The sequence below is a fragment of the Thamnophis elegans genome, chromosome 14 (assembly GCF_009769535.1).
Source record: "Thamnophis elegans isolate rThaEle1 chromosome 14, rThaEle1.pri, whole genome shotgun sequence".
Lineage (NCBI taxonomy): Eukaryota > Metazoa > Chordata > Lepidosauria > Squamata > Colubridae > Thamnophis > Thamnophis elegans.
The window spans coordinates 41,005,473-41,293,830 of record NC_045554.1 but is presented as its reverse complement, the minus strand read 5'-3'; the positions used below and the strand labels follow the sequence as shown (position 1 = coordinate 41,293,830).

Genomic DNA, 288,358 nt, shown 5'->3' with positions numbered 1-288,358 from the left:
TTGGTTCTCAGATGCCATGTGGCCAGTTGGGTAAAAGGGCCAATATTATCATGCCTTAATCCCATCCCCCTGGAGCTGAAGTGGAGAAGTCTTTATTATGTAAAGTAGACTAGCTTGGCCTTCTTAATGGCCCATTGACAAAGTGGGGATGGGCAGGAAGCTACAGGCAACTATTCTGTCTTTTAAAACATGCTTCTTACTTTTCACATCCAGAGAAATATTCTGCCTTTTCAATATTTCCTAGGATATTTCATTTTTCTGGGAGAAGGCTGGGTGATAACTTCCTACATGATCATCCTATTCATTCTAATACACTGATGCATATGTAGTATCTCTTTCCAAGCCCGCAACGTATAGAGTTCAAGTCAGAATTATTTCTATTAGGCATTATACCAGATGGCTATGATAAAGGGACAATATACTTAATATTACACATTCTGACCTCAGCAAGAATAGTGTATGTGGAGCAGTGGAAGAGTGAAAACACCCCTTCAGAGGAGGAGGTAATAAGGAAGATATTAGTCTGGGCAGAAATGGATAGACTGACATTAAAAATAAAAGACAAAGCAGAAACAGAGTATTATGACCTGTGGAACAGATTCTACCAATGGTTAGAAGCATGAGGTAGAAGTTGAAATACGGAAAAATGTGGTTAGGTGGTATTGGAAGACTGCTATCATGCCACCTCTAGTCCTTCTTTTCATTAAATTAGACATACCCAATTCCTGCAAGTGTTCCCCATATATATTTAACCTGCTTTTCACAACTTGAAGCTTTTGCTTTAATTTGATGGCTATTTCTTCCTTCTAAAACGTTTCATGTATTGTTGGTATCCTTGTTGCTATTGTTGCTGCTTCTATGGAGTTGCTTCAGCTTCTCAAACTATTGATTGCAGGAGAAAATACAGAGTGACGGACAGGTCTATACTCTTCCCAGAGTTTACTTATAATAACCAGGCCTTTTAAAATTCCTCCTGGCTTTTGCCATTCAGTTTGAAGCCAAGTTACAACAATTGTTAGTGTCAGATAATGTTTCAGTCGGTCCCTAAAGGATTGTGGGAAGGTCAAGGCAAGCCAGCTTTCATTAGCAAAACTTTCCATTCCTTACAGAAAACTAGAGGACTGTGGTTTTTTTTTTCTTTCCTAGGAAGGGATCTTAACATGTTTCTGGCTGGAGCAGTTTTGATTGTTCTGTTACGAAGAGCATATTCATACATGACACAAAGACCATATAATCAAATAATGGCAGAGAGAACAATTATTTGGGAGTTCTTGAAAGCAAATATACAGTGATGTATGAAGTGGGCTCATTGGCACTCTCTGAATTTGGTTGTTTTCTTGCAGATGCTTCATTATCCAACTAGGTAACATTGTGAATAGGATAGGACAGGACAGGACAGGACAGAACAGAACAGAACAGAATAGAATAGAATAGAAAATATGGAATGGAATGGAATAGAATAAAATAGAATAAAAATAAAATAGAATAGAATAGAAAATATGCAATGGAATGGAATGGAATGAATAGAATAGAATAGAATAGAATAGAAAATATGGAATGGAATGGAATGGAATGGAATGGAATGGAATGGAATGGAATGGAATGGAATGGAATAGAATAGAATAGAATAGAATAGAATAGAATAGAATAGAATAGAATAGAATAGAATAGAATAGTAGAATGGAATGGAATAGAACAGAACAGAACAGAATAGAATAGATTATAGAATGGAATGGAATAGAATAGAATATAGAATATAGAATATAGAATATAGAATATAGAATATAGAATATAGAATATAGAATATAGAATATAGAATATAGAATATAGAATATAGAATATAGAATATAGAATATAGAATATAGAATATAGAATATAGAATATAGAATGGAATGGAACAGAACAGAACAGAATAGAATAGATTATAGAATGGAATGGAATAGAATAGAATAGAATAGAATATGGAATGGAATAGAATAGAATAGAATAGAATAGAATAGAATAGAATAGAAAATATGGAATTGAATGGAATGAAATGGAATAGAATAGAATAGAATTCTTTATTGACCAAGTGTGATTGAACACACAAAAGAATTTGTCTTTGGTGCTTATGCTCTCAATGTACATAAAAAGACAAGATACATTCGTCAAGAATCATAAGGTACAACACTTAATGATAGTCATAGCACACAAATAAGCAATCAGGAAACAATCAATATCAATACAAATTGTAAAGATACAAGCAACAAAGTGACAGTCCTGCAGTCGTAAGTGGGAGGAGATGGGTGATAGGAACGCTGAGAAGACTAATAGTAATAGTAATGCAGCCTTAGTGAATAGTTTGACAGTGGTGAGGGAATTATTTGTTTAGCAGAGTGATGGCATTCAGGAAAAAAACTATCCTTGTGTCTAGTTGTTCTGATGTGCAGTGCTCCATATTCTTTCCTCATTATCATCATTTTGAGGGTAGGAGTTGAAACAATTTATGTCCCGGATGCCAGGGGTCTGTAAATCCTCAATGATGATAATGAGTGCAGCACTGATGATGTCACCTAGTTGGCTCATGAAACGTCTGCAAGAAAACATCCAAGCTCAGAGAGCACCAAGGACTCCACAGTCCTCCTCCTCCACTTCTTCTTCCTCCTCCCTGCAAACCCCAATTTCCTTCTATCACTGATGATGTTACCTAGTTGGGTAATGAAATGTCTGCAAGAAAACAACCACATTCAGAGAGCACCAAGGACTCCACTGTTCAACCCTGAACTACAAACATTATTTTCTATCGATGCATGAAGTCAGTGCAGAAAATGAAGCTTTTTTTTTAATGCATCTGCCTTCCCCAACTCAAAATAGTGTAATTGTTTTTGTCATGTTTTGCTCGCATTCCCATTTTTATTCATTTATCTTGAAAATATTTAAAAGCACAATCCAGGGGGAGAAAAAGAGGAAAGAGGTCAGAAAAAAGATGTAAGAGCTGTGTAAAATTGAGTAATCCCTTTAAAAGTAACATTAGATTAGTGCTGCATATAAAAGTGATCAACACCATTATTAAGATCAAGTCAATATTTAATAATTAACAAAAAAAAAGTAAACGTTATAATTAGATTTGCAACTCCCACTAAGCAATTAGCCAGAGGTTTTTTTTTAAATCTGATCTAAGGAAAATAAATTCCTTATTTAAAATGCCAGACAAGAACTAATGTATTAAAGCCTTAATGTTCAGAGAAAAGCCAGATGCAGTTAGAAACCATATGCAGAATTATAACCCTGGTGTGATTTTCAGGTTGGATTAAATTTTGCCTGAGACTTATTTTTCAGATGCTACGTTATTTTTTTGACAATGATGCATATTCCCACATTTCAGTTTACCATTCTTCTGAAAAGAGAATTAGATGTGAGTTCTGTATAATTCATTATGGCAGGTCAACTGTATAAGATCTTTTTTTTGCAGCCTGAATAAAAGAGATTCTTGACTAGCTCCATGTTGTACATTATAATATTCAGACTTTAAACCAAGATTGCATTAGGTCAGCGCGCACCATTGTTCCTCCGCAAGGAGCTGTGCTAATATTAACAAATTAGAATCATCAATCAGGACCTAATCTGAGATTGATTTATTATCCTTGTCTGTTTAGCAGAGTTTTCGGAATAATGAGCAGCTTACCTTAATGCAAATCAAGTTATCCACGGTGAAGCAAGCATCTGATGAAAGAACAGAAGGATGAAGGAAAATGCATTGCAAAAATATTTGCCTATTACTTTGTAAAACAATTCTTGTTTTGCATGCTTTTAACCAACAAGTTCTGTCACATAGATTGCCTAGAGCAAGGGTGTCAAACTCAAGGCCCAGGGGCCGGATCCGGCCCATGGGGTGCTTAGATCTGGCCCACGGGGCCACTCTGGAAACAGCGAAGGACCGGCCCACAGCCTTCCCCAGCTACTTTTTATGTGGCAGAAGGTTGCAGGAGTCCATCGCAGCCGAAAATGGAGCTCACAAGCCCGTTTTTGTTGGCATAGTGCTCTTGCCACCACCCTGACATGAGTGACATCAAGCTGGCCACGCCTACCTTGGCCACACGTACTCTGGCCACATCTACTCCCGGGATCAAACACAACCCTGATGTGGCCCTCAATGAAATCGAGTTTGACAACCCTGGGCTTGTTGTTGTTAGTTGTGAAGTCGTGTCCAACCCATCGTGATCCCCATAGACAATGTTCCTCCAGGCCTTCCTCTCCTCTACCATCCTCTGGAGTCCATTTAAGTTCACGCCAACAGCTTTGGTGACTCCATCCAGCCACCTCCTTCTCTGTCATCCCTTTCTTCTTTTGCCCTCCATCTTTCCCAGCATGAGGCTCTTCTCCGGTGAATCCTTCTCATGAGGTGGCCAAAGAACTTGAGTTTCCTCTTCAGGATCTGGCCTTCTAAAGAGCAGTCAGGGTTGATCTCCTCTAGGATTGACCAGTTTGATCGCCTTGCAGTCCAATGGACTCGCAGAAGTCTTCTCCAGCACAAGAGTTCAAAGGCTTCAATTCTTTGGCGCTCAGCCTTCCTTATGGTCCAACTTCCACATCCATACATTGCAACTGGGAATCCTGGGCTAGAGAGCCTTTTTCCCCATAAAATTTTGCTTTTAATTGTTAAGATTCCAAATGCGTAAGAAAACGTATTTTTCCATTCCTCTTTCCAAAGCCATTCCTTCACTCATGAAAAACTTTGGAATGCCTTTCAACGCCTACTGGATGCCTTTTGGCCATCCAAGAATTACAGTTGAGTTCTGACATAAGATAATTGAGTCTCTGTCATATAGCTAAGACTATTAAAAAAAAAAACACGACTCTTTCTATTAATGCTTGTCACTCAGTCAAGCTGAGAGCCTAAGGTCCCAATAACAAACAGCAGGTACAACGTACCAGAAATAATTCAAGGTCCTTTCAACCAATGGCCCTGCAAATTCCATTAAATGTGCCCTCTGAAGGTTTCATTTTACGCTCTGTTTTATTCATCTTATTTGGAAAGTGAACTTAAGCACTCGAGAGGAAATGTTGGAACATAATTGGGGGGGGGAATGCTCCTTTTAATTATCTATTCCCCCTGCCCCCAGTCTTGCTTGGCCGGTTGGGATGTACGGTTAAGCTACAAGACTACAAACCAGGAGACTGTGAGTTCTAGTCCTGCCGTGAGCACAAAACCAGCTGGCGGACCTTGAGCCCATCACTCTCTCTCTCAGCCCTAGGAAACGGACAATGGTAAACCTCTGAAATCTGGCCAAGAAATGCAGAATTTGCCCAGGCAGTCACCAAGGGTTCAGACTTTATTTTTTATTTTACTTTACAAGCTTCATATGTGGCAGAATGCCACAATTGTGCCAGGTTTGGCTTGTCTAAGTGTAATGCATAGGGATGCGGTGGCTCAGCTTAGGCCAGCTGCTTTCTCTCAGCCCTAGGAAGGAGGCAATGGCAAGCCACTCCTGAAAAGCCTTGCCAAGAAAACGACAGGGACTCATTCAGACAGGGTCTGATATTTGGAGACTACCTGGAGAGGTGCCTGCAGTTTCCTTGAGGAGGTTTTTCAGAAGTAGTTTGCCATTATATATTACCTCTAGCTTATTTTGATCTTGACAAGGTTCAAGGTTGACTCAGCCTCTCATCCTATTGAGGTTAGGAAAATGAGGACCCAGATTGTTGGGGTAGCAATATGTTGACTCTAAAAGCTGCTTGGAGGGATGTAAAGCACTATGAAGGGGTATAAAGTCTAAGTGCCATTGCCATCCATCCATCCATCCATCTATCCATCCATCCATCTATCCATCCATCCTCCATCCATCCATCCATCTATCCATCCATCCTCCATCCATCCATCCATCCATCCATTCATCTATCCATCTATCCATCTATCCATCTATCCATCTATCCATCCATCCATCCATCTATCCATCTGTTGCAGCAGATTGTGGTTAGTAATCTATTTACGAAAGAGCAGGACTTGAGACCACGAAAGTGAGAGAAACAGGTTTATTGGATGCATCGAGTTCAGCGTGTTCACACACCAACATCTGAACTGAACTGAGCTCTGCCCAGGATCCTACTTTTATGCCGTGTTCCACACGGTACATTCTCAAGGCGTTTCCATACACGAGACAAGCATGACATTTCAAAAGGGGAAGTTCACTTGGACTGTTACAGCAAAGTACATAGGAAAAATATAAAAAACAGAAGTTCCTATTTCATCTTAAGCTGTCAGCACCTTTTACCTCTGTTCTATCTCTCAGCCACGTCTGGCTTCCTGTGCCCCCACTTTACAGGGTCTTGCCACACTGTTCAGCCCTATTTGTAATACTTATGAGGAAGTTGGGGAGAAGGTTCACTGCAGCTAAAAGTCAACTTTGGGACTCCAGGGCACTGGAATAAAAGCCAAACTAAAATGAATTTATAAGGTCCATTCTATTAAGACCACCTAACCTGGCCAGCCACTGGTGGGTTTACCTGTGCAACCCATGCTGTATCACATCCATCCATCCATTCATCCATTCATCTACCCATCTATCCATCCATCCATCTATCCATTCATCCATTCATCTACCCATCTACCCATCCATCCATCTATCCACCCATTCATCTATTCATCCATCCATCCATCCATCTACCCATCTACCCATCTATCCATCTATCCATCTATCCATCTATCCATCCATCCATCCATCCATCCATCTATCCATCCATCCATCCATTCATCCATTCATCTACCCATCTACCCATCCATCCATCTATCCACCCATTCATCTATTCATCTATCCACCCATCTATCCATCTAGCCATCCATCTAGCCATCCATCCATCCATCCATCCACTATCCATCCATTTAGCCATCCATTCATCTAGCCATCCATCCATCTACCCATCCATCCACCCATCCACACACACACACAAAGTATACTTAGCATGATATGTAATCTTTATCTTAGCAGTTCCCTCATGCCGTTGACCTCCAACACAGTCAGTTGAATGTCAACTCCCCAAAATTTCTCCCCCCGCCCCACCCTCCACATGTTAGAATGCTCTGCACAGAAATTTTCTGGCATCCAATTTCACCTGGAAGGAGATTTTCAGAGTAATGAACATTAGAAAAACACTCCTCTTGATATTTGGCTCTGCGTTTCTTCTTCCTCATTTCTAAGCTCTGGTTCATTCCTTTTCTACCGCTCGCCTCCTTCGTTTCCTACGGGTAAAGTCCATGGAGTTGTCATGCGAGCTTTGATCCTTCCTGGATGGATTGATCAGCCATTTTCCTTGTTTGAGGGGGGACCAATTTGGAGAAGGATGAAACACCAATTTTGTGTCAGGTTCTACAGCAGGTGACTAATGAGACTATAATGCGGCTGAGCTGTGCATTTGTATTCTTAAAAGCCTCAAATTAGCACCCTTATTATTATAACAATAATTGGATTAGCATAATTGGCTCACTCATTGAAGTAACGTTCAAATGCATTAAATGGGAATGATTTACAGACCTTTTTAAGCATTATTGAAAACCATTTGGGAACTGGGGGGGGGCAGGCCACCCTTAATAAGGCTGCTGTATCTAGGCTGCAAAACTCCAAATGTCCACTGGGTGGCAGCAGGCAAGAGTGTTCTCTGTTTCTTGGCTGCCACCTACTGGTAGTCTGTGATTTATGACCACTCGTAACACTTGGGAGTTATAATGGCATTAAAACAAATGACTTATGATTGGTTCTCATATTTGTGACCATCACCGCATCCCTGCAGTCAGGTGAGCAAAAGAGCAGGGGGTTGGACTAGAAGATCTCCAAGGCCCTTCTCAACTGATATTTTATATTCTATAAAATTTGGATACTTAGCAACTGGCATGTATTTATGAGTTGCAGTATCCCAGGGTCTGGGAATGTCGAAGTCTGAAATGCACCACATCTCCAAGACCAGGGTACCACGCTAGATTCACTGTATGTTTGGTTTAAAAGAGAAGAAAAATCCTTTCCCTGATAAGGAAGCCTAAGAGATGGAAGGATGGACTTCCTTGCCAAACTGCAGCTGCTTTTAAGGGCACAGAAATTCATTTCTGAAAGCAAGAAGGCAGTAAGTATATTTACAGTTACGCTCCCTTCATTCCTCCGGAGCAGAGAAAGCTTTTATGGAGAGAGCTGATTGAACCATTAGTGATACAGTGGACTCATAGGTCAGTTCTCTGCTTAGCAAATGCAACCAGCACCAAGGAACATTGCATGACAAAGTCTCCTGAAGTTCATAACAGAACAGAATTAACAGAGTTGGAAGGGACCTTGGAGGTCTTCTAGTCCAACCCCCTGCTCAGGAAGGGAGCCCTATACCATTTCAGACAAATGGTTGTCCAATTTCTTCTTAAAAACTTCCAGTGTTGGAGCATTCACAATTTCTGGATGCAAGTCATTCCACTGATTAATGGTTCTGTCAGGAAATTTCTCCTTAGTTCTAAGTTGCTTCTCTCCTTGATTAGTTTCCATCTAGTGCTTCTTGTCCTGCCTTCAGGAGCTTTGGAGAATAAGTTGACTCCCTCTTCTTTGTGGCAGCCTCTGAGATATTGGAACACTGCTATCATGTCACCCCTGGTCCTTTTTTCATTAAACTAAAAGTAAAGGTAAAAGTTCTCCTCGCACATATGTGCTAGTCGTTCCTGACTCTAGGGGGCGGTGCTCATCTCTGGGTCAACGCCGAAGAGCCAGCACTGTCCAAAGACATCTCCATGGTTATGTAGCCAACATGACCAAATGCTGGAGGCACATGGAATGCTGTTATCTTTCACCAAAGTTGGTCCCTATTTTTCTACTTGCATTTTACTTGCTTTCAAACTGCTAGTTTGGCAGAAGCTGGGACAAGTAACGGGAGCTCACTCTGTTACGCGGCGCTAGGGATTTGAATCGCCGAACTTCTGACTTTTCTGATTGACAAGCTCAGTGTCTTAGCCACTGAGCCACTGCATCCCTCTTTCATTAAACTCTTTTCATTCAACTAGACCTACCCAATTCCTGCCACCGTTTTTCATATGTTTTAGCCTCCAGTCCCTGAATCCTCTTTGTTGCTCTTCTCTGCCTTCTTTCTAGAGTCTCCACAGCTTTTTTACATCATGGCTATCAAAATGGGATGCCCTATTCCAAGTATGGCCTTACCAGTGGTGGATTTCAATTTTTTTTTTAAACTACTCTGTGGGTGTGGCCTCCTTTGTGGGCGTGGCTTGCCGGCCATGTCACCTGGTGGGAGTGGCTTGCCAGCCATGTGTTTTCTCTCTCTCTCTCTCTCTCTCTCTCTCTTTCCTTCCTTTTGTCTCTCTGTCCCTTTTTCCTTTTTTTCTTTCATCTCTCTCACTTTTTCTTTCTTTTTTCTTTTTTTCTTTATTTCTTTCTTCCTTTCTTTCTCTTTCTCTTTCTCTCTGTGTGTGAGTCTGTGTGTGTGTGTGTGTGTGTGTGTGTGTGTGTGTGTGTGTGTGTCAGTGGTGGGTTTCAAAAAATTTTGGAACCTCTTCTGTAGGTGTGGCCTGCTTTCTGGTGGAACCTCTTCTAACCGGTTTGGTAGATTTGACAAACCGGTTCTACTGAACTGGTGTGAACTGGTAGGAACCCACCTCTGGGCCTTACCAAGGCATTATAAAGTGGTATTAATGCTTCACGTGATCTTGATTCTATCCCTCTATTAATGCAGCCTTTTTTTGTGGGGGGGGGGAGGAGAAATTTTTTTGGGTCATCTACAGTCTTTTTCATCTCTTGTTTCTCCTCCCAGTGATGCATCTTCCCCAAAATTATTTGGCTCCCAATCAACTGCTGTAAACTTCCATTCTGGGCTTTATGTCCCCAGTTTTCAAAATAATATTTAGGAAAACATGCAAATATTTTTTCCTAAATATTGTTTTCCTGATAGACTAAAGAAATGTTATTGGCCTAAGTGTGGGGCATGGCTTACTTTAAGCTGCTTCTTTGATCAATAATATCTGACCTAGCCATTCCAATTGTGTGCTATCTTAAGAGGCTGTGTTTTTTTTAATATAAAAAAAAACTTCCACTTGTCCCTCATTAATTTTGCCTCTGTTCTTAAAAGTAAAATAAAATAAATCTGAGGAAGAGAACATTTTGTTCGCAGAGAGAGGGAGAGAGAGAGAAGAACAGCCTTTAATTCTCAAAATTGAAAATGTTATGGGTCAAAGGAACACCTTAAAAATATTGCCTCTGCTACTGAGAGCCAGAAATTAAATTCTGTAAGGTCCCAACATATAACATAACTCAGAATGAATACAATTCTCAAGCTTTATGAGCCTCCGGGGCTCCTGAACTCAACAACCAATCTATCATGAAGTTCAAATACATGGAAACTTGTTTTTTTGTAAACTTGTTTTTTGGATTTAACATTGTGCCAGTTCAGTCTTGGCCAGAATGGTCAGATTCCAAGTTAATAATTTCTGAACTAGTTGCATCTCTATTTTTTTTGTACATACGTACATATATACATACATACATACATACATACATACATACATACATATTTGTGTTTTTTTTAAATTTGTGCTGATAAATAAATAAAGGGAGACTAGTATAGATCTATTTCAAGCTATTTAGCTCTCATCAGCTAGCCATACCCTTACTGGGATTCGAACCTGGGCTATATTACATACTAGGCAGAAATCTTAGCCATTAGGCCACAGGCTCTTATCCGTTATCAGCGAAGCCAGGGTGAAAGGTATTTATTAGATTTTTTACAACCCCTGGTAAGCCCCAATTTTGGGAGGAAGCTAACTGCTTCCATCATCTGTCAATTGGCTCGTCACAAGAGTCCATCACGACAGAAACCCAATATTTTTACTGTTGCCTTTGTTTTATTTGTGTTTTTTTTTTATTTGTGCTGATAAATAAATAAAGGGAGACTAGTATAGATCTATTTCAAGCTATTTAGCTCTCATCAGCTAGCCATACCCTTACTGGGATTTGAACATCTATATATCTATATATCTATATATCTATATATCTATATATCTATATATCTATATATCTAGATAGATAGATAGATAGATAGATAGATAGATAGATAGATAGATAGATAGATAGATAGATAGATAGATGGAATTGCCCCCAGGCTATAACTTAAGGTCAGCAGAGCAGGTCAAGAGAGTTTGACACATTTGTCAAGAACAATCCACGGTGCTGATCCGTGGGTCTGTTTGTTACTTTTTTAATTGGACTCTATTTAAAATATCGGGAATAATACTATGATCTGGTACCTGATATTGCTTCCATAAATTCTGGTAGAGATCTGGACCCTTACCACTCTCCCGGCCTTCCGTAAAGCCGTCAAGACCTGGCTGTTCCGGTAGGCCTGGGGCTGTTGATTGATATCCAGCCCCCACTTAGATGGAATGGACGGCGTGGAATTTTAATATTTGTATTTTTTATTTTAAAATTTAAATGTTTCTTTTGTCTTGCTGTGAGCCGCCCAGAGTCCCAAGGGAGTGGGCGGCATACAAATTTTATTAAACTCAAACTCAAACTGTTTTGTTTTTTCTTCCACCATTTTTCTGCAAGGGCAGAGTCCACTTTTTTCCTCCTTTTTTAAACTTCTGGATCAACCAAGTGTCAATGATATAATACGTTAATAAAATAACATCATGAAATCGAAATATAAAAAATAATAAAGGAAATATCAATGACACATGTGGTTGTGTTAGGCCAGCTGTTCTTGGAAAATACAAACGGATAGGTTGGATGGATTTCTAGCGTGATCCAGTAGAATTACCTTTTTAACAAGGATATTGTTATAAAAGTAAAATGCAAAGTTTAAAGTGCCAATAAAGTAAAAAGCACAAATAAAAACAGGATTGGAATCTTTCCTTGTGACCCATTCTCTCCTTCTCTTCTGTTTTCCCAACTGTTGATCACAACCAATTGAACACTGAAGATTATTGCTAGTATCTAAGTTCTTTTATTGGCCTCATTACATTTTTTATAGAAAACCTATTCTAATTTAAATTAAATTTAAATTTGCCTAGCCTTTTAAGATATAGCATTTAGCATATGTAATATGTAGCATAAAATGATAGCAGTGTTCCAATATTTGAGGGGCTGCCACAAAGAAGAGGGAGTCAAGCTATTCTCCAAGCACCTGAGGGCAGGACAAGAAGCAATGGGTGGAAACTAACCAAGGAGAGAAGCAACTTAGAACTGAGGAGAAATTTCCTGACAGTTAGAACAATTAATCAGTGGAACAACTCGCCTCCAGAAGTTGTGAATGCTCCAACACTGGAAGTCTTTAAGATGTTGGATAGCCATTTGTCTGAAGTGGTGTAGGGTTTCCTGCCTAGGCAGGGGGTTGGACTAGAAGACCTTCACAGTCCTTTCCAACTTTGTTATTTTATTCTATTCTATTCTATTCTATTCCACTCCATTCCATTCTATTCTATATAAAGGACCCATTCTTGTTTATATCTGAGTAAACTTCTATTATGGGTATCTCCTGTCAATCTTGCCATTGTTGCATATTCTCCAATTGTCTTATCTTTTAAACCAAAGATTTAAATTATATGTTTTGGCCATTCCTAAAGCTCATTGGCTAGAACAGGAGTGGGCGGTAACCTCTATAGATTTCAACATAACATTGAGAAAGAACTGAATATCCAAACTTCTTCATTTAGTCCTAACAAAGGAGAGAACCAACCTAGAAATAAGGAGAAATTTTCTGACAGAGCAATTAACCAGTGGAACAGAAGTTGCCTTCAGAAGTTGTGGATGCTCCAAACACTGGAGGTTTTCAAGAAGAGACTGTACAGCCTTTTGTCTGAAATGATATAGGGTTTTCTTTTGAGAGGGGGTTGGACTAGAAGACCTCCAAGGTCCCTTCCAACTGTTATTCTATTGGAAGTGCTAAGGAGTGGAAGCCAATTCCATTTCTTTCTCCTGACATTTTTCTTCTTTAACAGACAAGTATAATATGTTCTCCTTCCTATGTTAGAAAACAGCTGGCTAAGACAGATGTCCAATTCATTTGGGGTAAGATATATCTTTTTGTTGAGCTTATTTTTTGAGACTAGAATTAAACAAACGTTGTATTTCTTTTGTTTCCTAACAAGGGTAAATAATATTTGAGATTTAAAAACACACACACAACAGTAACACCTGTAGCAGTCAGTAAATGGGTTTCCGATCCATACCGTCTCAGTAAAACCTACAGAATTATGCACGTGCTATCATCCCAACTGTTCTTAGGATAATTTTCATGAACAAGATCTAAAAGGATTATTTCAGTGATAAAAGATGAAATGGCTTCTCAAGACAAGAGGCAAATTAAACACTCTCACAATAAAGTCAGCGTGTGAGGGAATTAAAATAGAGACTTAATGTCTACTCCCTTTATGTTTTTAGCAATTAGAACTGCCATTATGTGATTCTGAGAACAATTATGCTTTCTCTTATATTCTGAATTTCAGAACGGTTCATTATGCTAACAATTAGTTATGCCATTTGGCCAACCCAAATATTGATCAACCCAAGTATCACTACGTGGAAGCCAGGAAAAAGCATATAAATTACACTATGTTTTGCCCTGAATTCATCTAAGGGAGATTTCTATCCTACCTTTGGGGAATGAAATTCAACCCTGAATCTCATCTGGGTGCCCGTTTTTGAATTTCAGTTAAATAAAATAAAAATGTTGGCCTCCAGGTGACATGAACCCCTTGTCAGACCTGCAATTATATTCCTTTTAGAATTTTGGCCTGCCACACTTTCTCTTGTTTCAATATGCTGTTTCATTAGTATAGTTGATGAGAGGGGGGAATAGACAGGAGTAGGATTGTGGAATGTATTGTTATCATTCTTTTCTAGAAGCCAAGGTCATCTTTTGTTCTCCGCACTTTTACACCTGATCGGAAGCAGCTGGATGTGGATGCCAGCGTGGAAGAAGAAGATTGGACCATGTGATGGATTGTGGGTGTGGGGACAAGATCATGAACTTTTAACTGGGTGGGATTCTGATGTCATTTCCAGAATTGGGATTAACACAGATGTGCCAAGATGTCTGCTTTATTAAATTGGAACTTTAAGGATCGTTTTGCCTTGGACTTGATTTAATTCTACATGATACTTGGAACGCTGACACCCTTACTGCCAGCATTAGGAATTTTCCACCAATATGGGTGACATTTTTTTTAAAAAAACAGCAACAACGAGAATCAATTATAAGCAAGAAATTCCACCCCAAATCTCATCCTAGCATCCATTTTAGCATTTGCATTGAGAAAAATGCAACCTTATCCCAGGGGTGAAATGTTCTGAAGTCTGCTACCGGTTTGCTTCGCTACCAGTTCGCTTCGCTATCGGTTCGCTTCGTGCGTGCAAGCACTACCACGCAGCGCTGAAAAAGAAGGATTAAGAAGCCTTTTCTGAGTCTACCAAGGTAAGTAGAACAGCGGGGGGGGGGGGACAGCTATGCTGTGCGATTTCGATTTCCTGCTTTCTAGCAAATATAAATCACGTGACACAGATGATTGTTGCACAGCTGATCGTAGGAACTACCAGTTCGCCCGAACCAGTAGCATTTTTTTGCTACCGGTTCGGGCAAATTGATAGCATTTTTTTACTACCAGTTTTGGCGAACTGGTATGCACCGGTATAATGTAATATGGATGCCAGGATGAGATTCAGAGTGGAATTTTCATGCTTAAATATGGCAGTGGTTGCTATTTTTAAAAATCAACCGTATCATTTTATTCCCAGGGAATAAAATTCCTGATGATATCGTCAGGGATTAGGGCACCATTTTTAGGAACAAAATTCCACCCCCAAAACTCTGTTTTTGTGTTTAAGGTTTTTAAAAAAAAAAAAAAAAATTGGCCTCCCAGCCACCCACAAAAAAGCGTATTAATTACTCACCTATAACTTTTGGCCTGGATTTCATTGAAGCCAGTTTTCTATGCTAGCCTTGGGGAATTCTGTTATTCTCTTGAAAGTTCTCCTTTTTTGAGATGTTAGAAATGTGTAACTTCACTGCTGCATACAAAATGGGCATTTTGCTTCGTGCAAAATGCCCGCGGAGAATTTCTTGAGGCTCAGGTCATAAGATCCTAGATTCCAACATCAAGGTATAAATTGGCAATAAATATCCTGATATAGGTAGCCCTCAACTTACAACAGTTCATTTAGTGACCATTCAAAGTTACGACGGCCCTGAAAAAAGTGACTTATGGTTGTTTTTCACACTTACAACCGTTGCAGCGCCCCCGTGGTCATGTGATCAAAATCCGGATGCTTATTTATGACGGTTGCGGTGTCCCAGAGTCACATGATCAACTTTGGGAACTTTCTGATGAGCGAAATCAATGGGGAAGCCGGATTTACCTTAACAACCGTGTTACTAAATGAACAACTGCAGTGGTTCTCTTTTTTTTTTAATTGAAAATTTTTGAAAAAAAAGCTTTTACAAATATTTACCTCCCCTCCCCCACCCTCCCCTCCCGAATCCAATCCCCCCAACCTTCCCCCCCCCCCAACTTCCCAGAACAAATACAGGGTATAAATCTTTAACAAAGATGTTCTAAAATAAACTTTAAAAAAAGTATCATCTTTCATTTGAGCTTTAACTCCTCTTTTGTTAGGCTAGCTCTAAACAGATTATATCATTCCTTGCTTCTTCAGTCATAAACTATCTGGAATTTCTTAGTCCTGTATTTATTTTGAATATAGTCAATCCATCTTCTCCACTCCAATTTATATCTCTCATTTGAATGTTCCTTGAGATATGCTGATATTTTAGCCATCTCTGCTAGGTTTGTTACTTTTAATGTCCATTCTTGAATAGTAGGCAAATCTTCCTTCTTCCAGTATTGTGCCATCAACAGTCTTGCTGCCGTTATTAAATACAAAATCAAGTTAGTCTCTATAACAGTACAATCAGTAGTTATGTCTAACAGGAATAACTGAGGGGTAAGCAATGGTTCTCTTAACCACTGTGGCAAACAAGGTCGTAAAAACGAGGCAAAACTCACGTCACAAATGTCTCATTTAGCAACCAAAATTTTGGGCTCAACTGTGGTCGTAAGTCAAGGACTACCGGCATAAGAACCTTGCGTGGGAAAGATGAATCTGTTGTAGCTGGAAGCAGCTCAAAGGAATTTTTTTCAATGCTCTTTTGGATTGGTAGGTTTTGAGTTTGCCCTTTCGAAGCAAATAAAGGAAGGAGGAGAAGGAGAAACTACTGTAAATAGCAGTGGTTGTCACTGAGGGGGGAAAACGCATGGAAAGTAGAGTTGGTTAATGTCACAAAATATATGCAGTGATAATATTCTCTGTTTCTTCAAGAACCGTGTGCTACTTTGAAGGCCATAAATATGCATGCCGAGAATTGTGGTTTGCCAAACATATGCTTGGTGAAGTGAAAAATTGGCAACAGGCTGAAGAGATCTGAAAATCACCTCATCTGGCCTTTCTCAGCCTCTATCTTTTAAAGACTAGCAATAGCCCATAGACTTATATACAGGGTGGGGCATAACCTTTTCCTAGGGGGTCACAGCAAGATCGACAGCAGTTTACAACTTCCGCGACACCTCATTTTAAAGCCCATAAAAAACTGAATTGAATGAGCTATTAAATGTTAAATTTGCTTTAAGAATGGCTGGAAAATTCGATTTGGAAGAACAAAGGATCATTGACAGAATAAAATGCATTGCCTTTCGAGAGGCTCGCGATGCTGGAGCGACGTTTATCAATCCACCTCGTTTGAATGCTGTTCGAAGGGCTAATGGTGGTCATACTGACTATTAAATCGTGTCAATAAACTCAGTTTTTGATGGGCTTTCGAATGGTGTATGAATTATTTGTGTTGTTATTACAAGTGTTGCTGTGACCCCCTAGGAAAAGGTTATGCCCCGCCCTGTACCATTTCACAGTACTTTACAGCCCTCTCTAAGTGGTTTACAGAGTTGGCCTCTTGCCCCCCAACAATCTGGATCCTCATTTGACCCACCTCGGAAGAATGGAAGGCTGAATCAACCTTGAGCCGGTCCGGATCGAACTCCTGGAAGTGGGCAGAGCTGGCCTGCAATATGGCATTCTTACCACTGCACCAAAAAGGAAGGAAGGAAGGAAGGAAGGAAGGAAGGAAGGAAGGACTAGCAATAGCACTTAGACTTATACACTGCTTTACAGTGCTTTACAGCCTTCTCTAAGCAGTTTACAGATTTGTTTTATTGCCCCCAACAATCTGGGTCCTCATTTTACCCACCTCGGAAGGATGGAAGGCTGAATCAAACTTGAGCCGGTCCGGATCGAACTCCCGGAAGTGGGCAGAGCTGGCCTGCAATATGGCATTCTTACCACTGCACCAAAAAGGAAGGAAGGAAGATAGGAAGGAAGGAAGGAAGGAAGGAAGGAAGGAAGGAAGGAAGGAAGGAAGGAAGGAAGATAGGAAGGAAGGAAGGAAGGAAGGAAGGAAGGAAGGAAGGAAGGAAGGAAGGAAGGAAGGAAGGACTAGCAATAGCACTTAGACTTATATACTGCTTTACAGCCTTCTCTAAGCAGTTTACAGAGTCAGCTTATTGCCCCCAACAATCTGGGTCCTCATTTTACCCACCTTGGAAGGATGGAAGGTTGAGTCAACCTTTGAGCTGATCAGGATCAAACTCCTGGCTGTGGGCAGAGTGAGCCTGCAATACTGCATTCTAACCACTGTGCCACCACGGCTCCTATGAATTCGAGCAGGTCATTTGACATGATATTCTAAATATCTTTGGGCAATAATTTCTTATTTAATATGAAGAGATAAAAGAGAGCCGTTTTAACAAAGTGACGTATGGATGTGTCCTCCTAATCCTTGGACCAGATTGGGGGTGGAAGAAAAGACTTCATCCCAATCAGGATCTTCATGTTCAGTTTTATTGGTTCTCCTTATGCCAGACAGAACTTGATTGGTTCTTATATTGTGGTGACAGCAGAATCTATGAAAGTGCTGTGAACGAAAAATATAATTTTGATGCTCATGCTGGCTTGAAGTCTCCTTCACAATCACTCTCATTTCTCCTTTCCTTCTCCCCTTCTCTTCCTTTCTCCTTCTATCATCACCACCATTTCTCCTTCTCTTTCTCCCCTTCTCCTTCTCCTCCACCACCATCATCACCCTTTATCCCCTTCTTTCCTTTTCTTCATTCTTCTTCTCTCTCTCTTTCTCCCTGACTTCATCTCACTCCTCCTCCTCTTCCTCCTGACCCTTTTAGCTTGAGTGTATTGACTCTCAGATGATGGTTATTTTTATATGTTGTTGCTGCTTTTCATTAGCGAAGCTAACCACGGGCACCATGGAGCTGGGCAGCATGGATATTAAATCAATAAATAAGCAGATCATAATTGATTATGTGCCATCCAGTTGCCATGAGCTCTTAAGTCATGACTTGCTGCTGGTCATCATCTTCTTTCTCCTTTCATCTTTTCCAGCATTAAAACCTTCTCAACAGAGCTGGGTCTTCAAGAAATGTGTCCAAATTATAGAAACTAAGCAGAAAACAAATCAATGGATCGATAAATATTCGGTGTTCAGTTTCCTCTAGCTTGATAGGTGTCAATCTCTGGGGAAAATAGGGCCGTGTACCCATGTAATTCTTCTTCTGGAATTGTTTGGAGGTTTTGATTTGGCTTTCAACTCAGGTCCAAGTATCTCTTTTGTTGTTCTCATCTTATTACCCTAATTATATTTATCAGGAATATCATTCAGGGCAGATGAAGTCTTTGGACTGAAGAAGTGCTAATGGTACGAAGCATAAATTGGGAATACAAATTAGTCTTCTTCAAGACCTCCGGTCTAGAGGTGCATAAAAACATATTCCTTCAGATGAATTTAGCATCTGTTCTGGCTTTGATTAAATATTCAAAATACTTTTAGACAGTGAACATTATTTCATAAGTGGCCTGAATGAATGGTAATTTTTCCAGTAGGCATTAAAAAAATATGAACAGATGGAGAGTGGTTTTAGACCAATAATTGAATAGGGCTCTGAATTTAAATTGTCTGGGGGGGGGGAGGTGTGTGTGTGTGTGTGTGTGTGTGTGTGTGTGTGTGTGTGTAAAAACCCACACTGAGAATACTGACTCTAATAGAATGCTATCCATGTTTATCGATACGTTATCAAGGTTTGATTCAACAGCTTGGATACTCTTGTTTATTTTAATAAATATAAAGAAATTGTGCCAGTTCCCACTAAAAGTTGCATGATTCGATTAGAAGATGTGGAGGTGGTTTTGTATTTCAACAAAAGCATGCTTCATGTGAGGGATGAAGGATGCTTTCATGCTACCCGCTCTAATTGATTAATGGAGGAAGCAATTTTAATTGGCAAGGTCAAATCTTAATTAGTGGGACACAAATTAGGGATACTGTATCGTACTTCGGCGTCGTGTTGCTCTCCCAGACAATAAAAAAGAAAATATTGATCTCTGCTTGATGGGAATCATTCATCCGGAATTAGCCAATATGCCAAACTGAGATGAGAGATAAATTAGGTCACGTTACAAATGAATTGGAGACTTTTGCTGGTTGCCAAGAATCTGCTTTGCTAAATGTGATTAAAAAGTTAGACATGCACAAATTGTTGCGAAGGAGATTATATTTAAGACCATCATACCACAACATTATTTTATAGGCTTCTTCATTCACTGCTTCTTCTTTTGTTCTACTTCTCCCTTCCTCCTTCCCTTTCTCTCTTTATTTTTAACCAGCTGATCACCCAGCATTTTCCGGATATTTATTTAATGAGGGGAAAATGTCCGGACCAAACATAATTTCTAATGTTGGATTTTCTATCTTACCAGAGGGAGCCCCCTTGTGATGTAGTGTGAAGCCGTTACCATGGCAACTGCACTGTGCTGTACAGTAAAAGCCATTTTACAGCAGTACAGTCGAAGCCATTTGAAGGCACAACAGGCTGTATCATAACAGAACACTCCCCCAAAGTATGTTAGGTGTGTCTTACCCCACAGTATTTGTTTCCAGAGAGTAAATCATCTGTGTACCAAGTTTGGTTGAAATTGCTCGAGGCGATGCAAAGTTATGCTGGAACACACACACACAGCCATTTTAATATTATTTTTAATTCATTTTTTTCATCCCAAGGGATAACTGACCATTAGAACCAATTCATCACTGGATCAACTTGCCTCCAGAAGTTGTGGGTGCTCCAATACTGGAGGTTTTTAAGAAGAGATCGTCTGACCAAATCATTGGTCTGAAGTGGTACAGGGTTTCCTGCCAGGGGTTGGACTAGAAGACCTCCCAGGTCCCTTCCAATTCTGTTGTTCTGTCTTCAGACTTCCAAGGTAGACCAGACAGAAAACACAACCTGATGTGATAATTCTACATTATTGTAAGATTGCATTAGTAGAATCTTTCAGATCTGAAGGTACAAATCTTCCACTGTCTCCTTAACCGTCTGAGAGACTAGGAAGAATCCTTTCTGAGCCCCTTTCTCCTCCCGTTATGCAGTTGTGGGCTGTGACGTCTCTTCTCTATCCCCAGACAATATTTTTTTAGCCTATTAAACAGGGACGCAACCAATTAGAACTCAATTATTATTCTGAATAGTTTCGGCTTTGTTTCCTCTAAAATAAAACTGGTCAGCAAAGATGAAGTTCATACTTCAGCCTAAAGAGACTGACAAGAAAACGGACTTGGGAAAAATGGAAAACTAACAATGACCCATGTCTCAAAGGTGCTTTTTCTGGAGTCAACTGGATTTTCTTGTTTTTTTTCTTTTGAAGACGTTTCTCTTCTCATCCAAGAAGCTTCTTCAGCTCTACTGGTTGGTGGTGAATGGAGAGATTTATGCTCCTTGCAGACAGCTGGTCATTTGTGTTCTTTTAGAGGGTCCTTGAAGCACTTGGAGGTTTTATTTGTGTTCTCAGGGCCACCTGAGTGGTGCAAAAAGTTCCTATAATCTGCGATTTTTTCCTCTGGAAATACATTCCTCCTCCCACACCATTCAAAGGGTCTTCATCCCAAATTGTAAAGCTAAAAGTAAAGATTCTCAGTCATCCAGGTCATGGTTGTCCTGGAGGTGGTTTTTTCTGGAGGCAACTGGCCTTCAGACATTTTGCTCCTCATCCAAGAAGCTTCTTCAGCTCATTCGCTCCTCTTTTGTTTCCTCTGGGAGGAACCAATCACCTCCAAGGTGTGGCTTTACTCTTAAGTCAATCCTGCTTTCATAGTTGTTCTTGTCTTCTGGCAGTTCTGCCCATGCACACACTGGGAATAGGCTCCAGCTGTTCCTCTGCCTCGCTGCTGTCTAGCTCCCTCTCTGCCTCCGACACAGAGCCCTCGTCGGAGCTTTCTTCAGCCCCCAGGACTGGCCCATGTTCCTCCCCAACCTCCTCACTGTCCGACTCTGCTGCCAGCTCAACTGGCCGCTGGCAGGCCACAACACCATGTTATCTTGACAGCTAAGAGGATTTTCATCAATCCCTGTGCCAGTCTTCAATGTTCAGATGCGATCACTTTATTTCTTAATTAAAAAGAGCTGCCGCACGCAATTCAAATTAATCAAGCCCACACTGCAAACACAAGGGAGGAGAGAGCTTGCTAAAGTTATGTTGTCAGCTACTCGTGGCCAGAGCCGTTTGGTACAATTTGGCAAGTTTTCAGCTTTGGAAAAATAACTGAGCCAAAAAAAACCCCTCCCTCAAAGCAGAGGTGGGTTCCTACCAGTTCGCACCTATTCGGTAGAACCGGTTCGTCAAATCTATCGAACCGGTTAGAAGAGGTTCCACCAGTGGACCCGGAAAGCAGGCCACACCTACAGAAGAGCTTCCAAAGTTTTTTGAAACCCACCACTGGTCCTTGGATATGATTATTCTGCACTATCATGCTCCTATTTATAAAACTCAGTGCCTCTGTGAAAGGTAAGGATGACTACTGCGCTTGTGGTGCAATCAGAACATTGCGTGTGTTGAAGTTGTTTTAACGCAAACCAAAGATGCCTTTTAAAAAACAAGTTTACATCCTATTCTTATGCATGCCAGGGCTGTGTGTGAGGTGATTTAAGGTGGTTCTGACAAGTGTCGTCGGCATCTTCATATCCGGTCACATGGGCGGCAAGCCACTCCCATCCGGTCACATGGTGGCAAGCCACTCCCACAAAGGAGGCCACACCCACAGAGTAGGTTCGAACAATTTTTGAAACCCAGCACTGCCTCAAAGTCACCATATAAGGTGCTGCAAACTTTTTCACATTTATTCATCAAGAACAATAGGAGTTCTAGGTTGCGTATCTGGATCACTCAGCTTAAAAAAAAAACAATAACAGGGATGGGGATATGTTTATAGTAGGAATCCATGCCTTGCACTAAGCCATAAATGTCCTCCTTTTGGTTTGGCTTTAGTTGTGTGAATTTTGGAGATTTATAAATTCGGACATCCAGCATAGCACGTTATATAAACCATCCACAGGTGGCTTAATTGTTTTTGTACAAACACAGAGAGTACAAAATGTGAAACCAGCTGTTGTGGCCCACCTGGTCCCGACAAAACCCCCTTTTATTAATTGACTGTGAATTCTGCTCATTCACATCCATCAAAGGCTTTCAAGGGAGGATTTACGGTCACAGACCTTATCTGGCTTGGAGAGCTGCCAGGCCGATATCTGCAAAATTTGGCAAGGGGTCTCAGAGAGTCACGAACCAATTAAGCGAACTAATTGCCTCCTGCAAACTCCACTCCCCTTTTGCTCCTCTTGTATTTCTTTGGGGGAGGGGCATTCATCATCCACTTGTGGTCTTACTCCCAAGTCAACCTCTGTCCTTTAGCTGTTCCCTTCATCTGGCAACTCTGTGCATGCACACACTGAGAACAGGCTCCAGCTGTTCGTGTACCTCACTGCTGTCTGACTCTGAAGGCAGCTAACTGGCATACGGCTCTGGCCCCCTCTCTGCCTCTGACACAGAGCCCTCATCCGAGCCTTCCCCAGACTCCAGGGCCGACCCATGTTAGCAATAGCAATAGCAGTTAGACTTATATACCGCTTCATAGGGCTTTTAGCCCTCTCTAAGCGGTTTACAGAGTCAGCATATTGCCCCCCCAGTCTGGGTCCTCATTTCATCCACCTTGGAAGGATGGAAGGCTGAGTCAACCTTGAGCCGGTGAGATTTGAACCGCCGAACTGCAGATAGCAGTCAGCTGAAGTGGCCTGCAGTACTGCACTCTAACCACTGCGCCACCTCGGCTCATGTTCCTCCCCAACCTCCTCACTATCTGAATCTGCTAGCCGCTTGCGGGTCACAACACTGTCATTCTTCTATGAACTCGAATCTCTTAAGTGCTCCACATTGGAGGTTCAGCCCGAAGTACTGCTAACCAAGTTCTATGCAATCTTTCCTACAGGAGGCTGGCAGAATTTGTTTGCAACCTCCAAGGGGGTTAGTTGGGCAAGGAAATTGCACAAGTTGCTGTTTCCGTGGATACAGTTCGGCAACTTCCAAGCATTTTCCCCTTGGGCAGTGCAGGAGGCCTGCGATCAACTGGCCGGTTTTGCTGCCTGCACAAAGAACAGGTGGTAGGTTGTCAAATGTCTAAAGGGCTGAGAACAATGCATAGGTAGGGGGTTGCATGCAACTGAGTGGGCTATAAATTATGCAGGCTTATATTCAATCTCTTGCTGGCTTCAGATGCTAGGAAAAATGGGATATGAATACAGCTAGGAGCTGGGGGGGTACTTTTGTTTTTTCAAGAAAGCGCCTGGGTTATCTCAGAAAGATTTAGTTTCTCACAATGCTGAATCAGATGTCTAGGGGGGAATCTGAGAAGCTCCTGGATGTTGTGTAGGCCTTCGTTCTCTGGGTTATTTATCAGTTAATGGATGAGACCATTTGCTATGCCTCTGCCCAAATTTCTTAATATCATTGTTTGTGTAATTAAAAACTACTAATAGCAAATTTGAGAGAGATGGAGATTAAATAGATAGAGATTAGATGGATGGATGGATGGATGGATGGATAGATAGATAGATAGATAGATAGATAGATAGATACAGTAGACAGACAGACGGATGGATGGACAGATGGATACAGTAGATAGATAAATAGATAGATAGATAGATAGATAGATAGATAGATAGATGGATGGATGGATGGATGGATGGATGGATGGATGGGTGGATCGATCGATCGATCGCTAGATAGATAGATATGAATGGATAGATATGGTAGGTAGGTAGGTAGGTAGGTAGGTAGGTAGGTAGGTAGGTAGATAGATAGATAGATAGATAGATAGATAGATAGATAGATAGATAGATAGATAGACAGATAGATTGTCAGATGACAAATAGATCCTTCTAGATAGTGTTGTCCCTGGTGACTAGAAAGACAGACAGACTGACAGACAAGTATAGATAGCTGGATGACAGAGATAGATAGATAGATAGATAGATAGATAGATAGATAGATAGATAGATAGATAGATAGATAGATAGATAGATAGCAAATAGATCCTTCAAGACTAGGTGGACAAATCATTTTTCTGAAATGGTTTGCCATTGTCTTCTTCCTAGGGCTTACAGTAAATGACTGGCCCAAGGTCAAGCAGCTGATTTTGTGCCTAGGGCACAGAACCCTCCAGTTTCCAGTCTGATGCCTGTAACCATTATACCAAACTGCCTTTGGGAGCACTTCCCCCTTCCTCTTCAGCCACAAAGCCTCTCAGAGCCACTTGATAATCTGACGTGAAAACAGGCTGCATTCTGCAACTGCTGGCAAATCCTTCCTTGGCTCCTCACCCCAAACCCAGAAACCTTTTGGAATTAAAAGTAAAGGTCAAGCCAGCAATATCTGGAACACAGTCTTGTCTAATCCTAGAGTCCTTGTATAGATGGAAAATATCACATTTCAGCTAGCATTCTGGGAATAAACATAGAATAATAGAGTTGGAAGGGACCTTGGAGGTCTTCTAGTCCAACCCAGTGGTGGGTTTCAAATTTTTTTGGAACCTCCTCTGTAGGTGTGGCCTGCTTTCCGGGTCCACTGGTGGAACCTCTTCTAACCGGTTCGGTAGATTTGACAAACCGGTTCTACCGAACCAGTGCGAACCGGTAGGAACCCATCTCTGGTCCAAACCCAGGGGGGAAAAAGCCATTGATCAATCTGTCATCCATGAAATTTTAAATCCCGCCTTTAAAAGCCAACACGGAAGGAAGGAAGGAGGGAAGGAAGGAGGGAAGGAGAGAAGGAGGGAAGGGGAAGGAGGGAGGGAAGGAAGGGGAGTAGGAGAGAAGAAACGAGGGAAGGAAAGAGGGAGGGAGGGAAGAAGAAGTAGGACCATTGTAAGATAAGATGGTTCTATAGGATGTTAAAAAAGCAATCTTCAAGTATATTGTCAACAGTAGGGAAAAATTGTTATAAATACATATTATTAATAACAGTTATGAGATCATATAATTGTGAATGTATATATGAAATTGATAAAATTAAAATAATAATAATAAAAAATATAAAAAATAAAAGCCAACATGGCAACTTGCCACCCCCCCCCCCAAAAAAATCTCCTGGCAGCAACCTCTGCAAATTAGTTATGCATTACCCTTGGAAAAATCGCTTGTTCCTTGCTTGAATTTATCTTTTCCCCATTTTTCCCCATTTTTGCCCTGCCTTTGCCTGCCCTTTCCTTGTGGAAACCATTTGAGCTGGCACGCGGCCCGAAACTTCTTCGAGTGAACCATTCCTCTCCCGCTAGAGATCTTCTTTAAAAGCATCTCCATCTTTGGCAAGCGTTTTCTATGGGAGGGGGAGGAGAAAGAGAGACAAAGACGGGGAAAAAAAAGGAAAAGAGTTAGACCGAGACATTTTGCAACAGCCTCTTCTCTGCTATTATCCTTACATAACATCACTTCTCCCATTTGCAGGCCCAATTAATTTAATGTTGCAAAGAGCCTAACAGCCTTCTTAACAATCAGCGCCATCAAGATAGACAGTTATCTGGCTAGTCCCCGCTGGCTCCATGAATATGGAGGATGTCTCACTCCCAAGACCCAGCTTGAGGTGCGGGCACATTTGCTGCAATTCCCAAGGACGCTCTCAGAGATGCGGAGGGAAGATTTGGGTACCGGCGGCTCCTTCGTTGTCATTCATTGCGGCGGGATAATTATAGGCTTTCGTGTCCAAGCAGACTTGGCTTGTTTTTCATATGCCTTCGGAAACTCATTGGCTGCCTCCTCCCATTTCTCCCACTCTGGCTGGGATGAGAACCGAGAGCATGGCTTTAAAAAGGACGGAGATAACCCAAGGTGGCTCAGTGGCTAAGACACTAAGCTTGTCGATCAGAAAGATCGGCAGTTTGGCGGTTCAAAATTTTTCCTCCACTGGATAAATGAAACCACTAAACTGAGCCATAAGGATGACATCTCAATCGAGGTTAGATTTTTTTTCCATATCAACTAATCCAAACTGTGGCTGATGCTACAACTTCCCCTGCTTAAAAGAATTCTTTTTTAAAAAAATAAATGGACATTTCCAAGTCAGCTGGTTTCAGAGTAAAACATTCAATTTAGTGCCAACTCAAATACCCAGGTGGCTCAGTGGCCAAGACACTGAGCTTGTCAATCAGAAAGGTCAGCAGGTCAGCGGTTTGAATCCCGAGCGCCGCGTAACGGAGTGAGCTCCCGTTACTTGTCCCAGCTTCTGCCAACCTAGCAGTTCGAAAGCACATAAAAATGCAAGTAGAAAAATAGAAACCACTAACTACTCCTGGAAACCCCAAGCCTGAAGTAGCCTGAAGCAGCCTGAAGATGACGAATGAGACTTTGTCGAAACGTCGCCAAGACATCTCCAATTCTACGCGGGAGAAAACCCGAACAACTAGAGACCTATAGATAGATAGATAGATAGATAGATAGATAGATAGATAGATAGATAGATAGATAGATAGATAGATAGATAGATATAGAGATAGAGATAGAGATAGAGATAGAGATAGAGATAGAGATAGAGAGATAGAGATAGAGATAGATAGAGAGAGAGAGAGAGAGAGAGAGAGAGAGAGAGAGAGAGAGAGAGATAGATAGATAGATAGATAGATAGATTTGCCGTGATGCACTGAATCACACACACACACAAAGGAAACATTTTTAACTTAACGTGCTGAGCAAATCCAATCTGCATAGTTAGTTTATGGTTCAGTGTATTGTGTCAACAGAGAAAATTAGATTGAATCAACCACAGCGCAGTTAAGCAAGGGTAAATAAGTTGTGCAAAAATAGCCAACAGGCACAATTAGTAAGCTCAACAGCATCAGCAATACCTTTGCTGCAACCCAGGAGCCCAGCAACGGAGTGAAAAGAGAGCTGCCACAGCTGTGAAAATGAGAAATTGGAAACCTAAATATAGTGGCTCCTTTCAAAATGGAGAACCCAGAGATTTTAAAAGAAGGGAAAGAAGACCCCATGGGAATTACCATAGTTCATTTAGTGACCAATTGAAGTTACGATGCCACTGGAAAAGTGACATGACCATTTGTAAAGGAAACGAAAGACACACAATGGCACGTTGCTAAAATACCTTCTTTGTCCGCTTTGCAGCTAAATTAACCCAAGACTCCAACTCCATACATGAACATTTATAAATAGTTCTTGACTTACATCCAGGGGTGGGCTGCTGTGGGTTCGCCCAAGTTCGGGGGAACCCATAGCTAACATTATGGCCTGTTCGGAGAACCTCCAGATCCCACCCCTTCATTTAAGCTCACGCCGACTGCTTCGGTGACTCCATCCATCCACCTCATTCTTTGTCGTCCCCTTCTTCTATTGCCCTCCATCTTTCCCATCATGAGGCTCTTCTCCAGGGAGTCCTTCCTTCTCATCAGGTGGCCAAAGTCTTTGAGTTTCCTCTTCAAGATCTGGCCTTCTAAAGAGCAGTCAGGGTTGATCTCCTCTAGAACTGACCGGTTGGATGGCCTTGCAGTCCAAGGGACTCGCAGGAATCTTCTCCAGCACCAGAGTTCAAAGGCTTCCATTCTTTGGTGCTCAGCCTTTGTTATGGTCCAACTTTCACAACCATCCATTGCAACTAGGAAAACCATAGCCTTGACTATACACACTTTTGTTGGCAGAGTGATGTCTCTGCTTTTTAGTAGGATGTCTAGATTTGCCAGAAAATTACACAGTACAAAAAAATAAAGAAAATAACATCTTTAGTATTGTTTAGAATTCTGAACCTGGAAATTATCCAAGCAATTTCTTCACATTTAACAAGTGTCCAGCAAGGCATTTTCCTTATAAATCCACAGTTGATATAACTGAAACATTTACTTCATGAATGTATTATATCACCTAATGCCCAATAACTATAAAAATACATTTTAAAAAAAAGATCTTTCCTATTATCTACCCATTTTGATAGTTAGAGCTCTATATTCTCTCTCTCTCTCTCTCTCTCTCTCTCTCTATATATATATATATATATATATATATATATGTGTGTGTGTGTGTGTGTGTGTGTGTGTGTGTGTGTGTGTGTGTATTTAGTGTTGCAACCCCTGGTATGCCCAAATATGGGAGGAAGCTTACTGCTTCCATTCTCTCTCCATCGGCTCGTCACATCGGCTCTGTGACGAGCCGATGGAGAGAGAATGGAAGCAGTAAGCTTCCTCCCATATTTGGGCATACCAGGGGTTGCAACACTAAATACATACCTATTTCCCTGGCTCAGCTGATAAAGGAGAAGGACCTTGTGGCTTAGTGGTTAACACATCTGCCTAAGATGTAATACAGCACAGGTTCTAATCCCAGTAAGGGTATGGCTAGCTGATGAGAGGTAAATAGCTTGAAATAGATCCAAACTAGTCTCCCTTTATTTATTTATCAGCACAAATACAACACCAACACACACACACACACACACACACACACACACACACACACACACACACACACACATTCTTTTTCCTATTGTCCCCGGGTATCACCACACCTACAAAAATTATATCTTCTTCTTCTTCTCAATTATTGATATATGTGGAGTGTTGTTGTTGTTATTATTCATGGGTGTATGAATATTCTTATTAAGTTGAATCTTTTGGCTTCCTATAATGATGAGAGTGCAACCCATGTGGATGAGTGCTTATATTTATTTTCCAAGAGTCAGATGTCACAGAATTAAGGGAGAGGAGAAAGCTCATGGCAATATACCCCTCTCGGATGGGGAGAAAAATAATCCTTGCAAAGGATGCTGGGAAGAGAGAGGGGGGGTTATAGTTCGGGTACCTCTCTGGCAAATGTTCTTGGTTTATTTTGTTTTACTCGCATTTTCCTAAATTGTTGTTCCTTAATGAAAAATAAATGAGGGCAACCGATGCCCTTATTTTTAAAACAGTGGTTTTTTTTTTAAAAAAAATCTTAATGAAAAGGAAATAAAAACCCAGATGGCGGTTTTTAAAAGCCTGCTTGGAAAGGCAGTGGACAGTGATTCATTTAGTTAATAAATGATCCTAAATTATACCTCAAGGGCATAGCTAATGACATCTGAATTTTCAGCCTCCAGTTAAAATGCTTTTTGATCATTTCTGAGAGACGGAGGGGAAAAAGCAGCCGACAAAGTAGAATTAATAACATTCACAATCGGAGGCACCTTTACCTGGAGAGCCATCCAATTAGAGCCAGGGGGAGGTTTACTCGTGAGCAACTGTGTTTAGAAGGGCACAGAGCTTTTGCATTAAGCCTGACTGATCGGATGATCAGCCGCCTCCGTCTTCTCGGGGCGCGTCCGTGATGGCTCTGCTTTTTAAGCAAAGTGGATGAGCTTATTCCTATTTTACATTCTTATGTAAAGTAAGAGTAAGAGCATCTTACGATAATAGCAGCTGGCCCAAGTGCAGAGAGGGGAGACTTGCTAATGGAAGCCTGCTAAATTCAGAGACATTCATTAAGGGAGAGATGGGACCAACTGCACTTAAGCTTCTTCCCTTCCCTTTCCTTTCTTTCCCCTCCCTCCCCTTTCCTTCTTCTATCTTCCTTTCCTTTCCCTATCTTTCCTTTCTTTCCCCTCCCTCCCCTTCCCTTCTTCTATCTTCCTTTCCTTTCTCTATCTTTCCTTTCTTTCCCCTCCCTCCCCTTTCCTTCTTTATCTTTCCTTCCCTTCCCTTCTTCTATTTTCCTTTCCTTTCCCTATCTTTCTTTTACTTCCCCTCCCTCCCCTTCTTCTATCTTCCTTTACTTCCCCTCCCTCCCCTTCCCTTCTTCTATCTTCCTTTCCTTTCCCTATCTTTCCTTTCCTTCCCCTCCCTCCCCTTCCCTTCTTCAATCTTCCTTTCCTTCCCCTCCCTCCCCTTCCCTTCTTCTATCTTCCTTTCCTTTCCCTATCTTTCCTTTCCTTCCCCTCCCCTTCCCTTCTTCTATCTTCCTTTCCTTCTCCTCCCTCCCCTTCCCTTCTTCTATCTTCCTTTCCTTTCCCTATCTTTCCTTTACTTCCTTTCTTCCTTTCCTTTCCTTTCTTTTCCTTCCCCTTCTCCTTCTCCTTCCTTTATTCTTCCTACGAAGGGGGTTATCGCCAATTGATAAAATTCCTCTGAAGGGGGTTGGGCAAAAAGTTTAAAACTCGGGGATGGAATCAGCCCTAGGGCCTCTCTGCAAAAACAATAAGCATAGATTTTTGGCAGCCGGCATCGTCCCGCTGAAGGCACCCGGAGAAGGCCCATCCTGTGTGATCTTATTGGTCTAAGGGAGGTATGCGGCAGAAGACGGTCTCACAGGTATCCGGGTCCTAGGCCATGTAGGGCTTTAAAACTCAATTTCTTATTGTGTAAATATGTTTTATTTCATTTTCATTTCGTACAGTCACATGTATACTGTGCATAACCGGGGCCATATAACATTGAGCAATAAACACAACCATCCTTGTCAACAATACTCCCCAAAGTACAAACCCAATATACCACTTCAACCCTCCATACACCCTTTCTTTCACCCCCCTCCAACTTTCCTTTCTCCCCTCCAACATTCCCCTCTACCCTACTTCCCCTCCCCCTCTATCACTCCTCTCTCCCAATACACTCCCTCCCTTCCATCTCACCCTCCCTCCGATCCTCTCTCCCACCATCTCTACCCCTCTTTCTTCTTTCCTTCTACTCCTCGCTTTGGTGTATTTCTACTATCTATCAATATATTCAACTTCCTATTTTTACACTAGAATTAAAAACGCAACAGTATACAAGTGCAATCATATTAATCACTTTAAAATCCAGCACATACTATATTTCCCCCCTCCCCCCTAGGACCCCACCTCCCTTCCCCCCCATTTCATTGAGGGCCGCATCAGAGTTGTGTTTGACCTTGTGGGGGGCACGGGGGTGTGGCCATGGTGGGCATGGCCAGCTCTACATCACTTGTGTTGGGGGCACCTGGGGTGGCCCGAGTGTCTGCCAGTGAAAACAGAGCTCCCGAGGGCTGTGGGTAGCCGTCCCTAGCTCTGTTTTCGCTGGCAGAGGCGCCATGGGCTTCACTGTTTCCAGGGCAGCCCCCTGGGCCAGGTCTAAGCATCCCGTGGGCCGGATCCAGCCCGCGGGCCTTGAGTTTGACACCTCTGCTCTACAGCTTCCTGAAGTGAGGTTCAACTGCTCCTTCCATCTGGCATTCAACACCAACATAAAGTCACCTGATCTTGTTAAGCTGCCTGGTGATGCTTGTTTTCACATCTGATGCTCTCCAATTGATAAAATAAAAGGAAAGGATCCCTTGGGTCACCATGACTTGGAAGCGCAACGGGAAGCCTCTATGTTATTAGCTTGGCAAGAATACAAAAATCATTTGCAATTCCCCCTTTTTTTTCTCCCCCACGATGTTTTCTTCATCTACGGCTGCGTTTCCCCACCTTGGCAACTTTAAGATGTGTGGACTTCAACTCCCCCCAGCCAGCGTGTTAATAATAGGATGGGTGGCAGAAGAAGACAATTGACTGAGATCTTGGGCTATAAATTAATTAATTATAGTCCTGTAGGTTGAAGAATCAGAAGGTATGCATAATCCTCCATGCTGGCTGGAGGATTCTGGGAGTTGAAACCCACACATCTTAAAGAAACCTTGGTCTATGGAGCAGGGATTTCTGAGTTCTTCCATTCAATAGCAATAGCAATAGCAGTTAGACTTATATACCGCTTCATAGGGCTTTCAGCCCTCTCTAAGCGGTTTACAGAGTCAGCATATCGCCCCCAACCATCCGGGTCCTCATTTTACCCACCTCGGAAGGATGGAAGGCTGAGTCAACCCTGAGCCGGTGAGATTTGAACAGCCGAACTGCAGAACTGCAGTCAGCTGAAGTAGCCTGCAGTGCTGCATTTAACCACTGCGCCACCTCGGCTCTTTCAAGGACTAACCAGGTTGGCCTCTGCTTAGCTCTGGGGAGATAAACCAAGGTTGGCTGGGCACTGCCATCTGCTGTGCCCATTACTTGAATAGCTCTGATCAATGGATGGTTTCACGCTTTGAATCTATTTGTATGGCATTCGAATTCTACGTGCCTTCTGATTCCTCAACCCGCAGAACTATAATTAATTAATTTATAGCCCAAGAACTCAGCTAATTGTCTTGTTCTGCCACCCGTCCTATTATTAACACGTTAAGAGTTGTGTTAATTTCACAGATTGTGAATCCATTTGGAGGAAATGAACCAAACCAAGTGTGCACTTCATGTGTTTCCCCCCTACATGCTGCGGCATACTACAAATGGATTACAAGTCAGAGAATTGTTGGTTGCACCAGAAGCAGTTCTGAAAATTATTAGCCCCCAAATCCTGAGAAGGTACAAAAGATGAATCCCCAACAGGCGAGGTCTATCATTACTTCATTTTTTTTAAAAGCACAATAAGGTATACTTTTTTTTTTAAGTAAGAGATTTTATTCACATCTTAGATAGATACATTTGAATATAGACAGTCAAGGACTGATGACTACAATTGTGTTCAAAATTTCTGTGGCTAAGTGAGACAGTTGTTAAGTGAAGTTTGCCCCATTTTATGACTTCCCTTGCCACAATTGTTAAGTGAATCACTACAATTGTTAAGTCAGTAAGACTTATATACGGCTTCACAGTGCTTTTACAGCCCTCTCTAAGTGGTTTACAGAGTCAGCATATTGCCCCCAACAATCTGGGTCCTCATTTTACCCACCTCGGAAGGATGGAAGGCTGAGTCAACCCTGAGCCTGGTGATATTTGATCTGCCAAATTGCTGGCAGCCGGCAGTCAGCAGAAGTAGCCTTGCAGCCCTCTTAAATTGCCATAGACATCCTTATTAACATGTGTTTGCACACCAGATTGCAGAAATCTACCCACAGGTACTGCATCCATTTTGCAAAGCGGTTTTTCTCTCCAAACGTAAGCATGAAATTAGCAGACCTCTAGTCCTCATGAAAATGCATAGGCAATTTTTCACTTTCCAGCTCGGGAAAGTGGTAGCTCGTGGTGTGCTAAGAAGCATCCCTTATTTTCAGGCGTTGGCAGTGGCACCATCCTTTTGCAAACCTCAATTTGGAAATGTTCTCTTTTGCCCCCCGCCCTTTGACATTTATTTCCATAAATGCAAGGAAGAGATTTTTATCAAGCACCGTTGGGTTTTAGTGCCACCTTGGTTTAGTTTTGTGCTGCTCCTGTTTATATATAATAATGCAGTCTTGGAAACATGAGAGAGGGAGGGAGGGGGGGAGGGAGAGAGAGAGAGAGAGAGAGAGAGAGAGAGGGAGAGAAACAGAGAGACAGAGAGGGGGGAGAAAAAGAGGAGAGAGAGAATGAGGAGAAAGAGTGAAAGAAGAGTGAAAGAGAGAGTGAGAGAAGGAGAGGGTGAGAGAGAGGAGAGAGAAAGGAGAGAGAGAAGGAGAGAGTGAGAGAAGGAGAGAAAGGAGAGAAAGGAGAGAGAAAGAGAAGGAGAGAAAATAGAGAAGGAGCAGGGGAGAGAGGAGAGAGAGAGAAAGGAGAGGAGAGAGAAAGAGAGAAGGAGAGAGGAGAGAGAAAGGAGAGAAGGAGAGAGTGAGAAGGAGAGAAAGGAGAGAGAAAGCAGAGAGAAATAGAGGAGAGGGGGAGAGGGGGAGAGAGGCGAGAGAGAGAAAGGAGAGAGAGAAAGAGAGAGTGAGAGAAGGAGAGGGTGAGAGAGAGGAGAGAGAAAGGAGAGAGAGAAGGAGAGAGTGAGAGAAAGAGAGAAAGGAGAGAAAGGAGAGAGAAAGAGAAGGAGAGAAAATAGAGAAGGAGAGGGGGAGAGAGGAGAGAGAGAGAAAGGAGAGGAGAGAGAAAGAGAGAAGGAGAGAGGAGAGAGAAAGGAGAGAAGGAGAGAGTGAGAGAAGGAGAGAAAGGAGAGAGAAAGCAGAGAGAAATAGAGGAGAGGGGGAGAGGGGGAGAGAGGCGAGAGAGAGAGAAAGGAGAGAGAGAAAGAGAGAGAAAGAGAGAAGGAGAGAGAGGGAAAGAGAGAAGGAGAGAGAAAGGGAAGGAGAGGAAGAGAGAGGGAGAGAAGGAGAGGGAAAGCAAGAGGGAGGGAGAGAAAGAGGGAGAGAGAGAGAAAGAGAAAGTTAGAGGAGGAAGGCAACAATTCCTTCTTGCCTACCTATTTATTTAATTTGAAAACAAAACCAGAAGGAGAGGGATTAAAGTTTTCTTTTATAGCCATACGGCTAAATCCATAGTTGCTTGTTCTCAGATCAGGCCAGGATCAAAGAATGATCTGCTTTATGCCTTCTCCCCCCCACCCCGCCCTCCAACCCTTTGAGAGACACTCACTAGCCTTGGGGATTTTAACTCAGCAAAAGGGAAGCTCGGGAGGTTGTTTCAGGGAAAATAGCAGCGAAGTGACTAAGGCAAGAAGAACTGTAGAAACACTGCATTATTAATCAGTCGGGTGCAACTTTTATGCGTCTTGGGAAGAGCCCTTGCAAGTCATGAGTTGTCACTGAATGCCCATCCTTCCAGCTACATGGATGGATAGGGCCACTGTTATCTTCCTGGGAGATCTGAAACAGCGGTGTGGATGTCCTTGTGTGAACTGACTCCTTTGCGGAAGGGAAAGAAATGAGGAGAGGCCAAGAACTTGCCCCCAGGCAGCGTCTATGAAAGCATCTTCTTTGGGAAATAGAATTGGGCCTAAAGTGGCCATCAGGAGAATCGTCTAGGACAGCCGTGGCAAACTTGTTTTTGATTTCACTTAGCAGCTTGTTTACCTTAAAGGTAAAGGTTCCCCTCGCATATATGTGCTAGTCGTTTCCGACTCTAGGGGGCAGTGCTCATCTCCGTTTCAAAGCCAAAGAGCCAGCGCTGTCCGAAGATCTCTCCATGGTCAGGTGGCCGGCATGACTAAACGCTGAAAGCGCATGGAACGCTGTTACCTTCCCACCAAAGCTGACCCCTATTTTCCTGCTTGCATTTTTTACATGCTTTCAACCTGCTAGGTTGGCAGAAGCTGGGACAAGTAACGGGAGCTCACTCCATTACGCGGTGCTAGGGATTTGAACCGCTGAACTACCGACCTTCTGTTCAACAGGCTCAGCATCTTACCCACTGAGCCACCACATCCCAGCCAGTTTATGAACAATCAAAAAGGCCTCCATCGAAATTTTGGGCACAAAATATTGAAGAACCAATAATGATGGAAAAATGGGAAAAGATCTGGGTAAGAAATGTAAAATTTACGCAAGCCCAAAACTTGAGAGAGAATTTTTATAAGATGTTTTATAGATGGCATTTAGATCCTAAAAAATTAACTTGTATGCATCCGAACGTACAATCTAAATGCTGGAGATGTGATTGTGCTGATGCTACGTATTATCATATATGCTGGACTTGTAAAAAAGTCAAAGCATTTTTGATAAAAAAAATATGGTGGATTACTCAAAATATTCTTAAAAAGAGGATAAAGTTTACTCCTCAGCTATTCTTGTTAGGTATAATCACAGATTGTACAGTTATAGAGACTAATTTGATTCTGAATTTAACAACGGCAGCAAGATTGTTGGTGGCGCAGTACTGGAAGAAGGAAGAATTGCCTACTATTCAAGAATGGACGTTAAAAGTAAAAAAAAACTTAGCAGAGATGGCTAAAATATCAGCATACCTCAAGGACCTTTCAGATGAGAAATACAAGATGGAATGGAGAAGATGGACTGATTATATTCAAAATAGATATGGGATTAAGAAATTTCAGTTAGCTTATGAATGAATGAACAAGGAATGTTATAATTCATCTAAAGTTAGCTTTACAAAAGGGGAGTTAAAGTAAAAAAAGGCCTCCATCGAATGGTTAGCTGGGAAATGCTGGTGTTCGCATCCCCACATCAAGTTGCCAAGTTTGTGATCTAGAGCAGGAAATCTTTTTTATTAAAAGCACTTGTATTACAGATCCCTGCCTCTTCGGTTGGCCAGATTAATGTGTCTCATTCAAAAGAAAAACAATAAAAAAAGAAAGAATTAAGAGTGAAAGAATAGAGAGATAAAAAATGCTCGGCAATACTTCTATCCCATTGTTGAATTTTGAACAATAAGAGCCGAACTGAAAGCTGTGAGAAAGGCAATTATGAGACAGCCAGAGTAGTTTATCATGGACCTTTACACATCAATAATCTCCCCCACTCGTGACTTGCGAGGTTTAGTGGTTTTATAATCTTCCCAAATTACAAAGAGTGGTTAAAGCTAGATAGAACAGTAACAATTATCTCAGCCCTTGTCTCTACAATTAAAACAACAACAAAAAAGAGTACACCATTTGTTCAGCCTGAATAGCTGGTTTGCTGTACACACCTCTTGTTAAAGACCTTACACGGTTTCAATTGTTCAGGGTGGCTTGTACAGGTTAAATGGCAGTTAATTAAGCGACGGTTCAATGAGGATGACTCCTACTTAGGGAATGATAGATGCCAATCCAATCTTCTGTAGGGAGGTGATTGCCACTCTGAGCATAAAAGAAGAGCCCAGGTTCAAATCCCTGGGAAGTCCCTAGGAGGAGAACAGAAAGAGGAACTGTACCATTCAATGGTAGACGCAGCATATAGGCAATCCCAGTGGGGAAATTCAATTTTTTTTTACTACCGATTCTGTGGCTTGGTGGGTGCGGAAGGGGAAGGATACTGCAAAATCCCCATTCCCTCCGCCATATCTGGGGGAAGGATATTGCAAAATCCCCATTCCCTCCGCCATATCTGGGGGAAGGATATTGCAAAATCCCCATTCCCTCCGCCATATCTGGGGGAAGGATATTGCAAAATCCCCATTCCCTCCGCCATATCTGGGGGAAGGATATTGCAAAATCCCCATTCCCTCCACCATATCTGGGGGAAGGATATTGCAAAATCCCCATTCCCTCCGCCATATCTGGGGGAAGGCTATTGCAAAATCCCCATTCCCTCCACCATATCTGGGGGAAGGATATTGCAAAATCCCCATTCCCTCCGCCATATCTGGGGGAAGGCTATTGCAAAATCCCCATTCCCTCCGCCATATCTGGGGGAAGGATATTGCAAAATCCCCATTCCCTCCGCCATATCTGGGGGAAGGATATTGCAAAATCCCCATTCCCTCCGCCATATCTGGGGGAAGGATATTGCAAAATCCCCATTCCCTCCGCCATATCTGGGGGAAGGATATTGCAAAATCCCCATTCCCTCCGCCATATCTGGGGGAAGGATATTGCAAAATCCCCATTCCCTCCGCCATATCTGGGGGAAGGCTATTGCAAAATCCCCATTCCCTCCGCCATATCTGGGGGAAGGATATTGCAAAATCCCCATTCCCTCCGCCATATCTGGGGGAAGGATATTGCAAAATCCCCATTCCCTCCGCCATATCTGGGGGAAGGATATTGCAAAATCCCCATTCCCTCCGCCATATCTGGGGGAAGGATATTGCAAAATCCCCATTCCCTCCGCCATATCTGGGGGAAGGATATTGCAAAATCCCCATTCCCTCCGCCATATCTGGGGGAAGGATATTGCAAAATCCCCATTCCCTCCGCCATATCTGGGGGAAGGATATTGCAATATCCCCATTCCCTCCGCCATATCTGGGGGAAGGATATTGCAAAATCCCCATTCCCTCCGCCATACCTGGGGGAAGGATATTGCAAAATCCCCATTCCCTCCGCCATATCTGGGGGAAGGATATTGCAAAATCCCCATTCCCTCCGCCATATCTGGGGGAAGGATATTGCAAAATCCCCATTCCCTCCGCCATATCTGGGGGAAGGATATTGCAAAATCCCCATTCCCTCCGCCATATCTGGGGGAAGGATATTGCAAAATCCCCATTCCCTCCGCCATATCTGGGGGAAGGATATTGCAAAATCCCCATTCCCTCCGCCATATCTGGGGGAAGGATATTGCAAAATCCCCATTCCCTCCGCCATATCTGGGGGAAGGATATTGCAAAATCCCCATTCCCTCCGCCATACCTGGGGGAAGGATATTGCAAAATCCCCATTCCCTCCGCCATATCTGGGGGAAGGATATTGCAAAATCCCCATTCCCTCCGCCATATCTGGGGGAAGGATATTGCAAAATCCCCATTCCCACCCCACTCTGGTGTTGCAGGAAATGACAGGCTTTAGATTTCTCAGGATACAGGAAAAGTTTATTTGGCAGCCAGGTTCAGAAAGCTAGCCCATGGCTTAGCATTGCAAGTTCTGAACAACCTTCATTATTGAAGCAGGCCTTCCTATACATTCTGAAAGACAGCGTAACACGGAAACACTTCACTCATTTCTTAGTGGTTACCTTGAGGAGAAAGCCTACTAAGGAGATGGGGTCTTACTTCTCCTTTTGTTATGGAGTACATGTCATTAACGAACTTTAATTGAACCTTGTGGTTTGGGCTTTTGACATAGGTTTTGACATAGGGACCTCGGCTAGAACACCTTGTGGTTAGGCAATTGCTCCCTGTTCTTTTGCAAGAGGCAACTTTGTCTATGTGGCTTTTTAATATAGACTTAAAGAGGCCCCGAGAGGCTGTCCAGCCTGACCCAGTAGGTTTCACACTTTGATTTATTCGGTTTGTATGCCGCCATATTCCCGAGAGACTCAGAGCGGACACTTAATGTCCAAATCTCACTTTACGTCCTACTTTACCGGGGCCAGCTAGAGGTAGTATTTGTCGGTTCTCCAAACTACTCAAAATTTCTGCTACCAGTTCTCCAGAACCTATCAGAACCTGCTGAATTTCACCTCTGGGCAATCTTCAATGTATGACAGTTGGTTTAATGAGGCAGGGTGGATAAAAATCAATAATTTCTTTTTAAAAAATTAAAGAAATCAGATTTTTTTAAAAATAGAATTGGATTTTTTAAAATTTAAATCAGATTTTATTTTTATCAAATTTAGTTTAATAAAATGCTGTTTGGAATAAAAAAATCCATTTAAAGATAGCTTTCTATTTAAGATACATTCATAATTTAGTTTATTCAGCATGAAATGGAGCTTAGTTATGTAGCATGAGGCTGTAGATTCTGCCACATTGGAACTTAGAATAACAGAGTCGGAAGGGACCTTGAAGGTCTTCTAGTCCAACCCCTGCTTAGGCAAGAAACCCTACACCACTTCAGACAAATGGATATCCAACATCTTCTTAAAAGCGTCCAATGTTGGAGCATTCACAACTTCTGGAGGCAAGTTGTTCCATTGATTAATTGTTCTAGCTGACAGGAAATTAATTCTAAGTTGCTTCTCTCCTTGATTAGTTTCCACCCATTGCTTCTTGTTCTCCCCTCAGGTGCTTTGGAGAATAGCTTGACTCCCTCTTCTTTGTGGCAGCCCCTAAGATGTCAGAAGACTGCTATCATATCTCCCCTAGTCCTTCTTTTCATTAAACTAGACATACCCAGTTCCTGCAACCGTTCTTCATATGTTTTAGCCTATAGTCCCCTAATCATCTTTGTTGCTCTTCTCTGCACTATTTCTAGAGTCTCCACATATTTTTTTTACATCGTGGCAAACAAAACTGAACTCAGTATTCCAAGTATGGCCTTACCAAGGCATTATAAAGTGGCGTTAACACTTCACATGATCGTGGTTCTATCCCTCTGTTGATGCAGCCTAGAAATGTGTTGGCTTTTTTGGCAGCTGCTGCACACGTCTGGCTCCTATTTAAATGGTTGTCCACTAGGACTCCAAAATCCCTCTCACAGTTACTACTATTGAGTAATTTTTCCCCTTTAATCCAAGCTGTCAATTTAGCCATCTCTCCTAAAGTCTTGCAAATTCCCTGTGTCCTTTGTGAGATTTGTAGCAATTTGAAGATGGCAGCTTATTTCGGCTGAGATGAACCAGAAAAGGCTGCCCAGTTTAGACTAAGGTAAAGATAGAGGTTCCCCTCGCACATATGTGCTAGTCGTTCCCAACTCTAGGGGGCGGTGCTCATCTCCATTTCAAAGCCAATTAGCCAGCACTGTCTGAAGACATCTCCATGGTCATGTGGCCGGCATGACTAAACGCTGAAGGTGCATTGTTACCTTCCCACCAAAAGTGGTTCCTATTTTTCTACTTGCATTTTTACATGCTTTCGAACTGCTAGGTTGGCAGAAGCTGGAACAAATAATGGGGGCTCACTCCATTACTAGGAATGGAGGGTTAGGGATTTGAACCACCAAACTGCCAACCTTTCTGATCGACAAGCTCAGTGTCTTAGCCACTGAGCCATTGTGTCCCCAGTTTAGACTAAGCCTATATAAATAAGAGGTGAACAGACTGAAAAGTAGATCTGATACCAGCCCTCGAGAGACGATACCGGGAGATGCCTCTGTTCCCAGCCACTTCTAAAGAACGAAATGGAAAATCCAGCTCTTGGATTGAAAAAGCAGGCCTTCGCGATTGAGTCTCAGCCCCCCATGGTGGGAGAGCAGAAGCTTAATTTAAGAACCTCGGTACTCCATAGGAGAGAAAGTTCTGAAGCGTTGCTGCAGGGGAGGTGAGCAGGAGATGACTTGAAAGGCCGGTTATTGAAAATACGACAAACCTTCAGGCACTTTTATCTGGGAAAACACGTTAAAGAGGAGAATGGAGGAGAAGCCCGTTTATCAACCGGGGATGAATAAAACATGCCTTTGGAAGGAAGCCCACAGCTGGCGGGTTTTCCTTTCAGGAGAGAAGCCGCGGAGCGTTGGGTGAGAGACCTGAAAGAGCAAGAAATCCCAGCCCGATCAGTTGTTGTTGAGCTGGTTGATGATGAGTCACTTCAAATGAACCGCTGGGCATTTTCCATTCGGAGACCAGCTGCTGTTTTCTACAACAAGGAAGGTTGAATAGACGTTCTCGCTGGCCACTTCAGGGAAGAGGGAAGGCTCTTCCAATGAAAACGATGAGGGGGACTGAATTTGAGGGAGAAGGTTGTTGGTTATGGAAAAGATTTAAGAGGTGGAAAGAAGCCGAGGGGGAAGGAATCCAGCGTAGGGATTCTGGGCAGTTTCCCGGAGGGTTTTGTACAAGGAAGAGCAAAATCCCACTTTAAATCTTGTTTGAAATAAAAGGAAAGAGACTCTCTACTACAGGGGTGTCAAACCCGATTTCATTGAGGGCCACATCGGGGTTGTATTTGACCTCCGGGGGACAGGGTGGATGTGACCAGGGTCTCAGGGATCCAAATAGCATCCAAAATTAAATCAGAGTCCAAGGCAAAACATTCCTCAAGGTTCCAATTTATTAAGAGAGCCATGTTGGCACATCTGGGAAAACTCGAATCTGAAAGCTTCCTGGTCCCCCCCCAGTTGAAAGTTCAAGATCTTTCCCCCACACCCACAAGTCCATCCCATGGTCCAATCTCCCACTGCCATGCTGGCAGTTCCACCCATCCAGTTCCGGTCAGGTGCAGAAGTTCAAAGACAAAGGATGACCTTGGCTTTCTAGAAAGAATTTTGTTATGGCTACATCTCATCTAACTCCGTGCAATCCCCCTTCCCATTGTCTCACAACAGAAAATGCATAGGAGAATAACAGAAAGTATGGCAGGCCAAAGATCCAAAAGAAAAGATGGCTGCAGGCCTGACACAGGGTGGGCGTGGCCAGCTCAAAGTCACTTGTGTCAGGGGCGCTTGTGGGGGACCGAGCGTTCTGCCAGCAAAAATGGGTTCCCAAGCTTCGCTTTCGGCTGTGACAGCCTCCGGCAACCCTCTGCCAGTGAAAATGGAGCTTCGGAGGGCCGCACGTGGCCCTCCTGAGCTCCATTTTTATTGGTCCTTTGCTGTTTCCAGGGTGCCCCTGTGGGCCAGATCTAAGTACTCCACAGGTCAGATCTGGCCCCCAGGCCTTAAATTTGATACCCCTGCTCTACTGCAAAAGACTGCAGAAGGAAAGAAGAAATCGGTATTCTTTCTAACACAGGGATTAGAAAGCATTAGAAAGCAGCTCATTGTTCTGAGTGCTCTGGATAATCTGATATTTGGCCAAAAAAAATATATCAAGCGGTTGTGGAGGTTATTTTTTTCAAAATAAAGTTGAAGCAGCTGCTTAATATATGAACCAGCCCTTTAGCGTCCTTTAAAACACCCACTCAATATTCCCTTCTTAGAATACAGTAATGTACACCGGGGGTGTGAATTTTGATTGCGTTGTAAAATTCCTTCATTCTAGAGATTGCTGAAATGCACCCAAGTGGGAGTTGTTGAAAAGAAAGTGAGGCATGGTTGATTGTGATACACACAAAGATGAACTTGGCTTCAGTGATGGGGAGGTTTTTTTTTGGAGGGGTGGGGGCAGGGGTGAAATCCAGCAGGTTCTAACAAGTTCTGGAGAACCGGTAGCGGAAATTTTGAGTAATTTGGTGAACCGGCAAATGCCACCTCTGGCTGGCCTCAGAGTGGGGAGGGATTGGAGATTTTGCAGTACCCTTGCCCTGGAGTGGGGAGGGAATGGAGATTTTGCAGTACACTTCCCCTGGAGTGGGGAGGGAATGGGGTTTTACAGTATCCTTGCCCTGGAGTGGGGAGGGAATGGAGATTTTGCAGTACACTTCCCCTGGAGTGGGAAGGGAATGGAGATTTTGCAGTATCCTTGCCCTGGAGTGGGGAGGGAATGGGGATTTTGCAGTATCCTTGCCCTGGAGTGGGAAGGGAATGGAGATTTTGCAGTATCCTTGCCCTGGAGTGAGGAGGGAATGAGAATTTTGCAGTATCCTTGCCCTGGAGTGGGGAGGGAATGGAGATTTTGCAGTACACTTTCCCTGGAGTGGGAAGGGAATGGGGTTTTACAGTATCCTTAGGTTAGGTTTAGGTTTATTAGCATTTGTAGGCCATTCCCTCCAAGGGAATGGAGATTTTACAGTATCCTTGCCCTGGAGTGGGAAGGGAATGGGGATTTTGCAGTATCCTTGCCCTGGAGTGAGGAGGGAATGGGGATTTTGCAGTATCCTTGCCCTGGAGTGGGAAGGGAATGGGGATTTTGCAGTATCCTTGCCCTGGAGTGGGGAGGGAATGGGGATTTTGCAGTATCCTTGCCCTGGAGTGAGGAGGGAATGGGGATTTTGCAGTATCCTTGCCCTGGAGTGGGGAGGGATTGGAGATTTTGCAGTATCCTTCCCCTGCCATGCCCACCAAGCCATGCCCACAGAACCGGTAGTAAAGAAATTTGAATTTCACCACTGGTGGTGGTGGTGGGGCTTCTAGGACAGAATACATATGTATCCATAGTGTTTATATCTTGCCCTTGGCAGCTAAAGGTGGTGTATAGGAAGGCATCCTCTAACTTTATCCCCAGCAGCATCCTTTGACGTAGGTTGAGCGGAGAAGTTACCATGGACCACAGCTAGTAGTGACAGCCCTAATATATAAAATAATATATCCATGCTGGAGGAGGTTAACCAATAAGTAATTTTAGAGGCTCTTCATTTTTGAAGAACCATTTTTTCGGAGAACCACTCAACTACATAATAATCATCTGAAAGAAGAATGATGGCAAATTAAACTTACATATTTTGGATATTAATTGAAGCACATACTTGGGACGTGAGAGTCTGTGATAGTCTTATAAAGAGTGATTGCTCAGGGGCAACAGAGAGGAGGATTTTCATCTCTGAGCTAGTACTGTGCACAATATGACCCAGCAAATTAGCAATCAAAATTCATTATTAGAGAAAGAGCATGGCAGAGCAATCTGGCTACAAGAAAATCTATCTTTAAGCCCTGTGCTTGAATGCGAGCTGAACAAAATAACAGAAACTCCAGAGCAATTGGGAATACCTCTTTAGATACCTTCCCTGGATCATGAATAGTAATCATGCGGTATGACTCAGCTTACCTGCTCCAGTGGGGCGGGGGGGGGGGAGGAAGGGTTAGCAAAAAAGAAAACAAGTTGTGGGGTAAGAGTGGTAGGAAGGGAGGGAAGGGGGTAGGGAGGGAGGAAGATGGAAGGAAAGAGTGGAAGGTGGAAAGAAAGAAGGAGAGGGGGGAGGGAAGGGAGGAAGGAGAAGGAGATGGAAGTAAGGAGACAAGATAGAAAGAAGGAGAAGGAAGGAGGGAGGGAGGAGATGGAAGGAATGAGACAAGATGGAAAGAAGGAGAGGGAGGGAAGGAGGGAAAAAGGAAGAAAGGAAGGAAGGAGAGGTAGATGGAAGGAAGGAGATAAGATGGAAAGAATGGATGGATGGATGAAGGAAGGAAGAAAGGAAGGAAGGAGAGGGAGATGGAAGGAATGAGACAAGATGGAAAGAAGGAGAGGGAGGGAAGGAAGGAGGGAGGGAGGAAGGAAGGAAGGAAGGAAGGAAGGAAGGAAGGAAGGAGAGGGAGATGGAAGGAAGGAAGGAGATAAGATGGAAAGAATGGATGGATGGATGAAGGAAGGAAGAAAGGATGGAGAGGGAGATGGAAGGAATGAGACAAGATGGAAAGAAGAGGAGGGAGGGAAGGAGGGAGGGAGGAAGGGGAGAAGAAGGAGATGGAAGTAAGGAGACAAGATAGAAAGAAGGAGAAGGAAGGAGGGAGGGAGGAGATGGAAGGAATGAGACAAGATGGAAAGAAGGAGAGGGAGGGAAGGAAGGAGACAGGAAGAAAGGAAGAAAGGTGAGAGAGATGGAAGGAAGGAGATAAGGGAAAGAATGGATGGATGGATGAAGGAAGGAAGAAAGGAAGGAGAGGGAGATGGAAGGAATGAGACAAGATGGAAAAAAGGAGAGGAAGGGAGGAAGGAGAGGGAGATGGAAGGAATGAGACAACACCCACCCTAGCCATGCCCACCCCAGGCCCCCAAGGTTAAACACAACCCTGATGCGGCCCTCAATGAAATCGAGTTTGATACCCCTGATTTACCCCATCGGAGAAGGAGAAACCACAGGAGCAGTGGTGGGTTTCAATTTTTTAAACTACTGGTTTGCTTGAGTGGGCGCTCGCGCTCACGCCATTTCTGTGCATGCACAGAAGTGTCCGGGCAGGTGGGTGGAGCCTCTTACCGCCACTACTACTGGTTCGCCCAATCTGGGCCGAACTGGGAGCAACCCTACCTCTGCGTAGGAGGCAGAGTTGTGGGATAGATGGGACATTCCTGGGCTGTATGCGTATACGGATCCCGTTTCAAATCCCATTTCCTAGGCATCCTTATTTTGACGTGGGCAAAAAAATATGCTGATGAGGCAATTGGACAAAAGGCCTGGAAGAAATAGATGGCCGTAATCAAGATCCGTGGAGAGTCTGGGTCAGCAATTCAGCCAGCGAGAACTTCAGCCAACGCCAGTACATCCTTCATTTGTCATGGTGGTAAGAAGCTGCCTCCACAAGCTGAAATTCCATAAAAGCAAAACCCAGCCACTTTTCTGCCTGGGTTGCACAAGTATCAAAAAAGATTAATGCCCTTCCCTCCACACATCCTGTCGGAATAGGGGAGAGCTAACTCTAGTGCTGACAAAGCTGAACTTCTTGGTTGAGACATGCAGATCACTTCCTTAATGGTGAAAAATCACTGGATAAAATCCTGTTCTCCAGCTTTGGAGGTCTGGTCGTTCTCTGTGCGTTTCTAAATCCTCTTGAGCAGAGAACTCCAACTTTGGCCATTTTTAAATCTTGTGGACTTCAACTCCCAGAATTCTTATAGCCCAAAATTACTGGAGGGAACCAGAAGTATTGATCTGACCTCAACTTCCCAAGAGCCTGAAGCCAACTCCTGGTCCCAACAAATCCCCTTTTATTAATTTACTGTGAATTCTGCTCATTTACATCCAGCAAAGTCTTTCAAGGAAGGATTTGCAGTCACAGACCTTATCTGGATTGGAGAGCGGACAGGCCGATATCTGCAAAACTTGGCAAGGAGCCTTAGAAAGTCATGAACCAATGAAGCGAACTAATGGTGTCCTTCAAACTCCACTCCCCTTTCGCTCCTCTTTTATTTCCTCTGGGAGGGGCCATGTATCGTGAACAGCTTGCCTCCAGAAGTTGTGAATGCCCCAACACTGGAAGTCTTTAAGATGATGTTGGATAGCCATTTGTCTGAAACGGTATAGGGTTTCCTGCCTAGGCAGGGAGTTGGACTTGAAGACTTCCAAGGTCCCTTCCAACTTTGCTATTGTATTGTATTGTATTGTATCGTCCACCTGTGGCCTTACTCCCAAGTTGACCCGTCTTTAGTTGTTCCCTTCATCTGGCAACCCTGTGCCTGCACACACTGGGAACAGGCTCCAGCTGTTCTTCTGCCTCACTGATGTCTGACTCCGAAGGCAGCTGATAACTGTCAGATGGCCTTGGTCCCATCTCTGCCTCCAACGCAGAGCCCTCGTCAGAGCCTTCCCCAGACTCCAGGACTGGCCCATGTTCCTCCCCAACCTCTTCACTGTCTGAATTTGCTGCCAGCTTCACTGGCCGCTGGCGGGGGCACAACCATTATCTGGCATTGGATCAAACAAATGCAACACACACAATTGGGAGAAACCACATAATGAAGTCCCCCTTCTTGTAATATTTGAAATTTGAGCTTTTAAAACATGGTGGCCCTTTGGTAAACAGAGATTATTCTCTCTTTCTTTTTGAAAAATATGAAGATCTTCCCAAATGGGGTCAAGGAGAAAAAGATTAATTTCCACACCTCAGGTCCTTATAAGCTGTTGGAAATCTTTTTTTTAATAAATGCTTTTCTGATTGCTACATTCAATTAACAAATGGTGTGTGCATGATATCGAAATCTACAGATTTCATGGCTGGGAAGTTAGATCTTAGGGTTCTCACGTTTCGTTAAACAAATGTCCTGTTAATTTTTACAGCATTATTCCTGCAGCTTTTTAATTATCTGGAAACAAAAACAAAAAAACCCAGACACTTATTATTTGTCTTAATAGCCGCCACTCCAAGCATTCTACAGTGCAAAATTCTTTTTGGATACGCCTAAGAGATCTGAAAATTATTTTAATGAACAAGGCAGTTGGAGGGAGAACAAATGAGCCACATCACCAGCCAACATGGTATAAGAAACTGAAAGTCAATAAGAGAATAACAGAGTTGGAAGGGACCGTGGAGGTCTTCTAGTCCAACCTTGTGTTCAAGCAGGACACCTATTTTACTTCAGAGAAATGGTTGCCTAATCTCTTCTTTAAAATATCCAGTGATGGAGCATCTAGAAGTTGTTCTACTAAGTAATGCTCAATATCAGGAAATTTCTCCTTAGTTTCTATTCTATTCTATTCTATTCTATTTTACTCTACTCTACTCTATTCTATGAGAGTCAACAGCCCCCAAGTCTGGAGATGACTGATGAGGAATACAATACAATAGCAGAGTTGGAAGGGACCTTGGAGGTCTTCTAGTCCATCCCCCTGCCTAAGCAGGAAACCCTATACTGTTTCAGACAAATGGCTATCCAACATCTTCTTAAAGACTTCCAGTGTTGGGGCATTCACAACTTCTGGAGGCAAGCTGTTCCACTGATTAATTGTTCTAACTGTCAGGATATTTCTCCTCAGTTCTAAGTTGCTTCTCTCCTTGATTAGTTTCCATCCATTGCTTCTTGTCTTGCCTTCAGATGCTTTGAAAAATAGCTTGACTCCCTCTTCTTTGTGGCAGCTCCTGAGATATTGCAACACTGCTATCAAGTCACCCCCTTGGTCCTTATTTTCATTAAACTAAAGGTAAAGGTTCCCCTTGCACATCTGTGCTAGTCATTCCTGACTCTAGGGGGCAGTGCTCATCTCCGTTTCAAGGCCACAGAGCCAGCGCTGTCCGAAGACATCTCCATGGTCATGTGGCCAGCATGACAAAACACTGAAGGCACATGGCACCTTCCCACCAAAGATGGCTCCTATTTTTCTACTTGCATTTTTACGTGCTTTTCAAACTGCTAAGTTGGCAGAAGTTGGGACAAGTAACGGGAGCTCCCTCCATTACGCTGCGCTAGGGATTCGAACCACCAAACGGCCGACCTTTCTGATTGACAAGCTCAGCGTCTTAGCCCCTGAGCCACTGCGTCCCTTTACCTTCATTAAACTAAGCCATACTCAATTCCTGCAACCATTTTTCATTCATTTTGCAACCGTCGAGAGAGAAGCTTAGCCTGCTCATCAATCTCCGTTATTGATAAGGACTTTGGAGTCAAAGCCATTTATAAGATCAAATTGCACTTTTACAAAAGCCAGGCGGACATTACTGTAGATCATTGTTAAGCGAACAAATTAAACATTGAAGAAGTGAGTGTAATCTTCATCACACAGATCAAACCTTTTGTGCTTGGTAGGAGAACTACTAAATACTGTATTTTTCAGAGTATAAGATGCACCTTTTTCCCTCAAAAAAGAGGCTGAAAATCTGGGTGCGTCTTATACACTGAATACAGCATTTTTGGCCTCCTGAAACCCTGCCCCCTTTGCAAAAATGGCCGTGTGTAGCCTTTAGGAGGCTTCCAGAGTGCTCCTGGGGGCTGGGGAGGGCAGAAATGAGTGAAAATCAAGCCGGTTTTTGCTCAATTCCCCCCCATCCCCCAGGAGCACTCTACAAGCCTCCTAAAAGCTATTTGTGTCCTTATTTTGGAAAAAAAAAACAATGGGCTGTTTTTGGGAGGTCTGCAGAGTACAAAAACTTTTTTAAAAAATTTGCCTCTTCAAAATCTTGGTGCGTCTTATACTCCGGTGCATCTTATACTCCACAAAATACGGTACATAATGCCCAAGAATAAAATATGCTTCGTTGTTCCTTTTTTAAAATTTCTTCCCACGACTTTCTCCATTTCTTGGTGAAATTTTCAGCGTGCTTCCACATAACCTGATCGTCTTTCTAGAATGTCCTTGAGATTAGTGAAAGCCAAAGCTACCTCTGCCTTATGAATCCTGAACTTTATATTTAGGATCAAAGTCAGGTGCAGGGCTTGGTCCTGACGGAAAAATACACAGAGGATTTGATCAAGAGCGAATCTTGGTTCACATTTTTTTCCCTCGCTGCAGAGATGAGAGCTGGTGTCACTCTTTTAATGCATAAAACAGCAAAGCGCCAGTCTTCTCTAACTAGCTTCTTTCACTGAAAATCCTCCCTCAGATATCTACTTTTGGGCATAATTATTTTGGTGCACAGAAATTGCAGATGAGGTGGGGTTTTTTTATTGCTATTCAGGCTACAATGAGAAAAAATCCTTCTCTTACAGAGACAAAATCGGTTCCACCACAAAACCACGTTCGACTAAAGCGCGCTCGACGAAACCGCGTAGCTGACGTCATCACAGGGCGACAACAGCGTGGAGACAGAAGCACACTGTAAACGCTAAACCTAAAATTAACCCCTAAACCTAACCCCCCTAAACCTAATCCTAAACCTAACCCTTAACCTAACCCTAAACCTAACCCTAAACCTAACCCTAAACCTAATCCTAACCCTTAACCTAACCCTAAACCTAACCCTAACCCTTAACCTAACCCTAAAGCTAACCCTAAACCTAACCCTAAACCTAACCCTTAACCTAACCCTAAACCTAATCCTAACCCTTAACCTAACCCTAACCCTTAACCTAACCCTAAAGCTAACCCTAAACCTAACCCTAAACCTAACCCTTACCTTAACTTGAATCAGCTTGCTTTTAAAGCGCTATTTAAAGTGCCCTTCTTTCTCCGCGCTCGCTGTTGTCGCCCTGTTGATGACGTCAGCGACACGATTTAATCGGGCACGCTTTAGTCGAGCCCGGTTTTGTCTTGCCACGGACAAAATCAGCAATGGCAAGAATTCTTCAACTGGGTTAAGTTAGGCTACGCATGGGATCCTGAGGGAAGACTCGCATCTCGGAAGTGGAGAATCTGGGTGGCGAGCAAAAGGTTGTGATTCGACTTCAGAATCAAAAGATTCTGGATTCTACTTCAGCTTCAACTGCAATAATACACGGGCAAATAATAGATACTAACTCAAAGTAAACCGCTCCAAACTTGATTGCAGAAAAGACGACTTCAGCAACAGAGTGGTCAACGCCCAGAATGCTCTACCTGACTCCATTGTTACAACCTAAAAACCCCATAACTTTAACCTTAAACTGGCTACCGTGGATCTCACCCCATTCCTAAGAAGTCTGTAAGGGGACGTCCATAAGCCTACCATCCCTCTCTTACTGTCCCCATTTGTCTGTACTCATTTCCTGTGTTCATATCCATGTTTATACTTATACCTGTTATCTTGTACATGTTCGATAAAATAAATGAGTGAGTGAGTGAGTGAGTGAGTGAGTGAATGAATAAAGACAAATATATGTGTCCCAGGATAATGGTGCAAGATCTCATCTGGGTCCATCACCAGGACCAGAGGTTTAGTCTTCCGAGCTTTCAGACTTGTGATGGAGCCCATTCTCCAAGACCTTCCCTCTACTGGGATATGTGTTTTGGGCTATTCTATCAGAGGTGGGTTCCTACCAGTTCGCACCTATTTGGTAGAACCGGTTCGTCAAATCTACCGAACCGGTTAGAAGAGGTCCCACCAGTGGACCCGGAAAGCAGGCCACACCTACAGAAGAGCTTCCAAAATGTTTTGAAACCCACCACTGGTCCTTGGATATCATTATTCTACCCTATCATGCTCATATTTATAAAACTCAGGGCCTCTGTGAAAGGTAAGGATGACTCCTGCGTTTGTGGTGCAATCAGAACATTGCGTGTGTTGAAGTTGTTTGAACGCAAACCAAAGATGCCTTTTAAAAAACAAGTTTACATCCTATTCTTATGCAGGCCAGTGCTGTGTGTGAGGTAATTTAAGGTGGTTCTGACAAGTGTCGTCGGCATCTTCATATCCGGTCACATGGGCGGCAAGCCACTCCCATCCGGTCACATGGGCAGCAAGCCACTCCCACAAAGGAGGCCATACCCACAGAGTAGGTTCGAACAATTTTTGAAACCCACCACTGTATTCTATGCATCATATTTACGTGGTGCCTTCCTATTGGTTGGTTCATGTGTTGGTGGTTGGCGACTGGCTGTTATTTCCTTGCGTGTTGAACCTCCAACTTCCTTGGAGGTGGTTTCTGGAAGGAATGAGAGATGAAGAGAAGCTGCGCCTGTGGCATTCCTCTTGGAGACCTCAAGGAAATAGATATCGACCTCAAAGGCCAAGATAGCAAATGATCTGGAAGGGACACTATACAAGAGGAGTAAATGAAGGGGTGTCCGATCTTGGCAACTTTAAGACCTATGAACTTCAGCTCTCATGGTTGGCTGTGGGATTCTGGGAGTTGAAGTCCATAAGTCTTAAAGCTGCCCAGCCAATGGCTTAGGAGTGTAAGAGCCATCTTGATTCATATTAAAGGCCTATTTAGCCCAATACTTTATCCCATAATGGTCAGTCTGAAGGCAGCAAGGACTCTGATCCTCCAGGAATGATTCTAATCTGTTTGTTTTTTTTAATTTAAATTCCGGAGTTTCATTATCCACCACATGAAGGCCTAATTTATGAAAACTGTCCACAGAACGTAGCCTTAGAGAACTTCTGGCTCTCCCAATATTGCACTCCTAAAATTCCTAGCCGTCTGAAATCATGGGTGATAGAAGATGAGGAGGGCCCATGATGAAGAGGATTAGAACTTGGGACTCCCCCATTGAGCCAATTAAAATTATGTTTTTATCTATTTATGTGGAGGGAAACTAATTTTTTTTTCCATTGTGCTACCCTGACAATGAGAGTAGAAGCCAAGTGTTTGAACATGGAATCCCTTCCCCCTTGGAGATGGAATCTGCTTTCAGTCTAGGATATTACGCCTAAACTCTCCTAAAATATCTATCTATTTATCTATTAAATTTTTACACTGCCCACCTGTACTACAAGTTGACTCAGGGCAGTTCAGTGGTGAAATGCAATTTTTTTTTACTACCGGTTTGGTGGGCGTGGCTCGGCGGGAGTGGTGTGGCTTGGTGGGCGTGGCATACTGCAAAATCTCCATTCCCACCTTATTCCAGCGGAAGGATACTGCAAAATCTCCATTCCCACCCCACTCTGGGGCCAGCCAGTGGTAGCATTTGCCGGTTCTCCGGACTACTCAAAATTTCTGCTACCGGTTCTCCGGACTACTCAAAATTTCTGCTACCGGTTCTCCTGACTACTCAAAATTTCTGCTACCGGTTCTCCTGACTACTCAAAATTTCTGCTACCGGTTCTCCGGACTACTCAAAATTTCTGCTACCGGTTCTCCGGACTACTCAAAATTTCTGCTACCGGTTCTCCGGACTACTCAAAATTTCCGCTACCAGTTCTCCAGAACACATCAGAACATGCTGGATTTCACCCCTGGGGCAGCTTCTATGCTAGGTTGAAGGAGAGATCAAGAATTTTTTTTTAAACAATCCCCATTTGCTTCCAATTTTCAATTTGAGAACGCAGAAACCCATTACAGGCAAATCTGAAAGAGTATTCAGTACAGAGATTTAATTTTATTTTTTAAGCTTTGTCGGTGTCCTCAAATCCAAAGAGCCCTATTTCTTGGGTGTCCAGAAATCCTCCAGCTTCACAGATTGGAGGAATCGTTGATATTTTTTTAAAAAGAAACCCTGATATCTTTACCGTATTCAATCTTCATTGACATCAGGAGAAAAGGGGGAGCGGGATGATTAAAGTTACATTAATTCATGATTGGATGACTAAATATAAAGCTGCAATTCACCTTAAGTGAGGCTCAGACTGTCAACGCGAGCTTAGTTAAAGCTTCTAAATAGCTGTCATTCCCAAGCAGCGTAGGTATGGCGTAGGTATCAGGCATTTACTCAGCCAACAAGAAGCCGCGATGGTGAGGTGGGTATCCCTGGCTGCCACCTAGGAGCTGTGCGGGGAATATGTTCCTTAATTAAATATGCTTTTTCCGTTAACATGAAACCAAGTGGACAGATAGTTGCTCTAAGCTATGGAGCTCCTCCTAATGACTATGCATCACAGTATTCAAACAGTGGCGAGAAATGAAGCTTCATATGGCAAGAGGTAGAAACCCATGAAGGGCATCTGCCTGGTTCCACATCTCCTTCTCCAACTGCTTTTAGCTAATGGAACAAGGATCTTCTGCGGCAGACTTCACTTCGCCGTCCAGCAATAAATTCATCACAGCTTTAGTCAAATAACTGCACGTCCCTCTTGTTCCCAGCGGAGGTGTGTTGTAAAAAGAAGTCATCTCGTCCTGCACAAATAGACAAGAGTCACAACTGTTGGATGGAGAATTTCAGGCTTAAGTAATAACGAGGGGAAACATGCAGATGGCACCTACGGCCGGCAAGGCTAGCAAAAATGTTTTAAAAATAGGTCTAGCAGATGTTGGAAGTGTGATTTTAAAAAATGGGCACATGTAAAATCACCTGTGGTGGACGTGCCCAAAAGCAAGAAAAATAAAATGTGGACGAAAGTGCACACTTGGTTAGAAAAAATGTTAAAGCAGCATATAGATTATACACCAGAATTAATTTTGTTAGGCATAATACCAGAAACATTTGTGATGAAGGGGATGTATATTTGACATTGCATGTTTTATAAGTGGCAAGAACTGTATTAGCACAACGTTGGAATAGGGAGGAAACACCTAGGGAAGACGATATAATGAAAAAGAAATATTGGACTGTTCAGAAATGGACAGATTAACAATGAAGATGAAAGAAAAAGAAGAATATTTTCAGAATACTGCAGAACGTGGGACTTTTTTTCTCGATGATAAAACAAGATAAAAGAGGTAGAAATTAGGAACGTAATAAATATTACTATGTAAACAAATTGACCTAGACAGTACTCTGTTCATTAAGCACATATTGTATGTAAAGAGAAAATAAATTACACACACACACACAATATATATAGCAATAGCAGTTAGACTTATATACCGCTTCATAGGGCTTTCAGCCCTCTCTAAGCGGTTTACAGAGTCAGCATATTGCCCCCACAGTCTGGGTCCTCATTTTACCCACCTCGGAAGGATGGAAGGCTGAGTCAACCTTGAGACAGTGAGATTTGAACTGCCGAACTGCAGCTTAGCAGTCAGCTAAAGTGGTTTGCAGTACTGCACTCTAACCACTGCGCTATATCTATATCTATATCTATCTATCTATCTATCTATCTATCTATCTATCTATCTATCTATCTATCTATCTATCTATCTATATCTATATCTATCTATCTATCTATCTATCTATCTATCATCTATCATATATATATATATATATATATATATAGCTAGCTGATGAGAGCTAAATAGCTTGAAATAGATCTACACTAGTCTCCATTTCTTTATCAGCAAAAATGTAATATAGCCCTCCACGTTCTCCATCTTAAATACTTTTAAATATATATTTTGGATTTCGAGCAAAGAAGAAGGGGGTGGGGGGATATGGGGCACCCTGAGAAACACAGGAAGGAAGATGTGTATAATAAGAGCAACCATTACAGAACAGGAACAGAAACAAAAAAAAAATATCTGCAGGCATTTCCGGAAAGATCTGTGATGAATTCAAGGGAAAACGATGGTCCCAAACACAATGAGTCACAGATTTTATGTTGCTGTAAAGAACAGCTTTAGCCTAGCAAGGCAACAATTCATCATCCTCTAGGCCACCAATGAGTCATGCTGTCGCTGGGGCTGGGAAGAGCTTGTCAACTGCAATTTGTGTTTGGTGCAGAGCAATTCTCCCACCGCAAGGGCAAATGCTATTGTGTCTGCACCTGCTCTACAATGACAACACAACCTCCCCCTTGGGCCGGCTGAAGCATCCTTGGCTTTCTGGGGTGCCAATGGTAGGGTAAAAATTCTCCTAAAATGGGGAGGAGGAGGAGGAGGAGGAGGAGGAGGAGGAGGAGGAGGAGGAGGAGGAGGAGGAGGAGGAAAGCCATGGAGCAGAGGAAAGAAAGGGAGGAAGGAAGGAGTAGACAAGCAGAGATGGAAGATGACACCAAGCAGGGCAAACAAACAGCACCCCAAGGACTACACAGCTCCATCAGAGATTTTTCACCCCAGTGTATAGAGGAGATACTCAGACGCAGCTCTCTTTTGGGCAAAAGAGTGTGAGAGATCTTCCCATCATGTTAGGACAGAGCTCTACAGGAAGACAACAGTAGGATGAGCTGACTTTGGGGGTTGTGCAATCTGAGAACTAACACACAGGGTAAATACATTTAGGAGAAACTGTCCATCAAGGACATTTGCAACTAAGACTCTTGGCTGTCTTCGTTGGCTTTGGGCAACTGGAAAGGGAATTTTTGTGGCAAGGTTTGGGCTGGGGCAGAGGTAGGGTCCAGATGAGATTCTTAAACGAGGGATGTCTATGGCCATTTGGCAATGGTTGCCTTCTTGTGTGTGTGTGTGTGTGTATGTGTGTGTGTGTGAGCACAAAAATGCCAAAAGTTTCATTCTGGATGAATTCTGCCAACCCCTCTACAAAAAAATGGAATGGGGAGAACATTTCAGTGACCAAGGGCTGCACAGAGATCTATAATCAAGAACAAGGAGCTGCCAATACATTTGAGTGTTGTGGCCCGCCAGTGGCCAGCGGAGCTGGTGGCAGACTCAGGCAGTGAGGAGGTTGGGGAGGAACATGGGCCAGTCCTGGAGTCTGGGGAAGGCCTGAAACGTTCTCTGCGTCGGAAGCAAAGATGGGGCCAGGGTCTTCTGACAGTTATCAGCTGCCTTCAGAGTCAGACATCAGTGAGGCAGAAGAACAGCTGGAGCCTGTTCCCAGTGTGTGCATGCCAGGAGACGGGAACAGCTACTGAAGAAGAGTCAATGGGAGTAAAGCCACAGGTGGACAGTGAATGGCCCCTCCTATTGGGAATAAAGAGGAGCTACAGGGGAGGGGAGTTTGCAGGAGACAAGTAGTTCAATTCATTAGGGTGAAGATTTGTTCGTGACTCTCAGAAACTCCTTGCCAAATATTTTCTTGTACAGCACTGCATTTGGAAGATATCGACCTGGCAGCTCTCCAAGCCTGATAAGGTCTGTGGTTGTCAATTCACCCTTGAAAGACGGTTTGTCAGGACTTTGCTGGATGTGAATGAGAGGAATTCACATTAGCTTAATAAAAAGGGGTTTGTCTGCTGCATGATTTTGTGAAGCTTAGGTCAAAACATTGAGCTCCTTGTACTGCAAGAAACCAAATTCCCATGAGCAACCAGGTAAATAAGTGAAGTTGTTTAGAATTCTAGCTAACCTTTTCTGTTCACTAGAAGAAAATATGGAAGGCTTCACAATACTGATTTTTTTAAAAAAAAAAATCAAAGCAACATTTTCATTTGCATCAACCAGAAAGACAAAGCGAGACAGCGAGAGACCATGCAAAGCACAAATTTGAGGATAAGGAGGATACTGACTTGTTTTTCAACGCCTTTGAATTGTTTCTGATCTTTCTGGAACTGATTAAACGATTCTTTCATCAGTTTATCCAAGTCCACTTTGTCCTGAAACTCTAATTCAGGGTTCCTTTCCAGAATCACAGAGACGACCATCAACAACTGGAATTGGATGGTGAGGATGTATGGAGGGAAAAGAGAGAAGAAAAATTTCAGACACACCATGCAGCAAACTGAGAAAAGGTACACGACAACTAGCTGTTGTGTTTTGCTGGTCCATTCAGATGGTGAACGTTTTAAATCCTAGGGCTGGGTGCAATAAATACAATTTCTCAAAAATGAAAGCGCCCATGTTAGAAGATTGCAATGGGGCTGACACACAGTGCAAAACAAGGGGGGGGGGCGTGCTTTTGTTCTCTGTCTGCCGTAGGCCAGGTTCAACTAGTCTTTGGACTAAGAGTGGGTTTAGGAAAAATTTCTTCACATGAATCCTTGTTCAAAGGTTCTGTTCAGGAATCTCATCTATGTGAATCTCTTACTTACAATGATTCATGCAGATGGATTCCTCTTCTGACACTGGTACATTGTGGGTAGGACAATTATAAATATATGATATCAGGGATAGAACTAAAAACATGCTGTGGTTCTACTGATTTTGCGTAACCTCTGATTCATGTCATGTCTGTAAGCCCCAGTTGAAATGGAAATAAACAGAGGCACAGATAATGTTAGAACTAGTAGTGGTTTGAAATCAGGGGTGGGATTCAGCTGGTTCAAACCGGTTCCGGTGAAGCAGAAGCTCAGCGAACCGGTTGTTACATCGATTGAATCCCACTGTTTGAAATAAGATGGCAACAGAGCTAAGCTAGTCAGTTCTCTCTTTCCATGTTCACGCCTTCTTTTTTCTCTCTTAATTTCCCCGATTTAAACTTTTCTACAAAAATGAAGAAACTGTACACAATGTGAGTTCTGGTTCTTCCTTAGACGTGAAACCAGCTGGGTGACTCAAAGAATGTTTCTCAAGCCTGAAGTGGAAGTTGGAAAAAAAAAAATCCCGAAAGAAGGGATTTCCAACAACGTTTGCCAAGAGAACTGGCATGGATCTACCCATGGAATCACCCAGGGGTCAAAATAATCTTAAGAATCATAACAACGACGGAGAGATTGACTTTGTGTAGCTATGTTGGCTTTGGGAGATCTGCTAATATTTTTTCCTGGCAAAGATGTTGGTAGGATAGAGGGTTGAATCTCCTATAGAGATTTGAGAAATTAACATTTGCTTGAAATGTTGTTTACTGCTCAAGTAGTTACATGTTCTTTCTTTTCTTTTTTTAAAGGAATGAGCAGATAAAGCGTTTAATTAATACTCAGCATCAGAGGTGGGTTCCTACCAGTTCGCACCAGTTCGGTAGAACCGGTTCGTCAAATCTACCGAACCGGTTAGAAGAGGATCCACCAGTGGACCCGGAAAGCAGGCCACACCTACAGAAGAGGTTCCAAAAAATTTTGAAACCCACCACTGACACACACACACACACACACAAACATACTCACACAGAGAGAGAAAGAGAAAGAAAGGAAGAAATAAAAAAATAAAAAAGAAAGAAAAAGAGAGAGATGAATGAAAAAAAGGAAAAAGGGACAGAGAGACAAAAGGAAGGAAAGAGAGAGAGAGAGAAAGAGAGAAAGAAAGAAAACACATGGCCAGCAAGCCACTCCCACCAGGTCACATGGCCAGCAAGCCACTCCCACAAAAGAGGCCACACCCACAGAGTAGGTTCAAAAAAAATTTGAAACCCACCACTGCTCAGCATCATACGATACCAACCTCTACAATGATTTGCCTGTATTCTGGTTGATCTATACTTCTCAACTTGTCCTCAACCAGAAGAGAGAAGTTCATTTCATACATTGTCATGTCGGACAAAGTCGGTTGCTGCAAGAATAAAGGAAGATAAATGAAGAATCTAAAGTGGATTTCATTAGTGGCGCTAAGCAACATCCAAGGTAATAGACTTTTACTGCTGGTTAGGCTTGGCACACAACCCTTACAACTGTGTGCTACAAATTCAGCTTACTCACTGAGGCAGATGGCCAACCAGCCTGTCCTTAAAATAACTCCCTCAAGCACCATTAGCAAGAAAGTGAAATTACAACTCCTAGATACTGGAAAGGGAAACGTGGTCTGAATCCCACAGATGTGGCTTTTACCTGTGGCAAGTAATTCCCGGCTACTATTAACCCATTGGGAGTCCGCTCCAAAATTTGCCAGACCCTGTCATAGAATCCACTCGGTGTCCGGTTCAAGGAGCCATCAATCTGACGCCTGTTCAGCCAGCATCTGCAGGGAAAAGGAAAAAAAACACATTTAAGTAAAACAGATGTTTTAAAATTGAAATAATGTAGGCACAAGTCATTAAGCCAGGATGTTGGGCTTTTTTTAAAAAAAAGGGAGTGAGAAAGTGAACACAAATCTCTGGGATGCAAAACATTATACAGAGGGCTGCATTTCAGGTAAATGTTTGATACCGTGACCCGACAAAAGCGCGCACGACAAAACCGCGCTGACAAAACCGTGGCAAAAAAACCGTGACGTCATAAAAGCGCCCACAACAACGCACCCACAAAAGCACGATTTAAGCTAAGGTAAGGGTTAGGGTTAGGGTTAGGTTCAGGGTTAGGTTTAGGGTTAGGATTAGGGTTATTAGGTTGTTATTAGTTGTTTGTTGAAGGCGTGCTTTTGTCAGCATGCTGTTGTCGGCGTGCCTCTGCACGCATTCGTCCGTGTGATTTCAACCTCGCGGTTTTCTCGCTGCGGTTTTGTTGGTGCGCTTTTGTCGAGCGCGCATTTGTCGGTGAACCGTTTGATACTAGTAGCTGGATACCCATACTTCGTGATGAAACTATGTGATCGGGCTATGCAGGAGAAATTCAGTTCACAATCCGTTGGCTCAGTGATGGTCCATGATTGAAACACATAAGGGAATATCGCTCCTGCCGCCTTGAATCCGGAAGCAGTTCCATAGGTGGAAGGGGTAGACATTTTGGTGACGTACCAACGTTTAGTACTGTAAGGGACCCTGGACTGTTCCTGAGTGAAGAGGCGGAATGTCTTCCAGTTTGAATTGAGGTAACGGAATGTGAGGCAACTGGCAGTTGGAACAGAGTTCTTTTCAGGTGGGGAGGGGAAGTAGAACTCCTTAGCATCAGAGCTTGTTAATTACTGTATAAGAAATACTAATGATCTGATGGTCATTTCGAAAAATCCTTTCTTAGAGAGCCCCTAGAAGCCAAGAGGAACATATGTGCCAAATTTCAAGTTTTTAGACTTTGCAGTTCTGGAGATTTTGTGATGAGTGAGTGGTACTTGCTATATAGATATAGATATAGATATAGATATAGATATAGATATAGATAGAGATAGAGATAGAGATAGAGATAGAGATAGAGATAGAGATAGAGATAGAGATAGAGATAGAGATAGAGATAGAGATAGAGATATATAGATATACACATGGATATAGATACAGGTGGTCCTCAACTTACGACCCCAATGGAGCCCAACATTTCTCTTGTCAAGTGGGTTTTGCCCCACTTCATGACCTTTCTTGTTCACCGTTGTTAAGCAAGTCACTGCAGTTGACATGCAGGTAACTCAGTTGTTAAGTGAATCTGGATTCCTCATTGACATAGCTTGTCAGAAGGTTGCAAAAGGGGATCACGTCACCCCAGGTTATAACAACCGTCATAAGTATGAAATGGTTGCCAAGCACCTGAATTTTGATCACGTGACCATGGGGATGCTGCAAAGTTTGTAACAGGTGAAAAATGTTGGTTAAGTCATTTTTTTTTTCAGTGTCATTGTAACTTCGAGCAGTCATTAAATGAACAGTTGTAAGTCGAGAACTACCCGTACTTATTTAAATTTTTTAGAAGTCCAGTTTAATGTTACAATTCAAGAAGGAATTAAGACTTCTATCCAGGCTTTAGTTATTGTTTTAGCTCTTTTAACATTCCAATTCTTTTTAAATTGTGTTGTTTTAACAACATTTAAAGATTTGTTTAAAGATCTCTTTCTGCTCTTTTACTTACACTTTTGTAATCATCCTGAGCTATTAAGGATGCAGATGTGTGTAAAAAAAAAAACCCCTTCCAAAATCAATACAAAATGCTCAGTTTTAGCCAACATAATATTTACTGAAGGGTATAAAGATTTTTGATGCATTAAACTGTTTTGCCTAAGAGAACAAAGGCAGTGGAACAGAACTGATCTCTTTGGGTCACAACTGAAAGTTAATCTGCTGAATGAATTCAAAGCTTTGAACAGTTGAAAGTTATCTTAGCTTTTTCTATTTTCACACTTTTGTCAAGCCAGGAAAATTAAAGCACAGCTTTTAACTGCACTTAATCTTAGTTCCCATTGCCCTTACAGCGTTAGGAGAATAATTTATTTGGGAAATTACTGTCACCAGTTCTGTTTGGCGAACATCTACGAGATGAAATCTCTTTTTAAAATAGCAAATTGGGAAAAAGATATATCTGTTCTCCAGGATAACCAATGAATTAAGAGAATATAAAAAGGAGGGGATTTATCTCTTTTGCACAAAACGGCAGAACTTTTGGAGCAAAGGGCAGAAAATACGTGACCCGACAAAAGGGCGAATGACAAAACCGCGCCCGACTAAACCGCATCGCTAAAACCGTGATGTCATCAACGCGCCGACAACAGCGCGTTGACAACAGCGCGTCGACAGAAGGGCAATTTACAACAGCGTGTTGGCAGAAGGGTGATTTAAGTTAAGGTAAGGGTTAGGGTTAGGGTTAGGGTTAGGGTTAGGGTTAGGGTTAGGGTTAGTTTTACAGCCCGCTTCTGTCGCCACGCTGTTGTCAGTGCGATTCAGCGCTCATTCATCGGAGCGCTTTAGAACACATGGTTTTGTCACCGCAGTTTAGTCAGGCGCGGTTTTGTCGTTCGCCCTTTTGTCGGTGAACTCAGAAAATATATGCATCATTTCAAATCATCCCAATGTGTCATTAAGGACCTGATCGTCAGAGCAAACTAGTTTGCTTCCAGTTGATCGTTAGAGCTACCAGTTCACCCGAACCAGTCCAAACCGACTGAATCCCACCCCTGGAAAAAGCTATCATGAAAACAGGGTCCAATGGCATTACATTTATTTATTTATTTAGAAGGAAACGAGGGCAGAAGATTAGCTGGCATGCAGGCTGTGTTTTTGAGTCATGCAACAGAATCATTGGATGCTAAGCTGGAAGAAAGAAAACTCGGCTTTCTGGGATAAATAAGGGCTTAGATGGTTTTCTTCAAGAATTCACTCTTCCTAAGTAGCAAGGGACTGAAAGTGACTGAGATAAAAAAGAAGAAGTGTGACATTTAGCATCTTCTCACCCTTCTCAGCAGAAACACACACACACACACACACACACACATCCAATTTTATCAATAATAGCAAAAGCTGGTAGCAAATAGAAAATTAAGCAATGCCCTTTATGTGGGGGTCGAAAGTTGTGGGGGGAAAAAACAGGTGCCGATATTAGACACACATTTATATACATAAATGTATTTGGCAGGGAATTTTGCACGCCAAATGTTCAGTTATTTTAAAAGCATCGCTTTTTTTTTTGCAAACACCCCGCGTCAAATTGATAACAGACGATGTTGTTTGAAGAAGGAACAAAAAGCGAGACCCCCCCCCTTCCCAGTAGATGCCAAAAAAATGTTAGCAACTTTAAAATATCCCAGTGGATAGAAGTTACTTTTGCAAAAGTTCGACCTCGCTTTTCTATACGGGGTTTAAATTCACAAACCTTCAAATGGAATAGAAACAAGAGTCAAAGATATCGTCCAATGAAACTCCACATTCTGATTTTAGCATGCAGCCAAGATGATCTCATTTTCATTCTCGGCGCCAAATTCGCAGATGGAGGAAATGTATAAAAGAGATGTGAATGTGGAACTAGAGCTGGGTGGAGCTAGAGGCAGGAATACGGGCAGTCCTCAACTTATGACCGTAACGGAGGCCAACATTTCTGTTGCTAAGCGAGATGGCTGTTGAATCAGTTTGCCCCATGTTATTAGCCACGGTGGCTAAGTGCATTGGGCTTCCCCACGAACTTTGCTTTTCACAAGGTCACAAATGGGAATTGCATGACCCCGGGATACGGCAACTGTCATAAATATGAACCAGTTGCCATTGGTTCAATAAGGAGCTGTCATTCCTTAGCATCTGAGTGTTGTGACCTGCTAGCGGCCAGTGGAGCTGGCAGCAGATTCAGTGAGGAGGTTGGGGAGGGACCTGGGCCAGTCCTGGAGTCTGGGGGAGGCTCTGATGAGGGCGGTGCATCAGAGGCAGAGAGGGGGCCAGGGCCGTCTAACAGTTATCAGCTGCCTTTGGAGTCGGACATCAGTGAGGCAGAAGAACAGCTGGAGCCTTTTCCCAGTGTGCGCATGCGCAGAGCTGCCAGGAGAAGGGAATAGCTAAGGAACAGGGGTCGACTCGAGAGTAAAGCCACAGGTGGACAGTGAATGGCCCCTCCCACAGGGAATAAAAAAAGAGCGAAAGTGGAGGGGAGTTTGCAGGAGACCATTAGTTCGATCCATTAGTGTGAAGATTTGTTTGTGACTCTCCAAGTATTTTCTTGTTCAGCGTGGCATTTGGAAGATATCGGCCTGGCAGCTCTCCAAGCCTGATCTGTAGTTGTGAAACTACACAAAAGACTGCTTGCCAGGACTTTGCTGGAGTGGAATTCCCTTTAACCTAAATAAAAGGGGTTTTATCAGGACGAGGAGTCAGCTTTGTGTTTTTGGGAAGCCTAGATCAGAACAAGGCCTACCTGTGTTATTCTCAGTTTCCAGTGAATTTGTTTAGCAGCGTATGAATAGAACAGATAAGCTAATAATGATTCCAGAAGTAGCGTCGGCAGTGGTTGGCATCCACTGGGAAGAGAGGATAGAAGAAATGTACCGATAACAGAGCTCAAGAATCGGAAGATAAATCCTGCATTGGCAGAGCGGTATTTTCGAAAGATCTGGTCTTGGCTTATGCTGGCTGTCTGCCAGGCTTCGAAGTAGGCAAGCAAATCTTGATACAGGTGACGGATACTGCCAATCGAAGTTAACCGAAGCTGATGCTAAAGCAAACCACCTTCGCACGGAAGAGGAACGGGAAAGAATGTTCATCTAGTGCTTCCCTCTGCTTTAATTTTTTTTTTCAGCTTTAAAGCCAATGGGTTCAAAAGCTGGGAGGAAAGGAGAACAACCCTACAAGAAGGAAAACAACCCAACCAATGCGGTTTGTGCAATCCATCAAGTGGGGAATCCACTGCGAGACTTAAGGCTGGAAAATAAGATTGGGGGGGGGACTTACCTCCCTTCCTGCTGAGGATGAAGGATATCCAGCAGAAGCTGCTTCACTTCACTGGGTGACATCTGGTATAAATCCACGGGGGGCATCTCCCCCGCACGGATCTTCAGTTCGTATTTCATAGCGTGCACAATCCATCTGACAAATGAAAACATCGGGGAATTATTTAGGAACCGGGAAATTGCCCTCATCCCTGCCAATAAACCAAAAAGCAAAGAAATGAAAACACGGAACGGCCTCGGCGTTCAAATCTGGTCATCTTTTCTGTTTAGATGCAAGAGAACTGAAAACTTGAGTTGCTTAATAGCAGTAGCAATAGCCCTTAGGCTTATACACCCCTCCATAGAGCCAGAGTCAGCCTATTGCCCCCAACAGGCCCTCATTTTACCGACCTCAGAAGGATGGAAGGCTGAGTCCGCCTTGAGTCGGTCAGGATCAAACTACTGACAGTGAGCACAGTTAGCTTGCGATACTGCATTCTCACTCTGCTACCATGGTTCTTTAGCAAATAACATTTAGGCTTATATATGGTTCCGTAGTGCCAGTGATGGGTTGCCAATTTTTTTTACTACCAATTCGGGCACGCTCCCGTGCATGCACAGAAGCGTCCGCATAGGTGGGCAGAGCCTCCCACCATCATTACTACCGGTTTGCCCGATCCGGACCGAACCGGAAGCAACCCACCTCTGCACAGTATTTTACAGCACTCTTTGGGCAATTTACAGAATCAGCATATTGCCCCCAACAATTTGGGTCCTCATTTTACCGACCCCGAAAGGATGGGAAGTTGAGTCAACCTTGAGCCCTGTCAGGATCGAACCCCAGCCTGTGGGCAGAGTTAACCTGCAATACTGCACTTTAACCACTGTGTCACCAGGGCTTCAGATGATTTTGGGCTGCAGCTTTCCCCCCAAAATGCCAAAGTATGACCAATCCAATATGCTTCTACAGACATAAAAGAACTATTTAGAACAGAAGCGGCATATGTAATAGGTGTTAAATGATGTCATGTGTGGATAAAGATAACACTATATGCTTAAAGGGTGATAGCAGATAATTTTTCCCAAGGAATGCCATCATTATAAAAAAAAAGCTAGGAAGAAAAAGCCAATCTAATCAAGATCCTGGGATTTCCGTGATGAAATCCTCCACTTACGTACTAATCAGGTTTGATCCCCCTCTGCTTTTGAGGATCAGCCCGGATTGGCTGGTTTAGTATTTATTTAGAGGAAGCAAAAATTGGCTTTGCTTTCTGAATGAATGAAATTCTGTTTGCACGCAGTAAGTCCCATTTCTCAACCAGCACAATTAAAGTGACATGTTTCATGAGCCGTGCTGGGGCCAAGGCAACAAGTCAACTACTTGGGAAGAAAGAGTTTAGATCAGGGGTGCCAAACTCAAGGCCCGCGGGCCAGATCCGGCCCATGGGCCAGATCTGGCCTGCAAGGGGGGGGGTGCTTAGATCTGGCCCACAGGGCTGCCCTGGAAACAGCAAAGGACTGGTTTGCAGTGCCTCTGCCAGCAAAAATGTCTTGGTTCACCATCACCTCCACTAGACCGATTAGATCCCACAGATTAGGCCTCCTCCGAATTCCATCCGCCGGCCAGTGTCGACTGGCAGCTACCCGGAGGAGAGCCTTCTCTGTGGCTGCTCCGACCCTCTGGAACGAACTCCCCGTGGGGATTCGAACCCTCACCACCCTCCAGGCCTTCCGCAAAGCCCTTAAAACCTGGCTGTTCCGACAGGCCTGGGGCTAAAGAGCTGTTGCCCCCGTCTCGAATGGTATGACTGTTGTGTGTTTTTAAATTATGTATTGTTATGTTTCGTTTTTTATTTTCTGTCTGTAGCCCCCTTCCCTGATTTGAATTGTGAGCCGCCCTGAGTCCCCTTCGGGGGAAAAGGGCAGCATATAAATATAATAAAATCAAATCAATCAATAGAAATTTTGGGGTCAATTGCGGTTTTGTCTTGAGGACTATCCGTCTACCTGTATACTGCAGTGCATGGTTAGTTCCTTAACGTCCTTCAGGAAAGTGCAATTACTGTATTTTTTGGAATATTAAGACACACCTTCCCCCCCCCCCCCAAAAGAGGGTGAAAATTTGGGTGCATCTTATACACTGAATGTAACCCCACCCATGCACCGTCCCCCACCCTTTGGCCTCTGCCTCCCAGAAATGTACTTCCTTGCAGCAAACGGGGAAAATGGATCTTGCAGAGGCTGCAATAGGCTATAGCAATCCCTGCAACATGAAACAGCTGATGATCGAGAGGTGCACTTAAACTGAAAGTGAAACTTCCTGTTTGATCCACAAGGCAAAATGCTGGGAGGCAGAGGCAGATTTTTTTTTTCTTGTGCTAATCAGGCTGTTTGTTGCAAGGAGGTAAGTCAATAACTATAAATGCTTATAGAATGTTCAAATTATTTGACTTATTTTTTAAAGGCTGCTTTATTATTGTTCTAGACAGCTTAATAAAATGAATGCTTGATTTGAAGAGGTCCAGTGCTCTTGTATCTTCTTTTAAATAGCAGAGAAGAACTATACTTCCAGAAAGCACATCAATTTTAACAGCATCTGTGTATATCGTCTGTACTGTTTGCTGTTTGTTGCAAGGAGGCAAATTGCTAGGAAGCAGAGGCAGATTTCCCCCCCACCCTGTTTTCCTCCCCAAAAGCTAGGTGCGTCTTATACTTCGGAGCGTCTTATACTAATTTTAACTTCGTTGTGTCCATTTTGAGTAGGAATTATGGGGTTGCCATCCTCTAAAAAACTCCTGTTTGAGACAAGTAGACTTAAACTCAGGCTAGGCGGACATCAAGCTTGTAGGATCCATTTTACCCTCGACTTGAATCCTTACATCTACCTCCCACGATGAGTTATAAAGCAGTAGCTAAAGGAGGCTAGAGAGCTAAATCCAGAATTCAGGGAGGGAAAGGCTCAGCCTTCCTATTTGCTCCTAATGCCCAATAGGAAATTCCCAGGTTATTCCCCTTCAAACCTTTTCCCTGATTCTTTCTGTAAAGGTGGTTCATCTTGTTTAACAGTTGAGGCTGCCTGTCAGAAAGCTGTGTCTATTTAGCCTGAGTCACCAAGGGTTTGTTTGTAAATTTCTATCTGTCTTCTAAACGCCACGCTTTAAAATAATATTAATTTCCCTGGGGGTCGCTTTCAGGTGAGAAACCAGCTGGGGAAGGCTTCATTATCAACTGTTTATTAAAGTTTTCAGCCACCCGCAAAATAGACAAGCTAGAATAAGGTTACCGCAGAGTATATAGTACTTCAATCCCCTCTCCATCTTCTCTCTCTCTCTCTCTCTCCCTTTCTCTGTCTCTCTCCTTCAATCCCCTCCCAGTCTCTTTCTATCTCTATCTCTCTGTCCTTCTCCATCTCTCACTCCCTTTCTCTCTCTCCCTCTCTCCTTCAATCCTCTTCATCTTCTTATTCTTTCTCTTTCTGTCCTTTTCCCTCCCTTCCTCCCTTTCTCTCTCTCCTTCAATTTCCTCCCCATCTTCTTTTTCTCTCTCTGACCTTTTCCCTCCTTTTCTCTCTCCCTTTCTCTCCTTCAATCCCCTCTCCATCTCCTTCTCTCCCTCCCTCTGCTTCAATTCATTCTCCTTCTCTCTCTCTTTCTCCCTTCCATCGATTTTTCTCTCTTCTTCAATCTCCTCCCCCCTCTCTCCCCCCCTCTCTCTTTCTTTCTCTCTCTCTCCTTCAATCCCCTCTCCATCTCCTTCTCTCTTCTCTCCCTCCCTCTGCTTCAATTCATTCTCCTTCTCTCTCTCTCTTTCTCCCTTCCATCGATTTTTCTCTCTTCTTCAATCTCCTCTCCCCCTCTCTCTCCCTCCCTCTCTCTCTTTCTTTCTCTCTCTCTCCTTCAATCCCTTCTCCATCTCCTTCTCTCTTCTCTCCCTCCCTCTCCTTCAATTCATTCTCCTTCTTTCTCCCTCCTTTTCCCTTCCATCCATTTCTCTCTCTCTCCTTCAATCCCCTCTCCCCTCTCTCTCTCACTCACTCTTTCTTTCTTTCTTTCTTTCTTTCTTTCTTTCTTTCTTTCTCTCTCTCTCTCTCTTTAATCCCCTCTCCATCTCCTTCTCTCTTCTCTCCCTCCCTCTCCTTCAATTCATTCTCCTTCTCTCTCTCTCTCTCTCCTTCTCCCTTCCATCCATTTCTCTCTCTCTCTCTCCTTCAATCCCCTCTCCCCCTCCCTCCCTCCCTCTCTCTCTGTTTCTCTATCTCTCTCTCTGTCTCTCTCTCTGTCTCTCTCTTTCTCTCTCTCTCAATGAGGATGGACTATTTATTTAGCTTATGAGAACGTGACGGAAGAGAAATAAACATATACACACAATCCCCATAACTTTATACAAAGTGTCTACGGGGTTATAGCAGCAGCTTCACAACTGGACGAACTAAACCCCTAAAAACAAAACAAACTCTCACAACAACCCCCCCCCCCCAAACTCTGATTTTATTTCCCCTTTTGAAAATAATCAGAAGGAATACATGAAGCGCAATAATTGAGACAAAAAAACACCCAGGGAGCGTGGGTGGTGGTAGTGGAACAGAGGCCTATGTGTATCTATGGCTACAATTTGTGGAGGACTCCCTTGGGATGCCTCGTTTCAGCCGGACTCTCTCTCAAAGCACACGATCAAGGGAATTTATGCAAGAGGCATCATCAATTCCAGCCTTCAGTTTCTCTTCAGTTGATGGAGGCCAACTGGTTGAGTCGAAATTAAGGGGAGATTACAAAGAGAGAGAGAGAGAGAGCGAGGAGACAAAAGAAACAGCTCTAATCCTTCATTATGTGTTTTAAAATTCTCCTCCATACCCATGCCGAGTTTTGCTGATGCAAAATTACAGGATCCCATCTTTGGAGTGAGGCGAGGTGGAAAGGGGCAGCTTGAAGGATTTGGGCAGATGCAAATATTCTGGTTGGCAGAGAGCTCGGCTGCTAAAGGCTTCTTTTTCTGAGGTAATGAAAAATGACACTTAAGGAAATCTTGAGGACATCACATGTCCGAAACTGACTGGCAGGGTGAAAGTAGGATACTAGTTGGCAGTTATGGAGTTACAGAGCTGGATGTATGCGTCATGGAAGGCAGCATACAAATGAGATTTTCCTCGTCTCCTCCTTCCAAAACAACCCATAGACATTTTCAATCCAAAAATACCATTTGCAGTAAGCCCTGGAACAAAGAGAAAAATCTAACTTACGGATAACAAAACTTAATGGAAAGAATAACAGTCTAAATTGGGAGGGACTTAAGAAAGGCTGACTTGCTGATTTGTTCAGCATGAACAATATAGAAAACATATAAAGAATTGGGTATGTCTACTTTAACGAAAAGAAGGACTAGGGGAGATGTGATAGCAGCGTTCCAATATCTCAGGGGTTTCCACAAAGAAGAGGGAGTCAAGCTATTCTCCAAGGCACCTGAGGGCAGAACAATGGGTGGAAACTAATCAAAGAGAGAAGCAACTTAGAACTAAGGAGGAATTTCCTGGCAGTGAGCACAATTAATCAGCGGAACGACTTGCCTCCAGAAGTTGTGAATGCTCCAACACTGGAGAGTTTTAAATAAGAGATTGGACACCCATTTGTCTGAATGGTTTCCACCCCAAGATGGGGGTTTGATTAGAAGACCTCCAAGGTCCCTTCAAAACTCTGTTATTCTGTTATATTTAGTCTGTATTTTATTTATTTATTCATGAGATTTCTTTGCCACCCATCCCAATGACTGCACCCATTTTATCATTTAAAATATTTAAACATTAAAATGTTATACTCCCATTTCTTCCTATCCCCAATGTTGATGGATAACATCCCAAGAAACAGAAAGAAAGCAAGGTTTTGACATTGCTACTACAAGATACTGGATTATTTAAACTGGAGGATAGATGAATTCACGCAAAATACGGTTTACTCGTGGTTACTCGTCACGATGACTAGTAAACCTTATTTCAACTAGTGACAAGGGCAGAAACCTCTCTCAACATTATACAACAAGATATCCTTCAAACAGAGGGATGAACATTCAAGACCAGCTCATAAAACCTAAAACAACCAAATGCAATTTGGGAGCACAAATAAAATTTATTGAATTAAACACACACACCCTACTTCTCTGGAGACTGTTCTAATATCTTTGCCTTGGTGCTTCTTATTAGCGGTTTCTGCAAACTGAACCCTAGGTTACAATAGTCCTTCACATCGTATCTAACAGGACTCTCCTCCTGTTCATTCATCCAGGCATATCTCAGGCCTGTATATTTTAATAAAAGGATGGTTTCAGAGACTCTTTAATATCTCCAAACTAATTTGCAATCATGTGCATTAACTTAAAAGGCAATTAATGGTGCATCTGCCTGGAGACAGTCCCTGATCTTAATTAGGGGCAGCTGGCTTGTTTTCCAGCTATTGCCCAGGAATTTTGTCTATTGAAGATGTTGTAAAGCATGAAAGGGGAAACAGGTGTGGGGGAGGGGCCGGAGCCCAAGCATTGAGGAGGGATGCTCAGGATAAGGCAGAATGATGGCTAAAAATCTCCCCGGTTGATCTATCTTAAAAAAAAGTTGAATCGTGGCCAACTGGACCAAAATTTATTCAACGGAGACATTTCGTCACTGAGTCAACTCACTTCTTCAGTCAAAATGAAAATTGGGTTAGGAAGACAGTCAGAGAGTCTCGTTGAAAGGGACTAACTCATGGCATAGCAACTGCAGGAGATTTCTCCCCAAATTAAAATTGTGTGTGTGTGTGTGTGTGTGTGTTGTATTTGTGTTGATAAATAAAGGGAGACTAGTATAGATTTATTTCAAGCTATTTAGCTCTCATCAGCTAGCCATACCCTTACTGGGATTCGAACCTGAGCTGTATTACATATTAGGCAGATGTGCTAACCACTAAGCCACAAGGTTCTCCTCCTTTTATCAGCTGAGCCAGGGAAATAGGTATGTAATTAGTGTCACAACCCCCTGGTATGCCCAAATATGGAAGGAAGCTTACTGCTTCCATTCTCTGTCTATCGGCTCGTCACAAGAGACCATCCATTGTTGTATTTGTGCTGATAAATAAATAAAGGGAGACTAGTATAGATCTATTTCAAGCTATTTAGCTCTCATCAGCTAGTCATACCCTTACTGGGATTCAAACCTGGGCTGTGGGATGGGATGGGAGTGGGATGGTCTCTTGTGACGAGCCGATAGACAGAGAATGGAAGCAGTAAGCTTCCTCCCATATTAGGGCATACCAGGGGGTTGTGACACTAAATGTGTGTGTGTGTGTGTGTGTGTGTATTAATTTCCCTGGGGGGAAAAGACCAGAACTATCGCCAAGGCTGAACATTTTAACAACAGAATAATCAGAGAAGCCATCGAGATAGAAAAACGCCCACACAGCATGAACCGACGGGACGATACCTCCCGCCTGCCAGCCATTTGGAAGCCTGCCCTTATTGATAAATGATGATGAATGACACCAGGCCCACACTCACAAAAGCCACACAGGATGTCACCACCAAACATCCACAAAGAAAGCAGACAAAAACCCACACTGATGAGGAGGCACGACCAAGGACCAGAAGCCAGACTTCAAATGCACTATTAGCCTCTTTAAACCCCTCCTCTCCTTACATGAAAAACAAACCCCCAACCAATCAGAACACACCTCCACCCAATCAGAACACAGCCAAGCCCCCACCCAATCAGCTAAAACCCCCACTGGCAGTTAAAAGGAAGAAACAGCCGAGATCTCACATTGTTCCTGGAATCACGAAGCCTGAAGATGATGAATGAGACTTCGTCGAAACGTTGGCAAGACACCTCCAATTTTACGCGGGAGAAAACCCGAATAACCAAAGACCTACATACTAACACCCGCAAAAACCTCAGAGAAAACACACACACACACACACACACACACACACACACACACACACACACACACACACACACACACACATATATATATATATATATATATATATATATATATATATATATATATATATATATCAACTTCGACCATGCTTTAAGTCGAAAACACCAGCCTGAAGATAGCAAGTGAGACCTCGCCGAAACATTGCCAAAACAATCTCAATCTTACACGGGAAAAGACCTGAATACAACAAGACCAACATATATATGGCTGTCTGCATGTATGTATGTTCCAGCATAACTCTGAAACGCCTTGAGCAATTTCAACCAAACTTGGTACACAGATGACTTACTCTCTGGAAAAAAATACTGTGGGGGTAAGACACCCTCAACATCCCTCAGGGTGTGTGTTCTGTTAAGATACAGCCTGTTGTGCCTTAAAATGGCTGTCCCCTAGAGCCGGAAACAACTAGCATGCATGTGCAGGAGGAATCTTTACCTTTACCTTAAAGGGACACATAACTATGTTGCGCCTGTCAACGGAGCAATTCCCATGCCCTCAGTGCCATCCGTTCCTCATTAACACCCAAGCAAGCATTTGATGTCTAACAGCAGCTTTTAAGGCAGCTTGTAAAAAGGAAAAGGGGTTTATCTCTTAACAGCAATTAAACAACGTGTGGAGGAGGAAAAAGTTCTCTGAATAGACAGGCAAACACTCTTTCAAAGAGAGCTAACCCCTTCTGTCTTTGGGGAAAGGCCCGCGCAAGGAAGTCATTTCCAGAGAAAGGAGCATATTTGATCGTGGCAGAAATAATGACTTCAAAGGGGAAAAATATTGTGGCTTAAGCGTGTGTGCGCGTGGGCACAGGGGAGAAAGAGTAAGGCGTGATGACAGGAGAGAAGGCTAATATTTCATCTCCTGATGGACGCTAGTCCATAAAAGCTTATTGGGTAATAAATTTCCTCTTCTTTAAGTTGCCATTTGTTGCTCGGCTTGGAAAGGAATTTTGAAACCTATTTATCAGGACATAAAAGCTCCATGGATTTGATTACCAGTCATCTGATTTATCCAATCTCACACTTCCCCCCACCCGCCTTCAACCTGTTCATGTGGGAATCTCTGAGAAGATCTGTAAGTATACAGTGAAGTTATCTATGATTCAACGGTGGGATTCAATTTTTTTTACTACTGGTTCTGTGGGCGTGGTGTAGCTTGGTGGGCGTGGCTTGGTGGGCATGGCAGGGGAAGGATACTGCAAAATCTCCATTTCCACCCCACTCCAGGGAAAGAATACTATAAAATCTCCATTTCCACCCTAAAATAAAGGAGAATATGAGTGCTTGGTGCTCTCTGAGCTTGGTTATTCTCTTGCAGACATTTCATTACCTAACTAGGTAACATCACCAGTGCTAGTCCTGCTGATCTTACCTAGTTTAGGTAATAAAACATCTGCAAGAAAACAACCAAGCTCAGAGAGCACCAAGGACCGTTCAGATTGGATAGTGGCACATTGGTGCACTACGAGTTTTAATAGCAAATAAAAACCTATGGTAGTTCTAACCAAGCAAAAACACTCTTGTCTATCTGCAGACAAGGCACACTTTTTTTTTAGCCAAGGAAAAGGAAAAGATTTGATTTAAGGAGTACGCTCCTGTAAAAAAAAGATTTTAAAGATGGATTTAAATTAGGAATATGAATGCCTGACATGCCATTTTTACCGCTGCAGGTAAAATTCATCGTTCTTTATATCCTGTTTAAGTGGGAAAGGTTAGTATTTTTCACCTAGAACAAATAATGAAAATGGTGTTTGGGGGGCAGGATTATTTATGGAGAGAGGCAAGCATAAATTGATTGTACGGTATTAAGGTTTAAAGAATTTCAAGGGAAAAATTCGCAAGCGGCACTTGGAAGCGGATTTAAATTTAGCGTGGGAAGGCAAATTAACCATCAAGAAGAAAGTATAGCATCGTAAAGCTTAAAAAAAAAATGAACTTTATTTTAAAGGTTTGCATAGAGCCTTGTTTAAAGGCCACTTGTAAAGCTGTAACTGAGGGGCTCACACCAGAGGTGGGTTCCTACCAGTTCGCACCTATTCGGTAGAACCAGTTCGTCAAATCTACTGAACCGGTTAGAAGAGGTCCCACCAGTGGACCCGGAAAGCAGGCCACACCTAAAGAAGAGGTTCCAAAATTTTTTGAAACCCACCACTGGTCCTTGGATATGATTATTCTACACTATCATGCTTTATAAAACTCAGGGCCTCTGTGAAAGGTAAGGATGACTACTGCGTTTGTGGGGCAATCAGAACATTGCGTGTGTTGAAGTTGTTTTAACGCAAACCAAAGATGCCTTTTAAAAAACAAGTTTACATCATATTCTTATGCATGCCAGTGCTGTGTATGGGGTAATTTAAGGGGGTTCTGACAAGTGTCGTCGGCATCTTCATATCCGGTCACATGGGCGGCAAGCCACTCCCATCAGGTCACATGGGCAGCAAGCCACTCCCACAAAGGAGGCCACACCCACAGAGTAGGTTTGAACAATTTTTGAAACCCACCACTGGCTCACACCTTACTTAGAACCTCGGACTTCCATGCTGAAATGGTAGCACAGGTGTTGCTGTCAGATATACCAAGCCTGAACTCATGAGAAGCTGAAGGAGTTATAAAATTTTAATCTAAAAATCACACAACTGACCGCTTCCTACTGGAGTCAAAGGAGAAGCACTCACACTGCAGAGGCCTTGTCTTAAATGAATTGTGAACTATGGCTTCAGTGCGTAATGGAAAATTCCATTTTTAATTGCAACTAACATGGCAACTACTGCAGACTAAAAGACCACAGACCGTATCTAGCTTGGAAAGCTGCCATGCAAATATTTTCCAAACACAGTGCTGTGCAAGGAAAGACTTGGCACAGAGTCTCTGAGATTCACAGACAGATCTTCACACTCCTGAAACAGACAAAGGAACAATTGTTTCCTGCAAAAGCCCACTCCCCTTCAATCCTCTTTTATTCCTCTGGGAGGGGCCATTCATCGTCCACCTGTGGCTTTATTCCCAAGTCGACCCCTGTTCCTTAGCTCTTCCCTTTGTCGGGCAACTCTGCGCATGCGCACACTGGGAACAGGCTCCAGTTGTTTGTCTGCCTCACTGATGTCTGACTCTGAAGGCAGCTGATAACTGGCATATGGCTCTGGCCCCCTCTCTGCCTCCGACACAGAGCCCTCATCAGAGCCTTTCCCCAGACTCCAGGACTGGCCCATGTTCCTCCCCAACCTCCTCACTGTCCGAATCTGCTGCCAGTTCTGCTGGCAGGCCACAACACCACACAGCCAACCAGAGACAGTACCGACCACCGGCTGCCTGCAACTTGGCAGTTCGAATCTCACCAGGCTCAAGGTTGACTCAGCTGTCCATCCTTCTGAGGTGGGTAGAATGAGGACCTAAAATTGTTGGGGGCAATAGGCTGACTCTGTAAACTGCTTAGAGAGGGCTAGAAAGCATTGTAAAACTGTATATAATATATAAGTGCTACTGCTATCAAACTGCTAGGTGGGCAGGAGCTGGGACAAGGAGGGGAACTCGTGCCGTTGCAAGTTTTCAGTCTTGAACCTGGACTGTCTGTTTTCCAGCCGACAAGCTCAGCTTCTTAAACTCTGGGCCATGACTCCGGAGCATATATTAAATTTTCTCTGACTCTTTCTATTAATATTTAATACTCGTTGGTAAAACAAGTTTTGTTTGGAATACCTTGGAAAGGCTCTCAAAGTTCTCTGGAGGCGTTTCGGGAGACATGCGCCGGCCTGACGTCTCAATTTGTCCACATGGGGTAAAAGAATTCACAGACATCACTAAAACAGGTTAAGAGAGTGATTTACTAACCCCACACGTATCTTCAGCATGCCGTTAAATAACTCGGGGGAGTTGGAGATGATCCAGCCGATATGAATGACAAGTTCCTGTTGAAGAACAGCTTCCCTCTCATCCTGCAGATTGCACTTGTTGTAGATGATGTCTTTAATTGCGCCCGGAGACAAGGGATTAGATATAATTTCTTCCTCTTGGCCAAATGCCCCAAGTGTCACCTAAAGGAATATATTAGCAGTAATTAGAGGTATAACGTGAACTGGGGAAGCAGTGAGGGAGTCCTTATTCATTATATCTCCTTGACTTAAATCTCCTGGCTTCCAACAGCGTTGGATAAAAGGGGCATTAACAGAATGGGATGTTAAAATCATCACTGATGGGGAAAATTGAGATTTCCACATCTCTATTATCTATATCTATATAAATGGCTGTGTGTATGCATGTATGTATGTTCCAGCATAACTCTCTAATGCCTCGAGCAATTTCAACCAAACTTGGTACACAGATGACTTACTCTCTGGAAACAAATACTCTGGGAGTAAAACACCCCTAACACTCCTTGGGGTGTGCGTTCTGTTAAGATACAGCCTGTTGTGCCTTAAATTGACTTCTACTGTACTGCCGTAAAATGGATTCTACCGTAACGGCTTCACAGTACTCCACAAGGAGGCTCCCTCTGGTAAGAGGGGAAAATCCAACATTAGAAATTGTGGTGACGTTTATGGAAGGAGGGTTGGGATAAAGAGCCGAGGTGGCGCAGTGAGTAGAGTGCAGTACTGCAGGCCACTTCAGCTGACTGCTAGTTCAGTTCAGCGGTTCAAATCTTACCGGCTCAAGGTTGACTCAGCCTTCCATCCTTCCGAGGTGGGTAAAATGAGGACCCGGATTGTTGTTGGGGGCAATATGCTGACTCTGTAAACCGCTTAGAGAGGGCTGAAAGCCCTATGAAGCGGTATATAAGTCTAACTGCTATTGCTATTGCTAAATAAATACCCGGGCAGCACCGGTTTATCACATAGTTTTCTATTAAAGCAGCATCCTTTTTTTAAAAAAATGACTTCGTTTCCTAAAGGCACAGTAAAGTAACTTGGGATTGCGTATGTTCATAAAAAAGGTTGATCTATCCTGTTTATTTCACATGATTAAAACTTGCCAGGCATAATAATATATAAATTAGCTTGGCTCCTTCTCTGAAGTGGGCAATGGTCTTTCCCCAATAGTCCTCGGCAGCTCAGAGAGCTCACTTCAACTAGTTCTCCCTTCCTTTCCAATCTATAAAGGAAGGAGCAGGGGATGAGAAATAGAAACCATTGACTTGTAGGATATCAATTTAGATCATGCTGCGGGATGCAGGAATACACTCAAGTGCTTCTACATTCAAGTACTAACTAACTACGCTCCTGACTTCATATTATTTTCTGCTCTGAATTTTAAGGCAACCACAGTCCCAACTACGAGCAAAGAATCACATTTTCTAGCCCCAACTGTGAGCAAGGAATCACATGTCCTAGTAAGTTATTTGCATGCTTTTGACATCAGTGCAATCGTAATGCTATCTGTCCCGCTTAGAAGGATGAAAGGACTTCAGGAGGTCCCATATCTACTAAGTAGGTTGCAAGTAATCGGGACCATCACCAATCTAGTTTTAAAAGGTAAAGGTTCCCTGTGCACACATGTGCTAGTTGTTCCTGACTCTAGGGGGCGGTGCTCATCTCTGTTTCAAAGCCAGCGCTGTCCGAAGACGTCTCCGTGGTCATGTGGCTGGCATGACTACATGCTGAAGGAGCACGGAACGCTGTTACCTTCCCACCAAAGGTGGTTCCTATTTTTCTACTTGCATTTTTTACAGGCTTTCGAATCGCTAGGTTGGCAGAAGTTGGGACAAGTAACGGGAGCTCACACCGTTACGCGGCGCTAGGGATTCAAACCACCAGACTTCCTGATCGACAAGCTCAGCATCTTAGCCACTGAGCCACTGCCTCCCTCTAAACCTAGTTTTAGATAGGGTTAATTGATTATGACTGTTCACCACGGTTAAGTCTTCGCTTCCTCCAGGGGACCAAATGTGAAACAGGGAAAGAATTCGTTTCCTGAACAACTGTGATGGGACAGGCAGCATTACATCCTTACTGGTTCTTTGATTCAAAAAGAAGACACGCCGGATGGACAGGACACTAGCAGCCGAAAGCAAAGGACAACAGAAAGTGCCAAATCATGCTAGGACAGAATTGGCTATCAAAAATGATTTGCAATGGAAAAATCCTCTATAAAACGGCAGTAGCTCTATAATGGAAGATGGCTGTAGAGTTTTATAAAACATAAAAATCAAATGCAACATGGGTCTCCAAAGCCGCACCCTGCCTAAATTTGGTGAGAAGTGCTTCAGGGGTTACCATATTTCAGGGGACAACCCCTGCCCAAAACAACTGCCATTTCCCTCCCTCTCCCCAGTGGTGGGTTCCGAATCTCATTGCAACCTGTACACTGCACACGGGGCCGGGCGTCCTAGGTCAGGCCCGTGCGCTGTGCATGCATGTGCACGCCACCACCCTGCGACACCCAGCTGCTTGGCGGTGGTTCGCGCAGGCACCACATGCCATGTGCGTGCTCCCAATCGGCCGGTCGCGTTATAAACCGCTATGAAATGCAGATGGGCGGGTGAGCCAAACGAGCCACCGTAACGGTACTGTGGCCACTGCTCCTGGCCACGCCCGCCGCTCGGAACCCACCATTGCCCCCCCCTATTTGTAGATAAACTTAGCGGTGTCTGTACCTTTTTAAAGGGTTTGCAAACTGTATAATCAAGGCTGATCAGGGCACCGATTCCCTGGGCTGGGCTTTCTATTTTATTTGACTTATTCAGTTTTAGCTGACGAATGTAATCTGGAAAAATGCGAACTTACCTGTTTGCCCTGAACTAAAACATTAGTAATAGATGGGGCAAGGCTGTCCACTAGCTTATATAAAAGGCTTGCCGCGAAGCGCACAACAGACCTGGGGGTAGAAAACAAAGCAATCCAGCTGGAAATTAAACGCTAGTTTCATGGGATTCAAGAATTTGACTGAGAGTTTCTTGCCTTGCTTGGCCAATGACTAAACATTTATATTCGTGCGTCTATGGTATTTGGATCCAGGATGCCTCTTTATAGAATGGGGGGAAGGAGCAGCTAAATCAATTCAATTCCAGAAGCAAGGTTGCTAAAGTTTGTATTGGACAGACGTTGATTAAACTACGTAAATTATAAAAAAAAAATGCTTTTCCTTCTTGATATCAAGGCAAGATTGACCTCATGTAAGTACCGTGTTTCCCTGAAAATACGACCTTCCCAGAAAGTTAAATCCTAGCTTGATTTTTACAGGTGCGTCCAATACAAGCCCTACCCCTTAAATAAACCTAATTAAGAACCCTCCCTTCCCAGAGGAAATAAAAGAGGAGCAAAAGGGGAGTGGAGTTTGCAGGAGACAATTAGTTCGCTTAATTGGTTCGTGACTCTCCGACACTCCTTGCCAAGTTTTGCAGATATCGGGCCTGGCAGCTCTCCAAGCCAGATAAGGTCTGTGACTGTAAATCCTCCCTTGAAAGACTTTGCTGGATATGAATGAGAAGAATTCACAGTCAATTAATAAAAGAGTTTTTTGTCGGGACAAGGAGTTGGCTTCATGGTCTTGGGAAGCCTCGGTCAGAACACAAGAGAGGTGAATCAGTAGACAACATTCCCCCCGTGGAAATAAGACCTGGTGCCTTTTTTGGGGGGGGGGGTGTATATATATATATATGTATATATGTATATGTTAGGGTCTTATTTTCATGGAAACACCTTTAGCCTTTATTTTATTAACTTTAGATTTCCCTGGCAATCTGCATTAAAAAAAAAAAACCTTTTGAATGGCCAGAATCTGATTTCCCATCCAATTGTACCGTTTCATTTATGAATGGGGAAATCAAAGGCTTCCACTTTCTCAAGAAAGCCCCTGAGGCAGCAGAAATCGCGTGGTTTTCCATTGGACGGGAAAGGGGGAAAGACCTCCCTGAAGTTATTTAGCATCCGCTGACAAAATTCTAGTCCTGGAAATAAAACGCCGAGTATCCCTCTCTTCCTAAGCAGTCAATAATTTTCAACAGCCTCTTTCAGCCGATCGCCAAAGATTAAAATGATGGCTACAGATGGCAGTGAGATCATCACATACAAGTCTACTTTCCGATAAATAGGAATTAAAAGATAGGTTGAGAGAGGCAGCCGACACATGATGAAAATTTCAAGTGGCTAGACAAATTATTTGATCAATGCAAATGCCTCAAATATCACGGCCATATTAAATGAGGGTGGTTAATCTTTCCTCCTTAGAATGAACAAAATGAGCTTTTGCTAGCAGATTATCTATCTACCCATTCATTCATCTATCCATCTGTTGCTGAATTACATAGCTTAGATATCAGGAAGAGAATGCGTGAGTGAAATAAAGAACATAATTAAGAAAATGGTAGGACTATTTTTTTTCTTTCTGTCTTCATGATCCCATTTTCCTTCTATGTTAGATCTTTTTGGAGGTGCAGCTGGAGGCAAAGTTTGGGAAGAAGGAAAAAAACAGAACAGAAGAGCAAAAAAATAAATAAATGTCCTACATGCATATTGTCCCCATTTATATTTGCAAATTTATCCGGAGCATTTATTTCTGTTTATCAAACATACTGTGTTCGATCCTAGGCAGAGGCAGATATTTCTCTCTCTGGGAACACTGAGAATATATCTGCTGAAGAAAACTCCACATTGGCAACAGGAAGAGCATCCGGCCATTAAACATTCTGCTAGCTCAATTCAGTTGCCCTGACTCCACCCTGCAAGGGATTATGGGGTCGTTAAATGAAGAGGACAATTTATTTTTGTGCATCAAAGGAGCTTTACTGTTTAAGGTGGAGAAAAAAAAGGAATTCAGAAATTATTCTTGGTTTTCCCTGCTTCTTCTAAAGACACTCCAAAATTTGATTTCCAACACAGATAACTTAATCTCAGCAAAAATGGCAATCGAAGGATTCTCCCTGTGCGTTTGTGTGTGTGTGTGTTTGTGTGTGTGTGTGTGTAAATGCACTTAATGAAAATGAGAGCACATAAAATGCTAAGATTAAAAACAGGCCGAAGCTTTTCAAAGTGATTGGTTATTAATACAGCTATTACTCTAGAAAACAAAGGACTGGATGCTCCATGTTGTCTAACGGGGAAATCAGAAGTGGAACAATCACGTGTCAGAATTAATGAATGTGTGCGCGATAGTCTGCTTAAGTTAGCACAAAAATCCATCAGCCAAATTGATTTTGCGTTTGATGACAATGGGATGCACACACTCTTCAAAATCAAGTGCAAAGCTCTCTTCTTTTCCCTTCTCTCTCTCTCTTGACAAAAAAAAAACCACCACAAACAGATACCAGCAAAATGCAAATCAGCCACACATCTCAAGCAGAACTGTTGCAAACCTGGGTACGCTTTACCTGTTTCCCATGGACTACCAAAGTTGTAATATGGGGAGCTAAAGAGGCAGCAAATTTCTGAATGCACGCTGCGCTGCAGCGGAGCACCAACCTGGATTTGATACACAACAGAGGGGTTCAAAGGAGGAGATCTCCACACCTACTCCACAAAAAAAAAATCCTCTTGGTAGCCCATGCATTCTACACACTATAGTTTCTTTCTTTTTTTCTGCAGTGGATGACAGCTTGCTCACTGGGAATCGGAAATTGGAGGGAACCTTTGGTTTTGCAAAACGAGCTCTACAATATATCTTCACGTACGCAGTCGTTGCCTTGGCACTCAATGGCTTTCCAAACCCGTCAAATTTCGGGATTCGGCACGTTTAGAAGCTGAAATTTTGTCCCAGTGCTCGACTTCTTCCCCGTAGTCAACATGCAAGGAAGAACTTGTGGATGTCGGCTGCCTCCTGACTCGCAATTTCTTCTGGACGAACTAGCGGGCGGCGTGGTAAGTCACGCGGCTTCCTCAATACCGTCGGTTTGAATATTTGGTGCGTCTTCCGGAACAAATTACTAACAAGGACCAAGGTACCACTGGTACAATGATAAAATCCTCTACTATAGAATTTGCTGGTTGTTTATTTTTTTCCCCCCTGCTTACCGTTTGAGGGATCAGAAGATCCCTGAATACAATCTGACTCCTTCAAGACATTTTGCTTCTCATCCAAGAAACTTCTTCAGTTCTGACTGGATGAACCAATTTCGTTGCATGTATTTTGTACAATGACAACGAAGACTATGCTAATGGTGGGAAATAGAAGGATCTACATTTGCAGTCTTCTGGTCATTAATACTCTTTCTGAGAGTCATGGGGCCACTTGGAGGTTTTATCTATGCCCTCAGGGTCACCTGAATTGGGCAAATGAGTGTGGAACCTTCTTGGAACAAAGACTGTGTTGTAAACAGGAGATAGGTGGTGTTAGCACAGATAAACCTCTGGGGCCTCCGTGACTCTCACAAAAAGTGCTAATTACCAGATGACTGCCAGGAATATAAATCCTTCTGTTCCTCACTATTCAGTCAGAACAGCAGAAGCTTCTTCATGGATGAGAAGCGAAACCTCTTCAAAGAAAAACCACTTATCTCTTGGGGTGGGGGGGGAAAACACCTTTGGGGCAACCATGACCTGGATGACTGAGAATCCCCATAGATATGTACAGTTAAGAGGCCCCCTCCTTCCTTTGTATAAATTAAGCAGCGATTCATATAGCCCATAGTGTCACATGGAGATATGATTCCGAATTTCAGGGGGTGTGGTTTTGGGTCTGGGTTTTTTTTGCAAAATCAGTAGACATACATCGACTCGAACTGCCGAAAATCGGCACAGCGCTGTAACTGAGGAAAAAAAAGACAACCCCGTACGTGAAACTGGAAAGTGTCGTATACAAACCAGAGTTTTCTGCTGCCGGCTTTTCGGTAGATCCTTTCAATATGATCGGAGACGGTGCCTAATTTGTACATAAAAGACACAAAAAAAAGAAGCAGAAATAAACAGTATGATTTCCTTGCAGCTGCTAGGAGATTCCGCGTTATCAGCTTAACTTACTACAAAGGTTAATGGCAGCTTTACCAACCACTCCTGCTGGGAGGAACAGCGAATGAGCCACACTTTTCCACGCAGGTTTATGCAAATATTTAAGCACGTATAGATATTTTATTTCCAGGCTTCAGGTTCCTGGCAGAAATCAACAGTTGTCCCATGTTATTTTTCTCTTCTTCTTCTTCAGCAGTTGTAACCTGCAGAGCTACTCTGACAGCATATAAACTAGCCTGCACTTACATAATTTGATTCCAGCTGAATAACTACCATTGCAGCATTAAAATGTTATACCGGGGTTACAAATAAAATGTTGTTTTGTGGCTGCTTTGTGCTTTATGTGCTAGCTGGGTGCTCCTCTGCTCTTTTTTTGTGTTGCTTTTTTAAAAATTAAAAAAAGCAAAAATTAAAAACAAAAAATGGGCCATGAGAATAACTTTGCTGGGATTTGGTAGATTAGCCTCAAACAGGAGCAAACAGCTGTGAAGAATGATTGAAATGCTATGAATCCTAGCACATGTTTTGGCTTATAATCCTTCTTTTGAGATTCATTGTTTATTATGTAATGCTCAGAACAATAACAACAACAAAAACAACAACCCCCCCCCCCAAGTCCTTCTTATAGCACAATGGGGAGGGAACCCATTGTTCCGAAGTTCGAATCACAATACCCGAAGCAGTCTTTGAAGTAGGAATAAAGCAAAGTAAATGGAATACACCGACTGACTAAGGTGCAAGATTTGATAAGGACGTTTTAGCAGCGTAAGGATTTATGCTTTCATTTGCAAATTGAGGGTTATTTTTTAAGGGTGCATTTTTTTAAAAAAGCCTTTGGACATTTAAAAATGCCAATGGGCGTATCTTTAAATACGCTCTACATGGGGCAGCCCTTGAAGAGTATTCGGAGACTTCAACTCGTCCAGAATGCAGCCGCGCGAGCGATTTTGGGTGCACCTCGGTACACCCACGTTACACCTATCCTCCGCGAGCTGCACTGGCTACCGATTGGTCTCCGGATACGCTTCAAGGTGCTAGTCGTAACTTATAAAGCCCTTCATGGTATTGGATCTGGGTACTTGAGAGACCGCCTGCTGCCAATTACCTCCCACAGACCCATTAGATCACACAGGGTCGGCCTCCTCTGGGTTCCATCTACCAGCCAATGCCACCTGGCTGTTACCCGGGGGAGGGCCTTCTCTGTGGCAGCTCCGGCCCTCTGGAATGAACTCCCCACAGGGATTCGGACCTTCACCTCTCTCCAGGCCTTCCGAAAAGCCGTCAAAACCTGGCTTTGCCGGCAGGCCTGGGGGTGATGAGTTCCCTCCCCTCTCGACATGTATGGTTGTGTGACTGTTGTCTATGTTTATTATTTGTATTTTGTCTTTTTATGTTCCCCTTTTTTTCCCCCTTGAATTGTTCGCCGCCCTGAGTCCTCCCGGAGAAGGGCGGCATACAAATAATAAAATACAATACAATACAAATACAAATGGATGGGGCTGCAACGAACCAATTGGGAATATTACCCTACTCTATTAAATCACTGTTTTCTCTACAGGTAGTCCTTGACTTACAACGGTTCATTAAAGTTGCAAGGGCACTGTGACTGATGATCATTTTCCACACTTGCAGCCATTGCTGCATCCCCATGCTCAGGTGATTTAAATACAGAGGCTTGACAACTGGTTCCTATTTATGACAGTTCCAATGTCCCAGGGTCACATCATCCCCTTTGGCAACCTTCCGACAAGCCAAGTTGAAGGGGAAGCCAGAGCCGAGGTGGCGGAGTGGTTAAATGCAGCACTGCAGGCTACTTCAGCTGACTGCAGTTCTGCAGTTCGGCTGTTCAAATCTCACCGGCTCAGGGTTGACTCAGCCTTCCATCCTTCCGAGGTGGGTAAAATGAGGACCCGGATTGTTGTTGGGGGCAATATGCTGACTCTGTAAACCGCTTAGAGAGGGCTGAAAGCCCTATGAAGCGGTATATAAGTCTAACTGCTATTGCTATTGCTATTCCTTCTTCATCTTAACAGATGGACCTGGATTCCTCCAATGGTTTCTACGGAACTGTAGAATAGAATAGGATAGGATAGAATAAGAGAGTTGGAAGGGACCTTGGAGGTCTTCTAGTCCAACCCTCTGCTTAGGCAGGAAACCCTACATCACTTCAGACAAAGGGTTATCCAACATCTTCTTAAAGACATCCAGTATTGAAGCATTTACAACTTCTGGAGGAAAGTTGGTCCACTGATTAATTGTTTCTAACTATCAGGAAATTTCTCCTTAGTTCTAAGTTGCTTCTCTCCTTGTTTAGTTTCCACCCATTGCTTCTTGTCCTGCCCTCAGGTGCTTTGGAGAATAAGTTGACTCCCTCTTCTTTGTGGCAGCCCCAGAGATATTGGAACTCTGCTGTCATGTCACCCTTAGTCCTTCTTTTCATCAAACTAGACATACCCAGTTCCTGCAACAGTTCTTCATATGTTTTAGCCTCCTGTCCCCTAATCATCTTTGTTGCTCTTCTCTGCACTCTTTCTAGAGTCTCCACATGTTTTTTACATAGTGGTGAGTCCCTCTCACAGTTACTACTATTGAGCAAGGCACCGCATACATTGTACCTGTGCATTTTGTAAATTGTCCGCCAATAACACACAAGCTATGGGAAGTCTTGACTTGTGACAATTCGTTTAGCAATTGTTTGAAGTTACGAAGGGGGTGAAAAAAGTGAGTTATAGGATACAGGTCTTCTCATTTACAACTGTTGCAGAATCCACACAGTAATGTGATGGTGACTTGGGCTCTTGACAAATGCCATATATTTTTGAGCATTGCAGAGTCTCGAGATCCTGGGTATTGCCACCTGCAATCTTCCCAGCCAGCTTCTAACAAGAAGGTTCAACGGGGGAATTGGGATTCCCTTAACAACTGTGTGATTCACTTAAAGACCATGGCAAAAGGGTTTGTAAAACTGAGCGAGACTCGCTTCAACAACAGGGTCCGTTAGCGATGGACATTCTCATCCCAGTCAGCGTCATTGAGTCGAGGAGTATCTGGATTTAAAGGAGTTTAGTTCCTTCCATTTTCTGGCATACACCCCACCCCACCCCTGAGCAAGATAGTGATGCCACTTATGCGCTGCATATTCGCAACTCATGTCCCATTAACCGATAAGCAAAAGAGGCTCCTGCCAGCCTACCTTCCTTGGTGATAAAATTTGGGCCTTCCCTTTTGAGCAAAATGCTCAACAGAATGATCTGGCTTGCCACGCAGCTGCAGTCCTGTCGAGGAATAATCATCAAATTGTAAAAGGTTAGTAGAGACACGTGTGATTCTCCCAAGGTTTTACAGAACACACTCTGCTGTTCGTTGGAGCTATGGGCAAGACCCTGCTGGGAGTCTTCTGTTTAAGAGCCGCGGTGGCACAGTGGTTAGAACGCAGTACTGCAGGCTACTTCTGCTGACTGCCGGCTGCCTGCAGTTCGGTAGTTCGAATCTCGCCAGGCTCAAGGTTGACTCAGCCTTCCATTCTTCCGAGGTCAGTAAAATGAGGAATATGCTGACTCCATAAACCACTTAGAGAGGGCTGTAAAGCATTGTAAAGTGGTATATATATTCCTCCCTCCCTTCCTTCCTTCCTTCCCTCCCTCCCTCCTTCTTTCCTTCCTTCCATGGTGGTACAATGGTTAGAGTGCAGTAGTGCAGTCTAGTTCTGCTGACTGCTGACTGCCTGCAGTTCGGCAGTTCGAATCTCACCGGGCTCAAGGTTGACTCAGCCTTCCATCCTTCCGAGGTCAGTAAAATGAGGAATATGCTGACTCCATAAACCACTTAGAGAGGGCTGTAAAGCATTGTAAAGTGGTATATATATTCCTCCCTCCCTTCCTTCCTTCCTTCCCTCCCTCCCTCCCTCCCTCCCTCCTTCTTTCCTTCCTTCCATGGTGGTACAATGGTTAGAGTGCAGGAGTGCAGGCTAGTTCTGCTGACTGCCGGCTGCCTGCAGTTCGGCAATTCAAATCTCACCAGGCTCAAGGTTGACTCAGCCTTCCATCCTTCCGAGGTCAGTAAAATGAGGAATATGCTGACTCCATAAACCACTTAGAGAGGGCTGTAAAGCATTGTAAAGTAGTATATATATTCCTTCCTTCCCTCCCTCCCTCCTTCTTTCCTTCCTTCCATGGTGGTACAATGGTTAGAGTGCAGTAGTGCAGTCTAGTTCTGCTGACTGCTGACTGCCTGCAGTTCGGCAGTTCGAATCTCACCGGGCTCAAGGTTGACTCAGCCTTCCATCCTTCCGAGGTCAGTAAAATGAGGAATATGCTGACTCCATAAACCACTTAGAGAGGGCTGTAAAGCATTGTAAAGTGGTATATATATTCCTCCCTCCCTTCCTTCCTTCCTTCCTTCCTTCCCTCCCTCCCTCCCTCCCTCCTTCTTTCCTTCCTTCCATGGTGGTACAATGGTTAGAGTGCAGGAGTGCAGGCTAGTTCTGCTGACTGCCGGCTGCCTGCAGTTCGGCAATTCAAATCTCACCAGGCTCAAGGTTGACTCAGCCTTCCATCCTTCCGAGGTCAGTAAAATGAGGAATATGCTGACTCCATAAACCACTTAGAGAGGGCTGTAAAGCATTGTAAAGTAGTATATATATTCCTTCCTTCCCTCCCTCCCTCCTTCTTTCCTTCCTTCCATGGTGGTACAATGGTTAGAGTGCAGTAGTGCAGTCTAGTTCTGCTGACTGCTGACTGCCTGCAGTTCGGCAGTTCGAATCTCACCGGGCTCAAGGTTGACTCAGCCTTCCATCCTTCCGAGGTCAGTAAAATGAGGAATATGCTGACTCCATAAACCACTTAGAGAGGTCTGTAAATCACTGTAAAGTGGTATATATATATATATTCCTTCCTTCCTTCCCTCCCTCCCTTCCTCCCTCCCTCCCTCGTTCCCTCCCTTCTTCTTTCCTTCCATCCATGGTGGTACAATGGTTAGAATGCAGTACTGCAAGCTAGTTCTGCTGACTGCTGACTGCCTGCAGTTCGGCAGTTCAAATCTCACCGGGCTCAAGGATGACTCAGCCTTCCATCCTTCCGAGGTCAGTAAAATGAGGCATATGCTGACTCCATAAACCACTTAGAGAGGGCTGTAAAGCACTGTAAAGTGGTATATATATTCCTTCCTTCCTTCCTTCCCTCCCTCCCTCCCTCCTTCTTTCCTTCTTTCCATGGTGGCACAATGGTCAGAATGCAGTACTGCAGGCTAGTTCTGCTGACTGCCGGCTGTCTGCAGTTCGGCAGTTCGAATCTCAACAGGCTCAAGGTTGACTCAGCCTTCCATCCTTCCGAGGTGGGCAAAACGAGATGCAGATTGTTGGGGGCAATAGGCTGATTCTGTAAACTGCTTAGAGAGGATTGCAAAGCACTGTGAAGCGGTATATAAGTCTAAGTGCTATTGCTAAATGGAGGGGTCTCTTCTGACACAGCAACCCTCTGCAAACTTTTCCTATCCTGATAAGTAATGTTAACTGATAGACATTTTTCAAATGGGGAATGTCTTCCTTGATTTCTATAAGGAGTTCTCACTTTGGTAGTTGGAACCAAATATAGTAGTTAGAGAACTGGAAAATACAATAGTTTTTTCGGTATAAATGAGAAGGTAAGTGATCAAATCAGTGTTTCTCTGATCGATCCACCATTGTGATTGTGACTTTCTTCCTTACGCACCACAGATCAAGCGTTTAGAAACTCACATTCAGTTTCTGAAGTATCTCATGCAGTGGCTTGTTTTTCCAGTCGCTGTGATTAATATCTGGCTGCTGTTCTAACTCAGTTGCGTTTGGCGTGCTGGTTTGCCTCTTGACTTTTGAATGTCTGGGAAGCTCCAGTTCTTCAAAACTCTTAAATTCCGGAGGCCTGCAGGAAAAAAAATATCGTGGAGCCTGAAAAATCTAACAGATGCTTTCACGATGTACCTTTCTAACACGATGCTGAACAAAGACAAATGATCTAGAAAGCCCATCGGAGGCTCGTGAAGCTATGGTTTTACTATCATTTCAGATATACGTACTCCTCTGTGTCATTGATTCTTAAGAAATCCAATTGTTCAACCACCGCTCCAGATATTAATGTCTGAAATACAGAAGAGGAATGGAAGATAAAAACAGCATTTAGTAGAAAACATGGGAAATCCATAGTTTGCTGTAATAATGCATAATAACACACTGCAAACTGCTTTTGAAAAGACAACCATGGAAGGATGGAGGGATGGATGGATGGAATGGTCAGCCAGGTAATAGAGAGAGAGAAACAGAGGGGAGAGGAAGGAAGAGAGTGGTCTCTCTCTCTGTGTGTGTCTCTCTCTGTCTCTCTCTGTCCCTCTCTGTCTTTCTGTCTCTGTCTCTATGTCTCTGTCTCTCTCTCTGTGTCTCTCTCTGTGTCTCTCTCTCTCTGTCTCTCTGTCTCTCTCTGTCTCTGTCTCTGTCTCTGTCTCACTCTCTGTCTCTCTGTCTCTCTCTGTCTCTGTCTCTCTGTCTCTCTCTGTCTCTCTCTCTGTCTCTCTGTCTCTCTCTGTCTCTCTCTCTGTCTCTCTCTCTATCTGTCTCTCTGTCTCTGTCTCTCTCTCTCTGTTTCTCTCTCTGTCTCTCTCTGTCTCTCTCTGTCTCTGTCTCTCTCTCTGTATCTCTCTTTCTGTCTCTGTCTCTCTGTCTCTGTCTGTCTCTGTCTCTCTGTCTCTGTCTCTGTCTCTCTCTCTGTCTCTCTCTTTCTGTCTCTCTGTCTCTCTCTGTCTCTCTCTGTCTGTCTCTGTCTCTCTGTCTCTCCCCCCACCCCCCCGAGAGAGAAAAAGAGAAAGAGACAGACAGAGACAGAAAAAGAAAGCGAGAAAGAGAAAGAGAGATTTGAATCTTTTTCAATATCTGCTGCCTGGATATAGGAGATCAATAAATACAAATAAACCCTGCTCGCTATTGTTCATACATGTTGCAGCCAAGTTCTTTTTTAACAGATTGTACTAATTGACCGTCATTAAAATTTTCTTTCAATTGAAGGTTACAGATACAAGAGCTTTGTAGCATATAGAAGATCTGCAGAAATGTTAGAATAGATTAACATATCAGAGCTTCAGCAGCAACTATGATTTTTTTTTTAATTTCCTCAACTTAAAAAAAACCCCAACCCTTTGTATTTCAGCTCCTAGTTATCCTAAGCTTCTGAAACTTTTAACTCTGAACATACATAATCCTAAATCATGAATATTACTCGCACGGTCCCTCTAATATGTGAGAGCCAGCACATTCAAAGGCTCTTCTGAGATTTTTGCAGAGGGAAAATAACAAATACTACTAATAGTGAAAAAGAACACTTTACATCCTGCAATGGTACGTTTAATATTATTAAACTAGATCTGTCTATCCCAGCTACTTGGGAAGGACTCAGTAGAGGAGCAAAAAGGCCAATTCCGGTTTAAACATCTGGCTGACTGTGTGACCAACAAAAAATATATAACACAAATTCTAAATCCCACGAAGATGATAATTTTTGCACAAAGTAAGGCTGGTCGGAAAAAAAGTTGCCCCTATAAGTGATGGCTAAACTTTACACTGCCGTATGCCAAATGTGCATGCCTGCACCCCTAATGCCATGCACGTGTGACACCCCCCATGTGCCCTGCCTCCCCGTGCATGTGCACGCAACCCCCAGTGCTCCCCCACCCCCGCGCATGCATGCACATCTCCCACATGTGCCCCGCCCCCATGCATGTGTGGCAGAGACTCAAAAACCAGCTGGCTGGCAGGAGGCATGCGCTAATGCACAGTGTAACTGAACAAAGGCAAGGGGTTGCATGCCCTCAGCACTGGCTCTGTGTGCCATCTGTGCCATCAGGCCCTATAAGACTAGCCTCTAGATACGGCATGAACTTTTGTTTTTTTTTTTATTATCGTAAGCAACTGTTACTTCAGATGTTAAAGTATGTTTCTAGCCCCTCTTTCCCCCCAGGATTTTATTGCAGAAGGAGAAAGAAGGATTAGCTGTCTATCTCTTCCTCCCAACCGTCCAATTCAATTTCCCTCCCCAAATATTTATGTTTTGCTGGAGAACAACGATGCCCTTTTTCTTATTAATATTTTATCAGGTTTACGTATTATCTGCTCTTAATCCTTTGAATATTCAAATAGATCTCTAAGGGGACAACAGATTACCCTGAATCAACGTTAAGCTTCCCGATGAAAAAGGGTTTCACATTGGTGAGGCAAAACTAATAGACATAAGGTTAGAGTAACTTTTCATTTATATCGCGAAATATATCAAGAAAACTGTGCCGCCGCAATGGGAAGGCTGCCTCTCTGTCATAATTTGATTTACCTGTTTTATACTGATCTTTATATTCCCCGTTTATCTTGTATATCTGAACACAAATTGTAATAACTTTATTATAGCCCATAAATGGGGAAAATATTCCAGCCGAGCCTGGAAACTGTAGTTTTACGACCAAAATGGAAGGTATTTTCATGCAAAATTATATAACTCTTCTATGAATTGATGTCTAAAAGGCCTAACTCTCTGCATACAAATGCAAAAACAGCAAGTAAATTATGAACACGAACATATATTCCCTCTAATAGATAATGCATTATTAGCATTTCATAATCTCACTATTTCAATTTTTTCCTCTTTCTATAATGAAATGGACGATGTCCAAGAATGCAACAGTGGGGTAATTTAGGAAATTAATGCTCAAGCCTTAGCAAAAGAAAATGTTGCATTATTTAAATCTGGGAAGTAATTGTGTGCAGGTCAGGTTGAAAATAGCACAATTTCTCCAGCAGTTTATCCAGATGCTAAAGATTCTGGCAGCCTTTATTTATTAAGGACGTAAGCAACAACTTTTAAAAACAAGAAAGGAACACAAAACTGGTGAACCAAACATTGTCTAAACAGAAGCTGGGTTTTATCAGTTGTCATCACTGTTATCTCCTCCTCATTGCATGGAACTGAACCCCTAAATTGGCAAGCAATAGGAAGTGTTGGAATTGATTTTGAAGACAAGAACGGGATTAATACATTGCCTGGAACTGTAAACATACATAAAGAAGTTTTATGCATGTTTAATACTTTGCCTTAAACCAGTTAACCATGGTTTAATGGCTATAGCATAACTGAGCGAGTTCACACATGGCCTGATTTTTTTATTTGTTTTTTCTTAGAATTTTCTTTTTTCTTCTTTACAACATAAACAACATGTATGTTGTTTTATTTCGTTTCCTAGTACGGTTTTTGTTGATTCTATTGCTAAGTCTTGTATGTTGTGATTTATGATGAATGCATTTTTATGATGACTATGATCATGATTTATCTCTTATAACTTTTATGTACAAAAAGCACCGAAGACAAATTCCTTGTGTGTCCAATCATACTTGGCCAATAAAGAATTCTATTCTATTCTATTCTATTCTATTCTACTCTACTCTACTCTACTCTACTCTACTCTACTCTACTCTACTCTACTCTACTCTACTCTATGAGAGTCAACAGCCCCCAAGTCTGGAGATGACTGATGAGGAATACAATACAATAGCAGAGTTGGAAGGTATCTTGGAGGTTTTCTATCCAACCCCCTGCTTAGGCAGGAAACCCTATACTGTTTCAGACAAATGGCTATCCAACATCTTCTTAAAGACTTCCAGTGTCGGGGCATTCACAACTTCTGGAGGCAACTTCTGTTCCACTGATTAATTGTTCTCACTGTCAGGAAATTCCTCCTCAGTTCTAAGTTGCTTCTCTCCTTGATTAGTTTTCACCCATTGCTTCTTGTCCTACCCTCAGGTTCTTTGGAGGATAGTTTGACTCCCTCTTCTTTGTGGCAACCCCTGAGATATTGGAAGACTGCTATCATGTCTCCCCTAGTCCTTCTTTTCATTAAACTAGACATTACCCAGTTCCTGCAACCGTTCTTCATATGTTTTAGTCTCCAGTCCCCTAATCCTCTTTGCTGCTCTTCTCTGCACTTGTTCTAGAGTCTCCACATCTTTTCTACATCGTGGCGACCAAAACTGAATGTAGTATTCCAAGTGAAGAAGAGGAGGAACAGCTGGGTCCTGTGCCTGATGTGTGGATGCACAGAAAGCAGAGGAGAGAAGGGCAGTGGAAATCTATGGGCCGGTCCTTGGGAAGGAGGAGCCACCGCTGCTACCGAAGCCCCACCCACGCTCTGGGGATAAAAGGCAGAAGGCGGAGGTGAATAGATGTGGCAGACAACTATTCATCTCCCTGCTGGACAGACTTGTTAGCCTGCAGTGAGATTGAAACCTTTTGCTGGTGCTGCTGGTGCTCAAAGGAATCTTTGAGTTCACCCCAGAGGGTTTGCTATGTTTGGGTAGCTGGGTCAGAACAGACACATCAATACCTTCTGATTACTTGAACTTTTATGCCATGCATCAGTTACATTTTATTTAATTACATTTTATGCCATGCATCAATGAAAAGACAACTATACCTGCAGCCTATCGACACGAACTTTCACTCCACCGACCACACCGTTCTTAAAGGAGGCAAGCATGTCCAGTATGGGATTGAATCTGCTTCCCCTGATGTAAAAGAAACATGCAAGGTTTTATGCAAATGTCTCAAATGTCCGAGCATTGGGAATCTTGTGTGTGTGTGTGTGTGTGTGTTTCTATGGGCGAAGTCTTACCTTATATTGTCCTCTCGGATGAGCACAAGGAATAAAGGGCGGCCGTGCATTTTCCAGTATTGTTTAATGAACTGCAAAGCATTCTAAGGAAATAAAGCCCCCACCCCCAAAAGGAGAAAAAATATTAAAACAGCGTAAATTGCAATTTTTTAAAAAAATAATCCAATGAGCAAAACAAAACAATAGGTGAGAATGTGTGGATGTGTTGAATGCATGTATGGCTGGCTGAGGAATTCTGGGAGATGAAGTCCACATATCTTCTAGTGGCCATGATTGAGAAACGGTATATACAATGCAATTTAGATCTGGTACATAGATAGTTGACAGACAGAGAGAGAGAGACAGGGAAAGACAGAAAAAAAGGGGGGCAGACAGACAGACAGACAAAGACCTCAGAGTTTTGATTTTGTTGAGTCTGCTACTTGGAACCTTGACACAGAGAGAGAAAGAGACAGAGAGAGAGACAGAGACAGACAGAGAGAGAGAAAAACACACAGAGAGAGACAGAAACAGAGAGAGACAGATAGAAACAGAGACAGAGAGAGAGGGGGAAAGACACAGAGACAAAGACAGAGAGAGAGAGAGAGAGAGAGAGAAAGAGAGAGACAGAGAGAAATAGAAACAGAGAGACAGCGAAAGATAGAAACAGAGACAGACAAAGGCAGAGAGAGAAACACACAGAGAGAGACAAAGAAAGAGAGAGAGAGAAACAGAGAGAGACAGATAGAAAGAGACAGAGAAAGAGGGAGGGAGAGACACAGAGACAAAGACACAGAGAGAGAGAGAGAGAGACAGAGAGAAACAAACAGAGAGAGACAGAGAAAAATAGAAACAGACACAGACAGAGAGAGGGAGATACAGAGAGAGACAAAGACAGAGAGATAAAGAGAGATAGAAACAGAGACAGAGAAAGACAGAGAGAGAGATATAGAGGTAGAGATTACATATAATTCAACCCTTGTATATATAATGCATATAATGCACTGAATTCTGTGGGTTGAAGTGCATACATCTTGAAGTGCCAAGGTTGAAAAACACTGGTATATAGGATGAAATTTCAATCTAAAACAGATCTGGATCAGTGCAATATGGTGATTCCTGAAGATGATTTGTAACACGGAAATGAACTCTGTAGAAAAGGCTTCATTGGCCACAAACATTAATGAATTTCTTAGGAGGCCCATGTCAGAAATATTTACTGAAATGGCATTTTAGGGAATGTTCTTTTTCTTCAGGGATAATCTTTATTATCCTACTGAAAAGAATTATTTACAGAGGGTGGCAGGAGTTACGTTCCACTGTCGATGTCTCCAAAACCTTCTTTATCCTCCAATTTTTTTTATGCAAACCACCAAGTCAATCCACTTAAAACCCCATGGAAACTGAGGGAATTCAAATGGAGAGAGAGAGAAGGGGGGAAGGGTGGGAGGGAGGGAGGGAGAGAGAAAGAAAGAAAATAAGAAAGAAGGAAGGGGAGGGAGGGAAGAGAGAAAGAAAGAAAGAAAATAAGAAAGAAAGAACAAAAATAAAAAGAAAGAAGTGGAGGGAGGGAGGGAAGAGAGAAAAAGAGAAAGAGAAAGAAAGAGAGAGAGAGGGAGGGAGGGAGGGAAGAGAGAAAGAAAGAAAATAAGAAAGAAGGAAGAGGAGGGAGGAAAGAGAGAAAGAAAGAAAATAAGAAAATAAGAAAGAAAGAAAGGGAGGGAGAGAAGAGAGAAAGAAAGAAAGAAAGAAAGAAAGAAAGAGAAAGAAAGAAAAAAAGGGGAGGGAGGGAAGAAAGGAAGGAAAGAAAGAAAAGAAAGAGGGAGGGAAGAAAGAGAAAACAAGAAAAGGAAAGAAAGAAAGAAAGAGGGAGGGAGGGAGGGAGGGAGAATATTTTTTGAAAGGTAAAATAGAGTTCTGTTCTCTGGCACTGAGTGTTCCCTGATTATCCAACCCAATCTTTACAAACCAGCAGATGCTGAAAATGCTGTAAATCAAAATCTCTCCTTGGGGTTTCCAACAACTTTGTAATTTCCTTCTGGAGCACCAGGATTATTTTTTTCCTCACTTAGGAAAGTAACGCTTACCAGCTAAATGTAGATTTCTAGCAACTTTGATCAATTCAGCATCACTTCAGTCTCTCTCCCCACCTCTCTCTTTCTGTCTCTCTTTCTCTCCTTCCCCATTTACAGCTGCGTGATTAATCCTCAATTTAATTTTTTACAAAGAAAGCCAATACTGATACTTGGGCCCTTTTAATGTGGTTATTTGATAGTGGAGGGCATTTCTCGAAATCTGTCTGCTTCATGCTGGATTTCTCTTTGACCCATTTCTGTGCTTCTTAAGAAAATAAGAAAAGGGGCGGCATCTTATAGTGAAAGAATATTTTTATAGGAAAAGCAATCCACAAATGTTCTTGGCTCCAAATGCAGTAACTTTCAACTTTGTGGCTAATATATGGAATTAGCTATATAATCCAATCTAATGCAAATCAGTTCAAATTATGCCTGCTTCTTTTTTTAAAGTGAGGTTTTCTTTTATGTTAAGGAAGCAAATAAATTCAACTTTAGCTACAAGATTCTGGAGAAAGCAATTGTGTCCCTTCCTTATTGAGTAAAAGGCCTTCTCATTTTTTTAAAAAAAAAATCTTTCTGTTCCCAGACCAATAAAGTACAAGACTTAATCTATGATTGAAGTATCTAAGCTTTTAAAATTAAAACATACAAGCAGAATCGGATTTCGTCAGAAAATACCTTAATATCATCAATCAGCATCATGACATCCTGCGACATGTAGAAATCACTCAGGTCAAAGATGATTGGGTAGCAAACCACCGTTTTCCCCAGTATACGATAAATCTGTAGAATAAACCATCAATGTTTCAGATCCACGAAACACAGACAATCAGAGCTTCATCTTTATGAGAGAAAACACTAAATTCTGTTATAGTTAAAGCTAATCAACACAGCATTTTTTATTATTGAGGCATTCAAGTAAGCCAAGCTAAAAGTTTTGTGGAACCGCAACACCCCTCAAGGGTGGGGGGGCTGTTCGGTTAAGATACAGCCTGTTGTGCCTTAAAATAGCTTCTGCAGTACAGCACAGTGGCGTTGCCATGGTAATGGTTTCATAGTACTCCACAAGGGGGCTCCCTCTGGTAAAAGGAAAAATCCAGCATTAGAAATTACGCTTGGTCCAGACATTTCCCCCCTATAAATAAATACCTGGGAAATGCCGGGTGATCAGCTAGTCTTAGATAACATTTGCAATTTCAGTTATAAACCATGCAAAACTCAAAGGGCCTAATTCCTGAAAAGGGAGCAAAAGGCTTCACTCCAAATTTCTTGCCGCACTTAGGGAATAATTTAGACCCTCTCCAATATTTACGCTAACTAAACCGTGCAGAACAGTAATTCTCGGTAAGAACCTTTGATGTTCCAAGACAACCGATTGGCCGGTCGGGTCTTCCAGAGAGTCCCAATTTTTCGTTGATGCCCAGATGGAAATAAGCCTGTAAAACATGATAATGTAAATGTCACACACACAAACACAAACAAACATACACAAACCCAAAGTTCAAAGAGAAGGTCGAGGGTAGAGTGTTTGGGAAGGATGAGGAAGGAGAATTGCTTATTCAATTATTTTAAAGAATCAGAGGCTCCTTTGCGTTGTGGCCCACCAGCAGTCAGCAGAGCTGGTGGCCGACTCAGACAGTGAGGAGGTTGGGGAGGAACATGGGCAAGTCCTGGAGTCTGGGGAAGGCTCTGACGAGGGCTCTGCATTGGAGGAAGAGATGGGGCCAGGGCCGTCTAACAGTTATCAGCTGCCTTCGGACTCGGAGATCAGTGGGGCAGAAGAACAGCTGGAGCCTGTTCCCAGTGTGCACATGCACAGAGCTGCCAGGAGAAGGGAACAGTTAAGGAACAACTCGGGAGTAAAGCCACAGGTGGACGGTGAATGGCCCCTCCCATAGGGAATAAAGAGGACCGAAAGGGGAGGGGAGTTTGCAGAAGACACTTAGTTCAATTCATTAGGGTGAAGATCTGTTCCTGACTTCTTGCCAAGTAATTACTGCTATAGCTTGGCGTTTGGAAGATATCGGCCTGGCAACCCTCCAAGCCTGATAAAGGTCTGTAGTTGTGAAATCTCTTGAGTTGTTCCTTAACAATACTCTTGGCCGGGACTTTGCTGGAGAGGAAGTCCCTTTAACCTAAATGAAAGGGGTTTTATTAGGACAAGGAGTCTGCTTCGTGCTTTTGGGAAGCCTAGATCAGAACACTTTGGGCAAAATTGATGATCTCGGAGAGAAGAGACGACAAGTGGAGGTGAGATGGAGAGGGAAATGATCTGGAACAGTCTTTAAAAAAAAGAGAGAGAGAGAAGAAGTCATCAGTCGTCACCAGTGCATTCTTCCGGCACATATGATTGCCTCGGTGAACAGATTAACTCTTTAAGAGTTCTAGCCAAAGCTTTCTGAGCCGAGGAGACTGCAGGGAGGCCGGTCAATGATTCTGTAGCAGGATGACCTTTTCAGAAAGTGGAGGTCAACCTCCCGCCGGCATTCTCGGAGCGGTTTGGAAAGAAAGCCAAGCACTCAGAAAGCAAAGAGAAGAACGGCAGAAATCAAAGAGAAACTCCACTTTAAAAAAAAACCGCATCTGGGAATAAGGTACAACTCCCTTCCCCAATCTTTTCTTTGACTTTCATAGAACAGCAGACTCCTATTGAATGGCATCCCATGAAAACCTACTGAATTATGGGGCCAGGCCATTGCCTTTGGCAGTTCCTCATAAATTATGCTACGCCCAGAGGTAAGCTGTTATCAGTGCTCTAAGGTTGAGTTTATAGGACTCCCTTCCTGAAATAGTTATATGGGATTCCAATTTATCTGAAGGTTCGGTTCAAAGAAATATTGGTGGCATCTCAAGGGATTTTGTTTTCAGGTTTAATTGCTTAACAGAAGGGATATGGGTGCCATAGATACGCCATCACAGTCCTAGAGCAACAAAGCTCCAATTTATGGATGATGCTTGCAGCAAACACTTTCTTTCTTCTATTTTTATCAAAGAATCAGATCCACCAAGGAAGAAAAAGTCAGCATAGAGAAATGTTGTGACTCAGCAGAAGTTTGCTGTGAGTTGAGTCGGGATGCAGGAATAACAATGCAGCTGGGGCTCGTTAGTGGGGTTCTGGAGATAAAAGGACTGATGGTGCCACGCCCTGGTTGCAGAAGTCAACGTTCGTCGTTCGTGCATGGTTCATTGATCATCGGTCGTGGTTTGTTTGTGAGAGGCACTTGGATAAGTGATTTGCTTTCTGTAACCCTGATTCAAAGAGACACTTGGAGAAGTGATTTGCTTTGTAAGAGATCTTTGTTTTTGCATTCTGTTATCTTCTTGCCAGAGACTTTATTTATGTTTATTTTTGGGCTCGCAGCCAGCGTGAGCTGAGGCTGATAAAGTTCTTTCCTTTTAAGTCTGTCTGACTGTCGTCTGTTAACGAGCGGAGAAAGGGGGTCAGAACAGAGAAATATGTTTTTTTTCCTTCCTCCGTTTCATCGTGGATAATTCCCTGCAGTTTTCTTGCCAACTTTCCCCCGCCCCCCAGAAATGGTTTTGCCATTGCCTCTTTCCTAGGGCTAAGTAAGAGTGACTGGCCCATGCTTACCCAGCTAACTTAGTGCCTCGGGTGGGACTAGAACTCACATCCTCCTGGTTTTTAATCTGATGCTGAAGGAAACGGCAGCAAGAAGGAATAAGTAGACGTCTAACAAATAGCTTCGACATTGAGAAGCATGTTATTTCAGAAACATATTTTTGCCTGTGACAATTTTATTCACAGTAATCTCAGAATATCAACATGAATAAGTTTAAGTGTATTTGCTCAAGCAAATTTGAATTGGACCTTGTTTACAAATGAGATGTGTTTGGACTAGAAAGATTTGCTGTTCTAAGCACTAGAGCGAAACAATATTAGAAGATATTTTCTATATATGAAAGCAAGGGTACCATTTATTCCATTTCCTTATAATTCATTCTTAGCTATTTCTAGGGGGTTCCTAGTAATAAAACCTGTGTTTATTTGTGTGTGTGTGTGTATGTGCGCGCGCGCGCGTATGTGTGTGTGTGTGTGTGTGTGTGTGTGTGTGTGTACGCACGGATGCATCAGAGGTGGTATTCAGCAGGTTCTGACCAGTTCTGGAGAACCGGTAGCGGAAATTTTGAATAGTTTGGAGAACCGGTAAATACCACCTCTGGCTGGCCCCACCCCATCTATTATCTGCCTCCTGAGTCCCAGCTGACAGTAAACTTCCCCTGGAGTGGGGAGGGAATTGGAGATTTTACAGTATCCTTTCCCTGGAGTGGGAAGGGAATTGGAGATTTCGCAGTATCCTTCCCCTGGAGTGGGGAAGGAATGGGGATTTTGCAGTATCCTTCCCCTGGAGTGGGGAAGGAATGGAGATTTCGCAGTATCCTTCCCCTGGAGTGGGGAAGGAATGGGGATTTCGCAGTATCCTTCCCCAGGAGTGGGGAGGGAATTGGAGATTTTACAGTATCCTTCCCCTGGAGTGGGGAGGGAATGGGGATTTTACAGTATCCTTCCCCTGGACTGGGGAGGGAATTGGAAAGTTTACAGTATCCTTCCCCTGGAGTGGGGAGGGAATTGGAGATTTTACAATATCCTTCCCCTGGAGTGGAGAGGGAATTGGAGATTTTACAATATCCTTCCCCTGGAGTGGGGAGGGAATTGGAGATTTTACAGTATCCTTCCCCTGGAGTGGGTAGAGAATTGGAGATTTTATAGTATCCTTCCCCTGCCACGCCCACCAAGCCAAGCCATGCCCACAGAATTTTTTAAAAAATTGAATTCCACCACTGATGTGAAACTATAGGGTTTTTTTTTCAATTTGACATAAATAAGACCATAATCAAAGCAATTTATCACAGCCTAGGAAACACCAGTTTTCAAAAGAAAACAAAAAGGTTTTTTTCTAAAATAAAAATAAAAAAAAGATGCTAAAGTAACAACTTACCTTCACAAGCTCCTGTTGAGGCCAAATCTGGATGGGTTCAACTTGTTGTGGTGTTTGGGTTTGGATGCCGTATGTGTTCAGAAACACCTGCAAGCTGTTGTTGTTTTCAGTGAAAACATTACAAAGGGACGTTAGTGTGACAAAACTGGAATCTGCTTTCAGTAAACCATATTTGAAAGAAACCCAGGATTCTTACTCTTAGAAATGGAAACAAAGCCAGGCTGAGTTTAAGAATCTTTATTACCGCTTCGAGACTTTCAAGGATAGAACTACCATGATCATCTTTTAACAACCCCATAATCCCTGGCGGGATGGAGTCTGGGCAACTGAATGGAGCCAGCGGAGTGTTTTACTGGCCAGACGCCGTTCCCTGTTGCCAATGCGGAGTTTTGTTCGGAAGATATATTCTCAGCGTGCCCAGAGAGAGAAATATCTGCCTCTACCTAGGATCGAACCCACAGCCTCCTGATTGTGAGGCGAGAGCTCCACCTCTAGGCCACCGCACCACTCTAAGGATAGAACTACCAGGTAGGTCCAAATATCTCCAAAGGGTCTTGGAAGGATCTGCCTGTGTTCACATGCTTGTACAACATGCTATGACAGAAGCACACCAATCATGTGGTATTCTAATGCAATGTCTTTGTTCAGCCACTTTGTTCTTCAAACTGCCTAGCTAAACCGGAAGCCTGAATATGGTTCGTGACAAAATTCAGATCTGAACCAAGAATTCTTCCCAATCCATCATTCTTGAGATCAGTTCTGGAGCAGGGGACTTGGACTTCACTGGAGGTTTGGGCTGGATCTTGAAACCCGTTGAGTTAACTAATTTGTTGGTCTGGAAAGGGAGAAGCCAAGCTCCTGATTTTAATTTCCAGCCTGACTCAGCAAAATCCACAGGTTTCGCTCTACTTCCTTCTGTTCTAACCGAGGCTTCCCAAGGGCATGAAGCAAACTCCTCATTTTATTAATTTACTGCGAATTCTCCTTATTCATGTCTCACAAAATCTTTCAAGGGAGGATTTACAGTCACAGACCTTATCTGTTTTGGAGAGCTACCAGGCCGATATCTGAAGAACTTGGCAAAGAGTCTCAGAGAGTCACGAACCAATTAAGTGAACTAATTGTCTCCTGCAAACTCCACTCCCCTTTTTCTCCTCTTTTATTTCTTCTGGGAGGGGCCATTCATTGTCCACCTGTGGCCTTACTCCCAAGTCGGCACTGGGATGTGCACACTGGGAAGAGGCTCCAGCTGTTCTTCTGCCTCACTGATGTCTGACTCCAAAGGCAACTGATAAGTGGCATACAGCTCTGGCCCCTTCTCTGCCTTCAACACAGAGCCCTCGTCCGAGCCTCCCCCAGACTCCAGGACTGACCCATGTTCCTCCCCAACCTCCTCACTGTCCGAATCTGCTGATAGCTCCGCTGGCCAGCCACAACACATTCACCCACAGAGTCTCTGAAGATCATGGTGTTTCCATCTAAAGTACCAAAATCACCAACTGGCACACTGAAAACCAACCAGTGGCATTTATTGGTGACCTGAAGGACTTACCGCTGGCTTTCGGCAATCAATGCAACGTGGACCACGAGGTCATTTTCCAAGGGACCCTAAAAAGGATAAGAAGAAAAAATAAAATGTTTTTTTTAATTGGGATTCGCTATCTGATTGTTACCTACCACATAATGCGAAGCCAATGTGAACAATACCCATCCATTAAATATGACTGGCAATTTCCGGCTGCATGGCTGTTTTTTGTTCATTCTTTATTGCCTGCTAATCAATTTGGTTATGCAAACAAGAGAAAGGAACATCAGGGGAACAAGACGCATAAATCTCAGTGCCACCTGAGGAGCTGCGCTGTCAATAATTTTTTTGAACGATGCGCTATTGAAATGGTAGCAAAAGATTCTTCCTCTTTTTTTTTTACTCTTGTGGTGAAGCAGGAAAAAGAAGAAACCACGAGCTATTGATTTATTAGACTTGTGCATCATTTTTTTTTTAAAAAAAAGCATTTTCTACTAGTCCATGAATGTAATGCTCCCAGTTATCTCTCAGCAGTGGTATATAATTTTGATGTATAACAGATGTTCTATGAAGCAGACAGCCTCCATGACTGCACATGTAGAATTTATTTATCCAAAATGTCCTTTTCATTCATTTTATGGGCATATTCCATATGTGGATTTGTTTGAGTATAGCGATGAGACCCCCATCCATAGAAAAGACAATGGGATTGTCACTGCCTATCAACCATTGTTGGGTTGCAGGCGATATGCCCCAGTACGCGCGTATCGGAGCCAGCCCGGAACACGGGATACCATTCCGGTACGGTGCTCCGGAGGGCCCACGGGCCCGCCCGAGCTCCTTACCGGAGTTTAAAGGCTTTTGCGCTTCTGCGCAGGCACATGGCGCATACAGCCTGTGCAATGCTCCGCGGAGCAGCTGGAGCATCATGGAGCATCACGGAAGCGCTTGAACGCATGCGCGCACTACACGCGTCCATGAGGACACTGCCGGCCCCGTTCCAACTGTACCAGTTGGAACGGGATTTGCAACCCACCACTGCTATCAACATACCAGAACTTGGTGGTCTGATTTAAGACACCAGCAGGGCATCAACTATACTTTTAGCTGTAGGGCTTTTAATTGGGCAACTTCGGTTAGTGTGATAATAGTACAAAATAAGAAGGGACACAATGGCTAAGACACTGAGCTTGCCTGAGATCCAACCTTAAAATAAAAAATAGAATAATAGAGTTGGAAGGGACCTTGGAGGTCTTCTAGTCCAATCCCCTGCCTAGGCAGGAAACCTTACACCACTTCAGACAAATGGAGCATTCACAACTTCTGGAGGCAGGTTGTTCCACTGGTTTATTGTTCTCACTGTCAGGAAATGTCTCCTCAGTTCTAAATTGCTTCTCTCCTTGATTAGTTTCCACTCATTGCTTATTGTTCTACTCTCAGGTGCCTTGGGGAATAGTTTGACTCCCTCTTCTTTGTGGCAACCCCTGAGATATTGAAAGACTGCTATCATGTCTCCCCTGGTCCTTCTTTTCATTAAACTAGACATTTCCAGTTCCTGCAACTGTTCTTCATGTGTTTTTGGCCTCTAGTCCTCTAATCATCTTTCTTCTCTGCATTCTTTCTAGAGTCTCCACATCTTTTTTACATCGTGGCAACCAAAACTGAATGCAGTATTCCAAGTGTGGCCCTACCTAGGCATTATAAAGTGGTATTAACACTTTGGGGGTATTGAGAAAGGTATGCATGGAATGTGCTTTTGAACGTGGCAGTTCTCCCTACTTCCTGCCCATGGCAACTCGAGAGCAGACCATGAATGCTTTCGGAGTTGACATATGATTTGTTTCTTGAGTCTGTGATCCTGTTTTTGTTTGTTTTTTGACTGAGACAAAACAAAATGCTGGAATGGAGATATTTTATGACTGGAAGCAAAAGAATCAACATCTTTAGACAGCTCCAGAGAACTGCTACTGTCTGTTCCTGTCTATGCCACAGAACGTTTTAGAACTCAAATATGAAGCCCTTTTTATGAAATCCACTTCAGTTGAAAAATGGGAGGTTTATAAGAAAAAAAACAATTCATATGAATTACCCAAAACACGTTATTGTTCCTCTGTTGTAGGAGACAACTGTTTTAAATGCAGATGAGCATTTTTACATACGGAGCCATTCATGCTTGAATTCCAGCTATGGGGAAAAAAAGAATCACAGCCCTTCAATAGATCTGCTTTCGTGATAGGCTTTTAGAAAAAGTGCCATTTTCTATAAAATAGCTTCTATCCCAAATCTAAAGTTTGATTAAGTTGTTTTATTACTAATGAGAACTACACAAGCTTCATTAATGAATGAGATTGCCTTTTAAAAGAAACTCCAATTTTGTCTGATTGGCTTTTACGAAGCTATCTAGTATTAGATAGATAGATAGACAGATAGATAGATAGATAGAATAGGGAGGGAGGGAGGGAGGGAGGGAGGGAGGGAGGGAGGGAGGGAGGGAGGGAGAGAGAGAGAGAGAGAGAGAGAGAGAGAGAGAGAGAGAGAGAGAGAGAGAGAGAGATGACTAAATGGATTTCCTTAATTTGCTTTGGAACAAAAATGAGATAGCTTAATCCTTTGTAGTAAACTCTTTGTAGAGGACAGGAAAGTTTCTGAATTCACAATGAAGCTTCCAGCTTCGAATTCCGTGGTTAGGGAATTCAGTTTCTTAATACTTTCAAAGCAAACATGGGCAAAAGCTTTTTTAAAACCTTCAGATATCTATTGCTCATCTTCTATGAACTAGTATAAAAATACACTGAGATAGAAGCCAGCATATCCCAGGTTTGAGAGAACCATTATGTTAGCCCAATTCAGATGCTGTAAAGAGGATGGCCTTGATAGAAAAATGGTAGATATCTTACCAAATAGACAAGAAGGAAAGTAGTCCTTAAACCCAAACAATAAAGAATGCAAAAAATGTCTCAAGCACCCCCTAATTCACATGAGTATAGGAGATGGAGGAAATAAAGCATAATTAGACTCGCAATCTTCTGTAATTATAGTGTCAACTCGCAAAGCATCCCTGGCCTGCTTTTGAGTTGCCATAGGCGGGGGGGGAGAGAACTGATTGGAGCAGCACAGCAGCCACAACCAGAAGCACATTCCATGCATATCTTTCTCAAGGCTGTCTCCCAGGTTACCTGCAATAGGCAGAGATGCGTGATCTCTACAGCCCGCAAAAGTGCTCTATTGGAGAATGTGATTTATGACACACCCTGCTGGGAGATGTGCAAACAGGGTCACACTTGGGCCGTACATTACATGGGGTCAGAGCTGGCTTCATTTGGGTAGTGCCAACATGTTGCTCCTAATAAATAACTGGATTTCTTTTGAAACTTGGCTTGAGGCTCATTATTTAATTAGGGCATCCATGAGAACCCTGACATATAGTCAATTTTAATACAAGTAGTTTTAATGTGGAGTTGATTTCTTATCTAAACCTTAGAGCTGAAGGTGCCTTCCTGTCAGGTATGAAGAATCAGGAACCAAACATTAAGTTCCAGTTAAGCAGATTGACTATTTGTGCGATCAGCACTAAATTGGCACTAGATAAGAGTTAATGGAATTCAAAAGGGGTTGAACTTAAAATGCTTGTGGGAATATAATGATTCTAGGCTGATTGCTCCCTTGATTCTACCCAGCTCCGCCTGACTTTCTCCTACATCACCTGGACCGATCAAGACAGTGAACAAGTATTCATTCACTTGGAAAAGCGTTGACTTTTGTGTAGTGCAGTGAATAATATTTCCATGTGCTTTATTCTTATCTGAAATCAAAGGACAAATATAGCTGAGTCATGTCTTGTGAGCCTTCTGCTGAGAAAGCCAAATCCCGAATAAGGGAATAAATGTCTGGAGAACAAAGATTTACAGCCAAGCTGGAAGAGAAACCTGTTAACTGGTTTCAATCCAGATAACGGCTTTGCAGCTAAAAGGAATTAAAACAAATACTTAATGGAATGCCGGTAAATTCCAAAAATCCAACAAAACAACTTGATTTATTGAACTGCAAACAAATAGAAGGTAAGAGTTGTGAAGAAGAAATTAAGGTAAGATACAGTCTTGCCTACTTAAAAATAAATGTGTTAGGTAAGTTAAATTGATTTGGCTGCCTTAACTTCTCTGCAAACCTAAAAAAATATGAGGAGATTCACAGAGTCTACCATAACCTCATAAATTTTGTGAGCTGTGTATCAATACACTTAAGTGAGTGGAGAATCGTTTCACTTGCTACTGTAGAACTTTCCCAGGAATCAACCCTCAGGCCTACTAACTTTGATCATAGCCATTGTAAATCTCAGACCGTCGCTAACCCAATGGTTGTAAGTCAAGGACCTGTAGTTGAAGGTGCCTGAGCTGTAGCTTTTAAAAAGAATGTAGTGGGAGAGCCAGTGAATTTAACAACCAAAACACAAGCACAGGGTCTCTATGGGGGGAAAAATAAACTCACCAATGCCAGAATATTCATGAACCGGCAGAGACATGGTAACAAGGTCAGCCAATGAATAAGGCTTAGTAACAAGGTCAGCCAATTGGGGAGCTGAAACAGTATGGAGTCTGGGTGTGGCTTAGTTCTGAACTGAAACTAAAAGAAATTCATTCTCTGTCTAGCTTGCCTGTGTTTGAACTTGCTTACAATCGCTACTTTCTACCATGTTGGAAGAACCTGCTTCTTGGCATTGTATATATTACTTCATGTGTTATTATGTATATAAATAAGTTAATGAATCCTGAAGAATCAGTTATCTCTGTGTACCAGGGGTGGGTTTCTCGCCCCGTTCCAACCAGTTCGGTTGGAACGGGGCCGGCGGCGTCCTCGTGCACGCGCGTGGTGCACGCATACGTACTAGCGTCTGTGCGATGCTCCAGCTGCTCCTGGAGGATCGCGCAGGTGCTGTATGCGTCCTGCACATGCGTGGAAGCACAGAACTCGTCAAAACTGGGTAAGGAGCGCGGGCGGGCAGGTGGGCCCTTCGCCATTCCCAGAAGTTACTTACTTCTGGGTTCGCCGACCAACCGGTTCGCGGGGACCGCCGCGAACCGGTTGAAACCCACCCCTGCTGTGTACTTTCTGGATGTGATTTCTCCAACAAACTCTAACAACCAATGCATCTCACATAAGCAATTCTTTTTATATGTTTTGTCCAGGTTGGGTGTTTGTTTGTTTTTTGAAAGAAAACAAAATTTAATAAATTATAGGACAGGCTCCTGATGGATGCTTGCTAATCATCATGTTAAGGTCTTAGCTATTTACCCAGCACTGAGAGTTATTTCAGCTCCAATAGTTATTCTTTTAACTAGGCGTAGCCTGGGGAGACATTGATATAATTTTAGTAAACCAACTGGAATAACCCAGTCTGCTGGCTTATAAAAACTGGCATACAAATAAACACACACACACAAACACACACACACTGTATTTTTCGGAGTATAAGAAGCACCTTTTTCCCTCAAAAAAAGAGGGAAATCTGGGTGCATCTTATACACTGAATATAGCATTTTTGGCCTCCTGAAACTCCTCCCCCTTTGCAAGAATGGCCCTGCATAGCCTTTAGGAGGCTTCCAGAGTGCTCCTGGGGGGCTGGGGAGGGAAAAAATGAGAGAAAAACGGGCCATTTGGGGCTCATTTTTGCTCCTCCCCCCCCCAGCTCCCAGGAGTACTCTACAAGCTTCCTAAAGGCTATTCATGTCCTCTTTTTTTGACAAAAAATGGGCCCATTTTTGCAAAAAAACCAGGCCATTTTTGGGAGGTCTGCAGAGTATAAAAACTTATTTTTAAAATTTGCCTCTTCAAAATCTTGGGGCGTCTAATACTCCGGTGTGTCTTATACTCTGGAAAATACTAGATAGATTAGATAGATTAGATAGATTAGATAGATTAGATAGATTAGATAGATTAGATAGATTAGATAGATTAGATAGATTAGATAGATTAGATAGATTAGATAGATTAGATAGATTAGATAGATTAGATAGATTAGATAGATTAGATAGATTAGATAGATTAGATAGATTAGATAGGTAGGTAGGTAGATAATAGACAGATGATAGGTAGGTAGGTAGGTAGGTAGGTAGGTAGGTAGATAAATAGATAGATAGATAGATAGATAGATAGATAGATAGATAGATAGATAGATAGATAGATAGATAATAGATAGATGATAGATAGATGATAGATAGATGATAGGTAGGTAGGTAGGTAGGTAGGTAGGTAGGTAGGTAGGTAGGTAGGTAAATAGATAGATAGATAGATGATAGATAGATAGATGATAGATAGATAGATAGATAGATAGATAGATAGATAGATAGATAGATTTGCTTGTGTGTGTGTGTGTGCGCACAATCTCTTCTGTATGTACACACACACACACACACACACACATTATTGGGGCCATCTATTCCAACACTGAAAAGTAGACCAAACTTTGCAAAGAGTTATTATATAAGCAATTTATTCTACGCTCATCACAGACTAATCCAAGATTATATCTTTTACAAAAATGTTAGGGATCAACAATTTCCTCCACAGTAATGGATTTTTTTTTTCATACGTCAGTAGATAAAGACATGCATACCTGATTTGAGTATCGCATGCTGACGTTCCGCTGATCTTGAGGAGGAATGAAGCGGCTCACCGGGTCGATATCTTTAATGCTTACTAAACCATCAACTGAAAGCAAAACCACCACCATCAGTTATTTGTCAACGGGTCATTAAAAGCATTTGCCACCACTGTACAATTTATTACTCCGAGATACGCAAGAAGAACCGAGATCAGGGTCTGATCGTAAACCAAAAGGACAATGAAATGTAGTAGCTAGTCCCTAGGTTTATTGAATGCATCCAAGCTCAGTTTTGCCAGAACAGATTGCACACCCAGGAGGATCAGGAGTAGAATAGAGAGAGAATAGAATAAAACTTTTTTTTAATATATAAGTATAAATTACTTATATATTATATAGGTATGTGTTCTGACCCCCTCCTCCGTCCAGTAATGAATGCCGAGACAAGCTTAACTGGAATGTATTTTAATAGCAAGACAACAAAACCTCGGTGGCTGAAAGCCAAGCAAAACAAAAGATAAGGACCTTGGCAGCAACTCAGACAAACTCAGGCAGCAATAAACACAGATAAGGCTTGGCAGCAATCCAGCCTGCCAAGCTCACAGTAATGTCCTCCGACATTCAATCCTGCGTTGACTTCTGCAAAGAGGGCTGTGTGCACAAGTAGCTTTTATAGTCTGGAGAGGAGCCTAATGACCACCAGCTGAGTACAATCACCTCCTGTAATTGCGTAATTGTTCCTGACGCCTAGTAGCGCTTCGATGGCGTGCATCCAGGAACAACTCACTACTGGCCTCCGGCGCACTCTCCCTTGTCTCCTCCCCACTGGTCCAAGGCTCAGGTGCCTCCTGGTGGCCAACCAGCCTCTCTGCGCCCTGCTCGGAGTCGGAACCCTGTCCAGGGTCCTCCACATCCTCCAGAGCCAACTCAGAGGGCCCCTCGCTGTTGGAGTCTGGTGGCAGCTCCAACGGCACCTGCTGGGCCACAACAGGTATGTAAGTCTAAGGGGTATTGCTAAAAGATTCCTCAGTGGTCCAGGAACTTCCCCACACAGCTTCTAAAACTCATGAAGTCACCAGGTGCAAATACACCAAATAGGAGGACGTTCTGATTCTTTGGTAATTATGCTTACTTACCGAGAAGTTTGGCAATAATATAGAGGGACTGTCCCAACAGGAAAAACTTTCCATCCCGTCCGTGGTTGCTAGGAAACCTTTTCTGGCTGCCCGGATTTTTCTTTTCCAGTTCAACAAAATCAGCTGGCACGTGGTAATATTTAGGTACAACTGGATAACCTACAAATGTTTAAACAGACTAGTTAAAGAGGAATAAATGGAGGGGCAAGGGGCGGTTCGGAGGGGGGGGAAACAAGGTGAAAAATAAATAAACAAACATATGTATGAAAACGAAGCACAGTGAATGAAGCAACACTAGCGGTGCTAATCATCATTCTGTGCTGCAGCTCAATAAAGATACAAACTGCCATCTCGATTTACACCTTGAGTGAACAGATGCGATGCCTATAAACTAGTTCAAGGAGGAGGAGGAGGAGGAGGAAAAAAATAAGGTAATGTTTGACAGATGGAAAAGACTGTGCTTTTTTTTTAGCGGTACCACTGTGATGCTGGTGCTACAGATCAGAAATATTTACAACTGCTATTAGTGAAATGAAAAGCCATAATGAAAACGGAGCTCAGGAATGATACAGAAAAAAATTCATCTGCATTCTTCAATACAGTGCTTTAAACCCGATACCTCAATACCAGAGTTCTACCAGTTAAGTACTTGAGTCTTTTTCCTAGCATTGGACTTGCATTTGCTACATTGATTGAAAACATGCTTTGAGGACTTCTGATCCAGAGATCTCCATACCTTCAGCTGATTGTTGTAATAAAGGATCCAGAAGGTTCTGGTATTCTTTGACTTGCTCAGGGTTACCTCGGAAGACCCCTAAAAGTAATCCAAGGACACTTTATTAGCAAGACTCGTCCCTTCCTAGTTGAGTCAGTTCTCATAAAAAGGCCCATCACCATTTCAGAGAGCCGTGATCAAAGGTAAAGAGCCTTTATTTTCAAAACTAAATGACAGAGGGGTGAAACATGTCAAAATATTCATGAACTGGCAGAGACATGGTAACAAGGTCAGCCAATGAATAAGGCTTAGTAGGAAGGTCAGCCAAGGGGAGCTAAAACAGCTTGGAGCCTGGGCGTGGTTTAGCCCTGCAGTTCTGAGTGCTGTGCTGAGAACTGAAACTGAAACTAGTCTGTCTGCAACCCTGAACTGAAAAATGAAATTGTTCTCCGCTGTTGGTATTGTATACTCTGTGTGTGTGTGTGTGTGTGTGTGTGTTTGTGTGTGTACACGCATGTATAATCTTTATTGTCCTTGTATTTAAATATAACGAAATTGGTTGTAACCTCACTGGTGAAAAATTGTAACAGAAACGAAAAAAGAAAGAAAAAGAAAGAAAGAAACTAGCGTGTGCATGGAGTGATTGTGGTTGTATTTAAAAGTCTGACAGCCCAAGGATTGAAACTATCTTTAAACCTGTTTGTTTGGCTGGCTGTACTTTGATGTCTTCTGCCTGATGGTAGAAGTGCAAAGAGAGACACTGACCAGGGTGTGAATCCTCTCTGAGTATCTCCCTTACTCTGCTAAAGGAGCGAGACCTGGTGATGTCATCCAGTGGTGTCAGAGGGCAACCAATGGTTTCTTGTGCCGGATTGATCACTCTCTGTAGTGATGCCTTCCTGTCCGCAGCTGTCAAACCAGCATACCATATTCTTATATATACTTAGTTGTGGTTGTAAGTCAAGGACTACTTTTATGTCAATACAGCTTACATTTTGCCCTTGGATAGGGCTGACACGGACAGACCGGGGCTTAACCCTGGCTACTCCTCAATTTGGCAAAGGACACCAAAACCACAAACTGTGGCTTGCAGCTGACAAAGATCAGAGAGAAATCCCATGTAAGAAAAGGGGGAAATGGAAGGGTAGGCGGGAGGGAGGGCTCGCAAGCGATTTTCCTATTACTCATTCTCTCTATCATATATAGGCATACATATAATTTTTCATGGATTATATTGTAATACCCACTACTTCCCTAGTTTGAAAATAATTTTCTGGGTAGGTAGGGGGTTATGAAATAGCAGATGGACTTCCTGCCGTTTTGTCATGATTACAATGTTAGGCTTTGATCTGTACAGAATTTTATTTTAGCGACATTTTTCTATAATTCACACTTTGCCAGCTGTTCAATTTCCTCTTTCTGGGGGGGGGGGGGGAGAGAAGGGAGGCTGGAAACTTTGTAGATTTCAAATTTTGCATTTCCTTGAAGATAAATGTTATCTTCCTTGAAGATAAATGTCTTTGAAGCTACATGAGATTTTAATAAAAGTCATCTATTCGATTGTAACCGTAGGCTGATCTCCGAAAATCCAAAACCGGCTGGCAGATATGTAAACAGGATTATACTAGATGCTCACAAGGGAAGATCTACCTAAAGCAACCTTCTGCAGGTTCATTGACCTGGCTGGAAATGATGGGAGAGGAGTTCCAATTATTTCCTGTTGACCTTGATGGAAAGGCTCTTGTAGGAAACACAATGCTGTTTCTGCATTAGAGGCATCCCAAAACTTTTTTTCAAAATTTCCAAACCATAAAGAAAAAAAACACTTTAGCTTGTTACCCTTAAAGGTAAATGTCCCCTTGCACATATGTGCTAGCCGTTCCTGACTCTAGGTGGCGGTGCTCATCTCTGTTTCAAAGCCGAAGAGCCAGCACTGTCCGAAGACGTCTCCGTGGTCATGTGGCCGGCATGACTCAATGCCAAAGGCGCCCGGAACGCTGTTCCCTTCCCACCAAAGGTGGTTCCTATTTTTCTACTTGCATTTTTTAACGTGCTTTCGAACTGCTAGGTTGGCAGAAGCTGGGACAAGTCACGGGAGCTCACTCCGTTACCCGATGCTAGGGATGAGAATTGCCGAACTGCCAACCTTTCTGATCAACAAGCTCAGCATCTTAGCCACTGAGCCACCGCGTCCCTTTTCTGTTACCCTTAACTATACATAAATAACTGCTCTGTGCAACCAAACAGTGAGAAATAAAGCTCACCACCGAAAATTAATTTACGCCATAAAATATAAAGGTAAAGATTTCCCCTGTCCAGCTGTCCTTGACTCTTCTTAAATGACTGTCCAGCCTCTTCTTAAAAACCTCCAGTGATGGAGTGTCCGTGATTTCTGTAGGCAAGCTGTTCCACTGGTTAATTCTCCTCCTTGTTAGGAAGTTTCTCCTTAATTCCAGGCTGCTTCTCTCTTTGATCAGTTTCCAACCACTGCTTCTTGTCCTGCCCTTCGGTGCTTTGGAGACTAATTGGACCGCCTCTTCTTTGTGGCAGCCTTCAAATATTGCAATACTGCTCTCATGTCACCCCTAATTCTTCTTTTCTTTATACTAGCCGGACCTAAAACCTGCAGCCGTTCTTTATATGGTTGAGTCTCTAGAGAATTAGGGGTGACTCATCCCCATTTCTTAGTATTGTGCAAAGACATTTCCATGGTCGTGGGACCACATGCCAAGGGACACAGAATGCTGTCACCTTCCCACTGAAGTGGTACCTATTTATCTATTCGCATTTGCATGCTTTTGAACGGCTAGGTTGGCAGGAGCTGGAGCAAGGAACGGGGAGCTTTCCCCATCTTGCAGCGTTTGGGACTCAAACCTAAGCTTTCCAGCTGACAAACTCAGCATCTTTTAACTGCTGAGCCATCCTCTCAACCGCATAACTAAATTCATTTTACTTACGTAGCTGCAGCATTATTACTGAAAATTTGGCATAAACAATTACAATCTATCTCTTGGTTTGCATATATATGCGTATCTACACACACACAAACACATCCATCCATTTATTTCTGCACATTCCAACCCTCTTCCCCAACACAATAAGAACACAAAATCATACTTACCATCAATCATCATAAAAATAAAAAACACAGGAAATTCGCATTCAATGCCATCAAAGAGCTGAAAGTTGTTTTAAAAAGAAAAAAATAAAAATAAATAAATATATATATATATAAAAGGCGTGCTACAGTTTTATTTACGGAAACATATTCAAGCAATCTATTACAAGTTCAAAGGAATGAAAGATACACATGGAAACAAATTATTCTTTTTAAGTACAACAACAACAACTTACATGAAGAAAGAGAGGAGGGGAAAAAAATAATTCATCTGTCTACATTTTTTAAAAAAAAAAATCCAACCCTTTCAAAATGCGAAACCACAATTTTATGAGTAAGATTTATCGCATCGTGCTTCCCCGCAAAGAAATTCCATTTAAATTAAAAATAATATGAAAAGAAAAGTGAAGGAAAAAGGAGAACTTCAATTCAGACAGCTCTTAATGGAAAGCATTAATATTCAGTGCCGTATCAAAATTTTATTATTAATACACTCCAGTCTGTAGCCAGCTGTGAAATTAAATAAAATGATAAATAATGTGACTATCTGTGACAGGAAAGAAACTATACATTGAGCTTGAAATGCAAACACAGTCACCTTTAAACAAATATCTCAGGAAGAAACGGGCTGATGCAATATATTAAGTATTGCACATTCAAACTGCAAGCTTGTCTCCTTCAGTAAAATAGATGGCAAGCAAATGCCAGAGTTAATAGCTTGTATGATTTGTTTAACTTCTTCCCACTCCACTTGATACATCAAAACAATGAACATTTTCTTTGGGTTCTGTCAAAACATGCAACAACATCAGGAGAACATGGAGAAGAACGTCCAAAGAACACGAGAAGAACATCTAAAACTCAACTTCTCTCCGTAGATTTGACAGAGCTAGGCCAGGTTGAAGTTGAATCGAAGGGATGAAGGCATTCTGTGCTACTTGTCCACGGAATGGGACAACGTCCCATGGCTGACTCACCAGGGGACAATTCACTGTGGCCAACTCACTACAGGACAATTCAACAATCCAAATTCAGGTATTTGAAATAATTTAAAAACTGCTTTGATTTTTGTCATTCGTTTTTCATTTTGTCCCTCCTTTCGCATTCCTACTTTAACGATTCTATTCCACCAATTTCTTGATATTAGTGTGCCTTTTGTCCCCATGGCAAGTTGCCCTGTGGTGAGTTAACCTGTGGTGAGTTGGAGATAACAACCTGTTGCAGGTCCACGTGTCCTGCCCTATGTATTTCTGTCTCCATACAGGTAGATTACATTTTGGAATAGGGTACATGGTTCAGGTAATTCTTCATCACACAGGTATAATACAAATGATACACTCCTCATCCCTTTGCATTGAAAATGAGCGAAAGGAATACATATTGTCACTTGTACATGGATAAAATAGCTATGAGATGAGCTTGGCTACTAGCTATCCAATCTCTTCTTACTAACTAACGGATCAATGGTATTCCACTTGCTCAAAGTTTATCTCCATCTTATGCCTTTCTGGAAATTCTGGACAAGGGGTGGGTGAGGAAGGTATACCTTGAATTTTCAGAAAGGAAGAACTATGATTATATCAACAATAACTCAACATTGGTTCTCTCTTTTTTTGTCAATTCAGCTGCAAGAGTGCTGAAGAGTTGTCCTTCTCTAGCAGCTTAAAAACAGACGAGATAAAAAGCATTGTTAAATCCGCAATCAGGAGTTCAACAGCCATGTCAGTAAACGGCAAATATTAGCATCCGACATTCAGAATCAAGCTAATTGCTGCTGTAAAAATGACTTAAAGTGGGCAAACCTGGAACTTCTTTTGCCTAAGGTAAAGGTTCCCCTTGCACACATGGGCTAGTCGTTCCCGACTCTAGGGGGCAGTGCTCATCTCTGCATTAGCGACCTCCCAAAACTTTTCAAAATTTCCAAATCATAAAGAAAAAAACACTTTAGCTTGTTACCCTTAAAGTAAAGGTTCCCCTCGCACATATGTGCTAGTCGTTCTTGACACTAGGGGGCGGTGCTCATCTCTGTTTCAAAGCCGAAGAGCCAGCACTGTCCGAAGACGTCTCTGTGTAATGTGTCCAAACGCCAAAGGAGCACGGAACGCTGTTCCCTTCCCACCAAAGGTGGTTCCTATTTTTCTACTTGCATTTTTTATGTGCTTTCGAACTGCTAGGTTGGCAGAAGTTGGGACAAGTCACGGGAGCTCATTCCGTTACACGGCGCTAGGGATTCAAACTGCCAAACTGCTGACCTTTCTGATCGACAAGCTCAGCGTCTTAGCCACTGCGTCCCTAGTCTTTTGCCTAGTCGTCGTAATAAACAGAGATTTTTTTTTAAAGCCACAAGTTTTGTACACTAGCATTTATGAACATGCATTCATTCTTTCCTGTATCATAGGAACAAGATCGTTACCTTAATTTCTGCCGGTTTATAGTACTGTCGATTTTTGTCCTCCAACGCGGTTCTATAGCCATCTCTCAAAAAACGCTTAAATCCATATTTTCCTTTGAGTTTTCTAACTATCTTATCAATTGTTTGACTGTACAAAGCTTCATCATCCACAGCAAATGCAGGATAGCCAATGCAAGGCAGGAGGGCAGCATCCGTGTTCTAGCATAACAAAATAATAATAATAATAAGGTACCTAAATAACGGATGAAGAGTCTCCATTCAAGACCTCTACATGGTATCTACACATTCAAAAGGTCACACATAGTAACTCCAAACCAAGTACTCCAAGTATTTCTCTGGAGATTCTCAGTCATCCAGGTGATGATTGTCCCAAAGGTGGGTTTTTTTTTTTTTCCAAAAGGCAACTGATTATTGCTTTGATGTCTTAATGTTTTTATTATTTTGAATAGGTATCTTTAATTGATATATTTGTATTTTTTAAATTTTAAACTGCCTAGAGTAGTCATCAGGCAAGATGGGCAGCATCTAAGATGGATGGATGGATGGAAGAAGAAAGGAGGGAGGGAGGGAGGGAGGGAGGGAGGGAGGGAGGGAAGGAGGGAGGGAGGGAAGGAAGGAAGGAAGGAAGGAAGGAAGGAAGGATAACTTCAGAGAAACAACACAAGATACTTTGCTGTTCTCTGAAGTCTTATATACATTTAAGGTGGAGATTCATTCCATACCCAATGAGATCAACTTTCTTTCTCCATCTATGCAACAACTGCAGAGATATCAAAATTGAAACCACAAGGATTTAAATAAAGCATATATATATATATATACGGTACATTGGAATGTTTGCATTGAATGGAGCTCTAAAATATTATAATAAAACAAAGCAATGTTTAGTCAGTCACTGACAGGGTGAAGAGATTTTTCCGAATGCACGATCAAGGTGGCGGAGTTTTGTTGTATTTTTATATTATCATCCATCTCTCTAAGGGAAATTTTGCAGTGCAGGTTTGCAAACAAAAACTGATTATGTTATTAAGTAAAAGCAGTCTTAGGCTTCTCTCTCTCTCATCTCTTGCTTTTGATTATTATTATTATTTTCTCACCACTTAATGTACTTTTTATGCTTTGCATAATGTTGGTTACTCCAGAAAGGAACAGAATGATGCTATTTTATATTACGTGCTGCAAAAATAAAACCCAAGTAAGCTTATAAACCCAATGACTATTAGAATCCCTGGAAAAGATCAAAAGTTCTTACAACAGAGGAAACAAGACAGAGAATAAATGTCATGCTTTTGTTGGTTCCAGAAAAATATTTATGGGTGCACTAAAATTAAAGGAATTGTAAGATTGAATGAATTAGATTTTGATCCATATGAGGATAGTCCCAATCTTTAAACCTAAAGAAAATTCATACACAGAGAAAGAGAGAGGAGGGGAGGGAGAGAGAGGGGGGAGGGAGAGAGAGAGGGAGGGATGGAGGGAGGGAGAGAGAGGGAAAAGAGAGAGAGAGAGAGAGAGAGAGAGAGAGAGAGAGAGAGAGAGAGAGAGAGAGAGAGAGAGAGAGAGAGAGAGAGAGAGAGAGAGAGAGAGAGAGAAGCTGGATACCAGTGCTCAGCTACAAAACTATGTGAACAGGCTTGATATATCAACACTTGCAGCTTGAAAATTAATGAGTAGTTATGATTGGCCTCTCTTCCCTCCTTCTCTTCCTCAGGCTTGCCCCACAGAAGCCTATCCCCTCCTATCCCCCTTCTCTCCCTCAGGCTGGCCCCAATGATCCTCTACTATCTTGTCCCCTTCTCTCCCTCAGTCTAACTCCTTAGCATCAGAACTTTTTTCAGGTGGGAAGGGGGAATAAAATATCTAAACTCCCAGCCTGCAGGCCAGATAAGTCACACGCTGGCCACATCCATGCCCAAGTGGCAGTTGGAACAGAATTCTTTTCAGGTGGGGAGGGGGAGTAAAACATCTAACTCCTTAGCATCAAGAGTGTGTTAATAATAATATAAGAAATGCTTATGATCTGATGGTCATTTCAAAAAATCCTTTCTTAGCGAGCTCCTAGAAGCCAAGAGGAACATACGTGCCAAATTTCAAGTGTGTGTTTGTGTGTATGTGTACTTGTACAATATATATTTGTGGCATCTAGGATCGGAAAATGAAGTTATTTTTCCTTGAGGCAGCAGTGAGAATAGTTTGCTGCAATTGTCCAAAGCAACGTGCCAAGCCTGCCCATTTTCAGATAATGAAATGGAATGTATTCTTATGCTAATGAAAAGTATCTAATGCAGAAATGGCTTTCGGCAAGCCTTAACCCATTAGAAAATATCATCCCCAAATCCAAGTAGAACTATTAGCCCCCAAAATAACTAATTACATATTTCTAACCTAGAAGGGTTCCTGGATTTCAAAAATGGAAATGGAAATGGAATGCACAATGAAGAGAAATAAATAGGAGGGGGGGTGAGGGGGCGGGATGGACTGTGTCTTTTTCCTGCAGTCAGGATGATGATATGTTCCAATCTGAAGTTCTGCTGCCAATGCATCAGAAATTCTGGAAGTCGGACGGATCCACCTGTTTATGGCTTAACAACAAATGGTCACGATTTTTCAAAAAAAAAAATTATTTCCCCTCTTATAACACTTATAAAAGATGAGTCCGCCCTAAGGTAGATCTCTTTTACACAGTTCTTTCTGAAAAAGACCTGGATTCTAATCCTGTCTAATGACAAACCTTACCCTGTTTTCCTGAAAATAAGACCTCCCTGGATAATAAGCCCATTCGGGATTTTGAGCACATGTTAGTGGTGGGTTTCAAAAATTGTTCAAACCTACTCTGTGGGTGTGGCCTCCTTTGTGGGAATGGCTTGCCGCCCATGTGACCGGATGGGAGTGGCTTGCCGCCCATGTGACCGGATATGAAGATGGCGACGACACTTGTCAGAACCACCTTAAATTACCTCACACACAGCACTGGCATGCATAAGAATAGGATGTCAACTTGTTTTTTAAAAGGCATCTTTGGTTTGCGTTAAAACAACTTCAACACACGCAATGTTCTGATTGCACCACAAACGCAGTAGCCATCCTTACCTTTCACAGAGGCACTGAGTTTTATAAATATGAGCATGATAGTGTAGAATAATCATATCCAAGGACCAGTGGTGGGTTTCAAAATTTTTTGGAACCTCTTCTGTAGGTGTGGCCTGCTTTCCGGGTCCACTGGTGGAACCTCTTCTAACCGGTTCAGTAGATTTGACAAACCGGTTCTACCGAATAGGTGCGAACTGGTAGGAACCCACCTCTGGCGCATGCGCTAAAATAAGTCCTCCCCTGAAAATAAGCCCATCCTGAAAATATTGCAACGCAGCAGCAGCCATGAGGTGACCACACTCGCCGCCCCCTGCACCTCAAAAATAATAAGACCTCCCCGAAAACAAGGCCAAGCGCTTTTATGGGGGGAGAGTGTTAAAAAAAATAAAACCCTGTCTTATTTTCAGGGAAACATGGTATGAAAATGGATAGTAAGATTTATCCCCTATTAAGTCCCTTCTATGTTATCCGTTAACATTTTCCTTACGTGAGATCGTGATTCACGAGGAAGCAAGGAGCAAAGTGTTTGCCTATTCCGATTATGAGCATCCAGATCCACAAAGATGACAGACCAGGAACAACCCTGCGGATGGAGCAGAAAATTAACGCTAAACAGGATGTGTGTAGCTATAACTGGAGTAGTCAGTTATTATTGACAAAGTGTACAAATTATCCAGATAATTAGATTACCAGTGGCAATCATAATCTGGTAATTCCAAACAGATAATGACATTTCCAAGACAAATGCTCTATTTCATGACTATTTTAGTCAAGTTTTTTATTTATTTATAAATATGGATTTTGAATACAGTGTATTTTCCGAGCATTCCATTTTACAGAACGAAAAAGAAAAAGCAATAGATACATTGCTAATAATACACATAATTATTCTAACTACATTTATAATTATATAAGCTTATTTATGATCCGATTAATTATATTAGCATGCTTATAAACAATATTCATATTTTACTAAAAATGTTCTTTCTTCGTCGAATTTCTACCTCTTATCTCTAACCATTGATAAAACCTATTCCATGTTAAATAATACTCTTTATCTCCTTTATCTCTTATTTGCAGTGTCAATCTATCCATCTCTGCACAATCCAATATTTTCTGAGTTATATTTTCATCTGATGGGGTGTTCTCATTTTTCCAATATTGTGCAAATACATTTCTCGCTTCTGTCAATACATGTGGCATTAAATATATAGTATCATTGTCATAGCTTTCTGACATTATACCTAACAAAAATATTTATAGGATTTCATTACTATTAAAGGACTCGGTAGACCAGGAGTGGAAGAGTGTAATTCTTCAGAAATGTGTTTATTTATTTATGCATAAATGTATGTATGTATGTGTTGTGGCCCAGCAGGAGCCATTGGAACTGCCGATGGACTCCAATAGCGAGGGTCCCTATGAGTCAGTTCTGGAAGATGTGGAGGACCCTAAGGCATGGAGCAGTGGTGAAAGTCAAAGGGAGTTTGTCCCTGACGTCAGGCACTGGAGCAGTGGCAAAGATCAAAGGGAGTTTGTCCCTGACGTCAGGCACTGGAGCAGTGGGGAAGAGCAAAGGGAGTTTGTCCCTGATGCCAGGCAGAGAAGGGCGGAGAAGCGAAGGCAGCAATTACGGAGACAGACTCATAGGAGATAATCAGGCCCAGGTGGTTGTGATTTGGCTCCTCCCAAGAGAGTATATAAGAAGAGACTTTGGGAGGAGACCTTTTGCAGGACACAACCATTATACTAAGCTGGAAAAACTCTTGTGTGTATCTCTTATCTGTGGGAGTCTGGGTTGCTGCCAAAGTCTTGTCTGTGAGTAATTACTGTGAATAAAGTGTGGCTAACAGTAAGCTTGTGTCGGCGTGACTCACCGGATTTTTTTTTGGGGGGGGGGGGGTGTCAGAACAGTATGTATGTATGTAGCAGTGGAAAAATGAAGGAAGGTTGCAAATAGCAACTGTCACATATAGCCTATTCCCAATTATTGCTTGAAAGCTATTTGATCTTTTCCCTCCCTTAGAAGCTCATTTAAGTCTATCTGTATTGGATTATTACTATATTATTTTTCTATGTACTACCTGACCATCTTAAACATAGTGCAGTTTTCAAAGCCAAGCAGAGGCTAACAAGCTCAGATTGTTTCTTGTAAGATGTGCAATTAAGCTACATTGCTCCTTAGCACAAACAAATGGCTCTCAAACATGTCTTTATTCAAGTAGATATTTGCAAGTCTTTGATCAAGGGAGATATGAAGAAAACTGCCCTGCGTATCTTAATTATGCATTTTGCAGCAATTTTGCTTTGTGGTAAAGAGAATTTATAATAGAGAAAGAGTGTGTTGGCCAATTAATCCAGATCTAAATGTAGGACTAAACAATTCATGGACAAATGTTAGGATCCCAGAGGCCCTGTTCATAGACAATGGGATTCCATCAAGTGGTAAAGAGGATATCCTTTCAAGATCTCTGAAAGATCGCTTGATCTTTGGATACAGAAATTCAACATCCCAAGGACCTACAAGTATCAACTGTGCCAAAGAATGGAGGCCTTTGAACTCTGGTGCTGGAGAAGACTCCTGTGAGTCCCTTGGACTGCAAGGCTATCCAACTGGTCAGTCCTAGAGATCAACCCTGACTGCTCTTTGGAAGTCCACATCCTGAAGATGAAACTCAAATCCTTTGGCCACCTAATGAGAAGGAAGGACTCACTGGAGAAGACTCTAATGCTGGGAAAGATGGAGGGCAAAAGAAGAAGGGGATGACAGAGAATGAGGTGGCTGGATGGAGTCATCGAAGCAGCCGGTGTGAGCTTAAATGGACTCCATAGGATGGTAGAGGACAGGAAGGCCTGAAGGAATGTTGTCCATGGGGTCACGATGGGTTGGACATGACTTTGCGACTAACAACAACAACAACCCAAGTACTAAAAAAAACCAACAAGTACAATGGGTATGTTCGTGTAACACATATATGGAATGTTCACTGTTGAATAGAGCATTTATTTGTGTTAGCCTGAAGAAGGCTACAATTGAGAGAATATTTGTTGACCTCCAGCTGAGTGCCTCAACCCCAGATCAGTTGCTGGACAACCAACAACAACTGAAAAAGTAATCCTGGGATAGTAGGCCGCATCAGTTGCCAAGGCAACGCTAAGCAGATTCCAGGAGCATCTCGAGGAGCACTGGGAGAAGCAGCATTGAGAAAGCCGGCTTCGTTTAAAATAGATCAAGAAAGCAAGGAAACACATTGACTCCTGAGGGAAACTAAATTCTTCTTGTGCACACAGACTTTGGAAATCAAGAGGCGCATCTACAAAGCAGGTTTCCTGTCTGAAGGAGGCTTCATCCCATCCCTGAGAAGTGCCTCTTTCGCTAGGAAATTGCCTCAGTTAAAATCAAGAGAAAAAGAAGATAGGCAAAAAGACAAGAGACTGGGTTTTTTTTTGACAAACCAGACTAGCATTGGTATCAAATCACCAAATAGGGCTGTTACTATCATAGTAGACTTTTGATTCAAAGTCTTTGCCTCCTCTAGAGAAGCATGCAAGGAGTACTTCCCGAAGGATCACAGCTGAGCCCGTTGTTAAGTGAGACATTTTGTGAAGCGAGTTTTGCCCCGTTTTACTGCCTTTCTTGCCACGGTTTTTAAGCGAATCACTGCAGTTGTTCAGTTAGTATCACGGTTATTAAGTGAATCTGGCTTCCCCTGTTGATTTTGCATGTCAGAAGGTCACAAAAAGGACCTTGGGACACTGCAATGGGCCAAAGTATGAAACGATTGCCAAGCCTCTGAATTTTGATCCCAGGATCATAGGGACGGTGGACAGTGCTATGTAACCGTTAACGGAGAAAATAATAACTGGGGAAAACGAAGAGACTTTCAGACTGGAAATATTTCATCATGTTGGATATTAGACAGCCTTTGATGTGCAGTGAAAGCAATTTACTATAAAATACGCAGTTAATTAAAAATGAAGAAGGAACAAGCCCTTAAATAGTCCGACTATCGTACCTGATTGCCGAAGAGGTTGAATCCATTAATTGCTTCCAGCGCAGCTTTTGCCAACCCGACAGAGCTGAGAAAGAAAAGAAAGAGACAGAGAGAGGAAGGGGGAAAAAAATGTTTGTTATGCTTTAAAAACTCTGGAAATAAAAATTGTGCTCCCTAAAGGCTGGTTTACACATCAGATAATTTCTTGCTGACAGCTTTAAAGAAAAAAAAATCTTTAGACAAAGTGATGATACAGTCGGTTTATTTTATCGGTTTTCAGCAATTTGTATTTAAAGGTCACCAGTGAATCCGCTAAATAAAACTACATATTTTTTTAAAAGGACCTTGGATTTCGACATTTGGAACTACAAGTTTATAGGTCTTGCTGTGACAATAGCTGGCTTCACCTTTTCGGGGAGTGATGAAAAGGAATTGGTGGTGGGTTTTTTAAAATTAATGTGTGGGACCATTGGTGTACATGGTGACTCTTCTAAACTGACTAAGGATCTAAAGTTAATTGCCTTTTATTTTGAACACTTTTTAGGAATACTGAATAACTTCCTCCCTTCATTAGTCTGCCTATTGAGATGAGGTGGATCAGTTACTTTCATGGTGTGATGACAACAACTTGGTCCTTAACACCAATAAGATCAAGAAGCTTATAGTGGACTATAGAAGCAATAGATCAGGTATCCAGCCCTTGCTTATTAATGGAGACCGAGTGGAGCAAGTGACCAGTTTTAAGTTTCATTTCATTAAAGAGTACCTGACCTGGGGCATGCACATTGCAGCCCTGGTCAAAAAGGCCCCGCAGAGATGATACTACCTGAGACTTCTCAGGAAACAACTGAATGAAAAACTGCTGGTGACCATCTACCACTGCACCATAGAGGATATTTTAACTTACTGCATCTGTGTATGGTTTGCCAATTGCACAGGGGCAGATAGGACAGTGCTCCAGACGGTCAACGTCATTGCCCAGAGGATCATTGGTTGCCCCCTCCCCTCTTTGGAAGAGCTTTAGAGCTCCCGCTGCCTTAAGAAAGTTCAAAACATTCTTAAAGATCCATCTCATCCTGGGCACCCTCTTTTTTGAACTATTACCATCTGGCAGATGGTACAGGACAATAAAAACAAGGACAAATAGGCTGAAAAACAGCTTCTATTCCAGGGCAGTAACCATATTGGATTCTATGATATAGTGCAATATCGGGTTTTCAAATTTAAATTATATAGAATGTAAAGGATGTATGTGTGCTTTTATTTTTATAGTTATAATGCACACTGAAGACGGCCTTTAATTTCATTGTACCATGTGCAATGACAATAAAGTAAACTAAATAACTGTAGAAGTAAGCAAACCCAGGCTATAGTCATCTTGGAACTATCAGAACCTTGGACAGCACCACAAAGAGATTAACCAAGACCTGTGCTTGAAGTGTGTGTGTGTGTGTGTGTGTGTGTGTGTGTGTGTGTAAAATCTAAATAGATACCTTTCACCCTGGCTGGCTGATAAGGAGTCGAGCTCTGTGGCTCAATGGTTAACACATCTGCCTTAGAGGCAATACAGCACAGGCTCGATTCCCAGTAAGGGTATGGCTAGCTGATGAGAGCTAAATAGCTTGAAATAGATCTATACTAGTCTCCCTTTATTTATTTATCAGCACAAATATAACAAATGTAACAAAAAGGCAACAGTAAAAAATATTGGGTTTCTGTCTGGATGGTCTCTTGTGACGAGCCGAAGGACAGAGAATGGAAGTAGTGATCTTCCTCCCATATTTGGGCATACAGGGGGTTGTAAAATCTAAATAGATACCTTTCACCCTGGCTGGCTGATAAGGAGTCGAGTTCTGTGGCTCAATGGTTAACACATCTGCCTTAGAGGCAATACAGCACAGGCTCGGTTCCCAATAAGGGTATGGCTAGCTGATGAGAGCTAAATAGTTTGAAATAGATCTATACTAGTCTCCCTTTATTTATTTATCAGCACAAATATAACAAATGTAACAAAAAGGCAACAGTAAAAAATATTGGGTTTCTGTCTGGATGGTCTCTTGTGACGAGCCGAAGGACAGAGAATGGAAGTAGTGATCTTCCTCCCATATTTGGGCATACAGGGGGTTGTAAAATCTAAATAGATACCTTTCACCCTGGCTGGCTGATAAGGAGTCGAGTTCTGTGGCTCAATGGTTAACACATCTGCCTTAGAGGCAATACAGCACAGGCTCGGCTCCCAATAAGGGTATGGCTAGCTGATGAGAGCTAAATAGTTTGAAATAGATCTATACTAGTCTCCCTTTATTTATTTATCAGCACAAATATAACATATATATATATATATATATATATATATATATATATATATATATGTATGTATGTATGTATGTATGTATGTATGTATATATATATATATATATATACACACACACACACACACATACATACATACACAAATATAACAAAGGCAACAGTAAAAATATTGGGTTTCTGTCGTGATGGACTCTTGTGACGAGCCGATTGACAGATGATGGAAGCAGTTAGCTTCCTCCCATAATTGGGGCTTACCAGGGGTTGTGACTCTATATATATCTTAAAACAATGGGATGAAAAGGAGCTTCTGGATCTAAGATTGGACTTAAATCTGCATCTACTTCACGTTCAGTCCAATATCTTCACCTCTACAAGACACTAACTCTCCAAAACATAGATTCCACTGAGATGTTTTCATTACTAGCTTACTAGGAAACATTGATTCCCCCCGCCCCTTTATTTCTGCCTTCACACTGAGAGCTTTCCATGCTTTTCTGAAGCAATACACAAGAGGGGTGGGGTGGGGTGGGAAATCATGTGCTGCTTACTAATTGGTTCAACAAGAAAAAGATGATTAGGTTGCCTACCCAACTTTGTTCTGAACAGCTGTCATCAAAGGCTGATGAAATCTCACATATTTTTCCCCCTCATTTTCTGCTGATTAGAAACGATTCTCTTCGTGAATGACGGATGACATGCTAATGGAAGCTGGATTGCTTGGTACACTGCTTGGGTAATGGAATCTTTTCCCCCCTCCATTAAACTCAAGGAGGACATCTCTGATTACATCTTTCAGGCCCTTCTCGGAATCTTCCCGCAGGCCTTCCTTCCTTATGTGAATCTATACAATTTTTTTTTTAATTTCTCCTTTTCTGTATTTTTTTTTTCAACTCAACAAATTTTTGACCCGTTCTAATTAACTCTTTACATTTTGAAATATACAAAATTCGACATCATCAACCTTTCCTGGTCAAATCTAAATAAGAGAAGAGCATACAATGGAAACCCAATATTTCTTCATTGATACTGATATAAGTATGCAATGAAGGTCAAGGTCCCCTTGCACATATTTGCTAGTTGTTCCCGACTCTAGGGGGCGGTGCTCATCTCCATTTCAAAGCCGAAGAGCCAGCACTGTCTGAAGATGTCTCCGTGGTCATGTGGCCGGCATGATTAAACACCAAAGGTGCATGGAATGTTGTACCTTCCACCAAAGGCAGTCCCTATTTTTCTCTTTGCATTTTTTACATGCTTTCAAACTGGTAGGTTGGCAGAAGCTGGGATAAGTAACGGGAGCTCACTCCGTTACGCGGTGCTAGGGATTCGAACCGCTGAACTGCCGACCTTCTAATCGACAAGCTCAGCATCTTAGTCACGTAGGTAATACTGAGGCACGATTCCGCCATCAGTTCAATCATCTAAATGTCTATGAAGCTTCTCAGTTCATCCAGATCATGGCAGTACCAAAGGTGCTTTTTCAAGAGGCAACTGGACTTTCTGGTTTATCCTTTGAAGACGTTTTTGCCAAGAAGCTGAAGAAGCGTCTTGGATGAGGAGCGAAACGTCTTCAAAGAAGAACCATAAAGTCCAATTGCCTCTTGAAAAAAAGCACCTTTGGGACTTCAATCATCTAATTAACAGATATGTACCTATGTGAAACGAAGGAGTGGCTTTTTCAAAAATGAGATCAGCTTACTGATTTCATTCCTTTAGCTTTAGAGATCAGTAGAGGCACCAAATAAGTTTTTTTAAAAAAAAAAAACCCGAAAAGAGCAATGGTCAACTTCTTTTGCAATCAAAGGGGATAAAGACTAAAACAAGTGGATTAAGAATGCGTCACTTGGTTTGATGGTGTCAGTTGATACTGAAAGCTACAAAACTAGCATCTCTGGAAAAATACTGAACAGCTTTTCCAAAGCTTTGTGATTAAGCAGCTGTTAAATGTTGGGCTTCTGATTGATGATGGCTTAAGAATGAGAGATAAGAGATAAGGCACTTGGCTCCTAAATTGCTGTTCACTGTCTTATGGGCAATCTTTAGTTGCAAACCCCAAGGATTAATTTAAGACAGATTCAAGCTCCAGGATTCAGTCTAAGGCACCTAAGTTTAGAAGGACTGTCTTCTGAGCCAGGCTTCCCAAGAACATGAAGCAAACTCCTTGTCCTGACAAAAAACCCTTTTATTAATTTACTGTGAATTCTGCTCATTCATATCCAGCAAAGTCTTTCAAGGGAGGATATACAGTCACAGACCTTATCTGGCTTGGAGAGCTGCCAGGACGATCTCTGCAAAACTTGGCCAGGAGTCTCAGAGAGTCACGAACTGATTAAGTGAACTAATTGTCTCCTGCAAACTCCACTCCCCTTTTGCTCCTCTTTTATTTCCTCTGGGAGGGGCCATTCATCGTCCACTTGTGGCCTTACTCCCAAGTCAACCCCTGTTCTTTAGCTGTTCCCTTCGTCTGGCAACTCTGCGCATGTGCACACTGGGAACAGGCTCCAGCTGTTCATCTGCCTCACCGATGTCTGACTCTGAAGGTAGCTGATAATTGGCATACGGCTCTGGCCCACTCTCTGCCTCCAACACAGTCAAAGAGCCAGCGCTGTCTGAAGACATCTCTGTGGTCATGTGGCCGGCATGACTAAACAGCAAAGGCACATGGAACACTGTTACCTTCCCACCAAAGGTGGTTCCTATTTTTCTATTTGCATTTTTATGTGCTTTCGAACTGCTAGGTTGGCAGAAGCTGGGACAAGTAACGGGAGCTCACTCCATTATGCAGTGCTAGGGATTCGAACAACCGAACTGCCAACCTTTTTGATCGACAAGCTCAGCATCTTAGCCACTGAGTCACTGCATCCCTACTACATTAAAACTGACAGCCAAATGAACAAGCGAAAGACATCTTAATAAGGACAGACAACACATCAGCGGGATGAGTCGCAGAACAAAAGAGAATGAGCAGAAGACTCCGATGCCAAAGACTTTCTAAAGCCCGGAGTAGAAAGACGTTGCTTTTCAGAAACCAAACACAGATGGGATATGTCAAAAATGTTTTTTTCCCCCAGAATGATTCAACAGATGCTTGGAAATAAGCTTGAGCAAAATGGTTGCAGGACCAAGGATTATTTCCAACACATGGGTGGGAATCATGAACTTCTAGACATTCCTTAGCTGTTCCCTTCATCTGGCAACTCTGTCCATGCGCATACTGGGAACAGGCTCCAGCTGTTTGTCTGCCTCACTGATGTTTGACTCGGAAGGCAGCTGATAACTGGATTGGCCCATGTTCCTCCCCAACCTACTCACTGTCTGAGTCTGTCACCAGATCCTCTGACCGCTGGCGGGCCACAACAACATCATTTAATATCCCCGTTTCTGCTGCCTTTCCGCCCCCAGCAATTCAGGACCACAAGGATGCAGGATTTTACCCCATGGCGACTGGGCGATGATTCAGGGACCGAAACAAAGCCATCTTATAAATTCCACATTGTCAAAACCTCTCCATTAGATAATTAGGAAAGAAGACCACGAGACTCCATGGGTAGAAATCAAGTGCACTTTTACTAATTATAAATGATTAAAGGCATAGCGAAGGGAAGACTGATTATTTAGGTGGGAAAGCGATTGATATATAGAATAACCCATTCCCCACCCCTTGGCATCACAGTTACAGTCCAATCATAATTCTCCCAAGTGTCAGGTGTGAGATAACTTCAAAAGGCATCACGAAGATGGAATGTCGGTGCCGTTAGTCCTGGCGGGAATCTCCTACGCATGCGTAGCTGAGCTCCAGAACCTTCCTCCAGCACAATTAGTAACCCCTCCCAAATACCATGCCCTCCCTCCCCGTTTCATGGCAGCCGAAGCAACAGCAAAGCAGAGGCTGACACATATCAACGTTCACAACAGTTGAGCATAATGATAAGAATAGGTTTATTGGAGGGGGCGGTTAAAAAGGAAGGGAAAAAATACCTTGAATGCAATTCAGTGCTGCCGTTGTTATACTTGCTTCCTCTTTCCCACATGCCAAAGTCTGGAACCCGGTATGCTCTTTCTACACAAAAAACGAGGTTTTGTATGAAAGAGACCTTCAAAAAAAAAAAGAAAGAAATATAATTGAAAGGCAGCAAAGTGCTGAAATCTATTAATAGTTCTGGGTTGTAAAAGACACGGGCAGCTCTTCAGATAATGCTGTTTGTCTTGCCTATAGTTCAGTTGCTAATAATAGTTTGCTAGTATTATTCCAGGGCACGACATGTAATTGGCGGAAGTATTATTCTCTAAAATTATTTTGCAACTGGAAGCAGGTCAGGAAAAATGACTTGTCTGAATTTTATACTCCAAGCTCAGCCTGGAGAATTCTCTCTTCTTCGTCATTGCCAGGACTACCTATTGTTTGCCTTGGAACAAAAAAAAATCAGGATTACGCATTAGGAGTGCCAAATGCTCTCACTTCTTTCCTGGATCACTACAGTAGGACAGAGATTCTAAGAATAGAATAGAATAATAGAGTTGAAAGGGACCTTGGAGGTCTTCTAGCCCAACCTCCTTCTTAGGCAGGAAACCCTACACCACTTCAGACAAATGCCTATCCAACATCTTCTTAAAAACTTCCAGTGTTGGAGCATTCTCAATTTCTGGAGGCAAGTTGTTCCACTGATTAATTGTTCTAACTGTCAGGAAATTCCTCCTTAGTTCTAAATTGCTTCTCTCCTTGATTAGTTTCCATCAGGGGCAGTGGTGGGATTCAGCCAGTTCGCACTTATCCGGGAGAACCGGTTGTTATCTTTCTAAGCAGTTCGGAGAGCCGGTTGTTGGAAGAAATCTTTTGTTTTTTCCCCACTTTACAGACCTAATCTACCGAACTGGTTAGAAGAGGTTCCACCAGTGGACCCGGAAAGCAGGCCACACCTACAGAAGAGGTTCCAAACTTTTTTGAAACCCACCACTGCAAAGTTCCTTCAGAAGCTTAGAGAACCCTGAAGCACTTTTCACCTGAGTTGGGTTATCTTGTCTTCAAGAGCACATACAATACATGGCAGGTAATTCAAGGAAGAACCCGCACACCTGCAGAAGCTTGATAGTGCAGAAAATGAGCTTTGTTGGTCTCGTAATCTCACAGAATTAAACAAGGTTTGGATGGCCCCAAATGCTACCTTTAGTGGGAATGTCATTCTACAGATCTGAATGTTCAGATACAGGGGAAGCCTGCAATAGGTTGATCTGATAATATGGGAGATAATCCTCTTTGTGTTTGTAAGGAGTTAACGAATATCATTGTTCTACACAGAGAAACAAAACCCATTACATTTATTCAACCATTTAGAACTGGCTCAGCATTTTCATCTGCTCCTGGAGGCAGCTCATTTACCTCCAAGGGAAACAAGGAATAATAATGAATAGCTTCAATACACTCAATAGGCATAACGTCTTGCGCAAGGGATTAGTCTAAATGCGAAATAAAAAGAGGGGGGGAAATGGGGAGGGGCCAGGACAGAGTGAACACCAATCGGAACATTGTCAGGACAAAACCACTCGGCATTAGCGACAAATGCAGAGTATGAGACATGTAACGGGCTCTTTCTCCTCTTCTTTCTTTCCTCCTTCCTTTTTTCCTTCTCTTTCTTCTCCTCCACCTCCTCCTCTTCCTCCTACCCTCCTCCTCCTTCTTTCTTCTCCTCTACCTCCTTCCCCTCCCCTCCTTTCTTCTTTTTTCTCCTTCTTTTTGCTCCTCCTTCTGAACCTCTTCCTTCTCCTCCTCCAACTCCTTCTTCTCCTCTTTTTCTTTTCTCCTCCTCCTCCCCTCCTCTTCCTTCTTTCTTCTCCTTTTCTTTTCTCCTCCACCACCACCACCTCCTCTTCCTTCTTTCTTTTCCTCCACCTCCTTCTTCTCCTTTTCTTTTCTCCTCCTCCTCCATCACTTCCTTCTCCTCCTCTTCCTTCTGTTCTCTCCTCCACCTCCTTCTTCTCCTTCTCCCTTTCCTTTCTCTTCCTCCTCCTCCACCTCTTTTTCTTTTCTTTTCGCCTCCTCCTCCATCACCACCACCTCCTCTTCCTTCTTTCTTTTCCTTTTATTTTCTCCTCCACCACCACCACCTCCTCTTCCTTCTTTCTTTTCCTCCACCTCCTTCTTCTCCTTCTCCTTTTCTCCTCCTCCTCAACCACTTCCTTCTCCTCTTCTGTCCTCTCCTCCACCTCCTTCTTCTCCCTTCTCCTCCCTTTCCTTTCTCTTCCTCCTCCTCCTCCTCCTCTTCTTCCTTCTCCTTTTTTTTTTGCCTCCTCCTCCATCACCACCTCCTCTTCCTTCTTTCTTCTCCTCCACATCCTTCTTCTTCTTCTTTTCTTTCTCCTCCTGCACCACCGCCACCTCCTTCTCATCCTCCTCTCTTTATTACAAGCATTTACACCCCCCATTTTAAGAGGCAACCAGGTACGGAGGAATAGTTGAAACTGTAACCCATGCCAGCCAATTTCTTATCCAAATCTCATTTTAGATATGAATATCTCAGATGATGCCACCCGTGGCACGACAAAACCGCGCTCGACTAAGCCGTGCCCGATTAAACCGCGTCGCTGACCTCATCAACAGGGCGACAACAGCGAGCGTGGAGAAAGAAGGGTGCTTTAAATAGCGCTTTGAAAGCAAGCCGATTCAACTTAAGGTAAGGGTTAGGTTTAGGGTTAGGTTTAGGGTTAGGTTTAGGGTTAGGTTTAGGGTTAGGTTAAGGGTTAGGGTTAGGGTTAGGTTAAGGGTTAGGGTTAGGGTTAGGTTAAGGGTTAGGATTAGGTTTAGGGTTAGGTTAAGGGTTAGGTTAAGGGTTAGGTTTAGGGTTAGGTTAAGGGCTAGGTTTAGGATTAGGTTTAGAGGGGTTAGGTTTAGGTTTAGGGGTTAATTTTAGGTTTAGCGTTTACAACGTGCTTCTGTCTCCGCGCTGTTGTCGCCCTGTTGATGACGTCAGCTACGCGGTTTCGTCGAGCGCGGTTTAGTCGAACGCGGTTTTGTGGTGGAACCGATGCCACCACCCGGAAAATCAAGGATAGACACTTCTAGTCCAGGCCATCCCCAATCCCTTTTATATACAGCCTTACCAATCCCACTGACTTTTATTGTTAAAAAAAACCTGTCACATTTGGGAGCAAGGGATGCATAAGAACTGAAAGGTAAGCATCATATAATTAAAACCAAAAACTCACTACTGGAGGAAATAAACCAGTGGGAGCCTTCAGGTCAATACTTCTCAATTATAGAAGAGTTTATGCAGATTAAAGAGAAGGGCAGACAGCTGGATTTAAGAGACCTAGGAAAAATCTTTCTTCTCTTGTCAAGGCCTGTTTATGGCCGGGTTTATTTTAGTACAGCGTTGAAACACATCACTAAAGGTTTTTTTTTTTTAATTTAAAAAAGTGCTTTAATGCAGAAAACTTGGGACAACTTGACTTCAAGTTGTGGGAATCCTTCCCCCTTGAATTTCCCCAGATCTAGGTTTCATATGCAATTGTATGGAAGTCATGTTTCACCTACGCATTCACGATGATTCTACGCGCACTTTAGAAACTGTTTTAAGTGGCATTCCTGGAATGAGCAGAGAATCTCTGCAGGCATTAACAGCCCACTGCGTGCGAGAGAATATAAATGCTGGTATTGATAAGAGATTCTTTTTTTAAAAAAAGAAACAGAAATGATATTTTAGGAAACATTTATTATTTGACGAGGGAAGAAAACGGTGTTTGGTTTATTAAATAAGTGTAATGCTTTATGATCCCTGGCACACTTACCTTAACCCGGGGATCTCCAAATGGGGAAACTTTTAAGAATTGTGGACATCAACTCGCAGAATTCCACCCGCCAGTAGGGTTGCTTGGAGAATTCTGGGAGTTGAAGATCACAAATCTTAAAGTTGCTGCATTTGGAGACTCCTGAGTGGTGGGATTCAAAAAATTTTTACTACCAGTTCTGTGGGCATGGCTTGGTGGGCGTGGCAGGGGAAGGATACTGCAAAATCCCCATTCCCTCCCCACTCCTGCGGGAAGGTTACTGTAAAATCTCCATTCCTCCCCACCCCACTAACCTGCTTTCCAGCTCCATTCTCCAGTGCAGGGCAACAAAATAGCAATAGCAATAGCAGTTAGACTTATATACCACTTCATAGGGCTTTCAGCCCTCTCTAAGCAGTTTACAGAGTCAGCATATTGCCCCCAACAATCCGGGTCCTCATTTTACCCACCTCGGAAGGATGGAAGGCTGAGTCAACCTTGAGCCGGTGAGATTTGAACAGCCGAATTGCAGAACTGCAGTCAGCTGAAGTAGCCTGCAGTGCTGCATTTAACCACTGCGCCACCTCGGCCAAACAATCAGCTGGGACTTAGGAGGCAGAAAATAGATGGGGGCGGGGCCAGCCAGAGGTGGTATTTGCCGGTGCTTTAAACTACTCAAACTTTCTGCTACCAGAACCGGTCAGAACTGAATGAATACCTACCTCTGCTTCTGACCTAGCTTTTACATGGTTAACAGAAATGCTAACAGAAATAGTTTCTTGCTATCATTCAGGGGAAAGAAAGAAAGAAAGAAAGAAAGAAAGAAAGAAAGAAAGAAAGAAAGAAAGAAAGAAAGAAAGAAAGAAAGAAAGAAAGAAAGAGCGAGAGAGAGAGAGAGAGAGAGAGAAAGAAAGAAAGAAAGAAAGAACATTGCTCCAATTTTAATTCAATTCAGCTATTTCGGAAAACGCCCAGGGAAAAAAATTTCCTTCCATTTTGTTTAAAAGCCTGTAAAATTCCTACAGCCTGCTTTCGTGAGATATGGAATGGGCTTCTTCATACCTCATCTGTGTTGTAAATGATCTGCAGGCCGGATGAAATCATCTCCACCAGGTAGAGCAGGAAGAGGGATACAGCATTGATCTGGATGAAGGAAAAAAGGAAGAGATAAAAGAAATAATCCTGTGAAAAGGGGGAAAAAATAGCCTGCACATACTATGATGCCTGCAGTCAATGTGCCAAGTAAAACCAGAAGGAAGGAAAATAACAGGTGTAAAATGGAAAATAAATGCCCATATCTGGAAGAGTTTGATAATCCCCTCAACACGCTTGGGAGCTGGGAGCTTCCTATGTTAATTTTTGCCTCGTGTCCCTGAGTTGTAACCGACATGATACAAAGCACAGTTTGGGGATCAGAGATACCTCTTCAAGGGGCACCGATGGTTTCTTCAGCAACCTTTTCAGAAAATACCAGCTTTCAAATAAAATGAACGATATTCAATCACAGGTCATCAGTTTGGGTTTGCGGTCGTTCTTTATTTCATTATTGCCGATGCCCAAATACCCTCTAGAGTAGAACGAGGCAACTGGAACCCTCAATTTAATGTCAAAATTGTTCTAGAGATTTCATGATGAGTGAGTGGTATTTGGCTTTTAGATCGATAGATCAATAGATCAATAGATCAATAGATAGATGGATCAATAGATAGATGGATCGTTAGATAGATAGATAGATAGATAGATAGATAGATAGATAGATAGATAGATAGATAGATAGATAGATGATAGATAGATAGATAATAGATATAGACAGACATAGAGATAGAGATAGAGATAGATAGAGAGATAGATAGAGAGATAGAGAGATAGATATAAACAGACAGATAGAGATAGAGAGATAGAGAGAAAGAGAGAGAGGCAGGCAGGCAGGCAGAGATGATAGAGATAGAGATAGAGATAGAGAGAGATAGAGAGATAGATAGATAGATAGATAGATAGATAGATAGATAGATAGATAGATAGATAGATAGATGGAGATGATGATGATAGATAGATAGATAGATAGATAGATAGATAGATAGATAATAGATGATAGATAGATAGATAGATAGATAGATGGATGGATGGATGGATGGATGGATGGATGGATGGATGGATAGATAGATAGATAGATAGATAGATAGATAGATAGATAGATAGATAGATAGATAGATACGAGCTGTTTTCTTCTTTGGTGTAATTATCCCCTAGATGCCAGCATCATCTGCCAACAGCTGTTTTCTACAAGACATTATTCCTGGGGGACTAATGTCAAAGGAAACAACAAACAGTTTGGCTAATTGAAAAGCTGCAGTGATTCGCTTAACAACGGTGGCAAGAAAGGTCATAAAATGGGGCAAACTCACTCAACCCATGTTTGGCTCAGCAGCAGAAATTTTGGACTCAATTCTGGTCGTCCAGTTGAGGACTGCCTGTACTGTTATCCCAGGTAAAACTGACAATCCAAAATCCATCACATGCAGTAAGGAAACTCCATTGAATGGAGGAAAGAAGGAATGGAAACTAAGAATTAAATTAAAAATCCATTAACTTTTAATTAAGTGGCCGGCGGTGTTCTGGAAGGGGGAATTGATTCACCAAGCATAACAGAGTAACCAGATCAGCAATTCTTAACACCAATCTATAAACATATTTTAAGGCCTTCTGCATTCACAGATCCAAGCTTGTCGCGGTTTCAAAGACAGCGACAATTCATTTTGGCCATTGCCTTGGTATTGTTTACACTGAATTATACAGCAACAAATCAGACCACAAATAGCTTGCTGTTGGTAGGCTAAAGCAGGAAAATCAATTTGTCAAGCTCCATAATTGAAGGCATTTTAAAAGAACGGGTAGCCTTTAACTAAACAGCAGGAAGGAAATATTCAAACTCACTCCGGCTCGGTAGTAGATATACTTTTTCTTTTTTTTAATCGTTTCGTACCTGCAGATGTCCATATTCCTCATGAGAAAAGACCTCATCACCTGTGTGAACGTCGAAAATGGAATGCAGGCATTTGGAGGGCTTGGGATCTTGCTTATATTGTTGAACCTGGCAGGGGGGAAAAAGATTACATGTAATTCTACGCAAACATATGGATGGGTCAAGCAACCAACATGAACTATAGCACGAGCCGCTCAACATCGCCGCGATTGGATTTCTAAGGAAAGCGCTGTGAGTTTTGCAGCCAGTACCTGTTACATTTATAATTCTTCTTGGCAAAATGGAAGGGTTTAAAACGGCTTCCCAGAAGGGGAGATTGGAAAAGCATCATGTCGTGTAATGTAAATGCAGCAACGGCAAATATGTTATTGAATCAAAGGCAATTCCTTCTTTCTTGCCAATATTACAGTTGGTTTTTTTTTTAAGCATTTCCCTGTTGAGATAGCAAGAGCAAGGGAGTCCTGCTGTTACTTTGCCATTCTCAACTTGGCACTTATGAAAAGAATAGTGAATGCAAAGGTTTCTTTTTATCTAGGGAAGATTAAGTTTTTCCTATATAGAGTCTATGGAGATTCTCAGCCATCCAGGTCGTGGTTGTCCCAAGAGGCAAACTGGACTTCCTTGTTTTTTCTTCGAAGACATATTGCTTCTCATCCAAGAAGCTTCTTCAGCTCTGACTGGATGGTGGGGAAGGGAAGAATTTATATTCCTTGCAAACAGATGATCTTTTCCATTTTTTTAGAGGGTCGATGAGGCCACTTGGAGGTTTATCTGCGTCCTCAGGGTCACCTGAATAGCACAAATGGTTCCTGAGGTCTGCATTTTTTCTGGAAATCCAGACTACAGGAATCATTTGCACCACTCAGGTGACCCTGAGGACACAGATCAACCTCCAAGTGGCCTCAGCGACCCTCTAAAAGGATGCCAATAGGAGTGTGCAGAAATGGACAGAATGACGGGTTGGCTGAGGGACAAAGGAGAAACGGAACATTATCTTAGCTGGAACCTATGGTATATGTGGGCGACAAAGAGAACAGCGGGGACTTAAAACTGGGAGAGTTAAATAGTAGTTGTTAACCATGGGAACTAAAAGTGAACATGGGTATTGTAAGAGATCCCTGAATTTTGTAAGGAGAAGATGATGGTTAGAGACTAAACAATGAGGAAGAAAAAAATGTTGGGCTGTGAATGACTGTCACCAGGGCGGGGGGTTATATAGCAATTATAGCTATAGCAGTTAGACTTATATACCGCTTCATAGGGCTTTCAGCCCTCTCTAAGCGGTTTACAGAGTCAGCATATTGCCCCCAACAACAATCCGGGTCCTCATTTTACCCACCTCGGAAGGATGGAAGGCCGAGTCAACCTTGAGCCGGTGAGATTTGAACAGCCGAACTGCAGAACTGCAGTCAGCTGAAGTAGCCTGCAGTGCTGCACTCTAACCACTGCGCCACCTCGGCTCTTATGTTTAAAGCTGTATTTGTATGTCTTATTTAAAAAATGTATAACCAATAAAGATTATTTAAACAAAATAAAATAAAAGGGTGCAAATGACCAGCTGTCTGCAAGGAGTATAAATCCTTCAATCCCTCCACCATCCAGTCAGAGCTGAAGAAGCTTCTTGGATGCGAAGCGAAATGTCTTCAAAGAAAAAACAAGGAAGCCCAGTTGCCTCTTGAAAAAAAGCACCTTTGGGACAACCATGGCCTGGATGACTGAAAATCTTCATAGACTTTTAGCCATGCACTTTGGGATAAACACCCCCTGAATGGGGTGGGCATATGAACAGATTTCCAGAAAAAAATGCAGTCATTTTGCTTTTAAAAAGACCCGTGCTTAATATTGTGGCCTGCCAGCGGCCAGCGAAGCTGGCAGCAGAGTCGGACAGTGAGGAGGTTGGGGAGGAGCATGGGCCAGTTCTGGAGGCCGGGGAAGGCTCGGACGAGGGCTCTGCGTCAGAGGCCGAGACAGGGCTGAGACTGTCGGGCAGTGATCAGGTGCCTATGGAGCTAGACAGCAGTGAGGCAGAGGAACAGCTGGAGCCTGTTCCCAGTGTGCGCATGTGCAGAGCTGCCAGAAGAAAAGAACAAATCAGAAATCAGGGTCGACTTGGGAGTAAAGCCACAGGTGGACGGTGAATGGCCCCTCCCATAGGAAATAAAAGAGGAGCGAAAGGGCTTTTGCAGGAAACAATTCATTCATTCAGTCGTTAGATTCGTTTCAGGAGTGTGAAGATCTGTCCATGAATCTCAGAGACTCTGTGCCAAGTCTTTCCTTGCACTGCACTGCGTTTGGAAAATATTTATACGGCAGTTTCCCAAGCTAGATAAGGTCTGTGGTCATAAATTCACCTTTGAAAGACTGTTTAGCAGGCCTTTGCTGAATGTGAATGAGAGGAATTCACATTCGTTTAATAAAAGGGGTTTTGTCGGGACTAGGAATCAGTTTCGTGCTTTTTGGAGAACGACATGGTACCTTCTCACAAATACACGAGGATGTTTATAGCGGAAAGTCAATGCCGTCCATCAAAAGAAAAGCAGGATCACATAATTACAGCAATATTAGTACAATCAGGCAGCAATGCAAAACCGCTTACAGAAGGCAGTCGTGGCAGTATAGAAAACCATTAGAATGACAAGACCCAGAATTATAACTATTTTCCTGGGCAAAGAACATTTCACTAGTCAGAAATATCGCTTCGTAATGGGATTCCACATTGTCATTCCACAGTGTCATTCGCCATGTGATTGTTGTGATTCACTGCTGTCCTTTGAACACACTTTGATCTGCAGTGTTCATTCTGGAGACCCCGGAAGGAACCAGAAACCATCAAGGGGCTTGTCCGATTGTTGTCGCCAAGGAGATTTAGAAATTTAGAATACAATAACAGAGTTATTCCCTGCTTAAGCAGGAAACCCTACATCACTTCAGACAAATGGGACAACTTGCCACCAGAAGTTGGGAATGCATCAACACTGGAAGTTTTTAAGAAGAATATATTATTTTCTTCATCCTGGGTTTGAATTGGGGGAGATTATTATTATTTTGGCCATATTCTGATAGTTTTGTTTCTTTCTTTAAAAAAAAAATCCTTTGTCCATCTCTCTTGCTTTATTTTACTTTTCTTCTCTTTTTTTGCCTTGGAACATGTACTTTCCTTCCATCAATTCCACTTTAATTTGTATTCCCTTTCGTGCCAGAGCTGCGCTGCAAAATAAGAGGTGACAGACTCTGCCTGCGGTTTCTGTAAATTCAGGTGCAGGGGTGTGGAAAAGGTAAGTTTTATCACACCTGCCATCCCAAATATCAGGAGAATAACGCTGAGTAATTGCTGGCATATGTTACCTTGTTGGTATTGGAGGGGGAAAAAACCAGAAACTTCGTAGATAGATCGGTAGCAAATTTACAGGTTAGCATCTGCTACCAATTGTTCCTTCTTATTCCCATTCGCTTAGCATTGTGCAACATCAAGAGAAGAAAAATTTACCATGTCAAAAGAAATTTTAAACTACAATCAGCTAGAGGTTGAAAGCTAATTACAGAAAAACAAGGTAGCGGGATTTATATACCTCTGCTGTTACAGGTACTTATGTACCTGTTACAGAAAACAAGGTAACGGAACTTACTTACCTGTGCAACATCAAGGGGAAAAATTACTATGGCAAAAGTAATTTTAAACTACAATTAGCTAGAAATTGAAAGCTAAAATTACAGAAAAGCAAGGTAGCAGAACTTACTTACCTGTGCTGACTGAGTTTTTATTTAAGCAAAGCACAACATAACCATATTTAACATCAAACCTTTGTGCTCTTGACACAGGTCAGGCAAATAAAATGAAGCTATCAAGGTGTAATGATCAGGTGTATTAAACTACTTCTTCAAAATCCATCAGATGTGGGGAGATGAGTTGGGTTTTTATGTCTCCGCGCTCTAAATGACTGGCACCATTAACACAACTTCGCATTTTGGAATGAGATTGCCTCTATTGTAGCATAAGGTTTGAAAAGATATTTCATGATAATGATGTACGATGTCAAGGTTAGATAGACAAATTACAGGATTGTTAAATAGCTCTGCCACCAACCGAAAACATTTAACTTCTATATTTGTTTGGTAATTCTAATGCCTTCCTTCCGGGCACTGTATTCTCATTCCAAGCTGCCTTTTTCAAAATCTGAACCCATGGAGCATGGTCAGCTCAAACAACCTTATTTCCAAGTAGATCTTGCTTTCAAAGATTCTCGGAAAGGATCTCATTATGAAAAATCATCTAAACAGGAAGATTTCGTTTTTCTGCACTCCCGCCTTGACTAAGAGAGGCACCTTGGCTAAAATGAAATCGGAAACACGATTATCTATGGAAAAGATGCAATCATTTGAGTATTTTTTTAAAAAAGGAATGCATTTATCCTGCAACACTCCAACAAGCAAGATTGGCAGCTGCTACAGGCAACCCTCAACTTACAACCGTAATTTGTGCTGATAAATAAATAAAGGAAGACTCTATTTCAAGCTACTTAGCTCTCATCAGCTAGTCATACCCTTACTGGGATTTGAACTTGGGCTGTTAATAGCTAATACAACTGCCTAATATGTAAAAAACAGCCCAGGTTCAAATCCCAGTAAGGGTATGGCTAGCTGATGAGAGCTAAATAGCTTGAAATAGATCTATACTAGTCTCCCTTTATTTATTTATCAACACAAATGCAACACAAATACACACACACAAACATCATCATCATCATCTTCAACCAACACTAGTGACCACTAACAAATTCTAACACCATTACAAGGAAATACTACTATTAGGAAAAAAAGATTTAAGATTATTTTGTAGGAATATATATATATATTCCTACAAAATAGGAATATATATAATATATATAATCTTAAATCTCTTTTTCCTAATAGTATATATATATATCATCTTCAACCAACACTAAACAGTGAAAAGAGATTTAAGATTATTTTGTAGGAAAAAATATATATCTTCAACCAACACTAAACAGTGACCAGTAACAAATTCCAACTTCATTACAAGAAAAATTAATCTATATACAAATTTAGGGTAGGAAATTCTTTTTCCATTTGCAACAAGACAGGATCCTCCTGGGGCCTTGAACTCATAAATAATCTTTTCCGATTAACTATGTCAAAGATGATTGCACAACACCATGTCAAATAAACCTGTAGCAAAAGGGAGAAATGCCAGCACTTCAAGAAAGACCTTGTCAAAGTAAATTTTTCAGAGCCGATAAAAAAGTAAAGAAACATGTCATCCCCAAAATAGCACAGACCCACTGCATTTTTAAATCTATCTGCTATTTTTGTAAAGATTTAATGAGAATAGAGCAGAACGCAGAAACAACAACAGTTTGAAGAAAAGAAAGCATGCTAAATATTATTTGTGCACCTCTAAGGTATTTTCCCTGACTAATTGGGAAGGAGGCAGTTAGGCATAGATCATCTTAGAAAACCTTGAAAATTAAAAGGGTATAATTTAAAACGCAGTTATATGTGTAATTTAAAGCGTGTGAAATGCTGCTCACCAATGATCATAACTCGGGCACCAGAAAAATGTTTTCTACTTTGTCATATGCGTGGGTGTATGCATAATGGTTATCTTTTGAGAGCTGAATGCAAAGAAATTTCATTTTAATGAGTGCTGATTAGTGTATACTTAAAGTGACAATAAAGTTTTTATTCTATTCTATCTGACTTCAAGTGACCATTCAAAGTAACAACAGCACTGAAAAAAGAGACTTAGGAACATTTTTCACACTTACCGTATTTTTTTGGATAGTAAGACGCACCTCCCCCCCCTTAAAAGAGCATGGAAATGTTGGTGCATCTTATACACCGAATACAGCCATTTTTAGTCTCCCGAAGCCTGCCCCCACATCCCATTTTTGCAAAAAAAACAATCCAATTTTTCACAAAAACGGAGGTATTTCTGCCTTCCCCTAGCCCTGCTGAAGCCTGCAGAGTGCGGCTGGGGGTTAAGGGAAGGCAAAACCTTTTTTTTTCTTACTTATCTCTTCAAAATCTTGGTGCATCTTATACACTGGTGCATCTTATAGTCCGAAAAAATACGGTATATGATTGCAGCATTTCCATGATCACATGATCCAAATTCAGATGCTTGGCTAGTCAGAACTAGTTCGCATTTATGATGGTTTCGGTGTCTTGTGATCATGTGATCCCCTTTTGTGACAAGCACAGTCCATGGAGAAGCCAGACTGACTTAACAACCATGTTCCTAACTTAACAACCGCAGTGATTCACTTAACGACTGTGGCAAGAAAGGTGGTAAAATGGAGCAAAATGCACTTAATAAATGTCTCACTTACAAAATATATCTTGGGCTCAATTGCAGTCATAAGTCCAAGATTTCCTGCATGCATTTCCAATACTTAATCAACTAGCAGTCTCTGGTTTGCTCTCGATTCAAGTTCTAAATGTTATTAAAAGCGTGGCACGACAAAACCGTGCTCGACTAAAGCGCGCCCGATTAAACCACGTCGCTGACGTCATCAACAGGGCGACAACAGCCAGCGCGGAGAAAGAAGGGCGCTTTAAATAGCGCTTTGAAAGCAAGCCGATTCAACTTAAGGTAAGGGTTAGGTTTAGGGTTAGGTTTAGGGTTAGGGTTAGGTTTAGGGTTAGGTTAAGGGTTAGGGTTAGGGTTAGGTTAAGGGTTAGGTTTAGGGGGGGTTAGGTTTACGTTTAGGGGTTAATTTTAGGTTTAGCGTTTACAGCGTGCTTCTGTCTCCGCGCTGTTGTCGCCCTGTGATGACGTCAGCTACGCGGTTTCGTCGCGCGTGCTTTAGTCGAACGCGGTTTTGTGGTGGAACCATTAAAAGAGGGTTTGCTTTTAAATAGTTGATTTACTATGTCACGTATGTCTTCATCTGTGGCTTTTAACTATATTAGGGCCACAGCCTAGAAATAAAACTTTTTTTTCCTGGCAGCATGCAAACTGGCGTCACATCTGTGGCCCTTTTCAGTTGTTTGCCGGCGAAACATTTTAATGCCTACAATTAACTTAATCCTTTAGAATTAAGTGTCTGCCTCTCTCCATAATGCAACGTTTTACCTTATCAGCCTGACGCATGTAACAGTAGAGAATTCCTCGCATGCATTTTATAGCAGAATGCTCCATTTCGTGGGTCCGTCCCTTGTCGTCATCAATACGCCTGAATAAGGGAGATAACCCATGAAAGAAATTAGAAATTCGTTCAGAAGGAAGTTGAAAGCACCCACATCCCACCCACCCCCGCTTTTTTGATAATTACGCATTAAGGCTGTTTTGACAGAATGGCACGAGCCAACATAAATATTCTCCGGCCCCATCAACCTTGCCAGAATAAAAGCCAACTCTTAAAAAAAAGAGAGTCAACAACTAAGCCAACAATGAAGTGCGGGTTCATTCTTGCAAAGAAACTTTTGTTTCCCTCTCTCTTCGTATTTTAAAGAAAACGTGGGTTATACCACATGATGATGAGCTGCAAAATGGAAAAGAAGAAAAGTTTACACCATATTTTTATCCAAAATGCTTTAACCTTTTTACAAGTCCACCATATATGATAGTATGTAGCATCAGCACAATCACATCTGAATGATAGTCTTAAACTCTCTGGTTCCACGATAGAGAGAATGGATGCAGTAGGAGTCCCTTTCCAGCATACATAAAATTGGCATCAATTGATTACGTTTTACCACTTTAAAGGCTCTTTCCTCATATGACAGATACTCTTTATTGACTCTTTAATCCCTTCTCTCTTCTTTTAAGTTTATTCCCTCTAGAGTTTTGTGAACTTTTAAGAAGTACGTGCAGTTAATGTGCAAATTTTTTTTTTTTAAAAAAAGCATTTGCTGCCTTTCAAAAAAAACACAAAACCATTAATCACAAACCTTCAGAGCAGAAACATTATTAATAACAAAATCAATGATCAGAAGAGGCGACGGGATTAAAAAAAAAGATTCAGAAGCAAATTAATAACTAAACTTCTCTACGGGGGCATTTTAAAACAGACAAGCTATAACAGAAAAGCATCTTGCTTCTTGTGGGGGGGTTCATTTTTGCCTCAATATAAATGACAGATCATTCAGCCGGAGTCACATCAATCAAAAAAATATGACAAAGTTCATCAATGCTGTTTTCCGATGCTGTCTATATGTAAAAGAATGTTAAGTCCCAAGTTCCAAAAAGCACTGAACCCCCAGAAGCACAAATAACTATTAGAAAGATTCCAGAAGATCTGCATTGATCTTCAAAACTTGAGATCTCACACCTGTAATGGTGAAAGAAAGAAACATTTCAATGACAAAAAAATCTGTCAAGCCGAAGGAAAGCAGGAGATTCAGGCAGTTTAAATGAACGTAAGATTTATTGCAACCTTAAGCTCCCCCAAAAAATCTATATATGTAAACAAGTCTGTCTGTCAGTCTGTCTGTATGCATGTATGTATGTATCTGTGGTGGGATTCAGCCAGTTCCCACCTACCCAGGAGAACCGGTTCTTAACTTTCTAAGAGGTTCAGAGAACCGGTTGTTGGAAGAAATCTTCCTTAGGTTTTTTTCCGCTTTACAGGGCTAATCCTGTAAGGAAGGCAGGAAGGAAACATTCTGGTGTTGTTTCTAGCTTAATCTTTATTGCCCTGCTTACAGAAACTGCCTCTCCGGTTGACCCTTAGTACATTGTAACAGCTACGGCGAAGCGCCCATCGACCTGAGTGATGTTGAGTTGGCCACGCCCACAAGGTCACATGACCACCAAGCCACACATACCCAGCTGGTCATTAGGTCAGAGAACCGGTTGTTAAATTATTTGAATCCCACCACTGGTATGTATGTATGTATGTATGTATGTATGTATGTATGTATGTATGTATGTTCCAGCATAACTCTGGAGCGCCTCAAGCAATTTCAACCAAACTTGGTACACAGATGACTTACACTCTGGAAACAAATACTTGGGGGGGGGGAGGAGACACCTCTGGTGTGTTGGTGTGTGTGTTCCAGAATAACTCTAGAACACCTGGCCTGTTAAGGAGAACGAGTGTGGCGTCCTAGAGTGGCAATTGTTTGTGATGTCAGTTCCTTCGCAGCTTCCTCTGGAAAGCAAGCTGTGACATTCGCCCTGATGGATTTGAGTAAAAGTGCCAGGATAGTAGACATGGCAAGGAAGAGGCGAGCATGGGAGGGGGAAGGGAGAGGGTAGGGATGATGGGCATGGGGGTAGGGGGAAAGAAAGGCCCCTGTCAGATAAATGGCTCCCTGTCAGACAAGCGCTTCAATGCCTGTAAATACCCAGGCAACGCTGGGTCGTCAGCTAGTTGAAATTAAATTGAAACAAGCTTGGAGGGCAAACCATTGCCAAAAGCTTAAGCTCTCTACAAAAATCTGACCTACTAACGGTTGAGGGAAATGAGAGGAAATTAAGAAGACAGTCAAGGTGGGCACGCAGGGACTCGTGACATATGACGCGTTTAACCTCTCCGTCAACAATTTCAAGATGTGCACATACGTAAGTAAAGGCAACAGAAGCCCCAGCACTCCTTTCATCTGATTTTTTTAATATATTCCGCTTAACACATCTATTTCCGAGTGTTTTATTGTAGCCCCAAACACAGGCAAATTAAATTAAAGATATACATTTTGAAAGTTGACATTTCCAGACTGCAATTAAACAGAACACCTTAGGTATTCATTCTACTGGTTAAGAACGGTGGGGCTTTGATTTGCAGTTACCAAGGGTACTTCAGACAAGTACCTATCATTAGGGGAGAAAATGAATAGGAACAAGCTTTTAAGGGAGATTAGACTCAGCAAGGAAAAAAAAATAATTGTGAGGGGAGGGGAAATAAAGCCACTTGCAAATCAGCATTTCAAATGAAGGCAGTGGGGGAAAAAAGGCTATCCAGCTTTCAAAAACAGCAGAGACCACTGTTTAAACCAGAAGAAAAGGAAAGCCTTCACTGAAATAAGAGGCTGAGCCACTTGGTGAAGGTGATGACTTAGAAACTAGGAGACAGTGAGTTCTAGTCCCACCTTAAGCATGGAAGCCAGAACTGTTGGACTTTGGGCCCATCAGCAATGAGTTCTGTTGTGGCCCAGCAGGTGCCATTGGAGCTGCCACCAGACTCCGACAGCGAGGGGCCCTCTGAGTCGGCTCTGGAGGATGTGGAGGACCCTGGACAGGGTTCTGCAGGGTGCAGACAGGCTGGTTGGCCAATAGGTGGCACCTGAGCCTTGGACTAGTGGGGAGGAGACAAGGGAGAGTGATCCAGAAGCCAGCAGTGAGTTGTTCCTGGATGCACGCCATCGAAGAGCTACTAGGCATCAGGAACAATTACGCGATTACAGGAGGTGATTGTACTCAGCTGGTGGTCATTAGGCTCCTCTCCAGACTATAAAAGCTACTTGTGCACACGCCCCTCTTTGCAGAAGTCCACGCAGGATTGAATGTCGGAGGACAGTACTGTGAGCTTGGCAGGCTGGATTGCTGCCAAGCCTTATCTGTGTTTATTGCTGCCTGAGTTTGTCTGAGTTGCTGCCAAGGTCCTTATCTGTTTGTTCTGCTTGGCTTTCAGCCACCGAGGTTTTGGTGTCTTGCTATTAAAGTACATTCCAGTTAAGCTTGTCTCAGCATTCGTTACTGGACGGAGGAGGGGGTCAGAACAGAGTTCTAACCTTTAGGCATGAAAACAGACTGGATTGCAGTTGGCCAATCACCAGGAGATTGGGAGTTCTAGGCATGAAAGCCGGCCGAGTGACTTCGGGCCAACCACGAGGAGAAGCAGTGAGTTCCAGTCCCACCTTAAGCATGAAAACTGGCTGGGTGACTTTGGGCCAGTCCCCCCCCCCCTCTCTCTCAGCAAAATTCACCTCACAGGTATTTTTGTTTTGCTTCTTATAGAACAAATAGATCATTATAATTGAGTCGTTTTGCCCTTCTTCATGCTTTGGCTGCAGTCTGAAGTGAATTGTGCCCTGAACACCACACAGAATTGTGTAGAATTCCACAAAACCCGCCACTGCGAAATCTTTGAAGAGTGCCTCACGATGCACAGGGCTTATAAAGAGCACCTTTCTTTAAAGAAACGGTATCTTTTTCTGGGCTTCCACAGCCGTTTCATAAACTGCTTCAATCTGCCTCTGCCTACGTGTGCATTTGCAACCACTTCCCAAACACACAAACACACACACACACAAAAAACCGAGGGCAGAAAAATCGCAACACAATCTTCAAAAAAGAGCTGTGTGTGTTGTTGTTGTTTTTTTAACTGGGTTTTAAAACTCAGGAAAGGTAAGCTTGCCTAAGAGCGAGCTCAGTAAGATGAAGGTATGGAAGAGATCAACAGAAAGGCAGAAAATGGAGTGGTGCGGTGGCCGTTCGATCCTAGGCAGAGGCAGATATTTCTCTCTCTGTGCACACTGAAGAATATATCTGCTGATAAAAACTCCGCCTTGGTGACAGGAAGGGCATTTGGCCATTAAAACACTGTTAGCTCTATTCAGTTCCCCAGACTCCACCTCGCAAGGGATTATGGGGTCGTTAAAAGAAAAAGAAGAAGAAGAAGAAGAAGAAGAAGAAGGAGAAGGAGAAGGAGAAGGAGAAGGAGAAGGAGAAGGAGAAGGAGAAGGAGAAGGAGAAGGAGAAGGAGGAGAAGGAGAAGGAGAAGGAGAAGGAGACGGAGACGGAGAAATCAGAAAATGTTAAAAGACACTGAAGTCCTCTGAATTGTTAGAAAATGATCAAAGTAGCCAGTTTAAAATTCCCAATAATCACTGATAAATTCCAGCATGAACCTAACATGCTTGGTCTAAATACATACTAATGCTTCAGAAAGAAAAGCATTTAAAACCTCACCCGGCCAAAAATTGTAACAACCTGTCAGAAGTAATTAAGTACTGTAGCCCACACTGTGGATCAATCAGCTTTTTAAAAGGCACTTTGTAAACAAAACAAAAAAGTCTTAGCCAAATCAACCCCACTGATTTCAGATACCACATTACATCCATGCAAGAAAATGCAAGCACAGAATGTGAAAGGAAAGAGATCAAATCAAAAGATTTTTTTTGGGGGGGGGGATGTTACAACATTGCCAAATGGTAAAACCAATGATAGAAATAAATCCCCCCAAAATGCCATCACTTTGGCAATGAGCTGCCCGCACAGGTTAGATGTAACCCATGCATTGCTCTGTTCTGTGCCTATTCTCTCGTTCCGGTTAACGTTATTTTTAAAATATTTCCTATCTGATTTGTGGAAAGTTCAGACTGAGCATCAATGCATGGTAAAGCCCAGATTTTAAGGTATGGTATGTTCATCAGTTGCCATGGTAACAGCATCCTGCAATGAATCCTGCTGTTGTTATAACTGACCATCTTTTACAGAAAAGGCAATTTTGTATTTAATTATTCAGGGTGTTAAAAGTACTATAAATGATTTATTCCTTATTTATTCCTGCTGTACATGTATTTATCTTCTCTTTTTTTCTGAGTTTTGTTCAGTTACTTCAATTTGTCGTTGTCTTTTGGAATCCTAGACGTGGGAATTATTGAGCCAAAACTCAGAGTCAGGAACTGTGTAATTAATAAAGCTATTTAGATATGCCAACCTCTCCGTATCATATTTTCAAAGAGCCATGAAAACATGGTTTGAAGATAGTTCAGCCCAGATGATTGACACATCAAGGCCTTGTGGTTATTTTCTATCCAATTTTTTTAATGTCTTAATTTTATTCAATTATTTCGGAGCAACAGGCAAGCAGAAGTAAATAACAAACAAACCTCTTCCAATTACTTCTTTCATACAAAAGATAATTAAATGCATCACATTCTTTTAACTAAAAAGACTTAACTGATTTGACAGGGAAATAATCACAGATCGGTCCTATTCATGTAGAAAATAATACGGTTGGGTGCCTAGCCAAATAAATATAATACAGAGAATTTGGCACTGGTAATTTTTTATTTTTCTGTTTTAATTGTCGCAAACAGTAAACCAGACTATTCCAGACAAAATGTTCAGATCTTTTCCCACTGCTAACCTAGTTTTGTACAGTATTATAGTCACCGCACAAGATAGATCTCAATGGAAAGACTTCAGTTTAAAGTGGACGAATCCTTTTTGTCAACTTCAGCTTTCTAGTACCTAATCCTGTGGTTTGTGCACAACTGTCAAGGCAATTTCCTATGTTGCAAAGTGATTTTAGTACTTTTGAGCCATTGTCACAGCCCCTTCTAGCAGCAAGAAGTGTCAAGAAGAAAGCTCGTGTTTTTCTACACACAATACACACAGTTACAAATTACAATTGATCCAAGAAGTAATTGTCTTTTATTGCCAAGAATAATCAGCAGGTTTTATTATTCGGCCCACTGGTAAAGCAATCCTTTGGACAAAGCTCCTGGGATGATATGCAGAAGTACAAAATTAAAGTTTACAATAAAAGCAGAGGTTGGTTAAACATAATTTAACAAAGAATGAAAGTATGCCAAATTCTAAAACTAACTAATGCCAGGAAAAACTTGACTAGTAAAATATACACCAGGTTGAAAGATTTTAAGTTACGTTTTAGAACGTAAGTTTGAAAACTAGAAAATGATATAGAAAATAAGAACAACACAATCTAGAAAACTAGAAATAAATAATCTAGAAAACTAGAAAGTTTTGTTTGTCTTTTATACAACATAAACCTTCAAACAAAATTAAGTTGTCATGAAGAATATACTGATATGCAATAGATACTACCAGCTCCATTTACTTTAAGAGCAAATAATTAGGAAACAAATGGGGTTGATTGTTGTGATTTGGTGAGAGGACACTATCGATAGATAGTCCACGACTGACAACAGTCCATTTAGTAACCATTCAAAGTTGCAACGCCACTGAAAACAGTGCAGTGCTTAGAACGCAGCATTGCAAGCTAATTCACTATTCACTGCCAGGAGTTCGATCCTGACCGGCTCAAGGTTGACTCAGCCTTCCATCCTTCTAAAGTCAGTAAAATGAGGGCCCAGATTGTTGGGGACAATATGCTGACTCTGTAAACTGCTTAGAGACAGCTGTAAAGCACTGTCAAGCGGCATATAAGTCTAAGTACTATTGCTATTGTTATTATATTCATATTCTATTCTAAATTATATTCTTTATTCTATTCTATTTATTATTCTATTCCATTCCATTCTATTCCATCCCATTCTACTCTAAATCTTATTCTACTCTACTCTACCCTGAATCTTATTCTATTCTATTCTAAATATTATTCTATAAATATTATTCTATTCTAAATATTATTCTATTCCAAATATTAATCTATTCTATTCTATACCTTATTCTAAATATTATTCTATTCTACTCTACTCTATTCCTACTCTTATTTATTCTAATCTAGTCTATTCTAGTCTAGTCTATTCTAAATATTATTCTATTCTAAATATTATTCTATTCTAAATATTATTCTATTCTATACCTTATTCTAAATCTTATTCTAAATTCCATTCTATTCTACTCTACTCTACTCTACTCTACTCTATCCCTATCCCTATCCCTATCCCTATCCCTATCCCTATCCCTATCCCTACCCCTACTCCTACCCCTATCCCACTCTATCCCATTCCATTCCCATCTAAAAATAATCATTAGCCCAATCTCTTCACGCAAAAAGAAAGTCTCAGAGAAACTCATTTTCAAGAATTGACTTCGTTTTAACTCTTCGCCTGCTCCCTAAATGTCTGGGCTTGGGATTTAAGTGGCATGTACAATTAGCAAGACAACGTCAGAAACCGTCCATTTACCTGTAGGCTAGGGCCAGGGCCCAGACGCAGGCAGCACAATAAAGACTATCGTGGATTTTTGCTCTCTGGTTCTCACTGCACGTTTTTGTGGGGAAAAGACCGGTGGTCGGACTTTGGAAAACTAACACCGTGGCCTTGACTGCCAAGAGAAACAAAGAAATGTGCAAATTATTATCTAAACTGTTTTCAAACAAGCATCCTTTTTTATTTCCATGAGGCAAAAACTCCCCTATGAATAAGGTGAGAAATATACTCCCCAAAGCACTTCCTTGTTAATTTCCCATGAGGGCTACTTCTTCCCCTACAGTTTCCTTTAAAAATCTATATTCTTGGCAATGTTAGTTGATTTTTTTTCCCTAAGCTTTGTCTACCCTATTAAAAATAGCATAACTGTTATAGCTTCGTTCTGTAGAAATTCCTTGAGGCACCCTGTAAAACACACGACCAAGAATTGCAGCACTTGAGGAAAATCAAAGTAACATTTTCTCTGAAACTTGGGAATCAAAATGTCTAGAAAATGTCCCATTTGACTGGGATGTTACAGAGGATTTATAATAGCCTGTTCTACTGACGACCAAAATTCTTAAGAGATATTTTGTGGATAACATGTAGACACATTTTGACACCAACTCTTAAAAAACTTAAATGCAAAAGTGAAATGAAAGGAACGGAAGTTGGAAACATGAAAATCTGGTGAAATCAATTTGACAAATTTACCACATCACCCTGCAGAGTGATGAGGACATTCGCACTTCTTCCCAAATAAAAACAGAATATTTTAGCATGCATTTGTTTAAAGCTATCCTAAGAAACTAGGCATGTGACAGTTTGATGGCATTTATTATTTGATGCTTTTGATCTTCCAGCCACATCTTTCCATCAAACATAAAAAATGCTTTAGTAATTTGTTAATGCTTTCAGTCATTGAACAGTAACCATTCAAATGTTACTGAAAGGAATACACTATTTATTGCCCAATTGTGATTTTTGATTATGCCAACTATTTTAGAGAAGTTTTCAAACCTCTCTCCTTTTGAAAATTATTTATTTATTTATTTATTTATTTGGGCTTTATATAAATTGAGGAGATTTGTATTGAATGGTATGAAGGAAGTCATCAATTGTTCTTGAGAAATTAACATCAAGGGTAAATATTCCACCAATCAGCCAATATTCCTTTTGAAAGTCATTTATAACTTGTACATGAGGAAGTAGTTGGGAGAAAGACAGTATTCTTTTTAAAAACAAATCACAGACCAGGTTCAGAAGAAGTGCATTAAAATACAGTATTTCCCAAATAATTATATTCACTCCACCATTATGGAAAGCAAGATGGCATACAGTTAGTTTCTTGCTTATTTTCTGGATAACCAGAAAAAAAATAACTTTATGGCCACGATCATTACTAATATTAAACATCATGTGAAAATAATCCTTGTTTACAGGTGGGAAAAAATCAATAGCAGCGCATAATGAATATGTGAATATTTTATGATCCCAATTACATTTCTGACAAGAACATAACATTATTTATCTTGGCTCTCTCAACTTTCTCAAGACGGAAAATAATTTTGTGTGACTTACCTATACAATAGTAATGATCCAATTTATCCCACAGACTTTCTGCATCTGGACTCAGCAGATTAATGCTTTTCATGGGCTCGTATACAGAGCCTAAAGGAAGAAATTAAGAGGGATTACCATTGTAATCAAGGGATTACAATCACAAGAAACGAAAACAGAATTGCAGGCTTTTTGAAAATATTCTCAAGTATTGCTTTCGTTCACTTCTACTGAGTTATTTGTGTTCAGCTGTTACGCCTCACGTTAACAAAAGGTAACCAGGAGAATCCATGGAAATAAAAACACAGCCTTCCGTTAAAATGTTTATTGTGTAGAGAAAAAAAGAGGGGAAAAACCCCCTTTTTGGAATTCTTCTTTGCAGGAATATATCCGGTCAGTATTTCCTGCATATTGAGAAATTCAGTATGAATAACAACTTATGCAATCCAATCAAAACTTTGAACCAACTCTGCACCAGCATACCGTATGCAGTCAAGAAGAATAAAGGATTATTGAGGTGGAAAGGATTATTATTGAAGTGCCAAATATCTATAAAATACTCTGAAAGAATTGGCAAATAATATATATGTGGTGACCAGTCTTGCAAAATAAATTTAGGGCGACTGTCGTGCATTCCGGGAGTTACTCTTTAATGCTCTTCACGGTCTTGCAACGCATAATGTTGGGAATAGAAGGATTTGTTTACTCCCCACCATTCAGTCAGAGTTGAAGAAGCTTCTTGGATGAGAAATGTTTTCAAGGAAAAATGATAATAAAAGTCCAATTGCCTTTCGGAAAAAGCCCCTTTGGGACAACCGTGATCTAGGTGATTGAGTATCTCCGTAGACATTCAGTTGATGTGGTTGACAATGAGTTGAAACTAATTTTTTACATCAGTCAGATAACATGGCAATTAGCCCAGTATCTTCAAAGCTTTTATGGGTCTAATTTTATTAATCCTTAATGCTTCTCTATATACAAAGAAAAACCTAACCTTTCTCATCTCAAACATCACCTTCTATTTTCAATGTTCTTTTATAATGAGGTCTCTTGAGGAAGAAAAGGGATATTGACAGAAGCCCTTCATTTATATGGATTTATTAAAAACGGGCTTCCTTTTTCAGCTCTTGTGAGTCTTGACCACACATTATATACTGTGACCTGTTTCCACTTAAGGGGAACGCCGAATCAAAAGGCGCTCCACGGGAGAAATTCCCTCTTCAATTACAGCACCTCTTGTCCAAGTAACAAGATGCCCTGATCCACTACAACAAATAACATTTCGAATCTTCACATGAAGATTTTAAAAAGGTTTATCCTTTATTTCCAACTAGGTGATAACCCGGCATTGCCCAGCTATTTATTTACAGTGGGGAAATGTCAAGACCAAATGGAATTTCTAATGTTGGTTTTTTTCCTCCCTTATGAGAGGGAGCACCCTTGTGGGGTACTGTGAAGCCGTTACCACGGCAACTCACTGCGCTGTATAGAAGAAGCCATTTTATGGCACAACAGACTGTTTCTTAACAGAACACACACCCTAAGGGGTGTCTTACCCCCACAGTGTTTTTTTTTTCCCCAGGGAGTAAGTCATCTGTGTACCAAGTTTGGTTGAAATTGCTCGAGGTGTTCCAGACTTATACTGGAACACACACACAAACAATGTTTTTGTAAATTTTCATGGGTGTAGGTATGCTGGTCTTATTGTATTCGGGTCTTTTCCCATGTAAAATATACAGTATATATTAGAAGTCAAGAATACAACAGACAACATGATAATTTTCAAGGTTATCATTTGCTTGAATGTGCTATTGCTGGACAACTTTTGAGTTTGTACGACAGGGGAGTGTAAGGAAGCTCACGTTTTGCAGTATTTTGGGGTGAGAAAAAAAAATACTTCTTGACAACTGCATCATGCATTCTATCTCACTAAATATTTCTACTTCAAAGTAGCCTGAATACATCCCCTAGATTACTGGTTATTGAACATTTTGGTCTCAGGATCCCTTTCCATTCGTAAAAAAATAAATAATAATAATGGTTGAAGATGTGGATTGTTATCTATCAAAATTTACTGTGCTAGACATTTAAACCAAAAGAAAATGTTAAAATATTCCTTTATTTGATTTAGAAGATCTCCTGAAATGGTCTTCTGGAAAGAAGGCTCCCCAGACCACACTTTGAGACGCTATCAGTCTTACGAGGACAAGAACAGAAATACCCTGTTGAAAATGATGCATCTTGTGGCAATGTTGATGGCTTTAAAGCGGGGCTCTTCAAACTTAGCAACTTTTAAGATTTGTTGACTTCAATTCCCAGAATTCCCCAGCCAGGATTCTGTGAGTTGAAGTCCACAAGTCTTAAAGTGCCTAAGTTTGGAAAGCCCCTGTTTTAAAATGCAAACAGAGTCTTGGAAAAATAGCATGGGTTGGTTTCATCCTAGATATAAGGGCTATGTTAAAAAGCCACTAATGAATCTCAGATTAAATTACTTTAGGCCAGCCTCTTTCCCCTTGCCATTTTATCCTACGGAATCAATTATTAATGGAGAAACCCTAATACTATATCAATAGATACATTAATTAAATTAACTCTACAATTCCCTTACAGCACTCCCAATGCAGGTTTGAGCCACAGATGTGATCTAATTGGAAAAACCACAGAAGGACTCATTTTGTGGGGAAGGGAAAAATGAAATCAACTAATTCCTAAAGACTTGATAATTTTCTAAAGCCAAAGATAAATATATAGTTGACCAGAATTAAATATCTAGTATATACTAGTATTAGTATAATCCTGCCCATCATCACACCCATCATCACTTGATTGATTGAGATGGGTGACTGTAGGAATCGAATGAACAAAATAAAACGAAGATAATCAATTAAAAATATAACAAATATTACTGGGGAAAAAAGCAAGTATTTACAAAACTCAGCGATTAATACTGAATTACATGTGAGTTTGCTTGATTTTTGTGTCAGAAACAACGAGGCCCTTCCGGGTTGAAAGGATAAGCCAGTGACATCACTGCTGCGATGCCTGGTTAGCTCTTTTCGTGTCGCTATTAACCAAAGTGGGCATATCTATCTATCTATTTGCAATTACTCACTAGGTCAGCAGTAGCTGGAATGAAGGATAGGAGCTTACCTCATCATGTAGCAGCTCTAGGGTCTCGAACAAGGGTTTTCTGATTGTCAACCCAGTGTCCTAACAACTTATGCTACTGTGCTCCTTACATGTGAGTACCTTCAACTTCACTGCAGTATTTCTGCACAGAAGCTTCCAGGATAAGCATCTAAGGTAGATTAGGATGGTGTGTTGTCCTTACTTAGCAACTGCTTCGGACAGTGACTGTTCGCAGTTACAACAATGATGAAACACTATCTTTCTGACCAATGCCTGTATTTATGACCTTCACAGCATCTGTTTCATGCATTCACAAGTACAGTCATAATACATTGTCCTGTGCGGGGTCCTTGGTGCCACCTCTGAGCTTGGTAGCTTTCTTGCAAATGTTGCATGGCCCAAACTAGGCAATATCATCAGCACTAGCCTGATGATGTTACCTAGACTGGGTCTGCAAGAAAACCACCAAGCTCAGAGAGCACCAAGAACTCCTCATTTCGACCCCGGGCTACAAAATATTCTCTTTTATCAGTACATTGTCCTGTGTGAAATCATGACGGTCGTGGTAATATCATTTTTCTCTTAGCGACTACTTGCCGACCCAATTGTGCTCACTTATACTACGGCCATTATAGATAATAGCTATCTGTACTAGATACAGCCATACACACTATTTGCCTATAGATACAGTATTTCCGTAACCATGTTTCTAAAATGTTAGTGGAGGACAACAGTGCTGAAGCATGAAAACTATGCATAACTGAATGGAATATAGTATATAATGACAGGTTAATGCTGCAAAACATATACTTACAAGGATATCTGCCATCTGCAGCCCACGTAGAAATAAAACAACTGTTATTACAATCAAAGCATTGCCTCTGTTTCTCTTATTGTTTTAGGAAGAAAATGCCACTTTCGGTATATTCATTTAACACATTCAGCTGTTCTAATCCACATGATAGTAGCAGATATGCCCTGACCCCATTTTCAGCATCTTCAAGAAACCGAAGCGTTATCTCACTTTCATCAGCCTCCTCTACCCAAGGTCACCATTGGAAACCGATAAAGGATTTCTTGCTTAGACTTAAGATTTAGCTTCAGCAACAACTACTTATCCTTATTTATCCTTCTTTTCAGCTTTGTCATCCATCCTTTATGAAGTATGGCCATCAGTTGCTTTGCTGAGTGGGAGAACTTGGTACGGCCAACTCTTTGCAGCCAACGCGCAGTGGGACAATTCACCATGGCCAACTCACTGCAAGACAAGTCGCTGGAGGACAATTCAATGATTCAATTTAAGTATTTAAAATAATTTTTAAAATAATTTTAATTTTTTTCATTTACTTTTTTATTTTGTCCCTCCCTTGGCGTCCTTTAATGATTCCACTCCACCATTTTTTTTATATTACTGTAACTCTTGTCCTGCAATGAGTTGTCCCATGACAAATTTGGCATGGTGAATTGGCCATGGTGAGTTGGCCATGATGAATTGGCCATGGTGAGTTGGCCATGGTGAGTTGGCCGTGGTGAGTTGGTCATGATGAATTGGCCATGATGAATTGGCCACGGTGAATTGGCCATGGTGAATAGGCCATGGTGAGTTGGCAGTGGTGAGTTGGCCATGGTGAGTTGGCCATGGTGAGTTGGCCATGGTAAGTTGGCCGTGATGAATTGGCCGTGGTGAGTTGGCCATGGTGAGTTTGCCAATGTGAGCTGGCCATGGTGAGTTGGCCATGGTGAGTTGGCCATGATGAATTGGCCATGATGAATTCGCTGTGGTGAGTTGGCCAATGTGAGTTGGCCAATGTGAGTTGGTCATGATGAATTGGCCATGGTGAATTGGCCGTGGTGAGTTGGCCGTGGTGAGTTGGCCAATGTGAGTTGGATATGGTGAGTTGGCCGTGGTGAGTTGGTCATGATGAATTGGCAGTGGTGAGATGGCCGTGGTGAGTTGGCCATGATGAATTGGCCATGATGAATTGGCCGTGGTGAGTTGGCCGTGGTGTGTTGTCCGTGATGAGTTGGACATGTGAGTTGGCTATGGTTGGTTGACCATACCAAGTTGTCCAACACCTTCAAGGACTATCTTTTATTCCTAAATGCTAAATATCCTTTAATTGAACCTGATTATTCCACTTTCTTAAATGGAAGGACGTTTCCATAATCTACCTTTCCATTGTTCTTGACGGTGCAATGTCTTCTGTTTTTATGACATACAGTGGTGAATTATTGCTGTTTTATTGTCTCTAGTAATGTTTTGTTAGCTAGCCAATGATGCCATTAAAGTCATTATTTGGAATATTAATAATAATTGGCATTATTTTAAGCAGATCTCAAGGGACACAAACACTCAATTATCATTTAACCCATCTGGAGTTCAGAATCATATATAAAGGTTGAGGTTAATCAGGTAGTTTCAATATAAAGAACCCAGCTTTCTAATACTGCACTTCCGACATGAAAATAAACATACTGTGTGAATTTAAAACATACACATACAATAACAGCAAGCTGTTCCTTCACATAAGGATACATATCGATTTTTGGTGACAGATTTTAATCAAAAACATTTTAAATGGACAACGTATGTCATTAAATATGTCAAAAAAAACCCCCACTCTGCTTAATAAATCCTGGATTGAACTTATATTTATTTATTAAGATTTACTGTTCCCCCAGGAAACCCAACCATTCTACAGCATGCCGTCAAGATAGGAATATGACTCTATTGCAAATGAAGCACATAGAGATAACACACAAATTTCTGTCACTCCTTATCTTCAGGAGCTGCAAGGGAATATATCATGAAAAAAAAAATGTTTTGCTCCCCATCCCTTCCCCAATATTCAGTTTAAAGGGGGGAGGGAACCCAAAGCACTTCAAAAACTCCTATCAACACATTTGTAAATCAGCATGTGTAAAATATACAGGAAACTGTTATTCTGGATAGGCTGCTGCGATATGTTCTCATTCAAATTACAGCCCCTGGGAAAGGGGGAAGAGAGTTTAGTGTGCAGGCATGTTGTGACAGCGGAGGAAGCAAGTGTATAACAACTCCTACAACTAGGAGACATGACACTGGGTGACCTTATGACCTGCCATACTGGCAGAGACCGTCCCAGCGGCTTCGTGAGGTCATAGAGCAGACCCTCGCTCTAACTAGAGACATGACCTCAAATCAACCACCCACGAACTGTCAACGGTTCACTTCATTCATGGATCAAAAAAAGAGAAAGAGAGAGAAATACCAAAGAAAAATGTGCAGAGTGAGAAGGAAAAGCTATAATTTTTTATTCGGGGCATTATTTTAAGCAGGTCTCAAGGGATACAAACAGAAAGCCAGAAACTACACAACTCAAAAAAAAAAAAAAGGCATTCAGAAAATGACAGCGGAAGCAATAAAAACCTAATAATTTAGAAATCCAACTCCTGCATGTAATTGTTTTACCAGAAAGGAGATAGTGATTGCTGCAAAATTGGGGGGGAAAGCAAAACCTTCACAAATCGTGATTGGATTTTCATGTTGAGTTTAAGAAGGACTAGTGGTGACATGACAGCAGTCTCCCAATATTTGAGGTGCTGCCACATAGAAGAGGGGTGTTGTGACCCACCAGCGGCCAGCAGAGCTGGCAGCAGATTCAGACAGTGAGGAGGTTGGGGAGGAAGATGGGCCAGTCCTGGAGTCTGGGGAAGGCTCTGATGAGGGATCTGTGTCGGAGGCAGAGAGGGGGCCAGAGACGTATGCCAATTATCAGCTGCCTTCAGAGTCGGATATCAGTGAGGCAGACTAACAGCTGGAGCCTGTTCCCAGTGTGCGCATGCACAGAGTTGCCAGATGAAGGGAACAGCTAAAGAACTACTGCAATGTGCTCTACATGGGCCAGCCCTTGAAGAGCATTCGGAGACTTCAGCTCATCCAGAATGCAGCTGCGCGAGCGATTGTGGGTGCACCTTGGTACACCTTGCACCAAGGTGCTAGTCGTCACTTATAAAGCCCTTCATGGTATTGGACCTGGGTACTTGAGAGACCGCCTGCTGCCAATTACCTTCCAAAGACCCATTAGATCCCACAGATTAGGCCTCCTCCGGATTCCATCTGCTGGCCAATGTCGGCTGGCTACTACCCAGAGGAGGGCCTTCTCTGTGGCTGCTCCGGCCCTCTAGAACGAACTCCCCGCGGAGATTCGGACCCTCACCTCCCTCCAGGCTTTCCGTAAAGCCGTTAAAACCTGGCTGTGCCGGCAGGCCTGGGGTTGACGAGTTCCCTTCCCTCTCTCAAATTGTGTGACTGTTGATTGTTTTTAATTTTTTCTCTGTACCTTGTTTGTTGTGTTATCTTGTTTGTACTACCCCCCCCCCCTTCTGGGTTTGTTAGCCGCCCTGAGTCCCTCCGGGGAATAGGGCAGCATATAAATGCAATAAACCTTCAAACAGGGGTTGGCTTGGGAGAAAGGCCACAGATAGAAATGAATGGCCCCTCCCAGAGGAAATAAAAGAGGAGCGAATGGGGAGTGGAGTTTGCAGGAAACAATTAGTTCACTTAATTGGTTCCTGACTCTCCGAGATGCCTTGCCAAGTTTTGCAGATATCGGCCTGACAGCTCTCCAAGCCAGATAAGGTCTGTGACTGTAAATCCTCCCTTGAAAGACTTTGCTGGATGTGCATGAGAAGAATTCACAGTAAATTAATAAAAGAAGTTTTTGTCGGGCCAAGGAGTTTGCTTCATGCTCTTGGGAAGCCTAGGTCAGAACAAGGGGATCAACCTATTCTCCAAAGCACCTGAAAGCATGACAAAAACAATGGATGGAAACTAATCAAGGAGAGAACCAAGAACTAAGGAGAAATTTCCTGGCAGTGAGAACAATTAATCAGTGGAACAACTTGCCTCCAGAAGTTGTGAATGTTCCAACACTGGAGGTTTTTAAGAAGAGATTGGACACTCATTTGTCTGAAATGATATGGGGTTTGCTGCCTGTGCAAGGGGTTGGACTAGAAGACCTCCAAGGTCCCTTCCAACTGATTGAAAGTGAAGTGAATAAATGCACTACCAACACCAACACCAACACACACACACCCACTCTGTCCTCCCCAGGTAGTTCTGTTTATTAGCCTCTCACTTCTAGGATGCAAAAAGAAAAAGTGGGGTGAGGATCACACAAATTTCTTGTGAATACATGCCATATACTGCAGACACATTTCTTGAACAGTTCCTGGAAATCCAAAACTCTGGCGTTTTATCATTAAGCACCATTCTCTCTGATGCAGGGGAAGCAAACTGAAGGATAATAATCATATTCATAAGCTGAGTAAGGTGAGCTGGTAAAACAAATTAAGGTATTGTCCAAAAGAATGAGATTGAAACCTGTGATTGCTCATTTTTCATATTCCTCTTACAATATAATGTATAAATCCTTCTATTATGTTCTGATGGAATGCACTCTCTTCCCGGCATCATTATCAGCTCCACCATGAACTTGTGAAAGAGTTTATATTGTGTGCACAACTAAATAATGAATGTCTGCGTTTACTGGATAGCTAAAGATGTGTGGTGGGCTGAACAATAGTAGAGTTATAAATTCCAGCTGCAAAGAAGGAGAAAAACCCACCCCATTTTATCAAAGTCATTTTACAGCTAGTAGAGTAAACCGACAATTCCAACTAATGAGTCATTTCCTCACAAGGGTTACTGTCATTCCAATTAAGAATTACATTTTTTAATGTCTAAAAATCTAAAGCTTCATAGCTAACTTTGCACTGGACAGATAAAAAAACACATATAAACTCCACCGTTGTTTTCATCTCCCACTACTGTTCTTCCCCAAATCTTCTTACTGGCCATTGGGACCAATATTGTAATTACTGTATTTTTCAGAGAATAAGACTCACCAGAGTATAAGACGCACCAAGATTTCGAAGAGGTGTAAATTAAAAAGACGTTTTTGCACTCTGCAGACCTCCCAAACCTTCTGCATGCCTCAATTTTTTGTGAAAAACAGGGCATGCAGAGAGTTTGAGAGGCCTACAAAGTGCTCCGGGGGGGGCAAAAACAAGCAAAAAACGGGCCGTTTTTTGCTTGTTTCTGCCCTCCCCAGCCCCAGGGGCACTTTGCAGGCCTCCCAAAGCCTCTGCACATCCATTTTTGTGAAGGGAGTGGGGTTTCAGAAGGCCCAAAAATGCTGCATTCAGTGTATAAGACACATCCATATTTTCACCCTCTTTTTTGGGGGGGAAAGGTGCGTCTTATACTCCAAAAATACAGTAGTTGGCATGGCACCAACTTGATTATGACCAGATTCCAACTATCATACAGTGTTGCTTCAAAACTATCAAGATAGATAGTAGGGTAGATATAATAGTCCTTTTTAAGCTGACACTTCATATCAATAAGCATCCATCCTTTCATCAACAGAGCGCTTGCTTGCGTTAATGTGTCCACATCAGCCAAAAACACAAAATAAGAGACCTGTTAAAGAGTCGACATACTTACCCGACCACAGGAATGCGTGTGACGTGGTGGCTCTGCCAGTATTTGAAGTGGCCATTTCAAGCTGTTGCAGCTAATCACAAACGTTGCCAGGCTAAACTACTGCAATTTTTGAAAACGTTTAGTGAGGGTTAGAAGCAATCAGGTTTAAATTAAGCGAAAAGCAGTGTTAGCGAAGTTATTCACATCATGCCCATAGACAATAAGGAGGATAATTAGATTAATTGTACCCTAGGCTTTTCTTATGTACTGCAAAAAGTTTATTTTCCCATACCGTTGTTTGGTTTTCTTTTAAAATTATTGGCTGAATCACCACTCCTTACAATGATATAACATCCAATTGCTGTGCTACAGCAATAATATTATTCAACTCATTTTTTAAAAAAAATTATGTCAGACAATATTGAGTGTTGACAATAACGAAATGAGGACTTCTCCATTCCAATCCAACAAATGCCATGTGCAAATCAAAACCATTTGCTCTTGGGTTAATGGAACGTGTAAATTATTTGTTAACCCAAAGGGTACACTTGGCTGTTGTACATTCCTCAACGTGATATTACTTTGTGTGATTCTTAAGCTTCCCATTAAAGAGTCGATAAATAAAGTTTCAGGTTTGCTTAGCGGGTATTTCTATTTGCTCAAACTCCATCCCTTGATTGAACTACCCAGCCTTGCTCAGACCTATAATTATTGACGTAGCCTTCAAAAGCTCTGCCATCATTTCTACGAGAGGCATCACTTACTTCTGACCCACTCCTGGGTTAATTAATGGTATCAATTATGCTCCATCTGGTTTTATGTTATAAATATATGCATTAAGAATTCTTCAATGGGGAGGGGGGGGCGGCTCTGCAAATATATGAAAAAAGCCTTGTGGTTATTTATTTGATTCCTATCCCATTTCATTCAGCTTTTGTGACTCTTCTTTGTAACGCTAAGAGCTGGGAGAGGGGAACTGGCCCTAAGCCCCCAAAACAGCTCGTTGTGTTAAGGCAGGATTGGAATCTGGGCCTTCCTTCCTACACTTAGGTAGTCCTTGACTTACAACCATTGGTTTAGTTCAAAGTTACAACAGCACTGAAAATAGTGACTTATACTGTTTTCCACACCTATTGACTGCGGTAGCATTCCTGTGGTCACATGATCAAAATCCAGATGCTTGGCAGCTGGCATGTACTTATGACAGTTGAAGCATCCCAGGGTCATGTGATCACCTTTTGTAACCTCCTGACAAGCCAATTGAATGGGGAGGCCCAATTAGTAAAGTATAGCCTTTACTGTCATTGTACATCATGTATACAACGAAATTGATTAGATTCACTTAACAACCATGTGACTAACTTAATAAGTGCAGGGATTCACTTAACAACTATGGCGAGAAAGCTTGTAAAATGGGGCAAGACTCACTTAACAGCTGTCTTGCTTAGCAACAGAAATTTGGGCTAAGTTATGGTCATAAATTGAGGACTACCCATAGTCTCTTAAACTATAGTTATATAGGAGGATTTGAAAGTTCTATTATAGTGAAATTTGTAAGGTGTTATTCTTCATGTTAAATTATGCATGCATTCAAATTACCCAATCTTTATCAGGCTGCTGTATAATGATTAACATTGACATTAGTTACATATTATTGTTGCTAATTTTGGTATGCCTAAACTAACACATATAGTATTTGCAATAGCAGTAGATGTTCCATTGTACTTGTTTCTGCACAACTCAAAAGTTTATATAGTTTTATCTTAGCAAAACAAGAACATTTGTTAAAATCTAACCTCTGTTTATCAGTGTTACACCTAAGAAGTGGTAACTGGAATCTCCAATGAGGAGCATACCAAAGTTAAAAGTATATGTGATACGAAATGTATTTATTTGCAACTATATTTTCTTATTCAAGGCAGTCGGTAGAAACTCAGAATTTGAAAATATATATATATATCCATGGCTGAAATGCAAAAACAGAAAAGAAAGCGGTCGTTTTGGCTTCATTGCAATCTTTAATTTTGCTTTAATGTTCATTCTTACTAGTTACAGAAATCCATATATAGCTTATTTCAAACCTGGCAACTTTAAGTGGACTTCAATTCCCAGAATTCTCCAGCCAGCAGGGAAACCTAACTATTGTTCAATGCTGTGCTTTTCTTGCAATTAAGGGTACTACTTTATGTTACATAAGGGTGTGCATAGAAAGCTACGTTAATTTATAATGTGTTAACAGGCCTTAATTTTGTGTATGCTTTGAAAATCCAGTCCAAACAAGGGTTTATTGACCCAAGTTGACTAGAGGAAATATAAGAGATACGTAGTAATCATCATGAACAGTAAACCAAAACTGTCTTTTCCCTCTAAGTAAACTAAAAATTTGAAACATAATTTCATTGTTTTCCTGTGTGGAAAGACACATCCACAGAAGTAAAGTAAAATGTAGCTGAAAATAGGAAGGAGATCATTATAAGTTACTGGGGCCAAAGCAATGCTGTAGATAGACTTTCTCCAGAAGCCTTTTTATTAGTGATTTTTATACTGAAAGGACAGCAAGAAATGTAAACAAGCAACAGCAGAATTTGCATTTCGGGGAAAGCCAGAGCTTTGCAGCCACCTTTTCAAGTCACTTGTCAAGCTGCCAAATGCCTCAAGCAAAAGACAAAAATAGCTACAAGTTGAGGAAGGGAAAACTTATTGACTGACGGGGCCAAGGAAGGTAAAATTCTAAGGAAGAGAGCACATTTGTGAAAAGAAAAAGAAAAATCAATGAGAGAGAGAGAGAAATATTGAGAGATCAAAGGACAGAATCAGAGAAAACTCTTGGAAAATAAGATTAGGAAAACGATCCAAGAAACTTGGAACATAAAGAGTACGAAAAACAGAAGACAAAAACAGGGGAAAGGGAAGAACTGGTGTAATTTTTCCCACTTGGGTTTTGCTTGGGTCAAATTTATAAATGTCCATCTGTCTCCGATAGCAAAGTATCAGAAATACCAGACAATTCCATTAAGAGAGAAAGATGGAAACTCGATGAGTTATGATCAGAAAAATCCAGCACTTGCTAAAGATAGGAGTTTGACTTCTGTCGTAACTACAATATATACAGTATATAAGGACCTTCCAAAATATTCTGTAAAACTAGGGTTTCATCCCAATCTTGGTGACCAAGTAAAAATAGTACGTTCAAAATAACGAATTCCATCATGCCGAGGACCCCACTGAAATGCCCTGTGGACAGCATTTTAATCCAGGTTAGGGGAGTTCTGCTTTCAAACCAATCATTGCTTATAATCAACATACTTCCCTTAAGCAGAAACCTCAGGTTTCCTCACTATGGCTTTTAGCCACGTAGGCCGAAGAGAAGGAAACTTCAGAAACACCTAGCATTTTTCAAATAGCTTGTCCTAATGTTTACAATACCTGCATGATACTTATCTATAGAGGATTTTGAATGTTTGTAAGGGAAAGATTGCAGATGTTGTGTGTGGGTGTGTGTATGTGTATGGGCCACAGGGCAAAGTTTCTCTCTCTCTCTATCATCTATCTATCTATCTATCTATCTATCTATCTATCTATCTATCTATCTATCTATCTATCTATCTCTATATCTATCTATATCTATATCTATATCTATCTATCTATATCATCTATCTATCTATCTATCTATCTATCTATCTATCTATCTATCTATCTATCTATCTATCTATCTATCTATCTATCTATCTATCTATCTATCTATCTATCTATCTATCTATCTAGCACTGTCTGAAGACATCTCCATGGTCATGTGGCCAGCATGACTCAATGCTGAAGGCTCGCAGAGCGCTGTTACCTTCCCACCAAAGGTGGTTCCTATTTTTCTACTTGCATTTTTACATGCTTTCGAACTGCTAGGTTGGCAGAAGTTGGGGCAAGTAACAGGAGCTCACTCCGCTAGGGATTTAAACTGCCGGACTGCCGACCTTTCGGATCGACAAGCTCAGCATCTTAGTCCCCTAAAGCAGTGGTCTCCAACCTTGGCAACTTTAAGACCTGTGGGCTTCAACTCCCAGAGTTCCTCAGCAAGCTGGCTGAGGAACTCTGGGAGTTGAAGTCCACAAGTCTTAAAAGTTGCCAAGGTTGGAGACCACGGCCCTAAATGATCAATATCCTTAAATGACCCCTAAATGACCAGTGGTCCCTTAAATGATCAAGAGGACCAGGCAAAAGTTTCTGGGTAAGACTCTAACTTTAATTTTTTTAACATTTTATAAAGGTCTTTTTAAAAAAAAAAAAACCCAAAACTTTCAACTGCAGCCTTTCCAGCTGCAAGTCCTCCCTGTGGTGGGAAGCGACAGATGGGAAAAGAGAGCAGGAAAGAGGAGGAGGAGGAGAAGAAACGGGGCAAGCGCTTAGACTACAACTCCCAGAGTTCCCTGTCAGACGTTCAGCTCTTTAGGCTGGAGAAAGAACGAGGGGAGAGAGAGGAGCAAAGGGAGAAGCCGGGCTCGCGGGGCATCCTGGGAGTTGGAGTTCCAAATGCTCCGCTGCACAAGCGACCTTAGGAAGGCGAGCGAGACAAGGGGAGAAGACAACGCAGAGAGGGGAGCGGGGAGTTGGGGAAGAGAAGTCAGACCTGAACGCTTGGAGCGGGCCCTCAGCTCCAGCATTTTCCAGCTCACATCGGCCAGAGAAGACGCCATGGCGGCGGGAGGAGGAAGAGGAGGAGGACGAGCGGCCCGCTCAAAACTCCGCCCGAAGCGACTGGGCTGAAAAGCCAGGCGCTTGTCCCCGCCCCCTTGTCAATAACCCAACGACGGTTGCTAGGCTCCGCCGTAAATGCGCCCGCCCAACTACACCGACACCCCTCCGCGCAGGCGCAATCCATCGGTGCCGTAAAGCGAACCCGGAAGTCGCGCGTCCCTGCCAAAGGGACCGGTAGGAATTTACCGCCCGCAATGGGGGCGCCTTGCCGCCCCGTCCTGGCTCGGCGTGGCCGGTCCTCGCTGCTATGGCCGCCGCTGCTGCTGCTAGTGACGGTCGGGGCGTTGCTGAAGCCCGGCCGGGCCTTGCAGAATGTCACCTCGCAGCTCTTCGGGGCCGAGGCTTTCGGGACGCTGGCCGCCTTCGGGGACTTCAACTCCGACAAGCAGACCGACCTCTTCGTGCTAAGGGGAGGTGAGAGGCCGAGGATGGCAGAGGAGGCTGCCGGGGGCCTCGCTCTAGTCAGTTTCAACCTATGGAGGGGATGGTGGGGGGTCTTTGGGGTGGACTGATCCCCCCTTTTTTATTTATTCAGGGCTTTGAAAAGCTTGGAAATTGCTAAAAATGGGAGTTTGGGCGTCTCTAAAGGTGGTGCTTCGTGGGTGTGAAGTTTGTGGTACTTTGTGGGTCCCTGCCACACCCATTCCTTGAAGGATGGGGAAGATCAACTTAAAAAAAAGACTTGGTGAAAAAGGGAAGAGAAAGGAAGGAAGGAAGTAGAGAAGGGAGGGAGGGTGAAAATAAAATGAAAGAATAGGGTGGCGATAATACAAAATAGGTGTACGGGATCATAAGCAAAGCAACCCAGAATGTGTATTTTAACTTTTTATATGGAAAAACAAATATGCAAAAGTGATAAAGATAAATAAGAACAATAACTATGTGAATGTATACCTGTAGCTATATATAAGAGAATAAAAATAAAAAACTTTTTTTAAAAAACACTTTTTAAAAAACTTCTCAGAATTATCCTTAAGGATAATTATAAACCGTGTAATATTGTGCTTTATAGATTGTCTATGCCAAATGTAGGGGGAACGCGGTGGCTCAGTGGCTAAAATGCTGAGCTTGTCGATTAGAAGGCAGTTCGGCGGTTCGAATCCCCAGTGCCACGTAACAAAGTGAGCTCCCGTTTCTTGTCCCAGCTTCTGCCAACGTGGCAGTTCGAGAGCATGTAAAAATGCAGGTAGAAAAATGGGGACCACTTTTGGTGGGAAGGTAACAGCGTTCCGTGAGCCTTTGGCGTTGAGTCATGCCAGCCACATGATCACGGAGACGTCTTCGGACAGCACTGGCTCTTCGACTTTGAGACGGATATAAGCACCACCCACTAGAGTCGGGAATGACTAGCACATATGTGTGAGGGGAACCTTTACCTTTATGCCAAATATATGTGGCAATTCACTATATTTGATCCCTGGCACTCCCCAAGGCTCACTCCTACTGTATTCCCCATAGACTCTATGGGGAGTTTTATTCCTGTGGTTGGTACAATAGGAGTGAGCATTGGGAAGTGCCAGGGATCAAAAATATGTGTAAATTGCCCATTTCCCTCTCTTTTCAGTGGTCATTTTCTTTTTTATCAATGAAAGTGCTGAAATGAATGAATGAAATTGCCCCTTTTTTGCCTCACTTTCTGTCTAGGAGGAATATCAAAATAAAGGTTACATTTTGCTTGGCTGCTCTTGTGTTAACTTGTTTCACCGATGGAGCAAGAGTGACACTAAAATCTCATTCCTCTCTTATTAGATTTTTATCCCGCTTTTATGATAGGTAGTCCTCAACTTTACGACCACAATTGAGCCCAAAGTTTCTGTGGTTAAATGAGACATTTGTTAAGTTGAGTTTTGCTCCATTTCACGGCCTTCCTTGCCAGAGTTATTAAGTGCATCGTTGCAGTTGTTCAGTTAGTCACAGAGTTGCTAAGTGAATCTGGCTTCCGCCTTGACTTGGCTAGTCAGAAGGTTGCAAAAGGGGATTCGGGACACAGCCACCGTCATAAATATGAGTCAGTTACAGAATTTTGATCAGGTGACCATGGGAATGTTGAAAGGGTAAAAAAATGGACATGTCACTTTTTCCAGTGCCAGCCAGTGCAATTTTGAATGGTCGCTAAGTGAACTGTTATGAGTTGAGGACTACATGTATAAGTAACTCAAGGTGGCAAACATATCTAATACTCCTTCCTCCTCTTATTTCCCCCACAACAAGAACCATGAGAACTGGGCTGAGCGAGAAGGACTGGCCCAAAGTCACCCAGCTGGCTTTCATGCCTAAGGCGGGACTATAACTCCCAGTCTCCTGGTGATTGGCCCAAAGTCACCCAGCCAGCTTTCATTCCTAAAGTGGGACTAGAACTCACCATCTCCTGGTAATTGGCCCAGTCACCCAGTCGGCTTTCATGCATGCATAAAGTGGGACTAGAACTCGCTGTCTCCTGGTTTTCTATGCCAGCACCTTAACCACCACATCAAACTGGCTTTGCCAACAAATTTGTCGACAAATGAATCCCAAATAATCCCGTGGGATTATTTTAAGGTAGCAAGTATAACACATAGAATGATACTATCTTCCTGTAAAGAATTTGTATGTTCTTCTTAAGGTTTTGGCCTCTTGAATGTGTTGGTATAGGAACATAGGCTAACAGTGATTCATAAACTGGTTTACTTACATTGTTTTCCTTTTCTTGGGTAAGAAACATGTGCTGAAATGTGATTAGCAGACAAGAAGGCTTTAATGTCCTCCTTGTTGACACCAGGAGCCAGAATGTGCCATAAATGTTTCTCTCTCGCGTGTAAACAAAGCAGCTATCCTTCTGCCAAATAGCTACTGACACAGAAAGCAATGTTCTTCTTGTGCTAATGTGTTTACTTTATAAAAGGTCACAATGTTACTTGTTCCATTTTGGCTTCAATGTGTCTGAAAGCAAGCAGTGGGTTTTTTTTTTTACAACGCAATATAAATTAAGGCATAGTGCACTTTGTTAAACTCATAATTGAGGTTTCCTGATAGAAGGAGTGAAGTTTGAGAAATGCCTTGCGGCTAATGGTGGAATACTGCAAAGTGTTTTGTCGGTTGAACTTTAGATAATAAAGGAATCTTAAAGGTGCTAGAACAAGGGTGTCAAACTCAAGGCCCGCGGGGCGGATGCAGCCCGTGATGTGGTCGGATCCGGCCCATGGGGCCGTTCTATTCTACCCAATGCAAAGAGGAAAGATCAGGCCAGCCTGGCTTTGAGCTGGTCTACCCAATGTGAAGAGGAAACATGCCAGCAGTTTGGGGAATGGCGGCAAACTAGCCACACCCACTCAGTTGGCCACACCTACCCAATCAGGCAATAGCAATAGCAATAGCAGTTCGACTTATATACCGCTTCATAGGGCTTTCAGCCCTCTCTAAGCGGTTTACAGAGTCAGCATATCGCCCCCAACAACAATCCGGGTCCTCATTTTACCCACCTCGGAAGGATGGAAGGCTAAGTCACACACTCAGCCCTCCATGGTCAACCAGACCCCTGATGCAGCCGTCCGTGAAATTGAGTTTGATACCCCTGTGCTAGAGGGATGAAAGAAATGTAGCTTTTTAAAATTGGCACTTGGGTATCAAATACCTTTATGAATAAATCAGGGATGATATCTCCACTGGAGGATTTCACTACAGCAATAGCTGTCACTTAGTGCATCCGTTTTGATGATTTTCTTCATGCTTTTTGTACTATATAAAACACAACAGGTCATTGTGCAATTTCAAAGAGAGGAATTTGTACAAATAAAAAGAATAGAAAACAGTAGGTTGGGCTCAGCAGAGGAAAGTTTGTTCCTTTTCTAAATATAGTCTCTTTCTTTGATTTATTGTAGACTAATACAGATCAGTGGGAAATGTAATGTGCAAATCTTTAAAAAAAATATGTTACAGTACTTTTCGGTTTGGCTTACTTTTAATTTCATCGGTATATTTTAAAGAAGACTAGGCATTTCTGTTTTAATTGTTTGAAAATCTCATAGCAATGATTTTTGTTAAAAGGGAGAATTTAAAAGAATTTAGGGTTTCCTGTATAGAGCAGTAACTAACAAACTTTCCTGAAGTTGCAGTGTGAACTTTGGAGATTACCAACTACAGAATAATAGAGTTGGAAGGGACCTTGGAGGTCTTCTAGTCCAGCCCCCTGCTCAACAGGAAGTACTGAAAGTGTTCTAGCATTTCTACATGAAATAAAGTTAAAACGTCAGGGATATTAAGTAGTCTTAGCTTGTTCATTAAGATCCAGGTATGCGGATCATATAGGGTAAAAAAGATGACAGAGATTGACATGCTCTGTTGCCAAGGCAACAAGAGATAAAGTACTTTTAAAGTCCAGAACCTCCAGATACCATCCAGAAGTGGTCGACGCCCTTTTCTAATTCCCTAAACTATAAGAAGAAGAGGGTATGGCTGAGTTGCTTGATTCTCTTATAGGTAATCTCAATAAAACAATGAGGGCTCCATCATTGGAGGCTTTCAAGAAGAGAACTGGACATCCACTTGTCAGAAATGGCATAGGATCTCCTGCTTGAGCAGCAGGTTGGACTAGATGACCTCCAAGGTCCCTTCCAACTCTGTATTCTGTCCTTTTTAGCCTTCCTGTGGAGTTGATTTCTTGATCTGGTCTACCCAGTGGGGCCGACACATATATGGCTCCAAAACCAGGAGAAAACACCGTATGTGCTTCTTAATTCTTTAGACGGGGAGGTAAAATGAAGTGGATTGAAAAAACAGTCATGAAGGCAGAAAGATAAAAGACTGTCCATCTAATATTTGTTGTTGCTGTTGTATTTCCTTCTCCCTTTGCAGAGAACGAATTAAATATCTTCCTTGCGGACCAAAATGAGCCCTACTTTAAGCCTAAAGTCAAATTACTATTAAGGTAAATGCAGCGTCCCGGAATTGTTCCAATAGATTTTCTGTGCTGTTCATTCTATCTATCTGGATGTTAAATGGATCTTGCTATAATACTCAAAAGGGTGGCTCAGTGGCTAAGACGCTCAGTGACTAAGATGCTGAGCTTGTCGATCAGAAAGCTCAGCCGTAAGGTGGTTCGAAATCCCTAGCGCCACGTAACGGAGTGAGCTCCCGTTACTTGTCCCAGCTTCTGCCAACCTAGCCGTTCGAAAGCACGTAAAAAATGCAAGTAGAAAAATAGGAACCACCTTTGGTGGGAAAGTAACCGCGTTCCGTGTGCCTTCGGCATTTAGTCATGCTGGCCACATGAGCACAGAGACGTCTTCGGACAGCGCTGGCTCTTTGGCTTCGAAGCGGAGATGAGCATCACCCCCTAGAGTCGGGAACTAATAGTGCATATGTGCGAGGGGAACCTTTACCTTTATAATACTGAGATCTCAAAAGATCTGTTTTGTAATGCTCGTATGGGGATTTTTCTGCAGCCTCAAAGATGATTACAGTAATAATTCATGATTTATCTAACTGGTAGTGATGTGTTACATTCATAATGAAGCAGAGCACTACAGAACGTGCACCGAGTCCTTTTTTGAGGACAATGTATCTTTCAGTAAATGCTTAGAGCTGTACATGCGTTAGATATATTGGCATTTTTTAAAGTATTAATGGAGCCAGTGGTTTTCAGAAAAAAATTGTAGGTTATTTTCTGCTTGCTGCTTGTGCTTTCTGATGTAGACAGTATACAAATGGAAGAGAGGGAATGTGGCCATTTTTAGAAGTGTTAAGATAATGATAAAATGTAATCTTCGAAGATTGTTTTTTGGAGGATGAAAATGTCTATTCAGTGAACTAGTTTTGAAATGTGAAATCCTTTAACCCATCGGAGCTACAGAATTTAAGAAGGTAGAGTGCTAAAGATTATTTTATCAAGATCTTAACCTGAACTAGAACATTTATACGTAAGGCAGCATATATAAGTGGCATTTCTTTAGATAGATGTAGTATACTTGGTACTTTAAAACTTCTGTTCCCTTAATTTTAGGGATGTTGTGATAACCAGTGTAGTTCCTGGTGATTACGATGGTGATTCCCAAATGGATGCCCTTTTGACAACTCGTCCACAAGAACAGCCTGATGCTGACCTATCCATCTGGATTTTCTGGGGAAATAATCAAACTTTAGGTAGGCTATATCGCAGAAAATATTCATTGAGTTCTTCTACAAAGCAGCTACGAATATCCCTATTCTCGGGTGAATGTGAGAGGCAAATGTACTTAAATTCAGTTTGAACATAAAGGTTTAGTCCTGGAGTGGTCGGTCCTTGATGCTCTCTCAGCTTGCTTGTTTTCTTGCAGACATTTTATTACACAACTAGGTAACAAAGGTTCCACCACAAAACCGCGTTCGACTAAAGGGCGCTCGACGAAACCGCGTAGCTGACGTCATCACAGCGCGACAACAGTGCGGAGAAAAAAGCACGCTGTAAACGCTACACCTAAAATTAACCCCTAAACCTAACCCCCCTAAACCTAATCCTAAACCTAACCCTTAACCTAACCCTAAACCTAACCCTAAACCTAACCCTTAACCTAACGCTAAACCTAATCCTAACCCTTAACCTAACCCTAAACCTAACCCTAACCCTAAACCTAACCCTAAACCTAACCCTTACCTTAAGTTGAATCAGCTTGCTTTCAAAGCGCTATTTAAAGCGCCCTTCTTTCTCCGCGCTCGCTGTTGTCTCCATGTTGATGACGTCAGCGACGCGGTTTAATCGGGCACGCTTTAGTCAAGCGCGGTTTTGTCGTGCCACGGGTAACAACATCAGTGCTAAGTCAATCTTTAGTCCTCAACTCTCCCTGGGCACAAAAGCCTATTTGATAGTGGAAGGCCATATTGTATCCATGAAATGTGTACTATACCTCCGTTTTGATTTATCTGAAATTGATGTTGCTCAACATCAAGCTAAATAGACCAACCTGTAGAAGAGGCAGGTTTATGGTTAATAAATTCACTAAATAAAGAAATAGCGCGCACACTGCTCTGATAGAGGTTAAAATACATGAGCTGTGCAATGTCTGATTCTTCCCTTGCTGTGTCATCAGTGAATAATTTTTTAAAAAAAATTAACTGTGATGTGAAATATCGTATTGTCTTCCGTAAGAATTATTCATAAACATTTTGAAACGGTGCTTTAGAGAGATTAAGAACATCTGTTCAGGGCGTACTGCTTCTGTGGCCCATTGTTATCAATCAAAGTATAATCACGATCAAAGGCATAAACACTTCACTACAAGAAAGCACGTTGAATCTTATAGTCTGGCCAGTTAATTACTTTGGTATTATTGCTATAAATAAACAGATCAGTTCCTTGAATTTCTTCATCCCCCCCCCTCCCCCTATAAAATAGGAGAATCTCTTGGATACCTCAGGAATAGGAAGAGGATTAATTTCAATCTGAAATACTGTATTTTTCGGAATATAAGACGCACCTCCCTCCCTAAAAGAATGTGGAAATGTTAGTGTGTCTTATACACTGAATATAGCCATTTTTGGCCTCCTGAAGCCCCGCCCCCACATCCCATTTTTGTGAAATACGGGGTGTTTTTCACAAAACGAAGGTATTTTTGCCTTCCCCCAGCGCCCAGAAGCACTCTGCAGGCTTCAGCAAGACTGGGGGAAGGCATAAATGCTTCCGTTTTTGCAAACAGGCCCATTTTCCGCCCATTTTTTGCAAAAATTGCATTTTTGCCTTCCTCCAGCCCTGCTGAAGTCTGCGGAGGGTTCCTGGGGGCCGGGGAGGACAAAAACTTTTTTTTCTTACTTACCTCTTCGAAATCTTGGTGCGTCTTATAATCCGAAAAATACGGTAGATACAAAGAATCCTAAGATATAAAACAAAGACCCAGTTGAATGTATATAAACGTGAAAAAATGTAACAAATGTGACCCTTTTTTTTTCTTTCTGTTTCTCCCCCCTCCCCAGATAAAAATCATAAATTTGTAGCAAATAAGACGTTTTCTGACGAACCACTAATCATGGAGTAAGTATATGCTTATTGTGAGAATTGTTTTTAAAGAGTGAAATTACAGGTGTTAATATCATTTTTATCTTTTTTTAAAAAAATAAATAAAAGCGATTGGATAAAATTGGTTGTCTAACTTGAATATCCAACTTTTGTTGTTGTTGTTTTGCCGTTGCTGCTGAAGTTTCAATGGTGATTTAATTCCTGACATCTTTGGAGTTACCAGTGAATCAAAAAGGCCAGAAATACTAATTGGCAGGTAAGCTCATTTCTTCATTATTGTTGTATCCTAAGGGATTTGCTGTAAGTCCTTGACTTACAACAGTTTGTTTAGTGACCATTCGGAGTTACAACGGCACTGAAAAAAAGTGACATGACCATTTTTCACACTTACAACCATTTTATCATCCCTGTGGTTGCGTGATCAAAATTCAGATGCTTGGCAACTGACTCATATTTATGACCGTCGCTCTGTCTCTGTGTCACCATGTGTTCATCTTTTGCGACTTTCCTGCAAGCAAAGTCAATGGGGGAAAGCCAGGTTTCACCTAACATCTGTGGCAAGAAAGGTCATAAAACGGGGCAAAACTCAATATCAGTCTTGCCTAGCAACAGAAATTTTGGGCTCAAATTATAGTTGCAGCTTTAGGAATACTTATACAATATTTCTGCAATACTTCTCACTGAGAGTTGCGTATTTTTATGGCTATATACATTGGTAATGTACCATACCTTAAAAACTTGAATTGTTGTAAGGCAATTGTAACCTATATTTCACATTACAGATAGTCCTTGATTTAAGACCACATTTGGGACTACAAATTCTGTTGCTAAACAAGGCAGTTAATGAATAAGTCATATCCCTTTTGCCATCTGGTCATTAGATTAGATTAGATTAGATGAGATTAGATTAGATTAAAAGAGTTGGAAGGGACCTTGTAGGTCATCTAGTCCAACCCCCTCCCGCCAAGCAGAAGAACCTACACCATTCCTGACAGCTGGCAGTCCGGTTTCTTCTTGAAAGCTTCCATTGATGAAGCCCCCACAACTTCGGAAGGCAACTTCTGTTCCGCTGGTTGATTGTTCTCACTGTCTGAAAAATTCTCCTTATTTCCAGGTTGAATCTCTCCTTGATCAGTTTCCATCCATTATTCCTTGTCTGGCCTTCGGGTGCCTCAGAAAATAGCTTGATCTCCCTCCTCTCTGTAGCAGCCCCTCAAATATTGGAAGACTGCTATCATGTCTCCCCTGGTCCTTCTCTAGACTAGCCATGCCCAGTTCCTGCAACCGTTCTTCATATGTTTTAGCCTCCAATCATCCCCTAATCATCCTGGTTGCTCTTCTCTACACTTTTTCTAGAGTCTCAACATTTTTTTAACAAAAACTGGATGCAGGATTCTAGGTGTGGTCTTATTAAGGCTTTATAGAGTGGCATTAGTACCTCACTTGATCTTGATTGTATCCCTCTGTTAATGCAGTTTAGGATTGCATCGGCTTTTTTGGCTGCCGCCACACATGGCTGGCTCATATTTAGCTGGTTCCTATCTTCCCCCATTGACTTTACTTATCAGAAGCCACCTGAGAAGGTCACCATGGTGATCAGATGACCCCACCTCCCCCCAGGACCTTTTAACTATCGTAAATAGATGCTGGTTGCCAAGCCCTCAAACTTTGATCATGTGACCACGGGGATGCTCAGTGGTCGTAAGACCGGTCATAAGTCAATGCCGTTGAGACTTTGAACAAATGGCCATGGGTTAAGGACTCCCGGTTTCTTAGAAGATTCATTCTTTCTTACCTGCAACAAAAGGAGCCGAGGTGGCGCAGTGGTTAAATGCAGCACTGCAGGCTACTGCTAGATCAGCAGTTCAGCGGTTCAAATCTCACCGGCTCAGGGTTGACTCAGCCTTCCATCCTTCCGAGGTGGGTAAAATGAGGACCCAGATTGTTGGGGGCAATATGCTGACTCTCTGTAGACCGCTTAGAGAGGGCTGAAAGCCCTATGAAGCGGTATATAAGTCTACTGCTATTGCTATTGCTATAAAAGGAGGGGAAGAAAGTCCCTTGATACTGCATTTGCTAGTCACAGTTTATAGTTATTTTCATTAAATGTTTGCATTAAAAAAAAAATCACGAGCAATTTCAGTTAACTTTAAATCTGCTAAACGTTTTTAAAATTACTAATGGCGCCTAGGTTAATTAGTATTAGACACTTGTGGGAATGCAGCCGTGCATAATGTCCTTTTTTTATACACGTGTGTGGTTAATTTATGGACCCACCCAGAGAGCTACCATCTTCAGCCAGGGGTTGCACATTTACAGGTAATCAATAAAAAAGCTCACCACCTCACAAGTAAAATGGTTTATTGTGAAGTGTTTTGCACTTCCCCGGGGTTTTTCTAGCACTTCTGTCAAGACAAGCACATCACACTTCGAGAAGTCAATCAGATTATTCTCCTGTTTCCATAGAAACCACCCAGCAGTTTTCTAACTTGGGTCCCGTCCCATCCATCCCCCAGGCACCTAACTCTTTTAATTAAGCAACACGTTTGGTATCCTTCTTTTTATTTTTTGTTAAATTTAAAAAAAGGGGGAAAGATTCACTCGTTTTGGTAAACGAGGAAGCAAATTAAGACTCTGGTGTTAGAAGACACCAATTCTGAGAGTTGCTATAGGTTGGATTTTGTCCCAGAAATCTGTTTGTGGCATTTTTCTTTGACAGAACAAATGAGTAGTGTAAAAAGCAGCTGTTTTATTTTAGAAATCACGTGTGATTTCATGTTGTGCGATGTAAGTACGGGTGGGCTACTTTTCAGGTAAGGGGTATCAGTTGACCATTAAGGTAATTTCAGTCTTGCCGAGATGACTCCGTAAAATCTGTGACTTTACAAAACGAAGCCTGCAAATTGCTTTGAGGTTATACCCCAGCAATTACAACCGTTCAGGAGTTTTGTTAGATGATTTTAGCACCGTTTTGAACTGTTAAAAAAATCACCTCCCTATTCTTAGTTCTCTTCCTAACAAATGAAATACGTTTTAACAGTCTTGCATGTGGTAAGACAAAAATCCAATTTTCCTTAAGGTGCTGGGCCACAAACTACCTGCTTGGTATATTTTGCAAACAGCTAGCAATACTGTGAAGTATCTATATTACTCCCCCCCCCTCCCCGCTCCCTTTGATAGAACAAAATGTGCGAGCAAAACATTTTTAATCGCCTGAACTGATGGCACTAGCTTTTCTCTAAATTTAAATCAACTTTCAAATAGCTCAGGTACAGCAATCAAATTCCATTGATGTCTTAATCAGCAGAGGAGACTTAGTTGAAAAGCGAGACTCAAGGGAATAAGCATCTTAAGCCAAATCTTCTTAAAGAATACTTAATCATTGAATGAACTGGTCAGAGGTTTAGCCAGCATAGCAATTCCAATTAAATGTATTTTAATCATTGTCTTAAAAAGAAAAAAAAACCTTGAAGCAAATGACTTGGCTTATTCATAATTTTTCCCTTGTTTCTTATTGCTAACAGTTGTCTTACTAGCACAATTTTAATTATTCCTTTGAGACACACATTGGGTCTCCTTGAATCTATATGCAGTTCATCCTATTTTCAGTTACCGCTTCAAAAGTAAATCATTACAGAGTTGTTTGCCAGTTTAATTCTCCAGGTGGTCCTTAATTTACGACCACAGTTGAGCCCAAAATTTATGTTGCTAAGTGAAACATTTGTTAAGTGAATTTTGTCCCATTTTACAACCTTTCTGTCATGGTCGTTAAGTGAATCGCTGCAGTTGTTAAGTTAGTTGTTAAGTGACTCTGGTTTCCCGATTGACTTTGCTTCTCACAAGGTTGCAAAGGGGAATCGCGTCACCCCGGGACACCGTAACCGTCATACATATGAGTCAGTCGCCAAGCATTTGAATTTTGATCACGTGGCCGGGGGGGGGGTGTTCCATAACAGCCGTAAGTGTGGAACGTGGTCACAAGTCCCTTTTTTCAGGGCCGTTGGTAACTTTGAACGGTCACTCAGTGAACAGTTGTATGTCGAGGACTACCCGTGCTCATTCTTTAGAAGATGGGAAGATCTTTGAAAACAGGCCAGCGAAGGGGCAAATTCGACATGCAAAAACTGAACCAAAAGAAAAATTCTAACCCCCGTTATTGGCAAAAGGGCAAATTGATTCAAATCCGAAGCGTTTCACTGTCACGACACCCTGCTTCTAACTTGAAACAGCTGTTCCAAGATTTCAGAAAGTGCTCTGAGCTCAAAATAGCATCGCAAAATCAGAAATGTGCAATTGGATTATGTATCGCAAGTGTCAAGAGGGGCCTCCAGCCAGTTTGACCTTCTATCCCAAGGTATGAGGTTAGACCTCTTACCTTCCAGAAACTATTTAAGGCAGACTCGCCAGGGCATGGTTATTGGTTGACGGACCAAAGGTTCGTCCTATCGCAATCCAGAGAGAGTGCCATTAAAATTACGGAGAGCAATTTTACAAGACCCCAAATGCATTTTGACCTAGGCTTCTCAAGAGCATGAAGCAAACTCCTCGTTCTGACAAAAAAAACCTTTTATTAATTTACTGAGAATTCTGCTCATTCGCATCCAGCAAAGTCTTTCAAGGGAGGATTTACAGTCACAGACCTTATCTGGATTGGATAATTGCAAACTCCACTCCCCTTTCACTCCTCTTTTATTCCCTCTGGGAGGGGCCATTCATCGTCCCCCTGTGGCCTTACTCCCAAGTTGCCCCTGTTCTTTAGCTCTTCCCTTCGTCTGGCAACTCTGTGCATGCGCACACTGGGAACAGGCTCCAGCTGTTCTTCTGCCTCACTGATGTCTGACTCTGAAGGAAGCTGTCATACGGCTCTGGCCCCCTCTCTGCCTCCGACACAGAGCCCTCATCAGAGCCTTCCCCAGACTCCAGGGCTGTCCCATATTCTTCCCCAACCTCCTCACTGTCCGAATCTGCTGCCAGCTCCGCTGGCCATTGGCGGGCCACAACAAAATGTGCTTCTTAATGTAGCTCGATCACTGGAATTGAGAACCACAAGGACGGAAGCCTGAATTGGATTCCTATTTTTATGTGGCAATCCAATCCAGTTAAAAACAAACAAACCCATCAATTGAAATTGACGTTTAATCCAACCAGCCTGATTGCCTTGACAACTGATGGCCCAGAGTCGCTCGCCGTGAGTGAGAGTGGCAGTGTCTCAATTTGATTAAATAAATAAAAACAACAAGAAGCGGCTTTTGTTCTTTACAGGCATTCAAGGTAATTTGGCTCTTTGTGGGGGTCGGGAGGGGGTTCCCTGAGGCACAGTCCAATGGCCAGGATGCAGGAATGCAAAACATATTAGAGAACAATATGAACTTCTACTCCAGCGATTGGTACCCGGCCAGGCAGTGGGCAACTGTGGGCAACTTTGTGACTTTTGGACTTCAACTCCCAGAATTCCCCTGAGCCAGCTATGACCACAGGTCATAAAGGTGTCATAGTTGCCGCCCCCCTCCCAGATATGGGTTCAGTACAATATCCTCTCTAGTACTTGTTAAGCCAATTTTTGCAAGACATTTCCAGAACATTACCGAATCATTTCCCCCCCCCCCCCAGCTTTTCAACTGCTATTGATATATCATCTTCAACTGATAGCAAATATTTTTGGCTCTCGTGTAAAAGAAGATCAAAGCTTTTTGTTCATTGTAATTTCTGGGGCGATTGGTGAACTATTTTAATCGTGTCCTCCTTTTTAAAAATAAAAATAAAAAAAAAAGAAGGCTGGCCAGACAGATGAAGTGTGTATTTTATTATTCTGATCAGAGCGTGGGACTAATGTTGCATTTTGTGCAGCTAAATTTGGCTTAGCCTCTATGTGGGTACATACCGAGGTTCTTTCTGATACAGCGCAATGCCAATCAAATAATTAGCATTCTGCTTGTTTTTTTTTTATTAATAGCAAAAGAAAATACAGTAAAATCAGACTCCCAGATTTTAACTCAACTCATTCCATCTTAGTCATACAAGCTAGTCTGTTTTATGATGAATATAGAATAACAGAGTTGGTAGGGACCTTTGAGGTCTTCTAGTCCAACCCCCTGCTTAGGCAGGAAACCCTTCACCACTTCAGACAAATGTCATAGTCTTGATCCCAAAGGTGCTTTTTCAAAAGGCAACTGGGCTTGTCACTTTTCATCCAAACTTCTTCAGTTCTGACTGAGCGGTGGTGGAGGATGGAAGGACTGCAAGGAATATAGAATGGCATGGGATGGGATGGAAAAGAATAACAGAGTTGGAAGGGACCTTAGAGGTCTTCTAGTCCCACCCCCTGCTTAGGCAGGAAACTCTACACCACTTCAGACAAATGGCTACCCAGCGTCTTCTTAAAGACTTCCAGTGTTGGGGCATTCACAACTTCTGGAGGCAAGTTGTTCCATTGATTAATTGTTCTAACTGTCAGGAAATTTCTCCTTAGTTCTAAGTTGCTTCTCTCCTTCATTAGTTTCTACCCATTGCTTCTTGTCCTGCCCTCAGGTGCCTTGGAGAATAGCTTGACTCCCTCTTCTTTGTGGCAGCCCCCGAGATATTGGAACACTGCTATCACGTCTCCCCTAGTCCTTCATTTCATTAAAGTAGACATATAGTGCATTGTGTCTCTTACTTGCTTAATTTAAGCTTTAAAAAAAAGCATTGGTCTTATAACTATTTATGTATGTGAAGAACCTCACAAAATGCATATCGGCTCTTAATTTTCAAAACGTTGTTTCTCAGGAATTTAACATGGCACCAAATGCCGGATGCAGAACGGGCAATGGTTAAGCCTCATTCCCATGCATTCATCGATATGAATCAGGATTTCACAGCAGGTAAGTCTCCTTGAAACTTTTAAAAGTTTTCCTGTGATGTAGACATATTAACCGGAGAAAGGCAAAAACGTTTTTTGAGCGAGGAATGCTGCCAGCAAGGTCAAAACAACCTATTTCCAATTCAAAATATTTTGGCTCATCTGTGATCTTGAACAACTAAAAGAACATCGGATCTGATTAATGTTTGAATGGGAGGCCCCCCTCGGAATTAACACCACTATGGATTAGAGAGGATTTTGCTTTTTTAAAAAAAAAAATCCCAGAAGAAGGCAATGGCAAAAAAAACCTTCTATATTGTACTACCGTAAAGTTGAGTTCAATTCAAAGCAGACGTCTGTCAATCTTCACCAAGTGTCTCCTAAACACAGCAACCTCAAGGCATACGGACTTCGAATCTCAGAATTTCACCGTCACCTGGGAGCTGAAGTCTACCTACCTGGGCATGACTGCCCATGACTCCTGTTTGCTGAAATCCTGTTACACACAAATGTCTAAATGTCTATGGAGGTTCTCAATCATCCAAGTCATAGTTGGCCCAGAACGTGCTTTTTCAAGAGGCAACTGGAGTCTGTTGTTGTTGTTTTCTTTGAAAACATTTCGCTTCTCATCTAAGAAGCTTCTTCAGTTGTAACAGAAGTTAGAATACCTCAAATATTATATACTAGTAATATTTAAAAAGAGGGACGCAATGGCTAAGACGCTGAGCTTGATTGCAGAGTTTGGTGGTTCGAATTCCTAGCGCCACGTAACAGAGTGAGCTCCCGTTACTTGTCCAAGCTTCTGCCAATGTAGCAGTTCGAAAGCATGCAAGTAGAAAAATGGGAACCACCTTTGGTGGGAAGGTAACAGTGTTCTGTGTGCTTTTGAGGTTGAGTCATGCCAACCACATGACCACGGAGACATCTTTGGACAGCACTGGCTCTTTGGCTTTGAAAGGGAGATGAGCACCGCCCCTTAGAGTCGGGAACGACTAGCACATATGTGCAAGGGGAACCTTTACCTTTATTTAATATTTAAAATTGGCTGGGAGTCTTAACAGGAATCCCCTTTTCTCCATAGTATCTGCTTTCTGGTTGTTCCTGCCCTTACTCTCCATCACTGGAGGTTTTTAAGAAGAGATTGGAGAACCATTTGTCTGAACTGGTAGAGGGTCTTCTGCTTGTGCAGGGGGGTGGACTGGGGAACCTCCAAGGTCCCTTCCAACACTTCTGTTATTCTGTTGAAATATTTTGCTAGAATGCCTTTCTCATCCACATTCCCATCTTCCTTCTTTCCTATTAATAACAAGTATTTTAAGGAGAGAGGGGAAGAGTTTTCTTTGTTCTCTCTCTCTAAATAATTCTATTTAGAATTCAGAATTCTATGACCAAATTCTGCTCCTTCATTTTGTTCTGTTCCTCTTAGTCTTCTTATTGATATGCTGTGGTATGCATAGTATGATAGAGTTGCTTGATTGTTAGAGGGGCGACTGCATAAATATGAGAAATAAATAAATAGCTGTACTCTGCTGTCTTGGGGTTTCTCTCCCACGGGCCTGGATTAGGGGTTAATTTAATTCTTTGACCTCCTGTTGCAGTTACATCACAATTCTCTTGCTTCATACAACATCACCCTTTTAAAAAAAAAAACATCAACTTTCAAAACAGTGGGCAGAAATGATTTTACACTTGTCATATTGATATCCTAAATTATAATTAAAAATGGGCAGAATCTACTCTCCCCCCCCCCCAATTTCCAATAGCCTGAGTTAATCCGAACAGCTGAATGTTAATAACTTTTAACACGGCTCCAAGGTTGATGCATTGAAACAATACAGTGTGTCGAGATTTATAAAAACAATCAAAAGGGAATAAATAAATAAATAAAAAAGGAGAGGCAGTTTGTTGATTCCAATTTACACGAGTATTTGTGACTGCGTGTTATTATTCCATTTAATTTCACTGCAGGCATTAAGTTCTGCATCTCTGCTCGGGCATATATCTCTCCCTCCCTCTTTCTCTCCTTCCCTCCCCTTCCTTCTTCCTCTCTCTCTCCCTCCCTCTTTCTCTCCCTCTTTCCCTCCCTCCCTCTCTTCCCTCCTTCCTTCTTCCTCTCTCTCTCTCTCCCTCTTTCTCTCCCCCTGCTCCCTCCCTCCCTCCTGCTTTCCCCCCTCCCTCTTTCTCTCCCTCTCTCTCCTTCTCTCCCTCTCTCTCTCCCTCTTTCTCTCCCTCTCCCTCTTTCTTTCACTCTCTCTCCCTCTCTCTCTTCCCTCCCTCTTTCTTTCCTTCTCCCTCTCTCTCTCCCTCCCTCTCTCTTCCCCCTCTCCCTCCATCTCTCTCCCTCCCTCTTTCTCTCCCTCTCTCCCCCTTCCTCTTTCTCTCCCTCTCCTCTCTTTCTCTCCCTCTCTCTCCCCCTTCCTCTTTCTTTCCCTCTCCTCTCTTTCTCTCCCTCTCTCTCCCCTTCCTTCTTTCTCTCCCCCCTCTTCCTCTTTCTCTCCCTCTCCCTCCTCTTTCCCCCTCCCGCCCTCTTCCTCTCCCCCTCTCTCTCCTTCTCTTCCTCCCTCCTCCCTCTCTCTGTCTACCTCCCTCCCTCCCTCCCTCCCTTTTGCCCTTTGTTGCTCTATGACATCAGGGAATTTTCTTTCAGTTATATAACGAAGGGAGATCACAGATCTCATCTGATTGATCACGAGAGTTCTTGCATTATACGCCTCTGTAGGCTCCTTGTGCCTTGTTGATTTCCCTTCACCTTTTCCCATCTTGGTGATTATGATGATTATTAAGTGTGATTCTCCCAGGTTCTTTCATCTTCCAGCTTTTTAAAAAAAAACTGTCTTGTTTTTTTTCTTTTTTCCCCCTTTCTAGCTTTTTTGTTCTGGGTCTGTTTGAATGTCTCCTTTGATTTGGTTTTGGCTTTCTTACCTCTCTGTACATTTCACATTTTTTAATCCTGTTTTTTTCTGCAGCATGTAAAAAAAGAAAAAAAAAACCACCGGCTCACCGATGCGGTGATATCTCAGGCAATGAATCCATACGATTCAATCGATTATAGTGGGTCGGATTATGGCAGAGAGATAAATAGAATGACTGAAAGGGCTTCAGTGGGATGAATTAAAAAAGTGGAATTGGAGGAAAGAAATTGTTTGAAAGATCAAAGGCAGAGTAGAGAGGTGGGGAAGCAAACACCAAGTTGTCCTACATAGAGAATGTTTTCTTTCTTTCTTTCTTTCTTTCTTTCTTTCTTTCTTTCTTTCTTTCTTTCTTTCTTTCTTTCTTTCTTTCTTTCTTTCTTTCTTTCCCCAAAATAATTTTTAAAAAACCTGTTATTAAAACAGATTTAAAGTATGTATGGGAAAAGGAGGTGAAGGGAATCATTTTTACTTACAACATTTTTATGCCAAGTTCTGGTTTTTTCCCCTCCCCTTAATGTATTTCAAACTGCTGTTTTACCACCCACTTTCCTGACTGGTATATTTACTTAGCTGCGATCGAGAGAGCTGCTTCTGTAGTCTTTCCAATCTGTTTTGGAATTGTATTGGTTATCTAATAAAAATTATGCATGTATAATGTATTTTTGGGAATAAGAACATCTGTTGTTAAGAAATATGAACATGTTGAGACACTTGGAAGTAACTTTCTGGAATCTTTTTCTATGATAACATCTATTCCCAATACAGTATATGTCCTAGATTTGGCAATATTGGACCAAAATTCTCTGTCTTAAAATATATTCCTGAAACCATAGAATATTTTTTCTTTGTTTAATCTTTTTATCATTTTTTTTTTGTATTTCACTATCCTATGTTACCTCTTTTCCATTATCTGTCCATTTGTCCACCCATCTGTCAACAGTCAGCCAACCAGCGAGACATCATCCATCCATCTAACTGTCTGTCTGTCTCTGTCTGTCTCTCAAGTCTATCTGTCTCTCACCTATCATTTATCTGTCTGTCTGTCTATCATCTATCTATCTATCTATCTATCTATCTATCTATCTATCTATCTATCTATCTATCTATCTATCACCTAATCTATCTCTCTGTCACTTACTGAGCCGAGGTGGCGCAGTGGTTAGAGTGCAGCACTGCAGGCTACTTCAGCTGACTGCAGTTCTGCAGTTCGGCTGTTCAAATCTCACCGACTCAAGGTTGACTCAGCCTTCCATCCTTCCGAGGTGGGTAAAATGAGGACCCGGATTGTTGGGGGCAATATGCTGGCTCTGTAAACCACTTAGGGAGGGCTGAAAGCCCTATGAAACGGTATATAAGTCGAACTGCTATTGCTATTGCTATTACCATCTACCTATCTATTTATTCCATCTATCATCTATCTATCCATCCATCCATCCATCCATCAATCAATCCATCTTATCTCCCCGTGTTCTTTGTCTAGGGCACCGTGCATGCAGTTAATGCTATTTAAGTAATTTGAGAGTCCCTTCAATGAACATTTCAAAAGGAAAATGCGGTTAACAATATTGATAGCATAGGTATCTTCAGGGAGCTTTATCCCTTTAGAGTCATTTATCCATCCATCTGGTTTGCATGCTGCTCTGTTGAGAACCATCTCCGAGCGGCTTACGGGCTTTGATACAGTAATAGGATTAAAACATAAATTCCATGAAGAAATACTGCAAGCCCTGAGGAACATTCAAATGCAAATGCTTCCCTTTCATGGGGGGCAGGAGAGGAATGGGGGCAAAATTTCAACCCAACTCTGAAAACTCCTTGAAAATGTCAGATTTTGCTTCTTTTTTTTTTTTTCTATAGCAATAGCAGTAGACTTATATACCGCTTCATAGGCCTTTCAGGCCTCTCTAAGCGGTTTACAGAGAGTCAGCATATTGCCCCCAACAATCTGGGTCCTCATTTTACCCACCTCGGAAGGATGGAAGGCTGAGTCAACCCTGAGCCGGTGAGATTTGAACCGCTGACCTGCTGATCTAGCAGTAGCCTGCAGTGCTGCATTTAACCACTGCGCCACCTTGGCTCTTCTTCTACTGTTGCTTCCTTCTTTTTCTTTTTCCTTCTCCTTCATCTCCTCCTTTTTCATCTCTTCCTTTTCCTTCATCTCTTCCTCCTCCTTCATTTCCTCCTCCTCCTTCTTTTACTTCTCTTTCTCCTGCTTCATCTTTTCATTCTCCTCCTCCTCTTTCTCTTTCCTTCTCATTTCTTTCCTCCTCCTCCTCCTCCCCCTCCCCCTCCTCCTCCTCCTCCTCCCCTCCCCCAAAAGAACTGGAGCCAATCAGATCTCCAGGAAAATTCTACTCCAGAGAAGGGAAATATTGCATGGATTATTGAGCCCCTCCCAATAATCCATGCAAATAACACTCCCTAGTATGTACGTGCTTATCGTTATTGACACAGTTTTTCTTTTTTAAAAATTGACTTCAACTCTAATGCTTCTCCATCTTTGATTAATGTCAAGTAATATTGATCTAATCTGCCCCCCTTGGAGAATATGTTTTACATGCTGTCTCCAGCCCAAGGAATTCAAATGTGTGGGGTTTTTTTTTTTTTAACAGAAACAGATTTATAGGCTATGTGTTGCTAAAGACATTCTCCAAGGTGCTATATATGGATGTTGAGATTTTAAAAAGGTTTTAAAAAGCCAATGTTTTCTTAATAATTGGAAGCTGCCACATTTCCCTGAATATGAAGTACTCACAGTTTAATGGAGTCCTTAGTAGATACAAAGCAGGTGTACATAAGGTTTATTTGGGATGCGATGGCTTGGTGGCTAAGGCGCTGTGCTTGTTGATCAGAAAGGTCGGCAGTTCAGTGGTTCAAATCCCTAGCGCCGCATAACGGAGTGAGCTTCCGTCACTTGTCCCAGCTTCTGCCAACCTAGCAGTTCGAAAGCACGTAAAAAATACAAGTAGAAAAATAGGAACCACCTTTGGTGGGAAGGTAACAGTGCTCCACGCGCCTTTGGCATTTAGGCATGTCGGCCACATGACCACGGAGATGTCTTTGGATAGCGCTGGCTCTTGGGCTTTGAAACAGAGATGAGCACCGCCCCCTAGAGTCAGGAATGACTAGCACATACTGTATGTGCAAGGAGAACCTTTCCCTTAAGTTTTATAAGGAAGTGGTTTGTGTTCCCGGAGTTTTGGAACACTGCTTGTGTATTATCTCAACATGCCTTGTGTTGTTTACTCAACCCCCTGGACTAAAAATTCCTTTATAAGTGTGAGAGAAAGGAGGTGCCTTTATTGTCAAGCTGCATTTGTGCTCAGAAGTTCATTCTCTTCGATTTTGCTGCCTTTTTTTCCTGACATTGACGTAGCTTGATTTTGTGATTACCCTGTCTTTAGTCAAACAGCAAAGTGGCAATTACATTGCTGTGTAGTCTCTTAGCAGATCCACACCCCCCCCCGGCTGCCAATCCTTGTAGGATTAAAACAACACAAGGCATACTCAGAGGCTTCCTAAGCTTTGAGGGGATGCAAAAAAAAAGTGACACATGGGGGCACCAGGAAAACAATGAAGCTCCAGAGAAGTTGAGATGGAGAGAATAGAAGATCTTGGAAAGAGACTTGGCTGGCTTTGAACCCAGAGCAGAAGTATTTCTGGATTTGGGCATCTGTGGAGATTCCCAAGTCATCCAGGTCATGGTTGTTCCAACGGTGCTTTTTTTTTTTCAAAAGGCAACTGGCCTTTCTTTGGTTTTCCTTGAAGATGATTTGCTTCTCATTTGGATTGAGCCATGTTTATCAATAAGTGTTCTAATTCAGTTTAAACCACTGTTTCTCCCATGCTATCCATTTTGGGCAGTCAAAACGGTCTAGCGGAAAAGGGTTTGAGGCTGGAAGGGCCTTCACGGCGCCAACTTCTGATGTATGTAGACTAACTCAACAACCACTTAGAAATTTCTAAACTTTTATGGCCACCGTTACAATGTTGACATCCTCTTATAGACACTTTATAAATGCTTCCCTTGATGGATATGGTGGCAAGCCACAGAGCTTACAAAGAATCAGCGCAGAGCAAAAAATAAACCCCATTCTTGAGCTGCAACCATCTAAAATTTTATTTCTTAAGAATCTCTCTATGGATCTATGTGGAACCCGGAGACAGCTGATGTTTAAAGCCAGTGCCTTTGGCTTGAAGTATGAAGTATCTATCTATCTATCCATCCATCCATCTATCTCTCTTTCACCTATCTCTTTCATCTATCCATCCATCTCTCTTCCATCTATCTATATATCCATCTCTCTCTTCCATCTATCCATCCATCTATCTTTCACCTGTCTGTCTGTCTGTCTGTTTGTCTATCTATCTATCTTTCTTCTATCCATCCATCTCTCTTCCATCTATCTATCTATATATCCATCTCTCTCTTCCATCTATCCATCCATCTCTTTCACCTGTCTGTCTGTCTGTCTATCTATCTATCTCTATCTTTCATCCATCCATCCATCCATCCATCTATCATTCTATCTATCTATCTATCTATCTATCTATCTATCTATCTATCTATCATCTATCTATCATCTATCTATCTATCTCTATTTATCTTTCATCCATCTATCCATCTCTCTCTTCCATCCATCTATCTCTCTATCATCCATCTATATATCCATCCATCCATCCATCCATTTATTTAAATTAAAACAATCTGTTAAAAGAACGAGGCAGGAAACTTTGTGGACCAAGGAATGTGTCCCAGGGCTATATTGAGTATCCAGGTTCTGTCAAAAATCCAAATTCCCAGGTGAAAGAGAGGGGAATTTCGTAAAAAAAAAGTAAGTCAGCTCCTTTTTAAAAAGAAAAAAGAAAAGAATGAAAGAAAACTTGCAAACTGCCAGTTAATTGCCAAGCTTAGCATAGAAAATGCATCTGGAAATGCAATGTATGCATCTCAGAGTTCAGTGACTTGGGTTAAATGGCTTGCAATGATGGAAAATAAGCACCCATCTGTCACAATCCATAGCTTCTGTTGAAATAAATGAAAGGAGCGTGTTGGAGAGGAAAACCGAGTGGCCTTCTGCAAAAGATTTCGCCCCACAGCAATTGACCCAGATGCAACATTTCTGTGTTTCAGTCGTAAGCCACAATCCATGTGGGCATTGTGAGAAGAAAAAAAGTCCCAGGTACTTTGGTTCTTTATGCAGGAGAATATCTGTAGCTGGTTCTGTGAAAAGGCATGCGAGGGATAATCATGTAGAGAAAAACACAGCAATTGGGTTGTCCTTTGTACTGCAAATTGCTGCCTCTGTGCATTCCTTTCTTCTTCCTTTTGCACCATGAATGATAATGTCTTTAGTCCACTAAAGAGACAAGATTTGTTAGGGAAATGTAAGCACAGATGATATTAAGATGCAGTCAGGCCTAGGTGTCGTAACTAGCAATAAAAGTACTGCCTAGCCCAGGGGTGTCAAACTCAAGGCCCGTGGGCCGGATCCTGCCCACAGGGTGCTTAGATCTCGCCCACGAGGCTGCCCTGGAAACAGCGAAGGACCAGCCCACGGTGCCTCTGTCAGCAAAAATTGAGCCCCACCCCGCGAGCTCGATTTTTGGCTGCGACAGCCTCCTGCAACCGTCTGCCAGTAAAAATGGAGCTTGGAAGGGCTGCGCGCATTTTCCCTGGCAGATCGCTCAGGCCATCATAGGTGCTCCGGAGACGAGTGAACGTCGAGCTGGCCATGCCCAAACTGGTCACACCCTTCCCGCCCCCACCCCCCAGGTCAAACACAACCCTGATGTGACCGTCCCTGAATGAAATTGACGCCCCTGGTGTAGCCATTTACAAGCCAGGTCCTACTTTCCATTTTTTTATGGGTTTGTCTAACAAAATAAAGTATGAGATTGCAGATTCATAATTGTACAGAACAAGTGGTTGATTAGAAGGACTTAAAGGTCAGGTTATGGTAGCCTCTTTAAAGGCTACCCTATGACTTTTTAAATAATTCTTAATTATTTAAGAATTCCTTCTCTTGGGTAGCCCAATTTCAACCAAATTGTGGAATTTTCTCCCATGATTTCGATGGTGCCATTAGGAATACTTTTGATATCCTTGTTTGCCTGGATTTCTTTAAGTTTTTACTAGCAATCGAACTTTGGTTTCATTGGTAGTTTTTAATATATTTCACTAGTTTATGCACTAGTGAGGGTTGGTTTGTTTTGCAATAGCATTCAACTCATGGTTCCTTTTTTAAACGACCGTGGTTTCATGAAATTTAATTTTGCAAACTGTCCTATATGCCTTTGTCTTCAAACTATAATAGCCTTCCAATTATTTTGGAAAATACACCAGCCACAGTTGGCATGAATTTTTGAAGCTGGCCAAATGCCATCTGAGACCTTAACAGTACTGCTCTTAGGTACTTCTAATGAGAAAAGTGATTATTTTCAACTTTTGCATGCCTTTATCCAGGACTTATTAATTCAAGGTCCCATTTATTTTTAGGGTTCACTTAAAGTTGAAATCAACAGTGCTTTTCAAAAGGCAGCTGAACTGAAAAAGCTTCTTGGCTGAGAAGTGAAATGTTTTCAAGGGGGAAAAAAAACCCTAGTCCATTTGCCTTTGGAACAACCATGGCCTGGATGATGGAGAATATCCAAAGATGATGAAAATCAGCTAGAATTGAAGCCAATTCCGTACATTTCCAGATTTTTTGGATTAGCCGAGTTCTTCCTTATTTGGATGTGATGCCGTTGCCATAATGCTCCCAAAATGAACCACGGTGGCACAGTACTGCAGGCTACTTCTGCCGACTGCCGGCTGACTGCAATTCGGCGGTTCAAATCCCACCAGGCTCCAGGTTGACTCAGCCTTCCATCCTTCCAAGGTCGCTAAAATGAGGACCCAGATTGTTGGGGAGGAAAGGCTGACTCTGTAAACCGCTTAAAGAGGGTTGTAAAGCACTGTGAAGCGGTATATAAGTCGAAGTGCTATTGCTAAAACAAGAGGGGGATTTTCATGACACATAAATGCAGTTTTGTTTCCTTGGGCATTTGAGAGAGAGTCAGTTGAATCTATGGTTTAAAATGGGAGGGTTGAGTTTTTTCCTTCTGGTTTTCCCAACTGGATATCTCCAGAACAGCCCCTTTTTCTCCACCTTAGGAAGATGGCAACGTGAAATCGCTTCTGACAATATTGCTAAGGAAATTACATGGATTTGTAGTTGCCCAAAATCGAGACCGACTCAAAGATGCCCACTAAAAAAAGGCATTCAGTGATACAGTGATTCTTGGTTGACTGGCAGCACTGCCATGGTCCAAAGAAGATGGAAATCCTCATTTTTTTAAAATCTATTTGCTTCATCCCAGTGCATCCCTTCCCAATCTGATGCGATTCCATCCACACACTTGAAAATGATGGAAGAAAAACATCTAGCAGAAACAAGGAAGGGGGGGTGGCGGGAGGGGAGGGGAAGACTGTTCATGATTTACATTCCTGCCTTGAAAATATTGTTTTGAAAAACACCTTTAAAAAAAACCCCAATGTGTTTAAGTAGTGAATCAGAAGGATAGCATTAAGTAACACAAAGCTTTACCAGCATGCAATTATATTTCAAGAACTTTGGAAAATGCGATTTGAACAAGTGTGTGGGTGCTAATGTTGTGCTACACAATTACGTTTGCATCGTTCTTTCGCAGTAAGGTTTTGCTTGCTATGAGGATGCAAATCAGGAATTAATTGGTTTTGCTTACAGTAATGTTTAGCTTATACACCACCGAACGTAAGTATTAACTTCAAGAACGTACTCAGGTGTAATAGAGTAATTCATACCTCGTGGCTAACTGGGAGATCTTCGGTCTCAAACGATGGTTGTCGGACCTCAGAAAAATGACTTAATGGTGTAAATCCCAAAAGAAAAGTTTTCATTGATCCTGTATAGCATGTCAGTCAAAGCTAATATAATATCTGTCTGATGAAAGACATCCATACAGGTAGTTCTCTACTTCTGGCCACAATTGAGCCCTGGATTTTGGTTGTTGGGGTCATAACTCGAGTTAGCATGTGACCGTCGTTCTGTCTATCCAACAATCTGTATCCCAAATCATCTTAGCTTTTCCACTTTTGACTAGATGTGAACGCGAGAACAGGTTTCATTTCATGCCTTTGAAAAAGACAAATTCCTTGTGTGTCCAATCACACTCGGCCAATAAAGAATTCTATTCTGTGCTGTGCTGTGCTGTTCTATTCTATTCTATTCTATTCTCTTTTTTTGGTTTTGTTTTAAAATACCTGATGTGTCCTAGAATTATTTTAGGATGCTAGTTCTGAAAAATGCATCAAAGAGAAGAAGGGGATTAACAAGAGAGGGAAGATATAGTTTCTTTCAAGTACCATTTATACTGCTAACTTGGTAAATCTCTTTGACATTTAAATTATGTTTTTTTCTTAGTTCTTTGTGGTTTGGCTCTCTGTTTTCTTCTTTCTTTTTCCCTTTCCCTTTTCTAAATTCCACCCACCACTAAATGCCACAACTATTGTATCCTTGACGGGTTCTAAGAAAAACAAATACAGCCTTAAGGATTTTATATTCATAGTTGTTGTTTTTTTTAAATCACATGCCACGATAAAACTTACCTTTCAACTAGCCTCCATTTTAAAAATAAATAGAAACGGGGGGGGGGGGGGGGAATAAACCATTATGGGTCTTTTTTTCCCCATGACGGAAGTTAAGAAGCAGATTTGTGGCCTGCAATGATCCTTTTGAAGTAATAGCAATAGCAATAGCAGTTAGACTTATATACCGCTTCATAGGGCTTTCAGCCCTCTCTAAGCAGTTTACAGAGTCAGCATATCGCCCCCAACAACAATCCGGGTCCTCATTTTACCCACTTTGGAAGGATGGAAGGCCGAGTCAACCTTGAGCCGGTGAGATTTGAACCGCCGAACTGCAGATAGCAGTCAGCTGAAGTGGCCTGCAGTACTGCACTCTACCCACTGCGCCACCTTGGCTCGGTGCCAAAGCCTTGTGAAGAAGGCCAGTGGTAATGTATAGACTGCCCCCAACGGTAACCTCTTGACCCAAAGAAGAAATGGACCAGCAGCCTCTCAATCCCTCTTCTATGGTTTCCAGCAAACTCAATATATTTAAAAACAATCGGTCAACAATCAAAAAGTCAAGTTATAAGCACATAAATGGCAAGCAAGCAATCTCCATCCATGCCTTCTCTATTTGAGAGAGAAATGGCAAGGGTCCTCAGCTGACCCCCAAATGCTCTGGAGGTGATTATAGAAGAATCATCAATAGAGCTTTTAGAATTAGTCTACATTTATTTGGTTGAATTGAATACTCGCTTAAAAGGTGAGTTCTGAATATATTGTTGATTTCCTGTATGTCTCTTGTATCTTGCAGATTTGTTCCTGACAACGTTGTCCAAATCTGGAGAACCTCAGTTTGAGATCTGGGTGAACCAGGTAAAGAGACTCAGTTGTGTGAACTCGGGAACAATTATATTCTTCTTGTGGCTCGCCAGCAGCCAGAGGAGCTAGCAGCATAGTCGACAAGGGAGGTGGTCAGGGAGGAGCATGGGCCAGTCCTGGAGGCTGGGGAAGGCTCGGACGAGGGCTCTGCGTTGGAGGCAACGACGTGGCTGAGCTGCCTGGCAGTGATCAGGTGCTATGCTAGATAGATAGCAGTGAGGCAGAGGAACAGCTGGAGCCTGTTCCCAGTGTGCACATGTGCAGAACTGCCAGAAGAAAAGAACAACTCAAAAATCAGGGTCAACTTGAGAGTAAAGTCACAGGTGGAAGGTAATTGCCCCCCCCCCCCAATAGGAAGTAAAAGAGGAGCGAAAGGGGAGTGGGCTTTTGCAGGAAACAATTCGTTCGGTCAGTCATTAGATTCATTTCAGGAGTGTGAAGATCTGTCCGTGAGTCTCAGAGACTCTGTGTCCAGACTTTCCTTGCACAGCACCTCATTTGGACAATATTTACATGGCAGGTTTCCAAGAATAGATAAGGTCTGTGGTCATAAATATGCCTTTGAAAGACTGTTTACCAGCCTTGCTAAATGTGAATGAGAGGAATTCACATTTGTTTAATAAAAGGGGTTTTGCCGAGATCAGGACTCTGCCTCGTGCTTTTTGGGGAAGCCTAGTTCAGAACAATTCTGATGTATTCACGAAGGCAGGAATAATGAATCTGCACCTTGCCAACCATTGTCAGTGCTGGTTTTGAACTTCTGAATGCCACTTGAAGAGCAACAATATAGCATGGATGACAATTAAGCCATTCAATAGACCTTATATGTGTGTGTTGAAGAAAACTCGCACGGTGATGTCCCATGTAGGATTGCTGGCATTTGATTTGTCAATAGACTAGGGTTTTTTTTGGGGGGGGGGTTCCTTATTTTGGTACTTCCTTCTTGAGGTAGGATCCATACTTCATATTGGTTCCAGTGGGACAATTTTCGCTGTTCGAAAAATGGAGGGGAAAAACGGTTAAATGGGGGGGGGGGGGGAGATTCCTTTCTGCCTACTAAAATCTCAGTGAAAATCTAGAGCAGGGGTGTCCAACCATGGCACCTTTAAGACCTGTGGACCTCAACTCCCAGAATTCCCCAGCTGGCATGATGAATTCTGGGAATTGAAGTCCAATTCTGGGAATTGAAGTCCAGTTCTGAATTGAAGTGCTGTTCTGCTCTAGATCACAGAGGACTAATAGCTAATCTGAAGACTTTTTTTTAAGGCTCTGGGAATGCCCATGGTAGAATAAACTTACATATCTTCCCTTTTTCTTCTTTCCTTATTGAATTTATTCTTTGTTCCCACGTTGAATTTTGTCCATTTAGGAGAGTAAATGTAAGAGAGTAAGCAGTCCTCATAAAATACTAATATAATTTTTTGGAAAGCTATTTTCACTCTTTTCCTTCTTCCTTGAGTGCAAGGAGTGTCGGCAATTATTGGTTGACACAATTATTACTAAAATTGATTCCTTCCCTTAATAATCCATGTGATTCAATACTGTAGTTAACAGTAAAAGCTAATTTCATTAGGGTCCGCCTTGTCTATTAATATTTCTGTCCATAATCTTTAATTCACATATGGAACTCTTTCTCAATTTCTAAACGTTTAAGTTAGTTTATGAAATGATTGAAAGTATGCGAAAAACAAAACAAAAACCAAGCTATGTTGCCTCCATAAAACATCAAGTTTTTTCTGTTCTCCATGGGTTATTACGTTCATTGTTTTCTACCTTTTTATGAGAAATATTAATGGATTGATTGCCATTTTATATGCATATACATGTATATATTTTTATTGACAGGATGGAGATTTTGCCAAGCCTCAACACATAAAGCAAAAACCGAAGGATGCGGTTGTTATAGGACAATCAGTATTTGCTGATTTTGGTGAGGTTGTTTTTCCCTTCTCCCAAATATTTGATTTAAATGTATTTTCTGTGTATGCAAGGATGTCTATTTAGAAATTATTAGGATGATAATACCATTTTATTCTGCTCCTTAAGAAAACTCTTAACTTTCTAAATGTTATATTGCTAAGATGTTTTATAGGCACTTTATCAACTAATACCTGAAATATACACAACATATTTAAATTACACTGCTTATTAAAAATTGATAAAACATGCCCGTGTTTTAAAACATGAACACCAATGATTAAACTTTCTTAACTTTCTGGGAATCCAATCTTGAGCAATTGTTTTGTGGAAAAAACAATACTTTTGCTTAATTAAGGGCCAAATTAGGAATTAATATGCATTGTTAACAATTCCAAAATGTCATTATCATTAAATTTTTGACACCAGGTGCTTGATGTCTTAATTCTAACGTTGTTTTGTATCAGATCATCAACATTTTTATCTCTTTTTATTTTATGTTAAAATAGCTTATTGCATATTTAGTGCGATAAACTTTCAAATAAGTAATAATACTAAAACTTAAAACTCCAGATTCAGAATCTGGTTTCCATTTTAAAAAAGGAACATAATTGCTCCCCCATTTTGTTTCTCCTGATCAGAATATAAAGTGAACCCTGCATTAATTTCCCATCTAAATCTTGGTCAATAACCAAAGCTGAGACAAACTGAGCTGAGGTTTTGGTTTTTAAAATGTCAGGGAATTATCTACATACTTTGATCTTCCCAGCCACAATTGTTCTCATCATCTGTTTTATAATATCTTTAAAATGAGGGAGCGGATTTTATTAACTAGATTTTTCTTGGCCTTTTGGCTAAGATTAAGAGTTGATTAACCAAGATGTTCAAAGTGTTATTTGTCCTAAGAAACATGTGTCTGTTTATCTATATATATATAAAAGCAAAATACCACTCATGCATCATCACAAAATCTCTAGAACTGTAAAGCCTACAAACTTGAAATTTGGCACATATGTTCCTCTTAGCTTCTAGGTGCTCGCTAAGAAAGGATTTTTCAAAATGACCGTCAGGTCATTAATATTTCTTATATTATTATTATTAACATGCTCTGATGCTAAGGAGTTAGACGTTCTACTCCCCCTCCCCATCTGAAAAGAACTCTGTTCCAACTGCCACTTGGGCATGGGTGTGGCCAGCCTGTTTGCTGGGAGTTAAGACATTCTACTCCCCCTCCCCACCTGAAAAACACTCTGATGCTAAGGAGTTAGACTGAGGGAGAGAAGGGGGAGAGGAGAAGCTTCTTTGGGGCAAGCCTGAGGGAGAGAAGGGGATAAGATAGGCCGATCGTAACTGCTCATTAATTTTCAAGCTGTAAGTGTCGATTTATCAAACCTGTTCCCATAATTTTGTAGCGGAGCACGAATATCCAGCTAGTTTGAAAATAAAAACCGGCAACATCCTAACCTAATCTGTTCCCTTCTAAATAAGTCCCGTAAATATTTTCATGCATGTATGCTTGACCTTTAATTAAATACCACCACTCCTGAGTAAGTGTCCAGCGAGGCTCTGAACTGTAACTCTTGCTACAGAGCAAACCAAAATCAGAGATTTTATTTTAATGATTCTATTTGCATACTATCAAATCCGCTAGGGATTTTGGGCAGCTTGCGGTAATGTTTACATATACTGTTCCTTTCTTTACAAAGAAGATCCATTATAGGCAAGTGAAGGTATATATATATATATATATATATATATATATATATATATATATATATATATATATATATATATATATATATATATATATATATAATATTCCTTGTTTTTTGGGGGTGGGAGGCGGGGGTGGGTGGGTTTCTATTAACCTGTCAAAGAGAGCTGTTCATGATTCCTCAAAAGCAGATGGTCTTGGAAAGATGCCATGAATGCTAATAAGCATGAAGCCTACATCAAATACATTTGTTTATTTATGAGAGATGTAAATAAGTTAATCTGATTAGAATTTCATCCCACCAAGTGCTAGCTCCTTGACAGCCAAAGGGCAGATGTAATTTTAGAAATAAGCCGTATTTTTAAGAAGAGACGAATTCGCTTAAAATTCAAAAGATGCCCGAGAGAGAGAGAGAGAGGCAGAGACATTTCTAAGCAAGGATTCCAAACAAATAACGTTTCTATACCATTTGGAGTTATACTTTTTAAGCCACGGCATCCTATCAAAGATAATAACAGCCACCATACAAGTAGTCCCTGACTTACCACACCTCATTTAGTGACCATTCAAAGTTACAACGGCACTGGGGGAAAAAGTGAGCTATGACCCTTTTTCACAGTTACAACCTTTGCAGCATCCCCGTGGGTCAAGTGATCAAAATCACCCCTTGGCAAACGGGTTCATATTTAGGATGGTTCCAGGATCTCGTGATCCCATTTTGCGACCTTCTGACAAGCAATGTGTCAGGGTTCTGACGGATGCCCTAATTAAATCATGAGCCTCAAGCCAAGCTTCAAAAGAAATCCAGTTATTTATTAGGAGCAACATACCCAAGTGAAGCCAACTCTGACCCTACGTAATTTACAGCCCAATTATGACCCTGTTTCCCCCCCTCCCCTAAGGTGTGTCATAAGTCACATTCTCCAGTGGAGTACTTTCCCGGGCTGTAGGCATCACTCCCCTCCGGCTGCTGCAGGTAACCTAGGAGACAGCCTTGAGAAAGATACACCTGGAATGTGCTTCTGTTTGTGGCTGCCATGCTGCTTCGTCCGTGTCCCACCCCCCTTGCCTATGGCAACTCAAGAGCAGGCCAGGGATGCTTTGCGAGTTGACACAATGTTAATGGGGGAGCCAGATTCACTTAACAACTTAAGTTACTAACTTATCAATTGCCGTGGTTCACTTAACAACTGTGGCAAGAAAGATTGTCATATGGGGCAAAACTCACTTAACAAATGTCTGGCTTAACAACAAAAATTGGGGCTCCGTTGTTGTAAGTCGAGGACTACCTGTTCTCTAGAAGCCAATCAGTGGCAGCTGTAAAATCTAGAGGAAGAGAGAGATGGAGGGATGGAGAGAGTGAGTGTGTTTGGGTAATGAAATGTCTGCAAGAAAACAAACAAGCTCAGAGAGCACCAAGGACCCCTCAAATAAATAAGTACGAACTAGAAAGAGCCACCGCTGTTGAGGCTGTTTTTGATCTCCCATGAAATTGCATGTTATTCATTTCCAAAACAGTCTTTTGCAATTTAGGTTTAATGGAAAATCCAAAAGCAAATATACAGAAAAGCCAATTTCCTTAATAGAAAATAGCAGCATGGGGGAGGAAAACCAAGCCCATAGCATAAATGAGCTATTTCCTCTTCTGTGAAAACCATTCTCCACCTCTCTTGCGCTCCACTTCATTGAATAAATTAAAAAAAAAACCATCTTTAGTCTCCATGTTGCTCCTCCGATACAATTTACTTCTTAATCAGTTTAAATTTTAATTTAAACTTTTGTTTTAAAATAATATTTCAGCATTAACCAAACCGAGAGATACCGTTTCAGCCACTTGGGCGCTGTGAACATTAATAAACTGGTAAATTAGTTGTCCTATGACTTAAGTTTATTAAATCATGTCCTCGGTGGTTATCCATTTTGGGGTTGAAGCTTCTATAGTGTCTTTACATCCAAAGTGTCTTGAGCCCGTACTGATTAAAATACGTTTTAATAAAGTTACTGATAATGTCCAGAGACCGTTTAGCAATTTAGGAACATATTCATCTTCCACTGTTGGAGTTAAAAACTCATTTGGGAGCTGCTACTAAACTAAGTTTTAGGTTTAATAGAAAGCTTCATTCTCATTGTAAACACAAACTAAAGTATACATTTGTGTCTTGAATTTTTCATCAATGGTTTTCTTTCTACAGAGGTAAAATTCATTGCAAAAATACAATGGCAATACCCTGTTTCCCTGAAAATAAGCCCTCCCTGGATAATAAGCCCAACCAGGCTTTTGAGCGCATGCGCTAAAATAAACCCGCTCCTGAAAATAAGCCTTCCCCGAAAATATTGCAACACAGCAGCAGCCATGAGGTGACCATGTTCGTTGCCTCCTGCACCTCAAAAGTAATAAGACCTCCCCGAAAATAAGGCCAAGTGTTTATTTCAGGAGGTCAAAAGAAAATAAGACCCTGTCTTATTTTCGGGGAAAAATGGTAGTAAAATAACAACAAATCAATGGCATGAAACAATAAGGCGGCTTCAAAAGAGATTTAAAATCAATGCATAAGGAACACGTAGCAAACACAATGAAAAGAGATGGCATATATTTAGAAAGCAATAGAGATGGAAATATTGTACATAGATGTATATATTGTAAAAATGAGAATGTAAAAAACAAGGAAGAATACATATAAAATAATAGAATGGAAAATGGAAATCCCGAAATCAGAAAAAAGAATTACCGATAACAGAAAGCTGTAAAAGTGTCGTTGTGATTTTAATGTTTGGAAAATGTCAAATAAAAAAAAATGTTGTCGGATGCAAATGTGAGTAGATAAATAGGTACCACTTCGGTGGGAAGGTCACAGCATTCTGCATGCCTTTGGCGTATAGCTGGCCACGTGACCACGGAAAATGTCTCCAGACAACACTGGCTCCCTCGGCCAAGAAATGGAGATGAGCATCACGCCCTAGAGTGGGACACGACTGGACAGAGAAACCTTTACCGTTTACTCTAAGCCTCTTAGTTTAGACCAACCCAGTGTTTGCTACAGATACTGCACATTTTCAAGATGCGTAAAATTAGAGCTTTCTTTGGGGAGCCGCCTGTGTGTGGGGGGGGGAGGAGTGTCCTGTTATTTTTCTTGAATAAATACCCAGCCTTAAATTCTTGACTTTTAGATATGCAAAGCAACAGTTAGATATGCAAAGCAACAGTTTAATCTGTCAGAGAGTACTGTTAACCTTTAAATGAGAGTCAGATTCATTATCTACCAACCTAGAATGCTAAAATCATTTTTTTTAAAGTCACAACCATTATTCCTTGAAATCCCAAAGGGAAGAACATTGTGAATGGAGATGCTGTGATTATTTTTTTATAAAGCCATACATAAATTTATATTATATACATTTATTCATTGGTTGAGTGTCGGTGTTGTTGCTGGTTGTCTGTGCGGTCGATCTGAATTCTGATGGGGTTGGTAGGCTGTTTGTAGGGAGATAAATCCCAATTAAAGTAAAGATAAAAGTTCCCCTCGCACATATGTGCTAGTCGTTCCTGACTCTAGGGGGCAGTGCTCATCTCCGGTTCAAAGCCGAAGAGCCAGCGCTGTCCAAAGACATCTCTGTGGTCATGTGGCCAGCATGACTCAATAATTTGACCACCGTACCATCAATCAGGCTGGGGGGACAAAACTTATACCCCTCAGATAGGGTCCGCAACTTGGGAGTCCTCCTGGATCCACAGCTGAGTTTTGATCACCATCTATCGGCTGTGACCAGGGGGGCATTTGCCCAGGTTTATAGTTTTATAGTTTTTATAGTTTTATTAGAATTTGTAGGCCGCCCTTTTCCCTGAGGGGACTCAGGGCGGCTCACATAAAACTAGGAAGGGGGGATACAGACAACAAAATAGAGACATATACTAAAAATAGTAGGCAACATCCATACAATGTTGTCCATACAATGAACCAGGTTCGCCTGGTGCGCCAGTTGCGGCCCTACCTGAATCGGGAGGCTCTCACGACAGTCACTCGAGCCCTTGTGATCTCTAAGCTGGAATACTGCAATGTGCTCTACATGGGGCTGCCCTTGAAGAGCACCCGGAGACTTCAGCTAGTACAGAACGCGGCCGCGCGAGTGATTGTGGGCGCATCTCGGTTCGCCCACATAACACCTATCCTCCGCGAGCTGCGCTGGCTGCCTGTAGATCTCCAGGTGCAATTCAAGGTCTTACTTACCACCCATAAAGCGCTCCATGGTAGTGGATCTGACTATCTGAGAGACCGCCTCCTGCCAATAATCTCCCTGCGTCCCATCAGATCGCATAGAGCGGGCCTCCTCCGTATTCCATCCGCCAGTCAGTGCCGACTGGCGACCACCCGGAGGAGAGCCTTCTCAGTTGCTGCTCCGACGCTATGGAACAATCTCCCCGTGGAGATTCGTACCCTGACCACAGTCCAGGCCTTCCGTACAGCCCTCAAGATCTGGCTAGCCCGTCAGGCCTGGGGATAAACTCTTCTGCCCCTCCCGAATGCTGAGTGAATGTTGTGTTTTAGTACTTTTTAGTTATTTCACATTTTTTTTGTATTTTGTCTTTCACTCCCCTTCCCTTACTATTGTAAGCCGCCCTGAGTCCCCTCAGGGAAAAGGGCGGCCTATAAATGCTAAATAAAATCTAAAATCTAAAAAATGACTCAACGCTGAAGAGTCATGGAACGCTGTTACCTTCCCACCAAAGGTGGTTCCTATTTTTTTACATGCTTTCAAACTGCTAGGTTGGCAGAAGCTGGGACAAGTAACAGGAGCTCACTCCATTACATGGCACTAGGGATTCGATCTGTCGACCTTTCTGATTGACAAGCTCAACGTCTTAGCCACCGCATCCCTTAAATCCCAATTATGTAAATATAAATCCCTATTCGATTTGAACTGAACAACAGGTCTTTTTAGGGTTTTAATTCTAAACCCACTCCTCCCCATCTGATTTAACGTTGGATAGCTTTTGTGATAATATATCAATTTGGTGTAATAGGCCACCATCAGAATAATAAATCTGCAATTCTTCTATGAATAGATGAAACTGCTTTTAGAGCCCTTTATGGGTACGTCTCAAATTTGCCTCCTAGACTTTCATTAAACAATTACTAGTCATCTCAGCTTTTGGTGGGTGATATATTTAAATGGTTATAACATCTGCTTACAAATTTTTCACTTAATAAGCTTGGCCAGGCTACCTAGTCATATTTTTATAAGCTCCCGAAAGTTGATTGAGGTGATGATGAGGTGTTAATGTAATCCTGTCTCCATCACCATCACCTGCTGGGGTATTTACATCCCTAATTAAAAGGGACAAAGCCCTGGGAGGTTTTTATTTAAAATGAAAATTAAGCCGAATAGGAACATAAAAGTTATCTCAGTAGGTGGCAAGCAGAAGAGACCTCAATCAAGGAGGTCCCAACGGATGTTTTGTTTGGCTTCAGAATAGACAGCAGAGGATAAACAAATGACCCTTTTGCAAATATGAATATAGTATTTGTATTACATAAAGTATAGTATTTGTATTATATAAAGTAGGATGGCTCAAGTGGCTAAGACACTCAGCTTGTCGATCAGAAAGGTTGGCAGGTCGGCGGTTTGAATCCCTAGCACCGCATAACGGGATGAGCTCCTGTTACTTGTCCCACCTTCTGCCAACCTCGCAGTTCGAAAGCACGTAAAAATGCAAGTAGAAAAATCGGGACCACCTTTGGTGGGAAGATAACAGCATTCCGTGCGCCTTCAGCGCTTAGTCATGCTGACCACGGAGACATCTTCGGACAGCACTGGCTCTTTGGCTTTGAAATGGAGATCAGCACTGCCCCCTAGAGTCGGGAACGACTAGCACATACGTGTGAGGGAAACTTTTACCTATTATATAAAGTACAATCTGAAATCTTTTTGGGTAAGTGTTTAGAGATGATGAGATAAGCATGGGCTTTTAAAAATATATGAGGATTGATGACAGTATTGCTCACTACTAAGGCAATTTGATCCACATCTGCGAAAAGTATTTGTTTAAATAGTTGTATCATGATGGTTTCTATTTAGTTAAGAGTCCTTTTCATAGTAAAGCGTTTTTCATAATATATTGATATTTTGCAAGAGTATGGCAAGAATAACCTTTTTGTTTGCATTCTAATTTCTTACAGTTATTTCCCTAAGCAGTCTTCAAACTATACTATTGATTAATTGCCTGATCTGCTAATTAGTACTTGTTGGAGGCATTATGCCTACTTAAAATATTTATGGCATGTTCTCATAAACATCAGTTAAATTTCATAAGTATACAGACAAAGGCATAAAAACACCACTTAAAAAAAATTAAACAATTGTTAAAAAATATTATGTGACTAAAGGGCAATGTGTGTGTAAAAATTTTTTTTTTGGGTGAGATTGCACCTACGTGTCATTTCTTATCTGAATTTTCACACATACGTTCTTCCATATATTCCCAACATGCTTTTGAACTGCTAGGTGGGACAAGTAACAGGAGCTCACTCGGTTATGCGGCACTAGGGATTCGAACCGCCGAACTGCCGACCTTTCTGATCAACCAGCTCAGCATCTTCGCCACTGAGCCACCACCTCCCTAACCAACAATAAAGAATGTTAATTTAGTTTCTTTGAATTAATGAATGCAATACCCCAGGTCCTCCCTTCTCCTCCTCATTTCAATCATTATGTATCATCATGTCTGACTCAATTTTTACAGCCATTCCAATTTGGAAGGGTTGCAAAAACCGGCTGACAAGGTGAAAGGATCACAGCTTCTTCTAAATTATTATTATTTTATTACTTCATAATAGAACATACAAAAAATGCAAAAGCAAATAGTAGTAAAAATGGGGAGGGAAAGGCAAAAGGAAGAGTATATAGAAAAGAAGGGGGAAAGAAAGAAAAAGATATTGACTTCCAACTCCCCTTGATAGCAACAAGAAACTTCAACTTTTTACCTTTACATCATAGCATAAATTAGCCATTTCTATGTCAACAAAGCTATCTAATTGGTAAAACCCAAAATCAAAGTTTCATCCCCCCCCCCCCGCCAGCCTCAATTCCAAGTAGAAGCAAAAGCAACTGTGTTTTTGTCTTTTATCAAAGCAAGTCAATTTAGCCACCTCTGCTAACTCCATCAGCTTTTGCAGCCATTCTTCCATTGTGGGGATCAAAGTGTCCTTTCATTTTTGTGCATAAAGTAATTTGCTGCCGTCAACATACATCACATCAAAAGTTCCGAAGTCTTTTTCCATTAAACCCAAAAGAAAAGTTTCTGGTTTCTGTCTTTATATTCCCTTGAAGAAACTTCTGCGTTAGAATAGGAATCCTATTCCAATATTTCTTGCCTTTTATCACATGTCCACAACTTCTCTTTAATTCCCAGTTTCCTTTGTTTACATCTTACCAACATTTATTGTCTCTATGTGTACATAGTAGTAGTTGTTTTTCCCCCCCCCTGGTGATAAAAAGGACATTTTTGCAGTCCCGCTCCGCTGAATTATTTTTATCTTCCTCTTGTTTTTGCCAGATGGTGACGGGCAGACCGAACACTTGTTGCCAGTTTGTGCAGATCCAGCTTGTCAAAAAAGTGTCATCTACCTATCTAAACCGGGACTGGATGAGGTACGCTGTGCTGCTACTGTATCTTGAATTTGAACGTATAGTATATGAAAAATGAGACAGGAACAAGGTTTGACATTATCCCAAAGGCACAGTAATGAGGGGCCGCTTTATAAAGCAGTCGTGTTTGCCGTAGCAAAGACAGACATACAGAGAGTCCTTGACTTACAGTTGAGTCCCACACGTCATGGCCATTTGTGATTCTTCCCCTCCCCCCCTTCTTTGTCAACCTTGGAGCTGACCTTTTTGACCACTTCAGTATTGCCACACTGGAGCTGAGGGATAGGAGGGGGGGGGGATTTGAGATAGAGGGAATTCTGTAGCCAAAACAAAAATATTTTCTCTTGAGAACCAAGGTCATTCTCACACCTGGTCAGAGGAAGGCAGAGTGATGCCGCCCGGCTGCCAAATCCACACTGGGATTGGACCATGTGACTGATTGTTTTGAGAAAATAGAAAAACTTTTAGTTAGGTGAAAACTGTGGGAGGCTTCAGAGACATGCCAATATGATAATTCCAATGAAGGTATTCTTTGAAGAATCTACCTGCCTCGCAGTTTTGCTTGCTATGGGTTTATATGCTTGCAACCCTGACATTCTTCTTATTGTTTCCAGTGGTTTCCAGTGTTGCAGAATTTCTCAGACGGCGTAAATGTATGGGGTTTTGTTCCACATAGCAATGATCCGACCGCAGATGAAATTTCCTTTCCCATCACTCTTCATATTGGAGATTATAACATGGATGGCTATCCGGATGCCCTTGCTATACTGAAAAACACGTCAGGAAGGTGCAGTATTGCCAATACTGTAAATAGGGCTTGGGGGGGGGGCACCTTATTGTTCCCTTTTGTTCCTTGCCATAGTTGTGCAAGACCTTTTGCCATAGTTGTGCAAGCCCTTTTGTTCCTTGCCATAGTTGTGCATGCATCTTTCTTCCACCTTAAAATATTTAAAATGTTTGTGGGGCTGCACTTCCATAATTGCCAATCCTGCAATCAGCTCCAACATCAACTTGGGAATGCTGCCTTGTAGAATTAAGATCCTTCCTTCAGCGCTTGAACAGTTTTAGAATGGGTCTGTTTCTGTGTTCCGGGTGGCCTATTTCTCCTGCTGCTAAGCAGCATTTTAGAAGTGGAAGTCCAGGAAGAGAAGTGCATTACGTGTTCACTGTTTTCTGCTCGCCTGTAGATGTTGTGTAAAAAGACAGATAAATTTCCTTCCTATTTTTTGCCAGCTTGCGCTGTATTTCTTCACTTGTTGCATAGAGAGTTAATTCTTGTGATGGTTTGGAGGACTGCAGACGTTCTGTGGCCTCATCTGTTTTCTTCCATGCCTCTTTTTTAAATATGTGCCAATCGCTCCTTTCGCTGTTGAAACTGAAGATTTTCAAATGTTAAATATTAAAGATGCAGCTCTAGTGTTAAGATTGGGACAAAAGTCAATACGACTAACAGGATTCCTGTTCCAGGGGGGGGGGGGGCGATGTTTATAGCAATAGCAATAGCAGTTAGACTTATATACCGCTTCATAGGGCTTTCAGCCCTCTCTAAGCGGTTTACAGAGTCAGCATATTGCCCCCAACAATCCGGGTCCTCATTTTACCCACCTCGGAAGGATGGAAGGCTGAGTCAACCCTGAGCGGGTGAGATTTGAACCGCCGAACTGCAGTTAGCAGTCAGCTGAAGTGGCTGCAGCACTGCACTCTAACCACTGCGCCACCTCGGCGCACCTCGGAAACTGGGTTGCCAGTTTCTTTGTTGCCTGGGGCAGTTCTTCTCTCCTTAAGCAAACACTGACCCATTTCGTTCTAATAGGATGCACTATAGATGCTTTTTCTGGTAGTTGGCATCACATTCCTGCTCAGTCATCACCTTTCCATTATCAGAATGCCAACGATGCCATAAAGCAGCTAGTTTTCCTTTTGTTGTGGCCCACCAGTGGCCAGCAGAGCTGGCAGCAGATTCAGATAGCAGGGAGGTTGGGGACGAACATGGACCAGTCCTGGAGTCTGGGGAAGGCTCTGATGAGGGCTCTGTGTCGGAGGCAGAGAGTGGGCCAGAGCCGTATGCCAGTTATTAGCCGCCTTCAGAGTTAGACATCAGACAGGCAAACAGCTAGAGCCTGTTCCCAGTATGCGCATGTGCAGAGTTGCCAGACAAAAGGAATAGCTAAGAACAGGGGTTGATTTGGGAGTAAGGCTACAGGTGGACGATGAATGGCCCCTCCCAGAGGGAATAAAAGAAGAGCAAAAGGGGAGTGGAGTTTGCAGGAGACAATTTGCTTAATTGATTTGTGACTCTCCAAGACTCCTTGCCAAGTTCTGCAGAGATCAGCTGACAGCTCGCCAAGCCAGATAAGGTCTGTGACTGTAAATCCTCCCTGAAAAACTTTGCTAGATGTGAATGAGCAGAATTCACAGTAAATTAATAAGAGGGGATTTTTGTTGGGACCAGGAGTTTGCTTCGTGCTCTTGGGAAGCCTCACTCAGAACATCATTTGTGCAAACATCTGGAAATCTTCAGCCCTAAGAAGCAACATCCCGGAGCTCTCCCGCGAACATATGTGTTTGGGATTTGAAAGTTTATACAATTGCACGGAAAATATTTACAACAAGCATTCTTCGTTTATTACATCCTTGATCAAATGACATAAACATTCAAAGTGACACATGGCATAAAAATAAATGAATTTGATCATTATATTCTCAGCGGTTTTTTTTAAAAAATCCCGGTTCTTAAAAAAGTTCTAAAGAAGAATTCTTGGTGTTGATAGCCATGGAAGTATAGAATAAGGGAAAATTGGAACCGTTATTATTTTTTTTTAAAAAAGACATATGGGTGGAGAGAGTTCACGCACTGTTTCCTTAATCCCAGATTGAGCATATATAATTGATTGTGCCCGTGAAATTACTGAATGCCTCCCCCTCAAAAAAAGAAATGCTGGTTTGCGTGTGCAGTGTCAGCAATAAGGTACTCTTATTTTTAATTGAGATTGCATTTTATTATTAATATCGCTTCAGTCATGCTACCTAAGGCGAAATATGCAAATGAGTGTGCTAACAGTCATTTTTTTAAAACACCGTAATTTTTGCTTGTATCAAATAATAATAAGTACTTTTGATAGAAGTTCAACATAGTCATAATTTCTTTATAAACCACAGGACCTAGATTCCTCACAGCTCAGGTATATTTCCCATTTTTGCTTCAGGAAGACAGCACAGATTAATCACGACTTCACTGTTAAGAGGTCGTAAATTTTAAACAATAAAATATTCAGCCAGTTTGTCAGGTTTAAAGCCCCTGAATGGAGCATAGGTTTCTCGCTTTAAAATACAGGGCAATGTAAAATATGTAAAACTCTTACGACTCGGTATAACCATTATTTGCCTTAAATTAGCCTCCTCTACTCTTACCTGGCATTAATACCGAAACTTGTGAGTACTTAGAGAGTACCCAGGTTAAAGTAGATTTGTTTTCAGAAATCCTGGTGCTACTATCCTATTTCCCTGAAAATAAGACTTCCCCGGATAATAAGCCCAATCGGGCTTTTGAGCGCATGCGCTAAAATAAGCCCTCCCTGAAAATATCGCAACACAGCAACAGCCATGAGGTGAGCACGCTCGCCGTCTCCTGCACCTCACAAATAATAAGACCTCCCCAAAAATAAGGCCAAGTGCTTATTTCGGGTGGGTCAAAAGAAAATAAGACCATGTCTTATTTTTGGGAAACATAGTAGTTAATTTAAAATTTAAAGGACAGATACCAAAGCAGGATGCTTCTAAAGGAGCCACCAAGAATGAAATAAACTGGGTTATCTTTATGAACGTCGTCCCCGTAAATCCCTTCTAGTTTTTCTTCACTCAGTCTCAGTGAGTCTGGAGTTGTGAAGAGGGTTGTTCCATGGGATTATGCTGCCAAAGAGATTGCTGTCGTTGCCCAATTTTATAAACCTTCAACTTCTCTTTCCCCCAAATGTTGCTGCTTAAGGCAGGAAGTTTGCTATCTCACAACTTGAACAAGTAAATAGAAAGAACTGGGTTCTCTGAGCTAGTGCTGCGGCATGCCGACGGCCAGCAGAGCTGGCAGCAGAGTCGGACAGTGAGGAGTTTGGGGAGGAACATGGGCCAGTCCTGGGGCTGAGGAAAGCTCAGACGAGGGCTCTGTGTTGGAGGCAGAGAGGGAGCTAGAGAGCAGTGAGGCAGAGGAACAGCTGGAGCCTGTTCCCAGTGTGTGCATGCACAGAGCTGCCAGAAGACAAGAACAACTAAGAAAGCAGGGTTGACTTGGGAATAAAGCCACACCTTGGAGGCGATTGGCCCCTCCCATGGGAAACAAAAGAGGAGCGAATGGGGAGGGGGCTTTTACAGGAAACAATTAGTTCCTTCGATCGTTTCAAGAGTGGAAAGTTCTGTTTGTGGCTGTAAGAGAATCTGTGTTGACTTGCCCTACATTTGGAAACTAGTCATCTGGCAGTTCTCCGAGCGAGATAAGGTGCATGTTGATAAATATTCCTTTGAAAGACTGTTTGCCAAGCCTTGCTGACTGTGAATGAAAGGAATTCACAGTCATGTAAATAAAAGAGGTTTTGCCAGGATCAAGTCTCTGCTTCATGCTTTTTAATGAAGCCTAGATCAGAACGGCTAGCTTCTCTTGCAGATATTAATTAAAAAACACAGGTCAATCACAGCATAATGAGTTCTAAAAAGTCATCTGCATAGCAATAGAATTGTTCAGTACTATAATTCATCCCTAGACATCTGGTGTGTAAGATCGAACGATGTCACATGGGTCATATCTTTAATTCTATCAGTCGTGGTGAATAATGTCATTTGCATCACACAACCGAGGCAAAAATTATTCGTTTGTGTCATTTGTGCAAAGATGTGGTGACACGTGTGACATTACTTGCTCATCCCGTGGGCCCCTCATTATACAATTACGTAATGGGTCAGTAGGAACAAGTCAATGACATTAATCAATATTTCAGAATTACTCCCACGGTTAGTTATGTGGACAGAGTATTACAAGGAGTAGTGCGTCACTAATTTCCAAGCCCATGTGCATTTTCCCCATTATTTCTTTTCCTTTAATAACACCAATTCTGTTACATCAATTTTTAGTTAGTTTTGTGGGAAGGGGGACAGGAGAATTTAAAAGCAGCTTCCTGATTTGGCAGCCGGAATTCGAAAAATGGTTTAATATTCTTCCAGTGGTTTTATTCCGTGGAGGTTATTAAAATAACAATGCTTCTAAAAATATTTTATGAACTTCGTGCATCTTCAGAAATATGACTCCCCAAAAGTGATTCGTTACATGGTAGATTTGATCATTTATACACCCGCGTGTCATTTGTACCGTGGGGTTCTTTTAATGGTTATCTTTTAACGTTTTTAAAGCTGTGTTTAGATTAATGATTATAATTAAAGCCATTTTAATAGCTTGCTCTTGATGGCTTGCTGAAGTAAAAAAAAAAAGTATATCTAGTATATCCCTTTAGCGTGTTTGACTATCTTATCCAAATACATCCCCCATCTTTCCTCTCTACTGATCTGCTCTGACCCAGCTCCCCAGACACGACAAACCCTCTATAGTTGAAACCATGATTCCTTTATTAGAAGCGCCAGCAAAAAGTTTCTCTCTCACCACAGGCTAACAAGTCTGTCCGGCAGGGAAATGCCACACATAATCATCTCTAGGATGGGGTTCGCTAGCAGCAGTGGCTCTTCCGTCCCAAGGACCAGCCCATAGATTTCCACTGCTCTCCTCTCCTCTGCTCTCTGTGAATCCACGCGTCAGGCACTGGACCCAGCTTTTCCTCCTCTTCCTCATCAGCCACCTCCAGACCTGGGGGCTATTGACTCTCCATCTGAGGGCTGACGGACAGTCCAGGCTCCACCTCTGTCTGTCTCTTTTCAGCTCCATTCCCTCTTCCCCCTCGGAGCTCTCAGGTTGCCTTGATGCTGACCCTGATTCCCACACCTCCTCCTCTATTCAGCTGTTGAAGGGGATGGCAGCGAACAGGCCACAACATGATCATGATGTTACTTGCATAAATATTTGTGCTACAAAACTCCACTTAATTGGAGGCTCTGCATATAAAAATGTTAATACTAATAAGAACGCCGTCTTCTGATCCCATCAGCATTTTACCTTTCGAGGTGTGTAGTAATTCCGTAACGTCGGATTTAAAAAGCTCTTTGAATTCAGCTTTCATTTCTCAAATGCTTTAGGTGACCATTAGTTCCAAATATTTAAAAGCAGACCCAAATACTTACAGGAGTGACAAGCGTGTCTTTTTCAATAAAAAGCCAGAAATTTGAAGTATTTATCTTTAGGCTTCCTGAACAAGTCACAAAATTCCATTGAGCTAAACTCCCCGTTGCTTTTTTTATGACTGATAGAAGCAAATTGTTGTCGGGTGCAGAGTAACATTACAGGCAGTCCTCGGCTAAGTGCGACTTTTAAGTGGAATTTGCTCCATTTTACGACCTTCCTTGGCACAGTGGTTAAGTGAATCCCTGCAGTTATTAAATTGGTAACATGGTTGTTAAGCGAATCTGGCTTCCCCATTGGCTTTGCTTGTCAGGTGGTCGTAAAAGGGGATCACATGACCCCAGGACACCACAACCATCATAAATCTGAGTCAGTTGTCAAACATTTTGAATTTGGTCATGTGTGAGAGACCATGGGAATGCTGCAAGGGTCGTAAGTGTGAAAAACAGCCATAAGTTACTTTTCTCAATGCCGTCTCGAGCAATTTCAACTGAACTTGGTACACAGAGTACACCCTCTGGAAAAAAATATTGTGGAGGTAAGAGACCCCTAAAACTCTGTGGGAGGTGTGTTCTGTTAAGATACAGCCTGTTGTGCCTTAAAATGGCTTCTCCTGTACTGCCATAAAATGGCTTCTACTGTACAGCACTGTGGAGTTGCCATGGTAACGGCTTCGCAGTACCCCACAAGGGAGGCTCCCTCTGGTAAGGGAGAAAATCCAACATTAGAAATCACGTTTGGTCCAGACATTTTCCCCCTATAAATAAATACCCGGGGAACGCCAGGTTATCAGCTAGTATTTAATAAATAAATCAACTGTATATATGGCAAAAAAAGCTGAACAAGAACAGTGAGCGTTGCTCTCTTGGGCCAAACCTGATGATAGATTTTTTTTTTTCTTCTACTTTGCATGCAAAACTAGCTGGATTTTTTATTTTATTTTCAGCTTGATTTTACTGAAGTTGACGGGCTTAGAACCATCAATCAATGCCGTCAATGCTGAAGCACAGTCTCGGTAACTGTTTTAAATTGAGGTGGCAGGTTCCTGGCGGACGAAATATGAAAGAGACTAAAGCTACAAGAAGCTCAAATATTTATTTTTTTCTAGCTCTTCCCCAATGAGGTTGAGGTTGCAGAAGAACTAAACCTGTTGATGTCTGTCTGAAAAAAACAAAGGCCTATTTCTCATAAAGTATAGTTTAATGTTGGAAAAAAAAGTCAAACATTATAATCTGGAAATAACTAGTACAATAAAGGAATAGATTTTATTCTGCTCTCTGTGCATGACAGCCTCCTACAGAGTATTCAGACTAAGAATGACATTTTCTTATATAAATCTAATTGGGGCTACACCATTCCTCATTCTCTTAACTGACATAGCTGTGTGCTGATTACAGATCATTTTAGTGACTTTCAGTGTTCTTTTAATAAGCAGAGAGAAAAGGAATGTTTTTCCAATAAAAATGTATGAAATCAAACAGAGGAACGATTGAATGAGGCTGCAGGAAAAGCTTCAAGGCCACCTTTAAGTCTCTTGGTGATTAGATGGCCTTAGACAAATAAGCTCATTGATTTAGAAATGGGGGGGGGGGGACTTTAATTACAGCCGACTTATCAAATCAGCAAAATTAAAACTGCCATCTTTATTGTTTTAGTATTGCCAGAGTAGCAGCTATTCCTGAATATCCTCGACCACTTGAGAGAATGAATTTTGAGGAATGGATTACGCAAGTTAAGAAATAGTGTCATTGTTGTGTGTCAGAAAGAACGTGTGAATGTCTACCCTGTTTACCCGAAAATAAGACCTCCCTGGATAATAAGTCCAATCGGGCGTTGGAGCGCATGCGCTAAAATAAGCCCTCCTCTCCCTGAAAATAAGTTCTCCCCGAAAATATTTAAACGCATGTGCAGCCGGTCCCCGCCATTTTCTCTGGTTGATTGCTGCGCAAGCAACACGAGGTGAGGGCGTGGGAGGAAAGGGAGGGGGAAACATGCCCCATGAATGCCACACGCCCTTACCTAATGGCCGCTCCCGCAACCCTAGCCATCGCACCCCTTCTGTCTCGCGAATGTCTGCCGCAAAAAGAGTGACAGGACCAGCGAGACACAACACAGCACCGACCGTGAGGTGACCACAGCCAAATAAGGCCAAGCGCTTATTTCGGGGGGGGGGGGCAAAAGAAAATAAGACCCTGCCTTATTTTCAGGAAAACACGGTAATAGCGGTATCAGCTCTGGGAAGAGGTCAGGTCCACCTGGTCATGGAAAAACTATAGTAAGCTATTTCCTTCTTTTAATCACATTCTGTTTATTTATGTATCTCAAAGTTACCAGTTATGTGTCTATACTTGAGCCCTGCTCTTCACAACAGATTATTTTGTAGAGGTATGTACTCTGTTCCTCGTATTTGTTGCTTTGGTCTTTAACAATTAAGGCAGTGCCCAATATGCCTGTTCTAGAGGCATCCCTAGAAAACACTATATTTGGTGATAGGAAACAAGGAGAGGCAAATAAGAAGGGGGGGGGGAGCAACTTCTGGATAGATTAAAACAAATCCCATTTTTGGATCTAAAGTTGTGGTTCTTGGCAACGGATAGTTAGCAGCATCCAATGTTGCTATCAGCGTTCCAAATATCCTCCAGAATTAATTCAGAGTTCAAGGCATAGCATTCATCAAGTTCCAATTTAATAAGAGAGACGTGTTGGTACAAACTGGAAACCCGAATCTGAAAGCTTCCTGGGTTTCCACCCAGTTGAAAGTTCAAAACCTTGCCCCCACACCCCCAAGTCCATCACATGGTCCAATGTTCCTCTGCCATGCTGGCATTGCCACCCATCTAGTTCCGGTCAGGTGCAGAGGTGCGGAGACAAAAGATGATCTTGGGCTTCTGGAAAGGAATGTTTTATTATGACAACAACACATTCTACTCCTTACTATTCCCCCCTCCCTATTGCCCACTAATGAAACAGCATAAAGAGGGGGAAAAGGAAAATGTGGCAGGCCAAAGATCCTAAAAGGAATATGACTGCAGGCCTGACAGTTGCTAATTGCCCCTCTGCTAGGATTTGTATCATCTGCCTCTCTTCTAAAGGAGGATGGAGTTTATTTTTCTGGATTGAGGTTGGCCTCTTCACATTAAGGACACGATAGAACAGAGATGGCTAACCTTTTCTGGATGGAGTGTCCAGAATGCAAAGTGCAAATGCGTGCACGCATGCCTGAACCCCCAAAATACAATGCGCGCATGGGTTCTGCACATGTGCCCCGCCCTGTGCATACGCGTGTGCCCCCCATACATGCTTTGCCCCTCCCATGCATGTGTGGCAGAGACCCGACGACCAGCTGCATGGCAGGGATGTGTGGCGGAGCCGAACTGGGGCGACGGCTCATGTGCCGACAGAGAGGGGGTTGCATGCCACCTGTAGCAACCGTGCTATAGGTTCGCCATCATAGCAATAGAAAGTGGCTAAAGGCTGGTGAATCGAGCCATGACACATCACCAGTGGTGTCCTTAGAATCTGATGTCCTCCAAAATGTGTTTCTCAAGAGACGGGTCAGCCCGTGTCACCCATCTGTGGCTCCCCATTTCTGCAGCACAAACGTCGTCATCCAGAGTGTAAAAAGTGTGTACATTTATGCATTTTCTCCTTCAGTGTAAATCATTGCTTTTGATTGGGCGTTGATGAGCTCCCTTTGTTTCTTGATCCTTTTCTTCCAAATTCTTGAATAGGCATGACTCTCATTTCTTTGCTTTCTATAACTCTGTGACACACACACACACACACCCCGGATACCCGGTGTTCGCCGTTGCCTTTCTCATATCAGCACTTCTTTGTTTAGGAAGCAAGTGTTGAAAGAGTTTGCCGATTACTGTAATCCTTCACCCCAAATAAAGAGAGCATCCCACTGCCCATGAGGGAGGTGGTAGTTTTTTCTTGGTTCTACATGATTTCAAGATTCACTTAAGGAACATTTTAATAGCAGGCCTTTCTTGCAGTGGAAGTTAAAAGCTTTCAAGTAAAGCGAGTGATTTTTCTTTTTTTTTTTCAAGAAGGCAAATTGTTCTGACTTTTAAGTAGTAATTGTACACAGCTGCCTAATTGAGGATAATTTCAACAAGATGTCAACCCTTGTTCCAACTGTAGGCAGAGAAAAGAGATCGTAACAGGGATGGTGCGGAATAAAAACACATTTCTTGGTGGGGTTAAGAGAACGACTTCGAGCTACACATAAAGCTCTCAGGTTTCGGACCCATGAAATGTAGATGTGGCGCAGCTTATCCCTTAAAATTGTTCGTGGTCCAGCTATAATTGTTGCTGAAAGCTATGCAAATTGGATGGATTTGATAGATGAATGGAAAGTCAGACAGACAGATTTGGTAGGTTGGTTGATTTGAGTGATTGAATGATTGATTGATTGATTTGGTAATTAGGTTGATTGATTTGGCAGGTAGGTAGTTGGATAGATAGATGATAGATAGATAGATGATAGATGATAGATAGATAGATAGATAGATAGATAGATAGATAGATGATAGATAGATAGATAGATAGATAGATAGATAGATAGATAGATAGATAGATAGATAGATAGATAGATAGATAGATAGATAGATTTGGTAGGTTGATTGATTAGCAATAGCAATAGCAGTTAGACTTATATACCGCTTCATAGGGCTTTCAGTCCCCTCTAAGCGGTTTACAGAGTCAGCATATTGCCCCCATAGTCTGGGTCCTCATTTCACTCACCTCGGAAGGATGAAAGGCTGAGTCAACCTTGAGCCGGTGAGATTAGAACCGCTGAACTGCAGATAACAGTCAGCTGAAGTGGCCTGCAGTACTGCACCCTAACCACTGCGCCACCTCGGCTCAATTGATTGATTGAATGATTGATCTGGTAGGTAGGCAGGTTGATTTGACAGGTAGGTAGATTGGTAGATAGGTAGTTGGATGGATGGACAGACGGACAGACAGATATAAATTGTGATAGATGGATAGAGATGGATGGATGAAAGAGATGGACAGAAGAAAGGAATATCCAAATCACGATGGCTACACATTTTGAAAGGCTGTTTGAAGGAAAGTAATTTTGCATCTCTAGTAAACGAGAGATCTTTATTTCATATGCGCTGTTATAGAAGCTTTTATTTCTCTCAACTTTGTCCTGGCCTCCATCTGGCAGATTATCAAAAATGAAACTAGCAGAGGTGTAAACCTATTCCATAAATTTATAGGGGTCCTTCATATTAAAATTTACCGCTTCCACGCTGGAATTTGGATTACCTTTATGCTATTTCTGCTTGTGTGTGTGTGTGTGTGTGTTTGTGTGTAGCGAGAGAGTAGCTCTTTAAAAACAAAATCAGTTTTTTCTCCCACCGGCAAATGAACTGCCAAAGGTGGTTATAAATATTTATAAATTCTTGTAAAATCTGAGCTGATAATTGGCAGGGGAGGCTCTTAACATGAAACACTTTAGCATGCCATTTTAGAGAGGAAATATATTGACAGTTTTTAACAAGTGCAATAAAAAAGCCAAGATTATTGTAATAGTTATAAAATAGGTTGTGTATAGTGGCCTGAATAAGATTAATGGTTGATTATAGAGTTGTCCTGTATTCATTAGAATCCATTTAACTGCGTTACGCACAAATGCGAATGGGAAAAGAACTAATCTTACTCTCTTCTCTGCATTTTTAAAGTTTTCAATTACCAATATCTTTTATTATATGTATGAACATTTTAATGCATATTTGTAACAATCCAATGTAGGATACAGAAACATTCATTCTGATCTCTCTTAGAGAACAAAAAGAGAATTCTCTGCAAAATGCCACCAAAAATTCTTTTGTGTTCTGAGTTTGTGAATCAAGCGAGAGAGAAATGTTTGGCAATTTGACAGTTGTGCGGAAATTATTTCAATGCTTTGCTTCTCTTGGGCTTAAAAGAGGCATGGTTTCACCCAGGAAATGTTGATATATATCAAAGAAGGATCCAACCAGATTATACAAATCAGATACACAGCCTTGGGACCAGTGGTGGGTTTCAAATTTTTTTAGAACCTCTTCTGTAGGTGTGGCCTGCTTTGTGGGAGTGGCTTGCCATCCATGTGACTGGGTGGGAGTGGCTTGCTGGCCATATGACTGGGTGGGAGTGGCTTGCCAGCCATGTGACTGGGTGAGCGTGACCAACTTGTAAAATGTGGTGAAACTCACTTAACAACGCTCTTGCTTAGCAACCAAAATGTTGGCTCAGAAACTCTGGCATTTGAAACATGCAAGTCTTAAAGCTGTCAAGTTAGAAGACCCTTGCACCCCTAACCCTTTAGAAAAAAAAAAAAACCCAGGGGTTTTCAAACTTGACAGCTTTAAGACTTGTGGACTTCAACTCCCAGAATTCCTCCTCTCGCTCTTCATCTTGATGATGTGCAGACAGGCAGGGGGAGGGAGCTGGAACCGGTTCTAAATGGTCCTGTAGATTTGTGGAACCTCTTCTATAGAAGAGGTTAGAACTGGCAGGAACCTACCCCTGCTTGGGACCAACTCAGGGCATCTTGTGATGTTAGGTAAAGGTTCCCCTCGCACATATGTGCTAGTCGTTCCCGAATCTAGGGGGTGGTGCTCATCTCTGTTTCAAAGCCAAAGAGCCAGCGCTGTCCGAAGACGTCTCCGTGGTCATGTGGCTGGCATGACTCAATGCCGAAAGGACATGGAATGCTATTATCTTCCCACCAAAGGTGGTCCCTATTTTTCTACTTGCATTTTTTATGTGCTTTCGAACTGCTAGGTTGGCAGAAGCTGGGAAAACTAACGGGAGTTCACTCTGTTACGCAGCACTAGGGATTCAAACCGCCGAACTGCTAACCTTTCTGATCGACAAGCTCAGCGTCTTAGCCACTGAGCCACTGTTGTGATGTTACACATTGCTATTCATAGTCTTGATCCCAAAGGTGCTTTTTCAAAAGGCAACTGGGCTTGTCACTTTTCATCCAAGCTTCTTCAGTTCTGACTGAGCGGTGGTGGAGGATGGAAGGACTGCAAGGAATATAGAATGGGATGGGATGGGATGGAATAGAATAACAGAGTTGGAAGGGACCTTGGAGGTCTTCTAGTCCAACCCCCTGCTTAGGCAGGAAACTCTACACCACTTCAGACAAAAGGCTATCCAGCGTCTTCTTAAAGACTTCCAGTGTTGGGGCATTCACAACTTCTGGAGCCAAGCTGCTCCATTGATTAATGTCAGGAAATTCCTCCTCAGTTCTAAGTTGCTTCTCTCCTTGATTAGTTTACACCCATTGCTTCTTGTTCTGCCCTCGGGTGCTTTGGAGAATAGCTTGACTCAGTCTTCTTTGTGGCAACCCCTCCAATACTGGAACACTGCTATCATGTCTCCCCTGGTCCTTCTTTTCATTAAACTAGACATACCCAGTTCCTGCAACCGTTCTTCATATGTTTTAGCCTCCAGTCCCCTAATCATCATTGTTTCTCTTCTCTGCACTCTTATAAACCCTTCCACCCTCCACCACTCAGTCAGAACTGAAGAAGCTTCTTGGATGAGAAGCGAGACGTCCAAAAGGAAAAAAAGAAAAAGAAATTCCAGCTGCCTCTTGAAAAAGCACCTTTGGGATAACCATGAGCTGGATGACTGAGAACCTCCATGAACATTCTTAGTTTATAGCTTCCACATCAGTGTATTGTCACAGCCTAGTTTATAATTTAATCTTGAATTTTCAATAAGAGCCAAATCATTTGGGGGAGTGGCTGAAATACTGATTTCCGTGTCTGCTGTTCCCAGCTGCTGCAGAATTCAGTTTCAACCTAGCTGTTTCCTCCTCCAGAGGACAGATGGCTTGCTGGAGATGTAATTTTCAGCTAAGCATGATTTTTTTTTTCTTTTTTAAAAAAATGTCATCGTTCCTGAGAAATAACTAAGCGGAAGCACCACCAAGGTAAAAAGCACCGCAAAACATAGCATCTATGCTTTCGTCCAGCTAAAACCTCACTTAGCGACTGCCTTCTTTCGTGACCGCCATTGAAAAGATCAGCAATCCTCATATTTCTGATCTTTGCAGAGCCGCAAGAGAAAGCTGAAGTTGGATTGTAAGTGGGGTCGTGGTTTTCCTTAGCAATTTTTCGCTTTACAGCTGAGTTGCCAGCCCCGGTTGTGGTCGCTAAATGAGGACTGCTTGTAGAATATGAGGAAACCAGACCACAACAAAAGCAGATCCAGGATACACCGAGTGTCATGCCCCCATCAGAGCCTGAATCTGCGGAGGAGGACAAGCCAGAGCTAGTAGATCGAGGAGGTAGCGTTGGAGGAATGTGGGGAGGAGCAGGCTAAGGCAGCCCAGGGCCCCTCCGGATTGGGACCACTTGTTAGCCGGGAAGAACGGGGGCAGGATGACCGAGAGAGGGCAAGCAGTGGAAACGAGGAGCGATGGAGCAAGGACTGCCCCCTCCTGATCCCCGAGCACCGAGAGTGGAGAGAAAGCGCGAACAGTGCAGGCCGACCCAACTATCCAGGAGGAGAGCACCCCACCCCTCTTCACAAGGCACACTGGGGACTGAGACTTAAGGAGGCACTGTGGGGAGGGGCACTTGTCGGGAACCAATGCTGAATTGGTAAGAGTTGGGTGTGCCAGTACAGACATTTGGAATTTGCAGGACTGCTTGCTTCTGCCTTACTTGTGAACTCCGTACCTTCTTCCTGAATTCGTGGACTTCATACCTTCTTCCCGACTCATCGTTTTTCCTTGTTTTGTGGACTTATTTCCCTGTTCCTTTGTTTTGCTGGACTGGGCGCAGCCAGAGGCTGTCTTGTGTATCTGTGTGCGCATACGTTGCTCTGGGACTTGCCATGATCGTGGGAGCGTTTAAGGGGACATTTGGAGGATTAAAGGGGACCTTGAACTCGCAGCTGGCTGTGTGACTTTCCTGCTTTGTCCTGGGTCATCACACACCTGGCCTACCAGCATCCCTTCTATAATTCTTGGAAACCCTATCCAATTAGAGATAAGGGATTTAAGGGGCACATTTGCCCGCAGCCTCGCCGTGCTGCATCAACTTTCATCGCTGAAAATTGCCAAACTCTTCTCCCACCCCACCTCTTCCACGCCGGCGTCTATTTTTGGAGCGCAGCTGCTTCAGGCTGGCTGAACCTTTTAGCATGATGCCCTGCCTTTCCATTTGCAGGGAAATTTGTAGATGGGGAGATAAAACCAGTTGCCACCCTTGTTCTCTTGCAGATACACAAGTTTAAGAATCTGCTCTTTCTACCGTGGGGCCGTTAAGCGTTGTTCAATTTTATTTTATTTTTTGAAACGGCACTCCGAGAGAAACTCCAGACAGGGAAAGATTTCACTCTCCAAAACGTATCCTCGCGTAGGTCTCCTTCCCACCCCCCCTTATCTTTGAAAAGAAAATCTGTCAGCAAGGTGGCTGGCCCCTCTTGTTTCCATGCTGCCCCCAAAACCAGTCGGAAAAGAGAGGCAGGGTCTGAGCCAAGATTTCACCCCCCCCTACTCCAACCCTCTTAAGTCGAAATTCTTCGAGAAATATACGTCGCTTCCTTCTTGATCGGCTGCAACCGAGTGAATTGTTTTGAAACGGACTGAGCGTGGATTGGCTTTTATTAACATGCTTATGCTTTGCAGATTTGATGTCAAGGGTTTGTTCTTGTGGCAATAGTGAAATAAGTGCATTCGCTTATTCGTTGTTTTATAGGCCGGCAGGTGACCACTTCCCTGTTTCCGAGTAGTTCCCGTGTTAGTTTCTTCAAATGCAGTTTGCCTTCAGAAGTCAACTGTTGGATGGACCATTCATGATCAGCCCTCTTCTGCGTGGACTTTCAGTGCTGCCTTTCATTGAGGGCTGCATTAGGGTTGTGTTTGACCTTGGGTGGCCAGTGTTTGTTTGTGTGGGGGGGGCGCCGGGGGGGGTACGTGGTCAGCTCAATGTCACTCAGCCAGCTCAGGCTCCGTTTTCAGCTGTGACAGCCTCCTGCAGCCCTCTGCCAGTAAAAACGGAGCTCAGGGAAGCAGTGCGCGGCCCATCTGGGCTCCGTTTTCAGCCGCGACAGCTCCTGCAGCCTTCTGCCAGTAAAAACGGAGCTCAGGGAGGCAGTGCGCAGCCCATCTGGGCTCCGTTTTCAGCTGCGACAGCTCCTGCAGCCTTCTGCCAGTAAAAACGGAGCTCAGGGAGGCAGTGCGCGGCCCATCTGGGGCTCCGTTTTCAGCTGCGACAGCTCCTGCAGCCTTCTGCCAGCAAAAATGGAGGCCAGGTGAGTTATGTTTTCGCTGGCAGAGCCACCACAGGCCAATTCTTCGCTGTTTGGAGGGCGATCCCACGGGCCAGATCTAAGCACCCCGCAGGCCGAATCTGGCCCATGGGCCTTGAGTTTGACACCCCTACTTTATAGCAACATTTCCAGTAGTACCTTCTCATTTGTTAGGAAGCATCTCTCCACTGCTTCGCTTCATTGATTTGCTTCCTTGATCTAAATACTAACCTCCTGAGATGAAGGGAGCTGGGAAGCTAGACTGTTCTGCAGTTAATCATTGCACACGGACCCACAAATCTGACTGCTTTGGATGGAAGAGATTAATCTCTCTGTACTTCTGGAACTTGTCTTTATCTCACTGGGCGGCTGGGAAAATAAAACGCGATAAACCCCGGGAACATTATTCTTACATCGGAGGGAGCTAGATCAATTTTTACCTGCCTTATTCATTGTCCTCCTCACCATATACGGCTGAGCACTTAACTTGTGTCTGAAAAGTGCAAATAGTTTATATACTACTGTCAACTTGGCACAGCTCATGAAATCATAAAGCTTTTCAGTAATTTTATTCCTAAAGTTCCAAATGATTTTAGAAAGACATACATCGAGGAAGGATTGACTCCTTTGTTGGGTGTAAATATTCATAAAGTGTAGGAAAAGAATATTACAAGACCCATTAAAAGACCCTCATTTGACACACCCACACCTGACCCATTATAAGACCTTTACTTGACACACCCACACCTGACCCATCACAAGACCTATTGACCACACAAAGTCTTCATAATCTGACAAACATAGACACCCCCTAAATTCTGCTTAAGATGTTACCTACTGTCAGAGTTCTGATGGATGCCCTAATTAAATCATGAGCCTTGAGCCAAGCTTCAAAAGAAATCCAGTTATTTATTAGGAGCAACATGTCGGCACGTACCCAAGTGAAGCCAACTCTGACCCCACGTAATTTATGGCCCAATTATTACCCTGTTTCTCCCCTCTCCCCCAGGTATTGCTGATAGCTCTTTTTCTTTTATTTCCAAAATTGGGTTTCATTTCCTATCATATCTTACACTTACATAGTACAATAATCAGTATTGTCGTAGGTTTATTGTAATGTTGTGATGTAGTACTGGCCGAGTATTCTTCAACTTTAAGAAATCTAGGTGCATATTTGGCTGGCTTTAACATCCACTTTCAAAGAAAGCAGATATTTTGCTTACTGTAACAAAAACACCATCTGTGCAGAACTAACTCTTCCAAAGTTCTCCATAATAAATCATCCAACTGGTTCAGCCTGGATTATTGAGAACGCAAAGAGGCAGCTCCACCACAGCCAAAGAACAGTAGATTGGGGCAGACTGATCTAGTTAGGGGGTCATAAAAAGTAAAGGTTCCCCTCAAACATGTGTGCTAGTCGTTCCCGACTCTAGGGGGCGATGCTCATCTCTGTTTCAAAGCCGAAGAGCCAGCGCTGTCCTAAGACGTCTCCGTGGTCATGTGGCTGGCATGACTCAACACCGAAGGCGCACGGAACGCTGTTCCCTTCCCACCAAAGGTGGTTCCTATTTTTCTACTCGCATTTTTCATGCTTTTGAACTGCTAGGTTGGCAGAAGCTGGGACAAGTAACGGGAGCTCACTTAATTACGCAGCACTAGGGATTCGAACCGCTGAACTGCCGACCTTTCTGATCGACAAGCTCAGCGCCTTAGCCACTGAGCCACTGCGTTCCTAGGGGGTCACAGATAAACCCATATAAGTGTGCGTGTGTGAAATTGATCGACTTGACTACAAGCTAAGACTACAGCCAGATGGCAAAAACAAATGATAGTTTGGAGTTTGGTAACCTTCTGTTTCTTTCCTGGGGTTCATCTCAGTTCAGGGCAAGGATTCAACCAAGAGTGTCTTTTTTTGGGTCCATCAAAAATCCTGTCTCTTCCAGACTGGAAATAGCGCACAACCTATACGTGAATTATCACTTTTGTGTTCTTCTAGGTTTTTTTTTTAAAAAGCCATTAAGCACTAAAAATTGTTTAGAGTGCTGTTTTGTTTTGAAAGAAACTTCCCTAGAGGTTTCTTGTTTGATAATTATTTTAACCCCAAACTTTGCAATCCAGGGCTGCTGACTGGTATTTCTGTAAATGTTTACAATGCTGGCTTGCAATCGGTGCCATCAAGGAGAGCTTACGTCCTTATACCAGTGGTGGAATTCAGCCAGTTCGCACCTATTCGGGAGAACTTGTTGTTAACTTTCTAAGCAGTTTGGAGAACCGGTTGTTGGAAGAAATATCCTTTTGTTTTTCCCCACTTTACAGGGCTAATCCTGGAAGGAAGGCAGGAAGGAAACATTCTGGTGTTGTTTCTAGCTTCATCTTTGTTGCCCTGCTTACAGAAACTGCCTCTCTGGTTAACCTTTATTACATTATAGCAGCTAAGGCGAAGCGCCCATCGACTATGAGTGACATTAAGTTCGACATGCCCACCTAGTCACATGATCACCAAACCACGCCTTCCCAGCTGGACATTAGGGCAGAGAACCGGTTGTTAAATGATTTGAATCCCACCACTGCCTTATACCTGCTTTATGCCTTCCTTGTTTGCAGCAACCAACAGGCCTTCCTGTTAGAGAATGAAGAATGTCGGAACGCGAGCTGCAAGGGCGCACGGCGGTCGTTTAAGGTCACTGGGCGCTGTCCGATCTAAATCAGATCAAGAATGCTATGGTAGCCACCTTCTTCGACATTTACGAAGACGGTGAGTTGGACCTCTTTTTGTCCTGTTGGTGCCTTCTTAGCTCCTTATATGTAGTAACCATGATTTAAAACACTGGTTCATATTAGGGGGTCCATCTGACAAACCTTGGAAGCCCGTGAACCAAAAAGATTCAGTAAAACAAAATATTCCGAATGAGATATCATTCGGAGCCATTGAGGCTTCCATAGTGAAAACAATAAGAAATAGTCCCATCGTTGGCCGTTGGCAATAGCAATAGTAGCAATAGTTAGACTTATATACCACTTCATAGGGCTTTCAGCCCTCTCTAAGCGGTTACAGAGTCAGCATATTGCCCCCAACAACAATCCGGGTCCTCATTTTACCCACCTCGGAAGGATGGAAGGCTGAGTCAACCTTGAGCCTAGTGGGATTTGAACAGCCGAACTGCTGAACTGCAGTCAGCTGAAGCAGCCTGCAGTGCTGCATTTAACCACTGCGCCACCTCGGCTCTTTGGCCAAGAACACTAAATTCAGAGGTCAGGACTTGCAGTATGGACAGGTATTGGGTGTAAATGGAAGAAAAAAAGAAAGGAAGAAAAGGGAGGGAGTCAAGGAAGGAAAGAAGGAAGGAAGGAAGGAAGGAAGGAAGGAAGGAAGGAAGGAAGGAAGGAAAGCGTTGGTGACATCCTCTTTTTTGGGGAAGAAAAGAGCAATACAGCTCTTTTAAATAAACCAGGATTACTCTTAAAAGCTTTAGTTCTATCTGTGATTTAAAATCTGATTTCAATTTAATACTAATATGATCATCATATTTTAATAGTCAAACATTTAGATATATTTTTTTTAAAAAACTGTTATGTCCTTCCCACTGGTGCTTTTTAAAGAGGTAACTGGACTTTCTTGATTTTTTTTTTTGAAGACTTTTCACTTCTCATCCCAGAAGCTTCTTCAGCTCTGTCTGGATGGTGGGGAATGGAAGGATTCACATTCCTTGCAGACAGCTGGTCATTTGCATCCTTTTTAGAGAGTCTTTGAGACCACTTGGAGGATTGTCTGTGTCCTCAGAGTCACCTGAGTGCTGCAAATGGATGTGGATCTTCTTGCAAATGACCAGCTGTCTGCAAGGAATATAAATCCTTCCATTCCCCACCATCCAGTCAGAGCTGAAGAAGCTTCTTGGATGAGAAGCGAAACATCTTCAAGAAAAACTACAGTTGCCTCTGGAAAAAGCATCTTTGGGACAACCATGACCTGGATGATTGACAATCTCCATGGACATTATAACCTTCATATTTTTATGTTTTGACATCATTGACCCTTTTAGTGCTGTTTTGAGTTGCTGATTCATTTATGTGCTTTTGCATTTTTTTCTGTCTCTAGGGAATTTTGGATATAATTGTCCTCAGCAAGAATTCTCCTAAAAAGAGCTTGCTATCCACGCATTAAAAAAATAACTTCGAAGCAGATGCCTACTTCGTTAAAGTCATTGGTGAGTGGCTCAGTATGAACAACATTAAAATGCTATTAAGGGGAAAATCCAATACCGCTTATAGTTTTCCACCCAGCCGAAAGAACAGCCAGAAAGTTGGCTATTAAATAGTAATGAGTTGAGATAGGACATTACATTAAAATTATACCTGAGAGGAACAGGTTAAAGAAAACCTAGTTAATTCAGATACAGGGCTGTTTATTTTAGAACATTCTTGCCATTTTCTTTACACGTTGAGTTCACGAAAAGCCTAAGTATAAAAAGTAACACAGTACGAATATTTGGGGAAGCAATTTTCATTTTTCACGATTTGTCTTTTGTAAAATCAACTACCCAGTTATCTGGAATTAGATGGCCTCTAAATTTAACGAAACGAGTAACATGATAGCTTCTACGTTATCCTCCACTTTGCTCAAGAGTAAGACCACCAACAACGATGTTACTTTGATGTCTGTCTCAGATGCAAGGCATTAAAAGGGAACCAAGAAAAGCAGAAAGAAAATAGATTTGTGGTAGCTCCTGAATAACTGAGGGCTTATTAAATTGTGTGGAGCTGTCAGATTAAAAAAAAAAAAAAACCCGAGAGAGGACACGCTGAGTTTTTTTCTAAACAGTTTCTTTGATTGTTCTTCATCTATAACAGAAATCTTTCCAAACTCAAGCAAATACTTGCATCATTAAGACCAGTGGTGGTATAAATGTGCACGGAGGAGAGAAACGAACCTTCAGACGGATGGCATAGGAACAAAGATGTTACAGGCCTGCTAGCTATACTTCGAAACCATCTCCCAGAGGAGAGCAACAGAAACAGGCTGTGAAGAGGTGGTGTGAGGTCTCTAACAATGCTTTGAGCTCTAAGTACATAGCGCTTATAAGCAGCATCCTGAATAACAGGATGAGAGCTCCTATAATCTTCTCGGTTGTCCTCACCACTCTCTGTATGGACTTTCTATCTGAGGCACTGCTGCCACCAAATCAAACAGTGATGCACTTTGTTAAAACATTCTCAATCGTGCCTCTGTAAAAAAATGGCCAGGACAGAAGAAGAAAGACGTGCTCTCTCTACCCTACAAATGATTCAAGTCATCACACACACACACACACACACAGACAAACGCACACACACACACACCAAATTTGTTTCCAACCTCTTGTTCAGGAGGGAGAAATTATCCAAGGGAAGCAAATGCGAAAGACCATTAGCTGAGGCTCAGGAGCAGGGCTGTTTCCAGACAGAGCCATGGCGAATTAACTTCAGGACAATCTACCGCTTGCTGTTCTGACTAACACAGCTGGGAGATGTAAGCCCACAGCTAGTATCATCATAAAAGGAGTTTATTTTTCTGCCTCACCAGGCATTCTGATGGGAAGCATTGATCCTCAAGCTCAGAGAAATAAAACTGGCTTCAGATGTTGAGAGAGAGGGGCAGCAGAAAAAGGAGGCTCTCTATAAAGTTTAAACTAAAATAATAAGATCTGTTTTAAACGAATAGTAATAGCGCTTAGCAAATAGCGCTTAGACTTATAGAAAAGCCCAAGTGTCTTGGCATGGCTTCTCAGGTGTGGTTTGCCATTGCCCCTTTCCTAGGGCTGAGAGGAAAGTGATTGGCTCAAACTAAGGTATCAGTCTGCTAATTTTGGGTAGCTGACAAGATCTAAGGCTCTGTAGCTTACTGAGCCAGGAGCCAAAATATTTCTTTAGAAAGCCTCCCCTCTCCAAATGATTTTTAGCATGTTAATCCCCCCCCCCCAAAAAAAAAACCCTTATAGCTGTCTTTGGCACCAAATCACTCAATGATTATGAAACACCAGAGCAACTTCATTGCGCAAAGAGGCATAAGAAATCATGTTTTTTTTCCCCATCCATAATGGTGAGAACAGACATCCATAATTACCTGTCCCTGAGCCTTTACAGCTTCATTTGCCATCTTAAAACCCGTCTTTAAATTCAGGTGTGTTTGCATAAGAAGCCTGTTCCCAGTGCTAACAACTGTCGGTCTGTTCTCTTGTTACCACAGTTCTCAGGTGCCTTTGCTCAAATGACTGTCCTCGCAAGATAACCGTAAGTAACGCTGTTCAAATCCATTCCTGGGGGATTCTGGCACCTCCAATCATTACCATCCCTTCTGTTTGTCAAAAGATAGCCCTGTCCTGGTGCTTACCATTGAATCACTACAAGGACAAACCAGAGTATTCGGAGACTTCAACTCGTCCAGAACGCAGCCGCGCGAGCGATTGTGGGTGCACCTCGGTACACCCACATTACACCTATCCTCCGCGAGCTGCACTGGCTACCGATCGGTCTCCGGATACGCTTCAAGGTGCTAGTCGTAACTTATAAAGCCATCATGGTATTGGATCTGGGTACTTGAGAGACCGCCTGCTGCCAATTACCTCCCACAGACCCATCTCTCTACCTCCCATTAGATCTCACAGGGTTGGCCTCCTGCGGGTGCCATCTACCAGCCAATGCCACCTGGCTATTACCCGGGGGAGGGCCTTCTCTGTGGCATCTCCGGCCCTCTGGAATGAACTCCCCGCAGGGATTCGGACCCTCACCTCTCTCTAGGCCTTCTGAAAAGCCGTCAAAACCTGGCTTTGCTGGCAGGCCTGTGGGTGATGAGTTCCCTCCCCTCTCGACATGTATGGTTGTGCGACTGTTGTCTCCTTTTATTATTTGTATTTTGTCTTTTTATGTTCCCCTTTTTTTCCCCCTTGAATTGTTCGCTGCCCTGAGTCCTCCCGGAGAAGGGCGGCATACAAATAATACAATACAATACAATACAATACAAAGCCACGCCTTCTTTTTTTTCTTTTCAAGTTTTTTATTTTTATTTTTTTACAAATCTCCCCAATCCATGCGTGAACAGTGCGGTACCTGGGTATCATACATTCTAATATAAGTTAAACTGATAAAAGTGAATCGTATTTATTACGTTCAATCTACTTATTGTATTTTTTCGGAGTATAAGACTCTCCGAAGTATAAGACGCACCTATCTTTTGGGGAGGAAACAAGGGGGGAAAATCTGCCTCTTCCTCCTACCAATTTGCCTCCTTCCAACTAACAGCACAAACACTATACACTGTTTATAGTGCTACATTTCAGACTATACTTGTACAGATGCTGTTCAATTGATGTGGCTTTCTGGAAGTTATAGTTCTTCTCTGCTATTTAAAAGAAGATACAATAGCACTGGGCCTCTTCAGATCAAGCATTTATTTTTAAAAGCTTCTTCGTTTTGTTAAGCTGTCTAGAAAAAATAATAAAGCAGCCTTTTAAAAAATAAGTCAAATAATTTGAACATTCTATAGGCATTTATAGTTATGACTTACCTCCTTGCAGCAAACAGCCTGATTGGCAAAAGAAAAAAAAATCTGCTTCTGCCTCCCAGCAATTGCCTTGTGAGGCAAACAGCAAATTCACTTTCCGTTTAGCAAGCCTCCCTCTAGCTGTTTCGGGCTGCCGGGATTGCTATAGTCTATTGCAACCTCAGCAAGCCCCATTTTCCCCATTTGCTGCAAGGAGGTACATTTGAAATCTTCGCTCTTGTTCACCTATTTCATGTTGTTCTCTTTTACTCCCTGTACTGTAAGGTAGTCCTTAACAACTCACACCCCCTCCCCATTTTTAAAGCAAATGGGTGATTAATGTGTATTGCAGCTGCCAAAAAAGCCAACACAGTTCTAGGCTGCATCAACAGAGGGATAGAATCAAGATCACGTGAAGGGTTAATACCACTTTATAATGTCTTGGTAAGGCCACACTTGGAATACTTCGTTCAGTTTGGTCACCACGATGTAGAAAAGATGTGGAGACTTTAGAAAGAGAGGAGAGAAGAGCAACAAAGATGATTAGGGGACTGGAGACTAAAACATATGAAGAACGGTTGCAGGAACTGGGTATGTCTAGTTTAATAGAAAAAAGGACTAGGGGAGACATGATAGCAGTGTTCCAATATCTCAGGGGTTGCCACAAAGAAGAGGGAGTCAAACTATTTTCCAAGGCACCTGAGGGCAGAACAAGAAGCAATGTGTGGAAACTAATCAAGGAGAGAAGCAACTTAGAATTAAGGAGAAATTTCCTGATAGTTAGAACAATTAATCAGTGGAACAGCTTGCCTCCAGAAGCTGTGAATGCCCCAACACTGGAAGTCTTTAAGAAACATTGGATAGCCATTTGCCTGAAACGGTATAGGGTTTCCTGCCTAGGCAGGGGGTTGGACTAGAAGACTTCCAAGGTACCTTCCAACTCTGCTATTGTATGTATTGTACCATAGAGCATTGTCTAGTTTAGAGAATGGGTGTGCATGGAATTTCCTCACTAACCCTGCACACGGAATAACAGAATTCAAAGGGACCTTGGAGGGTCTTCTAGTCCAACCCCCTGCTCAAGCAGGAAAAACTACACCATGTCAGACAAACAGCTCTTCTTAAAATCTTCCAGTGATGGAGCAGTCACAACTTCCGGAGGCAACTCGTTCCACTGGTTGATTGCTCTATCAGGAAACTCATCCTTAGTTCTAGGTTGGTTCTCTCCTTGATTAGTTTCCATCCATTGCTTCTTCTCCTGCCTTCAGGTGAGAAGGAGAAGAACCCGTCTTCTTTATGGCAGCCCCTTAGAGCTTAAATATAGTTATTAGATTAAAGTAACATTGGCTGTTCAGTTTGCCATTTATAATTTTCCCCCCGCCTCTCGTCAACCTCCGGACTTAGTTATGATGTATCTTCCAAATAAATATTTGGTTGTTTTGAAAGGGCGCGTAAGTAAAACAGCTATTTTGGGGCAGTTTTTGATCCCCGAGGTGTTCTGTGTTGAAATGGTTGCTTCTCATTTGGACCTTTCTTCTTCTTCTTCTTCTTCTTCTTCTTCTTCTTCTTCTTCTCTTCTTCTTCTTCTTCTTCTCTTCTTCTCTTCTCTTCTTCTTCTTCGGTTTGAGTTGAGTTTATTTGATTTCCATGCCACCCAATCCCGAAGGACTCTGGGCGGCTTACAGAATAAAAAGAAATTAAAAAGAAAAAGACTTAAAAACAATAGGACACACGAAGTTAAAAAGAAAGACAACAAACCCCAATCAGAAGGCCTGCCGGAAGAGCCAGGTTTTAATGGCTTTGCAAAAGGCCATGAGAGTGGGGAGGGCCCGGATCTCCGGGGGCAGCTCATTCCATATGGCCGGAGCGGCAACAGAGAAGGCCCTACTCCTCAGCCGGCATTGTCTGCTGAAGGCACAGAGAAGGTCCATCCTGTGCGATCTTATTGGTCTAAGGGAGGTATGTGGCAGGACACGGTCTCGTAGGTGCCAGGTCCTAGGCCATGTAGGGCTTTAAAGGTAATAACCAGGCACCTTCAATCGTGTTCGGAGACCAATGGGGAGCCAGTGCAGCTCGCGGAGGATAGGTGTGATGTGGGTGTACCTTGGCACACCCAGTACTGCTCGTGCGGCTGCATTCTGGACCAGCTGCAGTCTCTGAACACTTTTCAGGGGCAGCCCCAAGTAGGAGCGCGTTACAGTAATCCAGTCTTGAGATGACGAGGGCATGAGTGACTGTCTGAAGTGCCTCCCGGTCCAAATAGGGCCGCAATTGGTGCACAAGGCGAACCTGGGCAAAGGCCCCCCTGGTCACAGCCAGTTCTTCTTCTTCTTCTCCTCCTCCTTCTTCTTCTTCTTCTTCTTCTTCCTTCTTCTTCTTCTTCTTCTTCTCCTCCTTATTCTTCTTCTGCTCCTACTCCTACTCCTCCTTCTTCTCCTTCTCCTCCTCCTCCTCCTCCTCCTCTTCCTCCTCCTTCTCCTTCTTCTTCTTCTTTTCTGGCACTTTCAACCACTTTCCTTATTCTTTACTCTCCCTCAAAGGTGCCCTTGGCCACCATCTCGAGAGATGCAAAGGACATTCTGTTTTCCATGCTTTTTGTCCTTCCGATTTCTATTTATCCTTGCGCTGAATTCCCAAGGAAACGCATTGATGGCTCCTAGTGATTTTTTGACTTCAAAAAACACACCAAAAAAGGCTGTAAACATGGAAGCACTGCTGGGGCCGAGTATTAATAGTGCTCTAGATTTTTCTTTGCTTGCAAAGAACCATTCTCTTTTGGACTGAACTACTTTACTCTTCTTTTAAAACGGCCTCGGAATTGTGTCGGCATTCAGAACTTCTAAGCGTGGTGCCTTGGTCACAGATAAGCTTTAAACTCACAGCTGGAGAAATTTGGTTTGGTCTTTTAGGAAGCAACGTGCATTGCATCTTTCTTATTTTATTTTATTTTGACATTAAACATCAAACGAGGTCTGGCATCTTAAAATACCATGCCCTTGTCCAAGGGCTTAAAGTTTTTTTTTTTTAAATGTTATGTATTTTACAAGGCATGTGTTTTTCTGAATGGAAGCAAATGATCTCAGAAAGACCCTGGAAAAGTGTTTAATGGATGAAGCCTGACCGTGTCTGTTAGTTAGAAGGTATTTCTAACTAATGAGGACAGCTCAGCAAAAAATATGTGTGCAATAGGTACATAAATCCCGACCTTAGAAATAAGATCGGTGATAACACAGAAAACACAGGCAAGCAAATGGAGTAGAACAAGAGAAGTGGATACACACAGTGGTGTGTAAGGCAGACTTGAGCTGTACACAATCAGAAACAGCTTAGACAACGGAGCAGAGTTGAAGAAGGCAGAAATCCTACAGCTTGCCTCGGACTTAATATTTTCTTGTTTGCATATTAGTTAAATATTTGTAGGGCTGGAGCAGGCAGAGCTGGGGGCGGAGTTAAACATGTCATCAGCTTAGAGTCCTTACATTGCCACAAACAATCCCCCTTGAGTTCCATTGATCCTTAACCTAGCACCCATTAAGGGCTGGCCGTTAGTTGACGAAATAGACTTGAAATAATAAATCTTCTATGCTGCGTATGGTGTCGATCGTTTGCAGCTGACATTGTCCTGCTCAAGGGTGGGACATGGGGCTTGGGGGGGGGGGGGGGGCGTCTGTCTTCATTTTATTGCCTTTGGCTTAAGAGCAAATGAATGGCCCAGTATGACTCAATGTGACTTGAATTAATTGAGCTCCAGAAACAGGAGTGCATCCAATATAAAAACTCAAGAGCAGGTCATGAGTGGGGTAGCACCTTCCCACCAAAGTTCCTGGCAACTTATGTACAGATAGTCCTTGACTTACGACCAAAATTAAGCCCAAAATTTCCGTGGCAAAGCAAGACAGTTTTTAAGTGAGTTTTTGCACCATTTCTTGCCAAAGCTGTGAAGTGAACTTACATCTTAATATTAACTGAAGTTAATACCTTAGTAAGACAGTCATTATAGGGACGCGGTGGCTCAGTGGCTAAGATGCTGAATTTGTCGATCAGAAAGGTCGGCAGTTCAGCGGTTCGAATCCCTAGCACCGTGTAACGGCGTGAGCCCCCCTTACCTGTCCCAGCTTCTGCCAACCTAGCAGTTCGAAAGCATATAAAAATGCAAGTAGAAAAATAGGAACCACTTTTGGTGGGAAAGTAACAGCGTTCCGTGCGCCTTCGGCACTGAGTCGTGCCGGCCACATGACCACGGAGATGTCTTTGGACAGCGCTGGCTCTTCGGCTTTGAAACGGAGTTAGCACCGTCCCCTAGAGTCGGGAACGAGTAGCACATATTTGCGAGGGGAACCTTTACCTTGAAGTGAATCTGGCTTCCCCATTGACTTTGCTTGTCAGATAGTCACCATGACCCCGGGATAGTATGACCGCCATAAATGCATGTCGGTGGCCAAGCATTCTGAATTTTGATGATGCGACCATGGAGATGCTGCAGTGGTCCTTAAGTGTGAAAAATAATCCTAAGTCCCTTCTTTCCATTGTCGTCATAGCTTCAAATGCTCACTAAATGAATGGCTTGTAAGCCGAGGTTGATCGGTGTTCTCTTTCTTCTCCTAAATCTCCCACTCCTTGGCCGTTGCTTTTCGTTCCCTGTTCTAAAAGAGAGAAACATTCAGCAATTAAAAAGAAAAATCTTTGAAACTGCCAGGCAATCACTGCGACTTCGGCTCGCCTGAATCCATTCTCCTGGCATCTCCTCGTACGATCAAACTGTCAGCTTGCAGTCAATCATGTTTTTTAGACTTGCATTAGCTGATGAGAAGGATATTTCTGCTGGAAGCATTTGCAGTTTTCTCCATCGCTGCCCTGGAAAAGAAGGCCTGAAGATTGTCCCTTTTCAAAAGGCAACTGAGCTTTCTGATTTTTTTTCTTTGAAGAAGTTTCGCTTCTCATCCGAGAAGCTTCTTCAGCTCTGCCTGGATGGTGGCGAATGGAAGGATTTATATTTCTTGCACACAGCTGGTCATTTGCATCCGTTTAGAGGGTCGTTGAGGCCATTGGGGCTTTACCTGTGTCCTCAGGGTCACCTGAGTGCTGCAAATGGATGTGGAGCCTACTTGCAAATGACCAGCTGTCTGTAAGGAGTATAAATCCTTCCATTCACCAACATCCAGTCAGAGCTGAAGAAGCGTCTTGGATGAGAAGTGAGACGTCTTCAGAGAGAGAGAGAGAAAAAGAAAGTCCAGTTGCCTCTTGAACAAGCACCTTGGGGATAACCGTGACCTGGATGACTGAGAATCTTTAAGGACATTTCTGAAGATTCCTTTCCCCCCCCACACACACACACACCAGATTGTGATTTTAGACATTACTGTGTGTTCACATCAACCTGAAGCTCATAGCTAGGTTAAAGCTAAGTTATAGATGGAAAAATTACTATTACTATTATCTTCTCATCGTTCCTATCACCCATCTCCTCCTCTTATGACTGCATGACTGGAATTTTGTTGCTTGTATCCTTACGATTTATATTGATTATTTCCTGGTATGATTTGATTGCTTATTTGTACCCTATGATTATCATTAACCTTATGATTCGTGACAAATGTATCTTGTCTTTTTATGTACCCTGAGAGCATCTGCACCAAGACAAATTCCTTATGTGTCCAATCACACTTGGCCAATAAAGAATTCTATTTCATTCCATTCTAATTCTAATTCCATTCTATTCCTTATTCTCTTCTATTCTATGCTATTCTATTCTTTATTCTAATTCTATTCTATACTTTATTCTAATTCTATCCTATTCTAATTCTATTCTATTCTACATCTTATTCTAAATCTTATTCTATTCTAATTCTATTCTATTCTATACTTTAATCTAAATCTTATTCTATTCTAATTCTTATTCTATTCTATACTTATTCTAAATCTTATTCTATTCTAATTCTATTCTATTTTATACCTTATTCTAAATTCTAATTCTATTCTATTCTATTCTATACCTTATTCTAATCTATTCTAATTCTATTCTATACCTTATTGTAAATTCTATTCTAATTCTATTCTATTCTATACCTTATTCTAATCTTATTCTATTCTAATTCTTATTCTATTCTCTTCTATACCTTATTCTAAATCTATTCTATTCTAATTCTATTCTATTCTATACCTTATTCTAAATTCTGTTCTTATTCTATTCTATTCTAATACCTTATTCTAAATCTATCTTATTCTATTCTATACCTTATTCTAAATTCTATTTCTAATTCTATTCTATTCATAACCTTTTCTAAATCTTATACTATTCTAATTCTATTCTATTTCTAAAATGGCTATTTTTTTGGTGTTATCCAGGCAGTCCTACCCAGAGACAGGTTGGAAAGTATAGATAGTTACCCCCGTGACTAAACAACCAACCAATTAACGACCATTTCATACTTAACAACAGCACTGAAGAAGGTGATTTGTGATCATTTTTTCACGCTTAAGACCCGGATTGCAACATCCCCCTGGTCGCGTAATCAAAATCCAGACTCTTGGCATGTATTTATGACGCTGCAGTGTCCGGGGCCACGCGGTGCCTTCTTTAGACCTTCTGACGAGCGAAGTCAAGGGGGGGGGAGCCAGACTCGCTTTACAACGGTGTACTAACTTCACAACCGCAGCGATTCATTTAACAGCGAAGGCAAGGAAGGTTGCAAAGTGGGGAAAATGAGCTTAACAAACTCTCTTGCTGAGCAGCAGAAATTCCGCACTTGGTTGTGGTCATAAATCAGACTAAATGTAGATCGTTCAGAGGGGTGGAAATAGCTACCTATTTATTTACCTTTGTTCTTCTAATCGTGGAAAAACCACTGGCAGCAACAAAAGGAATTTGTTGGAGGGTGATGGCTTCTTGTACCAATTTTTAGGACCAGAAAGAGAAGTAATGCAATGTCCGTTTCCTTTCAGCCTTTTGGTGTGAATCAACCTGGACCTTACATTAAGTATACAACTGTCGATGCCAATGGATACTTGAAAAATGGGTCGGGTAAGACTGCTTTCTGTTGACTATGGCATTGGTTTTTCCAATGGTACCGATTATCCATATAGCAGTTCTGTACAACACAAGTGGCAGATGTCCCTGTTTTAGAGTTAATTCCCCACTAATGTGAAACTTTGGGACAGTGGTGAAATTCAATTTTTTTTTTTACTACCGCTTCTGTTGTGCATGGTCTCTGTGGGCGTGGCAGGGGAAGGATACTGCAAATCCCCATTCCCTCCCACACTCCTGTGGAAGGAAGCTGCAAAATCCCCATTCCCTCCCACTCCTGGGGGAAGGATATTGCAAAAATCTCCCATTTCCTCCCACTTCCTGGGGGAGGAAACTGCAAAATCCGCATTCCCTCCCACTCCTGAGGAAGGAAACTGCAAAATTCCCATTCCCTCCCACTCCTGGGAAGGATACTGCAAAATCCTCATTCCCTCCCACTCCCCTGGGGAAGGAAACTGCAAAATCCCCATTCCTCTCCCCACTCCAGGGGGGAAGGAAACTGCAAAAATCCTCATTCCCTCCCACTCCCGGGGGAAGAAACTGCAAAATCCCCATATCTCTCCCCACTCCATGGGGAAGGAAACTGCAAAATCCCTATTCTCTCCCCACTCCTGGGGGAAGGAAACTGCAAATATCCCCAATTCTCTCCCACTCCTGGGGGAAGGAAACGGCAAAATCCCCCCATTCCCTCCCACTCCTGCAGGAAGGAAACTGCAAATTCCCATTCCCTCCCACTCCTGGGGAAAGGAAACTGCAAAATCCCCATTCTCGCCCCCACTCCCGGGGGAAGGAAACTGCAAAATCCCCATTCCCTCCCACTCCTGGTGGAAGGAAACTGCAAAATCCCAAATTCCCTCCTTCCTGGGAAGGAAACTGCAAATCCCCATTCCCATCCCATTCTGGGTGGGAATGGAGGTGATGTTTTGCCGGTTCTCCAAACTACTCAAATTCATCCTCCCGCTACCTAGTTCTCCATAATCAATCAGTAACCTGCTGAATTTCACACCTGCTACTCATGGAGGCAACGGACTTCTTGTTTCTTTTTTCTTTTTTTTTTGAAGACATTTTGCTTCTCATCCAAGAAGCTTCTTCAGTTCTGATAGGATGGTGGGGAATGGAAGACCATAAAGAAACTTCTTGGATGAGAAGCAAAACATCTTCAAAAGGAAAAAAAAAAAACCAGAAAATCCCGTTGCCTCCTGAAAAAGCACCTTTGGGACAGCCACCACTGGATAACCTGAAAACCTCTACAGACTATTAGACTTCAGGGTTCCATGTTGTTAAGAACTAAAACCAGTGATAAGTCCTGAATATTCCTAGCCAGGTAATAATAATAACCCTCCAAGAGTTGTGGAAAATGAAACGCATTTATTTTTAAAAGGAAAAAAAAAATAGATAAAATCTTTTCTTAAAAAAAAAAAGAGAGAGAGAGAGAGATAAAAGGATCATTGTTGTTGACTTCCTCTTAAGGGCAAAGAGCACAGAATTAATGCAGCTTTAAATAAATGCATTGTGATCTTTCTTGGGGCTTAATTGCACTCATTGGATCTATTTTGCAGTCATGTGTTTTTTTTTTCCCCCTACCGCTAATGAATAATAAGTCAGCACTTTCCCAAGCTTGCATATTTTATATTTGGGGGGAGGGGAGTCGCTAGCGCCATAATCATATACGGTGTTGTAGAACAGCTGGCTGCAGGTACCCATATCATTAAGGAGATTATAAGCATTTCGTATACAGGGAGACCATTTTTAACTACTCCAAACTGGTAACAGACTGGATCTCAGCAGGAGACCTGTCAGTCTGGGTGGTTTTATAATCATCTGGGCTTTTAATAAATTAAAGCATTTTTAGCACACAGATGGTAAGAAAAACCTGTCCCTTGATAAGAAGGACAGAGAAATATAAATCTGAATGAAAGCCAAGTCTCTGGAGCATTCGGTTCTCCTGGAAAATGAGCTCAACCTTAATTTCCAGGGATTATTTGACATTCATAGGCCAAGCCAGACCTTGGTCAGTAAGGGAGAAACTTTGCATACTTCGATCTTTTTTTTTTTACATTCATCGAGAGGTTTGCGATTTTGGTGCAGGTCCTTCCAAAAGGAAAGCTACCTTCCCAAGAGGTTCTCCTAATGAACCGATCTTTGATTGTCATAATGAAAAGCGAAGCATAAATAATTTCTACTTGCTGACATCATTCCTGAAATAGCCCACAGGGCTGCCAGGTTTTGCATGGTGCCATGCAAACAAGGCAAAGAATGATTAAGCAATTGAACCTGCCTGATATGGATAGCCAGAAATGGCCGAAGCGCCGCATGTTATCCATGTCAGCTATTATAGGATATTTCTCTGTTAAGAGAAGTTTGTATTTCTTAAATCCTTTTGGAGAAGCTTATTGTTTTATTATGATATATATGCATGAATATGTGAGAAGGTGTGTGGGTGTGTGTGTTGGGATTCAAAATTTTACTACCTGTTCTGTGGTGTGGCTTGGTGGGCATGGCAAGGGAAGGATATTGTAAACTCCTCATTCCCTCTCGATCAGCTGGGACTCTGGAGGCAGGTAATCAATGGGGGCGGGGCCAGCCAGAGGTGGTATTTACCGGTTCTCCGAACTACTCAAAATTTCCGCTGCTGTCAGAACCTGCTGAATACCACTTCTGGGGGTGGGTGGGTGGGTGGGTGTGGGTGTGTGTGTGTGTGTGTGTGTGTGTGGTGTGGAGAGAGAGAGAGAGAGAGAGAAACATAATATGTGATGTATTTATTCAATTTTGGTAGCCACCCATCTCAGTCAAATGACTATAGAGAGGGTTTACAATTCAAAAAATATATTACAATAAAATACTAAAAATTGCAAAAAAATTAAATGATTTTAAAAAAGCCTAGAACTATCCATTTAATATAGCAGCAAGATACCTGGCCAGTTAGCATTTGTATAGCATTTGTATTTTATTCCATTTCAAGTTAGATTATCCAGCTTGTTAATTTTAATTACTTCTTGATTTTATGTGTGTGTGTGTGTGTGTGTATATGTATACACCCACACACAATATAAAATCAAGAGTAATCAAGAAGTATGTATATGTGTGTGTATGTATGTATACATCATATACTCAATACTATACATATACATATATTATATTATATCTCCTAAGCAAGCCTATTAACTTATTCTAATTCAGCCAGTTTTTCTTTTTCCTGTACATGTCTTTTAAAACTGTCCTGACATTGTCAGTTTGTTTTGGATATTTGATGTTAGAATGCCAGTTCTCTCAGAGCTGGTTAATGACCACGATAAAGCAAGTGAGTAAATTAAAACTGGGCCAAAAAAAACCCCCAAACCCTGGAGAATGATCTCTAACATTGCTCCAGTTCCGTGCCTCATTCAACATCAAGGAATCAAAGTATGAGTCATGATTGCTGCTAAAATACTCAAAATTATTAAATAGCCCAGTGTGCATTCATCTGGGCTAGAACGGCTCTGGTTGGTATGGGAAAGAAGACTTTTGATTAGGCTGCAGAGATTTTGGTGGTATGACAGAAATATGAGCATTTTTGAACAGACTGAAATTGCAAAAGAAAAAAAGGGAGGAAAGCCATGATTATTCAAGACTCTTGGTCTGAATATTAGGTAGGTAACATGATAAACCATAGATCATTTTTCTAAAGTAAAATCTGGGGGAAAAAAACTGTTTCCCTTTTAAGCATATATTTCCTAATAAGTCCACGTTTCCCGCAGTCAGTTCCCAGGTACTGATATCATATGTGTTAGACTTGTATGAAAGCAAGAAATATTGGAAGAAAATGCATACTTGGTTGGAAAAGATTAAGCAACATATAGATCTGAAACCGAATATTTTTGTTGGGTATAAGCTGGAGGGGTATGATAAAGGGACTATAAATTTAGTTTTGCATTTAGTCTTGCTGACAGCCAAGGAATGTATTGCGCAATATTGGAAAAATGAGAACACACTCCATCAGATGATGTGTAATTTGGAAAATATTAGACTGTGCAGATGGGTAGACTGACTTTAAAAATAAAGGACAAATAAGACATGGAATATTACTTGACAAATCATCTCTGCATCAGAAAGAGAATTCCTCTCTTAACCATGAATTCACAGAATTGCGCTTGTCCCAATATGGGAGACCTTCTCCAGCCCAATCACTATAGGGCTGTGAAGACCCACGATCCATGACAATTCCATCTAAGACAGAGGTGTCCAACCTTGGCAACTTCAAGGCTTGTGGGTGTCAACTCCCAGAATTCCCCTGGCTGTGGAATTCTGGGAGTTGAAGTTCACAAGTTTTGAAGTTGCCAAAGTTGGACGACCCTTAATCTAGGAGAACCGATGTCTTTGTAGGTCTCCTACACCTCCTTGGGTGGCCACAGAGAAGAACTGGTTGCCTTTCCTAGCAGTCCAAGTTTGTTCATCAAAGGACATTTCCTAATCTCTGAGCAGTTCTCGAGGAAACCTTGCCACGCTTGGCTTTACCGTAATCATTTGCAGGACGTTAAGTCCGTTCTGATCTGCAAAACGGGCCTTTGAAGAAATGAATGACGTGAAGCGTGCAAATTGGACTGCGGGTCCGGGGGAGCAGAAGGCAGATAAGTGGGACGTCTACTGAATCCAACCCCCAATTAAAGCCTTGTGATGAATAATATGGATGGCTTTGAGAAGTTGGTTTAAATATGAATGGCCTGTTGTTTGCAAGCATATATAGCTGCTTCCTAGGTGATAAATTCAGTACTGCTCCACCCACCCCCCCACTTTGTCAAACATATGATGAAAACAGCAGTTATTAGATTAGCCCCTGACAGCTCCTAAAAATGTAAGGTAATACACAGCCCCTCTGGCTTATAAGGAAAGAACTTTACTTTCAAATTTAGAACAGAGGGATGGAATTAGTTCATCCTTCTCCCTCAAGCAATCCAATACAGGAGTAAACATAATTGTTGGCGTACACATTTTGTGCTTTTGAATGCTCTGAATTTTTCACGTATCTTACCTCGGTTGTTCTTAAACAGTGCCCTAAAAAGGGACAGCTAATTGTCTACTCCACAACACTGCCGCTTATTATATTAGCCGTTGATTTTATGCATATATTCATTACTTATTAAACACGAGCCATCTGTGGTGCTTCTGCGTTTATAGGCTTAAACTTTAGTGTTATCCGATAGATTCTTTTATGCTTAAAGCTGAAGTACCCTGTGGATTTTTTTTTGCACTTTTCTTAATAGCCTCCAGTAATGTTTTTATTGGTATATTACTATTAAACATCTCCAGCTGCAATTTAGCCTGAAATATTCACTGTTTCCTGAGAAGAAGATTAGTCTTGGGTCTCTGAATAGTATCTTAGAGGCAGTGCTTCAAGAATGGGGGGGGGGGGAGACAAGAAATGCATGTTCTTTGATTGTATTTCAATGTACGTTCAATTAAAGTTAATACGGTCGGTGTGATTGCTCTTCAATCATGTGTATATGACTTTGCTCTTTTGTCACATTGTACATTACCATTTGGTAACAGTGATGGCATGTCCGTCGATAACTACGCATCAGGTCCGGGGAAATACCCACGGCTGTACAGCCTCAGACCATATGCCTTTATCTTAAAAGAAAAATTAAGCAAATTACTCCCTCTAAGCCGCTTTGCCAACCCTGGCAAAATTTGTCTCAGAACAATTGAAGTAGCTGAAGAAGGTCATCTCTTTGCCAAATGTCTATGGAGATTCCCAGTCATCCAAGCCACGGTTTCCCAAAGGTCCTCTTTCAAGAGGCAACTAGACTTCCTTGGTTTCTCCTTGGAAGAGATTTGCTTCCTCAGTTCTGATTGAAAGGTGGAGAATTATATTCCTTGCCGTCATCTGGTCATTCGCATTCTTTCAGAAGACCATGAGCCTCTTGGAGGTTTATCTGTTTGTTTATTAGTTTGTCAAACATGTACAAGATAGCAGGTATAAGGATAAACATGGACATGAACAAAGGAAATGAGTACAATAAATGGGGAGAGTAGGACAGGGACGGTAGGCACGCTGGTGCGCTTATACACGCCCCCTTTACGGACCTCTTAGGAATGGGGTGAGGCCCATGCTAGACAGTTGAAGGTTGAAGCTGTGTGCGGGTTTGAGGATGTAACAACGGAGTCAGGGAGAGCATTCCAGGCGTTGACCATCTGTTGCCGAAGTCGTATTTTCTGCAGTCGAGTTTGGAGCGATTTACCTTGAGTTTGTATCGCTTGCTTGCCCGTGTTTATTGAGGTTGAAGCTGAAGAAGTCGTGACAGGTAGGACATTGTAGCAGACCATGTTATAGCAATAGCAGTTAGACTTATTACCGCTTCATAGGGCTTTCAGCCCTCTCTAAGCGGTTTTACAGAGTCAGCATATCGCCCCCACAGTCTGGGTCCTCATTTTACCCACCTTGGAAGGATGGAAGGCTGAGTCAACCTTGAGCCGGTGAGATTAGAACCGCTGAACTGCAGATAACAGTCAGCTGAAGTGGCCTGCAGTACTGCACCCTAACCACTGCGCCACTTCGGCTCTCTTGTACTATGCTTAAGTCAGACCGTAGATGACGCGGTCCTAGATTGTCAAAGCCCAAAATTTCGAGCCTGATGGCCCAAGGGATTCATAAAGGATTATCTGCCCTTGGAGTCACCCGAAAAGCACAAAAGGGTGTGGAACATTCTGGAAGCTACTGAAAGGACTGGGTCCTAAACAGGAGTTAGGTGGTATCGTAGCGTATCTCTCCGTTGAGAGAGGCTGTTCAGTCTTAATGTGATGGCCTCTTTGCCAAACTGAACTGAATCTTTAATTCACAAGAACAAGTTCGTCTCTCTGACGGGCGAAAAATTCCAGCAATGCAGCCACCTCTGCTTAAGCAGCTGTAACCTTATAATTCTGAAACTGTGTTCTTGCATCCTCATTTTCCCTGGCCTTCATTGCACCATTACCCGAAGTCAAACACTTTCAGTAATAAAATACTGGGGAACAGAACCACAATTGCTGCATACGCAGGAGAAACAATGGGAACGTCTTTTAAGCTCCGGCCATTCACTTGTGTCTCTAAATTGTCTCTAAAATTCTCTTCTTTATGTTCAGAAGCATTGACTGCAGAAAGGGAACAAAAAAAAATTACTTCTGGCTCTGTGTACTTGTACCTTCTATTGGCGCATCCCGTTATGCGTCGTTCTGCTCTATTTCATGTTCCAAATTGTGCTTCAGGCCCATAAGAGCCAGTAGAGTCTTTGCGAAAGCTTTTGCCAGCTGGTTTCCAACAACGTTGAGATTGGGGAGTTTCTGTGTGGTTAAGCCAGAAGATGAAAAAAAAGATCCAAATAGAGATCCTGTAGATCACTTAATGTTGGGGGCATCAAGTTCTTTTCTTCGAAAGCTCCCTTGTCTGTCTGGGTCCAACACTCATCATGGCAATTGGATGTGCCAATGAAGTCATTTAATTACCAGGGATGTCCAATCTTGACAGCTTTAAGCTTGGGGACTTCAACTCCCACATTTCCCAGCCAGGGGAATTCTGGGAGTTGAAGTCCCCCAGGTCTTAAAGTTGATGTTGTGGCCCGCCAGCAACCAGCAGAGGTGGCAGCAGGTTTGGACAGTGAGGAGGCTGGGGAGGAACATGGACCAGTCCTGGGGGCTGAGGAAAGCTCAGGAGGGCTCTGTGTCGGAGGCAGAGAGAGGGCCAGAGCCGTCTGACATTATATTTGCCTTCAGAGTCAGAAATCAGTGAAGCAGAAGAACAGCTGAAGCCTGTCCCAGTGTGCACATGCGCAGAGTTGTCAGACGAAGGGAACAGCTAGAGAACAGGGGTCGACTTGGGAGTAAGGCCACAGGTGGACGATGAATGGCTCCTCCCAGAGGAAATAAAAGAGGAGCGAAGGGGAGTGGAGTTTGCAGGAGACAATTGGTTCACTTAATAGGTTCATGACTCTCTGAGACTCCTTGCCAAGTTTTGCAGATATCAGCTTGGCACCTCTCCAAGCCAGATAAGGTCGGTGACTAAATCCTCCCTTGAAAGATTTTGCTGGATGTGAATGAGCAGAATTCACAGTCAATTAACAAAAGGGGTTTTTGTCGGGACCAGGAGTTTGCTTCATGCTCTTGGGAAGTTGAGGTCAGAACAGTTGCCGTCGTCGGACAACCCCTGATTCATACCATCACTTCCTTGCCTCTTTTCCACAAAATGAAACACAGTTGATTCTTCTCTCCGCAAACTCAATGTCTAGGAGCCAAGGTGGCGCAGTGGTTAAATGCAGCACTGCAGGCTACTGCTAGATCAGCAGTTCAGCGGTTCAAATCTCACCGGCTCAGGGTTGACTCAGCCTTCCATCCTTCCGAGGTGGGTAAAATGAGGACCCAGATTGTTGGGGGCAATATGCTGACTCTCTGTAAACCGCTTAGAGAGGCCTGAAAGGCCTATGAAGCGGTATATAAGTCTACTGCTATATTGCTATTGCTATTTTGCCTCCCATTGCGGCTTCTAAATTTCCAAAATTGGGCGGGGGGGGGGGGGATTGCTACTGAAATAGGGATATGTCTGCTTCTGTGTGTTTAAGGCTTATCCATTCTCACAATTTGTCTGAAAGAAGGATGCGGCATCAAGTGCCCAGCTTCTTCTTTGAGAATCCTTTCCGCTAGGTTGCTCCAGGCTTTCTCCTCCTATCATGTTTGCAGAGACACTAATCATCGTTACACTCTGCTCCCTATTAACCTCTGACAGACACGAAAGGGCACGAAAGGATATTTCTGTCCTTAGCACCTGGGTCATTTTTCTTCTTAATTCATTGCTCTTTATGTCCACGTTGGAAGGAGATCCGATGACCGGTCTGTTATCATAGAGCCTTTGTTCTTCGTGGCAATTTTTTAACCTTCCTTAGCTGCCTGGCCTTCCACCTGTAGCTGAGCCAGCATTTTGTAGTCTTTCCTCAGTGGAATAGTTAGGAATGTCCTGATTATTTAGTGCTGTCTCAGAGCCTTGAAGTTATAATTGAGACTTTCTGTGTCACTGACCTATTCATTGTTTAGGCAACTTTGCTAATATGCTTATGTAAATCATTTATATTGCAGCAGATCTGGGATGTAACAAACTCACTAGGTTTCCCCAAAAAGCACGAAGCAGAGTCCTGGTCGCGACAAAACCCTCTTTTATTAAACGAATGTGAATTCTTCTCGTTCACATTCAGCAAAGGCTTGGTAAACAGTCTTTCAAAGGTGAATTTATGACCACAGACCTTATCTAGCTTGGGAAGTTGCCATGTAAATATTTTCGCAGTGCAGTGCAAGGAAAGACTTGGCACAGAGTCCCTGAGATTCACGGACAGATCTTCACACTCCTGAAACAAAGGAGCAAACGAAGGAATTGTTTCCTGCAAAAGCCCACTCCCCTTTCGCTCTTCTTTTTTTCCTATGGGAGGGGCCATTCACCGTCCACCTGTGGCTTTGCTCCCAAGTCTACCCTGATTTTTTTCTCTATTTTCTTCTGGCAGCTCTACGCATGCGCACACTGGGAACAGGCTCCAGCTGTGCCTCACTGCTGTCTTGCTCTGAAGGCAGCTGAGAATTGTCAGACAGCCTTGGCCCCATCTCTGCCTCTGACACAGAGCCCTCATCCGAGCCGAGGTGATGCAGTGGTTAAATGCAGCAGTGCAGGCTACTTCAGCTGACTGCAGTTCTGCAGTTTGGCTGTTCAAACCTCACCGGCTCAGGGTTGACTCAGCCTTCCATCCTTCCGAGGTGGGTAAAATGAGGACCCGGATTGTTGTTGGGGGCAATACGCTGACTCTGTAAACCGCTTAGAGAGGGCTGAAAGCCCTATGAAGCGGTATATAAGTCTAATTACTATTGCTATTTCCCAGCCTCTAGGACTGGCCCATGCTCCACTCCAGCCTCCTCACTGTCCGGGCCACAACACTGTCACCAGATTGTAGAGCATAAGGCTGATCTTGATCTCGTGAATGCCCCTTTCCGTTACCACTTAAAATGGCAGGGTGTGAAAACAGCATGACTCGGCTTAACCCAATCTAAAGGAAGTTAGATGAGTAGGGATAGTAATTCCTGGAATTTTTCCCATTCCGGGAATCGCATCTGGAAGAAGACATGGTGAGTTTTCTGGAGATTCAGCAAGCCAGCAGAAATCCAGTCTCTCTTGTTCTGAACACCTTTTCAGGCCAGAGAGCTGCTTTTCCACATCAAAGCTGTGGGGTGGGGATTTTTACAAAACCGTGTGTCTTTTGAATGAATGAATTACATCTTTGGTGAAACTAAGGAGAAATTTCCTGACAGCATAACAATTAATCAGCGGGACGACTCACTTCCAGAGGTTGTGTGTGCTCCAACACTGGAGGTTTTTAAGAAGAGGTTTGGACAGTCCTTTGTCTGAAATAGTCTAGTGCAAAGATGTCAAACTCAAGGCCCGCGGGCCAGATTCGGCCTGCAGAGTGCTTAGATCTGGCCCGCGGGGCCAGCCTGGAAATAGCAAAGGACTGGCCCACGGTGCTGGCAGAGGATTGCAGCAGGAGGCCGTCGCAGCCAGAAACAGAGCTCAGGAGCCTGTTTTTGCTGGCAGAGCGCTCGGGCCACCACTGGTGCCCCCAACAAGAGTGACGTCCAGCTGGCCACGCCCACCCCAGGTCAAACACAATCCTGATGCATCCCTCCTTGAAACTGAGTTTTAACGCTCCTGGTCTAGTGTTTCCTTCCTGAGTAGAGGGCTGGTCTAGAAGGCCTCCAAGGTCCCTCCCTCAGTTTATTTTGTTATCTTGTTTCTGGCAAGATTCAGGAATGTTTACAAATTAATAAAAGAGGCAGAAGATAGGCTGGAAAGGGAAATGGGAAGACATTTGAAGAAGAAGAATAAAATGGAGATACAGGGAAGGAATATTTAGGTATCAGCTAGAGTGCCCCAGGATGGCACAAGAACAAGCAGAAAAAGTATGCATCAGGAAAGCTGAAAAGAGGGTGAGATCCAGAATTGAAGGCTTAAAGAGAGGTGGGAACAACATACACCATGGTGGGGGCTACTCATTTGTTTCTAGAAAGGAGGACACTGTCCCCCCTCCAGTGGTGGTTTCAAAAATTGTTCGAACCTACTCTGTGGGCGTGGCTTCCTTTGTGGGAGTGGCTTGCCGCCCATGTGATCGGATGGGAGTGGCTTACCACCCATGTGGCCGGATATGAAGATGCCGACGACACTTGTCAGAACCACCTTAAATTACCTCACACACAGCACTGGCATGCATAAGAATAGGATGTAAACTTGTTTTTTAAAAGGTATCTTTGGTTTGCGTTAAAACAACTTCAACACACGCAATGTTCTGATTGCACCACAAACGCAGTAGTCATCCTTACCTTTCACAGAGGCACTGAGTTTTATAAATATGAGCATGATAGTGTAGAATAATCTTATCCAAGGACCAGTGGTGGGTTTCAAAAAAATTTGGAACCTCTTCTGTAGGTGTGGCCTGCTTTCTGGGTCCACTGGTGGAACCTCTTCTAACCGGTTTGGTAGATTTGACGAACCAGTTCTACCGAATAGGTGCGAACTGGTAGGAACCCACCTCTGCCCCCCTCTCATGTTTTATGCCCATGTTTTACACCCACCTTTTCAAAGAGAGATGAGCAAAGAGGATACTGTCCTTCAACCACAATCTTAAACTGGATTTTTGCAGTCTCACACATTTAACCAATGGTTCCTCCTCGGCCAGCCTTGCCATCTCTCCTCTTCCTTGACCTGCGGCTTCGACAGTTAATTTCCTCTGGTTGGCTTTTTGGCCCGCGATCCTGACGTCTTGTCAAGAAGCATCGCCCTCGGCTCGATGGCTCCCTTACGAGGTGCCTGCGTGACTCTGCCGCGCGTTCAGATCCACTCCAGGGAAAGTGATTTCAGTTTAGATCGCCGTCTTGCTAATCAATCGGAGCATTTATTTTTTTTTATTTTTATTTATTTATATATATTTTTTTATTATTTTTTTGCATTTGCGGCTTTCTCCTTAATTGAGAATGTCAGCGCTGCGAAACTTGGAAATGGGAAATGGGAATTTGCACAGCTGTTTCCCTTTTGCTTAATAGTAAGCTGGCATACTAATGAGCCCCAGTTGGCTTGCCTTGGCAGCCGCTCGGGTCACCTCCGAGAGAGGTCAGAGAGTGGATGCAAACTTCAGCATGTGACTGGGAGGCTCTTGTAAATGCGCAATTGGGAGAGCATGTGAACCATTTTCCCCTACCCAGATCAATTTCCCCCCCCCTCAAGAAATGTACCGTATTTTTCGGCGTGACCCGACAAAAGGGTGAACGTCAAAACCGTGCCCGACTAAACCGCATCACTAAAACCATGTCATCAACGCGGAGACAACAGCGCGGAGACAGAAGGGCGCTTTACAATAGCGCGTCGACAGAAAGCCGATTTAACTTAAGGTAAGGGTTAGGTTTAGGGTTACGTTTAGGGTTACATTTAGGGTTAGGGTTAGGTTTAGTTTTACAGCGTGCTTCTGTCATCGCGCTGTTGTCGGCGCGATTCAGCGCTCATTCGTCGGAGCGCTTTAGAACACGCGGTTTTGTCACTGCGGTTTAGTCGGGCGCGGTTTTGTCGTTTGCCCTTTTGTGGGTGAACCTTTTTTCGGACTATACGACGCACCAAGATTTCGAAGAGGTAAGTAAGAAAAAAAAAAGGTTTTCTCTTCCCTGGCCCCCAGGAGCACTCCATAGGCTTCACCAGGGCTGCGGTAAGGCAAAAAAAGCCCCCGTTTTTCACCAAAACTGGCATTTTTCCCTTCCCCCAGCCCTGCTGAAGCCTGCAGGGTGCTTCTGAGGGATGGAGGAAGGCAAAAACACCCCCGTTTTCACCCACTTTTCACAAAAATGGGATGCGGGGGCAGGACTTCAGGAGGCCAAAAATGGCTGTATTTGGTGTATAAGACACACCAACATTTCCATGCTCCATTAGGGGGGGGAAAGGTGCATCTTAAATTCTGAAAAATATGGTAGTTGTTTGGGGGTTGTTCTAACCATCCCATTAGCTTCTTGGGGGGGGAGTAGGTATGGCTGCATGAAATGGGCAGTTTTGGTTGGACTGTTGGCATTTGATAGCCGGTAGGTGCCGATGGTGGGTTTTAATGCTTGGAATGGCAACATTAGCATGTTAATCTTCTTACAACATTCATGCACAACAGGTTTAAGGTCCCCAAAACTTTCTTGTTTTGTTTTGTTTTTAAGACATTTTACTTCTCATCCAAGAAGCTTCTTCAGCTCAGACATGATAGTGTGGAATGGAAGGATTTATAATCCTTGCAGACAGCTGGTCATTTGCGTCCTTTTAGAAGGTCGTTGAAGCACTTGGAAGTTTAGTCTGCAATTCCCCCCCCCCCGGAAATCCATTCCTATTCCCACACCATTCAAAGGGTGTTCATCCCAAATTGTATAGCTAAAAGCCTGTAGAGATTCTCAAGTCATGGTTGTCTTCAAGTTCATGGTTAAGAAACGTCTTCAAAGAAAAACCAAGAAATAGCAATAGCAGTTAGACTTATATACCGTTCATAGGGCTTTCAGCCCTCTCTAAGCGGTTTACAGAGTCGGCATATCGCCCCTACAGTCTGGGTCCTCATTTCACCCACCTCGGAAGGATGGAAGGCTGAGTCAACCTTGAGCCGGTGAGATTTGAACCGCCGAACTGCAGATAGCAGTCAGCTGAAGTGGCTGCAGTACAGCACTCTAACCACTGCGCCACCTTGGCTCGTTCCCGTTGTCTCCTGAAAAAAAAGCACCTTTGGGACAACCATGACCTGGATGACCGAGAATTTCTACAGACTTTTAGCTATGCAATTTGGGATGAACACCCTTGAGTGGTGTGGGAGTAGGAATGGATTTCCAGAGGGAAAAAAAACTGCAGCCAAAGGAACCAGGAGGACCACTCAGGTGATCCTGAGGACACAGATAAACTACCAAATACTTCAGCCACTCTCTAAAGGATGCAAAGGACCAGCCGTCTGCAAGGAATATAAACCCTCCCATTCCCCACTACCCTGTCTTCATAACACCTGTTCGTTTACTGCGGAGAGGGCTTTAAGGATTTGAAGAGTTTTGTAAGCATTGTCGAGGCTTCAGAGGCCCTCGGAGAATTTGCACACCCCCTTCTCATTAGAAATGAGATCAAAAGCCAAAAGGAAAGCTTAGGTCCGTAGGCTAAATTGGGAAGCTTAAAAAATTAAATCTGTCATAGAAGATGATCGCGGCAAACAGATTCTGTGCTGTTATCACAAAATTGCATGATTGTATCCATGCTCAAATCGTATTTTGTGTTAACAAATCAAACAGTGACTTTATGTTTCCATTGTAAACCAACAAAACTATTTAGGTAGTAATATATTCTCTGTGTGGTGTGTGTGTGTGGTGGTGTGTGTGTGTGTGGTGTGTAAATAGAATAGAATAGAATAATCCTTTAGACACACAAGGAATTTAATTTGTTTTGGTGCGTAAGCCCTCAATGTAGCCGCCCGGAGTTCTAGAAAGGGGGAAGAGATTAAGATCTAATAAAGGCTTGACATCCTTCCTTGTTTCAATCTTAGTTATTCCTGCTTGTGAAGAGACGTAGCATGGTTGAAAATTGCTGTTTTAAAGCAAAGAAATATGTTTCAAGCACTTGAGCTCTGGTGGCACTGTGGTTAGAATGCAGCATTGCAGGCTAACTCTGCCCACAGTTAGTTCTCCTGACTGGCTCAAAGTTGACTCAGCTTTCCATCCTTCCAAGGTCGGTAAAATAGCAATAGCAATAGCAGTTAGACTTATATACCGCTTCATAGGGCTTTCAGCCCTCTCTAAGCGGTTTACAGAGTCAGCACATTGCCCCCAACAACAATCCGGGTCCTCATTTTACCCACCTCGGAAGGATGGAAGGCTGAGTCAACCCTGAGCCAGTGAGGTTTGAACAGGCGAACTGCAGAACTGCAGTCAGCTGAAGTAGCCTGCAGTACTGCATTTAATCACTGCGCCACCTCGGCTCTTAAAATGAGTTGAAACAATTGGTGTCCAGGATGTGAGCAATAGCAGTTAGACTTATATACCTTCATAGGGCTTTCAGCCCTCTCTAAGCAGTTTACAGAGTCAGCATATCGCCCCCAACAACAATCCGGGTCCTCATTTACCCACCTCGGAAGGATGGAAGGCTGAGTCAACCTTGAGCCGGTGAGATTTGAACCGCTGCGCAGATAACAGTCAGCTGAAGTGGGCTGTGTACTGCACCCTAACCACTGCGCCACCTCGGCGCAGTAGAGGGGTCTGTAGATATTTTCACAGCCCTCTTTTTGACTCATGCAATATACAGGTCCTCAATGGAAGGCAGATTGGTAGCAATTGTTTCTTTTTTGCAGTTCTAATTATCCGTTGAAGTCTATGTATGCCCTATTGGTTGCAGTGCCAAACCAGGCAGTTATAGAGGTGCAGATGAAAAACTCAGATTGTGGGTAAAAAGGAAAATGAGTTCTTACCTTACTGTGTCTCACGTTAAATCTTTCGAATTTTTTTTAAAAAAAACTGAGTTGAAAGAAACAATCCCTCGAGGATGTGAGTACTGTAGGGCAAAGTTTTCCAGGCTTGGCAACTTTAATACTTGTTGACTTCAATTTAAGTGACCCGTGATATGACTTGGTCATGCCATTAGAGGGAATCTTTCCTTGGCAGGCTAGATTAGAGAATCAGAAGTGGCATGCAAACCAACTGGCATATTTATTGGAAGGTGGGGATTGCAGGAAACTCTTCCTGAATTGTTATTATCGTGAATTATTTCTCCGTTTGATATCAACCCCCTCCGTTCTTTTGGTGCACACAGACCATTTCAAAAAGCTTTCAACATGCGGGATGGCTATCCACTGGAGAACTGAATATAATTTTAAATCTAATTAAACTCTGTCATTTATTAATTGCTCTTTAGGTTTCTTGACAAGCCAATGCTGAATAGCTTGGCAGCGTTGGAGGAAAAAAAAAACCAGGGTAGCTTATTACATTCGTTCTTTCCTTAACGTTCTAAATTTGTTTATTTTCTTTTTTAACTTGCCTCGGCGATGTATGTCCCTGCGTGCATATTTTTCTGTGGCAAAGGCTTGTCATTCCAAAACAAATTGCTCTTATTCCAACCACAAAGATCCCAACACATACTCTTATTAAACAGCAAAGGATGACTGAATCTTTCATAATCTTACGCCGTGAATTTATCATGTGCCATAAACAAAGCAAGAGTTTGTAAGATCCGAGTCTATAAATCCTCTAATATAATTGTAAATTAGTTGTTGGTTCTAGGACATTTGACATCGTTTCATTAGGCTGTTTGTTTATGTCATCAGATGCTCATTCAAGAGTTGTTGGTTTGGATGCCAGCACGCAACAGACAATGAAGTGCAATAGCTGAGCTCACATCACAATTTTGGAGCAAGACATGGAACAGAATTTTAGAAAGGGGGGAAGCGATTAAGATCTAATGAAGACTTGACATCCTTCCTTGTTCAATCTTAGTCATTCCTGCTTGAAGAGACGTAGCATGGTTGAAAATTGCTGCTTTAAAGCAAAGAAACACGTTTCGAGCACTTGAGCCCTGGTGGCACTGGGGTTAGAACGCAGCATTGCAGGCTAACTTGCCACCGTCAGTTCGATCCTGACTGGCTCAAGGTTGACTCAGCTTTCCATCCTTCCAAGGTTGGTAAAATGAGGACCCAGATTATTGTGGGAAATGTGCTGACTCTGTAAACCGCCCAGAGAGGGCCGTAAAGAACTGTAAAGCGGTATATAAGTCCGAGTGCTATTGCTATGATATAGGTAAGGAGAGCTTGCATATTTATTTATATTAAATTTATACGCTGCCCATCTCATGCTCAAGCAATCCTGGGTGGCTTACCTAGGTCAAAAATAGCAATATGAAACTATTAGAAGGCTAAAAAAACATTAGACGCCAAGCAGAGGACTACCTGTATATGAACTTAATCTGAGCCATGGTGGTGGGTGGTTATAGAGTGCAGAACTGCAGGCCACTTCTGTTGACTGCCAGCTGCCTGCAATTTGGCAGTTCGAATCTCACCAGGCTCAAGGTTGACTCAGCCTTCCATCCTTCCAAGGTGGGTAAAATGAGGATCCGGATTGTTGGGGGCAATATGCTGACTCTGTAAACTGCTTAGAGAGGGCTGTAAAGCACTGTAAAACAGTATATACGTCTAAGTGCTATGGCTATTCCTTCCTTCCTTCCTTCTTTCCTTCCTAGTACAGTGGTTAGAATGCAGTTTGCAGGCTTACTCTGCCCACAGCCAGAGTTTGATCCTGATCAACTCAAAGGTTGACTTAACCTTCCACCCTTCCAAGGTCAGTAAAAACGAGGACCCAGATTGTTGGTGCCACTGTGCTGACTCTGTAAACCCTTAGAGAGGGCTGTAAAGCACTATAAAACAGTATAAGTGCTATGGCTATTCCTCCTTCCTTCCTTCCTCCTTCCTTCTCCTTCCTTCCTTCTTCTTCCTTCCTTCCTTCCTCCTTCCTTCCTTCCTTCCTTCCTTCCTGGTACAGTGGTTAGAATGCAGTATTCAGGCTGATTCTGCCCACTGATAGCAATTCTATCCTGACTGACTCAAGGTTGACTCAACCTTCCACCCTTCCAAGGTCGGTAAAAACGAGGACCCAGATTTCTGGTGCCACTGTGCTGACTCTGTAAACCGCTTAGAGAGGGCTGTAAAGCACTCTAAAGCAGTATATAAGTCTAAGTGCTATTGCTGTTTCTATCTACCCAAGTATGAACAGGCTGCATGAGGTGAGTTTCCCATAGTGGCTCATCCCTCCGCTGCTGCCTGTCCTACTTCTGCACCGTTTTCCTTCCCTCTTAGCTCGTTCTGTTGCAATGGCTCCCAGTGCGTTGGTGGCAATCGTTTGCTACCCAAATTTCTGATGGAAAATGAGGCTGCTTACTATTTGTTCAGTCCCAGACCTCTCTAGAGATCCTGCAAGGCCGTAAGTCCGCTCTTAAGTTAATAGCCAGGTTGATGTAGGTTACTGTGAGAATAGCCCTCCCTAGATATGTACAGTTTGGGCCGCACGGCGCTGCTCTCCGGTGCCACATTGAGGAAAACAATTTCCTGGCTATCTCGGAGGATTCTGCCTTTTCTCTGTAGCAGAGCTAGCCATGTAGAAAATCATTGGAGGGTTTTATCACACCCAAAATTGGAGCATGTACTTGTGTCTGTACGTGCGTGCAGGTGTTCCTTCATTTCAGAAAAATGCGTCTGGTCTCAGAATAGTATCGTGCTTTAGGCCTCCAGGAGAGACTAAAGGGAGAGTCATCAGGGCCCTCTGGCATTTTGTAGTGTCTTGAAAAGCTACAGTCTAGGAATAACGACTTTCCGTTGGATTTCTGTGATGTAGGTATCAATGAGTCAGGGGGGGGTGGCTCAGCAGTTAAGAAGCTGGGTTCGAGACCTGAGCGAGCTCCCGTTCTTGATCCTGCCCACCTAGCAGCTCAAACAGAGCAACAGCAATAGCCCTTAGACTTAATATACCGCTTCACGGTGCTTTGCAGCCAGGGGTGGGTTTCAACCGGTTCGCGGCGGTCCCTGCGAACCGGTTGGTCGCCGAACCTGGAAGTAAGTAACTTCCGGGAACGGCGAAGGGCCACCCCCGTGCCCGCGCGCACCCGCGCCCGCTCCTTACCCGGTTTTGACGAATTCTGTGCTTCCATGCATGCGCAGGATGCATACAGCGCCTGCGCGATCCTCCAGGAGCAGCTGGAGCATCGCACAGACGCTAGTACGCATGCATGCGCCACACGCGTGCGCGAGGACACCACAACGTGCGCGAGGACGCCACACACGTGCGAGGACGCTGCCGGCCTCGTTCCAACCGAACCGGTTGGAACGGGGCGAGAAACCACCCCTGTTTGCAGCCTTCTCTAAACGGTTTACAGGGTCACGTCTTGCCCCCGACAATCTGCGTCCTCATCTGACCGTTCGGAAGGGCGGAAGGCTGAGTCAACAGTGAGCCGGTAAGAATTGAACTGCCGGCAGCGGGCAGAATTAGCCTGCAATGCTGGATTCTAACCACTGCGCCCCCACGGCTCAGAGTAGATAAATAGGTGTCACTTTGGTGGGATGGTAGCAGATTCAGTGTGCTTCATCGCCACTTTGCACTGCGGCATGATGTCATATGAGCCACATGACTGCGGGAACTTCTCCGAACAACACTGACTTGCTCAGCTAAGAAAGAGAGATGCACACCATTTCCTAGAGTCGGACATGACTGGTTGGGAGAAAACAGTGGTGGTATTCAAATTATTTAATAACTGATTCTCTTCTCTAATGACCAGCTTGGTAGGCGAGGCTCAGTGGTCATTTGACCATGTGGGCATGGCCAACTCAACGTCACTCACATTGATTGGCTTTTCGCCTTAGCTGTTACAATGTAATAAGGGGTTAATGGGAGAGGCAGTTTCTGTAAGCAGGGCAATAAAGATTAGGCTAGAAACAACCCAGAATGTTTCCCTCCTGCCTTCCTTACAGGATTAGCTCTGTAAAGTGGAGAAAAACAAAAGGGATTTCTTCCAACAACTGGTTCTCCTGGATAGGTGTGGACCGGCTGGATCCTACTACGTGGGAAACCTTTATCTTTCATCACAATTTTATCTTTTATCAAAGTCATATCATTGTATGACTCTTTGTGGAATTCTTTCATTTTACACCCTGTATTCAAGGACATTCCACAAAAAGGGTTTTTTAAATAGACTCTTCAACATTATTTGGCACTTGTATTGTGTAAGGAATCTCCTCAGTTTAATTGCCGTCATTTTTATCGTTAATCATTGTCCCACATTTCAAGTCTTGGTGAATGTTTTTAGTAGTTGTTTTATTGTATGAGTGGATGTTCTCCACTAATCTAAAAAACATGTCCATGTGGAATTAGCTGAACTCCTTATGAACACTTGTGGAAGTTGCTTATAGAGGATCTTTGGGTGGGAAACAAAAAAAACCCCAACATATCGCCAAACTTGGCAACTTGCGGACTTCAACTCCCACGCTGGCTGGCTGAGGAATTCTGGGTTGAAGTCTGCAAGTCTTAAAGTTGCCATGATTGGAGATCCCTGGTATAGAAGATCCCAGATTCGTCCACATCACCTGTGAATTGAAAGAATTGAAAGGGAAATGATGGCTTCTTCTTGAGATACTACCAGCTAGTGATCAAATTAGATGAACAGATCTAACAACATCTTAACAAAAAGTCAGGGCGTGTCCTGACTGTTCTCTTCTTTGCCCATAATTATCCTGTTTCTCCAAAATAAGACCTCCCTGGATAATAAGCCCAATCGGGCTTTTGAGCACATGCGCTAAAATAAGCCCTCCCTAAAATATTGCAACACAGCAGCAGCCATGAGTGACCCCCTCACGCCTCCTGCACCTCAAAAATAATAAGACCTCTCCAAAATAAGGCCAAGCGTTATTTCAGGGGTCAAAAGAAAATAAGACCCTGTCTTATTTTCAGGAAAACATGGTACATGTTCTCCTAGACACCATTGGACTAATTCAATAGCGCTTCCTATCTCCCGGCGCTTTCGGAAAAACCTTCTGAGTTTTGAGGCTTCCACAGCAGAACTATTTTCTTCTTCTGTGAACAGACATAAAAGCTCACCATTTCTGATGCTTGAGAGCATTGCTGCGTTTGCGCGCTGCATTGCTCTCTCCATATTAACTTTTCGTCTTTGCTGTGGCAGCTATAATTGCAATTTTCACCTGGCACGAATATCTGGACTCAATCAAATTGGGCATTGGACCATGCTGGAATACCGAATGAAGGCTCAGATATGAATTAAACATGCCAGACTTCACTGCACCTTGTTCCTCTTGCCAGCTGGCAGAAATTGTCAGTCCTGTCACTTAGTCCTAATCTCCTGGAAGTGAAGAAAGATGATTTCCAGGAGTTCCAAAGTGGGAAGTCCTTGTAGTCGTTCTGCTTTCTAACATATGTTTACATCTTCCTGCATATGGAAGTTGATTATTTATATAATACAGTTTAACTTTTAAACAGTCAATATCTGAGAAGAGAAAGTTGCTGGGGGAAGGGGGGTCAAGTGACCATGATTTACAATTATTCCTGGTTTCCAGCAAAAAAACACCCATAGCAAACAATGGATTCCCTTAACAACTAGAGTGTTCTCTTTATACCCATTGCTCCATTCACATAACCCCCACAGCAGAGCAGGACCATCTTGACTACGACCGTAATTGCCCGGCTCCATTATAGTTGTCAGTTGAGGACTATCTGCAAATCACTGTGCCAATAAATTCACAATCAAAGATTTGTTCATGCGAATGGTGGCATTGCAGCAAAACAACCTGCTTGTATTTAAGATCAGCTGCCGAGTTTTAAGCCCGACGGACCGACTTTAATAAGTCCAAGATCCGATGGAAAACTCCCTGTTTATCCAGAAAAACGAAATGCTCAACAGCTTTCAATGAGCGCCAAGTCAAAATGTCAACCGGGTGTCCAGCGCTTGATCCTTGCCCTTTCCTATTGCGGGTAGAGTGACTCGCATCAAATATCAAAGATGATTTGGGGGGGGGGGGGAGAAGAGAGAAAAACAATGTGCCAAAGAATGAATGAAAGGCGTATAAGGCTGCCTAGTAACAGAGACAAATTCTATGTGTAGAGTTCCAACCTATTGCCCAAAGCTGTGATTTATCAGACTGTAATTTTCCAAGTCAGTCTTGGATTGCTTAATTTAATTATGTGTGCATGCGTAGGAGCACAGGAGACCCAGAAAAATGTCATGCTCATAACTGTAACAAGATGAAATGAATGGGTCAAGGTGACTTACTCATCTCCAACATGACTTCGGATGTTTGTTGTGGTTGGGGGGGGGGGGTGTCGGTAGCCTAGTTGTCTGTTGTACTGTTTCTCCTCTCCCCTGCCTGCTTGAAAGTAGCCCATCAGCGAAACCCAGTTCCGTGATTCATATAATCAAGTCTATTGTTGAACAGCAAAAGCATTTCAGAAATGTTTCTGCTGGAAAGTAATGGCTTCGTTTCCAATTTCGCCGTAATGACAGGCGCACTGAATGGCATTAAAACGGGGAAAGGACACAGCCACTGTTTCACGTTGCGCAAGCTGAAAGAAACGCTACTACTCTCCCGTTCTGGCTTAAAGAGACCCGTTGAAAAAATAATAATAATAACAATAATAATCAAATGACAAAATAACACGAAGAGCGCTCAGCTTTTCACCCCCATTGCATGCCAAAGTCACTATGTGATTCTTTTTAGATGTACAGTTCAGTTTTAGTGGCAGGCAATCAACGGGTAGCAAAATTGCATTCTTTGGAAGGCCTTAAGCAACATATTCATCGTGACATACTTTTTTTTTTTTTGCTTTTCTAGCTGGACAGCTGAGTCAGTCTGCACATTTCGCCCTGCAGCTCCCATATACCGTTTTAGGTTTGGGCCGAAGCGCTAATTTTCTTGATCATTTATTCGTCGGCATCCCTCGTCCCTCTGGGGAAAAGGTATGTTAAAGCCACCATCGCGTGGAATTAGCTCCGTAGTTAAGATAAATCTGTCTTTTCATGCTTCCAGGTCATGGCCTGGAATCCGATCGTGGTGAGGTTTTTCTCCTCTTAGGCAAAGAGTAATAAGCCAATTTTGGTGTCAATTGCACCCTCCAGTGCTGCAAACTCTGGGTTTATGTCTGGGGTGTCAAACTCGATTTCATTGTGGGCCACATCAGGGTTGTGTTTGACCTTGGGGGGGGGCGTGGCCAGGGGGGCATGGCCAGCGTGACATCACTCCTATCAGGGGGACTCCTGTGGCGGCCCAAGTGCTCTGCTAGCAAAAACAGGCTCCTGAGCTCCGTTTTGGGTGCAACAGCATCCCGCAACCTTCTAGTAGTGAAAATAGAGCTCAGGGGTGGGGAGGCATGCATGGCTCTTCTGAGCTCTATTTTCAGCTGGGACGGCATCCTGCAACCCTCTGCTAATGAAAACAGAGCTCGCAAAGGCCACGCACGGTCCTCCTGAGCTCCATTTTCACAAATAGAAAGGAAACAGACAGTTTCTGTTTCCAGGGCAGCCCTGTGGGCCAGATCTAAGCCCCGGGGCCTTGAGTTTGACACCCCTCATTATGTGATTGTTGATTAGATGCCTTCAAGCAGGAATCAACTCTTAGCAACCGCATAGATTTATTTTGTCGTCCTGGTCCTTCGGGTGTTTCAGCGGTGAACCCACCACCGCTGTACATGGGCCCATCCATCTTGCTTGGGTGAAAACTCCCAGGGAATTCTAAAATCCTTTTTTTTTTCTTCCCCCCCCCCCAAAAAAAAAAAGTTTTGGAGTTTACCAACAAGGATGAGATCGTCCACAGTCTGTAAAATTCTTTGGAGCTCATTCAAGGAAACACAAAGGGGAGAGGGTTGCTTTAAGAATAGCCTCAGAGAACTGTAGCATTTTATTTATTTATGTACTTAATTAATTAAATTTAAGTCAAGATTAAAATGTTAATATTGAACAAATTATTTATTTAAATGTAAAATAAAAGAGAGGGGTTTGGTTTCTGCAGCATAATTTTATTAGTAAGTTGAACTAACCAGGCGTTCCTTGGGGATCTTCCTTCCTTCCAGGCTACCCGAAACAAGAATGGACAGCCATCATCCCAAATTCCCAGCTTATTGTCATTCCGTTTCCTCATCACCTGCCTCGAAGGTAAGCTCTCTTCATTTGTCAAATTAAATCTTCACCGGGTGAGTTAGAATGGGTGCTTTGTTCAAAGGACATCTTCCAAGAAGACCTAATCATTTCCTCCTCTTACAGAATTCTTTGCATCCTGGGAAAAAAATAAAAATATTTACTTTGCAGGACAAGCATTGGAGAGACAGTTGGAGCAATAAAGGGGAGTTTGAAACGGAGGTGATCACCACCCCCTAGAGTCAGGAACGACTAACCCCTTTATCTTAACTTAGAGAAAAGGAACGGCAGCTAAACTTTAGAGAGAGGACGGTGCCTTCTCCAGTGAGTCCTTCACTGGAGGGCCAAGGTGGCGCAGTGGTTAAATGCAGCACTGCAGGCTACTGCTAGATCAGCAGTTCAGCGGTTCAAATCTCACCGGCTCAGGGTTGACTCAGCCTTCCATCCTTCCGAGGTGGGTAAAATGAGGACCCAGATTGTTGGGGGCAATATGCTGACTCTCTGTAAACCGCTTAGAGAGGCCTGAAAGGCCTATGAAGCGGTATATAAGTCTACTGCTATTGCTTCCTCTCATTAGGTGGCCAAATATTTGAGTTTCCTCTTCAGGATCTGTCCTTCTAAAGAGCAGTCAGGGTTGATCTCCTCTAGGTGACCGGTTGGATCACCTTGCAATCCAAGGGACTTGCAGGAGTCTTCTCCAGCACCAGAGTTCAAAGGCCTCCATTCTTTGGCTCTCAGCCTTCCTTATGGTCCAACTTTCACAGCCATCCATTGCATCCATTGGGAAACCATCGCCTTGACTAGACACATTTTGGTTGACCACCAAAATGCCTGACAGATACAATGGAGTAAATACAACCTATTCATACTGTGAAGTACCCTGACGCATATTATACATGCCTTTCTAGAACTGTACACGTGGGCAGGAAAATTGATATGCTCATGTAAAAGTAACAAAAGGCACTCCGGGATTTTGAACAATGGAAATAAGACGTGCAAATATTCCAAGGAATTCGGATCACTTAGGAAATCTAATTTAAGCCTGGATGACTCAAGACATGATAAAGCATCTTGAAGTTCTTGTAATAAGATCTCAGTTCAACAAAAAACGCCTCGAGTTGTGATACCCTCCTTCTTTGAAATGAACATAAGTATTCAGGTGTCAAAGAATGAATTTTAATCATTACTCTGTTATTTACTCCTGGCGTTAACTGAAGGAACTGCCATTCCAGATTTATGTATGTTAAAAAGACCACATTGATTTCAATTTTCGGGTCTGTTTAAGATTTATTGATCATAGAGGCTGACCTCAACAGTTGATAAATCTTTATTATAACCTTAAAACAAAACCATTCTTGTTAATAAAAAAAAAGACTATGATTTTATTAATCTTTGGAACTTGGGGGGAAAACAGCGAGTGTTTGTTTTAATGTAATCATAGGACAGTTGGTTGAGAAAAGGGAGGCTGCCTAGATAATATTTCTAGAAATACAGAAGACATTGAGGAAACAGAGGTTATTTTTGGCAGATACAAGTAGTCCCCGACTTACAACAGTTCATTTAGTGACTAGTCAAAGTTACGACAGCACTGAAAAAGGTGACTTATGACCATTTTTCATAGTTGCAACCACGATCAGGGGATCAAAATTCAGATGCTTGGCAACTGTCTCATACTTACGACTGCTGCTACGTCCCAATCACGCAATCCCCTTTTTTGTGACTTCCTGACAAGCCAAGCCATGGGCAAGCCAGATTCGCTGAACAACCGGTGGCTAACTTATGAATTGCATGCGGTGATTCACTTAACGACACTGGCAAGAAAGGTCGTAAAACGGGAGCAAACTCAACCAACCAATGTCTCGCTCAGCAGCAGAAATGTCAGACTCAATTGTGGTCGTAAGTCAAAGACTGCCTGTACCAGTGACGGCTAAACTTTTTGTCGCCAAGTGCCGAATGCGATGCGCGGGGCACCCCCCCATGCACCCGCAACCCATGTGCGGCGCGCCCCACCCCACACATGCATGAGCAACCCCCACATAAACACAAGCCCCGTGCATGCACCAGCTCCCATGCACACACACACGGATGCACCTTGCACATGTGCGGCAAGGACCCAAGAGGGCTCTACATGCCACCTGTGGCACGCATGCCATAGGTTTTCCATCACAGGTGCATACATTTCTTAATTAAGCATGTCTTTATAATCCTCCGTTGGTCCTTTTTTGGAAATGATTTGTAAAATAACCAGTTTCGGCTTTCCCAAAGTTACTCGTTCAATCTTTATAACCTAATGTTTTCAGCTTTTAAGGACTCTGGACTTTGACGTTCAGAATTCCCCATCCAGTATGCTACAGCCCTAATTCCGGCCTCAGCTAGGTCACAAGTCGAGGACTACCTGTCGGTTAATTTAATAAATAAATAAATCCCCCTAGAGGTTTAGGGAAGCTCAGGGTGGTTAGAAGAAGCACATTGATTATTCCGATTCAGGAGGCATCATCTCCTTAATTTTTATTTTTATTTTAAAAGAAAAGAAAAGCAAGAGAAAGAATAGAGGCTTTGAAACGAGAGAGAATTGGAGAAGTAATCGGAGCTGGAATCGCTCTCCGTGAATTGGGCATTTGGAGATTTCATTTTGCTGAAACGCATTAAGTCCGTTTAAGTGGAATCGATATCAAACGGCTTTCGTTCGGAAAAAGCGCACTATGATACATGAGTGACTAAATGCCCCCTTTGCTGCTGAATATTGACATACTATTTATGAACTTCCAATAATCTATGCAGCCATTTGCCAAGCAATGAAATACAGGGCCACCTTTGCTTTTTTCCCCCTCCTCCTCCTCTTCCCCCACGCTCCAGTGGAGGGATTCCAAAAATTTTACTACCGGTTCTGTGGGCGTGGCTTGGTGGCATGACAGGAGAAGGATACTGCAAAATCCCCATTTCCTCCAGACTCGGCAGAGAATATATGAGGGCATGGCCGCCAGAGGTGGTATTTACCGGTTCTCCGAACTACGCAAAATTCCGCTATCGGTTCTCCAGAACTCGTCAGAACCTGCTGAATGCCACCTGCCCCACTCCCTTCTAGCACTGATGTTGTTCCCTAGTGGGTAATGAAATGTCTGCAAAGAAGGGGCAACCAGTCTCAGGGAGCAGCAAGGACCCCACAAGGCTGCTTCCTCCTCTTCCCCCTCTTCCTCCTCCTCTTCCTCCTCCTCCTCCTCTCCTTGCCATTCATAAATAATTACAGGTAGATTCTAAACTTAGTTCACTCTTTGAGCCTGAATTGAGAGAGAAACGGCCAACTTCTTATGCCTCTCAGTGATATGAATTAAGGCATACAGGTAGTCCTCAACTTACAACAATTCATTCAGTGACTGAAGTTACAATGGCAACTGAAAAAAGTGATGTACGACCATTTTCACACTTTCACCCTCGCAGCATCCCCCACGGTCACATGATGGAATGATGGACGGCATCCGGTTCATATTTATGACGGTTGCATGTCCCGGGGGGGGTGTGTGTTACATGATCCCTTTTTGCGACCTTCTGACAACCAAAGTCGATGACTCAGCGACCGTGCTACTCCCCTAACATTTCCCGTGATTCACTTAACAACTGTGGCAAGAAAGGTCGTAAAATGTACTTAACTGCTGTCTCGCTTAGCAATGGAAATGTGGGGGCTCTATTGCGGTCATAAGTTGAGACTACCTATGTTGGCATTTACCCGAAAGTTAACTTCTGCGGCTGAAGGGAAGCACTAACCATCTTTACAACCAAAACTTGCCTGCTGAACCTCTGAAAGAAACATTATGAAGTCTATGAAGAAAATTTAAAAAGAGAGAGAAACGTTCCTTGTTATATAATCCCTTCGTATCATAAAGCCTGCTAATTTCCCAAATACGCCTCCCTTTCCCATAATCGGTTAGACGTTTAGAATTATTATTATTATCATTATGGTTCATGGCACAATTAGCCAGATGTTTATAGACTGGGTTTGGCGTTTTTATCCTCCTAGCGAGTCCTTCCCAAGAACCTGAGGTATCCAGATGTTGTTGTTTGATGGGATCGAAAGTCTCGTTGCAGGATGGAAGCTGCTCCAAGTCAAGTTGCCTTTTGATTTGATTGATGGCGATTGTCAGTGCCAGTGGTGTTCAAATGGTGCTCCAGATGTTTGGGAATTGCACCCAAGGCGCCTATCGCTATTAGTACTATCTTTCCTCTTTTTTTTTCTTCCCCTCTACCACAAGCCGTTCTATTTTCAGGTTTTTATATGTTATGATCTCCCCAGTCCTTTTTCTTCTGTTAACACTGTCTCCAGGTACTATAGCAATAGCAATAGCAATAGCAGTAGACTTATATACCGCTTCATAGGCCTTTCAGGCCTCTCTAAGCGGTTTACAGAGAGTCAGCATATTGCCCCCAACAATCTGGGTCCTCATTTTACCCACCTCGGAAGGATGGAAGGCTGAGTCAACCCTGAGCCGGTGAGATTTGAAACCGCTGACCTGCTGATCTAGCAGTAGCCTGCAGTGCTGCATTTAACCACTGCGCCACCTTGGCTCGATACTACAACATCCACTATCCAACTTTGTTTTGTTTTTTGGCCTTTTTAATCGATAGTTGTTAAATCTGGCCTGTTACGCGGCCAGGTGTTGAATTCCAAAGTCTCAAAGATTTTCAACTAGACACGAGGGACAGTCCCCCCCCCAATGCCATCACTCTGCCTAAACAACTAATTCCCACAATACTGTCAAACTACCATGTTTAGTTAAACTGTATTAATATTATTATTCTCATCTTTCCTATTACCTATCTCCTTTCCTAGTTATGACTATAACTTTGTTGCTTGTGTGTCTTTACGATTTATATGTTTTATTTAGTTTTCTAGTATGGTTTATGTTAATTGCTAATTTACTAATTCTATGACTATCCCTAAGAGTTGAATCTGTTGATCTGTGAATTTATTTTTTATGTTGAGTATGATCATGATTTATGACTGATAGCTTTTATTGTATACTGAGAGCTTACGTTACCGAAAACAAATCCTTGTGTGGTCCAATCACATTGGCCAATAAAGAATTCTATTCTATTCTATTCCCATCCATTCCATTCCATATTTCCTTTTCTATTCTATTCTATTGCTTTCCATTCCATTGCATATTTCTGTTCTATTCTATTCCCATCCATTCCAATTCCATAGTTTCTATTCTATTCTATTCTTTTGCCTTCAATTCCATTCCATATTTTTGTTCTATTCTATTCCATTCCATTCCATTCTATTCTATTCTATTGCCTTCCACTCCATTTCATTCCATATTTTCTATTCTGTTTGTTCTATTCTATTCTATTGCCTTCCATTCCATTTCATTCCATATTTTCTGGTCTGTTTGTTCTATTCTATTGCCTTCCATTCCATTTCATTCCATATTTTCTGTTCTGTTCTGTTCTGTTCTATTCTATTGCCTTCCATTCCATTTCATTCCATATTTCTGTTCTGTTCTGTTCTATTCTATTCTATTGCTTCAATTCCATTTCATTCCATATTTTCTGTACTGTTCTGTTCTATTCTATTCTATTGCCTTCAATTCCATTTCATTCCATATTTCGTTGTTCTGTCTATTCTATTCTATTGCCTTCCATTCCATTTTCATTCCATATTTTTCTGTTCTGTTCTATTCTATTCTATTGCCTTCCATTCCATTTCATCCATATTTTTCTGTAATGTTCTGTTCATCTCTATCTATTCCCTTCCATTCCATTCCTATTGTTCTTTTCTGTTCTGTTCTGTTCTTGGTCTATTCTATTCTATTCTATTCTATTCTTCATTTCTCTATAACTGTGTCTATATTTGCCATCCCACCAGTTGTTATTACTCAATCTTAGAAAATTGGCTTATTTCCTGCCACCCAGTTAGTTTTCTTCATTTTCTCTATTTGTTCTGTTTGCCACACGTGAATTTGGCAGTGAGTCAGCAGCTTCAAAATACAAGTTAAAACCTGACTCTGACATGACATCCCCCGCGGAAGAACTTCTCTTCATGGCCGTCCACGGGACCATTGATTATCTGGAGTCTTCTCTCTCCCCTCTCCCCCAACAGCTGGAGCGCTAAGCTGTACCTGACCCCGAGTAACATTGTACTGCTGACAGCAATTGCCTTAATTGGAGTCTGTGTCTTCATTTTAGCCATCATTGGCATCCTGCACTGGCAAGAGAAGGTAAGCTGGTCAATATTTTTCTAACTGAACCCGTTGATCACTTTTAGAAAGAGCTCTGTATCACGCTGAGAGATGAAAGTAGAAAGAATAGCAATAGTCCTTAGACCAGGGGTGGGATTTGAAAAATGTTAGCAACCAGTTCTCTGCCGGTTGCTGGGTGGGTGTGGCTATGGTGGGCGTGGCCTACTCATACTCCTGCACCATGGCGGGGAGTAGCATTTCACCCTCCCAAGCCTCCGGAGGCTTTTCTCGAGCTTCCCGGAGGGGTGAAAACGACCTCCCCCCCAGGCTCCAGAGGCTGGAAACAGGTCCGTTTTTGGACTTCCCAGTACTTCCAGTAGGCCCATTTGTCACCCTCCCCAGACTCCGGAAGCTTTTTCCAAGCCTCCAGGAGGGCAAAAATGGGAGCCCCAGGGCTCCAGAGGCCCCTCGGGGGCCGGAACAGGCCCATTTCTGGACTTCCAGAAGGCCTGTTTTCCCACCTTCCCAGAGCCTCCATGCGGGCCCTCCACTTAACTGGCATGATGAACAGGCCATGTGGAGAACTCCTATGGGGGGGGAGTGTGTTGGGCGGGGCCAGCCAGTCCTTGCAACAACCAGTTCGACGAAGCAGAAGCAAAATTAACAAACCGGTTCGCCCGAACCATTGCAAAACGGCTGAATCTCTCTCCTGACTTAGGACTTATATCCCATCTCATGGTGCTTTACTGCACTCTCTGGATGGTTTACAATGTCAACATATGGTTCCCTCAACAGTCTGCGTCCTCATTTTACCCACCTCAGAAGCCTGAGTCGACCTCGAGCTGTCAAAATCAAACTGCCGGCAACGGGCAGAGTCAGTTGGCAATCCTGCATTCTAACCACTGCGCCACCACGGCTCTTTTCAATTTTTAAATGAAATTGAGATGGATTTTGAAATTAAACTTCAAAGCTGGTCTTTAAATTATAACAGAGCTTTCCCATTGCACAACGCCACAATTTTTCTCAGCCGGAATCATGCAACTTACCAACGCAGGGCTGCACAATCTTTTTTCAGGATAATGGGGTGCACTCAGCCTTTACCTGGACCTGCCTGTAAAGGACACATTCCAAAAAATTACTGGATCGCTGCTCAGGGCCGAAGCTACAATTCTTTCCCTTTCCTTTACATGTATCTGTTATTTAAATAGTTCATAGGTTTATTCCCCAACTATGTATTTAAATCATTTTCCTCTTTCTGGTCACTTTTCCGTAACAGAGGTTGGTGGTGACCGAGACTGGGGATGGCCCCGAAGGCTTAGATTGTGCGCCTCTGTGCAAGAATTGTAAGCCAAGGCAGTCAAAAATGCAGTAACTAGAACCTACCCATTGCAGGAAGCCAAACCCCCAATAAAAACCACATGGTTATCAGCCTTTAGAAGTCAAATCATGCTGTGAACAGAGCAACTATTTTCCGCTTCTTAATGGGAATGTAAGGAATGACATTGGTGCCATTAATCAAGGTATACCCCTTAAGACAGTACACACCCTTGTGGAAAAACTAACTGATATTTCTTTTTAGAAGTTCCAAGTATTTTTAAGGTCTAAAGTAAATATTAAGCCTTAGGGAGACTTAAGACACCCTCTTTCTCCTTAAATCCTCATTTTTTTTATACCAGGTTTTTTTTTTGAGTTTTTTTAAGCCACCGCATTTTCCTCCTTAATTTCCTTCCTACCTGCCTACCTCCCTTTCTTCTTTTCTCTCTATCTTCCCTCCTTCACTTCCTTCTCTTATCCTCCTTCCTCCCTTCCTCTCTTCCTTCCTTCCTTTCTCCTTTTCTCTCTATCTTCCCTCTCTCCCTTCTTTCTGTCTTCCTCCCTCCCTCTCTTCTTTCTTTCCTTCCTTCCCTTCCTCTCCCCCTTTCTTCTTTTCTCTCTCTTCCCTCCTTCCTTTCCTTCTATCTTCCTCCCTCCCTCCTTTTGCCCTTCTTTCTTTCTTTCCCTCCTTTCTTTCTTTTCTCTCTATCTTCCCTTCCTCCTTCTTTCTATCTCCCTTCCATGCTGCTTACCCCCTTTTCTCCTTTTCTCTCTCCCTGCCCTCCCTCCCTCCCTCCTTCTTTCTATCCTCCTTCCTCCCTTCTTTTCTCCCATTAATTAGGGACGATGTTGGAACGGTAACCATTGCCAAGATTAGAAAGAACAAGCGCCTTCTGCTCTCCCAATTTGCTCTGCAAGGTCCCAGGGAGGTTAAAGGGCAGCATTTAAAATTGCCTTTTAGAAGTTTGTTGAGCTGGAAACATTTGGGTAACCTCTGCCCGTTTTGGGGGGGGGGGGGGTGTTTTGTCTTGAAAAGCTCCCAGGACAATGCGGCTCTAGCAATGAATGAAATTTAAATCGGGCTTTTTCTCCCCCTTGTTCAGCTCGGCTGCAATAGAAAGCGTTCTTCCCTCTGAATTAAACACCCTTGCTGGCTTCCTTATTGACAAGCTTCAAAAACAGAGATATTTTACCATCCATGGGCAAAGCTGCTATTTTACTCTATTGAAACGCATCGATTCCCAGAAGTTACTTAAAAAGCTTCCTTTTCAATGCCACAAAAGAAACACGTCTGTCCTCATTTCTCGTAGGGCTTTCTATTCATAGCTAACCATTCAACGGCGGGGAGAGACAGTTAAGTATTGCCGGCTGGGCAAGCCATAATTATACCTGTAGAAATTATTACTTTTTTTTTTTTTTTTTGAGGCTTGCAATGGCTTGTTGTTATCCTTTATGACATAAAATAACCTAGTTACTTGCTCCTGGGGAGGAAAGCTATGGCAAATCTAGACAGCATACTAAAAAGCAGAGACATCACCCTGCTAACAAAGTGCATCTAGTCAAGGCTAGGGTTTTCCCAGTTGCAATGGATGGCTGTGAATGTTGGACCATGAGGAAGGCTGAGCGCCAAAGAATGGAGGCCTCCTTGAACTCTGGTGCTGGAGAAGACTCCTGCGAGTCCCTTGGATTGCAAGGTGATCCAACGGTCAGTCCTAGAGGAGATCAACCCTGACTGCTCTTTAGAAGGCCAGATCCTGAAGAGGAACTCAAAGACTTTGGCCACCTAATGAGAAGGAAGGACTCCCTGGAGAAGAGCCTCATGCTGGGAGCGATTGAGGGCAAAAGAAGAAGGGGACGACAGAGAATGAGGTGTTTGGATGGAGTCACCGAAGCAGTCAGCGTGAGCTTCACTGGACTCCAGAGGATGGTAGAGGACAGGAAGGCCTGGAGGAATGTTGTCCATGGGGTTGCGATGGGTCGGACACAACTTCACAACAACAACCTAGTTAAGTGTTTCTGAAGGTTTTGCTTGCAAATTAGCTGAGATAGAACTGGCCAATCCTTGTGCCATGTTAGCACCAGGAACAGGAAGGGCGTACAAAGCAATAATGCCATTCAGTCCTTGAGACAACACCCGACAGTCTACGCCAATCAATGTCAGCACAGTTGTTCTTTTGCTCTTCCACCCCTAAATTCCAAACGGAACATTATAATCCATCAATTGGCTGCTGGGATGTTTCTAAAGAAACAGAAAAATAATAGCACTCTATTTAGCCGGAAGGAAGTGCCTGGTTTGAAGAAGGGTATGGAAACTTGGAATAGCATGAAATATCCCGGAAAGGAGGAAAACTGACTTATAGGAGGAAGGCGGCTTTGTTTTTAGCGTCTTCCAAGCCCGAGTTTCAACAGCAAAGTTTTCCCTACAGAAATTGTTCAAATTAATATAGTTTAGTGGCAGAGTGTGCACAGGTGGACTACTATTTTGAGACAACCCAGGTGCCAGCGTTCCGATTTGATTGTAGAATCAAATCAGAATCGAAGGCAAAAACTATGCTTAAAGTTCCAATTTAATAAAGCAGGCATGTTGGCACATAGCTGTGGGATCCCAACTCTGGAAGTTACATCAGAATCCCACCCAGTTAAAAGTTCATGATCTTGTCCCCACACCCACAGCCCATCAACATGGTCCAATCTCCTTCTTCCACGCTGGCGTCCATGCCCAGCTTCTTCCGGTCAGGTGTACTGGTGTGGAGAACAAAGGATGACCTTGGCTTCTAGCAAAGAATGAAAAACAATACATTCCACAATCCTACTCCTTTCTAATCCCCCCTCCCATTGACTATACTTAAAGAAACAGCATAATGAAATAAGAGAAAGTGTGGCAGGCCAAAATTCTAAAAGGAATATAATGCAGGCCGACACCAGGAGCAAAATACAGTACATAGAGGTTTGTCTTTTAAACAGTGGTTTATCTTAAAGGCATATATACAGTGTGTGTGTGTGTGTGTGTGTGTGTGTGTGTGTGTGTGTGTGTATTGCAAATCATCCTAAAAATACGAATTCCAGTTGTTGTTATAGAAGAAGAAACAGACACTGCGATCTCCAGAACTTAAAATATATTGCTCACTTAGCTTTCATTAAACACCACTAACATCAGCAAAGTGTAAAAACCATTAAAGAGATATCTGCCTTTATACACTATTAATCTATTTGGCCATTGAATATATATATATATATACGATGCCCCCACAAGGCCTCTTCTATATAGACAGCCTCTTCAAGTGATAACATTTAGGATGGACCATTTTCCCCCCCCTCCTCTGTGTTGCAAGAGATGGGATGCAGCAGAGAAAGCATCTGTATGCTTCGCCATTAAGGCTAAATGAGAATTCCTGTGGTGCGGTTCCTTCAACATGCCAGAAGCATTTCCTGCAGAGAAGTAAAATCAATGATGGCTTGCGTTACCAATTTCTGGTCAAATTCTTCCCCTTCCCACTGTCATTTAGAGTTTCTCAGCACACCAAGCCTTTTCTCTCAAGGCCATTTGTGGCACCCCAGGAAGCACTTAGGAACCTGCATGATTACCAAAATCCAAAGGGCGCATAAATCCTAACTCTTAGATATTGAGGCGCCTCAGAGAGAAATATTCCTAAACACCCTGTCTGCTAGCTATCCTAGTTTAAAGTCTTCACCAATAGACTTCCAGTATATACTGATTTACAGTGCTTTGCAGCCCTCTCTAAGTGGTTTACAGACTCAGTCTCTTGGACCCAACAATCTGGGTCCTCATTTTACCCACCTTGGAAGGATGGAAGGCTGAGTCAACATTGAGCCAGATAGAATTGAACTCATAGCAGTGGGCAGAGTTAGCCTGCAATAGGAAGGAAGGAAGATAAGAATAGCACTTAGACTTCCAGTATATACTGCTTTACAGTGCTTTGCAGCCCTCTCTAAGTGGTTTACAGGACTCAGTCTCTTGGACCCAACAATCTGGGTCCTCATTTTACCCACCTCGGAAGGATGGAAGGCTGAGTCAACATTGAGCCAGATAGAATTGAAACTCATAGCAGTGGGCAGAGTTAGCCTGCAATAGGAAGGAAGGAAGATAAGAATAGCACTTAGACTTACAGTATATACTGCTTTACAGTGCTTTGCAGCCCTCTCTAAGTGGTTTACAGACTCAGTCTCTTGGACCCAACAATCTGGGTCCTCATTTTACCCACCTCGGAAGGATGGAAGGCTGAGTCAACCTTCAGCCTGGTGATTGATTGATTTGATTTGATTATATTATATGCTGCCCTTTTCCCCCGAAGGGGACTCAGGGCGGCTCACAATTCAAATCAGGGAAGGGGGGGTACAGACAGAAAATAAAAAAGACGAAACATAACAATACATAATTTAAAAACACACAACAGTCATACCATTCGAGACGGGGGCAATAGCTCTTTAGCCCAGGCCTGTCGGAACAGCCAGGTTTTAAGGCTTGCGGAAGGCCTGGAGGGTGGTGAGGGTTCGAATCTCCACGGGGATTCGTTCCAGAGGGTCGGAGCAGCCACAGAGAAGGCTCTCCTCCGGGTAGTCGCCAGTCGGCACTGGCCAGTGGATGGAATTCGGAGGAGGCCTAATCTGTGGGATCTAATCGGTCTAGTGGAGGTGATTGGCAGATCGGTGAGATTCAAACTACCAAATTACAGGCAGCTGGCAGTCAGCAGAAGTAACCTGCAGTATGCACCTCTAACCACTGCGCCACTGAGGCTCACCCAAGGCATAGATTTCCTACTTCTTCCCCAATGCACCTTCAATGCAGAAGTCCTCAAACTACGCCTGTTGCTTAGCAATCCGTTCAGAGGGCGGGTGGACTCCCTAGACAGGGTGCAAATGGACCCTGCTGCAAAGTTCTGACCCTTCCCCAACACAGCCACATAATTGCATTTGGACACTTGGCAACCAGCCCACTTTTATAGTCCTTTGCAGAGTCTGGTGATCACCTGGCCATGTTTTACGATGCCTTTGCTTTTAACCCAGCACATACTTCCCGTTGTCAGCAAAACTGGCCGTAATGATGAACAATTGTTTCACTCAAGACCCTTCATGTTCCCTTAATGACCACAGCAGTCACTTAACAAGTGATTTTGTTCGCGAGTCACTTTAGCCTTCTGTTCCATTATCCGACAAGAAGCTGCTGTACGGAACCCCAAAGCAAATAAATAAATTTCTGTTGTTTGTTTTTTAATTGGGTTTTGGCAATATAATTTTGCTCGCAAAGCAAGCCCTGACCTTAAAATCCTTTGCTAAAAGAACCTAGGTGGCGCAATGGTTAAATGCAGCACTGCAGGCTACTCAGCTGACTGCAGTTCTGCAGTTCGGCTGTTCAAATCTCACCGGCTCAGGGTTGACTCAGCCTTCCATCCTTCCGAGGTAGGTAAAATGAGGACCCAGATGTGAGGGCGATATGCTGACTCTGTAAACCACTTAGAGAGGGCTGAAAGCCCTATGAAGCGGTATATAAGTCTAACTGCCTATTGCTATTGCTATTGCTTTTCACTGCCGATGGTTACACGAAATACCATGCAGTGGTTGGTTGCCTTTTAAGTGGGACCGGATGCACCCGTTACGATTCTATCGAGCGAATCCCGACCCGGCGGGCTGCCCACAAACGCAGGCCGTGTGTGTGTGTGTGGTCTGCTTGTTTAGATCCCTGCATTGACGAAAAGTTCCGAAGTGACCTTTTCAAAATGTCATCCGTGAGACAGAAATAAAAACGGGTTCAGAATTAAGAACGGGGAAGAGGAAAGGCAGACAGGAAGGTATACGCGTACCATTATGCAGCGTGAATTTCTCAGCCGAGATAATGGACGGGTGGAAGGGAATATGTCATGGGGTTGTTTTTATAGACTGAGTCCCGCCAGAGCCTTTGTGGCAGGAGCACGTTCCTGCCAAGAAGTCGGCAGTGTGATTAACACCTGAATGCCACACTTTTCCCTGAAGGGTAAAAAGGGCTGACAGTAAAAAAATCCAGAGCGCCCCCCCCCCCGCCCCGTCAACCTGAAGTCCTGGCTCACCCACAGGGAGCAAGAACACCTTGTCAGATTAAGGGTGAGATGCTAATGATGCATGTCTCACATGCCACCTTCAGACAGAACCATCATCCCCTTGTCTGCTTTTGACTTCTCCTTGACGATGGATACAAGGCAGAGCCATGCTGGGTCAGATTCAAGATGATCTGTTCCGGGATTCCGCTTCCTAGTTAGCAGTCGCCGGGTGGAAAATCAACAAGCAGGGGACGAGCACAATTGATAACAAAGTTGTGTTTAATGGAGAGAGCCAGTTTGGCCTGGTGGTGAAGGCAATAGGCTAGAAAGCAGGAGACAGGGAGTTCTAGTCCTGCCTTAGACATAAAAGCTGGCAGGGTGACTTTGGGCCAATCACCGGGAGATGGTGAGTTCTAGTCCTGCCTTAGGCATGTAAGCCAGCTGGATGACTTGGACCAATCACCAGGAGATGGTGATTTCTAGTCCTGCCTTAGGCAGAAAAGCCAGCTGGATGATTTTGAGCCAATCACTAGGAGATGGTGATTTCTAGTCCCGCCTTAGGCATGTAAGCCAGCTGGGTGACTTTGGGCCAATCACCAGGTGATTTCTAGTCTCGCCTTAGGCAGAAAAGCCAGCTGAGTGACTTTGGGCCAATCACCAGGAGATGGTGATTTCTAGTCCTGCCTTAGGCATGTAAGCCAGCTGGGTGACTTTGGGCCAATCACCAGGTGATTTCTAGTCCCGCCTTAGGCAGAAAAGCCAGCTGGATGATTTTGAGCCAATCACCAGGAGATGGTGATTTCTAGTCCTGCCTTAGGCATGTAAGCCTGCTGGGTGACTTTGGGCCAATCACCAGGTGATTTCTAGTCCCGCCTTAGGCAGAAAAGCCAGCTGGATGATTTTGAGCCAATCACCAGGAGATGGTGATTTCTAGTCCTGCCTTAGGCATGTAAGCCAGCTGGGTGACTTTGGGCCAATCACCAGGTGATTTCTAGTCCCGCCTTAGGCAGAAAAGCCAGCTGGATGATTTTGAGCCAATCACCAGGAGATGGTGATTTCTAGTCCTGCTTAGGCATGTAAGCCTGCTGGGTGACTTTGGGCCAATCACCAGGAGATGGTGAGTTCTAGTCCCGCCTTAGGCAGAAAAGCCAGCTGGGTGACTTTGGGCCAATCACCAGGAGATGGTGATTTCTAGTCCCACCTTAGGCAGAAAAGCCAGCTGGGTGACTTTGGGCCAATCACCAGGAGATGGTGATTTCTAGTCCCGCCTTAGGCAGAAAAGCCAGCTGGGTGACTTTGGGCCAATCACCAGGAGATGGTGATTTCTAGTCCCGCCTTAGGCAGAAAAGCCAGCTGGGTGACTTTGGGCCAATCACCAGGTGATTTCTAGTCCCGCCTTAGGCAGAAAAGCCAGCTGGATGATTTTGGGCCAATCACCAGGAGATGGTGATTTCTAGTCCTGCCTTAGGCATGTAAGCCCGCTGGGTGACTTTGGGCCAATCACCAGGAGATGGTGAGTTCTAGTCCCGCCTTAGGCAGAAAAGCCAGCTGGGTGACTTTGGGCCAATCACCAGGAGATGGTGATTTCTAGTCCCGCCTTAGGCAGAAAAGCCAGCTGGGTGACTTTGGGCCAATCACCAGGAGATGGTGATTGCTAGTCCCGCCTTAGGCAGAAAAGCCAGCTGGGTGACTTTGGGCCAATCACCAGGTGATTTCTAGTCCCGCCTTAGGCAGAAAAGCCAGCTGGATGATTTTGGGCCAATCACCAGGAGATGGTGATTTCTAGTCCTGCCTTAGGCATGTAAGCCCGCTGGGTGACTTTGGGCCAATCACCAGGAGATGGTGAGTTCTAGTCCCGCCTTAGGCAGAAAAAGCCAGCTGGGTGACTTTGGGCCAATCACCAGGAGATGGTGATTTCTAGTCCCGCCTTAGGCAGAAAAGCCAGCTGGGTGACTTTGGGCCAATCACCAGGAGATGGTGATTTCTAGTCCCACCTTAGGCAGAAAAGCCAGCTGGGTGACTTTGGGCCAATCACCAGGAGATGGTGATTTCTAGTCCCACCTTAGGCAGAAAAGCCAGCTGTGTGACTTTGGGCCAATCACCAGGAGATGGTGATTTCTAGTCCCGCCTTAGGCAGAAAAGCCAGCTGGGTGACTTTGGGCCAATCACCAGGAGATGGTGATTTCTAGTCCCGCCTTAGGCAGAAAAGCCAGCTGGGTGACTTTGGGCCAATCACCAGGTGATTTCTAGTCCCGCCTTAGGCAGAAAAGCCAGCTGGATGATTTTGGGCCAATCACCAGGAGATGGTGATTTCTAGTCCTGCCTTAGGCATGTAAGCCCGCTGGGTGACTTTGGGCCAATCACCAGGAGATGGTGAGTTCTAGTCCCGCCTTAGGCAGAAAAAGCCAGCTGGGTGACTTTGGGCCAATCACCAGGAGATGGTGATTTCTAGTCCCGCCTTAGGCAGAAAAGCCAGCTGGGTGACTTTGGGCCAATCACCAGGAGATGGTGATTTCTAGTCCCGCCTTAGGCAGAAAAGCCAGCTGGGTGACTTTGGGCCAATCACCAGGTGATTTCTAGTCCCGCCTTAGGCAGAAAAGCCAGCTGGATGATTTTGGGCCAATCACCAGGAGATGGTGATTTCTAGTCCTGCCTTAGGCATGTAAGCCCGCTGGGTGACTTTGGGCCAATCACCAGGAGATGGTGAGTTCTAGTCCCGCCTTAGGCAGAAAAGCCAGCTGGGTGACTTTGGGCCAATCACCAGGAGATGGTGATTTCTAGTCCCGCCTTAGGCAGAAAAGCCAGCTGGGTGACTTTGGGCCAATCACCAGGTGATTTCTAGTCCCGCCTTAGGCAGAAAAGCCAGCTGGATGATTTTGGGCCAATCACCAGGAGATGGTGATTTCTAGTCCTCCCTTAGGCATGTAAGCCCGCTGGGTGACTTTGGGCCAATCACCAGGAGATGGTGAGTTCTAGTCCCGCCTTAGGCAGAAAAGCCAGCTGGGTGACTTTGGGCCAATCACCAGGAGATGGTGAGTTCTAGTCCCGCCTTAGGCAGAAAAGCCAGCTGGGGGACTTTGGGCCAATCATCCTCTCTCGGCCCAACTGAACTTATAGGGTGGTTCTTGTGGGGAAAACAGGAGGAGGGCAGAGTGTTAGGTTTCTTCGCCACCTTGAGTTATCTGTGAAAATAATAAAGGCAGGACAAAATAATTACCATTTTTAAAACAAATCTCTGAAATAGGTCTATGTTTATTTAAAAAGTGTAGCCACCTTTTGGGAATTGCGTATTTTCTCAGGGCTTTTAATGAGACTGATAGCATTGTTCCATTAGGATAATTCTTCCAAAACACATAAGGCAAAGGTAAATCAAAGATGGTTCCTATTTTTCCACTTGCATTATTTTCATGCTTTCGAACTGCTAGGTGGGCAGAAGCTGGGACAAGTAACAGGAGCTCACTCCATTACGTGGCACTAGGGATTCGAACTGCCAAACTGCTGACCTTTCTGATCGACAAGCTCAGCGTCTTAGCCCCTGAGCCACCTTGTCTCTTCACCAACACACGTAATTAGGTCAAAAGTGGGCATTGTGAATAGGACAAGAGAGAGATACCCTGTTCAAAATAAAACTGGAACAGGAAGCTTTCAAGCTACAAACACACACACACACACACACACAAGATTCAGCATGTATGTTCTGTCCTGTACGTGTTCCTTTTTATTTTATTGGCTCAAAAGCAAAAAGCTTGATGGACCAGCAACGGCCTTGCGCCAAAGAGTTTAGATTCATGGCGACCACTTTTGCCTAGATTCTTCCGCCTGATGGCTAATAAACTACTCTCCATCAAGAGTTTTAGTAAGCATTGATAAGCCCGGGGTGGGCTGCTGGGGGTTCGCAGGGGTTCGGGAGAAACTCTAGCTAAGGTTCTGTACAGTTCAGGGAACCCCCAAATCCCACCCTTGACTGTCCCCACCCACCGCACTCCTCTCAGGAGTCCCAACGTGGCCCGTTTTGAATGCAGGTAAGTGCAGGACGCGTATGGAAACTCGGGGAGGGTGAAAAATGAGCTTATCGGAAGTTTGGGAATCCAGAAACGGGGCCGTTTCTAGCCTCTAAAGCAGTGTTTCTTAACCTTGGCGACTTTAAGTCCCGTGGACTTCAACTCCCAGAATCCCCCAGCCAGCAGCTGGCTGGGGGATTCTGGGAGTTGAAGTCCACGGGACTTAAAGTCGCCAAGGTTGAGAAACACTGCTCTAGAGGGCCACTGGAGGCTGGGGGGAGGGCATTTTCACCCTCCCAGAGGCTCAAGGGAAGCCTCTAGAGCCCAGGGAGGGGAAAAACGCCCCTCCTGTCATGGTGCAGGAGGCCAACTAGGCCACGCCCGTACCCATCCAGCAACTGGGCAGAGAACCCCTTGCTAACATTTTTGAAGCCCACCCCCTTATTCCAGCAGTCTCTTTTCGGGTAATCGTTTGTTGTGTGGTTTTTACAGTTCTGATCATCAGCATTGGGTGCTACATATTTATTTATTTTTTCCCCCTAAAATAATCATTTTATTGTTGCCGTTGTTCCAGAAAGCGGATGATCGCGAGAAAAGGCAGGAAGCGCACCGATTCCATTTCGATGCAATGTGATCAACCTTTGTAACTCGATGGAGGAACTGATATTCGATCCAGACTAACCTACCGAATCACATACAGACTGAAGGAAGCGTTTTGCTGTGGTATTTGTAAATGTTGAGATGTTGTCGTTGGTTTGTTTTCCCCCCCCTCTTCCTTTTAATTTATTTGTAAAGCTATAACCTCGAGCCCATTTCAAGGGACGGATTGTATATATTCACCATTGTCTTTTATTGAACAAATTCCTCTCCCTGACGTTGATCTTACTGCATGCATTCCGTATTCTCACTTCCTTTCCACGTAACTGTCTTTCCTGAAAAGACGGTTCTGCGTAAATTGAAGTTTCAGTGAGCCAAAAAAATACCCCGACCCCTAGTGCCACTTGAATAAGTCCAATCATCCTTTATTTCTTTCCAAAATATGACTTCCATGTTTATAATTTAATCCTCCAGCAAACTGTTAGATTGTTCAGATTGCACTGGAAGATCTTTTCTTTCTTTCTTTCTTTCTTTTTAACTTGAAATGCTTTGGATTGTTTGTCTTAATCTTTATCTCCAATCAAGTGCAAAGAAAAGCTTCATTTCGGAAGATTAAAGCGCCCTAATAATATCAGAGCAAAGACTGATCGCAGATCAGAAACCAATCAACATAATGCAGCCTGCCTTTTGAAATTATGCCAACCCTAAAAATTCATCCTCTGCAGGATAGACCCCCTTACTCGTAGTTATCATGCAATTATCCTAAATCTTAATCATGAAAACAGCCGATAGGTAAAAAAGAAAATTTTTAAAAAAATGTTCTTGGGGAAAGGATCAAGGAAAAATTGTGCCTCTCCACAGCCTGTTACGATGAAGGGCTGGATTAGGTTATATTATGATTTCCTTCTAATCAGAGGTGGGTTCCTAACCGGTTCGCATCAGTTTGGTGGAACCGGTCGTGGAAACGGAGACTGGGTCTCCGAACCAATGTGGACGGCATGCTCGCCACGCCCCTGAACTGTTTCCCCACTCGTCGCGACATCTTTTTTTTTTGACCTTTTAAAATGTTCTCCGCATGCGGAGAACTAATAGAATAGGCAGCTGCACAATTGTGTGTGTGAGAGAGAGAGAGCACCAAAATTGCGTGCGCACCGAACCGGCAGGAATGTCGCCAGAAACCCTCCCCTGCCTCTAATCTTCTCGTTGCATACTGAACCATGTCTATGCGGAAAGAGAACTCCAGCGTTTTCCGAATAAGAATTAAGCTGCGGCTATTTGATTAAGAAAACTATTGGAAGCAGCCTTTTATGTAAAAGCTCTGTTGCTTTCTTCCTTACATTTGGTTTATGGTTTTTTTTTAAAACATTCTTGGCTGTATTCCTAATAAACACTGTCCATTACGTTAACTCGTTTATTGGTTTAATTTGCAAATGGTCAACTGGAGCGTTGCTTCCTTTCATATTTGAGGGGCTGCCACAAAGAGGAAGGGGTCAACCTATTCTCCAATTCACTTGAAGGCAAGAAAACAAGCAATGGGTGGAAACTCAACCAAGAGAGAACCAACTTAGAACTAAGGAGAAAATTTGCAGAACTGGCAGCACATTCGGACAGTGAGGAGGTTGGGGAGGAAGATGGGCCAGTCCTGGAGTCTGGGGAAGGCTCGGATGATGGCTCTGTGTCGGAGGCAGAGAGGGGGCCAGGGCTGTCCTACAGTTATCAGCTGCCTTCAGAATCATTGAGGCAGATGAACAGCTGGAGCCTGTTCCCAGGGTGCGTGTGTGCAGAGTTGCCAGATGAAGGGAACAGCTAAAGAACAAGGGTCAACTTGGGAGGAAGGCCACAGGTGGACAATGAATGGCCCCTCCCAGAGGGAATAAAAGAGGAGCAAAAGGGGAGTGGAGTTTTCCGGAGACAATTTGTTCACTTAATTGGTTCATGACTCTCCAAGACTTCTTCCCAAGTTCTGCAGAGATCGGCCTGGCAGCTCTCCAAGCCAGATAAGGTCTGTGACTGTAAATCCTCCCTTGAAAGACTTTGTTGGATGTGAATGAGCAGAATTCACAGTCAATTAATAAAACGGGTTTTTGTCAAACAAGGAGTCTGCTTCATGCTCTTGCGAAGCCTAGGTCAGAACATGCATATCAAATATATAGTTAATGTATACCAATATCGCTAAAAAATCACATAAGAATGTTAAACGCTTATTATGATCTTGTGGAACCACAGAACCAGCTGTCTTGAATCGCGTGCGGACCAGGGCACAGATTGGACACACCTAAACTAGATGACAAAGGTTTTCTTTCTCAGTGGCTTCGCCGTTATTATGTCTCTCTTCACCTTGCCCCTCCTTCATTGAAGCATTTTATAAGACAGCAGCAAAGGACTTGAATGAAGTGTGCTTCTCTCCCACCCCGCTCTGCCGCAGCCTTGCTCCCAAGTTTTGTTGAATCTTGAAGTATGTTCTCTTTCCAATCGACTTGCCACAATCTATTAGACACCTGAAGCTGGTACTTCGTACCCTGCATTATTCTCTTAAGTGCGGTAGAACTAAAGCCACTCCGGTCCTTTTCTGTAGAGGGGCGGAGAGGTGGCTTTGAAGCAGACGTTCAACAGCTATTAAGTAAGCATCAGCTAGTCTTGAGAGGGAGTAAGGAGTGAGGAAGAAACAGAAAATTATGAGTTGATTTTGATTCTGCAAGGCATCAGCGGGCTCAGAGGACACTTCTGGCAGGCTTTCGAGATGGTTGTTTTGCCACAATAAACTAAAGAGTTCCAATAGCCCAGAGGGAGCCTACCTCAAAGATCTGATGATTTCAGACAGAGGTGGGTTCCTACCAGTTCGCACCTATTTGGTAGAACCGGTTTGTCAAATCTACCGAACCACTTTTGAATTAATATATTGAGGGCCTCTGGGTGGTGACCCATCAGCTAATGTAGTAATGATAGCGAGCCGCTTGTGACAATCTGAGCTGAAGTCCGCCTGTCTGTTTCTTCATTTTCTCCATCACTGAAAATACATCGAGAGTTCCCATTATTGAAACAAGTGTGCCTTATTGGTCCAAAATCTATATCACAGCAGTATTTTTATTAGACAGACCAAAAATCAAAGACAAACCTTAATCAAAATCCTGAATTCATGCATAACAGTAAGCTGGAGTTTGCTTAATTCCTTAGATAAGCCACAAATTAGTAAATCCGTAACAACATGATAAAACTAAAGCAAAATCAAATCACTGTAGAGCTTAAAAGAAGATGACATTCGCTGCCTTAAAACAATGTGGGATTGGCTAGAAGCTTTTAAATTAGGCATCATTAGACGCTAAGATGATTTCAAATACCTTTTGAAGGCAAACACCAAAGATGTCTGCTTACAAAATGCTCCTTTTTTTCCAATTGAAGCAAAATATAATTACCACCACACTTTGCAATTACATTCTGAAACTTGGTTACATTTTCAGCGTGAATTAGTTTTATGGAAAACAACGGTAGCGATAATCTCCTGTTGTATTACATCACACACAGCAATCAGAAAGAGTCTGGTGTTAGTATGTTTCTTCTGGTTGTAAAAATCTTAATAAAGATCAAATCTTAGTGTGTCTGGCTCAAAATGAGTTGTAATTCCAGCACGAACAGAACTCCTCGTGAGTTGTGTTGATGTCAGCTGCTTTTAAATCCTGGAAATCCACCTTTGATGAAACATAACACCCACCGAATTCCATCTTTGATTCCATATATTTAAGCTTCTCCTAATAACCATCACTATTACTCCGATTAGATATTAGGGGCTGTGCAATATTTTGGATAAAGCACACGGTGCGCTGTTATCTTCCTATTTTTCTACTTGCATTTTTACATGCTTTCGAACGCCTAGGTTAGCAGAAGCTGGGACAAGTAACGGGAGCTCACTCAGTTACGCGGCGCTAGGGATTCGAATCGCCAAACTGCCGACCTTTCTGATCAACAAGCTCAGAGTCTTAGCCACTGAGCCACCGCTCCCTTTGCCCACACTGTTATTCCGCTTTAAATTAGCTGGCACCGTCTACTGCGTGAAAATCCTTAATTTTTCCCCCCTTTTTCCTCATTCCAATCCCCCCTCTCAATTCTTTTGTTCAGACTTTAATAAATTCCTCAGTAATGTTTGCAAAAGGAAAGACAGCACATCTTGCCTGTTTTAAAATACTTAGCAGATTACGATAGGCTGCATCTGTTTGTCGATGTTTCAGTAATCTTTCAACACAAAAGAGACGGAGTCTATTTTAAGCTCCTTTTAAGTAAGTATGGCTATTAAATAGATTAAAAAGCAATTTATTAGGTTTATTAACTCTTTGAATTCAGTTACGTGTTGTTTCCTTTAGTGCTGGAAACCAGACACGTCAAAAGCTAGCAAAGTCCCAAATGCACAATAATATTGTGCGTATGCTTTTGAGAATACATATAATTTCCATATTACAATTTAGGTATCCGGTTATTAACGGCAGCAAATACAGTGGTGCACACATTACTTACTGATTGGAAAGCCTTTCCATAGCTTCAGAAGACTTTATAAATGCCACCTTTTATTTTAGGATGAATTTATAATAATACTGTTGTAAAATCTTGCTTAAATGAGGATACAGATAGTCCTCAATTTACGACAACAATTTATGTTGCTCAGTGAGTTTTGCCTCATTTTACAACTTTTTAAGTGAATTACCGCAGTTAATCTGTTACGGTCACAAACCTTAACAGAGTTGGAAGGGACCTTGCAGGTCATCTAGTCCAACCCCCTGCCGTAGCAGGAGACCCTACATCTGCCTCTACCTAGGATCGAACTCACAACCTCCTGATTGTGAGGCGAGAGTTCCACCTCTAGGCCACAGCAGTTGTTCAGTTATTAAGTGAATCCGGCTACCCCATTGACCTTGCTTGTCAGAAGGTTGCAAAATGACTCCAGGACAGTGCAACCGTCATAAATATGAGTCAATTGCCATTTTGGCAATTTTGAACACACGATCATGGAGATGCTGCAGCAGTCATCAGTGTGAAAAACGGTCACAACCCGCTTTTTTTCAGTGCCATGGTAATTTTGAACCGTCACTAAATGAACTGTTGTAAGTCGAGGACTGCCTGTAATGGAAAAAAAATGAGTCTCAGTTTGATGATGAGAAAGAAAGAGGAAGTGGCTGCAGTCTTTTCATGCAGGAGATGAGTAGGCTGAGGGCGAGGGAAGGGTCAAACGCGTCATCAGTCATGAGTGTCTGCGTGCCCACAACAGATCTGAGTCAGCCGGTTCACCAACAAAAAGGCGAACGACAAAACTGCGCCCGACAAAATGGTGTGTTCTAAAGCACACCGACGAATGAGCGCTGAATCGCGCTGACAACAGCGCGGCGACAAGCGCGTTGTAAAACTAAACCTAACCCTAAACCTAAACCTAGCCCTAAACGTAACCCTAACCCTAACCCTAAACGTAACGCTAAACCTAACCCTAACCCTAAACTTAACCCTTATCTTAAGTTAAATCGGCTTTCTGTCGACGCGCTGTTGTAAAGCGCCCTTCTGTCTCTGCGCTGTTGTCGCCGCGCTGTTGTTGGCGCGTTGATGACATCGCGGTTTTAGCGATGCGGTTTAATCGGGCATGGTTTTGTCATTCGCCCTTTTGTCGGGTCACGGAGTCAGCCCACTTTGACTGCCGTCTTAATTCCCGCTCATTTCCCTTGGCTGTTAGTAGCTCAGATTCTTGTAGAGAGCTTAAGCTTGCAATAAATCTTTATATGCTCATTCGAACTGCCCGAATCTCCGGATTTCCCCGGCATTTGAGGTTTCATACGCAATTGAAAAGCATCAACTTTATAGCAAATTATGAATTAGACGACCGTGGGGTTGATCGATTTCCAAAGTTCATTTCATTTTCATTTCATTTTATTATATTTATATGCTGCCCTTTTCCCCCGAAGGGGACTCAGGGTGGCTAACAAATCAAATCAGGGAAGGGGGAGTACAGACAAAAAATAAAAAAACGAAACATAACAGTACATAATTTAAAAACACACAACAGTCATACCATTCGAGACGGGGGCAACAGCTCTTTAGCCCCAGGCCTGCCAGAAGAGCCAGGTTTTGACGGCTTTGCGGAAGGCCTGGAGGGTGGTGAGGGTTCGAATCTCCACGGGGAGTTCGTTCCAGAGGGTCGGAGCAGCCACAGAGAAGGCTCTCCTCCGGGTAGTCGCCAGTCGACACTGGCCGGCGGATGGAATTCGGAGGAGGCCTAATCTGTGGGATCTAACGGGTCTTTGGGAGGTGATTGGCAGCAGGCGGTCTCTCAAGTACCCAGGTCCAATACCATGAAGGGCTTTAAGTCTCGAAAAGTTCCTCCCCAGCGACGATCAACAGAACGGGAATCGCACGCTTCATCGAAAAGACAAAGAAGGAAGACTTAGCCGCCTATGTCTAACATGCTCTGGAAAGCAAGTGTGTTAAAGCAGAATAAGACAAAGAAGCAAGAGGAGGGGAGGCGGGGAAACCTTGAAATCATTAGCGGTGGTACAAGCTAAAATCTAACAAAAAACTGGTGAGAAAATGCGGCTTTTCCCGGGGAAAAAGAAAGAAATAACCTGTTGGAAATGCTGATAGAGATGATTTCACACTTGAAAGGACTGAAAAGGGGGACATGGGCAACACAGCCTCTACTACGCCCTCTTTAAGTCAGAAGCTACGTACCCCACCGCTTGTCCCAAAGATGCTTTTTTTCAGGAGGCAACTGGGCTTTCTTGTTTTTTTTTTTCTTTTAAAGACATTTCGCTTCTCATCCAAGAAGATTCTTCAGCTCTGACAGGATAGTGTGGAAGGGAAGGATTTATAATCCTTGCAGACAGCTGGTCATTTGCAACCTTTTCGGGGAGGTGGTTGAAGCACTCGGAGTCCTGTGTCCTCAGGATCACCTGAGTGATGCAAATGGTTCCTGTGGTCTGCAATTTTTTAAAGACTTTTTTTTTCAATTTTTGGGGGGACAAAGGAGCCAGGAGCACCACTCAGGTGACCCTGAGGACACAGATAAACCTCCAAGTGGCCTCAACGACCCTCTAAGAGGATGCAAATGACCAGCTGTCTGCAAGGAATATAAATCCTTCCGTTCCCCACCCATCGTTTTCGGTGGCAGAGCGCTTGGGCCACCATAGGTGCCTCCCAACACGAGTGACATTGAGCTGGCCACACCCCTACGCCCCCCCCCAAGGTCAAACACAACTGATGCAACCCTCAATGAAATCGAATTTGACACCCATGGTCCAGTCTAATGCATGCCTCCCTGATCAGTGATTAAAAGACCATCCTGGCAGATTGATGGACGGACCTTCTCCTGGATCGCTCAGAGGAGACACTCGGCAGCTCCTGGCAAAGCCTCAGGCAACCCCCCCCCTCCCATCTTCATGCTCTTCAGGAGGGGTTCCCAAATTTGCTTAAAGCACCTGCTGTTGCTGCTCACGCCGGGAGATCGACAACGGTTGGCCAGCTGCCCAAGGAACAAAAATCGCAATAAAATTGAAAGAGAAGCATGCACATTTGTCCAGGGGGATTGGGGAGTGAGACATCTCTCTTATGTCTTTTCCAAAAGGCATTCGATTCAATCAAACGCTGTAGTTACCCAGAGCGGCTGGATTCCATCGCCTCCGAAGGGGATTCAAACACAGTTTTTCTGTGAACTATCCCAGTTTGCATTGCCCAGCCTTGATTAGCGTACACACACACACACACACACAATCACACACCACGCGGTACAGGAGCTCTGCTCGTGTTCAGAACGATTTAAAATAGCTGCCCAACCTGCTCTCTTCCCCCCCCCCAACCCTCCCTTTCACTCGTTCCCAAGGCAGCAACCCAACGCATCAGCCCAGGCAATGCCATCCACTGGAAATGCAGCTCAGAAGATCTTGTCCAACAGGCGGGATCACCAGCTTTCCCTCTCGCCCAAATCGTTTTAAGTGCTGAGACCCGCTCTAAAAAGGGCAGAGGGGGAAAGCATTTCAGGTAACACCGAGGGGGGGGGCAACTGGCCCTTTACTCCACCTTTATAACTCCCCGGAGATTGCAGGGAAGGGAAAAGGAGAAGGTGCAGTGGTGTCAACGGCTTTGCCAAGACTCTGGAGTCAAGGCCATCTCTGGCGGAAGGAAAGGCACTCTGCATATGCACAGAGTCTTCAGATGTGACAGTAGAGCTGGGAACTGAAGCCAAGGTTAGATTTTTTTTTTCCTTTTTAAGACCCTTTTGTAGGGATGGAATTGGGGCGGCTGAATGGAGCTGAGCCTTTCCTGGCCCGATGCCCTTCCCAACGCCTATGCAGAGTCCACAGCAGAAGTTCACTCTTTGTGCTCTGATAAGAGAAACATCTGAGGCTGCCGAGGAGGGTTGAACTCTCAACCTTTCCCAGCGTCTTCACCTCTAGGCCACTTCACTGCTCAAAGCTAAGACTTATGGTCCCCTAAATTACTCTCCTCTCCTCTATGTCTCCGTCTCTCTCTGTCTACACCTCGTCTCCGTTCCTGCCTCTTCTTTCCACCTGCACCCTTCATTTTCCCCTCCGCCATCAGCCTCTTATCTTCCACCTTCCTGCCCACTTGAGGATCCTGGGGCTACTCCCCTCTCCTCCTTCCCAGCCTCACAAATGCCTGTCCCCTCCCACCTCCCTTCCCTCTTCTCTTTTGCCTTTCCTTTGAGTTTATTTTGTCCGCCTCCCATCTGGATCCAGCTTTTTACTCATATAGCCCTTTCGCCAATGGCCCTCCAGGAGTTTTGAATAAACAACTTAAAAATGAGTAGAGGTTTTGTGGTTGATTTTTAAGCAAAAGGAAAGGGAGGGAAAGCGAGTTGTCGGGTAATCCATAGAATTCCCCCCAAAGGTGAACTCCGGGCACACAGAGAGAGAGAGACACACAGAGAGAGAGACACACACCCACACACACTTCTCAGGCGATTGCAAGAGCAGGCGAGCAAATATGATGGGAGGGGACTTGTGGAAGAGCCCAAGAGGTAATTTAACCACGGTTTCTTCAAACCAACATCCTGGATTTTACACACACGCAGACCCCACCACCACCACCACCACCACACTCGATTCCATACTTTGCTCGGGATTTGCAAAGAAGTTACCCCAAAGATGCTGATTTGCGGTTGGGGTATCTGATCTTGATATGTGATGGGCACACACACACACACACACACACACACACACACACACACACACAGAGCTGTGGAGTCCCCACCTGCAGGAATCCAGACAAAGGAGGAACCCAAAGCTGTGGTGAAATTCAAATTTTTTTACTACCGGTTCTGTGGGCTTGGCTTGGTGGGCGTGGCAGGGGAAGGAGACTGCAAAATCCCCATTGCTTTCCCACTTGGGGGTGGTGGAGGATACTGCAAAATCTCCATTCCCACCCCACTCCAGGGGGATAATACTACAAAAACTTCATTCTCATCCCACTCCAGAGGGAAGGATACTGCAAAATCTCCATTCTCACCCCACTCCAGGGGGAATCTCTATTCCCACCCCACTCTAGGGGAAAGGTTACTGCAAAATCTCCTTTCTCTCCCTACTCCAGGGAGAATCTCTATTCCCACCCCACTCCAGGGGAAGGAGACTGCAAAATCTTCATTTCTTCCCCACTCCAGGGGGAAGGTTACTGCAAACTCTCCATTCCCACTCCACTCCAGGGGGATAATACTACAAAAACTTCATTCTCATCCCACTCCAGAGGGAAGGATACTGCAAAATCTCCATTCTCACCCCACTCCAGGGGGAATCTCTATTCCCACCCCACTCTAGGGGAAAGGTTACTGCAAAATCTCCTTTCTCTCCCTACTCCAGGGAGAATCTCTATTCCCACCCCACTCCAGGGGAAGGAGACTGCAAAATCTTCATTTCTTCCCCACTCCAGGGGGAAGGTTACTGCAAACTCTCCATTCCCACTCCACTCCAGGGGGATAATACTACAAAAACTTCATTCTCATCCCACTCCAGAGGGAAGGATACTGCAAAATCTCCATTCTCACCCCACTCCAGGGGGAATCTCTATTCCCACCCCACTCTAGGGGAAAGGTTACTGCAAAATCTCCTTTCTCTCCCTACTCCAGGGAGAATCTC

At 42.7% G+C, this 288,358-nt stretch overlaps 2 protein-coding genes across 3 annotated transcripts; one reads left to right on the top strand and one right to left on the bottom strand.

The window, feature by feature from the left end:
• Positions 1–52,750: 52,750 nt before the first annotated feature.
• On the bottom strand, positions 52,751–166,920 carry PHKB (phosphorylase kinase regulatory subunit beta). Of its 2 annotated transcripts, XM_032230843.1 has the most exons (32): positions 166,761–166,848; positions 162,161–162,259; positions 152,563–152,652; positions 150,979–151,117; positions 143,270–143,369; positions 136,174–136,281; positions 134,253–134,333; positions 129,408–129,523; positions 123,141–123,204; positions 119,612–119,707; positions 116,035–116,232; positions 113,625–113,682; positions 110,525–110,602; positions 109,789–109,947; positions 108,665–108,759; positions 102,082–102,137; positions 100,530–100,623; positions 96,924–97,007; positions 96,250–96,354; positions 93,518–93,600; positions 93,320–93,410; positions 88,895–88,956; positions 88,578–88,740; positions 86,037–86,118; positions 82,700–82,757; positions 78,689–78,779; positions 75,801–76,003; positions 64,041–64,175; positions 58,867–58,996; positions 58,484–58,591; positions 56,677–56,817; positions 52,751–53,509 (listed from the first exon to the last, which is right to left on the bottom strand). In XM_032230843.1, exons 2-32 carry the CDS (start codon positions 162,213–162,215, stop codon positions 53,372–53,374), a joined length of 3,261 nt encoding a protein of 1,086 aa, XP_032086734.1. In that variant the 5' UTR covers positions 162,216–162,259; positions 166,761–166,848; the 3' UTR covers positions 52,751–53,371. The 2 variants fall into 2 exon arrangements, with proteins under 2 accessions (XP_032086734.1, XP_032086733.1); XM_032230842.1 differs by lacking the exon at positions 162,161–162,259 and having other exon boundaries at positions 166,761–166,920.
• Positions 166,921–166,996: 76 nt separating this feature from the next.
• Positions 166,997–279,649, top strand: ITFG1 (integrin alpha FG-GAP repeat containing 1). Its single transcript, XM_032230844.1, is given in 19 exon segments — positions 166,997–167,302; positions 171,719–171,791; positions 172,866–173,005; positions 174,809–174,866; positions 175,033–175,107; positions 181,617–181,711; positions 194,006–194,067; positions 195,919–196,003; positions 205,257–205,351; positions 205,963–206,135; positions 224,496–224,572; positions 224,575–224,646; positions 225,989–226,096; positions 228,115–228,158; positions 236,350–236,428; positions 258,826–258,954; positions 260,060–260,141; positions 266,221–266,338; positions 278,221–279,649. Coding segments are annotated over 19 exon segments (1,845 nt in total). The 5' UTR covers positions 166,997–167,082; the 3' UTR covers positions 278,281–279,649.
• The last annotated feature ends 8,709 nt before the right edge of the window (positions 279,650–288,358 follow it).

Coding starts and splice junctions, on each gene's coding strand:
- PHKB (XM_032230842.1), bottom strand. CDS start 166,827: ATGGCGTCTTCTCTGGCCGATGTGAGCTGGAAAATGCTGGAGCTGAGG. Junction 134,334..136,173: donor AGGAATATGGACATCTGCAG/GTACGAAACGAT, acceptor TCCTTCATCCAG/ATCAATGCTGTATCCCTCTT. Junction 97,008..100,529: donor CTCAACAGGAGCTTGTGAAG/GTAAGTTGTTAC, acceptor CATGTTTTACAG/GCTTATTTCCATCTGGGCAT.